At 36.7% G+C, this 288358-nt stretch overlaps 2 protein-coding genes across 18 annotated transcripts; one reads left to right on the top strand and one right to left on the bottom strand.

Moving 5' to 3' along the window:
- Positions 1 to 69110: 69110 nt before the first annotated feature.
- On the top strand, positions 69111 to 205022 carry BMP2K (BMP2 inducible kinase). Of its 3 annotated transcripts, none has more exons than XM_058296524.2 (16): positions 69111 to 69633; positions 115482 to 115600; positions 122744 to 122849; positions 125551 to 125693; positions 128211 to 128332; positions 130422 to 130503; positions 133908 to 134040; positions 141208 to 141311; positions 142715 to 142794; positions 147111 to 147271; positions 159973 to 160166; positions 161207 to 161305; positions 162288 to 162472; positions 166808 to 166965; positions 174348 to 174458; positions 199511 to 205022. In XM_058296524.2, the coding sequence occupies exons 1-16, from the start codon at positions 69459 to 69461 to the stop codon at positions 200941 to 200943; spliced, it is 3405 nt and encodes a 1134-aa protein (XP_058152507.1). In that variant the 5' UTR covers positions 69111 to 69458; the 3' UTR covers positions 200944 to 205022. The 3 variants fall into 3 exon arrangements, with proteins under 3 accessions (XP_058152507.1, XP_058152508.1, XP_058152510.1); XM_058296527.2 differs by lacking the exon at positions 69111 to 69633 and adding an exon at positions 105673 to 105756; XM_058296525.1 differs by lacking the exon at positions 174348 to 174458 and having other exon boundaries at positions 69135 to 69633.
- PAQR3 (progestin and adipoQ receptor family member 3) lies at positions 181721 to 224803 on the bottom strand. 15 transcript variants are annotated; one of them, XR_011649071.1, is made up of 9 exons: positions 224296 to 224736; positions 220831 to 220993; positions 218730 to 218885; positions 215737 to 215934; positions 212204 to 212294; positions 209149 to 209297; positions 206388 to 206506; positions 185065 to 185190; positions 181721 to 181927 (listed from the first exon to the last, which is right to left on the bottom strand). XR_011649071.1 is itself a non-coding variant. In XM_058296528.2 (8 exons), exons 1-7 carry the CDS (start codon positions 224478 to 224480, stop codon positions 185086 to 185088), a joined length of 1017 nt encoding a protein of 338 aa, XP_058152511.1. In that variant the 5' UTR covers positions 224481 to 224736; the 3' UTR covers positions 181721 to 181927; positions 185065 to 185085. The 15 variants fall into 15 exon arrangements, 10 of the variants coding, with proteins under 10 accessions (XP_058152511.1, XP_071072006.1, XP_058152520.1 ...); XM_058296528.2 differs by lacking the exon at positions 209149 to 209297; XM_071215905.1 differs by lacking the exon at positions 209149 to 209297 and having other exon boundaries at positions 215737 to 215847.
- Between the last annotated feature and the right edge of the window lie 63555 nt (positions 224804 to 288358).

Here is a 288358-nt window from a genome sequence, read left to right as displayed (position 1 = left end):
TTTATTGAGATATATTCACATACCATACAATATATCCAAAGTGTACAATCAATGGCTTTTAGTATAATCACAGTGTTCTTCATTTACACTAAAAAAAAAATTTAGAAGAATTTCATTACTCCAAAAATAAAAACATCATACCCTTTAACAGACACTTCTCAATTCTTATATCCTTTCCCTGCCCTACAGAATCACTAATCTAGTTCCATCTTTATACATTGATTTACATTTACATTTTCTGTAAATAGAATTATACAATAAATAATACTTTCTGTCTGGTTTCTTTCACTTAGCATAATGGGTTTGTTTTGGGTTTTGTGTTTTTTTTTTGCCTGATATTTATATCTGGTAACAATAACTTACTTTTGTTCGGTTTCAAAGAAAAACAGTCTCATACATGCAGTAATATCCATACTCATATTTCATGTGAGATTTTACTATCTATACAGTTCCATGTTACATTTTTTAGCTTACCTTTTAGTAATTTACATGAACTTATTCTTTCCCTTTCAACCACTGTCATAACCATGTAAAAGCTCTGCTAGTTACAAACACTATGTTGTGTTTCACCTTTTCTATTCATTTCCAAAGATTAACACACAACTTTATACCAACTCTGCACAGATTAAACCTCAGCTTTCCATTCTCTAACCTCATTCTATTTTCTGGTGCCCCATATTCTAGTTAACTCCATGAGTTTACACAATATATTTAGTTCATAATAGCACAATGATACGATATTTGTCCTTTTGTGTCTGGCTTGCTTCACTCAAACATAATGTCCTCCAGCTTCACCCATGTTGTCATGTGATTCACGACTTCATTTCTTCTTACAGTTGAATAATATTCCATCATGTATATACACTACAGTTTTATTATCCATTCATCAGTTGATGGACACCTGGGTTGTTTCCATCTTTGGCAACTGTGAATAAAGCTGCTATGAACATGGATGTGCAGATGTCTGTTCTTGTCCCTGCTTTCAGTTCTTTTGAGTATATACCTAGTAGTGGTATTGCCAGGTCACTTGGCAAATTTCTATTTAACACTTTTAGGAACTGCCAAATAGTCCTCCACAGAGCCTGTACCATTCGACATTCCCACAAACAGTGAATAAGCGTTCTTATCTCCCCACATCCTCTCCAACACTTGTAGTTTTTTGTGTTTTTAATAGTGGCCATTCTAATAGGTGTGAAATGATACCTCATTGTGGCTTTGATTTGCATTTCCATAGTTGCCAGTGATGTTAACCAATTTTCATATATTTTTGGCCACTTGTATTTCTTCTTTGGATAAATGTCTATTCAAGTCTTTTGCCCATTTTTTAATGGAGTCATTTGTCATTTTATTGTTGAGTTGTAGCATCTCTTTAGATATCATAGATAACATGCTCTTATCGAATATGTGATTTCCAAATATTTTCTCCCCTGTGATTCTACTGCCTTTTCACCTTTTTTGACAAAGTCCTTTGGGATGCAAAAGTGTTTCTTTTGGGGGAGGTCCAGTTTATGCATTTTTTTTCTTTTGTTGCTCATGTTTTGGATATAAGTTCAAAGAAACCACTACCTACCATTAGATCTTGAAGATGTTTCCCTACATTTCATTCTAATAGTTTTAGGGCTTTTATATTTAGGTCTTTGATCCATTTTGCATTGATTCTTGTATAGGGAGTGAGATAACGGTCCTCTTTCATTATTTGGTTATGGATATCCAATCCTCCCAGCACCATTTGTTGAAGAGACTGTTTTGTCCTATTAACATGGATTTGGTAGGTTTGTCAAAAACTGGTTGGCCATAGAGGAGTTTACTTCTGGATTCTCAATGACAAATTTATTTATCTTTATGACAATCCCATGCCATTTTGGCCACTGTAGCTTTGTAATGCTTCAAGGACAGGCAGCGAAATTTCTCCCATGTCACTCGTTTTTTAGAATGCTTTTCACTATTTGGGTACCCTTTCCCTTCCAAATAAATTTGGCAATTCTTTTTTCCATTTCTGTGAAGTAAGGTGTTTGAATTTTGATTGGTATTGCAGTTAATCTATAGGTCAGTTTTTCATGATATTTAGTCTTCCAATCCATGAACACAGAATGCCTTTTTGTTCATATAGGTAGTCTTTGATTTCTTTTAGCATTATTTTGTAATTTTCTGAATATAGGTCCTGTACTTATTCAGTTAAATTGATTCCTAGGTATTTGATTCTTTTGTGTTGCTATTGTAAATGGATTCTTCCCATCCTAATTTCCTCTTCAGATTGTTCATTACTCTTGTGTGAAAACATTATTGATCTTAGCATGTTGATCCTGCTACTTTGCTGAACTTGTTTATTAGCTCAAGTAACCTTGTCATAGACATTTCAGAATTTTCTAAATTTAGGATCATGTCATCCAAGAATAATGAGAGTTTTACTCCCTGTTTTCCTATTTGGATGCCTTTTTTCCCTTTGTCTAATTACTATCAATAGAACTTCTAGCACAATATTGAATAGCAGGGGTGACATTTGGCATCCTTGTCTTGTTCCTGATCTTAGAGAGAAAGCTTTCAACTTTTCCCCATTGAGTATGATGTTGGCTATGGATTGTTCATATATATCTTTAGCATGCTGAGGAATTTTCCTTCTATTCTTATCTTTAGAAGTGTTTTTATCAGGAAAGGATGATGGATTTTGTCAAATACTTTTTCTGCATTAATTGAGATGATCATGTGTTTATTTTCCCTTCAATTTTAATGTGTATATTATGTTAACTGATTTTCTTATGTTGAACCATCCTTGCGTATCAGGAATAAAACCCACTTGCTCATGGTATAAGTCTTTTGAAATGCTTTTGGATTCTATTTGCAAGTATCTAGTTGAAGCACCTATGTTCATTAGAGAGTTTGGGTTGTAATTTTCTTTTCTTGTAGTATCTTTTTCTGACTTTGATATTAGGGTGATTTTGATTTCATAAAAGGTATTGGGTAATTTTCCCTCCTCTTCAATTGTTTTTGGAGAGTTTAAACAGGATTAGTTTTAGTTCTTCTTGAAATGCTTGGGAGAATGAAACCACCTGTCCTGGACATTTCTTTGTTGGGAGATCTCTTTAAATATGATCATTTTGTTGAGTTCCTATATTTCTTGAAGAGTCAATGTAGGTTATTTGTGTGTTTCTAGGAATTTGTCCGTTCCATCTTGGTTGCCTAGTTTGTTGGCATACACTTTCTGATACTATCTTCTTATGATTCCTTTTATTTCTATGGGGTCAGTTTCAACTTCCCCCTTTCGTTTCTCATTTTATTTATTTGCATCATCTCTTTTTTTCCTTGCTAGTCTAACTAAGGGTTTGTCAATATTATTGATCTTCTCAAAGGATCAGCTTTTGGTTTGCTGATTTTCTCTATTGTTTTTTGTTTTCAGTTTCATTTATTTCTGCTCTAATGTTCATTATTTCTTTCATTCTTGCTTTGGGAATGGTTTGCTCTTCTCTTTCTTGTTCCTCCAGTTGTTCAGTTAGATCTTTGATTTTAGCTCTTTCTTATTTTTTTAATATAGGAATTTAGAGCTATAAATTCCCTCTTTCAACTGTCCTCACTGTATCCCATAAGTTTTAATAATTTGTGTTTGCAATTTCATTCATTTCAACATATTTACTAATATCACCTACTATTTCTTCTTTGACCCACTGATTGTTTAGGAGCATGTTGTTTAGCCTCCACAGATTTGCAATTCTCATCAATCACTGATTTCTAGTTTCATTCCATTATTATCTGATAAGGTGCTATGTATAATTTCAATCTTTTTATTTTTATTGAGAGCTGTATTGTGACCAAAAATGCAATCTATCCTGGAGAAAGATCCATGAGAACTTGAGAAGAAGGAATAACTCACTGATTTGGGATTCAATGCTCTGTATATGTCTGTTAAGTCTAGCTTGTTCATCATGTTGTTCAAGTTCTCTGTTCCTTGTTGATGTTCTGTCTAGCTGTTCTAAATAATGATGTCATTGTTGTATTGCAGTCTCCAAATATTAATGTAGAGATGTCTCTTTCTCTCTTCAGTTTTGCCTGAATTTTCCTCATGTATTTTGGGACGCTCTAGTTAGGTGCATAAATGTTTATGACAGTTATTTCTTCTTGGTGAATTGTCCCTTTTGTTAATATAAAATAACTTGCTGTATCTCTTATAACTTTTTGCATTTAATGTCTGTTTTGTCCAATATTAGTATAGATACTCCTGTTTTTTTATTACTTACTGTTTGTATGGGGTACCTTTTTCCAACTATTCACTTTCAGCCAGTTTGCATCCCTGTTTCTAAGGTGAGTCTCTTATAGGCAGCATATGGATGACTCATGTTTTCTAACCCATTCTGTCAGCCTATATCTTTTGACTGGGCAGTTTAATCCATTCACATTCAATGATATTACTGTAAATGCATTATTTATTCCACTATTTCATTCTTTGGGTTTCACATGTTATATCTTATTTTTGTTAGTCTTTTTATTCTTTTGGTTAACCTTTCTGCTATTCTTGCCTTCTACACTCTCCTCCAACTCTTTCTCACCTATGTTTTTCTTTCAGACTGCAAGGCTCCCTTTAATACTTCCTGCAAAAGTGGATTCTTTTTTACAATCTCTCTTTATTTCTGTGTATTTGTGAATATTTTTAACTCAATTTTATATTTAAAGGAAAATTTTGCTGGATAAAGAATTCTCTACTGGCAATTTTTCTTTTTCAGTATCCTAATTATATTACACCAGTGTCTACTCACCTCCATGATTTCCAATTAAAATCTGTACTAATTCTTTTTTTTTAAAGATTTATTTATTTATTTATTTCTCTCCCCTCCCCCCCCCACCCTGGTTGTCTGTTCTCTGTGTCTTTTTGCTGCATCTTCTTTGTCCACTTCTGTTGTTGTCAGTGGCATGGGAATCTGTGTTTCTTTTTGTTGTGTCATCTTGTGTCAGCTCTCCGTGTGTGTGGCACCATTCCTGGGCAGGCTGCACTTTCTTTCACACTAGGTGGCTCTCCTTACGGGGTGCACTCCTTGCACGTGGGGCTCCCCTACAAGGGGTTACCCCTGCGTGGCATGGCACTGGGCCAAGTCTGCTTCCCCCAGGATAGGAATTCAATATTCTTTTGGTTATTGTATGGGTCTCTTCCCACTGTCACAATGCCTCTTGAACACTTGAACACTTTCATATGCCTTAGAGGCATGCCCAACCCATGCATTACCCCCATCACTGACACTCTGCACCAATGATCCTCCCCTGCCACAGTTGTGACCCTTCTGTGAGCCAAAACCTCTCCATAAATAAAGCTAAGAAAATAGCCAAATAAAAATAACAAGAAAACGCAATGATATTTTTAAAAATAACATAAAATACAAAAAAAATTTTAAATAATTAAAAATTGTTTAGACACTATGCCTTTCATCACTGTAAGATCTGTTGTCTTGTATGTACAGTGACATTTTCTTCTGGATATTCCCACATGTCTTTTTTTTTTTTTTTTCATTTTATCTTCAAAGAATCTTTAGGTTGCAGCAAAGTCTGTAGAGAATATAGGGAATTCCCACATACCCAACAGCCTCCCCCTCTTCCCCTCTCCCCTTTCATCTTAGTCAGCTGATGCAAAACACCAGAAATCTACTGGTTGGTTTTTATAAAGGGTATTTATTTGGGGTAGGACCTTACAGTTACCAGGCCATAAAGCATAAGTTACTTCCCTCACCAAAGTCTATTTCCACGTGTTGGAGCCAGATGGTTGCTGACATCAGCAAGGGTTCAGGCTTTCTGGGTTCCTCTGGGCTCAACTCTGTTTCCTCCACGAGGTCAACTGCAGACTATGAGAATCTCTAGGTTTTGCCTCTCTCTGCAAGGTCAGCTGTAGACTATCAGGCGAATGGCTTTTTCTCTTTCCCTGGGGCTCCAGCTTCAGCATCAAACACCAACACCAAAACTCCAAGATCAGAAACCCCCAACTCTGTTCTTTGCCATGCCTTTTATGTGTGAGGCCCCATCCACCAACGAGTGGGGACTCAATGCCCTAATCATAATTCAATCATGCCCAGGTACAGATCAGATTATAAACATAATCCAATATTTCTTTTTGGAATTCATCAATAAAATCAAACTGCTACACCTATTAATAACATTTTACATGTGAATGGAACATTTGTTACACTGGATATTCTGGGAATTTTTCATTTCTGTTACTGTGGTCTTCAACCCTGGTAGCTCTGTTCGGTTCCTTTAAATATTTCTATCTCCTTATTGAGTTTCTCATATTATTAATTCATAGTTTCCCTGACATCCTTTTTCTCTGTATTTTCCTTCATCTTCTTGAGCATATTGATGATCATTTTTGTAAAGTGTTTGCCCAATATGTCCACAGTCTGGTCTTTTCATAGATGTTTTCTGGATTTTTATCATCTTCCTTTGGATAAGCCATCCTTTCCTGTTTCTTTGTTTTGTCATCTTTTGTTGTACACTGTGTATTTTAATATTTTAAAATGTTAACTCTGGCAATCATGCCCTGAGATGTCTGTTTCTTAAGTTTGTTTCCAACTATTGCTATGACAGAGATTTTCTTGAGTGTTAGGGGCCAACATTGTCAAGCAAGCCTATGTAAAAATACACCTTCATAGTTTGCAAATTGGCTGGTAATCTTTGTCTGAGTTCAGCCCTCCTATCAGGAAGGTCACCCCAAGGTAAATGCAAAGTACAGGGTCCTTCCTGTCTTTTCTGGGCTTGTGTCCTTTCCTGAACTTGTGCTTTCTAGTGTCCTTAGGAGTTTCCCTGTTTACTGAAATTGAATGTTTCCTTTATTCTCCAGGAAACAGACCTCCTCCCTTTCCCAGTTTTTCCACTGCAGGATGGATAAAAAGCAGGTATGCCTTTGCCTCAAGCTGTCCACTTCAACTGTTTCTTATACAGTGGAGGGACTGCGATCTTCCCACAATCCTCTGCTGCTCTAGACTTTTACAGAAAATGTGATGAGATATGGTGAATAAAAGCAGAGGTAATGTTCTAGTCTAAGTTAAAAGAGATTTAAGAGACTTTACAACCTTATTTGATCCTTGATTAAAAAAAAAAAAGTTACAGAGAGTATATATGGGTCAATTGGGAAAATTTGATATGAGTAATATGTTAGATGATAAAGCAGTTTTTCATTTCTTTATGTGACATATCATAGTTATGCAGAATGTCTTTGTTCTTAGAAATATATGTTTAGTATTTTAGGATAAAGTATTGTAAAAATGGGCCATGATAAAACAGAGAAAGGGGGAATAGATGGCAAAATCTCAACAATTGTTCAATCTAGTTGAAGAATGCACAGATTTTCTTTATACTATTAGTTTAACTTTTCTGTGGCTTTGAAAAATTTCTAAATAAAATTGGAGGAGAATGAATATTATAGAGGTCACTATTTTTTCCTTTTGAAATGCAGAAGAGAGCTGGGCTACTTTAGCAGAGTTAAATCAGTATTAGAAATTGATTATAAAGTAATGGAAGTCATCATAGAAATCCTCAATTTAAGCCTGGAATTGCCATCTATACCTTTCTGCTTTCTGCTTTCCCCACGCTCACCTTCCCCCCACAATTGCCTCTTTTAAAATCTTTTTCCCCCTAGTTATCAGAAAAGGGGGCTCAGGTAAGTTGATGTGACACCGGAGTATATGACGTGTCAGAAAATTGTGGATTGTGGCCTCATTCAGAACATTGTCCCTAATTCTTTCAGTGAGGGGTTTTCCTATTGTGATGAGGCAGGTCAGTATAGTGAAAGGGGGAAGGCGACTTAGACCCAGCAGACAACATGGCTGACAAACAACATGTCCAACAGACAACTTGGCTGACAGACAATATGGCTGACAAACCACATGACCCTGAGACCCCACTCAGAAATCTAAGGAATCCTGCAAGAACCTGGCCATAGGAATCTTACTGGGAAAGAGAAATCTCATTCAGGGTCAAGGAGAAGCCCCAGATACCCTCAAAAGACCCCACCATTGGCCCCCTGAGAACTGGCAGGTGGCACAACCAATCAGAACAGCAAATAGCTGAGGCCCCTCCCCCAACATTATGAAGTAGGGGAGAAGAGACTTTAAAAAGGCCTGAATTTGGGCCCTGTGTGAGCAACCCATCCTGCAGTATGTCTGCAATCCATGCCTTGGACTGGGTACTTTTCTCATTTTCTTGTTTCTTAATAAACTCTTTACTCCCTTGCCTACCCTGTGGCATAAGCCAAGAACCTAGAAGCCTAGAACCCAGAGTCTTCTGCCAGCAGTGCACTGACATTATAACCAAAGGTTAAGGAACATTATATAGATGCTTTTTAAATTAGCCAAAGTGTCAATATCTGAAACTGACCAGATAGACTTCACCTTTTGTATGCAGCCATTTCCACTAAAGACCTGCCCTTGTAATGATTACCTTTGTATATGAACATTTCTACAGAAAGGGTGACTATTCCACCTTCCTGTGTTTGATATCCATGTGAAAAACCTTATAGCTGACCTTTGTTTCTGGTATCCCCCTTTTCCAGATACCTTGATCTCTGACAATGGTTGTAACTTTTTAACTCCACCCCCACCCTGCATAGGTACCCATCCCAGTCTTGGTTCAATCCCTAATGCAAACTCCACCCAATTACTCACTAGTATCCTGATATTATAAAATACTAGAAGTTCTGCAAATCAGGGAGGCAGTTTTTGGCCATGAGGCATATTGTGCTCCTTGGCTTATACAACCAGATAATCTTTATTTCTCTTTGAAACTCTGGTGTCTCAGGAATTGCCTTTAAAGATGCCCCAGGAGAAAAGAACCCACTTTTGCTAGGTATCAGTCGCTTTTGACATTTTGAGTTTTCCCCCTTCTGTTTCGGGTGTGGGAAGTTGATCAGAATGCAGGATAGGCAGAGGTGTTAAAGGGGACAGAGTTGTCTGTTTGCACAGTTCTTCCCTGTCTCCTGTTTTGACAGGAGTGTCACTTTTATCTTCCTCCTCTTTCTGGCACAACCCAGAATCCACTCTGGGGTCATTTCCGGAAAGGAACCCGTGATCTGTCACTCTGCCTTTCTACTTCCTTCCCCTTCCCCTTGGCAGTTAGACAACCTGATATTGAAATCACTTGAAGTGGTTGGTAGTTGCAAATAACGAAATTTGAACCTTGTGAAACATATAACTAATTTAAGCTGTTGTAGAAATGTATCCTGGGCTGGGGTTGGGTGGGTGGGATATCTAGATATGTGAAGGGAAAGACCAATAGAGTGTTAGTTTAAAGAATGCAGCTAACAACAACGACCACCAAAGCAACCTGCCTATCAACAAGCATGCGCAATGGAGGTCGGCCTGTGCTTGGATCTCTGCGATGCTGCTTATTATTAGCACAGTGACCTTCAACAAATTACTTAACTTTCCTGAACTTCAATTTTCTATTTATAAAATGAAACAAATAATATCTACTTCTTATTAGAAGAAATGTCACAACATAATCTTTCCTTCCTGGCTGAGGGGCTCCTAGACATCTGAACATGGATCTAGTGTAATTGCACAATTCCGCTAAAGTGGTTCTTTATTTTCCACAAGAATGACTGAGTTTACAGCCAAAATGAGAGAAAGGGGTCATCAGATAGGTTCCCTGAGGGTAAGGTGGTAAGTCCTATTTTGAAGTCTTTTAAGATTCTAGTGAATCTGGGTATTAGCAGTGCTTCTCAAACTATAATGTGCAGGCTAATCACCTGGGGCTCCTGTTAAAATGTGGATTCTGATTCCTTAGGTCTGGAGAAAGCCTCTCCAGTAGGGTCCCAAGGTAAACATGAGAACCTGGAGATCTCTGGTCTAGGAACATTTAGGATTTCCAGGCTCTTTTAATCCATCCTCATCCTCATTCGCATTCAGAAGCAGCACTCACTTAACATGCCCATTTTCAGTTTTCATTTTATTACATGTGATGTTCCTGTTACCACGTTCTAATAAAGTAAAAATCCTTTTCAAAAGGCACTAACAGCATTCTTGGCTGCCTGCTGAAACCACCCTAAAGAATTAAATAAAACCATCAACTTCTCTATAACTGAGAAGAGTGAATTTTGCTGTGTAAAGCTGGGAATGAGAGAGGAAGCTTGACCCACAAGTGCTGCTATGTGCAATGTTTATTCTCCAGTTCCCGAGGGCAGGCAGGAGACCTACAATCCCTTGCAATTGTGAAAGTGAAAAAAGGAAGATTTTAAAGAAGTTAACCCCTGAGCATGTGTACTTTGGATCTGTAACACACCTTTTTAATTCCCTTTTCTCTCCAGTCTACAAGTCAGTACTTGCACAGTACTCCCTGGGAGAGTGAAAATGCTGGTAGGACTGGAGTGACTTGAGGCCCAGGACCTGCCCAGCAGGTTCTTTTCTGTTTAAATCCTGGTAGCCAGCAGGGCCCAGGGATTTTGAACTGTTTGAATGAGCATATATTTAATGTGAGTGAGATGTTAATGTGAAAGAATTGGCTAAATTTCTCAGTCAGTTACCAAAATAGTTTTGCAGATTTGTTCTTTTTTAAACAACCAAAGCAAAAAACACTTACTGAGAATCCATTAAAAGCAAAGAATTAGTTTAGAGACTGTAGAAAATCAAATTTAATGAGGTGCTCCACTGCCTTCAAGGAGTTTTAATATTAGAAAAGGAGATAGACACATTTTTAAAGGCATAAGACACAAAGAAGTGCTGCAGGGAAGGGGACTTGGCCCAATGGATAGGGCGTCTGCCTACCACATGGGAGGTCCACGGTTCAAACCCCAGGTCTCCTTGACCTGTGTGGAGCTGGCCCATACGCAGTGCTGATGCGCGCAAGAAGTCCAGTGCCATGCAGGGGTGTCCCCCGAGTAAGGGAGCCCCACGCGCAAGGAGAGCCACCCAGCGTGAAAGAAAGTGGAACCTGCCCAGGAATGGCGCCACACACACGGAGAGCTAACACAACAAGATGATGCAACAAAAAGAAACACAGATTCCCAGTGCCGCTGATAAGGATAGAAGAGGTCACAGAAGAAAACACAGTGAATGGACACAGAGAGCAGACAACTAGTGGGGGGAGGGGAGAGAAATTAAAAAAAAATAAATCTTTTTTAAAAAAAAGTGCTGCAAGAGTAGAACAAGTAACAAGGTGCAAATAATCAGAGAATGGAACGATAAAGACCATTATTAAACTTTAGTGTCTGTTAGGTGCCTGAGTACCAAAGGGCCTGTTATATAAATATATACATATTGCTGAATAAATGAACTGGTAAATAAGAATGAGTAAGTGAATGCTGAACAAGAATTTAATATCTTAAAACATCTAAACCCGTGTTTTTATCCTTTTCTGAAATGATTATTATCTGCTAGGATCTCATACCTCAAAGTACCAGCTCACTGCATTCCATTCCCTTGATTGACAGCAGTTAAATCTTTCCAAATGCAAATCACTCCTCACACTGTCCTTAATGGCCTTTTTGTGGGCTTCTTTTATAAATATCAGAATCTCTCTCTGCCTGGAATTTCCCTCACCTGTTACCAGGTATCCTGAGAGGATGCCTGGATCTTAAAAAACAACTGTTGCCAATTTTTCTAATTGAAGGAAACAAGATTGGGAAGAGGAAGGGCATAACAAAGGAGATAAAGGGAGAAGGTACAAAGGCAGCAAATGACGGCCCCTATGTGTAACAATGTTGTTACCTGGCAACCTGTGGTCTGCTAGTCATGCCCCAGAGCTATTTAAGACCGAATGACGCCCAGGGACTGTGCCCGTTTCAAGTGGGAGTGTGATCAATTATGGGTCATATTCAATTCGGCCTCACTTTAATAATATATTCAACTGGAAAAAGACCTCAAATAAAACAGGGAAAAAGTAAAAACAAATGAGTTTATATGGCTGAGAGACTTCAAAGAGAGTCACATCCCAGAGGTAAGGCTTATGCACATCTCAACAGGATCTCACAGACAGCCAAAGTGGATACTACCCCCAAATACTGGGGCTCCTGAGGGCTCTGGAGACACCCAGGTCCTATGGTCAGGACAGATAACTTCAGAGTTTGGTGCCTTGCCAGTGGGCCCTACTTTGGAGTTTGTGCTCCTGAGAGTGACAGTTGGACTCAGTTATGGCTTCCCTACACATGGCTCATCTGTCCCTTCTATTTAAACTTATACTTGGTGCTGGAGTTTGTAGGTATATGTCCAAGAAACTGGAATCTTTGGGCTGTCCATGTGCCAGCTGGGCCCTGAGCCTCGGTGGAGTTGCAACACCCACTCTCCAGTTTACTGGACTCATCCAGGACAGCTAACAAGAATGGACAACCACCACACAAGGAACTGAGTCTACAACTGCAAGCAAGAGAGACCCATCCATCAGCCATTAGAGGTCGAGTGGGCATCATCATCCCAGACTCCTTAGGATTGGGGAATAAAATATGGACTATAGTGGACTTACTGGTTTTCTACTATAGACTTATTGGGATTCCAGCAATGGAAGAAATTACAACATTGATGTGGAGGTAATGGCCACTGTAGGCTCTGGGGACAGGGAGAGGGGAAAAACAGATATAATAAAGGGGCTCTTTTGGGACTTGGGAATTGTCCTGAATGACATTGCAACAACAGATATAGGCTATTTTATATCCTCCCATAACATGCAGAATTGTGTGGGAGAGAGTGTAAACTACAGCGTGAAATATGATCCATGCTCAGTGGCAATGCCCGAGGATGTTTGTCAATTGCAATGAATGTGTCACACTAATGAAGGATGTTGTTTATGTGGGAGGGTGTGGGAGGTGTGTCGAGTGGGGCATATGGGAATCCCTATATTTTCTGGGTAACATTTACGTAATCTAAATATCTTTTTAAAAATTTAAAAATATATATTATTAAAATTAATAATATATTCAACTGAATAGAATCATATTCCAGGAACTAAAAACTCTGAAATAGGCTGTTACCATCTATATTTCTCTTCCAATGATTAAACACTGCTCTTGAAGAGGCGCCAGGGTGGGTCCTTGGCTGGGTTCATTTGCTCAGTGTGGCAGAATAGACAGCCACACCAAACTAGGCTAGAAAGGAAAAGAGGATTTATTCACCTGCAGGAGACTGGAGATATACAATCTCTAATCATCCTCCCCAAACAGCAGAAAGTCTAATCTTTTATACCATTGGGATACTAATGGATAATTGGGATGGGGCTGGACACAGGTTCCTTCATTAATAAATTTTAAGGGGCAGAACAGGAGGGACAGGAATGGTGTAGCAAACCAGGGTCAGTCACACGGATTTGGGATAGGGGTATACAGAACAAACGTAGATCACAAGGTCCTTCATGTAGATTTTTTTTATTGCCTTTTTTTTTTCAAAGATACATAGATCACAAAAAATGCTACACCCGAAAATATAAGAGGTTCCCATATACCCCACACCCACCCCACTCTTCCCACATCAACAACCTCCCTCATCACTGTGGCACACTCATTGCATTTGGTGAATACATTGTAACACTGCTGCATCGCATGGACTATAGTTCACCTTCTCCCCCAGTACATTCAGTGGGTTATGGCAGAGTATATAATGTCCAGCATCTGTCCCTGCAATATCATTTAGGACAATTCCAAGTCCTGAAAATGCCCCCACATCACATCTCTTCTTCCTTCTCCCTGCCCTCAGCAACTATCGTGGCCACCGTCTCCACACCAATGATGCAATTTCTTCCATTGCTAGAGTCACAATAGTTCTATAGGAGAATACCAGTAAGTCCACTCTAATCCATATTTTATTCCTCCATCTTGTGGACCCTGGGACAGTGATGTCCACTCGGAGGTCTGTGGAGTGGTTACCATCCCAACAGTAAGCATACACAAAGGTGAAGTTGAGTTTTGTGTAACCAAAAACAGGGATGAGACCTGTTTGGAATGACCATTATAATAGCAGGTCTAGGCTAAATCCAGCCCATTTCAGAAATTATTAAGTATAAAATTATTTTAACAGATATTAACCTCTTGCTATTTTTAAAATAATATAAAGGCATCAGTATACATGGTACCTGGCACTCATCATTAATTGCTAGGGAATATGGTATGCCTTAACAATGGTCTCCACCATCATTAAGACTAAAGATGCAATTTAAAAAGGCTGATGTTGCAAAAGGAATTAAAGTAGGAACAAAGCAGCATTCCCAAACTTTTGAGGAAGTTGAAAAGCTTTTATTAATTTGGGTAAACAAGGAGCAGTGGACGACAGTGTATCAGAAGCCATGACAGGGAAGTGGACTTGGCCCAGTGGTTAGGGCATCCGTCTACCACATGGGAGGTCCGCGACGAGTATCAAAAATGAGTACCAAATAAAATTTTGCCATAAGGGATAATGTAAATAAACTTAATGTTTTCCCAAACCAAAGACAATGCATATTTTTAAGACAATATGTAGAAAGATAGGGTTGTATATCATTACTTTACATGAGAAATAAACCTAAAAATTAATAAATACTTAGATTGAATAAAATAAAAACTTCACTTTACCTGTACTGAGGAGAGTCCATGGCCGAATGGGGTGGTGGGAGGAGAGTGGTGAGAAGGAGAGGTTACATGGGTGTTGCTTGGAAGGAGAGTCCCCATGCAGTAGAACATCGGGCACTTGCACTTCAGGTGTCCTTTCTCTTTTCTGCCTTTTTCCAACCTGCACCAGACTCTGACACAGTCTTTGTTGCCTTCACTAAAAACTTATCCAATAAGGACTGCTTCTGTCTTCTTTTCCAAATTCCTCAAAGTGTGAAATTGTTTGGTCATTCAAAGAATTCACATTTCTGCTTGTCAGAGCTTTGTCTGAATGGTACGTCTCCACAAAGTTTTGAACTTCTGTCCATTTTGCACACATTTCTTTTATCAAGAAACTGGGACATCCTCCCTTATCTCCTCCTTACCTGAAGAAATCTCTCCAGCCACCTCTTGTTGCTGTTCCTTCTGTAGTTCCTGCAGTTCCTGAGTGCTGAGCTCTTCATGATGCTCCTCCACTAACTCCTCAACATGAGCAGCAGTGACCTCCAGATCCCTGGATTGGCCCAAAGATACAATATCCTGCACAACTGTACCCTCTGTACCTGCAAGTTTGGGGTCAGCCTCAAATGCTTCAAACTCTCTCTGAGTCACAGTTTTGGCCACAAATTCTTCCATGCTGGTTCCCTTTTTTAAATTATCAAACCAGCCTTGGTTGGTCTTAAAAACTTTAACACTCTCATCACTCAGTTCAGGTATGCTTTCCAAAAGATCGACATGCAATACCTTTGCTTTTTCACATATCATGGCTTCTTTTTTTTTTTTAAAGATTTATTTATTTCTCTCCCCTTCCCCCCTGCCCCAGTTGTCTGTTCTCTGTGTCTATTTGCTACTTGTTCTTCTTTGTCCGCTTCTGTTGTTGTCAGTGGCACAGGAATCTGTGTTTCTTTTTGTTGCGTCATCTTATTGTGTCAGCTCTCTGTGTGTGTGGCACCGTTCTTGGGCAGGCTGAACTTTCCTTCGTGCTAGGTGGCTCTTCTTATGGGGCGCACTCCTTGTGTGTGGGGCTCCCCTACACAGGGGACACCCCAGCGTGGCACGGCACTCCTTGTGCACATCAGCACTGTGTGTGGGCCAGCTCCACACAGGTAAAGGAGGCCCGGGGTTTGAACCACAGACCTTCCATGTGGTAGACGGATGCCCTAACCACTCGGCCAAGTCTGCTTCCCTATCATGGCTTCTGATACACTGTTGTCCACTAACTGCTCCTTGTTTACCCAAATTAATAACAGCTTTTCAACTTCTTCAAAGGTTTGGGAATGCTGCTTTGTTCCTACTTTAATTCCTTTTGCAACATCAGCCTTTTTAAAATTGCTTCTTTATTCTTAATGATGGTGGAGACCATTGTTTAGGCATACCATATTCCCTAGCAAGATCAGTAATGTGAATACCGCTCTCATATTTATCTATTATTTCTTTTTTTTGCTCAGTGGTGGTGTGAAATACTTTTCTTTTCTGCTCAGCATTATCAGTGCTTATTTTCTTAGGACCCATAATGAGAAAAAAAGCAAAAAAAAAACAACACAAAATGAACACAGAAGCTAAGCTAAGACTGCAATGGGATGTGAACAAGGCAAGCGCTACCACGTGACTAACTCATAACCTGTTGTTTTGGTTGGAAAGGATAGCAAGTCATCAGGCAACCAACACTGACAAGTTCTAGCTTGCACATTGAGTACCAAACAAATGATGAGTACCAGGACAAAATTTTTGCATCAAGAATTGAGTACCAAATTTGATCCGTTTCAAAGCAGTTGAGTACCAAGCAATGACTGTAATTCTTAATCCTCCATTACAAAGGTTCAGTATAATGCCTCAATATTTAAGCTATATTGGGTTTTTCTAGTACCACACTCTATTCAATTAACATTTTGAAGTGCCTTTTAAGTGCCACACCCACAAAATCTGTTGAATGTCTTTTGGAATGTGTGTGTGTGTTCATGCACGCTTGAATGCTCTTTTAAATGAGATTCACTATTTTGGTGGTGAAGGAAAGCTGGACCTGTATCACAGGATTCCAGCCTTACAGATGGTGAAGAAGATCATTTCCTTGCAGACCACCTATACTTAGAAAGTTTGGGTGGAACAAAGAAAAGGTACATTTACCTAAATGTGTAAGTACCACAGATGAAATACAGTAGAAAATTTCTTGGTCTTAGTTTCCTAGCCTTCATATTGTAAGTAATTAGCGCTTTTAAGAATCTAATTCAAGATTCCTTATGGAAACATCCAGACAGAAGTTAATATTTTGTTCTTTGTAGTTGTTCAGTTATGCTATGACTCTAGATTTGCAAAGCAAACTTGAAGAGGTATATAAGGTTAATTGTTATGTTGCTGCACCTATATAAATAATCACATCAAATCTAATGAAACAAAATCTCTTTAATCATGATCAATAATAATCTTTGAGGAAAACTTGTGAAAGATTTTGAAATGAGCAAAACAAATTAGACTTCCAGGTGTCCTTTTAATGCAATAATAGGTATCCTCTAGACATCTTTCAGGGTTATCTCATTCTATGGGATCTGTACCTGTCATTGTCTTTGAACTATTTTACAACTCTGAGTTGTAGAAAGTTGGTGGTGCTGTCAAAAATTCCTGTTCATGTAAATGGAACTAAATTTTGTCTGGGTGAAGATGCAATTGATTCCTCCATATGGAAAAGACCAATTTTACCTCTCCTTGCCAATCCATTTCAGCATTCCTGATTGCCCATAGATGTGGCTATTCTTCAAAGCCTCCTTTGAACTGGTGTATTTTATTTCATGTATTTACTTTTTTATTAGAGAAGTTGTGGATTATAGAACAACCATGCATAAAATACAGGATTCCCATATACCTCCTGTATTAGTCAGGTAAAGGGGTTCTAATGTTGGCTTTTATAAAGGGTATTTATTTGGGGTAGAAGCTTATAATTACCAAACCATAAAGCATAAATTACTTCCCTCACCAAAGCCTGTTGCCACATGTTGGAGCAACATGGTGGCCAATGTCTGCCAAGAATTCAGGCTTCTTGGGTTCCTCTCTTCCCAGGGCTTACCTCTCTCTGGACTCAGTTGCTGTGGTCTCTCCACAAGGCCAGCTGTAGATTATTAGGCAAACTGCTCTCTCTCTCCCCCAGGCTCAATTTTCTCCAGGCTCAGCTGCTCCACTCCTCTGTGTGCTTGCTTCCTGGGCTCCAGCTCAAAAACTCCAACCTCCCTTCTCTGTGGTGTGGTTTCTCCATGAGTCCCTGCCCACCAAGGGGGTAGGTATGTGACATCCTATTGATGTGGCCCAATCAAAGCCTTAATCATTATTTAATCAAGTAGTGAAATTTCTGAATCTAGTATAATCTAATATGCCTGGAGAGACAGAGCAGTTTATAAACATAATCCAATACCTATTTTTGGAATTCACAAACAATATCAAACTGCCACACCACCCTATTATTAACGCCTTGCATTGGTATGGAACATTTGCTACAATTGATGAAAGCACAGTTTTATAATTGTACTATTAATTATAGCCTGTCTTAGTTTGCCACAGGTCTGCTGATGCAAACAGAAATGTGTTGGCTTTTATAAAGGGGATTTATTTGGGGTAAAAGCTTACAGTTGCAAGGACATGAAATAACTAAATCAAGGCACCATCAGAGGGAAGCAGCTGTGGCTTAATCAGTTGGGCTCCGTCTACCATATGGGAGGCCTGGGTTCTCATCCCAGGGCCTTCTTGTGAAGGCAAAGCTGATCTGTGCGCTGTGGAGAGCTGATGGCCTGGCATTGCAGAGAGCTAATGGCCCATGCACCGCAAAGAACTGGTACAGCAAGATGGCTCAACAAAGGGAGACAAGCAGATACAGAAAAAAACGTGCAGTGAATGGACACAGAGAATAGACAGCAAAGAAAGGAAAAAGCCACAAGGAGGGGGAATAAATAAATATATCAATCTTTTTTTAAAAAAAGGCACCATCAGAGATGCTTTCTCACCAAATTCAGCTGCTGATAATCCTTGCATCCTGCCATATAGCAATCAGGCATATAACAGGGCTTGTGTCCTCAGCCTTGAGCTGCTCTTTGGGCCCAGCCTCTTGGGGGCTTCATGCTTAAGCTTTGGCTACTAGCAATCCTTGAGTCCTCTCTCACATAGCAGGGTAAAAAAAAAAGGCAGCTTCCTTTCTCTCTCTCTCCTTCTCTCTCTCTCTGTCTCCTTTCATATCAGACCCAGCAACAGGGCAGAGACAACCTGAGTCAGGCCTTACTGACGTAACCCAATCAAAAGGGTTTCACACCCACAGGAATGGATTAGTTCAGAAACATAATCTTTGTTTTTGAGATTCATAAAGGAACTTCAATCTGTTATTGAATGGCTCTGGTTTCTGGGCTTCTAGGTTCTTGGCTTATGTCTCATAAAAGAATTTAAAGTCATGCCATAGGATAGGTAAGGGAATAGAGAGTTTATTAAGAAACAAAAAAAAAAACAAGAGAAAAAAAACAAAACAAGAGAAGTACCCGGTCGGAGGCTCGGACTGTAGGGGTGTTGCAGAATGAGACATGTGCCTGGGGCCCCTGGTCAGGCCTTTTAAAGTCTTTCCTCCTCCCTCTTCATTATGTTGGGTGGGACCCCAGCTGTTTGCTGTTCTGATTGGTTGCCCCACCTGTCATTTCTCAGGGGGCCCACAGTGAAGACTTTTGAGGGTATCTGGGGCTTTCCCTTTACCCCAAATAAGATTCTCATTCCAAATAAGATTCTCATGGTCAGGATCTCACAGAATCTTTCTAGCAGCCTACTTCTCAGGACATTTCTGAGCTGGGTCTCATAGCTATGTGGTTTGTCAGCCACATTGTCCGCAAGGCCAACTGCCATCCCCCTTTCACTATACTAACTTGCCTCAAAACTGTTGCAGAGCCAATGCTTTAACTAAGGGTTCACTATTTGTGTTGTGCAGGTCCATGGATTTTTATTTTATTTTTAAAGAAGCTTTAGATTCCATAAATGATACACAGAAAATATATGGAGATTCCTGTATGCCCCACCCTCTTCCCCTCCACCACTTTTCCCTATTAGTAACATCTTTTATTAGTGTGATACAATTTATTACAATTGATGAATACATATTGAAGCATTGCTACTAACCATGGTCAATAGTTTACATTACAGTTTATACTTTATACCACACAGTTTTATAGGTTTGACAAAATGTTTAATAGCCTGTGTCTGTCATTGCAATGTCATGTAGAACAGTTCCAATGTCCACAAAATACCCCATGTTATACCTATTCTTCCCTCTCCCTCCCCTCAGAACCTCTGGTGACCACTGCCTTTATATCAACGTTATAAAATCTTCTATTGCTAGAATAATAAGTTTACCTTGTCCACAGTTGCTCTCCCCCCTTATATTTATTTGTTCCTTCCTCAATCTTGAGGATTTGGGGATGGTGATGCCCACTCTGATTCTGATTGAGAGGGGGCTTAGATCCCCTCGGGCAGATGGATGGAACTGTCTTGCTTGCAGTTGTAGATACTCTCTGGTTTTTGGAATGGGCATTGTCCATCATCACCCTTTTGTTAGTTGTCCTGGGCAAGTCCAATTAACTGAAGGGTAGGTGTTGCAACTTTGCTGAGGTTCAGGTATCAACTGGCATTTGAATAGACCAAAAATTTAAGTCTCTGGAACATATATTGAATGAGTATAGTGCTAATTATAGGTAGTTCCATGAATTAAAAAAAAAAAAATTATTCTAGTAACATATATACAGCTTAACATTTCTTCTTTTAACCATATTCAAATACATACTTCAGTGCTGTTAATTATATTCACAATGTTGTGCTACCATCGCCACCAAGCATTTGACATCCTTTCATGATTTTTTTTTTATGATACTGACAATGTTGAACTTTGAGCCCTGTGATCCTAGAAATCAGTGAAGGTTAAGAAATCCTGCCATCATTTGTGTTCCAGGAAATGTCTCCCTGCTAAGAACCACCCTTCCCTACTGGGCTTAGATAAGATCCATATGTGCTCCCCTTGTTTTTCTATTGACATGACCAGACACAGATGCTACAAATTCCCATTTTTCACCTCATAAATGATTTGCTGAACCCTTTATCTCCACTGATTAATCAGAACAAAATTCTTGCTTGGTTTTTCTTTTAAAGATTCATTATTTTTTATTTATTCCTCTCCCTCCCCACCAGTTGTCTGCTCTCTGTGTCCATTCGCTGTGTGTTCTTCTGTATCCACTTGTATTCTTGTCAGCAGCACCGGGAACCTGTGTCTCTTTTTGTTGCGTCATCTTGCTGCATCAGTTCTCCAGGTGTGCAGTGCCACTCCTGGGCAGGCTGCACTTTTTTTGCGCAGGGCGGCTCTCCTTACGGGGCACACTCCTTGTGCATGGGGCTCCCCTACGCGGGGGACACCCCTGTGTGGCACAGCACTCCTTGTGCACATCAGCACTGCATGTGGGCCAGCTCACCACATGGGTCAGGAAGCCCTGGGTTTGAACCTTAGATCTCCCATGTGGTAGGTGGATGCTCTATCCATCAAGCCAAATCTGCTTCCCAAAATGCATTTTAACCAAATTTTGATTAAACCTTTCTCTTTGCCCCAGGCCCCTGAACTTTAGCTCATGCAGACTCCTTCTTACAGACCCCTCCCAGAAAATAGGCTATCCTCATTTAAAACATTGATCTGATCATGCCACGCTTTCATTGTACTTCCTGTCACCTAGTTCTTTCTAGCCTTGGTTAACCATTTCTATAAAACTGGGGTTCTTAACTGTTTTAGTTCCTTGGACCCCTTACTAAGTCCACACTATACTGTGTATTATCTAATAAATATATCATACACCCACCAACTTATCCCCACAAGAATAATGCTTTTTTTTAATTTCAATTCAAGCTCACAGACCCCTTATTAAGAACCCCTGCTATACAAGAAAAAACCTTCATGAAATAATTAAAATAAGAAAATGCATAGAGTCAGAGACCAGAATGTAGATTACCGGCGGTGGGGGAATAAGGAAGGGGAGTTAATGCTTAAATTGTACAGAGGTACTATTGGGTGTGATGGAAAAGTTTTGATAACTAGATGGTGGTGATGGTAGCACAACTTTGTAAATGTAAATAAAAGCACTGAATTAAATCTTTGAGGTTAAAGAGGGAAATTTTAGGTTGGATATATTACTAGAATTTAAAAAAAAACATCGGTCTGTTCAAAATACACAGAGAAACCTAATGTAAACCACGGACTCCAGTTAATAGTACAATTACTCTGCTTTTTTCTGCATGGTTTTTCTATAAACCTACAACTTCTCTAATAAGTAAAAAGGAAAAGAAAAAATTAACCCCTTTTTGCCTAACTCTGAGACCCTTGCAGGCCTTGTGATCAGACTATTCCCTCTAATGTAATCATTTCTCTTCCTCTACTGCAATAGTCCCTTTCCCTCCCTTGGAATAATTCTTTCCAATAAAGTATTTCCTTACCAAGTTCAGATTGAAAAAAAAAATGGTAGTACCCTTGAGTGGTTATCAAAGGGAACTATTTGTGATATCACAGGTATTCACTTAGACCACTCTATTTATTATGCCTGCTCCCTGACACCAGTACAGTATTTAAATTATGTCTCCTGGTAAGATCATGGAAGATCCCCTTATAGTCTTGAGAGCTAGATAATACTAACACCAGTCATTTCCCCATTTCCCTTCCTAATGTTCCCAAAGAAAAACCTCCGTTTCTGGCGGACGTTTCATTCTACTTATAAAGGTGTTTAAGAGTCCTCAGGCTCTTCAGTATTTTCAGATGTCTTTGCTTGCTTTGAAACAGCATGGTACATGTATCAAATCATATTTACAGGGTTAAATACATAAGAAGTATTATAAAAAAGGCATCACTTTGAATATCACTGAAATCTTTGACTCTCAGAGGGCTGGAACTATAGGGACTAAGCATGAAGCATCTATTGACTCTAGGGCCCATCCTGACCCTCATGCTAATCCAATTAAAAGCAATATTAAATCAGAAAAAGGAATATCGAAACCCCAGCATTTATTTTCCCCAATGTGACTACTCTAATGCTATGTTAAAACAGTCTTTTTTTTTTTTTTTAAGTTTTGGAATGATGCCCTGTTTTGTGGATGCTTTAAGCATGCGCTTAGCCTATTTCCTGGGAAGTCTGACAATAGATTTGCTCTTTATTATTGCAGTCAAAGCAGTGTATTATAGAAGTTAAAAGCAGAGACTTTGGAGTAAGATGAGTTTGAATCCCATCTCCACTGTTCACGGACTACATAGCCTTGAGCAAGTTACTTAGCTTTCCTGAGTCTTGAGTTTCTTACCTATATAATGCACTGGTGTAATAAAATCTAACACTTCCATAGAGCTTGCTATGCACCAAGCCCTGCTGTAAGCATTTACAGATATCAACTCATTTAATCATCAAAACAACGTTTTCAGTTAGACACTCGTTTTACAGCTGAGAGGGCTGAGGGAGAGTCGCTGAGAAACTTTTCCAAAGTCCACAGGATTTATTCTTACACTGTCTAGATCCAGAACTCATATCCTAACCAGTATAGAATCATAATATTTTACATGAAGTAAAAGATTACCTTTTATATAACTTTGGTTTTCTAATAAAGACAGAAATAATAGCAAATTACATAAGATTTGTTTTCTCTTTCTCAACCCAGCAGTCTGTGTGTAAGCACTCAAGCCAGGAAAACAAATTTCTTCCGTATTGTTGTTCTTTTACCCCAATTATCACTACTTGCCTTCACCCACCTGGTCCAGGATGGGTCACCACCACACACACATTCCAGCCTGCAGGAGCGGTGAAGGGAGAAGGTGGGCATGAGCCTTCCTTTCAAGGGCAGCCCTCTGACATTGTGCATCTCACTGTAGCTCACTTACCATTGGCTAGTATGCACATACAACTGCAAAAGAGTCTACAAAACGTGGTTTTTATTATGCATGAAAAGAGAAATTTATTATGCATGAAGAATGAATGTACTCTGTATAATTCTGGCAACTTTTCTGTAAATTTGGTTTCAAAATGAAAAGTTTTTAAAAGTCAATTGTAACTGGAAAAAATAAAAAATACTCAATGTCTACTTAATTACTTCTGTTTTCCCAATGTCTGTTCTTCCTTTCTTCTGAAAGGAATGGAAACCTGATTTGGGGAGCCAAATACGGACACTTGTTTTAGTGAACGAGGTTTTATTGGGATGCAGCCGTTTATGTAAGTATTTTTTTTACGGCGGCTATTGGGTTACAGTGGCAGAGGTGGGTAGTTGGACAGAAATGGTCTTATTTACAGAGCTGAAAATATTCACTGTCTGGCTCTTTACAGGAAAGTTTGTCAAACCCTGCTCTAAATACTGGGTCTCGAACTTTAATGGGCATAATAAATACACACACACACACACATATTTATATCATACTCCTTTACCCTTTAATACCTCAGTGTATACATCTTAAGAACAAGGATACTTCTTATATGATCACAGTACTACATACAATTTCAGGAAAATTAAATTTAATACAATACTTTTATCTTACCTATAGTCCATAGTCCAATTTTGCCAGTTGTCCCAATAATGTCCTTTATGTCATTTTTTCTCCAATTCAGGAACCAGTTAAGGAGCACATTTCCATTTTTGTATTTTTTTGAGTGTGAGTTATAATCTATTTTTTAATTTTAAAAAATCTTTCTGTGTTAGGAATATTAGTGATTTATCTTTGATATATACTGTAAAGACTTCTTACATTGATGTTAAAGAGGAATTCATGTTTTCTTCTACTATTTGTATAGTTTCATTTTTTACATTTTGATTTTTGATCTGTTGGGAGTTTATTCTTATGTATGGTATGAGGAATGAATCTAATTTCATTTTTTTAAAATGACTACCCAGTTATCGCCATACCATTTATTAAAAAGTCCATCTTTGCCCCAGGATTTAACATCCCATCTTCAAAATATACTAGATTTCCATATATAGCAGATCTATTTCTGGACTTTCATTTCATTGGTCTGCTTGACTATGTTGTGCCAGTGTCATATGGTTTCAGTTACAGAGGCTTGCAGTAAACTTTAATATCTGGTTTGGCTAGTCCCTCCTCATAGCTCGTGCTTTACCATATTTTCCTAGATATTCCAGGATGTTTATTTTTCCGTAGGAACTTTATTTCATATCAACTCGTCTAAACGGTATTGTTATTTTTACTGGAAGCATATTGAATTTATTGGAATCACATCGAATTTATGAATTAGGTTGGGAATTGAGGTCTTAAATTTGAAAAAAGAACAAGAATTACATAACCATTTCTTTCAATCTTCTTTCGTATCTTTCAGGAAAATTTTAGAGTTTTCTTCATATTGATGGTGAACATTTCTTGTAAAGATTATCCTGAAATAGCTTATCTTTTTTTATGCCTTTTCAAAGGGTTTTATCACTTCCATAGATACATATCAAAGAGACATATAATAATTAGGCTATTATTTGTGTATGTGAAAAATATTGTTCTTTCATGTTGCAAGTTTATTTTATGTTTTGCTATCTTGCTGAAGTTTTTTTATTGTTGACTAAGTTTTATTATTGATTGCCCAGGGCAGCAATGTCCAATAGAAATACAATGGAAGCCATATACATAATTTAAAATTTTCTTATAGCCACACATTGAAATTAGTTAAGGGAAGTGGATGTGGTTCAAGTGATAAGGCCTCTGCCTACCATATAGGAGGACCCTAGTTTGATCCCTGGGGTCTCATGGTGAAAAAAGAAGAGAAAGCATGCCTACATGGCAAGCCAGGGCCTGCATGGTGAGCCAAGTGCCTGCGCAGTAACCTGAGTGCCCCCCCACCGAGTGCCTGTGTGGTGAGCCAGTACCCGCACAAGTGAGTCATGCAGCAAGATGATGATGCAACAGAAGAGATGAAGGGGAGAGTCAAGGTGAAGCACAGCAGAGACCAGGAACTGAGGTGGTGCAATTGACAGGGAACCTCTCTCCACATCAGAGATCCCCAGGATCGAATCCCTGGGAGAAAGACCAGAAGAGAAGAAAAAAAGAGAAATACATACAGAAGATGATCACACAGCGAATGGACACAGATGGAGAAACATCAGGGCAGGGGGGGGGATGGTGAGGGGAAGGGGAAGAAAAAGAAATAAAAAAAAAAAAGTAGTTAAGGGAAGCAGATGTGGCTCAAGTCTACCACATGGGAGGTCCCTGATTCAGTTCCTGGTGCCTCCTAAAGAAGACAGCAAGTTGGCACAACAGTGGCAAGCTGATGCAACAAGATGATGCAACAAGAGACAGAAGAAGAGAAAGTGCTATGAGAGACACAACAAAACAGGGAATGGAGGTGGCTTAAGCAATTGGGTACCTCCCTCCTATATTGGAGGTCCAGGGTTCAGTTACTGGTGGCTCCTAAAGAAACAAGGAGAACAAACAGACACAGCAAGTATAAACAATGAGGGGGTGGAGAGAAATAAATACAAAAAATAAATCTTTTTTTTTTAAAAAGAAAATAGTTAAAAGGAATAGGTGGAATGAATTATAATAATATATTTTATTCAACCCAATATCAAATATAATTTCATTTCAGCATATAATCAATATAAAAATTATTAATAAATATTATATATTGTTTTTTCCATGGTCTTCAAAATCCAGTTTGTATTTTACATACGTGGAAAAAAGAAATATCTGTTAGGTCATTGAAATATTATTCCGGAGCTTAAATGAAAGGTGAGAACTAGAAATATAGATTTAAATTTATTTCTTATAAAAATAAGAAGACAATGTTAAAAAGCTCTTGTAATCTGTACTGCAGTTATATTAGAGAATAATTTTTATCATTGTATGTATGCAATTTACTCTTAAAAAGGTCAGAAAAATAATATGTGTATATATTTACAGTTACATACAGAGAGAGAGAGAATGAGAGCAATAGATAAGCAATGGGGCAAAAGGTTAACAATGGGTGAATCTGCGTAAAGAGGATATGGGTGTCCTTTGTACTATTCATGCAACTTTTCTGTAAGTATGAAGTTATTTCCAAATAAAAAGTTAAAATAAGAACTATTACAGACTTTCTCTTCAAAAACAGCAAACTTCAGTAATACAGCTTCAGGGTCAGCAGACTTTATCTTTAAAAGAAATTGCCTAAAATGCTGATAAAGTGATATTCTGAAAGTCTCCACATTTGGGCTTACTAAGAAAAAGAGGAAATATTCACTGGAAATAGTTATGAACAGTCACACTTTCCTCCACTTGAAAACAAAAGATAATGTTGGCCACTGCCCTTAAAAAGCTGTTGGTTCTATCATGGTTGGTGGCCTTCTGTGCAGATACACTGTAAAAAATCACAAGAAAATTGTAAAACACCTGCAATATTGAACCAATGTAATTTTCTTCCCTGGGATGCTTGGAAACTTGGGTCATGAGATCTCTAGCTGGTTTAGTGAGTAAAGACAACACAGATGTATTAGGAGATGGTCTGTCAGTGAGCCAAACGTATTTGATAGCAACTTAAGCAACTTAAGCAAATATGCCTGAGGCAGCTGTACCTTATAGAGGTTGGAAGAACTTTTACAACTGTTGGTATTATAATTCCTTCACATCCCAGAGTTCTAGTATTAGTGCAGCTCACAGCTATCATCTGGTATAGCTGTTTATTTTCATCTTCCATTGTCTCTAATGATAATTCCCAAACCACCAGCCAATTTATGCTTAAATATGTTTAGCAATGGGGAGCACACTACCTCTGACTGCACTATTAAATAGCATTGTAAAACTCTGTCTCCTGGGGAGCGGATGTAACTCAAGCAGTTGGCGCCTACCTCCTACATGTGAGGTCCCAGGTTTGGTTCCCAGTGCCTCCTAAAGAAGGCAAGAAGACACAGCGAGCACAAACAATGGGGGAAGGGAATAAATAAATAAAAATCTTTTTTTAAAAGGTCTGAAAACAAAAAAAAGAAAAAAAAAAGAAGTAAAATAAGTCTGTCTCCTGGTATAACCAATGATACTGATTGTATTATTATTATTAACAGTAAAAACAACAGGAGGAACGTAAATGTCAATAGGGCAACTCTAATTCATTGAAATGTTAAGTATCTTTATAAAGCATATTAGCTTTCTATGTAACTATTTGGGAAAAAACTACAAAATATCGTGATATTTTTATACAAATAAAAAATTATAAAATAGGTCACATATCATTCTGAAATTTGTACAATAAAAATATGAGAAGTTTATAACTATGTACCAAAAAAAGTCTAGAAGGATAAATTCCAAGCAATTTCAAACTGTTTTAGTAGTTTCACATGAGGAGGATGGTGGGAATAATTTATTCCTACTCCTTTTGTTTCCATTGGGAGGAGAATTTCCCTAAAACTTCTGACCTTTTTGCCCTTGTTCCTTAATCCACTTCTTGAAGGTATCTGGGTAATATGGTAGGGAATGATCGTTCTCTCCTCCTTATTTCCAGGGAAGGGACATAAATTAGAGAAACACCACTCCTGGACAAAAGAGTGACTTTCAGATTGGTAGGCTTCGGAGAAGAAGTGAGCAGGTAAAACTCAATTCCCATCCTTTCTTTCTCTGTTTGGAGTCAGACTGCCAGTAGAAACCACCCTTCTGCTCTTTCGTCCATGCTGTAAGTTTTATGGGGGAAGGCCCTCTTTGGAGGGGAGTCAATGGCTGTAAGGTGCCCTGTCACTAGGTGGGTAAGTGTTATTCTAGTGTTTGGCATTAGGAAGGCCCATTGCAGCCACCCACCTACTTCACATTCTACAGCAGTTCTAACTTCATTACTTCCTGACTCCTTTATCTCTCTCATTGGTTCTGAAGTTGGATCAGTAACAGAAGTATTATTTACTGGAAGCCCTCAAATGTGAATAAAAAGAATATTCTCTTTTTAATTGTTATGTTTTTATAATGTTTGGATTTTTAAATAATGAACATGTAATGCATAGATTTCTCTAGATTTAGAAATGTGAAGTCATAAAATCTGTATCCTTAGAGTTTTCATCCAGTAGTAGGATTCCAGTATCCTGATTTATACTGTACTTTATACTTCAATTACTTAAAGCAACCACACTATCTCTCAAGTTTAAGAGCACTTTGGTTTGAACTACTCTCTGATCTCTTGATGATTGGATATGCATTCTCTTGTTCCCTACATTCTTTTCCCCTTCTGATTTACATCATCTGGTATGGTTTTTCTCAAGGAGGCCACTGCCTCTCAATTCCAGTGTCATTCCTTTTCTGACTTGGGAAAAAGCTCTCCCTATTTTTCCAGGCTCCCAGGATACTTCTGCTTTCCTGACAGCCTGAGAATTGTCTCCAGGCATTTATAGAATGTCTCCTTCATTTTCCACATCATCATCTGCAAATATGTAAAGTATTATGTCCCCTCAAATCTTTTTCCCAGGGAAAACATTCCCAGTTTTTTTTTTTTTTTAACATGGTTTGCAGTCCCTTTAATATCTTGGCACTCTCCTCTGAATTGGCCCCAATTTGTCTATAAAACTTCTAAAGAATATGACCCAAAGTGGAATACAGTTCTCTGGGAGTGTTCAGATCAGTGCGCAATAGAAAAAAGTAGCATCCTACTTTTTGTAATTGTGGTTTATTCTTACCGTGGTAGTGTAATATCATATAGGCTATATTGGTGGTCATGTCACAGGTGTACTCATATTGGACTTGCTGTGATCTAAAACACATAAATTGGTTTCATCCATGCTACTGGTAAAATAAACTTTCTCTCTCAACATATAAGCATATCAAGTCACTTCCGTTCTAAACTATAAAAGCCCTTCCTTACCCCATGTTTCCTACAATGATCATTCTTTTACAACTAAATATTCTCCCCTCTTTACCTTCCAATTACCCTTTAACCCAGGTGACTCTCCATCCTTCTGATCCCATAATTTGAAGTTACTCTTGCAAATAATGCTAATAAGGAAAATCCAATAGTCTCTCTTTAGGTCTAGTCTTGACATTAGGATTGAATTGACATTGATGGCCATTCCTTCTTTCTTGGGTTCTAGACACTAATGCCTTCCAACTCTCCCACCACTTCTTAAGGTCTTCCTTCCCCATTCTAAATAGTTTCTCTTTAGACTCTCACCCAAATCTGAGTCTGTCATTTCCTGCCAAGTACTTCAATGTCTCTTTGGAGCAGTGATTCTAACCCAACTACATATTAGAATCATCTGGGGATCTTAAAATAGCTAAGCCCAGGTCCCATCCCAGACTAATTAAGCCAGAATTAATAGGGATGCAGCCTGGAGATTGATATTTTTAAAATATTAGAGATGACCTCTACTTTTTTGTCCAGCCTCATCTCTCATCCTTACCTACTTTATGGATCTGACCATATTAAGTGGAGTTATTCAACACTTGCTATTTTCTCTGTCTATATTGTACACTTTCGGCTTAAGTGTCACCTTCTCTCTAAAGCCTTCCTTATCTGCACATCTGCAACTTCTCCCTATTTTTTCCTTTTTTCCTTCTTACCATGTAATTCCTTCAAGTTGCAGAGAGTATTAGGTATACTTATGTGCTTTTCAAAATCTGCATATCCCTATACACACACACAAGTGTGCGTGCATGCACACACACATGTACATTCTATGAACTAAATGTGGCTCCTCTTCAGGTACCTCAAAATGCAAAGGAGGCAAAGAGAACATTTGGGGAAGGGATAAAATATGTAAGAAGATTGCTTTATAATTAAAGGAAGGAAAGAATTATTGGAAGAAAGCATGGAATAGTAGGTTGGAGATAAGAGTGAGAAAAGCTTGTGTTTTTGGCAAGGGGTCTGGGATGAGAGGCTTGGGGCAGATATTGAAAAGAGCTCATGGGGTTTATATAGCTGGTGGGATGAGAGGTTTGTGGCCTAATCAGCTGTTTGCAGCTTCGCATATTCAGTTCTTGATTCTGAATAGTATTGATGTCAAGGTCATTGGTTTGTTGTTTGTGGGTCAACTTCATTTTAGTTTAGAATATTTCTTGATCTGATTGTTTTAAAGGTTGCTGTCTTGCAGATCCCATTTGCAAATTGTTTCTTAGAATAGAGAATAACATTGTTTGCCTAGTCAACATCCATTTTCCCTTTACTCTTTCTTAAATAACTACTCTTTATACTGCCATGTGCTTTATTTTATTTTTTTAAAAGATTTATTATTTATTTATTTCTCTCCCCTTCCCTCCCTCCTCCCCACCCCCGAGTTGTCTGCTCTCTGTGTCCTTTCATTGTGTGTTCTTCTGTGACCACTTCTATCCTTATCAGCGGCACTGGGAATCTGTGTTTCTTTTTGTTGCATCATCTTGTTGTGTCAGTACTCCGTGTGTGCAGCACCATTCTTGGGCAGGTTACACTTTCTTTTGCACTGGGTGGCTCTCCTTACGGGACGAACTCCTTGTGCATGGAGCTCCCCTACACGGGGGACGCCCCTGCGTGGCGTGGCACTCCTTGTGCGCATCAGCACTGCACATGGGCCAGCTCCACACGGGTCAAGGAGGTCCAGGTTTGAACCGTAAACCTCCCATGTGGTAGGCGGACACCCTATCCATTGGGCCAAATCTGCCTCCCCTGCCATGTGCTTTAAAGGAACCTGATCATCCCACCTCCTTATCATGATTAGTCTAAAGCATAGAAAATCTGTGCATGGTGTTCCCTTGGCAACTGTTATTAGTTGAGGGCATGCACATAAACCAAGTAGCCCAAATTAGACTGGTTAGGGGATAGGGCTTCTCACCTTGTGGGCATATATATGCACATTTGTAGCCCAATAGCCATACACAGCTATCTTCTTGACTTAAGTTAACTCTTTCCCATATTTGCTATATATTTTTATATCCAATTAGTACTGAAATGTACAAACTAGTGCTACCATTCAGTTCCTAGACCTTCCAGCAACTAATATAATAACTTATTCCCATTCTCAAGGCTTGGAAGGGAATCCAGATTGATTTTGAGTTATCTAGTACAGCAAACAATTGAGATATTTTTAAAAATAATTAAAAACAACATATGCATCTGTGATAGAATGTACAGATGGTAGGACTGTACAGTTTGGAGGGGGGGGGGGGAAGCTAATTTGTCATCCAGTATGTGAATATTTTACTCTGATTTGTAAAAAAGGGAAAACACAAAAATGAAAGAACAACAACAACAAAAGTCATACTTCCAATCATGACTCTTGGTTTGTGTTTTAGTCTGCTGAGCTGCTGAAAGCAATATACCAGAAGTAGGTTGGTTTCTACAATCATTTGTTTATTAGTTTACAAGCCTACAGTTTTGAGGCCAAGAAAAAAGGTACAAATTAAAGTATCATCAGGGAATGCTTTCTCCCTGAAGATTGGCTGCTGGTGATACTGGACTCCTCTGTCACATGGCAGCATATGCTCATCTCTCCCTTCTCTTCCAGTTTCATTGATTCCAGCTTCTTGCTTCCATAGCTTTCTCTCTGTCTCTCTCAGGATTCACTCCATTAATAAAGGACTCCAGTAAGAGGATTAAGAGCCACCCTTAATTGAAGTAACCTAAACAAAAGTCTTACTTACAATCAGTTCATACCCAAAGGAATGGAATAGCTTTAAGAACATGATTTTTTCTGGTTCCATCCAGCTTCAAACCATCACAATTTGCATCTCTTGAATCTTTTCTTGCTCTTGAGGGAAAATAGAACAGTTTCTGTAGCTGCAAGTGTAAAATAGCTGTTAGTTCCTGAATGTTTTATACTGCAGCAGCAGTAAAGAATTATTCCTTACTGCCCTCTCAACAGAAATAAAATTATAATTTTATCTTTTTTTCAAGGAGATGTTTTTTCAGATCTCCTTGAAATTAGAAGGCAGGTGTTTGGGTTTTTTTTTGTTTGTTTGTTTTTTTGTTTTTAATGATAGCATAGAAGAGTCAAATAGACAATTTACTTGGTGATTTATTTTCTTTCCTGTATTTTGGCAAAACAAGTCACTGTTAAAGTCATTGTGGTAGATTAAGTTATATACCCCAGAAAAAAGCAGATTCTTAATCTTAATCAGTACTGCTGTGGGTATGAACCCATTGTAAATAGGACCTTTTGAAGATGTTGTTTTTCATTGATGTGTGGCCCACCTGAATGAGGGTAGGTCTTAATCCAGATTACCGAAGGCCATATAAAGGCATCTGGGAAGTCACAGAGGTGGGAAAAGGAGAGGACATTACTATTTGATGTGAGGCAGGGATTCAAGCCAAGAACCCCAAGGACTTTGGCAAACCAGCACCAGAACAATATCCACCCTAGGAAGAAGCAAGCCTTCTAATCAAAACTGTGAGGTAATAAATTCCCTTTGTATAAACCACCCATTGTATAGTAGTTGTCATAGCAGCCTAGCGAACTAAGACAGTGGTTTTCAAAGCTATCTCAAAAACTAAAGGGTGACTATAAAAACTACAATTTGATCAAATAAATTAAAACTTAGTAAAGAGAAAGTTCAAGTGACCTTTCTAATGAGGGAATATGCACACCTAAACGCAGAACATTTTATATGGTCAAATTTAGTACATAAAACAAGCAAAGAAAAATGTATTTTCACATGTCCACATTAAAAGATTATTTTAAAGTCTTCTTTAAATTGAAATAATAGAAATACATCCGGAATTTATAGAATCAATATTTGTCTCCCTGCAAATCAACAGGATTCTGCAGCACAATTAAGCTGTTCACCACCTCCCTGTATAAATTAAACTTCTCCTAGTCACTCTCTATTCAATTAGCCTACCTGATTTTCTTTAATACACTCATCATTATCTGAAATTTTCTTATTTGTTGTATATCCATTTCTACTAGAATGTAAGCTCCTTGAGAACAACAACCATATCTAGCTTATGTGCTCCTTTCTTCCTGGCACAATATCTAGAACATCTGCCATCTATCAGGGCCTCTTTAAGGATTTGTTGCATACATAAATGGGTGGACAAACAAGTAAATTTAAGTTAAATATGGGTTTTAACTAACTCAATTAATTAGGAAAGAATTAACTGAGCAGTATTAATGTAGTGACATCATTAACAGGCATGTGTATTTAGGAGTTGGGTACCATCTCCATCATGAACACTATCAAACAGTTTTTACTAGACAACCCACTAGATGACATGGGTGTAATACTAAGGAAGTAACCCAAGGATATGAAGTGGTAAATTCAATACTTAAAAGATCTCATTTCCTGAATGGACCGCAATTAACTGGAAAGCCCAAAATATGTTGACAGCATGTTTGAATGAAACAATTAAGCTATGGATCTTTGTCAAGGAACTTTATCCCTATTTCCATGCATTTGGAAGCCAAATGCATGATTAGTACGGATTTATTTGAAGGTGTAAAAAGTGGTAAAAATGCCGAACTAGTGACTATACATTTTGAAATTCAATGTCAAAAAATTTGTTCTCTTGAACATTTACAGTAATATTTTGTTTCTTCTGTGATTCTCACTGAAAATAATATAAATGATAATAAAAAGTTCTTGAAACACAAGAGAATCTACCAAGGTCAATTAACATTTGTGATAAGCTTTGAAATGTAGTACTATAAAGCACACCAAGGTTTTTATTTATTTATTTTTATTTTTTTATTTTTTTTTTAAAAGATTTATTTTTATTTATTTAATTCCCCTCCTCTCCCCCGGTTGTCTGTTTTCTGTGTCTTTTTGCTGCGTCTTGTTTCTTTGTCCGCTTCTGTTGTCATCAGTGGCACGGGAAGTGTGGGCGGCACCATTCCTCGGCAGGCTGCTCCCTCCTTCGCGCTGGGCGGCTCTCCTTATGGGTGCACTCCTTTTGCGTGGGGCTCCCCTACGCAGGGGACACCCCTGTGTGGCACTGCACTCCTTGCGTGCATCAGCACTGCGCATGGGCCAGCTCCACACGGGTCAAGGAGGCCCGGGGCTTGAACCACGGACCTCACATGTGGTAGACGGAAGCCCTAACCACTGGGCCAAAGTCCGTTTCCCAGTTTTTATTTTTTTTTAAATTCAGTCTATCAACATTCATTTCAAACCTTTTTCAGCGCAAATTAATGCCTGTTGCCCTTAGTGTTTTATTTTTTTTAAATGCGAATGAAAAAAGTGCTTCAGTTAAAAAAGTCACACAGCACAAAATTTTAAGATTCTCTTAATTTTTGGAAAGTTCTACTATAAGACCTAAAAATTTTGTTTGGACTTCCACCTGGGTTCTCTATAGATAACTTTGTATACATGCACAGAGTTACCTTTCTGGCCAAAGCTAAGATTATCCCTTTTCTAATGAATGTTAATAAATCTTGAAATGCAATCTGTTTTACCACCTGTTGTTGAAAATATTCTCATTTCTTTCATAGTTGCTGGAAGATTAACTTGTTTACATTTTAATTTCATGCAGCCTCCATGAGTCTTTCATTAGAAGGAGATCAATTCTGGAGCAAGATTATAGAAAATATTTGCTTGACCAAATTTGAAAACATCTAATCAGTAGTAAGTGAAGGGAGACTTAAGTGACAAAGAAGAGGGGAATGGAATATGATGCTTCTGAGCTGTCACTGGTCAAGAGCCACATTTATTTTGGGGCTGCTCAGTGGCCTGCAAGACATAATTTGTCTTGTTTCTAGTCATAGGCAGATTTTTGGCCCCACACAGTGGCATTTTTTGGCTTGCTCTGTTCTGGCAACTTTGGTCCTGGAAGCCTGTAGTTTTAAACTCTTTGCTGAAACTGAGGACTCATCTGGTGAGAGAAGCTGGTGCTGTCCTGGATTTAAGCACACAATTACCATGGCACCACTTTTTACAAGCAATACAGTCAAGAGAAGTACATATTAAACTTCGAAAGGCTATTCTTGGCTCTTTAATCTTAACGTTTTTCTTTGAAAATTCTGCTTTCCATAAATATAATTGAGCATCATGAGAAGTTAAACACATAATGTGAATACCAAAATATAAATTCTAATTAGCAAATGAAATGACATGGCCAATTTCTAGTTCTGGAATAAAATTCTTCTATTTTAGCTGAAAAACTGTGTACATTTAGGGAAGAAATATAGAATAAGTTCCATCTAAGAATCTGTACCAATTCTTAGAAGAAACAGAGAAATTCAAACCTAAGTGATTAAAAGACTCATTTAATTACATGATTTCAGTCAACAAAATAAATTCCATGAAAACCAATAAAAGCTTCCTAATTTTTCTTTTTAATCATATAAGTGAAATAGTTGATTAGTTGAGGATATTTTAAAACTCTCTGTATTGCTTTTTAAATAAATAATATCTGTTACAATTTTATTCTAATCATTATGGAAAATATGGGAAAAAACTAAGAATGAAATTATTCATAAACTATCATTCAGGAATAACCTCCATTTTATTTTATTGGTTATCTTTTGGACTTTTCTATGCTTAAGTTATATAATTAAGTTATATATTAAGTTTTAAATAGTTGGGATAAAATTTTATGTATTGTTTTAAATTTTGTTTCCCATAATATTATTCATGACTGGTTTTCCATTATTCTATTATATGTAATTTCTAAGATTGATACATAAGTGGTTATCGATGTTTTGTTATTATAAATAAAACTGCAATAAATTCTTTTGTAAATAAATGTGTATATCTACCCTAGATATTAAGGAAATAGCAGCATTAGGATTCTAAGGTAATTTTTAAGGCTTTTGAAACATTTAGGCTTTTAGAAACATTGAAATAAATTATATTCTCACAAATAGTGATAAGAAGGCTACTTTGCCTTTACCCTAGCCAACTAAATCAGTTATGGGTGTAATCTGTCCTGAAACAAAATTCCTTTCAGTGTGTGGACTGTGAAACATAGAAAACAAGTTATCTGCTTCTAAAATACAATGGTGGGAGGGGAATGGGATAGATATTCCCATTCCAGAAGAGAGATGTTAGAAGGAAAGCAGGGGTCACAGGTCCCAAGCAAGTCTGAAACTCAACAACATAGCAAACATCATTAGATTCCAAGGTCTGAGAGTCATCTGTGGCTTGATGCTTTGTCCTCTGGGCCTGCTAGAGCAGCAGCTCCATCCTTTCCAAGTGCTGGTGCAGCATTTCAACCAAACACCTGGGCATAGATCCCAACCTCTCTGGGCATTGGGGCAGTGGTCCTGCTTTTCCTGAACACTGGGTTGGGCCTCACCTACCCTTTCAAAAGGCAGCCTCTCTTTCTTAACCCAAGGAGATCCTTCCAGCCCAGACCTTTACATCCATGGTATCACCCTTGGGATCATTCTTCCTTCATTTTGTTCTATGTCTGTCCCTTTAAGTCCAGGCTGGCAGTATTTCTGCTTATACACAATTCTTAAAACCTTTTCAGTTTTGTATGCAATTCAAGAGGATCCAAGCCATCAGACAAAAAGATCTTCCACAGATCCTTCCTTGATAATTACATTCTCCAATCCTGACTTCCCTGAGATGATGGATTGGATCCATGACTCATACACTTAAACTCCTTATCAAATGGTTATTCAGCCACACCCACACATGGAGTCCTTTTCTCTGGGTACTCACCTCCCAGAAACTCAGGAAGAATCCTGTTAGGGCTGCTTCTGGTCCTAATTTTAGAGCACATCTGGATAGGGTGTAAATATTCTGAATCATCAAGTGCTGTTTCCTTTTTGCTTAACAGTTCAGTCCTTGGTTTATCTCTTTCCTCTTGTATATTATTCTAAGGAAAAAGGAGAACTATGGCTGTGCCTTCCACACTTTGCTTGGAAATCATCTCAGCCAAAGACGAAGTTCATCATTTATAAGTTCTGCCTTCCTTCCAACACCAGAACATAATTTCACCAAATTCTCTGCCACTCTATAGCAAGGAAGACCTTTCCTCCAAGTTTACAAAAGCACTTTCATCATTTTCCTTCTATGTTTTACCAGAAGCACCTTTAACATCCATATTTCTACCAACACCCTGTCATCCTAGAGAATATATACATGGTAGGAACTTTCTCTAGAACTCTTCTCTTTTTTTCTGAGCTCTCACCAGATTCAACTTTCATGTTCATGTCTCTACCAACAATCTCCTCAAGGCAATTTAGCTTTTTCTATCAAGCACCTACAAATTCTTCTAGCTGCTGTCCATTACCTACTTCTGAAGCCACTCCCACATTTTAAGGTATTTGTCACATCAATACTATACTCTTGGAACCAAAAACTACCTTGGTTACCAAGACTGCTATGAAAAACACCAGAAAAAATGGTTGGATTAAATAACAGGAAATTATTGGCTCACATTTTAGAGGATTGAATTCTGAAGTCTAAGTATTGCCTTTTTCTGTAGCATTCTGGTTGTGGCTTGCTGGCAATCATTCTTTTCCTCTATCACATGGCAATCTGTATCCTTGGTTTCCTCATATAGCTGCTTCTTATCCAAATTTCCATTGCTTGTAAGGACTCCAATCATATTGGATTAAGGCCCCCCCTGTCCAGTTTGGCCTCATCCAAATAGGAACTTTAAAGATCTTATTTACAAATGAGTCCAGACACACAGAACTGGGAGTCAGGGCTTGAATATGTCTTTGTGGAAGGTCATGATTCAACCTACCACACCAACACTGGGTATTATCCACCACTTATTTTTCACATGTACATAGCATAATTTAAAGATTGGAAGAGATAGAAAAGTTCATATATTTTCCTTTAAATGGTTCAGAAATTTCCCCAGGCTTTCCTTTATGCTGGCCTGTCATGTAAGTCAAAACCAAGCCCTCAAAAACAGGGACAGAGGGACTAAATTGACAGCAAATTTTGACCACCATTGTCCACAACTTCCCTTGTCTGACTCATTTGTTCCTTGTGCACTCATGCACCTTAGATCAGTCAGATCTAAAAAAAGTCAGATCAGTTGCAAAAATGTGAGAGTTGGAACATAATAGATGGAAGTGCCCCTTTATCCACATAAATTTAATTTTTATTAAAATGCATTTATCTCTTTATCAATGAAACTAAAAGCTGTGATTTGGTCAGTTTTTATTATCCATAACCATAAGTATATTCATAACCAATAAAACAAGTTTGTTTCATAAGAAAATTACAAAGAAATTATCCTCTATCCAAGCATCAACGAAGTTAGTATTTTAGGCCTTGCAAGCCATGTGATATCTGACACAATTATTCAACCATGCCCTTGTAGCATGAAAACATCCATAGATCATATGTAAGCAAATGAGTGTGACTATATTCCATTGAGACTTTATTTACAAAGATAGTCAGCTGACTGGTTTTGACTTGTGGGTTGAAGTTTGCCATCCCTGCTCTATCACATAGTCGAGTATAAAGAAAAAATATTCCCCTGCACACTGAAGAAGGCTTGAATAACTATCTCTGTGAAATGAAATTGTTCTTTTTGTTAAGATATAATTTTCATTAAAGATCTGAGTTAGAGCAGTCATATATATATGACTCCACTGACCTTCTAGGAAAGGATATTACTTTCACCCAAGGAACATAGGAGGGAGGTTTCTATGAGTTACAAGAATAGATGGAAATAGTTTAGAAGGGGGGGGTGCTAAATCTGGGGAAAAGGTAATTAATTAAGGAGAAAGGCTGGTACTAGACGCATAGAGTCTAGCCTAGGACAAAAGAAGGCTGAAAGCATCTGTACAGGGCTTCCTTAGAAAGTCTTTACTGTAATACTTTAAACTTATACGTTTTCATTTGTTAGAACAGAGATATGCCCCAAAGCAAAAACAAAGATTTGCCTCAGTGAAAAGGCACAACTCTACCAGTTATCAAGAGAACACATGTGCCAAGAGAAGCCTCAGTGATCATCCTGGCTGGTGTATTACACCAGTGCTTATTTTTTAGGTATTTCTGTAACATTAGCTATCATGGCCAGTAAGGGCAAAACAGTAGTGGTGTGACAAAAATGCTCAAAAGTGTTGTAAGAGGCACTGGGAACCGAACCTGGACTCCCATGTGGTAGGTGTGGTAAATGAGCCACATCTCTTTCCCTTCAGTTTAATTTAAAAAAACAGAGAGAGAGAAGATAGCAATTGGCTATAGACAGTCTAGTTTGCTCTTTGAAGAGTTTGGCTGAGAACTAAAAAAGAAATGGGGTAGTATCTAGTTGGGGAGGTGATTGCTTTTATTTTTTTTTATTTTATTTTTCTCTTTTTTTAAATGTTACATTCGAAAAACACAACAGACAGACACAGCAAATGCAAACAGCAAGGAGGTGGAGAGAAATGGATAAAGAAAATAAATCTTTAAAAAAAGAAAAAAAAGTGTTGTAAGAGTCATAAGATGATGGGAAAAGATGTTAAAATGAAGAGTCAGACCAGTCATCAAAATTTATAGTTCTCTTTATATAGACGTGCAATATTTACACATTCTGTAGTATCACTTTGGCTTTATGAATAAAAGGATTCATGTATCAAAAAGCTAACTAACCTGTTCAAGAGTTCAGAGGAATTTTTATATTCTTTTCCTCCATGACACACACTTTTCTGCCAAGAGTTTTGGCCTATGTGACAGATTAAAGATGGTCACAAATTCTTTGATACTCCCATTGAGAACTGGGATGCATGTCCCCTGCCCTTGAATTTGGGCGAGATGTATGACTGCTTTTATCAATATAATACAGTGGATGTGACCCCACACCAGTTTGCAGACCCAGGCCTTCAGGGACCAAAAGTTTCTATGCCCTATTTTCTATAACACCTGTTCTTGCGGCCCTGAGCTACCCTCTAAGAAGTCCAACTACTTTTCTAGTTGGTACAGGCATGTAGAGAGGCACTGAAAATATATGAAGAGGGAGAGAGGCTCGGCTGAGCCCAGCCTTTCAGACATCGCATCAAGGTGCCATGCATGTAGGTGAAGCCATCTTGAACCCTAAAGACCAGTTCAGTTACCAACAGCTTGTGCAGAAGACTTACTCAGCCAAATCCTTCCCAAATTATTGACTCACAAAATCAAGAGATATAATAAAATGTGTGTTCTTTTAATCCACTAAATTTTGGTATGGTTTGTAATATAACAATAGGTAACTTGAACAGTATACATGAATGATGACTAACAATAGATATGGGCATACATTCTATAGTAATTAATTTGTGTTTTTCCCTTTTATTTTCTGGTTACTTTCAATAAAATACAAATCCTTAGCTTTTGCCACTCTAGAAATAAGCATCTGAAAGTTATGATAATGTCCTAAATAATGGACACAACAAAGAAATTTCCAAGATTATTGTTGACTCATAATTGCCAATTAAAATGTACTCCTTTTGGTTTTAAAAACTGCCATAGAACTAGTGTCAGCTGGCAGACAGATCTTAAAACCAAGCAATGGATCAAACGCTGAATTGAGTAATTAACCTTCATAAAAGAAACCCAATTTAATTACGTTGTTCAGTGAGTTCCAACCCTAATTTTAAAACATGCCAGGCATCACTAAGGTATTGAAGCAATCTCAAAATTCTCCATAATATTTCAAAAGTTTTTGTTTTCTTTCATTCATATTAGAAAAAAGAGGAAAAGCACATTAAATAGTAGGAATTTGGGGAAGAAATAAATGTTAACCTTAATGCATAAATAAACTCCTTTATGATGTAGAATATGTATTGTAAGAATAGGTAATATTTTATATAATTTCTTGGTATTCTTGTGACTCTAAGTCCACAACATATTCTATTCTTTCAGAAGCAGGAAGTTGTTGAATCTTTATAAATCACCTTGCTTATGACTTCATGAGATTCACTAGTTTTGTGGAAAAATGCAATATTTTGCTTAAAATGAGAGAAAAGATAGTTTATGATCACAATCTCTTTCTAAATAAATTATTTTCTAATGTAGCCTGCCAATCTGCAGTATTTCTCAAAAGCAGTTCAGCAGGATTCAATTCCTGAGGACACTGATTGGTATTAACAGGATTAAAAGCAAGTGGGCTTAAGAAAAATTTAAATATGCTAAGCAATGTGAACTTCCAAGGAATCTAACAATGTGCAGAATCAAACATAGTTCACTGTGGCATCCTTTCTTGGAAAAGCATTTTGTGGGATAAATGTGGACTGAAACACACTAGGAAATGCTGGCATAGTGGAAAGAGTTAGAAATTTGGAGTCCCAAAACCTTGGTAACCAATCCTGATCTGCTACTTATTGGCTGGCTACTTATTAGTGAATAAGTCACTTATTCACTATGAGAGTTAACTCCTCATTTGTAAAATGAGAGTAATAACACATGTACTGTTACCTTGCAGAGTTCTTATGAGAAATAAATGAGAAATTTTAAGTAAGAATGATTAATTCAATGTCTGGCATAGTGCCAGCCTTAGTGACTAAATGCTAGAGGAATGATTGCCTTTGCACAATAATGCCTTTAGTTTTTTTAATGTCCTGGTGAGAGGTTCCCATGCTTATGAATTCTGGTGCTGATTTCCTATCTACTTCCAAACCTCTACCCTACTTGGATGAGCATAGCCCCAGTTCTTGAAAAAAGAACTCCTGTTGCTGCGCAATATCTTGTGGCAATAACCAGAGAACATGTGTTGTCTGCTGAAGTGAAGGTCAACTTGGTTTTGTTGTTAAACCCAATGTACAGTTAGACCACTAAGACTGGATTTAAGTCAATTTCTGAAGAAAGATCAAAGGGCCAATACCAGAACTCAGTACATGGTTTATCCAATCTCTTTAACTCTTTGTTTCATCACTTACAAATAATAATTACTAATTACTCTATAGAAATATATGAGAATTAATGACATTATGTATGGAAAAGACATTGTATAATATAGGATATAATATATAATTAATAAACCATTCTTTATGACTAGCACCAGAAGATATATTGTTGTAGAACTATAAAATATGAAGTTAAAGGGTTGTTATAGATCACTTAGGTCAAGTCCTTCAATGAAAAACAAAAAAACAAAAAAATCATTGAGATTAGAGGGATGAGTTTAGCCAAGCTTACACATTTGTGGTGGCAATGCCAAGAAGCACATAATAGCTTTCTCCAACTTTTCAAAGAATAAAAATAGATTCGTTCTATAGGACCCCAAGGGATAAAATTAACCCTGAAAGCTAGAAGAGACCATGTGAAGTAAAGGTACTTAATAATTTCAGTGTTTTACTGTTGAAATAGGCCCCCTCAGGCTGTCACTTTCTCCCCTATTTATGGATTGAAGCTAGCTTTAAGTAGATGAAGTAGGTCAGATGGACAGTTTTTACTCTGTGAGTTACATGCATTGGAGGTTAATCATATGGTCCCTGATTTGGGCACATGGTTGACATACTGCCTGCCCAGATCTATGACAGAACCAGCTCTGGAATTTCTATTTTATAGGGACACAGGGGCCACACCTCATTGGAATATGAGATTTAAAGAAGTTATTTCTGTGCACTTTACATAAGACTGAGAAAATGTCAAGTATCTATGTCAAAAAATAAGGCTTGGAGGATATTATAGGGGGGTTAAATTCCTTTAATCCACTTGGAATTGCCACCAGGTATATTTAGATGCTTGGCTCAACTGTGCTGGGTGGTTAACCATAATTTTAGAATTTGTAATTTAATGTTACCTGTACTGACAGCCTTTTTTACTTATGTGGCCATTTGAAAATTGGCTGTAATTATGAAATCTGACAAGTTCAAGGCAAGCTCTTTTGTCATCACTGTCTAAAAACAATATGAATTGAGACGTTCCACTAGCTAGACAACCCAAGTAATGTTTGCTCATGGTTAAAGAATGTGCTGTCAATCATAATACCCCAAACCAAAAAAACAACAGAGAAAATTCTCTCTCAGAAACAATCAAAGTGAGACAGGACTGACATTAGAAACAAAAGAGAAGTGAGAGGAGATTTGAGGAAGTAAAATAAAGTTAAGTAAAGGCCGGGATATTTCTGTGGAACCTAATAAAAGGGGGAACTCCAAGATATGCCTTGTATATGCTCAGACTGGACCTGAGTTTGCATATTTGTGATTTCAGCATATGTTCTGACTAAAACAGCAAATATATTTAGTGTAAGTGGCTAATGAAGCTTGCAGCAGAGTGGGCACATCCCGTTTCTAGTGCATATAATAACAAAAGCTAATATTAACTGAGTACTTACCATGGCTGGCACTGTGCTAAAGTTTCACATGAGTTAACTTGTTTAAACCTCATAACAAGCCTGTAATGTAAGTTCTATTCTTAAAACCATTTTCAGGAAACTGAAGTTTCCTGAACTTAACTACTTTCCACAGCTGATAAATGTCTAACCTGAGGTCTTCTGCTCTCCAAGCCCACTACTGCACTACAGTGCACAGTATGCTATACTGTTCACTTAGCCTATGACATCTGAGTGAAATCCAGTTGTGTTGCATTGATACCCCTGCCATTTTCCTCAGAGGAGCCCATTGTTCTTATTAACTTCCAAATCTTTGCATTGTTTGTTCTGCATTTGAAGACTTGTCATACACTTAACAGTGAAATAACGCTTACAAGGCTACACTTTGGTTGAACAAGTGTGCTTGCCATTAAATATGGATGTAAAGTGAAAATATGCAATGTATTCTAATTTATAAATAATACATACAGTGATTAGGACTTAGTATCATTCATCAGTATTATTCCAAATTCTCAACATTTGAGAATATTTTACATCACTGAAACTGTTTGCCACCAGGCAGCCCGAAAAGTCCAGAATTGTGCTTTCTTCAGGGAGCTCTCAACCGCCACAACAACCCTGGCAGATAGCTCTTTTTTTAATCTCTGGAACATATTTTTGTAAATTAGAATAAAGGTGAAAAGATGTTCAGCAATTCTAAGTCCTCATATACCCTTAATTGGCATCTCTTGTTGACTTGAAGAACACTGGGTAAGCAGTCAATTTTGGGGGGGCAGGTGAGTGGGGGAAGAGATTCAAAATGGTGTTCTGGGTCCTCAGCTCTAAGCTGAGCCAAAGTGTTAAGGAAGTCCATCTATGCTTCTAGAAGGCAGGCATTGAGGTGGCTGTAAGGACAACTGAGGCCCCAGCATCTACCCTGGACACCAAGATATGAACTTATCACAGTAGGAACTGAGGTGCCCATTAATGAGTTTTCTACCATGGCTTAGGTTTGCATGAGAAACATCATTAAACTGAATCTGATTCCTGAAAATGGTTGGAGGGACTGAGTTCTTTCAAGATGCCTCTTCATTAATTAGAGATCTGAGATCATTGCCTGAAGTTTCCTCAGCCCTGGAGGGAAGTTGAGAGTTCTGATCAAAGTGGTTGAGCCTATGACAATAGCCTATATTTTCAGAATATATTTTATAACTATTTTATCTATATCAGAACCCCTTTCATTCACAAATTCTAGCCCCCAAGGTCCAAAGGAGATGGGAGTGGGATTAAAGTTTTCCTTTTTAAAAAAATGGATTAAAGTTTCCATAAAACCTGTCCATTTAACAGTGGTTAGCTCTCTGCCAAGCAGTTAAATTATGTGCAGAAGTTCTGTTCTCAAGCTCTAATTCCTGCTCCAGGCCTCAAAATCTGGAAGGAGTGAAAAAGAACTTAAAGGGGGACTTTTGGAACTCAATAAAGAAGTGGTGCATGGAGGGGCACAAAGCTGAAGACATAGTTCCCACTGTGGCCTGTGCAGGGCCAGCAACCATTTCAGGAGACTGTGGGAGTAAAACCAACAGGCAGATTTTGTACTTGGGCTCCTGGGTTGAGAATAACCCTTCAGCTGGACTCACTGACAGGATGATTTCTTGCTGGAAGATTAGTTTGAGGATAGCTGGATTGCTCCAGAAGATGGGACCAGGGAATTTCCCACTTAAATTCCTACTCCATCCTTCACTCATCCCCTCAAAAATCCCATAACATGGGAATGACTTACTCAGCATCATGATTCCTTTTATTAGATGTTTTTTCTCTAAATCAAGGTCTGATTAGACAGTCTCATGATGGATGTACCATATATGAGATTTCAAAGTTAACACAGTAGAACTGTTCTTTAATCAATAAAAACTAGGTCTGTTTTAAATCAATAAAACAAAGATTTAATCTTAATTTCCTTTCTGGCCCTCAGTACATAGCACAGTGCTTGGCCCATAAGGAAATTTTATAAATGTATTTTGAATTGAAAAGAATTCTTGTAATGAGGAATTTTTACCTTGGGCTTTGCTTACTAGATGCAATTATTTGCTTGATATTTTCTCATTCGAAATGCTTTTAACAATTGAATTGCAATACCGAGTAGCAGTAGAAAAACAATTGATTTCTTTAACGTAGAAGACAGGAAAATTTGCCTACTGAGGCAGCAAAATGCAGCCATCCAGTCCACTGAGTATTCGCTTACTTTAATGCCAAAATTTCAGACAAAATATGCCGAAGTATTCATCCAGAGTGCAGATCCAAAGTTATTCTAAAACTATTGACTTGGCTCCCTTATTTTAAAGATTAATATTACTGTCTATTTCTCAGGAATGTCTGTGAAAATGTATGTGAGTCATCAATTAGATACCACTATACCCATACAATTACTGTTACTCTCAATGGATATCAGTTGGATATTGCAAACAATTAAGTACTGAACTTTAAAAATGATGCATTTTAAACACATTAAGATTTAAGGCCACCACAATAATACACATTCTCACTCATTAATATTCTAGCTGAATTTTTGAGTGAGAGAGAATGACTTGTAATTACAGCCAGGTACATGAATTGAACACAGCATACAAGGAATCTCACTGGTCTACCTGTAGGAGCATGTGACACACACAAATGTGATTAGTCATATTTGTCACAATGGAGAAAAAGTTTGCAAATTCTTATTTCATAATCGGTCTTTTATTGTGAATTACAATCCCCTTTGGAAAATTTAAACTTAAGCATGCTGCCATATGATTGTTCACCACTAAATATGTCACACTTTACCTGATCATGCACTCAGTGCACTCAACCACCTGCATTCCCTCATCCCTTTATCTGTATTTTTTTTCCATAGCATATACTAGATAGTTTAATTATCTATTTTTACCTCCCATGAAATATAAACATTTTGTGAGGGCAGGGTTATTTGTGTGTCCTATTTTCTCAATCCCCAGAGCAGTACCGGGCATATAATAGACTACTCATTGAATGAAAAGTCTAAGAAGATTTGGTCTAATGAACATCTCTTATTTAAAAGGTCTAGGGAAACGGACTTTGGCCCAGTGGTTAGGGTGTCCGTCTACCATATGGGAAGTCCGCGGTTCAAACCCCGGGCCTCCTTGACCCGTGTGGAGCTGGCCATGCGCAGTGCTGATGTGCGCAAGGAGTGCCGTGCCACACAAGGGTGTCCCCTGCGTGGGGGAGCCCCATGCGTAAGGAGTGCGCCCGTGAGGAAAGCTGCCCAGCGTGAAAAGAAAGTGCAGCCTGCCCAGGAATGGCGCCGCCCACACTTCCTGTGCCGCTGAGGACAACAGGAGCGGACAAAGAAACAAAAGCAGACAAAGAAACAAGACGCAGCAAATAGACACCAAGAACAGACAACCAGGGGAGGGGGGGAAATTAAATAAATAAATAAATCTTAAAAAAAAAAAAAAGTCTAGTAATTTTTTTTTCCATTTAGACTGGCATTGTTTTTATTGAGACAAAGGAAATTTGGGTGATGCATGAAGTAAAAATATCCAACAATCCAAAACACAATAATTAGTCCAAAAGTAAAAATAATAATGGAAAAGAAACTAATATACTTGTTCTGTTCCCCTGCTTGGAAAATTAGAGAAAAATACAATATTTTTCAAGGGCTTAAATAATGTATAAATTCCAAGAGCTTCTGAAGGAGAACTTCTCAATCAATACCATCTAAAAGAAAACTATATATCAATTGTCAGATTATACAGAAGTATTACTTGACATAAGTCAGTAATTCTTCCAAATGATAATAGTAGGACAATACATCTGAACTATAGTATTAAGGAAAAGGATGTAACTAAGGTGAATTCATTTTCAATTGGCAGCTAGAAATAAAAGGTTTTTAAAAGTCTCATTTTATTTCACTAAAAAATCCTAAACTTGGATAATTCTAATGCTGAAAATGAATTTGTTCATATAATAGATATATATTTAAATATATATAACTAAATATATAATACTAAACTATTTATTTTGAAATAATTACTGATTCAGACATAATTGTAAGAAATAAAACAGAGAAATCATGTGTACCCTTCACCCAGTTCCCCCAATGGTGACATCTTGCTAAACTACAGTAGAATATCACAACCAATATTGACATTGAGGCAGTCAACTATATAGAACAGGCGGCGGACTTGGCCCAGTGGTTAGGACATCCAGCTACCACATGGGAGGTCTGTGGTTCAAACCCCGGGCCTCCTTGACCCATGTGGAGCTGGCCCATGTGCAGTGCTGAGGTGTGCAAGAAGTGCCCTGCCATGCAGGGGTGTCCCCCACGTAGGGGAGCCCCACGCACAAGGAGTGCGCCCCGTAAGGACTGCCGCCCAGCACGAAAGAAGGTACAGCCTGCCCAGGAATGGCACCGCACACACAGAGAGCTGACACAACAAGATGACACAACAAAAAGAAACAGATTCCCATGCCACTGACAACAACAGAAGCAGGACAAAGATCATGCAGCAAATAGACACAGAGAACAGACAACTGGGGTGGGGGGGAAGGGGAAATAAATAAATAAATCTTTAAAATATATATATATATACAGAACAGTTCTACCACCACAAGGATGATCCCTCATGTTGGGCTTTAATAGTCACATCCACTTCCCTCCTGTCCACAACCCCCTAACCCCTGGCTACCACTGATTTGTTTTCTGCTTTAAGAATGTTATATAAATGGAATCATATAGTATATTACCTTTTGGGACTGTTGTTTCCTTTTCTACTTGGCATAATCTCTGGAGATTCATCCAGGTTATTGCTGAATAGTATTCCATGGTATGGATATACCACAAATCCATGTATTGAAGGATATCTTATTATGAATAAAGCTGCTATAAATATTTATATATAGGTTTTTGTGTGAACATAAGTCTTCATTTCTCTGGAATAAATGCCCAGGAATGTAACTACTGGATTGTAAGATAGTTACATATTTAGTTTTTAAAGAAACTGCCCAATTGTTTTCCAGAAAGGCAGTATCATTTTACATTCCCACCAGCCATGTATGAATGATCCACTTCTCTGCATTCTTGGCAGCACTGAGTGTTGTCACTATTTTGTAATTTAGCCATTGTGATAAGTCTTTAATGAGATCTTATTGTGATTATAATTTGCATTTCCCAAATGGCTAAAGATGTAGAACACCTTTTCATGTGCTTATTTGCTATCCATATGTTCTTTTTGGCAAAATGCCTGTTCACATCTTTTGCCCATTTTCTAATTGGATTGTTTGTTTTTCCACTATTGAGCAGAAAAACAATACCACTATTGACAGTTTTTTTTAATATAGATACTTGTTGTCCTTTGTCACATAAGTGGTTTGCAAATATTTTCTTCCAGTTTGGTTAGCCTGTCTTTCCATCCTCTTAAAAGGTGTTTTCAGAGAGTGAAAGTTTTGAATCCAATTCATTAATTTTTCCTAATTGATTTATCATGCTCTTGAGGCAGGTTAGTATCGTGAAAGGGGGAAGGTGGCGCATGTCGGCAGAAAACATGGTTGACAAACCACAAGGCCATGAGACCCCACCTGGAAACCTTCTGAGGGATCTTGTAGGATCCTGGCAAGGAGAATCTCATTTGGAATGACAGGGAAAGCCCCGGCTTTCCTCAAGAGGCCTCACCACTGGCCCATGAGAAATGACAGGTGGGGCAACCAATCAGAACAGGGAACATCTGGGGCCCCACCAACATTATGAAGCGGGAGTGAGAAAGACTTTAGAAAGGCCTGACCTGGGGCCCCACACACGAATCTCATTCTGTAGCACTCCCACGGTCCATGCCTTGGACTGTGTACTTTTCTCGTTGTCTGATTTCTTAATAAACTCTCCCTTACCTACCCTATGGCATGTCCTTAAATTCTTTTATTTTATATAAGCCAAGAACCTAGAAGCCTAGAAACCAGAGCCATCCGATAACGTTATTTGGCGAGCCAATCCAGGAGAGAGGCAAGTGGCACTCCCTGACCCCTGCCAGAGACTGGTGAGTTTTAATTAAAGTCTGTTTCCTCTTTTGTTTTATTAGAGGTCCCGAGATTACCTTCGGGGCATCTGAGGCTGTTTGCCTGTAAGCCACAGAACAGTTGGCTTTTTAATGTGCTGCTTACTGTTTAGCTGTGGAACTCAGTGTCTGGGAGTGGCTGCAAGTTGAGCTTGCTCATTGCTATCTCCTAAGACCTCTGCAAAGTAGGCAAAAGAAAGGTGCCTACCCAGTCCATTTCCTAGTGGGAAAGCCTGGTTTGGGAACTAAGGTCTGGGTACGCTAAGACCTCTAAGGCTCTGGGGATGCCCAGAGACATAAGGCTCCCCGTCCCCAGAATGTGGGAACAATAAGCAGGGCTCCAACCTCCAGGACGCTGGCTCTGCAAGTAATCTGTTCAACCCAGTCTGGCGATGGGTCGCCACCCTGGCTGACAAATGCATTTATTCTCCCCTAGGATAATGGGCGGATTGTAATTGGGACAACCTGCCTACTGATAGTTTAAAAAGAAAGAAGCTAATCTTTTCCAGCCATACCATGTGGCCACAGCATGGCTGAGAGTGGGCTCTGAATGGACCCTGAATTCTAGTTAAACTTGTGTAAAAGAGAAGGCAAGAACAGACAAATCTGAAGGCCAGAGACAACGTGGTCATGTCTCCTTAAAGGGATGGGGAAATGTACTATCAAACCTGTCAATTAAAGGCTCAGGGAAATTTACTTAGAGGCAGAACCTAAAAATCCAGCCTTATTTCCAAGAAAGCTGGTAGAGGAAATAAAAATACCTTCTTGGTACATCCTAACTGTAGATAAGGACAGATCTTCCTAGGAACTCTAGCCTGTCTTGGATATCCATAGAAAGCTGCAGAAAGTTTCCCTAAGCTCCCAAACTTCCATTAACTTTTTCAACGTTTGAGACCACACCGCCAAAATGGAGAAGGTAAGGAGGGGTGGGCACAGGGTCCGGGACAGGCTCACCTTTTAACTGCCACTGTTAAAGGCACCAGTCACCTCAGGGTTACCCAAATCCAGGCTCCATGTCAGCAGGAACCTGGCCCCAAGCTGCCTCACCATGTGGACTGCTGGGGCCTTTACCTGGGGAGGACAGAAAGTGCCTGAAGCCACATGCAAACCATCAACCAGAAGGCCTTGGGTGACCCTTGACGTGGCAGGTAAGACTGATAATTTCTTAAATAACATGGGAGCTTATTACTTGGTTCTAGCCTGCACTCCAGACCTCTCTAGCCTTGGTTGTGCCTAATGAGGGGAATGAACTGGGAATCGAGATCTAGGCCTTTTATTAAACCTCTTTTGCCTCTGGCCCATGATTTAAAAGGTTCCTGGCTATTCCTAGCCCTCTGTCTATTCACTTCCAACACTCCAATCCTTCAAGCCAAAAAAGCTCACAGGGCTTTACCGCTTCTGGAGGTAACTAATGGGATGCAGCCCCCAAAGCAGCCCCAGTTCATGTCTCATCAGGGGCAGGGCTTCTCTGGACCCCTGTGCTCCATACTTAGCAGCTGCCCAGGGATTTTCCTGGAGGAATGAAGCTGGAAGGTCCTACATGATGTTTCTGCTGTGGACAGACACTGGGAGCTTTGAGTCTAGGTGATTATAAAGGTGGGTCTTTCCCTAAATTAACAGTGTAAAATTCTCTCTCTGTTTTAATCTGTGCCTGCTTTAACTTTGTCAGTCTGCTTGTGCCTTGGAACTCATAAATCAGATTTGAGTTTTGCCTGTTACAAATTGGATAATGATAAAAGTAGCCTAAAAATGAGTCTTTACATGTCAATACTTTCTTGCAATTGAATTTGATGTATAAAGGAAATCACATGGAATTAGTTTAACTGCTGGAAAAGTGGGTAAATCTTAGCAATCTTGTTACTAATAATAGATTTTAGTTGCTTAGTTAAAAAACAAAAGTGTCCAATTTTTTTCTAAAGTGCAAACTTACTAGAAACTGTAATTAAGAAGATCATTGTATGGATGCCTTTAGATTATAAAACAGCAAAAGATGAAATTGCTATAACTGAGTGGATTTAACCTAGACTTACTACTGTGATGGTAATCTTAGACCAATTTACTTTTTTTTAATGGTTACTTCAGATCTAGCCTCACTCCTCGCCTTTGCTTATAGTTATTTCATGACAACCTCTGCCCCCCCATGACTCAGGGGAAGGCAAATTTTGTCTTCTGCCTTTCTACTGGTGTTAATAACCCTGCTTTTCTCTCATACTCCAGGTGGGCACTAGATTGCTGCCTGGTGGAATTCTCGTCTTCAGGGTTGGACATCCATTCTTCCAGACCAGAGGCTGCCAGAGTCCTGTTATCTCCAAGGCCTGGGGAGTGGGGCAGCAAGTCATGAGTAAAATTAGTTTTCCTGAGACTTCAATGACCTCAGTGAGTATATGCTGGAATGAGTCTTATTCATCCAAGTTCTGTCAAAGTCAAAATGGGAAATAAGCAAAGCTCTGAAGGAAAAGAAAATATTTTAAATTGTGTTTTGAAGCATTGGGAACAATTTAGTTACAAAAGCCAATAATTAAAAGGAACAAAATTTTTGTGCAAAACTGCATGGTCACAGTGCAAATTTGAGTAATAACTTTCAAAGAGATCATTTGGCTATAATTTTATTTTACAGTTAGACATATTTTGTAAGAGAATGAAAATTATAACTGTCTAACTCTATGTCTATTGGCTCAGAGTATATCTTCATACATTGGGATGGTAATATCAAATTAACAAATGAAAATTCTTAAAAGAGCTCTATTCAAACTGTTAAAAATTAAATATGCAGTTATATATGTGAATGAATATTCTTGGTGCTCATATTAGGCTAAGCAGAATGGAAAGGTCATATAGAAATCTGAATATAGAAACTATTGGGAATGGGAAAATTTTTCCTAAACAATTTGATCTACCCAGTCCACAGGCCCTTCTTTTTGCAAGACCTATGAGGGATAGGGTGGGTATGCCAGATTAAAACTCTATCTTCTAGGCTGGGGAATCAAGAATCATAGTTCATCCTATAATCCCCTGATTTAAACCTTTTAACAACCTTAAAATAAGGGCAGTTTTAATCTTATTACCAAATTTCAGTAAGTAAAGGAAAAGTCCTTGAAAGCTATGGAAAGATCTTTACTAAATTATAATTAAAACAAATTAAACAATTAAACTATATACCAGAAACTAGCAGTAGTATGCTTTTACAATTATTTGCAGTTTTAGAATTTTATTAAAGAAAAGTGGTTTTAGCCTCGTGTAAATGAAGGAAAGAGAATGTTCCTTACTTAAACTATAATTGATTCTATTTTATTTAGCATGGATATAATCACCTGAGGTTTATAGGGTACCAACAAAATAAATTAACTTGTATTAAATCTTTAAGATGATGAAAATTATAAGTTAATGTTTAATGAAATTAAGGTAGAGGTAAATTTCATTGGTTGCTAATTGTAATTTAATAAACTTATTTAAAGGTAAAGTAACTTCTAGTTAATTATGTTTATAAAAGCATCTTCTAAACTGAAGCATTTAAATGGCTAATTCAAGGAAGCCATTTCTAAATAAAAGCCTAAACTGATATTAATTTTAAAAAGTAACTTCATAACAGGGAAACTATTCAGAGGCCACCTCAGTCTGCATATTAAAGTGGTGATAAAGATAACTTTGATTCCATTGGGATCATTAGATTTTCATAATCATTTAGATTTTCATAAAATAATTGAGATGGTGGTTTTTCCTGTACTGCTTAAGTAAAATACCTGTTAATTAATGTAATCATGGTAAATGTTAGAAGTAAAAAGTAAAGTGCTAAAATAGTTAAGTTCATTTTATATGTTATAAACTGCATTCAAAGTGTTTAGAGAGTATATAATAAGAGATAGACTTTAGTATATTAAATTCTCTTGTACATTCAAACCAGGTCTTCAGTACTCTGCATGATGCCTCTCCATTTGAGTTATTGGCTTAGACACGCAACTCCTAAAACAATAAAAGTATCTACCACATAGCTGAACATGCCCCTGAAGTGGATGGAGAGTATGATGCAGTTTTAGACTCTTGCAGCAGCTGGCAATGGCTTGATATGGCTAGATGTACAATGGACATTGCTTCTCTCTAGACTGTCTGTTTCATTGGACTGAAGGACACTATGCACCAAGCCAGTGGAACATTGGAGCCTTACCTTCCTAGCTTCTCTCTAGGATCAGCTGTGCTGTAGCATGTTGGCTGTGTGAAGACATACTAAATGGAGCAATGATTACCAGAGTACTGTGAGTAGAACTTAAACCAACACAATTGGCATTATGACTTGCTCCCATGGAGGGATACATGTATCTGGAACTTAGATCTGTTAACTGCAGGTTAAAGAGGAACTTGTACATTGATTACTATTAAGTAGTGTACCTATATGCCTGGTGAATATGATGATATCTTTTCTATTCTAGATTATATGCAAAGGGATATTGAACATGTTAAAAGTCCTAGTAAATAATTCATTTTCTAAGTAATTAATGAATTGCCTATAAAACAAAAGAATGGCTCTTTTAAGTAATGCTTTATTTTGCTTGCCATATGCCTATCTTGTTTTCTTTGTGAGTACATGTTTAGGGCAGTGCCTCTCTTCATACCTCTCCTGGCTCTCCTAAGCATAACCACTACTGTGGGAACTGGGGTTGGCAATTTATACCAAACCCAGAAGGTCTACTACAATCTCTCCCTAGAGAGGTTGAGGCAGGTTAGTAAAATGAAAGGGGGAAGGAGGCTGGGATCAGCAGACAATATGGCCAGCAGACAACATGGATGACAAACCACACAGCTGTGAGACCCTGCCTGGAGACCTCCTGAGGGATCTTGTGAGACCTCAGCCATGAGAATCTCTTTGAAATGAGAGGGAAAACCCTGGATACCCTCAAAATGCCTCACCATTGGCCCATGAGAACTGACAGGTGGAGCAACCAATCAAAACAGCAAACAGCTGGGGCCCCATTCCAAACATTATGAAGGGGGAGGAGGAAAGATTTTAAAAAGGCCTGACCTGGGGCCCCTCACAAGCAACTCACTCTGAAGTATGCCCACAGTCCATGCCTCAGACCATGTACTTTTCTCATTTTCTTGTTTCTTAATAAACTTTAATTCCCTTGCCTACATTATGGCATGTTCTTAAATTATTTTATGCCACATAAGCCAAGAACCTAGAAGCCTAGAAACCAGAGCCATCCAGTAACATTTTGGGTGTCAAGTGTAAGTACACTTTGCCTAGACCTGAAGATTTTTCTGTTTTTTTCTAAAAATTTTATAGTTGTATGTTTTACATTTAAGTTCATGATCAATTTTAATTAATTTTTGTACAAGATGTGAGACTTACCTCCCTTTAAGTCCCTTTATCCTTTTGATAAAGTTCCTTCATCTTCCTAAGATTAAGATATGTTCTTAATTGTAATCCATATTTCTGTGGTTGTGTACCCATTTGTAAATAAGATCCCTTGAAGATGTATTATTAGTCACGATGTGGATTCATTTGTGAATTGGATTTTTTAAGACCTTATTGAGGCTGTAGCTAAGCTCAGGGTGGGCCTTAATCCATTTCATAATTCTGGAGACCTTATAAAGAGGAGCTAGAGGACAGAGAAAGCCACAGGAGGAGACCAAGTAATGGAGACAGAGACGAAACAGCCAATGTCAGAACATCACAGACTTTGCAGAGAAAGCATGGCCTGTTGATATCTTGATGCTGGACTTCCGGCCTTCAAAACTATGAGACTATAAATACCTGTTTTTAAAGCTTATCCATAGTGTGGTGTTTGTCATAGCAGCTCTAGAAACCTAAGATACCTCCATTGTTTATAATATAGATGTCTTAAATATTTTCTCTATATATACTTTGTATCATATTAGAGATTGTTATAATTTTTGCCTCAACAGTCAATCCTAAATTAGAAAACTCAAGAGGAGAAGGAAAGCCTGCAATTATCCATTCCACATTGCAGGGATTAGGGGCACAGCACCCCCATGAACTGAAAAATCTGCTTAAGTGGCAGGTAGGTGCCTTCAGTACCTTCAGTGTGGAATCCATAGGGTTCTGAGTGGCCAGGGGCATTGTCCAGAAGCATTACCACCTTAAAGGATGGCAAGGCATTTTCTAACCTCTGGCAGAAAACACTGATAGAACCTGTTAAGGGAAAATTCTTTGGTCGTCCAAGCTTTCTTACTGAACATTCAGAAGATAGGTAGTACTTGTCCTTTCCTTTCAAAGCCCAAAGGTTAGTAGTTTTACATATAAAGACGGTTTTTATTATGGACCCTATGAAATTGCACAAAAGAACAGGGTTACCTTATCCCTTGTGGCTTTAAAACCTGGGGCTCTCTTCTTGGTTGATTTATGTCCTCTGAGTCATTTTCCCACCAGTATAGGGCAGTTTCATCAGCTTTGGCTATCTGTTCTGGTTCATAGCCTTTCTCTTCAATCAGAATTTCAGGAAACTCCCTAGGTATCTTTTGATTGGAAGATGCTGCCTCACCCATTACTTTTTCATGGTGTAAGCTAAATCTTTTTTTTTTTTTAATTTCAAACCAAGGAGCAGACAATGAGCAAAAGCAAATGAGCAGGAAGCAGATGTGGCTCAAGCAGTTGAGCGCCCATCCTCCTGCATGGGAAGTCTTGGGTTCCCTGTGCCTCCAAAAAAAAACAAAAACAATGAGCAAAAAATGAGTGGACAACAAGCAAAAACAACGAGCAGTGAGAAAAACAACAAGCAGAAAACATACAAGCAAAACAATGAGCAAAAACAACAAGTAAACAGATGAGTGAGAGAGCCAACTTGGAAGCCAGTGTGTTCAGTGGTTTAGTGCTGGCCTCCCATATTTGAGGCCCTGGGAGTTCAATTCCTAATCCCAATACTTCAAAAAAAGAAGAAAAGAAAAAAAAATTCAAATCAGCCTTTGCTGTTGTGAAAATCTGTAGGGGTAGACTTTTCACCTTCACTTTCCCTTAGGGAATCATATAAGGATTTAGCCTTTTCTTGTATGATGCTAGAGTTTACTGGAATGCCTTTTTAAAAATAACAATCCTGTACCCCAAAGAATGTTTGGGTACTATCTACACAAGAGAGATGTAGATTTTGTGATTTGTGCAAGTGCTTTGCAGTTGTTGGTGTAGTTGCAGCAACAGCTTCATGGGTTTCCTTCCCTTTTTTCTTGATATGCCTTACAGTTGACCCATTAATGCTGTAATGGTGGTCAACTGCAGCAGCCATTTTGACTGAAGAAAGCATATCTAAAATCCTACTTTCTCCTTCAAATCCATAACTTTCCTCTGTTTCTTGGGAGTACTTTCTGAACCACTAGGAACCCCACACTTGGGACCCATGATTTTAATAGAGTTTAAATGACACAAGATACTAGAAACTCGAGAGGTAAAGATCACTGTGAAATCACCAAGAGATGTCACATGAAAGACCATCCTACACACTTGGCATCCCCAAACCAGTGCATAGATTGTAGTACTGTAAAAGTACTGTTCTTTTACTACAAATTTAATTTTAAGAAAAAAAATTGTGTAGCTGTTCATTTGTTATTAAACAGTAAAATACACATTGTACAGGTAATATATATATATAACAGTAGTAGATTTTATGCATTTATGAGTGACTAAACTTAAGATACCTCTACATTTCTAGCCTTTCTAAACTTTTTCTGTGTCATCTGCTAGCTTTTGTGTATTGTCCGTGGCTTCTGCAAAATCCCCCAAATTCCCATTTAATTTCCTATGCCAACCTGCGATATATCAAATGAGGAAAGTCACGATGTGGAACAGATAACTATACTTTATTTATTGCTTATTCTTTCTTCCTTCCCAAAGTTCCAGGACTCTTTCCTTTATAATTTCCTTTCTTTTTAGGAAACTCCCTTTAGCCTTTTAAGGTAAATTTGCTGGTGAATTTCTTAATTCCTCCTTAATTTCTAAAAGATATTTTTTCCAGATATCTGGGTTGACTGCTCCTTTCTTTCAGCACTTGAAAAATCTTTATTACTTCTCTGGTCTCTGTAGTTCCTATTGAGAAATGTCCTGTTGTTTGAAAAGGTTTTCTCTTATAAGTAAGGTGTCATTTTCTTTGGCTGCCTTCAAAACATTTTCTTTGTCTTTAGTTTTCAGAAGTTTAATTTTTGGTGTTTTTGGCATGGACTTCTTTGAGTTTATCCTGTTGGATGTTTGTTCAGCTTCTTAAAGCTATAGATTTGTGTTTCTTCCAAATTTGGGAAATTTTCAACCCTTTTCCTTTGAGTGCTTTTTCAGCCCTATCCTCTTGTCTTTTTCTTCAGCTCCAAGTCTATGATATATGAGGCAAAAAGAAAACCCAGGGAACTCACCATCATGTTGCTCCTTGGATTCCAAGGTCCTAGTTGCTCTGCCTTGTCTCCACCTTTCAGTCTTCTTACATTTTTCTGTTTCTTCCCCAGGTAGTAATGGGAAAAAGCATGTCTACTTCATCTTTCTGGATGTGGAAGCCAGTGTAATTTATCTTATTCCATAAAAATGTCAATTAAATTAATAAGTACATATTATTGGACCTTCTGAAATAATGATATCTAGACCAGTGTTGTCCAACACACTAGCCACTAGCTATGTGTGAATATTTAAATTTAAATTGAACAAAATTTAAAAATCCAGTTCTTCAGTTGGACTAGCCACATGTGTCTAATGGCTACAGTATTAGACTGTGAACATTTCAAATATCTCAGAGTCTATTGTACAAAGCTAATTAAGACACTGAACAAAGTGGTTCATGATAACACTAAAAACTGATTTTTTTTTCAAAAAATAGAAAAAAAAAATGAGACAGATGAGTTAAAAATGCCCCTGTGAATGATAGGGATGGGAAGGATATAGATTTATTCACAGAGCATGTTTGGAAAATGGAACTGTTCTAGGCACCAAAGTGAACAAAACAAAGGGTGCTGATTAAAACTACAAGAAATCAGCTGGTTTTTATAAAGAGTATTTATTTGGGGTAGGAGCTTACAGATACTAGGCCATAAAGCATAAAAGTTATTTCCACGTGTTGGAGCAAAACCTCTGCTGACGTCTGCGAGTGGTTAGGCTTCCTCCCTTCCTCAGGCTTCTTTTTCCTGGACTCAGGGTTTCTCCTTTCCTGGGATTTGCTACTGTTTCCTCTGCGAGCTTACTTCCTGGGGCTCCAGCTTAAGGCTTCAGCATCAAACTTGAACTTCAAAATTCCAACATTAAGAACCCTCAACTCTGTCCTTTGCCATGCTTTTTATCTGTGAGTCCCCACCCGCCAAAGGGTGGGAACTCAACACCCTACTGGCACAAGAGGTTTACATAATTACTTAATCAAGTAAATCTATGGATCCAATATAATCTAATATGCCCAGAGGAAAAGATCAATTAACAAACATAATCCAATATTTCCTTTTGGAATTCATCAATAATATTAAACTGCTATACTTTCTGATGAACATTTATAGGATAACAGAGATAATAAACACTTGATTGGAGAATATCTTTATTTTCTGCTCTAGCTGGATTTGTAGTGAAAGGTATAACATAATAACATGCCCAGAAAATCAAGCAAAATATTGACATCAACAAGAACTTAAATTTGTCTTCACAGCCATAATGTATTATTCATAGAGTTTACCGAATTAACTGTTATATATTAGAATTTAGGCAACTTAAACATTATTTTTATATAACATCATTCATTTATCCTTGAAAATATGATTTATGTGAAATTTTCAATCTTTTTTTCTGTCAATGAATAAAAAACACAGAAATCATCAGGCTATATTCACCTCTATTTCTTTCAACAAATATACTGCTTTTCAAGTCTGAGAATTAGTAGATTCAGTCTGAGAACTAGTAGAATACAGTTAAAAAACTATTTCTTAAAACATAATAGTATATTATCTTGAAATATACTATATTTATATAATATATACTATACTATCTTGAAAGTACTGTTATAACCATTATTTACTGCATTCATAAGTGCTGAATAAGGCATAGCAATGAAATTGATTTCGATTACACATTTTTTTGCAGTGTCTTAAGAAGTAAGTATGAATGAAAGACTTCCCCTAAATAATCATGTAACTAAAAGTACAATGTAGTTTTTGCGTTTTGCTTCATTTTTAAAATCAGTTTTAGAATTTAAAGATTTAATCAGTACATACTTAGAAGGTGTAGATTCTTAGTAATTCAGATAGATTGATTTCGCTGAATTAGTGATTAGTGTTGCTTTTTTGAATAAAGACATGACATGAAATATTAATGAGTGTTCTACTGGAATTGCTAATGATGGATTCTTCTGACAAGGAGGATTTAAAACAAAGCTCTTCTAAATAAGAGAATATGTTTTTATTCTTAATATTTTCATTAAACTGAAACATTGACTTTCTCTTAAAGGTACTTAAAATGCATGTACTGCAGTATTTCACTTAAATTTTATCTCTGGTGTGCAGGGAATTTCTGCAGAGGATTATCAGTTAGGAGGAGTTGAATTGTTAAGATTAGAGGTCTCATTATTAGAGAAACACGGGTCATTTATTATGATTATTATAGGAAATGATAATAGATGGGTCATAAGTGGGAAAGATAACATAGTGAATAGAAGAATGATCTAGTTAGAGACAATGAATGTAAAAATTATACAGGATGATCACAAACACAAGAAACCATTCTTATACTCAACTAGACTCAAAGTTTTTTTGGCTTAGAGTATGGGTCTTATGCCTCATTTCTATTTTCTGATTGTAAATGATACAATACTCTATAGATGTATACAAAAGTATAGGTCTGATTAGTACACATTTAATTAATTTTATTACTTCTCTAGGGCCAGCCAAATAGCTAAAGTTCACTCTGTTTTTAAAGCTGATAACTGATAAATTTTTGAAAAATTGTCAAATTGAGACAATTTTTGTTGCTTTTTTTTTTAATCACCTGTTTGGTATCATAATCACATTGAAAATTCAAAGATGAGAGTTAAAGTGGGCCAAATTCATTGTTGGTTACATCTTTTGGGTACAAAATATCAGTATTTTCAAGGACCAAGTATTTTTGGATATGTGTTCAAAATTTCAATTTGGTGACTGTGGGACTACTGAATGGACATTGTAGCATGGCTGCCAAAATATATACATATACACACACACACACACACATACACACACACATACACATACATATACATATATATATATACATATATATATATATATATAAGTTGTAAGTTTAGAGGCCATTAAAAATGTGCTTGTCTATAATATGGATTCAACATAGGGACCCAACAGAGATTATATCATTTCCATACAAATGAATAATAAGAATTTTTAAAAATATCAATAATATATGATTTTCTTTTAGCTATACAATTTCTTTTATTAATTGAATTTCTCATTCAGGAATGTAAAATTCTTTTCCATTTTGTAGATGCTTTGACTTGCTATTAGTTATCAGTAAGCATTAGTGTGATGTTGGGTGTTGTCATGGTGAATGTTGCAAATGTTTTAATCTATCTATATAAGCAGACCCGCTGCTGTTCACAGATAAGAGAACAGAAACAAGGTGTGGTATTGAAGTATGAAAAACTAAAAGGGTAAAAAAGCTTATTTATCCTTTAAAGAGTGATTCCCTTGACTTTTACTTATTTTGGAGCAACACATAAGTCATAAAATAATATCATTAATAATAAGCTTGGATTATCTACTAAGGTGGTGTTTGATCATTACCAAGATGAAATTAAATTAAAATATACTTTTAATTTGATTGGATTATATACTAAGGTTGTGTTTGATCATAACCAAGATGAAAACAAATGTTAGAAATCACTTTTATATAGTATACAGTCACACTTCACAAAGGTTTTTTTTGAGTATAGATCTAGAAAAGGCAACTTTCTTTTCCTTTCAACAACAGTACCATCAAAATTTATCTAGACTCTGATCAACTGTCACTCTTCCTTCATATCATATGCTTTTAATACCTTTTTCTTCTCTATGATTCTAAATGCAATTTAAATATACTGCATTTCAAAATGTCCATTAAAAGAGGTATATAATATTCAATCATTTTAATAAATATTTAGCACCTATAATGTGCCTAGTATTGGGCTATGTATACAATAGAATTACTTAAAAATGAAAATCATATATCACGTGTTTTGGCAGATGAGACATACTAATGATCATCTGAAGAACACAGCATGCTAAGCTTTGTTTGTAGGGAGAAGTGCTAGGTAGTTCAGAGAAATGATGGACTAATACGAAATAAGAAGGTTGAGAAAAGTTTCATGGAAGAGGTAAGTCTAGCTGGGAAAGTTGTATATGTCTAAAGTGGATGGTGAGGAGGGAAAGACAGTCTTCAGGGAATGGGAAGTAGCAGTACCAAAAGGTAAAAGGTAAGATATTTTAGCAATGGAAAATAAATCAGTTTCCTAGAGTAGATTCGTGTGTTTTGTGAGGTGGGGACCAGGTTTTCATTGTTAACTCCCAGGTTTTGCTTTTAGATTTATTTTGTTTCAGAGTTTCTCACTGGTTGCATATTACTCATGGCATTTTTTTCTTCACACTATCTTGTTTTGTCCTTTTGCTTAAATTTTCCACTCTAGAATGAAAACATCCTTTCCTATAATTCCATATATTGAACAGTTTCCCTTTTCCTGGTTTTCCTGCTACCTTCATTTCTTTTTTTTTTTTTTTTCTTTTTCTTTTTTTTGTATCTGCATTTCTTAAGCCTATCCTCAAAGGTTGAGGAAACCGTCCAGGTTTAAGGTTGCCAATGCACTTTGTAGTTCCTCACACTTTTATTAAGCACTTACTAGGGCACAGGCATATACAGAGATGAATAAGCCATGGTTCCTACCCTTCTGCAGTTTTCAGCCAAGTAAATGCTCTTTCCTGCCGTGTCTGCCTCTAGTGTCCTCTACTATGATGGCAATTTAAACTCTGCCAAAGAGAAAAAAAATGAAATAAAATGATAAATGCTAAGAATGTTACAATCACTAAAAACAGGAATCATAGATCCTATCTGCAAAGCATCTATGCTGAAAGGTGGAATAGTCTGGGGTACAGGTCACTTTATTATTTTTACACAAGATGTTATAGGAAAAGGGAAGAGGGACGCTGACCTGTCTTGATGATCTACTATGTGTCTGGCTTGGTACTTGGTATTTATTGAATATTATCTTATTTAATACTCCTAGACCACACCACCTCCTAGCCCTCACTTCAATAAACAAAAATAAATCAATCACACCAAAAGCAGAAAGCCCTCCAAACAAAATAGATTATTCCTATTTTACAGATGACCAAAAATTAGGTACAGGTAGGCTTGGAGTTTCAACCAGACCTGATATTTGAGCCTGTTCTCAATTCCCCAACTCTACCACTTACCCCTTACTACATTTTTGGCTAATTCATTCATTCAGCCAGTCAGTCAGTCATCATTTTTTCAATGCTCACTCTGTGTCACCATATTGCTTGGCACAGGGTTTTAAAAAAGTAATGACATGGCCCCTTCCCTTAAGCCTCTCAGAATGAAGTAAATGTAAGGAAGTACCTGTAATTGTGTAAGGTATGGTTCTGTAAGTCTGTAAAGCATAATGTTGGGTATAAATGAGGAATTAGTCCATTTCAACTGGGACTGGGAGATAGCAGGGGTCAGGAAAACTTTTGTAGGGGAAGTGGCCCTGGAGTTCCACAAAGTCACCCATTGAATTAGGTGATTGTGAGAAAGAAGAAGACATTCTAACTGAGTGAGGCATAGAGTAAAGGAACTGGGAAAGAACAACTTAACACCATGAAATGAACATGTTTCAGGGTAGCTATAGTGAGAGTTGAAGGTATGGGAAATACCCACTTCCCAGGCTGCATAGAGGATTAAATAAGGTAACATTTATAGAGTGCTAAGCACAATGCCTGAGGCATACCAGGTATCTTAGTCTGCCAAAGGGGTGCTGATGCAAAATACCAGACATCTGTTGGTTTTTATAAAGGGTATTTATTTGGGGTAAAATCTTACAGTTACAAGGCCCTAAAGAATCCAACTCAAGGTTGCTTTCTCACCAAAGTCAAGTGCCATGTGTTGAAGGAGGATGGTGGGTGATCTCTGCCTGGTCTCTCAGAACTTCCTGTATCAATCTCTGACATATGGCTACTTTCTTTCCAGGCCTGCTCAGCTCCTCAGCTCCTCTGTTCTATCCAGCTGCAAATGGCTCATTCTCCCCAGGCCCCAGGGTCAACCACGACAAAGCTCTGTCTCTCTTCCTGTGTGTCTTCTTGAGTGAGTGTCTATTTATATAGGCCCACCAAGGGGGCAGAGACTCAACCTGAGTCATGCCTCACTGAAACCGAATTTTAACCATAATTTCAACAGGTAATTTAATCAAAGACATCAAATCTAATACAATCAAAGGATATCACACTCAGAGGAATATATTAGTTTACAAACACACTCTTTCTCTTTTTGGGATTCATAAATAATCTCAAAATGCCACAATATTTCTTTCCAAGTATCCCTTTTTCCTGCGTCTAGAACAGTAAAAACTATTCAATGTCTATATTCACTATGGAGAAATCAAAAGTATTGTCTTACAGTTCTCATTCTGTTCTGTGAAAACTAGTTATTTTACTTGAGGACAGACCTTACCTTTTTTTTTTTTTTAAGGTCCTGGGGGCTGGGAATTGAACCCGGGACCTTGTATGCGAGAAGCTGGCACTAACCACTGAGCCACGTTGACTTCCTTGAGTCATTTTTTTGTTGTTGTTTGCTTTTGTTTTTTTCAGGAGGCATCAGGAACTGAACTTGGGACCTCCTGATTGGGAGGCAGGCACTCAACAGCTTGAGCCATATCCACTTACACTTTTTTCATTAATTTAATTTCAATGCTAATTTATTTTATAAGCATTTTATGAACCTAGGGAGATTATACCCAAGCAAAATAAAATTGAGACAATTATATTTAATGCACGATATCTTTTTTTCTTTAAAAGATCATTTCATAGCTTTTAAAGATTTCTTTACTTACTAAAATTTGGTAATTGGGTTAATTTCCCTTATTTTAAGGCTGTTAGAAGTTTAAATTGGGGAATTACAGGATGAGTTATGATGATTAATTTCTTGGCCTACATTTCTCTCTATAGTCACACCTAACCTTTTTCCCATTCTTCCTCTTTTTCCTTATCTGAGAAGGAGCCCATAGGGTCTGATGTTAGGGTCTCACCTCTGGTTAATATCCTCTAGATCTGCACTTGAGGGATCCTGCAACCCCTAGTGCGAACATATCTATAAAACAGGGTTTCTAACCCACCCCTTCAATCTGTCAGTTTCCTTTTCTTATTTAAACCTGCTGTAGTACTGCCAGTTTACCTGCTGGAGTTTTCTGGGTGTTCCTGTACTCTCTCCACAGTCCCCACTTCTCGTGGAGACTGGAGGGCAGCTACCCCTCCCCACATGGATGTTATAGGCCAACCCAGGATTTCTCCATGGATTCTCCTTTTCCTGAGCTGACGACTGCTACTACAGGCCCTCCTTCCTCTCCTGGCTGGTAGCTCGCCTATAGTTACAGCCCAGCTCCTGGAGAGCAAGGGTTGGGGTGACTGGAAGACCAAAGGACACTCTTGGCACATAATCAGACATGAGCTTTATTTTTTGAGACTTACGGACAGGACAGGGTCTTTGGTGGTAGCAGGCCAAAGAATGAAAGTAGTGCTTCACAAAGAAGTGGGAAAATGAGGGGCAATATATAGGGTTTCAGAACAAAGACATTTCATAACAGAGTTACATAAATGGGGTCTGGTGATGTTATTGTAGGAAGGAATTGTACAGTCTGGAGAAAGTTACAGTCTGTTGATACCATCTGTACATTGTTCACCTGTGAGGAGGTTTGTTACATTTTAACTTGTGTCCTGGGGCATGCTGGCCACTGCATACTGCAAGCTGAGTTTCCCTTAGGGAGGGAAGCTAGGGCAGGGAACCTACTGGTTCCCAACATCAATTATCCTATATCTATATTTTTATCACAAGTCACATCAGTGCTAGTATCTAAGATGGTCAGAATCTATATTATCCACAGGTTCTTTTTCCCCCTAGAGATATTTCAAAAGGAAGCCAAATTAGGTGTTACTACACAGCCATGACCTAATAGTGACTGCAAAAAATTATTTTTTTGCTACTGATTAATTGCCCATAGTATCTCAATTTCTGCCTACAATTTGGGTTAAGGATACTTATTCTTAATTTACAAGGTTGCTAGGAGGATACACTCTAACAATAGATATCAACACCTTTTGGAACCAAAAATGTTCATAAATACTTGGCGTTCTTGGCGTTCGTTTATTTAACAATAAATAGTTTAGGCACTCTCAATAGTATGTTTGTGGTTAGTTGCATTAGAATATTGTAGCATTAACATCATGTGATGATGAGAGGATACTGAAATTTTATTATATGCTTGGTGAAAAATTCAAGAACATATTGCTTGGTCTTACCTACAGTTTTTGAGAGGAGCCCTATGATTTAATTTTAAACGTCAATATCAGTGATCACGTTATATTGGTACATTTTAGAAATGATTTTTTTTTTAAGATTTATTTTTTATTTATTTCTCTCCCCATCCCCCCTGCCCAGTTGTCTGCTCTCTTGTGTCCATTTGCTGTGTGTTCTTCTGTGACTACTTCTATCCTTATCAGCAGCACCGGGAATCTGTGTTTCTTTTGGTTGTGTCATCTTGTTGTGCCAGCTGTGTGTGTGTGCGGTGCCATTTCTGGGCAGGCTGCACTTTCTTTTGCGCTGGGCGGTTCTTACGGGGCGCACTCCTTGTGTGTGGGGCTCCCCTACGCGGGGGACACCCCCGCGTGGTGCGGCACTCCTTGTGCGCATCAGCACCGGCTCCACATGGGTCAAGGAGGCCCGGGGTTTGAACTGTGGACCTCCCATGTGGTAGTCGGATGCCCTATCCATTGGGCCAAGTCCGCTTCCCAATTTTCTTTTTTTTTTTTCCTGAAGATTTATTTCTCTCCCCTTTCCCCACCCCCCCAGTTGTCTGTTCTCTGTGTCCATTTGCTGCATGTTCTTCTTTGTCCACTTCTGTTGTTGTCAGCAGCATGGGAATCTGTGTTTCTTTTTGTTGCATCAGTTCTCCGTGTGTGTGGCGCCATTCCTGGGCAGGCTGAACTTTCTTTCGCCGTGGGCGTCTCTCCTTATGGGGTGCACTCCTTGCGCATGGGGCTCCCCTATGTGGGGGACACCCCTGCACGGTACGGCACTCCTTGCGCACATCAGTACTGTGCATGGGCCCGCTCCACACGGGTCAAGGAGGCCTGGGGTTTGAACTGCAGACCTCCCATGTGGTAGGCGGACACCCTATCCATTGGGCCAAGTCCGCTTCCCTCTTTTTTTCCTCTATTCTTTATTCATTCCTGTGTTGGGCTCTGATGAAATTGTATTATGTCCAAACTTTGTATGTAAGGCTGACTCCAGTTTTGAATTGCATGAAATGATTAAATTTCTCCACTATTCTGCTTGAAAATGTAATTCAAATGTTGCAGGAATGAGACTCCACAGTAAGGAAATGGTCAGCTTATTTTTAAATGGAAATCCCCAATCATGCCACATCATCAGTCATCTGATATATAGTCAGGCATCCAAAAGCTGGCTTGTACTAAAGGTCAGGTCTCTGGAAAAATTTAAGTTAGTGGGTTATACAGCAGAAATATCTAAATCTACAGCACTGTTTTAGCAAGGGCAGAAACAGTTTCTCTTCACATAGTAGATAGGAAGAAAGGATTTTAAAGCTCCAAGTCTCTTTTGCCTAAGCACATTTTCTAACATTTCTGTCTGTATCACCTTAGGTTATATAAAGAAATGGGGGTGGGGCTTGGAGAGAAATAGACTCTCATTCCTCTACTTACATGGAGCATACTGGAATCATGCAGGTATGATTCCTTCATACCACATATTTTAAAATTGGGGGAATGTTTCTTAAGAAATTGTAAACTCTGGCCACAGTGGGCCTGTATTTGAATGTGGAAAAGTAGCACTAAAACTGAGGAAATTGTCAGTCCCCACCACTCCCTAATGTCTTGCACCCAACTTCCTTTTTGCTTTCATATTGCCTGCCAGGGTGACTCCTGCAGAGTTTATGAAATCGATGCAACGGAACTTTTTTATTTTTTCAAATGAGCATATCTCTTTGGGGGAGGGGACCACAATGGCTGTTTTTGCTTCCAAATAGTTCTAAATCTGCCTGTTTTGCAAGGTTCACAAACACTGTGATCCTGACCTATTTTTTCCAGAATGGTCAAAAGCACTGAACTTATTATAAAAGATGGACGTTATAGTCCCAGCTGTACCAGTGACCTTGGGGGAAATCAGTTAACTCTCACCCAAAGGTGGTGAATGGTCTGTAAAGTGGACTTTATACCTTTCTGAATGCCTCATAGTTGCTGGACAGCATGTATGGGTTTTTTTTTTTAACAAATCAATTTTATTGATATATATTAATAAAGCATAAATCCATTAAAAGTGTATAATCAGGGACAATCACAGAGTTGTGCAATCATCACTTAAAGAATTTTTAGAGCATTTTCATTATTTCAATAATAAACAAAAAACCCTCACCTCTCAATCTCTCTATGCTTCCCCTGCTATACATGGCTGCGATTCTGTTTTCCTCTCGTTTATTTGTATTTACATTTTGGAAAAAGCCTTATTAATGCAATATCACCCATATTCGTAGTTTATATGAGGTGATGTGCTTTCACCACTTCTATTCATTTTCAAAAATTTACACGAGGTTTTAAAGTACTCCTAAGTATTTACAAACTGCAAAACGCTTCCAAGCACAAGGATCTGCCAGAGCGCCACAGCACCGCGGCTATAGAAGTCGGGTTACTGGAATCCGCTCTAGTTTCGCGTTGCTTCCATCACCCACGCTCGGGGCCGGTAAGCGGGAGAAGGTTCTCAGGGGGAAGGTCTGGAAAACTGGCCTAGGAGTGAAGCGAGAAAGTTCCTTAGAGGAGGTTTAAGTTGTTGGCGGCATTTCTAAGCCCCAGAGCGACATACCGATTCCCAGTCAAGACGACGTGCTGTATAGGCAGCGCGGGAACCCGCCCAAGGGCCACGCCCCTGCACGGAGTCAGGGCCCCACAGTTTGACCTGAACCCTCCCGGCCCGGAACCCGGGTCCTCGCCCTTGTCCCCAACCCCCACAATCACCTCCTCCGCTCCTCGTCCACGTGACAAGAGCCGGAACCGTCACTTCCGGCGGCGCGGACTGCGCGCTTGCGCGAGGAGCCCGGCCTCAGAGAGCCGTTGGCAGGGGCGCCGCGTCGCCAACGGACTCGAGTGGCGGGCGGCGCGGATCCGGCTCCGGCGGCGCCGTGGGCTGCGGTCCTGAGGGTGTGCGGCCCGAGAAGCCCAGCCCACTGCCCGGAGGGGCCGGCCGCCCCGCCCCTTTCTCCTGCTCCCTCCCTCCGTCCTCCTGGGCTCTCGCTCCCAGCGCTTCTCGAGGCGTTGGGGGCGCCTAGGGCGCTACTGGAGGAGGGGGTGTCGCCCCCGCACTTGGGCCCGCCCCCTCGCGCCCCGCCCCGTCCCCGCCCTCCCCACCACCCTCTGCGGGAACAGGGTAGCTGCAGCGAAGCCGCGGAGCGGGCGGCTGGTCAGGGACAGTGCGTTCGCAGCGCGCGGAATGTGAGGCTCGGTGGGCCGCAGCGCGCACGGACGTTCGGACGCGCGAGGAGCGGCGACCCCTCGCGGACGCCTGGCCGCGCGCCGGACTGGGGGCTCGCCCTCTCGCTCTCGTGCGCGCTCGGCTGTCTCCAGCGCGCCGGCGGGACCATGAAGAAGTTCTCTCGCATGCCCAAGTCGGAGGGCGGCGGCGGCGGCGGCGGCGGCGGCGTGGCGGGTGCGGTGGTAGCGGGAGCCGGCTCGGGCTCTGGTGGCTCGTCCGTGGGGGTCCGGGTGTTCGCGGTTGGGCGCTACCAGGTCACCCTGGAGGAGTCGCTGGCTGAAGGTACGGGCACCGGGGAGGGTCGGGCTGGCAGGTGAGGGAAGGCTGGGGTGTGGCGGTGGCTTCGCCGGGTCCTTGCCCGCTTTCCTCCTCGCCCTCTCTGCTCACTCTTCAGTCCTTTTTGCCTCGTCTTCTGGGCTAGAGGGGGCTCGTAAGTAGCTGGGGCTTTCGTTCTTAAGCCGGGTTTTTTCTCCGCTGGCAGGCAGCTCTAATCAATTCCCAGTTACCTCTCATTACTAGTTCAAATAATTTTCTCTCTTAGATGCGAGGAATTAAATAGAAAATGCCCTAGCAAGAGATGTGGTGTCAGGATTGGACGAGTGACTCATTAGCGGGTCAAACCGAGCAGGATTGAGTCTCAGCTCTGCCAGCTGTGGCTCTGGCGGGTGTCTTGCATTAGCCTCTCTTCCGCGTCTCCACCCGCCCCGCAGGGCACAGGACCCTGCAGCTCCTGGTGTGGAGTCTGGGTTTGCTCTTGCCCTGTCATCAGTTGAAAAACAGTATATATTTGTGTGTGTATGTGTGTGGGGTGGAGGTGATACTTTGTCCCAAATTCAGTTAGTAGATTGCTCTGGGAGACCAGATAAATTTGCAGTCCATTTAACGTTGTTACCTAGAATCTTCTCTATCAGGCAAGGTGTTATTCATGACCATCCAGTATGTGGAAGCAGGTTAGCTTTAGCTTGCGAAGTTTCATTCTGTCTAACAGGTTGTGACAGCAGGTACAAATCTACTTAAAAAAGCTTTGCTCCATTAAAAAAAAGAGAGACCCTAGACATCAGTTTTACATTTCTTGTACAACTGGCTTGTAGGAAATACTTACTCTTGTTTATTGCATGCTACATTGATTTTGAGTTTTTAATTGCAAAATGATACTACCAATAAATACTTTAAAAAGTCATAAGAAATAATTTCTTTGATTAGTGATCCTTTTTAAGTGTCAAGGTAAGAGAAAAGAAATTGAAGTGAGTAGTTCTGGTTCTCGGGGATTTAGATGTTGGTGTGAAAACCATAGCCTGAACAGTAGTAAACTAAACCATAACAAATAAGTGCAGGAGAAAAACCTATTTTGTTAATAAAATTTTGTAAAGACAAAGAAGTCCTGAATTATTCAGACCTGTGTATGATGAGCCTACCTGAATCTTGGAGAAGTTGGAAAGAGGAGGATCATTACTGTCACTCTCAAAAGAGTGACGATATATGATAAGTCTTGATAGACGGATTTACTGTTATGAAATTTCCCAGCTCTGTATTAACATGAATTTTGAGTGGTGGTTTAGATTGGGATGTAGGTTTTAAAAAGAGGTATAATTTGGGTAGTGCTGTATTCACTCATTGCACGAAATCCCAAATGGGTGTTTTATTTAATAGAAAACTTTGACATTTCATCAAAGTAGATTTTGAATTTGTGGTTTATATCATTGCCCTCATCGTAGTCCATTATGACCCTGAGCAAGTCATTTTCAATTGAAAATAAGGGACTTTGGGAAATGAAAATAGAAATGAATATCAAGAAAAGGGAGTCTTCATTAAATCACAAAAATTACTTTTCAAACACTAATATGATTGTTACAGTTCCACTGACTTTTGCTATAAATTTGTCTTTTCTCTTGGAAAAATCAGTGCTCAAATTCTAGTTATAGATGATGAAGACAGCAAACAAACTTTGTTTTAGGGGTCTTTGAACAGAGTAACAAGAGGATAGGATTAAGTCAAGAGAGGAAGCAATGGCTGAAGAAAACCTTTCGGAAAAAGGAACTCCCCAAGCTCTCACCCCAGCTTCTGAGACTAGGCTTTAAGCCTTTCCTAGAGGGGAGACCAAAGACTAGGCTTTCTTCCCTTGTGTCTTCTTTCTACAGAACAAACACAACTGAAATTACTGTAACTGTAATCGATTTACTTTTTGATCTTGACAGGTTTATTCTGATTTCAAATGCTTAATATGCCCTCTTCTCCCTCATAAGTAATGTCACAATTTAGACAAGATGCTTAAGCACAAGTCTGGGTCACATTCAAGAATGATCAATTAATACTAGATAAATACATGTGCCTGATCATAAAATTGGGACAAGTGCTTGTGAAAAGGCATTAGAGTATTTGAATCGGGAAGATAAATACCACTGAGTGGGAAAGTGTTAGAAACTAAGACAGATAAAAAAACAAAGTTGATAGATTTTACTTTTTTTTTTCCTTTGGGTTAGTGTTGTTTAAGCAGGGTCAGGGCCAGCAGAGCCGGGAGGTGTTTTTGCCATGCTGCAAACCAAAGGTAGCTTGCTCAGAAAGACCTCTGCAGAATCTTTTCAATAAATCAGTCTCTGTTTCATTCTCTGTATATAATACATATATACTTATTAAAATATAAAAGATTCTCAGGAGTATATTTATGTTGTACTTTGTAACTAAACTGTTGGAGGAGTTTCCTCTTTGAAATATATGCTGTGTATAGTTTTAATTTCCTCCTGGCAACCACATATTTTTGAAAATATCACATGGTTCCATTCTAAAAGCTTGAACCTTTTCAGTTCCTGCTCAGAGTTGAGAGGACTGATAACAGCATTTTCATGATTATTTTCTAAATAGTTTAGTTTCAGGCGTGTATGCTAAACAAATTACAACTTTGGTCTGTAGAAATGAGGTGGAGCCCTTTGTAATTTTAGCTTGACATAGTGTCAAGTTTCAAAACATTGTCAAGCACATACAATTCAATGTACCATCCAAGTTCCTATTAAAACAATTTATTAAAAACATGATTGGCTTTTTGATCTCATGCATTGCCATAGAAGGCCTTCAATGCTAGTCTGAGGAATTTAATATTGATTGATAGCGGGAAGAAGTTGGTTCTTGAGCTGGAGACTTAAAAAAAATACATCCTTAGCGCAAAATGGACTAAAATAGATGGGGAGTGTAGAGACTTAGAGACCAGTGATAACGTGCTGAAATAATCAAGTAATGAAGTTATGGGGGCTGGATAGGTATGGTAGTGTGAATATGGGAAAGTAGTAAGACTAAATAACAAATGGGCATGGGGTTTGTTGGCATTGTCAATAATTGTAGGCCAGGAGTTTATTACAGAGTTCTGTAAAAATATCTCTCTCTGCGTTAACTGCTCAAATTAGGGTGAATGAATTTAGGCTAGATATTAACTGATTCTGATTGTTAGTTTTACGTGAAGGTATTATAGATTTAATTTAATCCTCATTCTGGTTCCAGAGAAATTAAATAGTTGCTAGTAAAGTTGGTGAAATTTGGATAGCTTCTAGATCTTGAATTCTCTCATTGCAGGGATTTTGTCCTTGGTCTTGTCTTCTGAGTTCTCAACAAGTTCTCTTTTTGTCTGGCCATGTAATCTAGATCTTCAGTTTTGAAACCAAATTTGGACTCTTTACTCTGGAACCTCAATTTCTTTAGCAAGTAGTTCTCTGGAATCAGTCCCAGGGTAAGAGTTGTTCTCAAATCCCTCAGTGAGAGTGCATAATTGGGAAGAGGTATAGGAGGTATGCCACCTTCTGGTTTCTCTACTTAAGAGTAGCTTTAACCACTGCAAGGTGATCTTGCCTGTGGTTTTGGCTTGATCCAAGGCTTCCTAACGTTCTCCTCTTCTCTGGAGTAAGTGTCTCGCTCTTCGATTCTGAAACCGGATCTGGACTGTAGACTCCTTGGTGTTAATTTCTAAAGCCAGTTTTTGTTTGGTAGTGTAACTCAGGTATGGTTTTTCGTTGAAAGCATCAGCGAGGATTTTCAACTGATCTGCTGTGAATTTAGTGCGACTGTACCTTCGATATGCAGCTTCCACAGTCATTGGTCAACTTTGAGGGCAGCTGACAAGTTGTTTTCATTCTTTTTAGCTGCAATCCGCAGTGCTTGGTGGAGCACAGCGCTATCTTCCAGCAGCCCCAGGACATATGCCACTCCTTCACATCCTCCTTGGGAAGGGGCAGGGAACTCCCAGTAACTTCTGATATACAGGTGCTGGAAGAGGACAGAATTTTAGAGAAGAAAGGAAGGATTTAACAAAAATGTCAATGACTGTTAACTACTATAAAACTACTTATTAAATGCTTGTTTGTGTGCCAAGCACTGTGCTAGGAGCTACTTATACAGTGGATTACAAGACAGATATGTTTCTGGCTGAATGGAGCTTAAAATCGAGTGTGGAATACAAATGTTAAGCAAACAAAAATTACCAAGTTAATTTAGCTAACAATTTTGATATGTTTTACGAGGGGAAAGCGCAGGGTTTTATAAGGAATACTGATTCAGTTTAAATTGGGGGAGCAAGGAAGACCTTTTTAACATTTTAGCAGAAATCTGAAGGATGAGAAGAGTTAGGTAAAAGTCAGAGGTGTGAGGGTAGGTGTGGTGTGGAGCATGTCATGCGGAGAGGAGGCCCTACATGGGGGTGAGTATCAGGAAAGATACCCAGAGTTGTGAGCTATAGTGAGTGAATCACACAGAAGAGGGACTAAAGATGATGTTGAAGAGGTGATCAGGGTCCAGGGTTTGTGTGCCATGTTAGGGATTTTACGTTTCATTTGAAATGCCATTGTAAGTTATTGAAGGATTTTAGTTAGGTCAGTGATATGCTTCTAGTCAAGTTTTTCACAAGATCATTGCTGACTGCTGTATGGGAGATGATTGAGAGGAATACAAATTAGATGGTTATTGTACTTGTTAAGATGGTGACAGTGGGGGTGGAGATGAATGTTAGAATACTTGAATGGGAAGAACCTGTGAGGATTGCATGGGGGGAGGGAGTAGTAGGAAGTGTCAAGAATGAGCATCCCCTGGATGGAAGTGCCATTTTCTAAGGTGGGGGAAAGTAGAGAAGGGACAGATTGGGGGGGATGGTGGTGTTAGGGGTATATCTATTAGTTCAGGCATGTTTAGTTGAGATATCTGGGGGCAAATTTGGGTATATGGTCTGGAACTCAACAAAGGTCTGGGCTAGAGATAGGTACTGCTAACTGGTGAGCATTTGGTGGGAGGGAGTGGCTGTTGGCACCCTGTAGAATGAGGAGATGAAGGGCTTTACTATAGGACTCCAGTCCTGGAGCATTGGATCACAAATGTACTATGCATCAGAATCATTTGGAGGGCTTGGTAAAACAAAGATTGCTGAGCCCGACCACCAAAGTTTGATTTAGTAGATCTGGACAGGGCCCAACATTTGCATTTCTACCAACTTCTTCAGTGATGCTGATGCTTGCTGCTGGTCTATTAACCACACCTTGAAAACCACTGATTTTAGAGTAGAGTAGGCAAAGAAGGCCAAGGAGGAGGTGCCAGAGAGATATGAAGAATACCAGGATAATCTGATGATTTGAAACTAGAGTGTATTTCAAGAAGGTGAGGGGTGAACAATTGTACTGTTGAGAAGTCATCAAGTAAGATCACATTTTTTTTTTTTTTTTTGGCATGGCATTCATGGTTATCCATACTTAGGCTTAACCTACCTTTTAAATCTTGTCTCCAGTTACTGGCATTCATGGTTATCCATCCTTAGGCTTTACCCTACCTTTTAAATCTTGTCTCCAGTTACTTCCTGGTAGTACTCTTTGTTCCAGTCACAATGTGCTCTCCTGCCTGTTCCTTGACTGATTCTTGTACTCCTACATCACTCTGCTTTGCCTGTGTAATCCCAGCTCCCTACTGCTGGTTTAGAGCCCTCCCTCCATCCTGTGGACACTTACAGCTCTTTTGTTTTTATTCCTCTTAATACTGCTAATCTTTTGTCTTGAGATACATTTATGTAACCACTTCAAAACATTAGGATGGGTAATTATTTTTGGTCTCTCACCTTCCCTAGCAGATTGTGAAGTTCTTGAGGCTGGAAGGATTGTATCTTAATTGCTGTTGTATCACACTAGTTGCCTTGCCATATCGTATACATTTAAGTAATTTTCAAAAGAAGTGTTTTGTTTTTGTTTATTGAAAATAGGATGTAGTTCTTACATAGAATTTAAGACCTAATATTGCTAATTGGAAAGCACCAATGGAAGGCTCTTTAGTTCCTGTCCCAAGTTTTCTACTTAGGCCAGGAGGGCCTACATTTCTATTTTGGTGAAGACAAATAACAGTTTAAAGCAAAGTATCATTTCATTCGACCTTCTTGAAAAAGCAAGGAAAGAATAACTTGGATGCCCCTTGAAGTCATTTTTGTCTGTTGACATAATTTCCTTTATAATACAAAGGTGGCTTAGTTAAAAGAGAAAAAGGTCTTAGTTGGTACTGTGAAATTGTCTTATAGTATACGGCTTTTTGGATGGTAAGCTATTTGAGGGTAGAGTCAGTATCTTACTCATTCCTATATCCCCAAGTCCTATCTTGTAGCACATGCTGAGCAGATTTTTTGTTGTTGACCTAAACTCTTAGGAAACATTTTTCACTGTTTTTGCAACATGGAGTTAATATCCACTGTGAAAATTAAATGTGTGATAATATCTAACAGTGTATGTTAACTCTCTCAATAAATAATGGGTGAATTTAAATTCAGATTAGGTTATATGCTTTGAGTGAAATCTGATTCTTGAATCGTAGTGACTAGCTTCTGGAATAGACATCACATTTATCACATGTATCCTAAATGGGTATCACATTGATATTTATAAAAAATCTGAATTATTTAGACTGTTATATAGCCATATCCTCAGCCATATTTAAAATTTCAAGTTTCAGTCTGCTATATAGAACGTTGATCTTCATAGCAGCAGTGCTTCCACAATGGAATGAAAATGAGGGAAGTGGACTTGGCCCAGTGGTTAGGGCGTCCGTCTACCACATGGGAGGTCCGCAGTTCAAACCCTGGGCCTCCTTGACCCATGTGGAGCTGGCCCACGCGCAGTGCTGATGCATGCAAGGAGTGCCCTGCCACACGGGTGCCCCCTGCATAGGGGAGCCCCATGTGCAAGGAGTGCGCCCCGTGAGGAAAGCCACCCAGCACGAAGGAAAGTGCAGCCTGCCCAGGAATGGCACCTCCCACACAGAGAGCTGACACAACAAGATGATGCAACAAAAAGAAACACAGATTCCCGTGTTGTCCTGCTGACAACAACAGAAGCAGACAAAGAACACGCAGCAAATAGACACAGAGAACAGACAACTGGGGCGGGGAAAGGGAGAGAAATAAATAAATCTTTAAAAGAAATGAATTGCAGCAAAGGACACTATAGAATATGAACACATGCTTCTCATTTGGTTTGTTTATATTATCATTGTAGGTTTGACCAGTTTTGATTGTCTACTTATATTTTCCTTAGAAATGAGAGTTTTATTCAAAGACAAACTACTAACACTGAAACAATTATTCTCAATTTTTAGTATTTTAAAAAGTATAATGGAAATCATGCTTTTATCTCCACATAAATTGCATTAACATGTCAAGTGTAGCCAACTGGGATAGTTAATACTGATATTCTCATGCTGAGCAGATTGAAAGGGTTATATCTTTGTTATTTAAAAAAGTAATGAAAATGAGTTAATATTTATTAGTATCTTTTGAACATGAGGTCTACAGGAGGGAAAAATAAAAATAGATCCTTGATGGTGTTAATAATGGGGAACATATTTGAAGGTAGAATTGATGACCTTTCTTATATTGATTGTGGGCTTTCTCCTATAGTATTCATTACTAATTTTGTATATTATCTTGATTTTCTTTCTCTTCTTCCCTCTCATTTTGGCAAAACTTGAAATAGAACATATACATGTATTAGAACACATTTGGTAGCTAACAAAATGATTAAAACCTTGACTTGAAATTCCAAAAGTAAGAGTACTTGAACAGCTGTTTCAAAACTTCCACACTTTTCTAGTGATGTGTACTTAGTTTCATCTCCAAGGTTAAGACTGCTTATTCCTTGGTTTTATCCTAAATCCTTCTGGTGAATCATTCATTCACCCATAAGCCTGCTGTTTTTATCTGACAGAGTTGAAAAGTTGAGTGGTTAATAATTGAGCTGTTTTAAATAGTTGGGCATTTAGTTAATTTGGAGATTCTCTGTGTTTACCATCTTTACCAATGAGATCAGTCAGCACATTTCTGTTAATAGTTCCAATAGTTAGTCTGCAAGAAAGTGATTGTAGGACCTTTTCCACAGTTACTGTTTTTTTAGAATTTCTTGTTTGTCCTAGTCTCGTTGAACTCCAGTAATGTTCAGGTCATATATAGCTATAGCCTTTTAAAGAGATATTTTACAATGGATATTATTTTAAAATATGAAACAGTTACTGCTACTGTTTTGCCTATTTTAATTTTTAAGGCAAAATTTAGAGTTAGGCCAGTTTCTAATCCCAGATCTGCTCCTAACTTGTATTATGACATTTTGACTTCAGTTTCTTCAAGAAGAAAAATGCTGGGGCTGAATAAAGATGAATCTGTAAAATTTTTTTCTGTTTTAATGTTCTCTGAATCTGTCTATATTACTTATTTTTAATGCTTATTCTGATAAGAGGAGCATGGGGAAAGGAATAGCAGAGTGATTTTAGAACTGAGACCACAGTGAACAGATTGTGTTTGATCTTCGTACATTTGAGTTCTTCCATTTATACTTAACTGTGACTTAGCAAATTATTTTTCATTCCACAGTATGAAATTCTTTTTTTTTTTTTTCCTTCTGTGTCTGCTTGTATTCTTATTAGGTGACTCGAGGAACCAATCCTGGGACCTTCTGGAGTGGGAGAGAGACGCTCATTCTCTTGCACCACCTCAGCTCCCTGATCTGCTGTGTCTCTTATTGTCTCTCCTCTGTGTCTCTTTTCATTGCGTCATCTTACTGTGCCAGCTCTCTGTGTGGGCCAGCACTCCTGTGTGGAGCAGCACTCTGCGCAGGCCAGCATTCTGTGTGGGCCAGCTCGCCACATGGGCCAGCTTACCTTCACCAGGAGGCCCTGGGCATCAAACCCTGGACCTCCTATATGGTAGACGGGAGCCCAATCGCTTGAGTCACATCCACTTCCCATAAAATTCTTAATCATTGGGGGAAATTTTTTTTTTTTTTGATGAAATTGCCATATTATGTGGTATATCTTAGCCATAGGGAAAGATTATAGTACCCCTTGATATAAGAGGGTAGGTCTCAAATAAAATTGTGTGGCATTTCAGAGAACTAGTTTACATCAGAGAGACACTTTTATAAGACTCAGCCTCAGTATTTAGTTTAAAGCGTATGCTACTTGAATTGTTTATTTTGCTATCTCAATCATTTGTGTTCTCATTTTTATATTTTGGAAAGTATTCTTACTTGGTTTTCAAGTTTTTATTGGAAAGGATATGTGAGAAAGAGTTATGACAGTACTTTCTCTGAATGAATTTATGGATAGAAATTTTATGGGTAAGTTATCTTACCATGGTATGTCTGAAGAATTTGGTACTTTTTGTTCCTAATGCTGTCAACCCTAATTTGGGGTCTTAATATCTCTCAGCAAATTGCATTAGCATGTGGACTGTTCTTCCCTTTCAGCCTTTTCTCTTCCCAAACCAATTCTTATACTCCTTCCAGTTTATTCTTCCTGAGATGCATTTCTGATTATGTCCCTCCATTATTTGCCTAACCAAGTGAAGCACAAACTCATTACTCTGAGATTTAAGACCCTCTGTAATGTGACCCCTACTCACCTCTTTATTCTTAATCTCTCACTCTTAATACTGTATGTATATTATTCTACATTTTCTTGATATTCCTGTACTTGTCTCAAGTTTTTTCATTCCTAATTTTTACCTTACATTGTTACATTTACCTAGAATGCATACACCTTTCTCCCCCATCTCTGTTGAAATTGGGCTTTTCAGAATATATTTAAAACACAGTTACTTTCTTGCAACCTTTATTTTTCCATGAAATCCTGTTCATACCAAATGAGTGTAATTATGCCTTTCTTTAACTCTCTTTGCAGCAACTGTTACTCATATAGTACTTACTTATACAGCTTTGTTCTATTTCAATGAAGTGTGATGTTTTCTCTACTGCCAAGTTTAAAAACTCCTTTAAGTTTGGGCTGTACTTATCTTTTATCTCTTACAATACTATCCACATGTTAGGTATTCAATACTTTAGTAAGAGATTGAATTTTTGAACTGTGAGGCATTCAGAGGATCTGTAAAAATGACCATAAAAAATTGGTTAACAAAGACATTTGACATATCCAATCGTCATTTGAGATTTGGCAGCAGGACGGTCCCATTTTAAGAATTGTGTACCTTTATAAAAACAAATGATAAGATAGAGATATTTGATGATAATGTAGGTGCGGCATTATCTAGATAGATGATGGAAAAAATACTACCAGACTTATTTTGGGATTCCTAGCCAGTTTCATTTCTGTTTTGGTTACATACGTAGTACATCTTTGTTTTGTGGGTACTGCATTGCTCTTCCTATTAGGTGTTGTTTCCAAAGTGTTCTAGCCTGAATTCCCTGTTACCACTCCATTAAAGAATGCCACTACTTGGGATTGCATGTGGAGGAGGGGAGGGATAGGTCTAGAGTAGGTATGTGCTCTAGATAGCGTGTCTTAAGAAAGAAACAATTGTGGAAATGGTCAACTGGCTATGGTTTTCGTTTGAATAGCAGATAGTACTAAGACTCAGTGGGGCAACTGGGGTGGGAAGGATTAGGAAGGAAGAGAAGGGGATCTCATTTCCTTAATGTTCCAGGGAAAGGAAACAACTGAATATTAAATTTGGGGACCCCTTTCACTGGTCTGTGACACTGAAGGTGCTTATTTCCTAGGTAGAGGAGTTGTTGAGTTTGCATCTAGATTAAGACATTTGCAGGCCTGTAATAGATTAGGGGGTAACTAAGTCTTTATCCAGTTTTGTTAATAGCTAATCATCATCCACCTTGACACTCTTACTTTTCTTCTTTGATATCCCACAGGGATGGTTCCCACACATCACTTCCTTTGTATATATGCCTTCCTTTGCCTCCCTCTGTAGCAACTGTTACTCTTATAGCACTTACCTTTTACAGCTTTGTTCTATTTCAGTAAAGTATGGCATTTTCTCTACTGCAAGATTAAAAGCTTCCTAAGGTTTGGGCTGTACTCATCTTTTTCGTTTATTCGTCATGGTTGGGTCATTGTTAGGGCTGCCTGGAGCTTTTAATGTACTTAAGTATTCTCTCTTGAATGAGATTGTTGGTGGTTAATTTAGAGTCTCCTATTTGTTCTGGAATCATTAAGATAGTACTAAAATGACTTAAACATAATGCAGTAAGATATTTTACTTACCGAATGGTATCAGGACTTTTTTTCTAGGGAGTGGGATTATGCATCATTGGCTGTGACCCACTTTCTCATTTTTTTGGCCTGTATAACAGAATCTCTTCCACTGAATGTTAATGGTTTATTCTTTGTGTACAAAAACAGGGCTACTGATTCATGATCAGTTAGACATGTGTTTTGAGTTATTTTTTTCTGAAGTAGGATATATATATATTCAACTATGCATAGGCTTTTAATGGGGTCCCTTCCTAAGTTCCTATGATTGAAGACAGAAGTTTGTTAAGATAGTTAACTGGTGTTGCATTAAGTACTGTGACTCCGAAGAGTTCTTTTTTTTTTTTTTTTTTTTTTGGTATACTTTTATTGAGCTTAAATAGAAATTGGAATAGGTCGTTAGTCTTATTAGCATAATGTTATGCTTAATAGCCCAGTTCAAATCCAAGTGATTGTTTAACTGGATTGTTAAATCTTAGGCAGTTTTTCATATTTTAGCAAAATATTGGCTATACAATCCAAACGAGAGATTATAAAGCCACTTTTTAAATTTATTTTTAACTCAGGGAAGGTAGCTGTTATAGATTTTATGCTTTTTCTCCTAACTAAAGTGGGAACTTTAGAAACATTGCAAAACACTGATTTTATTAAACATTTTTTATGTGTGTTGGTGTACAAGGTACTTTGCTGTGATAGTACTCTGTCCATAAGGAATGTTGGGAGTTTACAAGGTGTTATATGAATCCAGTGATTCAAAGTTGGATGTAACTGATTTAATGTCCCATAAAATATGAGAGGCTCATATCTACAGATTCAAGGTTCAAAGTACATGATTTGTCCTTGTCATAGAATGGTGACTGTATTTCTTACTAAAGGCTACAGGTATTTTAAAAAGTCGTTGTGTGCCATTATGGATACTGTGAGGTCAGTTCTATTGATTTTTTTTTTAACCCCCCCTCCCCCTTTGTGGCTTGCTTGCTGTGCATCCATTCGCTGTTCGTTCTTCTATGTGCCTGTATTTATTATTTTTATTTATTCCCCCCTTTGCGGCTTGTTGTTTTGCTCTCTGTGTCCATTCACTGTGTGTTCTTCTGTGTTTTCACTTGTCTTCCTTTTTGTTGCATCACCTTGCTGAGTCGCCTCTCTGTGGTGCTTGTGGGTAGGGCAGCACTCTGCGATGGTTGCTGGCAGCTCTCTTAGGCTTGCAGACGAGCCTGCCTTCACAAGGAGGCCCCAGGACATGAACCCAGGGCTTCCCATATGGTGGATGGGAGCCCAACTGATTGTGCCACAGCCCCTTCCCTCTACTGACTTTTGATTGTTGGATGACTAAATATAGGAGGTGATGGGGTGGTATATGTAGAAGGCTCTGAATTAAGTGTGGGACCTTCTTAACCTCCTTCAGAAAATATTTAAGTATTTTATTAGCAGGAATTGGTGAGGGTAGAATAAATATTTTCTTTAAAAATGTTAGTTCTTCATTTCATCTTCCATAATTGCAGTGATTACCCAATGTTAAGATTCTTACTAAACTCTAAGGAAGTGGAGTAAGGGGTGAACCCAAAGTCACCTAGATCTTTTGACTTTTATCTAGCACTCTTTCCATTACATGTGGCATTCTTAAATGACTCCAGTGCACGTATAGACATTGACCTAAAAGGGGGACTCTTAATAGCCTGGAGGCAGCTGGAGTATTAATGGATATCTGAGAAGTCTGAGGTGGGAGAGGCTTTCCTAGACATTTGGGGTGCATTTCAAAGTTAAACCTTTGTTGCTTTTTTAAGACCATCAAACCATGTAGTTTGAGTAAAAATATTAGGATTAAATTTTAGAAAAATTAAAATCCTAACTTCCCCCAAATAAGTCTGTTTCTTAGTATAGAAAAGTCCAGTCCTAAATGAAATAATATATTTGTGAACTGTCAAGTAAGTAGCATAAAATTGCATTCCCTTAATCTTTTTAGTTGATTCTAACATGGTAATATCTAGGACCTTCTGTAGGGAGGAAGGAAAGAGAAAAGAGGAAGAGAAATAGCTGAGTTCTTATCCCCCACTTCTCCTTACCTAGGTCAAGGTTCTCGGGACTTGAAGAAAATAAGGTTTTTTAAAAAAATTATTTAATTAGAACATAAAACATTTAGCTTAAACCTAGAATACTAACCTTCTTAGTGTTTGCAGTGAAATAAAAATATTTCCTTAAAAAACGACGTGACATTACTTCTGTGATATATTTGGCATATTTTTCTACATATCCAAGTAAAAAATTGAAATATGTTGCTTGATCTATGGTTTCAAAATATTAAAAGATAAAATTTCTCAAAATTTTCAGTAAACTAAGGGAATTATCACCATCATTATCAGGAAGTATTCATCTAGCATCTGTATTTCTCTGAAGGAAGGAGAGAGATTTTTAAAGAGTGTAACCTCCTCTCTCCCCTGTGTACTTTCTTTATTTCTAGCTTTACGGGCTCCTGTCCTGATTGTGGTCTGAATCCATGCTCTCCCGTCTGTTCCTTTCTCCATCAGTTATCTGCTTATATCTGCTTCCTTCTCAGCATATGAGCCTGTTGTTTCTCTCATCATAAAAGACAAAAAACTAAACAAAAATAAAACTGTTGCATGAATTTTTACATTAGTTGGCTTTTTTGAAAGAATAGACGTTAGTAAGTGTTCTCAAATTGTGGCCCATGGACCCCTGGGTCCCTAAGGCCCTTTTAGGGGGTCTATCAGGTAAAAAATCTTTTCATAATTATGCTAAGATTTTTTTTTTTTTATACTATGTTGACCTTTGCCCTGATGGTACAGAAGCAGTGGTGGTAGTTAAAACTGCTAGCACTTTATATCAAGGCGGTTGGCATCAGTGTACTAGTGTCATTGTGTTCATCACCCTCACTTGCTCTCACTTAAAACAAATTCAGTTTCCCTTAAGAATGTTCTTGAGGCAGTAAGAAGTATTACTTTTACTACTGTTGGCCCTTGAGTACATGTCTTTGTGTCTTTTTAATATTCCATCTAAAGAAATGGGAAGCACACATAAAGCACTTCAGTATGCAGAATTATGATGGTTTAATTTAGGAAAAGCACGTGGGTGAATGAGTTGTGTTGAACTAGTGGGTTCCTAGTTGTTTTTGTTTGTTTTTGTTTTTAAATGGGATTCCATTTTTATTTGAAAACTACTTATATACAAACTGTGGTTATTCATTCAGAGTTGAATATTTGGCATACATTTTCTCAAATATAGCCTGTTAACTTCAAGAAAATCAACTGACAGGATAATGGAATTTGGGCTTTCAAATAAAAATGTGTTTTAGAAAACTTGTTTGTATCTGGCATTGTAAGCTTGGCAAGATAGGTGATAGAATAAATGAATGTGATTTTATTTTTTGGGTTATCATGTAATGGAAAATCTGTATAACTCATTGAACCAATATTTTCCAAAGGCTTGATTTTAAGCTATATGTATAGGTAAACGGTCCATTCATAGTACAAGATAGACCAGTGGATTTAATTTAACAGTACAAAACAAAACAAAACAGTGATGTGGTTTCAGATACCATTTTGCAACTGACTTTTTTTTTCCTTTCCCCCCCACCCCCAGTGGCTTTTTGTATGCTGTCTGCGCTCTGTGTCCATTCGCTGTGCGTTCTTCTGTGTCTATATTTATTTATTTTATTTCTCCTCTCCGCTTGCTCTCTGCTCTCTGTGTCCATTCGTTGTGTGCTCTTCTGTGTTTTTGCTTGTCTTCCTTTTTGTTGCATCATCTCGCTGAGTCGGCTCTCCCGTGGCATGTGGGCAAGCCTGCTTTCACAAGGAGGCCCCGGAATGTGAACCCAGGGCCTCCCATATGGTACACAGGGGCCCAACTGATTGAGCCACAGCTGCTTCAGCAACTAACTTTTAAGAAACCAATTGTCATGTTTTGCTGTAATAGCAAAGAAGAATATCCTTACTTATCTGAAAAGATTATTAACAGTCTTTACCTTTCCATCTACATATCCATACAATGCTAGATTCTTTTCATATGTTTCACACAACTAAAACAATACATTGCAGTGGATTTACTTCAGAAGTGGTATGAGAATCCAACAATCTAAATCTGATATTAGAGCTTTGCAAAAATGTAAAACATTGCCATTCTTTTCTACATTTTTGTTAGTTTTGAAAAATTTATTTTTCATAAAATGGATTTTTAACATGTAATGGATTTTTAAAATTATTTTAAAAATTAATAAAGAATAAAGAATAAATTCTCAACTTTAATTTCTAATATGGCAATTATGAATTGACATAATCCACATAAACAGCTCTCTTGGGTGTTCTATAATATTTAAGAGTGTAAAGTGTTCTGCTGTCAGAAGGCTTGAGGATTGCTTTGTCTACAGTGTATAGTCTAGCAAAGCTGTATAAGATAATAACTACTTGCCACATGTGGCTACTGAGCATTTAAAATGTGGCTAGTCTGAATTAGGGTGTATGGTGAGTGTAAAATGCACATCAAATTTCAAAGCCTTAATGTGAAAAAAGAATGTAAAGGATCTCACTATTTTAAGAAATTGGTTACATGTTGAAATGATAGTATTTTGTATATATTGTGTTAAGTATAATATAACTAAAATTAATTTTTTTTACTTTTTAAAATGTGGCTACTAGAAAAACTTTAGACTTATTAAGCACCCCAGATAATTCTGCAGTGTTGGGATTTTGATTGGCATTACATGAAAATTGTATAGTAATTTGAGAAGAATTGGCATATTTACAGTATTGAGTATCCTTTCCAGGAACATAAAATGACTTTCCATTTTATTCACATCTTCTCTTGTCTCTGAAGTTTTTCTTCAATTAGGTCCTGCAATTTTATAAGCGTAGTCCTATGTGTTTTATATATTATAAATGGAATTTACTTTTTAAGCATGATCCTGATTTTGGGAGGAGATAATTTGTCTTTATTTAGGAATGTATTCTTATTGCCTTAATATGCAGGCTTGAGGAATCAAAGACAAAAGACATTGACTCTGCCTAAGGATCTTGCAGTTTGGTGTGTTTTAAATGAACTAGTTTTCCTAAAATGTATCTGAGTCAGGTCGGTAGAAAAAAAACATTAAAGTTATAAATGTGATAATTAGAGGAAATTTTGGCAAAGGAAACAGTACCTGCTGGGTGCTGGCCAGAAACTTGACAAAGTGTTTCAAAGGCTGTCTTTTATTCCTTGGGTTAAAAGAGACATCCATGAGGTGATTTGTAGGTTATGGGAATAATCTTAGAAATATTTTTAGCATATATTGAGCTTTACCATAGGAGAAAATAATAGGTTTTCTTTTTCCTACCCCTTTTCACCATTTCTAGAAATCATTTCATTCAGAAAACCATGTGTTCTTAGAAAAACGATGGTAACTTTCTTTCACATCTGTGACTGTTTCTTACTGTAGTTTCTAAGCAGTTCACTTCAGGTGGACAATATTCTTTAATGAAGTTGTCGTGGATATCTGGAATTCTCTGACTCAATGACTGCAAGCATTAATGACTAAATGTAGACATAACTACTATTATAATCTTCAAGTAAAATATATTCTGATATAAACTTAGATGTCTTACAGATTCACAAACAAAATGAAAAAGAATTTAATTCTGGGTATCACTGCTTTTAAGACAAGATTTGGTCTACTGAAAGTAGACTCCTTCATTTACCCTGTGGGCTGGCCAAGTATGTTGGAAATGACTGAGTTGGGTAATACTGGTTGGTTTTCTATTGGTAAGATAAATAAAAATTTAGTCTCTGGAATATTAAGCCCAGGAAGGCATGGAAATTGGTGAGCAGGACATACTCTATTCTGTTTGACAAGCCTTAGAGATAAGGAAATAACACTTCAGCTGTCTTCCAAGAGAATGAATAACACAAACTACTTTTTCAAAGTGAAAGTCTTGTTTGTGTTTAGTAACATCAAGATAAACCTATTTGAAACATTGTAGAATGTGTTTTTCTTTGGGCTTACACAGAATGTTTAAATATGTATCTGTTTTCTGAGCCAAGGTTTTGTTATCAGGCCTTGAAGTAATGGATACTGGCTCTGTGCTGATACTTTGGCTCTGTGCTGCTACTTTTCTCAGTAGTCTTCTCTTCCTCCTGCAGTACTTACAGAAGGCCCTGTGTTTACTTGGCATACTTGAGATTATATAAAGTTATACAAAGTGCCTGCATAAGCATCAATATATTAGAACTAATATAGTGATAAAGGATAGTGCCAGAAGGAGTTAACCTTTGCACCCTGTATCTTTTGCAATTTTTTTTAATGTTCTTATTCCTTTCCCTATCTTAAATTGGATTGGATGATGTATAATTACTATGCTTCTTCACTTCATTATACACTTCAGTAATGCAATTTTTAGAGTTTTTTTGATTTGCTAACCATAGTCTTTTTTTTTTTTTTTTTTAAATTTTTTTATTTTTTATTGACTTTGTAATAATATTACATTAAAAATATATATGTGAGGTCCCATTCACCCCCACCCCCCCACCCCCCCTCTCCCCCCCCCCAACAACACTCGTTCCCATCATCATGACACATCCATTGGATTTGGTAAGTACATCTTTGGGCACCTCTGCACCTCATATACATTGGTTCACATCATGGCCCATACTCTCCTTTATTCCATCATGTAGGCCCTGTGAGGATTTACAATGTCCGGTGATTACCTCTGAAGCACCATCCAGGGCAGCTCCATGTCCCGAAGACGCCTCCACCTCTCATCTCTTCCTGCCTTTCCCCATACCCTTTGTCCATTATGTCCACTTTTCCCAATCCAATGCCACCTCTTCTATGTGGACACTGGATTGGTTGTGTCCATTGCACCTTTATGTCATAGTCTTTTTTTTAAACATGCTTTAAAATTTTTTTTGAAGACACTTAGATTACATAAATGTTACATAAAAAATATAGGGGTTCCCATATTCCCTGCTCCCCAAGTCTCTCTAGTGGTAGGTCCATTTGCAAAAACTATTTCCCAAAATCTCTGTCTATAATCCAGGCTTTTTCATCTCTGTTATAGGCCTGATATCAAACTGTTAAAATATATATCAGTCTAGACGCCCCACCAAATCAACTTGTCTAGGTTGAAAGGGAACCACTGGTTATTTCTAATCACCCAAGTGAGAAACCAGAGATTCAGAGATTCATGAACCAATAACATATTTCTGGATGGTTTTCCATTAGTAGGTTATTTTTGTCAATACCTTGATTATCTATTGCCTGGGCTAATAGCTGTGTGTGTGTGTGTGTGTATTAATGTCAGAAGTAATAGAGAAATAACTTTTTCATTATAAAATAATCAGGTAAGGCAAAAGTTCCTTTTCACTCTTACCTAGTCCCTCTCTGCTCTTAATAATAGTCTTTGTATATCCTTTTGAGAACTTTTTCTTCCTACTGAAATAACTTTCTAATTTATCACCTGCCCCTGTCCCTGATTCCCCTTCAATCTCTTTAAACACTACTTGTTATTTAACTTTTTTCTTCTTTAGCTTTAGACTGGTTATAATTCTATTTTCTCCATTTCATTTTTTTCCCTCCAGTAATTGGAAGTTACATACTGTATTTCTCTTCTTTTACTAGTTATTTATTAGCTCAGTAAGATTAAAGTCAATATCAATATGCTCCCAAGTTTTATAAGAACCTTAGAATGTTCTCTTATCCCTGCCATTCTCATCCTAGTTTATATTATATTATCTACACTTGTAATCCATAAATTAGACATTACTCTTACTGTTTTACAAATCATGTTTAATAGCTGTAATCTTTGTTCACTGTTCTTTCTTGTATGTCAGATCTTCTGTCTAACCTCATTTCTCTCATTCTGAAGTGTCTTCCTCCTTTAACAGTTCCTTTAGTGATGCTCAGATTTTGTTATTCTCAAACATCTTTATTTCATCTCCATTCTAGGATGATAGTTTTGCTGAATATAAAATTCTATGCTGATAGTTCTTTCTTTTCAGGGGAAGGTAGCATTCCACTGTCTTTGTCTTTTTATTTCCCTTTGATGTTGAGAAGTTGGTAGTTACTCTAATTGTAGGTTGTCTGCCTTTTCTCACTGGTGTCTTTAATGTTTTTTCATTGATGCTCTGCAGTTCACTGTGATGGTATAAGTATGGTTTTCTGTTATTTGTTCTGTTTTAAAATTCTTGGGTTTTCTGAATTTGATTGCTGTCTTTCATCAATTCTGGAAAATTGTCAACAGTTAACTATTCTGATAATATGTTAATAGGTATGTATTGAATGTTTTCACTGTACTCTGCAAGTTTCTTAATGTCTATTTCCCATTTTCTGGTTTTTACTGTGTGCTGCATTTTGATATATGTCAGCACTCTACCTAATTTAGCTGTATTTTCCAGATCTCTCATTCTTCAGATGTGCTTCATCTGCTGCTTAGCCTGTTCATTGATTTCAGTTATTATATGTTTAAGATTAAAAATTCAATTTATATTGTAAAATTTGCCTGGCCAATTTTTTTGGATAGATTCTTGTTTTAAAGATTTCTTTCTTTCTCCCCCCCCCCCCCCCCCACACACACACAGTTGTCTGCTCTGTGTCCATTTGCTGTGTGTTCTTCTGTGACTGCTTCTATCCTTATCAGCGGCACTGGGAATCTGTGTTTCTTTTTTTTGTTCTTGGATCATCTTGTGTCAGCTCTCTGTGTGTGCAGCGCCATTCTTGGGCAGACTGCATTTCCTTTTGCACTGGGCGACTCTCCTTAAGGGGCGCACTCCTTGTGCATGGGGCTCCCCTACGCGGGGGATACCCCTGCGTGGTGCGGCACTCCTTGCACGCATCAGCACTGTGCATGGGCCAGCTCCACATGGGTCAAGGAGGCCGGGGGTTTGAACCGCCCACCTCCCATGTGGTAGGCAGAAGCCCTATCCATTGGGCCAAGTCCACTTCCCTTGGATAGCTTCTTAATTGGATTATTTTGTATACTCCCATTTTTCTATTTTATTTCTTTAAACATATTTAATCTAGTTATTTTTATTCTGGTTCTGGTGATTCCATTATTTGTAGTCTTTTCAAGTCCATTTTGTAGTTGGTTGTTGCCTCTGACTCTTATCAAAACTTTTTCATCACCCCAAACAGAAACTACACACTTATGAAGCACTAACTCACCTATTTCCTCCTTTCCTCCTAGGCCCCAGTAACCTTGAATCTACTTTTGTCTCTATGATTTTGCTTATTCTAGGTATTTCAAATAGGTGGAATCATACAATCATAAATATTTGTTATTTTGTGTCTGGCTTATTTCACTGAGCATAATCATGTAAGGATGTAGGATTTTTTTTTCTTTTTTTTTTTGAGGTATTGCAGTTGGGAATTGAACCCGGGACCTTGCATGTGGGAAGCTGCTGCTCAACCACTAAGCCACATTGGCTCTCCTAGTTTTTTTTTTCATTTGTTTGCTTATTGTTTTGTTTTTTGTTTTTTGTTTTTGCTTTTAGGAGGCACCAGGAATCATGCCTGGGACCTCCCCTGTGGTGCTCAACTGCTTGAGCCACATCTGCTCCCATGTAGGATTTTATCAAATGCTTTTTCTTTAAAAAAATTTGTCGAAGTATATTATTCATCCATGAACATATGTAAACAATAAGTGAATAGTAAAAGTTGTGAACTTATAAAACAAACATGTATAACTTCATACAGGGCTTCCATATGTCACCCCATCACTGGTACTTTGCATTGTGAAACATTTGTAGGAAACTATGGAAGAGCATTGTCAAAATATTACTCCTAAGTATAGCTTATATCTTACATTTGGTGTATTTCGCCCCCAGTCCACCCTATTTTTGTTGTTGTTGTTGATAAACCATATAATTTAAACTGTAAAATCAGTGGCATTTGGTATAATCACAGAGTTGTGCATTCATCACTTCAATTAACTTTAGAGCATTTTCATTATTCCTAAAAAAAAGAAAAATATTAAAAAGCAAGCCACTGTCATACCCCACATATATTATTAATACACTACTAGTTACAAATCCTATATGTATTTTCACCATTTTTATTCATTTCCAAACATTTACAAACAATTTTTTTACCAATTCTGTACAGATAAAACCTCAGCTTTTATTCTCTAACCACATTCTATTCTCTTGTGGCTTACATTGTAGCTATTAACTCTGAGTTTTCAAATGCTTTTTCTGCATTTATCAGGATGATAATGTAGAATTTTTCCTTTGTTATATTAATATGATATTTTATGTTGGTTGATTTTCATATGTTGCACCAACCTTGCATTCAGTGGATACCCACCTGATCATGGTGTAATATCAATTTGGTTTGTTAGTATTTGAGAATATTCACAATTCTATTCACAAAGGATATCATTCTTTATTTTCTTCTTCTGTAATGCCTTCATAGAATGAGTTAGGAAGTGTTTCCTCTTTTATTTTTTTGGAAGAGTTTGTGAAGGATTGGTGCTAATTCTTCTTTAAACATTTGGTAGAATTTGCTTGAGAATTCACTTTGTCCTAGGTTTTTCTTAGTGGAAACTTTGTGTGTTTTTTGTTTGTTTGTTTGTTTTTTTACTTTTTATAGGTCTATTTTGATTTTATATTTCTTCTTCATTATTTTTTAAAGAGGTTTTAGATTACATAAAAGTTACATAGAAAGTATAGGGAATTTCCATATACCCTATCTCCTTCCCCTTTCACATTTTCCTCCATTAACAACATCTTTCGGGAAACGTACTTGGCCCAGTGGTTAGGGCGTCCTTCTACCACATGGGAGGTCCGCGGTTCAAACCCCAGGCCTCCTTGACCCGTGAGGAGCTGGCCCATGCACAGTGCTGATGCACGCAAGGAGTGCCGCCCCACGCAGGGGTGTCCCCCGTGTAGGGGAGCCCCACGCTCAAGGAGTGCACCCGTAAGGAGAGCCGCCCAGCGCGAAAGAAAGTGCAGCCTGCCCAGGAATGGTGCTGCCCACACTTCCCGTGCGGCTGACAACAACAGAAGTGGACAAAGAAACAAGACACAGCAAATGGACACAGAGAACAGACAACCGGGGGAGGGGGCGCGAATTAAATAGATAAATAAATCTTAAAAAAAAAAACAAAAACAGAAAAACAACATCTTTCATTAGTGTGGTACATTTGTTACAATGAACAAATGTTGAAGCGTTGCTACTCACTATAGTCTATAGTTTGCATTATGGTTTGCCCTTTGTACTGCACACTTTTGTAGGTTTTGACAAAATGTATAGTGGCCTATATCCATCATTGCAATATAATGCAGAACAATTCCTATGTCCCCAAAATGCCTGAATACACCTATTCTTCCCTTTTCCTCTCAGAACCTCTTGTGACCACTGTCTATGTATCAGTGTTACAACTTCTTCCATTACTAGAATAATAATAAGTCTACTTTGGGCCATATCTATTTCTTCTTTGGTCAGTTTGGTAATTTGTGTCTTTCCAGGTTGTTGTCCATTTCATTTAGGTTGTCTAATTTGTTGGAATAAAGTTGTTTATAGTGTTAACTTATAATCCTTTTTTTTCCTGTAATGTCTGTAAAGTAATGCACTCTTTATTCCTAATCTTAGTATTTTGTTTCCTCTGTTTTTTCTTGACTGGTCTAGCTGAAAATTTGCCAATTTTGTTGATTTTTTTCTTTTCAAAGTGCCAATATTTGGGTTCATTGATTTTTCTCTATTGTTCTTCTCTATTTCATTTATTTCCATTCTAATTTTTATGCTTCTTTATGCTTGCTGTGAGTTTATTGCCTCTTTTTGTAGTTCCTTGGGTATAAAGTTAGTTATTGATTTGAGGCCTTTCTTCTCTTTTAATACAGGTGTTTATAGCTGTAAAATTTCTTTTTAAGAACCACTTCAAACATTACATAAGTTTTTATTTTAATTAGTGAAATTTTAGGCTTACATAAAAATTATGGAGAAAATAGAGTTCCCATATAGCCCCTTTCCTCACGCTGTTTTCCTTATTATGAACACTTGAATTATCATGATATCTTTGTTACAATTCATCAAACAATGTTATTATGTTTATACTATGAACTATAGCCCATAGTTTACATTAGGGTAATGTAATCTATGTTTATATCACTGTTTGTGTGTATGGGCCTTTGTTGTTGTTTTAAAAAAATTATCCTTGTAACATGTGCAGCTAACATTTCCCCCTTTAACCGTATTCAAAAATATAATTCATTGCTGCTAATTATATTCACACTGTTTTACTACCATCATCGACATTACCAAATTTTTTCCATCACCGCAAAAAGAAACTTTATCAATTAAGCATTAACCTCCCATTCCTATCCCTGTCCTGGCCATTGGCCCCACACTGGCCCTAGTTTCTGTCTTTATGAATTTACTTATTCTAAATTTCATATCAATTGCTCTAGGAGTTTCCCAGGTTACAGGAATTTGAAGGTCCTTTCTAAGTCCTATGAAATAGACTTTCTCCGCTTGTGTGCTCTAATGCTTGTCTTAGAGCAGATAATCCTTTGCCTCAAGCCACTTAGTCTTAATTGTTTCTTTTGCTGCTTTATCTTTCTGCAAACTGCTTCTACCTGCAGGGCAAGTTCTGGGAGGATAAACTGGAGAGGAGTTTACTGCTGCAGTCTTTCAGGGTACCACAGATATATATTGTCTGACGTTCAGACACCCAAGAATATTCTTAAGGGTTACTTTTCTCCCTGTGAACAGGTCAAGAGATTCACAGTGGGAGTGCAGATTACCTCCACAATTCACTGGGGAGGGGTATTGGTGGAACCAGCAATGGTGCCAGGAGCTATTCCTACTGTTTTTAAAACTGGTTTTCTTGATTTGGCACTCATCCGGTTACTGCAACCTTTTAACTGTTTTCCAGAATTTTGAGGAAGGTGGCTCTGTCAGTGTTGGCTAGTTGTTGAAAGATTCTGTGAGGGAATGCCACCCTGGAGTGTTTTATGCTGCTGTCTTGGTCAACGGGAATCCTCTGCTGTTTTTTATTAGAAATCATCTGTTACTGAAGATCATTTGTGTGTGATAAGTCACTCTTTTTCTTGTTGCTTCTTTAAGATTCTTAGTTTTTTGACTATGTTTTGTCTCTGTGTGGGTCTCTGAGTTTATCTTACTTGGAGTTTGTTGAGTTTCTTGGGTATGCACATGAATGATTTTCATCAACTTTGTCAAGTTTTCATTGCCTTTTTTTTTTTTTTTTCTAAATGTTCAAATATTCTCTCTGTCCCTCTCTCTCTCCTTCTGGGATTCCCATTATTTTTGTGCTGTTACTCTTGATGGTGTCCCTTTGGTCACTGAGGGATAGGTATCTTAAGGCTGAAGTTTATTTTTCTTCATTCTTTTTTCTTTCTGTTCCTCAGACTGGATAATCTCGATTGACCTATCTTGAATTTTCTGATTCTTTCTCCTGACAGTTTGAAACTGCCATTGAGTCTCTACGATGAATTTTTCATTTCAATTATTATAACTTCATCTCCAGAATTTCTACTTGATTCCTTTATTAATAATTTCTGTCTCATTTTTGATATTCTGCGCTTGGTCAGACATAATTCTCCTACTTTGCTTTAGTTCTGTAGGAATTTTTACCATTGATCTTTGAATATATTTGTAATTTCTAATTAAAAGTCTTTGTATAAATTGTATAGTAAGCCTAACTTCTAGCTTCTTTAGCGACAGTTATTATTGACTGATTTTTTCTTTTTATGGGCCATAATTTCCTGTTTTGTTGTTTGTTTTAGTGTTGCATAATTTTTTTTGTTGAAAAGTGGACATTTTAAATGATATAGTGCTACAACTCTGGAAATAAGATTACCTCACTCCCAGGGTTTGTTGTCATGTTACTTGTTTGTTCTGAATTCTTTTTTGTGAGTTTCCACTGTGAAATCTCTGCTCATTTAGGTTAATGGTCCTCTAATGATGGAACAGATGGTTGCTTAAAATCCTGATTTTTTGATGAGAGGGCTCTGTGTTTGTGTTGTTGTTTGCATAGAATGTTCTAGCAGGCAGATTACAAGTCTGCCTTAGCCTTCACTTCTTGCACAGAGCCTCAAGTTCAGCCAGCGATGAGAGACTAGAACCTTCTCAGTCTTTCTTGAGTTTGTGCCCAGTCCCTGTACATATGAATAGTCTTCTGGATTCCCAGGTATATTTCATATTTTTCAAAGTCTCCCCTATACACATCTCATTCTCCAATTTTTCCTTGTAAGTTTTTGGTCAATCGCTTGTTATCCCCAGCTGGTATTGCTGCTTAAAGCAGCTGCAGTGTTGAACAGTTGCTATTGATTGTTTTCAATAAATGCTCCTGGGCGAGGGCAGTTTGTACAGAGTAATCTTTGCTGGGAAATTGGAGCTTTTCCAGGGAGCTTCCAGATGTATCTAATAGTGACAGTTCTCTGGGTCTTCAGCTTTTTGAGGCACTCCCAACCCATTTTATCTTCTTCAGTGGCTTTTGAGCTGGTAGTTTTCACAACTACTGTGGTCATGAGCTGTTGCCTTTGAGCAGTGGGGAGGAGGTAGGAATAGGACACAGTAAAAAAAACCTGCTGTTATTACTGTGATCCAGCCATTTTTCTTGAATAAAAGTACCCTTGAATTGTTTTAAATCTTTGGTTAATTTCAAGAGTTCTGAAAAAGTTCATTTTAACCATTTGGCTAGGGTTCTCTTACCTTCTATGAAGAAGCAAATTTTCAAAGGGTCCCCTCCCCCCACCACTATTCCACAAGTACTCTGCCTCCAATATTTCTATGCACGTTTTTACCCACACTTTACCTCTTTGAAAACTACACATTCTAAGATTCAGGTCATATATTACTCAGTGATTCCTTTTCTGTTTGCCCTCCATATACTACAACTTCCTTTGTTTCTGCTGTGCTTTGGATATAACTCTTGCTATACCTGTTACTGTATTTCATTGGCCCATCCATATCTCCTGGTAGACTGTGAGTGACTTGAGAGTACTTTTTATCTCTGATTCTTAAGAGCTGAGGAACCTCTGTAGATTATCTCTGGTAGTTAACAATATACAAATGAGGAGACTGAGGCCCTAGAGAGAGTAAGGCAGTAAGTATTTGATGACTTATAAGTAGTTATTGGCAGGTGTGTTTCTAAAACTCATTTTCTGCCAATTGTGCAGTATATAATTTTAATTTTATATATAATGGTAAAGCTATGTTTATGTCTATTGCTAGATATTTTGTAATTGAAAACAAATGTGTCTTATTAGGATTTCATTTATATGCATATGGAAATAAGATCAAGAGATTGCAGATACAAGTCTAATTTTAAACATAATAATACTTTCTCCTTTTTTCTTTCTGAACTTTATAAATAATAAAATTGGTATAGATGTGTTTTTGAGTTAATGAGGTTGTCTTCTAAAAATAAATGAGTGCTGTTTACCTAGTAATCCCTATCAAGAAGCTTTATTTTTGTCCATTGATGAAGACATTGCTTTTAACACATATTAAAAGTCATTTTAGTGATTTCTCTCAGTCAATTTGTAATAGTACACAGCCTTTTATTGCCCTTTCATGTGCTGGTCTCCACACCTCCCTCCCTCCCCCCCAAAAAAACAACAACAACAACAACAAAACTTTGTTATCCCACCTCATTCCACTGACTTGAGTAGTACGAATGACTTTGAACTGGTTTTGAAATTCTGTCTGTTCTCAAGGAGTGTATAATTTCCCATACTGAAGTTATTGAAAATAGTTTTTACTTGTCTTTGAAGTCAGTTTCAAAAGGAAGTATAAGAAAATTGTGTTGAATTATGGCAAAAATGTAAAAAATCAATGCTAGTAACTTTGGGAAAAATACTAATATTTTGCTCTTGGAGCATATAATACCTATATATGCAAATATATGCTTTATTTTGTTTGTATGAATTGGATCCAAAATTGGTTTTAAAACATTATAGAGGGGAGCGGGTATACCTCAGTGGTTGAGCACCTGCTTCTCATGTACAAGGCCCTGGGTTCAATATCTGGTACCTCCTAAAAAAACCAAACAAACAAACAAAAAAACAACCCAAATCCACATTATAGCGAACTATCTATATGGGATTAGCCTGCTTCCTTATTCCTACCTAATACCCCAAATACAAGAGTATGGTAATTCTAAATCCTTGTTTTTGTTGTTGTTGTTTTGACTTCTTTTAAACTTCTGCATTGGAAACATTTTACATATGTAGTTCCCAGTTGACAAGAAATATATTATGTTTGTATTCTGGTGGAAATAATTTTACCAGTGTTGGCTAGCTTCCAAGGCCAATTCAAAAGCTAATGTACTTGATACCTGTTGTTTTGGATTCTCTTTACTGCCGGTTATTAGAACCCATCTCAAATTAGTTTACTAAGAAAGGGAATTTTATTGATTGAAAAATAGAAACTTAGTTTCCTGGACACAGCTGTGCCTGAAGTCAACCAAAATCATTCTGTGTTTGGTCTATTATATCTTTACAATTCTGTTAGCGTTTTCAGTAAGCATTTTTAATGCCTACACGAAATGGCATCTTATTCCTGGAAATATAGGTTTCCAGATATTCATTAGTAATTTCTATAAATTACAGTAGAATTCTATAAATAGAATCATGAGTCAAATAATTTGAAGTGTTAAGGCTCTTCATATACAATGACAAGTAAGTATTATGGTGGAAAGGTTTTACTAATATACGTATCTGCCTAGAGTGTATAAAAAATTGTAGATTTTAGGACATTCTTGCTAACACATAATGATGCTTTATTATTAAATAATATTTTTAATGGAAATTTTTTTTTAAGGATGCAAGACTACAATTATCTCCCCTCCCCTGGCTATAAATAATTATAGATGATAAAAACTTAAGTTATAAATAAGGATACCTTCCAAATATGTATTTCTAGCATCAGTCTTCTAAACTTCAGACTTGGAAATCTGTCAATCCACATCTTTACTTGGATGTTCAGTAGGCATCTCTAACTTACATATCCAAAACTGAGCTATTGATATTCTCTTCCAAACCTACCCTGTGTTGAGAACTGTGAAGAGTGTCGGTGGGGGGTGGTGGAGGGGGAGAAGGGTGCACCTGGGGCATGCTTCTGTGGAAAATGAATGTGTTCCTCATGTCATAGGCTCGTATCTCAGTGGGTGGAGACCTCCATATTAAACTCCTATCCTGGGAAGTCCTGCTACATTTTCACTTAGAGCAGGGTTCTTAACTAGGGGTCTACAGGCCCCCAAGGGGTCAGTGGAAAGATTTCAGGGGGCCTCTGAGCTTGAACTGAAAAAAAATAAATTTATATCTTTATTTTCTCTGACCTCTAACTGAAATCTAGCATTTCCTTACTTATGAATGTATGCAATAGATAAATTAGAGTAATATTCATTTCACCTGACTGGGAAAGGGGCCATGGAACAAAAAAGGCTAAGAGCAAGAATCTGTCAGGTACCTAGGCAGTGCCTAATAAAAGAAAACAGACTAGTGTGTCAATTCTCAATATCGATGTATGTTCTTATAAACCTTATTCTTGTAAAATTGAAACTTTGACAAATAATACCTATTGCCTAAGAGGCACATATGACTACCTTGGCATATATGACTACCTGTTTCTCCATTGTAACAGAGTTAGACTGATTTATAATTTCCTTACCCATGATTCTTCTACCACTTTTACTTGAGCCTATAATTAGCATTATACTCATTACATATATGTCTCAGAGACTTAAATATTCACTCTGTTCATATGCTGTTTGAGTCGTGAATCTCAGCTGAGTTGCGACCAACACCCACTCCCCAGTTCATCAGACTCACCCTGGACAATGAACAAAATGATGATGGACAACTCCCATCCCCCCAAAAACAGAATATTTACAACTGCAAGCAAAATAGTTTCTTCCATTTGCCCCATAAGATTTAAGCCCCCTCTCAGCTTGAAACAGAGTGGGCCTTATCACCCCCAAATCCTTAATTTGAAGAGTGAACAAACAGGGAAACAGACATGGCTCAACTGATAGTGTCTGCCACCATGTAGGAGGTCCAGGGTTCAAACCTAGGGCCTCCTGGCCATGTGGTGAGCTGGCCAATGCACAGTGCTGACATATGCTAAGAGTGCCCTGCCACACAGGGGTGTTCCCCACATAGGGGAGCCCCATGCGCAAGGAGTGCATCCCGCAAGGAAAGCCACCCCTTGTGAAAAAAGCACAGCATGCCCAGGAGTGGCACGGCACACACGGAGAGCTGATGCAGCAAGATGACACAACAAAAAGAGACACAGATTCCCAGTGCCGCCAAGAATGCAAGCGGGCACAGAATACACAATGAATGGACACGAGAGCAGACAACAAGGACTGGGGTGGGGGGAGAGGGGAAGGGAAGAGAAATAAATAAAAACAAATCTTTAAAAAAAAAAAAAGAGTGAACAAACAAGTGGGGAATGCAGCCAGGGATGAAGTAAACTTGTATTAATATTGTAGTAATGAAAGAACATGTAATCTTGATGTAAAGATAGAGGTTACAGAGATTCTGAGAGAAGAAGGAACGAATAATAGGTGGAACATAGGTCTTTTAGGGTACTGGAATTAAGTGTAAATCACTATGTAAGCTATAGACCTTGGGTTAGTGGCAATGCTTCTATGCTTTTTCATCAGTTGTAATAAATATACCAAACTATTGTAAGAGGTTATTAATAGGAGAAAATTTTGGAGAAGGAGAGGGTAGGGTATATGGGAATCCCTTATACATTTTTTATCCCTTAGGAGGTACCAGAGATTGAATCCAGGACCTTGTACATGTAAAGCAGGTGCTTAACTACTGAGCTAAACCTGCTCCACCAAAATCCCTTATACTTTTGATGTAACTTCTTTGTAATCTAAAATCTCTTTTTTAAAAAGTTTATTATGTAAAAAAAATCAACAGCATTAATCTCATTTTGCATCTTCCTAAAAGAAAAAAAAGAACTGTGAAAGCCTGAGATTTTACCTTATTTTTAATTTAAGAAATTAGCTTGCCACAGTTTCATGGGTGCTGTCAGAAGACCTGAGACAAAGGACTTTATTATGATAATAGCAGTAGCCAGAGTATCAGCATTTGCTCCAGTTCTCAGAGCCTTAGTGCTTACAGGGTGATGTGAAGAAGGTCAGGTGATGGCTACGCATTCATTGTAGCATTTCAGGAAGAGTAACCCTGAGCCTAGGGAATCAAATTATTTTATAATGGGCAGTAAGTAAGTCTGCCTACAAAGGGAGAGTCAACTCTCTTTCTCCCAAGGCTGTTAAATATGCAGACATGTTTTAAGACTCCAGAACAAAGGCAGGGAGTGTCTGCTTGCAAGATGTGCAAAAATACAGGAGTCCTATGCTAAATTGTCTTCCAACAGTCTTCTCCATTTTAATTAATGGTGATTTCATTCTTCCAGTTTCTCAGTTCAGAAACCTTGAAGTCATTTTTTTTTTTTAAGATTTATTTATTTTATTTCTCTCCCCTTCTCCCCCCCCCCCCCCCCCCCGCCTGGCTGTCTGTTCTCTGTGTCTATTTGCTGCATCGTCTTTTTCCGCTTCTGTTGCTGTCAGCCGCACAGGAATCTGTGTTTCTTTTTGTTACATCATCTTTTTGTGTCAGCTCTCCGTGTGGGCGGCGCCATTCCTGGGCTGGCTGCACTTTCTTTTGCGCCGGGCAGCTCTCCTTAAGTGGCACGCTCCTTGCGCATGGGGCTCTCCTACGCAGGGGATACCCCTGCGTGGCATGGCACTCCTTGTGCGCATCAGCACTGTGCATGGGCCAGCTCCACATGGGTCAAGGAGGCCGGGGGTTTGAACCGCAGACCTCCCATGTGGTAGACGGATGCCCTAACCACTGGGCCAAGTCCGCTTCCCTTGAAGTCATTTTTAATCTCTGTTTTCTTTCATATCTCAAATCTGTTTTGTCAAGAAATTCTGTCATAATGTGTTGTGGAAAACTGGCTTACCTGTTCCTTACTGTAAATGTTACATCTGTTCTATTTGTAGATGTTGTAGTTGTTAGATGTTGCAGTTGTTCCCTATTATAGATGATGGTGCAGTTCTACTAGCAAACAGCTGCTTGGTAGTTTCCAATAAATATGAGGTGGAAACTAGGGTCGAGGCTCTCACTTCCGGAACCTGTGAGTCCCCTGGAGGCATCTTTATCTCCTCTTGTGTCTTTCTCTCTGTCCCTTTATTTCTTTAAGTTCTGCATTGCCTTCCCTTTGTGCAAATCCATTGTGAGCTGATTACAGCAATCATTACCTTCAAAATTTATCTAGAATTTTTTCTTTTTCCCTGTTCCCATTGTCCTAGTCAAAACCACCACCATCTTTCAAAAAAATTATTGCAGTAACCTACTAACTAAATCATCTTGCTTCAGATCTTGAGTACCTTCACAGTATTCCCCTCACAGTAACTGGTGTAGTCATATTACATTGTAAGTCTATTCATGCCACTCTTTTGCTCAGAACCTTTCTGTGACTTCCCATCTCATTTTCAGTAAAAGCCAAAACTTTTACCTCGATCCATACATAAGGCCCTGCATGATCTGGCTCCCATTTGACTCTCTGATCTCTTTTCCTATTATACTACCTCTTTTTCATTCCTCTCCAGCTTCTTTGGTTCCTTGGCTGTTCCTCAGTCGTGTTCCTGCCTCAGGACCCTTGCACTTCCTAGTCTCTGTACCTGGAATGCACTTTCCCCAATATTTGCATGGCTCATTCCCTCAATGTCTTCCCATTTTTACTCAGTTCACCTCAGGACTTCTGTATTAGTCAAAGGGGTGCTGATGCAAAATATCAGAAATTGGTTGGTTTTTATAAAGGGTATTTATTTGGGATAGGAGCTTACAGATACCAGGCAATAAAGCATAAGTTACTTCCTCACCAAACACTTATTTTCATGTATTGGAGCAAGATGGCTGCCGACATCTGTGAGGGTTCAGGCTTCCTGGTTTCCTCCCTTCTTGGGTCTTGCTTCTTTCTGGGCTCAGGCTTCCTCTTCCTGGGGCTTGCTTCTCTTTTCCTCTGTGAGCTTATTTCCTGGGGTTCCAGCATAAGGATTCAGCATCAAACTCCAACATCAAAAAACCCTCAACACGTCCTTTGCCATGTCTTTTATCTTTGAGTCCCCATCCCTTCGTGGGTGGGTACTCGATGCCCTAATTACATGGCTCAATCAAAGCCCTAATCATAACTTAATCATACCCAGGTACAGACAAGATTACAAACATAATCCATTATCTATTTTTGGAATTCATGACCATATCAAACTGCTATAACTTCCCTGCTCACCTAGTTTAAAAATTTTACTATGCCCCAGCTACATTTTTCTAATGCAGTCTCCATTCCAGCTTTAATTTCTTCTCTTAATCATCTGTCACTATCTCCTATAAAATGTGCATTTTATAGCACACTTTAGAAAGTAAGCTCACAAGCACAAGGGTTTTTCTCTGGTTTGCTTTTAGTTGTGCTCCTAGGACCTAAAACAGTGCTTGGCACATTGTAAGCACTCAGTAAATATTTGTTGAGTGAATAAGTGAATGGTGTAGCTCCTTTGGCCTGAAGCAAGTGCACAGTCATTGTAAAGACTAACTAATATAGGAGAGAATAAAAAGGAAAATGGGGACTTGGAATGACATGAGAAGTAGAATGTTTTGCTGAGGAAGAAGGTAGGGAAATGTCCATGGGAACTGGTGAGTTCAAAGTGATGTATTCTATTTCCCACATTCATGCCTTCTCAAATGGTATTATGTGCTTTGTGCTTGAACTCTTCGCCAGGTTACCAGTCTATTCTGTTACTATTTATCCTACAGGTTTTCTCTTCCTTGAATTGATTCTTTAATCATTTCATGTATTTGATTCTTTAATCATTTCATGCATTTTAAAAACATTAGCTTCTGTTTTTTCCCTTCAGGACCTTTTATTTATATAGCTTGCTGCTCTTGATGCCTTTACTATACTTGGTATTGTCATATTCTAAACTAGATACTGGTACTTGAATTCACAGTGGATTAATTATAAGACTTTTTTTTTTTTCCTGCTTAAAGGAGCAAAATTAACATTCCTGATGCTTTTTTTTTTCCAGTTTGTGAAATTAGATGAAGACTCATGCTTGGAATTTTCAGAACAATGATAAGGAGCATTATTTTCCTTGAAAATAATGGAATACATTGTTACTTGTTTATTATAAGGCCTCATATTGCTTCTCATTTTCAGCACTAATACAGTTAGCCTACACAACACACTTTTGGTGTTAACTTGGTATTTTAATCTATATTAGAACCAGAATTAAAGATGTTGCTAAAATTCTTAGTGCCTTTTTTCTCATTTCTACTTTAAAAAAAAAGTAGAAGAATGGTATTAATATCAAGATGTTTTAAGAATTAAATCAAAAAATTGTGTGAAAGTGCTCCATAGAGCCTGGCACATCTAAGTCCACAACATACATTGGGTTTCTTTTCTAAGTTTAGGAAGTAATTTTTCTCTATGAGGAGGAGACTCCTTTTTTTTTGTTTTGGCACCTTTTTGATATAATATTTATTAAGAATTAATTGGCAAGTTTAAAGTGTTTTTCTTTCAGATGGATCCAAAATAATCTAAATATTATAACTTGATATATTGTAATAAAAGTAAAATTACATTTTACATGGTAAATACATGAAATTCTGTTTTTAGAATTTGCATAGTATATTAGAATAGTCAATACCAAGGGAAAATGATGAAGCATAAATTCTTTTTTATTCATAAATGATCAGTGCAGCAATGTTTATGGCTTATCAATTATAACTACTTCTCAGCAGAACCAACTTACTAATGTTACTCAACAATTATTTGAGTGCCAGGCAAGGTGGCAGGCATTTGTGATAGTGTGACAGGTAGACAGAGTCTGCTCTCATGGAACTTAAAACCTAGAAGGGAAGAAAAGCATTGGATAAGTATTACAAGTATAAATATTGTATTTGGTAAATTTTTATGAGTTCCTGTTGTTGGGGTTGCAAATTCAGATGCCTGCAAAGACCAGGCAGGTAGTGTAAGTGTGGAGCGGGTTAGTGCATTATAGAGAGTAGAATGGAGGGGACTGTGATAAACTGCAAAGCATATCACTGATGTATGCCTGTGTAAAGGGTATAGCTACTAACCAGCACATCTGGTTAATACTGTATAGGAATCAGGACCCACTGTTTCTCTATTTTTTAAGTTTTTCAAGAGAAGGTGAAAAATCTAGATTGTCATCTGAAATAGGACCAGCTTTTAAGGTACTGTGCAGTCCAAATCAAATGTCACTTTGGCCTTCAGACCTGTGCCATATAAGGAATACCGTCTATTAACTAGGAGACTATTAAGAGATTTTGGAGGGAAGGACATTATTCTCTCTTGATTATTTTATTTCCCTTTTGTTCCTCCTAAATTTTAATGTTATTCCCAGATGCCCCCACATGTAATTGTATATGTAGACTTTTCTTCTGGCATAGCTCTAGCAAGGTCAGGTGTGGGAAGATTTGTGGGAAAAAATAAAAGACATTCTGGCTCTATCATATCAGCCTTGTGTTCTTGGGCTATTTACCTTCTTTCTTAGTTTTTAGTTTATTTCTCATTTGTAAATGGGCATAATGGTTAAATTGCCTCATGATATGAGAATTAAATAAGAATATATTAGGAAATGCTTTGTATATTGTCAGTGCTCTATGAATGTTATGCTCTTGCCTTATCTTTTCTATCCTAACTCTTCTTCCCTACACTCCTTTCTTAAGCAGCTGTATCTGACTCATTCTTTCACTGCCTGTTGGATTCCTAGATAGTGCTTGCTGATATGGTAATACTTTGGCAAGAATTTAAGTTTGTAGTAACTCCTTGTAGGTGTATTTTCACTTTGAAAAGAAACTCCTGGAGTCATTACCTTATCCTAAAGTAATAAAACACTGATGTATCACATGCCCAGTGGTCATTGGGTAGAAGGATATTTCCTCTAGCTCAAATCCCCCAGCCAATTAAGCGCTTGTTTTACTTATCTTGAAAATAGTTTTCAAATGACATTGTTTTCTTTGGCAGTGGTTGAAACCAAAAGTTGCTGACAGCTTGGTATTTCCTCTCTCTTGATTTTCAAGATATCTGATGATATGTACAATATTGAAAGACCATGTGTAATTTTCTTAACTTTAAAGAATTACCATTTTATTTCTTATGACCATATTCAGTGAGAGCAAAGTAACTGTTACAGATATGGGATTTTAACAGTAGATTACATTAATCTATAATTAGTGGAATCAGCTTGCATTCAAATAATGAATATGTTGAAGTTCTTAAAAACGACAAGAGTATATTCTTTAAAATAGGTGAAATAAACCCCTGGCAGGTTAAATGACTTCCCTTGCAATCTTATTCACATTATGTGTTTAGTGAACCTTCCTTTGTAATAACACAAAGTTAACTCCAGCCTAGGTTGCATTACTACAATTATAAATGAATGAGGTTTTACTATACAGGGAGCCTCAAAAACTTATTCAACTGGCAATCCTGTGGTATGGTAAATGGGAAGATTGCTTTGTAATATTTTTTTCTGTGTAGTGCTGGGTAAAAATATCAGGAAGATATTTTATGGGTAGGAACTTCCCTTTTCCTTTGTCACAGTCCCCTGCTTCTTGGCATTGACGGAAGCTAGGGTTAAAAATACAAATAGGAGTTTCCAACCATTTAAGTTCAAAGCTGAGATACAACTCCATTCATCACATCACTCAGCCTGAGACCCCTTTGAATCAAGGCTATCTCTCTTTCCTTTCTTTCATTGCAAATGAGGGAGGAATCTTTATCTGACCATGTGTAATTTTATCCTTTCCTTCCATTTCTCTTCTTCCTCTCCCTAGGAAAACAAACTTGATAGGAGTCAACACCACTAAAAGCCCAGTCTTTCATAAACCTGAAATGCTTGCTTGTGTTGAGATGTTGAACCTGTAAGTATCTAGGATACCATATTCTGTGGCAAGAGACTTAAGGGGCCTCTTGGGGAAGTTGCTAGTATGAAGCATAAGCAGCAGTGTCTTTCTGGTAAAATAATAATTCTCAGTGGTGGTAAGGTTGTGGAATGTCAAGGGAGGGTGGAATTCCCTGGGGAAAAACTTACCTGCCTTTCATTTTTTTGTCCCCAAATTTATTGTAAAAAATTTCAAAATCTGTAGAAAATTTGAAAGAGTAGTGTAGTGAATAACTACATACCCACTACCGAGATTCACCTACTAATAGCATTTGCCATATTTCCTTTATCTGTTTTGGATAATTTTGAATAAAGATTGTATATTAGAATTACTGTTCATTTTCACAGGTGTGACAGAAGTAGTTATATAGGATAATATATGTATTTTTGGAGGTGTATGCTTTTAAGTATTAATGGACAAAGTGGCATGTTGTGTACAACTTAGTTTTAAATTGTTCACTGCAACAAAAAACATGTTTTATAGTTGTTTTTTTCAAACTAAGGTCCAGTCATGGCATTCGATTGTAATATTTTAAAAATTTGGAACAGCCATCTACCCATGCCTACACACATATTTTTCTGCTCCCAAGATACTGACTTTTTGAAGAGGTCAGGTTAGTTGTTTTGTACAGTGTTCAGTATCTAACTTTGATTGTTTCTTGGTGTTATATTTGCTGTTCTTCTATCCCTGTGTTTAGACTGGAAGTTAGGCCTTAAAGTTTATTGAGTTAAAGGTTTTTGGCAACAGTGATGTGCTTACTTCATATTGCATCACATCATGAAGCACAATGTCAGCTTGTCCCAACATTAGTAACTGCCATATCTATTTTAAAGGGATTTTCCCCTTTTTGGTACTTTGATACCATGTGACTGTTCTCTCTCATCACCGTTTCATCTTGGATTTTGACATACATTGATGATCTTTGTTGAATGAAAATTTTAATATTCTACTCCTTAATTTTGATACCTTTTTCTCCCAATCTCATTAACAATCTCTATGGGATTTAGTTGTGTCTTTCAATGTGTTGAGCAAGAAAATGGATTGAGAACCACTGTTCAGAAAAATTTAAGTTGGATTTTCAGTACTTAGGAAAGAATGTATTGATAAGGAGCTGAGAAACACTCATTGAAAGCAAATTTTGCCTGACTAATTTCCTTTGGTGACTGTGACACTTTTTTACTTGTAGTCAAATTAGGTTAAAAAAACTAGTGTATGTTAGTTTTTGCTAGACGTTTTAAAAACTCCATTTTTTCCTTTTTTTTTTCCTTTTTTAAATTAATTTTTATTTTTTCTAATGGGAAAGACAGGATTAGCCTTATTAAAAAGTAATTGAGGGGTGGTGGACTTGGCCCAGTGGTTGGGGTGTCCATCTACCACATGGGAGGTCCACGGTTCAAACCCCAGGCCTCCTTGACCCAATGTGGAGCTGGCCCATGCGCAGTGCTGATGTGCAAAAGGAGTGCCCTGCCGCTCAGAGTGTCCCCTGTGTAGGGGAACCCCACGCGCAAGGAGTGCACCCATAAGGAGAGCCACCCAGCACGAAAGAAAGTGCAGCCTGCCCAGGAATGGCGTCGCACACACGGAGAGCTGATGCAACAAGGTAACGCAACAAGATGATGCAGCAAAAAGAAACACAGATTCCCATGCTGCTGACAACAACAGAAGCGGACAAAGAAGACCAAGCAAATAGACACAGAGAACAGACAACCGGGGTGGAGGGGGAAAGGGAGAGAGAGAAATAAACAAATAAATCTTTAAAAAAAAAAAGGTAATTGAAGGAAGTGGCTGTGGCTCAATCAGTTGGGCTCCTGTCTACCATATGGAAGGCCCTGGGTTTGTGTTCTGGGGCCTCCTTGTGAAGGCAGGCTCGCCTGCATACCTTGGCGAGCCACCAGCCCGTAAGTGCTGCGGAGTTCCACCCAGCCCACAAGTGCCGCCGGCCTGCCAGCGCAGTGGAGAGCCGACTCAGCAAGGTGATGCAACAAAAAAGGAGAAAAGTAAAAACACAGAAGAGCGCACAGTGAATGGACATGGAGAGCAAAACAACAAGCAAGGCACAAGCTGGAGGCAGGGGGGAGAGGGATAAATAAAAAAATACAGACACTCCCAGAAAGCAGACTAGACAGCAAGCAAGCCACAAGGCGGCAGGGGGGAATAATTTAAAAAAAAAGATAATTGAATAGTTATATTCTAAACACATTGATTATTCATTTTTCATTTACTGTTGAATAAGGTCGTCCTCAAGTTGCTTATTATCTAGTGGCAAACAAAAATTGATAAACAGAACTGATATGGGCAAGAGGCTTTGTGTCTTTCAGAGAGTTTTTGTTCAACCTGTAAAGGAAGTCTGTATGACCAAAGAAATATTTATGAAGTACTCATTAATTCAGCATTGCATGCCTTCAAAATATCTGGCACTGAATTCCAGGCCTTTTTGGATCCATGCATATCAGTTTTGAATACTGTTTAGATTTAAAGTTTCTGAATTGTTGGTTGGTGGCATCCTTCTCATCTTCTTAAGTAAAAGATAAAATACATCCATAACTACTACTTCTGGGTAAGCTGGGTAAGTAGTACAGTCAGAATAGTGCTTTTATTAAACCTAATCAACTTCCAGGATATTTCTACCCTAAAATGAATGGGAGAAGGGTTTGCATATATATCATTTTGATTGACTGTAGTGTATTGTTTTTTCATGGGACACAGATTTAAGAAAACAAAAACTAGATAGTGCTTTATAAGATATAGATAAAAATTTTAAAAAGATTACTTTAGATAGCAAGTCTCCAAGTCTGTAAAATGAGGTATTATTTTATAAAGCTGATTTTGGGTTTGAATTATATATGACATCTTTCTTATTTATATATATTCACAAAAAATTGGGGGTATATTTGAGCAAGTAAATATAGTGTCTGAATATCGATGTGTTTATTTTGCCTTGTTTATTAAGCCATGCATTTGTTTCCATTCTTTGTATTCTTTAAAACTGCATAGTGTAAATGTGACCTTCACATATCTTAATATAAAGGTCCAGATCCTATTGTTCCATTTCTCTTGTTGGTCACTTATTTAAAGTGATTTTGGACTACTAGTCTTGCTCACTATATAATATCTAGGTTATTTGTCATCTCATGTAGGATGCTGATTCTGGTTTATCTCTGGACATTCTTACTATTATTTATTGGCATTCTTAATATCATAAAATTGTATTATGCTACTGTGATGACTTTGGAAATGGAAAATTCTTGAAGCAACTTTAAAAGTTTTCAGTCTAATTTCCATTAAAGAATGAAGTATTTGCTGAAGTGATGCTATCAGTATATTATATGCCTATTTAAAAATAGTCTTGCTTAGTTGTGCTTGCACATTCACTCACTGCTTTGTGACATAACTGTTTACTCAATAGGGCTAAAGCTACCCCTGCCCTCCCCAAGTGGTTTCTGTTGTCCCAGAATACTGTTGATTTAGCAGTCCTGTCTGTTGGTGGAGTGGTAGCTGTGGAGTGGAGGGTGTGGGGAATGGGTAGGGAATCTAAGAGGTCTGATTGCTTTTATGAAGACTTGCTTTCAAAGGGACCTAACCCTTCTAATTCTTTAACGTGCCCAGCTTTATGCCATTAGAATAGACTTGCTTCTTGCCTCCGGTTCCTCCCCAGCCCACGTACTTTATGTAATCTTTGCTCTGCTTAGTCTTCTACCATGTATCCATGAGTTTTCCATATTCTAAAATTTCGTTGACATCTCTTGTCTCTTCTTCCATTCCTTTTTCCCTTGTGGGTTTATGCCTTGAAAATGATCCTTTCTCTTTCTTTAGTGGAGTTTACAGAAAGTGCAGAGGTAAATGCTAGCATTGAGACCACCCTGTCTTAATTGGTAATATACTGACTTTGTGTGACTTGTGTTTGTATGCTGATTTTACTGTGCAGTAATTCTCTCTGCTAAGATTCTTATTGCTCAATCTCTGAACAATGTAGAAATTTTTCTACATTATTTCTTTAAAAAATTACCAATGAAATGCACTCCTTATAGCATCCAAAAGTACAGTGACATATAAAGATAAAGTTAAGTTCCTCCTCCCCTATTTATGTGATTCTGAGGTCAGCTTTCGTGTATGTCCTTGCATGTTGTTTTGTGTGTTTGTAGAAGTATTACACGTGTTTTTGATTTGTAAGGCACCATATACAAAGTAAGAATTATAAATAATGAGAAAATATTTGCACTTACATCTCAACAAAGAATTTTTTTTAATGATCTCCCACTATTTGAAAGAAATCTCCTACCAATTAGAAAAAGGGTCCAAGGATATGAAGGCAAATTACAGAAGAGGAAATGTAAGTAGCCAACAAACAGAGGAAAAGCTGCTCAGTTTCACTGATGGTTAGAGTAATGCAGATAGAAATAATGTGATGGACTTTTTCCATCAAATTGGCAAAATTTAAAATATTTCAATAAGCATCTGGTGTGGATGTGAGAAAACTGGCTGTTATATTGCTTGTGGAAGTTGCTATAAACTTTCAGGATATAATCTAGCAGTATCAAATTTGAGATGTTCTTTTCCATGGACTGATTTACCTTGGGAACCAATGCTACAGAAAAAAAAACTCCAGACCTTAAGCAAGTTTGTATGAAGGGTATTTAGTGCAATGTTTGTTGGCAAGCCACCAAAAACAACTGGGCCAATCTGAATGATCATCACTTTGGAAATGATCAAAGTGTGATATATACATGGTATGGCATAATATGCAGCTACTAAAAAGAATGAATTAAACCATTGTACTGATATTGAAGGAGAGGTGGTGATGTTATTTGCAGTTTGTATAGTATGATTCTATTTTTCTTAAAAAATGGGGTGGGGAAGTGAATCTTTTTTAGGGTGTCTGTTTTTAAAAATTAGACCATTTTTATAAACATTATTTGATAAAATGTAATATAAATTTATCTTAAAAAGAAACTTTATTAACTAAGGGATTTCCTGGATGGCTGACACTTGAGATTAGATAGAATATTATTTATTATGATTTATCTCAGGATGACTGCAACGTAAAACTAAAATCCCAATCTAGGTATTTGGTTCCCTGACCACTGTGTTTTAACCAGAGAGACAGCTTAGCCCTGTTTTAAGGATTATTTTGTTGTTGATAATTTCTACTCCTCTAGGTACCTCTAGTTTATAAACTAATATCTGTGTCAGAGGAAGCATTGGGGAAGAAGAGTGAAAGACAAAATGATTCTATCACTTTTTCATTCTTTCATTTTATCCTTCTCAACTAATTTACAAATATATACACCATCACTAAAAATGAGATAAATCATGGAAAAAATAATGGCTTAATAGGAGGAATAAATAGTGGTTTAACAGGAGGAAAAGTTTTTATAAACAATATGCTCATATACAGTTATTAAAGCTATTTGGCATCTCTAGAGCAGTGTTTTTCAATAAAAGATTTAGTTAGGTGTAAACTATATTGTCATTACTTTATTACTGCTAATTGAAGAAAATTTAAGTTGGTTTAACAAAACCACTCAATTTTAATCTAATTATTTTGGATGTGGACACAGGGAGAGGAAAGAGGTGAGATTTCAGCAGGCACCCTATGGAAGTATTGTACATGGGAACCTCATTTGCTACTTTAGAAAAAAAGTCAGGAAAGGCTGAGAACCTTTGCTCTGAGTGTACACCCTTGAATAGGGAGGAACTCCTATAATTAGTTTTATAATTTATAGATTAAAAAACCCAGTCATTTTCGTTTATTTCTCATTTTACTCTTTTAGATCAATATTGTCAGTAGTCCTATTATTTTGAAGTGTTATTTTTCATGGGATTTTTGAGTACACCTGGAATGCTTTATGATATCCTCATAATCCCATATTTGGGTATAAATTTAGTATTAATTTAATAATTATGTCTTTATAGTATTCAGTTGGCCATAGAAAATATAATGGAATGTATAATCACTGCCAGTAATCTTGATTTATGTATGGAATGAGTTAAGAACTGAAGTGTACATGATAATATAGTCCAAACTCTAGATACAGTTGCTCTCCAAGGGAATAAAGAAGATAAAATTGGGTTGGTTATGAAAGACTTCAATAAGGAAAAAATATGTTGGAATAATTTGGTAGATTTGGATTGATGGCAAACATATGATACTCTGTTCTTTGACTACTATAATGGACAAACTAGTTATCTTTAACTAAATGCATTCTTTAAACAGAAATAGTATTAGCTAACTAAATAATAAAAAAATTCTGGAAAATACAATATTAGGGCAAAGTATAAACAAAAATTATTTCTTTTCATTCTCAAAGCAGGCACTATTAATAACCACTACTTACCATGTGTATGATTATCATTTCTTAAGGTTTGAGCACTTTTTCTCTTTTTGTAAAACTTAACATTTGGCCAGATATATGTCTAATTTAGGATTAGTGAAATTCACAGGTTTTCACTTTTAGGAATAGGAATTCTATGAAGAAAAGGTAATTGTTTAATTACTGGGGATGGAGTATGAATGGCTATATAGGATGCATGGTTTCTCCGGGAACTTTTACACTGGTTCAGTGGCTAAATAACTTAGTTGCACATTAGAATCATTGGGGGACCTCCCCTTTTCCCTTTAAATAAGCAATTTAAATGCTAGACAAAATAGTACAACAAGTGGGATTTTTAGCAATATATACATATATATACTAGGCCCTGCTGAGCCCTACAAATTCAGACCTGGGGACATAATCGTGGAAACTGTATTCAGAATAACTTCACATGTGTGTCCATAATCCCCATACCCACACCCCACTCACCAGCCAATTTTTATGCATAGCTATGTTTGAGAAGCGTTGTTCTAGGAGAATCTCCTAGGTCTAGATAATGTCTAAAAAACAAATGCTATTTAAACAGTTTATCTGGATCTGTGTTCATATCCTACTTAGATACATTCTAATTTTCAACATTTTCCTTAATTTTTAACCAAATGAAACTTAAGTACAGGTGAATTGTGTTATTTTTTTAGAGCTCTACCATTTTGTTACTTTTTGCATATAGCTTTTACCAGAAGCACCTTTCCCAAACATCATCATCTTACTCTTTCTTGGTAACTGCTTGGTAAGGTAGGTAGATTTGATTTTCCCTATGTTTTGTAGGTAGAAACTCAAGTCTATAAGATGGGACTTACACAGTTTCCCTCAATTACTTTTTTTTTTTTTTTGAGGTACTGGGGCTGGGGATTGAACCTAGGACTTGTTTGTGGGAAGCTGGTGCTCAACCAAGTCACATTGGCTCTCCCTTTAATTACTTTTATACATCCATTTTCTGTAACTGCATTTACAGGATGTAGAGAATCTGGAATGAATCTGTACTGATTCAGGAATATCCTAGGAGCACTTTTCCCTTATTGTTTGTTCTCAGGAGTTTACTTTTCTTTTGACAGCATTGCACTGAAGTGCAGTGCAGGTGCTTTATCATTGCTTAGGATGCTTCTTTATAAGAGTTATCAAATTGGTAAAAGCAACACACCCATTTTTGTTTGAAACTACAATTAAAATACAGAATGTCTTATGTTAACATGAGTTTTAAAAACTTCAGGTAGGGAAATGGACTTGGCCCAGTGGTTAGGGCGTCCGTCTACTACATGGGAAGTCCGCGGTTCAAACCCCGGGCCTCCTTGACCCATGTGGAGCTGGCCCATGCGCAGTGCTGATGCGCGCAAGGAGTGCCCTGCCACGTAGGGGTGTCCCCCCTGTAGGGGAGCCCCACACGCAAGGAGTGCGCCCCGTAAGGAGAGCCGCCCAGCGCGAAAGAAAGTGCAGCCTGCCCAGGAATGGCACCGCCCACACTTCCCGTGCTGCTGACGACAACAGAAGCAGACAAAGAAACAAGACACAGCAAATAGACACAGAGAACAGACAACCTGGGGAGAGGGGGGATTAAATAAAATAATCTTAAAAAATTCTGAAAAAAAAAAAGCTTCAGGTAGGGAAGCAGATGTGGTTCTAGCAGTTGGGAACCTGCCTATCCCTTGAGGATCCCAGGTTCGGTTTCCAGTGACTCCTAAAGAAGATAAGCAAGACAGTGAGCTGCAAACTGATATGAGGGGCGGTGTGGCTAGCTGATGCAACGAGGAGATACAATGAGGAAACAATGAAAGACATAACAAGTAGGGAGCAGAGGTGGCTTAAGCAATTGGATGTCTCCTTTCCACATGGGAGGTCCCAGGTTTGGTTCCTTGTGCCTCCTAAAGAGAAGACTAACAGACACAGTGCACACAACAAAGAGTCACAGAGAGCACACAGCGAGCACAAACAACAGGGGGAAGGGGAGAAATTAAAAAAACAAAACAAAACTTCAGACAGACATCTTTCTTTAGATAGAGATAATTGTTTTTTAGAATACCTCTCTATGTTTTTCAGGTAAGATTCTTTCTCAGGTGCAAATTGTGTCTTAAATAATGAAGGCATTTATTATCTCATATAAGCATTCTGGAGGGATGTGGTTCCAGAGTTGACTACTTCAGCCGCCCCCAAGTATGCCAGTGTTCTGGCTCATTTTTCCCATTTGTTTTTCCATCATGGCCATGGAATGGTTATTATAGGTCTAAGCATCATTTCTTCATGTAACAAAGCCTCCAAAAACCCAGAAAGAGCAGAGTCGTCTCCACATGTCTTTTTTTTTTTCCTGCGTGGAAAATATTTCCCCACGGACCCCAAGAGCCTTCCCCTTATATCCCATTAACCGGAATTGTTTAAATATCCAGTCCTAAATCAATTACTGACAAGGGGCTTCTTATGATTGGTTTAAAACAAGATGGTTCATCCCCTGTCCCCGTCTCCTTCCCGCCCAGTATTGGTAGCCGGCGCTGCCCCTCCTTCTCTCCTTCTCCGTCTTCCGCCTAGCCGTTATCTAGACAGCCCACACTTTCCCCTTCCCCTCCCTTGCTCCTAACCCCTTAGCCAGCTTACTGTCCAGTAACCGCCTACTGTCCAGTAACCGCCTACGCAAGCAACAGCACCTGCCGGCACCAATCAAGTCCCTTTACGTATCCCTAGACCCTATAAAACCATGTCCCCTTCTACAATAAAGCAGACTTGTGCCCAGACCTCGTCTCCGTGGTGTTTTTGCTTGCACCGCGCGTCCCCCGTCCCTGAGCGGAGAGAGCGAGGGCCCAACGGCTTCGTGCCGACCCCCCTCCTCTCCTTTGACCATGGGGCAGCCCCCATCCGGAGAGCTCACCCGGCCATCCGCGTCCACCCTCCCGGAGGCCCGCAGCTGCCCACAATCCCCTGCACTAGAGGAGGGACCCATACATCTGATCTGGTTAATGCCTCATATTAAATAATATATTTTTTTCATCAGATAAGAGAGGGAGCTTGATGGATAATCACTAGTATATGCTAAACTTAGTAATGAAGAGTTGTGTTGTGAAATTTTTCACATACTGTGTAAGAGATGTATGTTCCTGTGCAAAGTGTGAAATCTTAGTATTTTAAGCATGGGAGTTTTCATTTGAGAAGCTTATTATTCTCTAAGTACTGCTTCATGATCAGAATAGGAACCTAATGTTTTGTCTTTTATTCTAATATACTGTTTACTCATGGTGCTTATTTTTGTCATGGATGCAGTTAATTCCCTCGAGAAGTATATTGATTATATTAAATGATTTTGGTGGTGATTTCTGATTCTTTTAAATTAACTGATGCTTGTTCTCTCAGGTGGATTCTCCACAGTTTTCCTCGTGCGGACGCATGGTGGCCTAAGGTGTGCATTGAAGCGAATGTATGTCAATAATATGCCAGACCTCAACATTTGTAAAAGGGAAATTACAATTATGGTAAGCAAGAGATTATTTTGATTTTAAAAGTTTTCTTTTGAATTGCACCATAAAATTAACCGTCTTTTAGGCAAACTCTTTATTGGTTATATACATCTAGAAAGCCTTTTAAGATCATTTGAATTAGTTTGGAAAATTATCTGGAGTTTATAGTACATTCCTTATTAACCATACTTAGGGCTAAGTACAGCCCCTTCTTTTCCTGTTTCATTTCTTCACTGTGGTTCCTCAGGCACGCGGCTCTCCTTTCTCTTTTTAAAATCCATTTCAATCATGTAATATTTTGAGTATACAAACATTTATAGAATTATATAATGAACAGCAGTTTATTCACCTCCCAGTTTAAGAAATAAAACCTTACAGATAAAGTTTAAGCCTCCTCTGTATTCTTCCCCAACTGTATCTCTGTACTGTCCTCATCCAAAAAGAAACTACCTTAGGTTTGGTGTTCACCATTCCCATGTATGTATTATTCACTGCATGTGCCTCTGTTCACAAACAACAATTAGTTTTGCTTTTTAATTTTAAAATCATACTGTAAATTTGATAGTTTTTCTTGTGCAGTCTGTATAGTTTATGGTAAGATCCTTCAGCAAGGGAAAATTCTTTTTATATATAAGGAAAATTTAAAAATATTTTAATAAACCGTTAAAGCAAATCTCACTCTCAGTTAACTAGAGTAAGGAGTTAAACAATTTACAAAATAAACTTTTCCTCTTTGTCTAGGGTTGCTTATTCTTAGTGCTCTGGATGAATTCTCTCTCTCTCTTTCTTTCTCTTTAAAATCTGGTGAAGTGATTATTATTATTATTATTATTTTTAACAAATCAGTTTTATTGATACATATTAATAAAGCATACAGTTCATCCAAAGTGTACAGTAATGGCATTTGGTGTAATCCCATAGTTGTGCATTCGTCACTTCAGTCATTATTAGAGCATTTTCATTATTTCAGTAATAATAAATAAACAAACAAGAAAATTTTTCACCTCTCAGTCTTTGCTGTACATACCTGCTATTTCTGGCTATTCTTGCACAGTTATTTGTTAAGCAATTTTATTGAGATACAGTCACATACCATAAGATCTATCTAAAGTATATAATCTGTGGCTTTTATTGTAATCGCCGTTTTGTGCATTCATCACCACAAAAAAATTTGAGAACAATTTTATTACTCCAAAAAGAAAAAACTGCACACCCCTTAGCATAGCAACCCTTCCCCAGTTTTACATAACCACTAATCTAATTTCATCTTTATAAATTGATTTATATTTACATTTTATATAAATGGAACCATATAATATATAGTACTTTGTGTCTGGTTTCCTTCACTTAGCATAATGTGGTTTTCTTTGATATTAACATTTTATTGTATTAACATACATTTGTTCAGCTTCAAAGAAAAACGGTCTTATATATGTAATTTTACCCATATTCATACTTCACATGTGGTTTTATTATGCTGTACAGTCCCATGTTACATATTTAAGCTTTCCTTTTAGTAATATACATGGCCTTAGACTTTCTTGTTAAACCAATTTCATATCCCCGTCATAGTACTGCTAGTTACAAACATTATGTTGGGCTTTCACCTTTTCTATTCATTTTTTTCTTTCTTCTTGCTTTCATATTGGTTTATTGTTCTTTTTCTAGTTTGTCCAGATGTTCGGTTAGTTCTTTGATTTTAGCTTACTCTTCTTTTGTAATATAGGAATTTAGGGCTATGAATTTCCCTCTCAGCACTGCCTTCTCTATATCACATAAATTTTGTTTGTTGTGTTCTTATTACATTCATCTCAAGAACCTACTAATTTCTCTTGCAGATTTCTTCTTTGACCACCTATTGTTCAGGAGTATGTTGTTTCGCCTCTATATATTTGCAGATTTCCCCCTTCTTGCCTGTTATTGATTTCCACCTTCTTTCCATTCTGATCAGAAGGGGTGCTTTTTATAATTTCTCTCTTCTTGAATTTATAGAGAGCTATGTTGTGGCCCAAGATGTGGTATATCCTGGAGAAAGATCCATGAGTGCTTGAGTAGAATATATTAACCTGCTGATAAGGGGTGCAATGTTCTGTATATGTCTGTAAGATCTCGTTTATCACATTGTTCAAGTTTTCTGTTTCCTTCTTGATCTTCTGTCTAGTTATTCTGTCTGTTGATGTGAGTGGCATGTTGAAATCTCCAACCATTATTGTAGAGACGTGTGTTTATCCTTTCGGTTTTGCCAGAGTTTGCCTCATGTATTTTGGGGCACCCTGGTTAGGTGCATAGATATTTATGACTGTTACACTTTCCTTGTCCCTTTTAATAATGGTCTTCTGCATCTCATCACTTTTTTGCATTTGAAGTCTGTTTTGTCTGACACCAGTATAGCTACACCTGCTCTCTTTCGGTTATTATGTGTTTGAAATATATTTTTTTTCCCCCAGACTTTCACTTTCAGTGTATTTGCACCTTGGGTCTAGGTGAGTCTCCTGCAGACAGCATTTGGAATGGCTCTTGCTCTCTTATACATTCTGTCAGCTTATATCTTTTGACTTTGGCTTTCAAATGCCATACCTTATTTTTGTGCATCTTTTTACCTTTTTGGTTACCCCTTCTGATAGTCTCCACTTCTACACTTTCCTCCAAGCTCATGTCATATTTAAGGACAGTTTTGCTGTATAAAGTTCTTGACTGGCAGTTTTTCTCTTTCAGTACTGTAATTATATCATTACATTGCCTTCTTGCTCTCATGGTTTCTGAAGAGAAATCAGCACTAAATTTTATTGGATGGCCCTTATGTGTGATGTTTTGCTTTTTCCTTGCTGCTTTCAGACTTTTCTCTTTATTTTGTTATTTGACATTCTGGATATTATGTGTCTTGGTGCCGGTCTGTTTGGATTTATTTTAATTGGAGTATACTGTGCTTCCTGGACACACATATTCATGTCTTTCATGAGAGGTGGGAAATTTTTGCTTATTATTTCCTCAAATACTCCATCTGCCCCTTTTCCCTTCTCTTCCCCTTCTAGAACTCCCATAACATGTATATTGGTATACTTCATGTTATCACTAAACTCAGAGACCCTGCTTAATTTTTTCCATTCTTTTCCCTCTCCTCTTTTCAATTTCAGGTACTGTGTCCTCTATATCACTGATTCTTTCTTTCATGATTTTATTTATTTTTTTATTTTTAAAAAAAGATTTATTTATTTATTTAATTCCCCCCCCCCAGTTGTCTGTTCTCTGTGTCTATTTGCTACGTCTTGTTTCTTTGTCCACTTCTGTTGTCGTCAGCGGCACGGGAAGTGTGGGTGGCACCATTCCTGGGCAGGCTGCTCTTTCTTTTCATGCTGGGCGGCTTTCCTCACGGGCGCACTCCTTGCGCATGGGGTGGGGCTCCCCCACACGGGGGACACCCTTGCGTGGCACGGCACTCCTTGCGCGCATCAGCGCTGCGCATGGCCAGCTCCACACGGGTCAAGGAGGCCCGGGATTTGAACCGCAGACCTCCCATATGGTAGACGGACGCCCTAACCACTGGGCCAAAGTCCGTTTCCCTCTTTCATGATTTTAAATCTGCTGCTGTGTGCCTTTGTTTAAGCTCACTTATTGTGTCTTTCATTCCCATAAGCTGTTATTTTTCTATCCAAGATTTCAATTTTTTTCTTTGTGCTTACTCATTGTCTTTTTAATGTTTTTTGTTTCTTTAGCCATGTTGTCCTTCAGCTCAATGATTTGATTTAGGAGATTTGTATGAACCTCATTGATTAGCTGTTTCAAGTCCTGTGTCTCATCTTTTTCCCTGATTTGTTCCTTTGCCTGAGTCATATCTTCTTTTTCTTTTTATGGTTTGTAATTTTTTTGCTGATGTCTAGGCATCTGATTATTATACTAAATTTACTTTGATGTTTGGTTTTCCTCTCTTGCTTAGAGTTTTACTGTTAAGTAGGTATGTGCTACCCCTGTTCTTTCATTCTTTGTTCAACTTATTCTAGATATTTAGGATTGCTTCTATTTAACTGCTCAAACCAGAGCTTAGGACCCAGTAATGCTGTGTCAGTATCCAAGGGCCTTGGAGGGGGTGGCAGTAAAGGCACCTGCTTGTCTTTTTCATTATTATTTTTCCTTTTTCATGCACTTTTCTGGTCTGGCCAGCAGATGGCAATCTTTGACAGATGTTTCAGCTCAGACACCAGGTGCTGGGGGAAATGCATTCAGTGTAACTCCTCAGGCATATGGGTGGTGCAGAAGTAATGTCTGCAGGGCTGTCCAGGCCTCACAAACAAACATTCTCAGAGGCTGTTCTCCACCCATGGCTGGCTGCACTCTCCCTCCCTCTGCATCTTCAGCAACCAGCCCAGGGTAGTGAGGGTGTTTGAGAAAGCAAATTATCTTTAGCTCCCTACTGGCTCTCTTGACAAACAGTGTCATGGCCCCACCCGGCCTGGATATGTGTTACATCTTCAATACAGCAGACCAAGTTCATGGTCAAAATCTGAATTTGTGATAGGGTGTGTCCCTCCTTCTCTCCTTTCTTGGGAAGTAGCACCCCTCCAACCTTGTCAGTTCCCAGTTACTGAAGTCTATAGCCTCTGCAGTCTGCAGAATGCTATTTGTTTGGGGGGAGGGAGAGGGCGTCAGGGAGAGGATGTCCACTTCTGCCTTTCTACTCGCAGGCTTTTTTAGCCAGTTGAGACTCCTTTCCTTTCCCCTCTCTCTTCTGGGTGGTGTCTCACCTTTCACCGGTGTCCTGAGCCCTAGAGCAGTCCTACAGATAGTCTCCGCCTGTCCTCTAGCTATTTTTCTGGGAGAGAAGTGATTATGTTACAGTTTTTTAAAAAGGTGTTTTCCTGAATCATTGACTTTTTGTTTTAGAAGTAGTAAGATATTTTATATCAGAAAGCTAAATTTAGAATGATGTATGCATGTTGGATCCTAGTATTGAGCAATGTCCTGTAGAATGCATAGTTTTAGGTGAAGTTCCTTTATTATTAAATGCAATAAAGTTTAATTTAATTTAACCGAAATTTCTTAAATAAAATATAAACGTTGACCTTCATTTTCAAGGCTTTTTTGTTTAAAGTTGGAACTGTATTTCTTTTATATTTTTGGGTTGAAAAATGGTAGGGATCTGATTTAGTAGATAATCTCAGAATATATATGTATATATATGCTCTCTCTTTAAAAATATCTTACATACAATTAAAAAGAGTAAGTAATAACCTAATATACTACTTAAAAATCCATGATGTTCTTTACAGGGAAACTACAGATTAGTAGAAGTTTGCATAGGTTTTGGAATCATACAGCCTAGGTTCATATCTACCTTCGTAACTAATATATTAATGTATAAGTTCACCTCTTACATCTTATTGTGGTTTGGTTTGTGAAGGGTTCTGGTAAAGTTACTAAATGCCTTGAGAAGAAAAATTTTTATATGATGCCAGGTGCATAGTAGAGACTCAGCAGTAGTAATTGACACCCTCATTTGAATCGCATCTCAGCCCTACCTATTCACCTGTTAAGAGGGGACTTTCTTATTTTGTACTGATGTCTTCACTAACATACATGTTACTTGAAGGTAGGCCGATTTTTATAATGTGACTTTCCAGAATTCTGTTTTTATTGTCCCTATTCTTTAGTTAGGCTAGAGTTGATTGGATATTAAGATTTACTTTTGTAAACTTTATTTTTATAGAAGTTTTAGATCTGCATTTACAGAAAAATTATACCAAAAGTATAAGGATTTCCCATATAACCCCCAACCCCTTCCCTGCTAAGATTTACCTTTTTTAAGGTAAGACTATTAGCTAAAGGGTGGAAAGATTTGCCCCAAGATAATGGTAAAGCTTAGACTAAGCTCTCTAACTTGAATCCAGATCTTATATTGTGCCATGATGCTTCCTTTTGATAGAATTTGTACTTATAATTTTGTAAATTAAAGTTAATAGATCACAAAGAATGTTATATTAAAAAACATGAGGTTCCCATGTAACTCACCCCCTATTCCCCACTCCCATCATTTTTGTAAATTACATTTAAAAAAAATATATACATCTCAAAAACATTACATTAAAAGGCATAAGAGGTTCTTGTATACTTCCCACCTCCCCACCCCACATCCCCACACCAACAACCTTTCCCATCATTGTGGCACACTCATCACACTCGATGAACACATTTTGAAGCACTGCTGCACCACATGGATAATAGCTTACCCTATAGTTCACACTCCCCTGTATTTATAAATTTTGAGGCATATTAAATACAGTTATCAGTAGGAGTAGCAACATTCAAATCCTATGCTCTCAAACAAGATATTGTAGGGAGATCAGTTCTTTAGAGCAGTGGTTTAAATTTTTTGATTCCTTACCCTGTATTAAATGTTTTTTTAATCAGTTATTCACATGTTCAGAAGCCATTAGTGAATATCTCAAATTACATTACTCAGTTAAAACTAAGTTTATTATTAGTGATAGTGGATGTTAATTAATTTAAAAAAGTGTTCTTGATAATTGTTTTTTTAATTTTCAGATAAAACACTTAGATTATTATTTTTAACCTCATTATATGCTGATAACTGTCTTGTACTATGAATAAAAGTGTCAGATATTTAATTTTCTCCTTATTCACTTGTATTATTAATATCTGTTTTAGCTTGTTCATTTTTAACTTAAAAGTATATAAATTTATAAATGTATTTGATTAGGTACACATAATTTGCAATATATATAAAAACAAATATGGGTATAATTGTTAGTTCTTAAATATTAGAGCTTAATTTCTTTATTTTCGTAGATTAAAAATAAATATAAATAAAACTTGTAGTATTTTATTCTTGAGTCCCAAAAGATGATCTTGCACACTGTGTTTTGGGGAGTATCATTTTAGGGTGGCCCATTTCTTCATGTTTGAATCTAAAATTGAATATTCATTGAACATTTGCCTGTTAGAATATGATAGTTACATGCAAGTAAATTTCCATTGAAACTTTTTGTTAGTTAAAATATGTTAGAACCCATATTCCATGCCTAATTCCTGCTTTTCAAAATTTTTCTAACACATTAGGTTAGGCTTCAAGCCATTGCTAATAACACGATTTTCAAATGTATTTTTTTCCCAATTTAATTAATTTTGTTTCTTTCTGTTTTACAGAAAGAACTATCTGGTCACAAAAATATTGTGGGTTATTTAGACTATGCAGTTAATTCAATTAGTGATAATGTCTGGGAAGTGCTTATCTTAATGGAATATTGTCGAGGTAAGTATCGCTTTGCATTTGTATCATACCAAAAAACATTCTCTATAAAATAGGTTACTGGTTGTTAGGTTTCTCCCAGGTTAACTGTCACCTTATTCTAGGCAATTATTTAATTGTCTCCCTACTAAGGCTGTTAAAAAAATATTTAAAACCTAGTACATAGTTGGTGTAGTGATGGAATGAGTATTTGATCTTTTATTTATTTTATTTTTTTTAGGAGGTACCAGGGATTGAACCCAGGACCTTGTACATGGGAAGCAGGCACTCAGTCACTGAGCTACATCTGTTCCCCTTTGACCTTAGAGAAGTAGAAAAATGCTATTGGTTTTACAATAGGAAACTTAAGCAGATAAAGAGCAGTTCACTTCATGTTCCCTTACAATTATTTTATAATTTAAACAAAAGCATAATGTGTCAATGTTAGTATTGTAAGAATTTTAACAGCACTCTACCATATTATCTTTGTTTATTTCATATTATCTTTAAATTGTATTAAATTTAATAGTTTTAGAGAGTGCATTTTGATCTATAATCTTTATAAACCTGTCATTACCTTTTGGAGTTCCATTGCAAATGTCAGAAGATAGAAAATCATATTTTATTTGGACCTAAGGTAGTATATTAAAGTAATATTTACTTGTACAGTGTGGTGTCATAATAATAAAATCCCTGGCATTTTTTTTTCTTTAATGTGTGTGAAGGTGACAGCAATTAATCCATTTCTCACAAACTTGTTTTCTTTATCAAGTTTTATCTGGCAAATATGAGTGTTAAGGAGCCCTGGTTTATATTTAGATTATTTTAAGAGTATTTTGATTGTTAATTATGATACCAGGAACTTAGTATACAGTTTCCAGAAAGTTGGAGGAGAGTGGGGGTGGTAGTAAAGAAACTGTCTTGTAAGGAGAAAAGGATAGGAAAATGAAGTGAATTCTTATTATGTATGTTATAATTATTTATAACTTATTTCTATATATAATATAAAAAGATGTTCTCAATTGTTTATTTATAGCTCATCTTTTCTACTGTAGCCTTTTGTATTGCTAACCTTTTTTGAAGAAAATGCTGATTTTCTCTACCTCACTTTCCTGAATTTTAGTTATTTCTCTGGAGATTTTGCTTTTTAGATTCAGGTTTTCTAGCCCAAAGATTTCTAGATAGAAGAAAGGGAATTAATGTTTAAAATTTATTCTGCTTCAATATCGAAAGTTTTCAAGATGTGGAGGGGGCTCAAAGTTATGATTTATTTAGCTGTGAGTTGATATTTCAAGTATGAGTGAGTACCAAGGAAGCATGTTTTATCCTGTTTAATTTTTAGTTAAAATCAGCTTTCTCCAGTTTAGGAACAGAAAGAGTTAGTGAGTCTGGCAAACAAAGGGGAGGAAGGAGATGCCATATAGGTGCCTCAATCTTTTATGAGATATCCTGAACAAATTATAATGTAAATGGACCTGAGTTTTCTGAAAGTTGTAGATTAGATAAATTTTAATGTTTTTTGTTCCTTAAAAGTCTAAAAGAAAAACAGACATTTCAGAAAAGTCAAGAATTTGCTGTTTAGACAGTAATAATAGAAGGAACAGGTAATGCATCTTATAAAGTACCAGACATTCATTATCTGGTTAAAGGAAGGTTTTAATTACTATAAGCTTGCTTTTTAAAATTCATACACTTGATATTTGATTTGAATGCTTTCTGAATGAATCACATATTTATGTTCTTAAAAGGTAATAATGGTTAATTTTTTTTCTTAAAAATTATCATTATTGGGCTATCAATTATTATGGTGTATTGCAATATATAATCCTTTCAGGACTCAGTGGTATGTGTGTGGCTATTTGATTTTAGTAAATTGTTCTAGTCCTTTATTTCTTATCTGGACCCAGACTAGAGCATTAGCCACTTTAATTGTTCTTTCCATTTCCATTCTGCGAACCCGCCCCAAACCCTGTCCTCCAATCACAGAGATTTTTTAAAGAGTCAGATTAGGAAGTTTCCTTGGCTTTCAAGATAAAAGCCAACATATCGGTGATCTCTATTTGCTTCTCTCTTCTCCTGTCTCTTTACTCATTTTCTCTGTGTCATAGAATTATATCCATTGGCTTACTTTAATTTACTCAAAGTTATCAAACTCTTTCCCAAACTGGAGGCTGTTATGCATGCTATTTGCTATGGCTAGCTTACTTATCTCCTAAATCTCTGTCTCGTTAATTCCTAATTATCCTTTAGCCTCAACAAAATTCATTTCTTTAGTCAGGACTTATCTGACTACCTCCCCCTAACATCTCCCTGTCCCAGTGTATATTTAGGGCTCCTATAGTCTCTCATTATCCTTATTGTGCTTAATTATGCCTATGTATTTATTTGTGTGATTCTCTGCCTTTAGACTGTAAATTCCACAATAGAAACCTTATTTTTGTTCACCATTATTTACCTAATAAATAGCATAGTGTTGAATAACTTTTAAATCAAATCTAAGAAAAACAGTGACATCTTAAGATGTTTTGATTTCAGAGATGTAAAAATCTGACAAAATATGCCATTGATTGAATTAAATATGATATAACAAGCATCCTTACCTCAGAATTAAGTAAAAGTCAATTTTCCATTACCTGATACTGTAAAGGGATTTCTTAATTTCTTTGCTGATGATAAACTTTATTTGTTAAAAGTATATCTTCTCAAAATTACTTTTTTTGGTTAGCTGGGCAGGTAGTGAATCAGATGAACAAGAAGTTGCAGACAGGTTTTACAGAACCAGAAGTGTTACAGATATTCTGTGATACCTGTGAAGCTGTTGCAAGATTGCATCAGTGTAAGACACCAATAATCCACCGGGATCTAAAGGTAAGAATTTAAGAAAATTTGTGGATTAACTAGCAAGTTTAGACTTTGGCGTTAATAATGTTCTTGATCTCTCTTCATCTTACCTTCTTGTGGGCTCCTTACCTATCATTATTTGGAAAAAGTCCCCAAGGGGGGTTGAACATTCCTAGTACTGTATTGCTAAAGATACCATTTAGAATTATTGGCATCCCCTTTGATACTAAGATTACAAAAAATCCTCTTCTTGAATTTATGCCCAGATTTCCTCATGGCTAAACTTTCCCCTTTTTCAAGTCTGCTCAGATTCACCTTCTCAGTGAGTCCTATCTTATTAAAATTACAATCTGACATTCTATGGTATTACCTGGTCTACCTTTATTAACACATTATCTTCTAACATACTGTATAATTTGCTTATGTATTATGCCTATTGTTTATTGTTTGTCTTCTACTAGCCTGGAAGTTCATAAGGGCACGGATTTTTGTATTTTTTTAGTGATGTATCCTAGCATCTAGAACAATGCCTGGCATATAGAGAGAATCTAATATTTACTGAATGTCTAAGTACCAGTTCTAACTGATTTTATAAAAATTTATGAAAGGTGATTTTAAATGCTTAAAAGGTGAAAGGAAATAGAGGCTGTTACTTAGAATATTGGTTGTTAAACATGAAAGCTCTACCCAAGGAAAATTTAAGGTGAAAAGATGTAGGACAATGCTAGATTGAAATGCATGACTGTAGACTTCTCTCCCTCAATTTGGGTAACTGGTGTAGCTCCACTCAGTTCTTTTGATTATGCAATTTTTATACTTTCTGTTTTGGTTTACTAACTACTCAAAGCAGACACTATCAAATTGGTTGGCTTTTAACAATGGGTATTTATAGCTTACAAAATCACAGTTTTGAGGCTGAGAAAAATGGCCAAATCAAGGCATCATCAAAACAATGATGACTTCCTCAAGTCTTCCTGAAGTCTGGCTGCTGGCAATCCTGGGCTCCTCTGTCACATGGCAAGGCACATGGTGGTGTTTGCCTGTCTTTCCTTTCTCATCCAGGTTTACTTGCATTGTGCTTCTTGCTTACATTGGTTTCTCTCTCCATATTTATTCTGTTTATAAAAGCTAATCATACTTATCCTGGTAAGAAGATTAATACCCACCATGGGCCAAAGTAACTTCATGAAAAGGTCCTACTTAAAATAGTTTTGCACCCACAGGAATGGATTATCTTTATGAACATGATTTTCTGGGTGACATAAATTTCAAAGCACCACATATTCCCTAATAATTTGGTATGATTTTTTTGTACTGTTAGGTCTCATTAACGTTTTTCATACAAAGATAATGTTTTTAGCTGAGTCATCTTGATTTGAATATTAAGAAGAGACATTGAACTCTGCTTAATTTTGTGCAGTTCATATTTCATATACTTAGTTCTTTTTAGATAGGTAAATTTATGCATATATACTTGATTCCTTATACAAATGTTTACTGTGTGCAGATCTTATAATACAATAGACTAAAATGAAATATAGAAGAATCATTGCTAAATAACAAAAGTAGTTTTAAAAATGTTAACTTGAGAACTAAAGAGCAATTATTAGTGTTTTTGTGTGTTTATTCTAATCTTTACCACAACTCAGCAAGATAGTTGTCTCCATTTTACAGTCAAAGAAACCAAGGAGGTATTACTCAGCTTAGTTCTATCTGCTCCCAAATACTTTTTCTATATCACATCATATTAAGTCATCTGAAAGTCACTGATAAAGAAACTGTAATATGAATATTTTATAGAATAAAAAGAAATAAATTAGTCATATTAGAATGTATCATAAAATAAGATAGTGTGAAGAAAATGTCATAATATCATTTATTGAGTGCTTGTCATACAGCAGATACTGTTTTATGCACTTTACATATTTGAACTAACTTAATTTTCACAATGTAGTAGATACTAATAATTTTCTCCATTGTATGGATAGAGAAACTAAAGTACAGAGTGCTTAAGCAAATTGTCAAAGGGTATACATGCTAGTAAGAAAGAGTTGGCCTCCAGTTTCCTAAAGAAGCTATGTACATAATTGATTTATTCTGACCTCTAAATTAAGTAAAATTGTGTTCGTTGGTGTGGTATTTTAGATAAAAATGGTGTTAGGAGTTATATTTTTCTATAGTTAAGATGAGTCAGAAAAGAAGAAAATAGAGATAAAGTGAATCTGGACTCTGCCTGCTACTAGGTTTTTTTTGTTGTTATTTTTTTCTTCTTCATAAAAGCAGTTTTAGAGAGGACTTAGGGTTTCTTGGCCTCTGTAAAAATCATCCTGCTGTGGGACAAGCACTTACCTGCTCATATTAGGTGAATCAATAAACAAAAGTATATTTTTGGTCTGATTCATTTATCCTTTCTCATAATTTGAGGTGTCTTACATCTACACATATGGCATAAACTCTTCAGTCTTTATTGTGTAAAATCATGGTTGCCAAATGATAATTTTTGCTTTGAAAATACTACTAATTATTGATTTTTTTTCCCTTAAGGTAGAAAATATTTTGTTGAATGATGGTGGAAACTATGTACTTTGTGACTTTGGCAGTGCCACTAATAAATTTCTTAATCCTCAAAAAGATGGCGTTAATGTAGTAGAGGAAGAAATTAAAAAGTAAGTTGCCTTCTTTATTGTACTTCTTTCATGGGAATTTTAGTTAACTTGAATCTGTGACCGGCCCTGTTAATATGAGTTTTAGATATTTCATTTATAGATTTCTTTAAAAGTTTCTGTGCTGCAGAAATTAATTAATTGATGTCTGATCTATCTTAGTAGTAAGTATATCTTATCAAGTACATAAAATTTTCATCTAAATTATAAATATATTTATAAAAGAAATTTGTTAAATAAATTTATAAAGTTTATAAAGAAATTTGTTAAATAAGCTGTAGTAATCAGTGCAGTCATTAAAGGGAGTTTTAAGTCATTGCTGAATTCAGTTAAATGTCTCTTTTCTCACTGAGGATTTGTGCTTATTTGTTAGGAAAAAATTAAATTACTTGAAAACAGTTAAGTTTTTACATAAATAAAATCAGACTGACTCTGTATTCATTAAACATTATGCATTAAATATAAGTGCTAAGACTTTATTATATTGCTGTTACTTTATAATAATGTACTGCAAAGCCCTGGTAGAAATGTAAGTCATACTTGCCTAATGTTTTCTTATCTTGTACATTCTTGGTTGCCAGAGCACCTGTTAGGATGTTTTTCCTGACATTTTTGCTTTCCAGTTTTAGAAATGATATTGTCTGTAAATCTTAGATAACTTAAAATGTTATAGAATGCATAAAAGTCTGTGAGAATAGGGATTTCTAAGAGGTTGCCTATTCAAAGTTGCCTTTCATCATTTCTTCTCTATGTGGAAGCTATTATTTGAACTGTGGTATTTCATAAATTGCTCAAATGGAACTGATATTATCCTGGCCCATTTGTATAATACTGTGGAATTCTAGACTATATGTTTCTACTCAGGAAACTTAGCCCATGATGATTTTGCTAGATTCCATAAAAACAAACTCCTTAGTAAACACTTAAATGTCCTGAAGAACTTACAGACAGTAAATTATTGAATTGACTTCTTGAGTCTTATGTGTATACACGTATAATTTTAAAAATTGTATAGTGATATATAGTGGCTACTATGGAATTTCTGTTCAAACATTTCTAACTTGCTGAAATTTCATGATTTACTCTTTTAATCTGGGGTGAGGTTCAATTGCCTTTGTATTAATTTGAGGGGTTTCTGTGCTTTCTGGCTCAATTGAAGGGTTAATTGGTTGTTTATTCATTATCTACAATGTAGTGGACACTGTTTTTGGTGCTGGGGGGATAACAGTGACCAAAATAAAATTGCCCTGTATAGATTATATTTTCATTTCTTAGGTCATTTCTTTGTAGTAGTGTCATTCAGAATGTCTGATCAATCAAGAAAAATTAAGGTTTAAAAAATTGAGATGGTAGAAAGTTAACCTTTAAGGTACTAGAAACAAAAAAGTATAAACACTCAAACTGAATCTTAAATTATGCCATGATACAGGAAGTCTATGCACATTCTGATCATTTTGGCCATGAAATTTTAAGAACTACTTCATAAAATGTATCACAATGAATTTGGGGTTTTTATATTTGTAAATATTTATTTCACATTCTCTTTTAATTCCAAATGACTTACGATGGCAGTGTTAGAAGTGTTAGTCAATATAATTAGTGTAGTTGGTGTTATGACAGATTACTTTTAGAACATTAACAATTACAAAAATAAACCCAAGGGAAATTTATTACTGTGTACAAGGAAGTAAGAGTTTGTAAAAATATACTCCTTAGTAAACATATAAATTAATTATTTGAGAGAGTAGAAGTTTTAGTTTAAACTAATAGACTAAAATAGTTGATATGTAGGCTTAAATTAAAGGAAAACTATATATTCAATTCATTGTCGTTATTTAAAGTTTTTCTAATCTAAAAAAAGGAAAAGTTTTTATGTCATTAGAGTTGTTACTGCACTTGTTGAATAAGTATGTTTATAAATTCATTGTGTTGTTCAATCCTTGACAGACTTAATGACCTTTTTTAAGTAGTATTTCTACAGAATGTTATTGAACCTAAAAGTCTTTTTTTTTTTTTTTAGAATTTTATGTAGAATCAATGTAGAATCTGTCTTTTTTTATATCTCCACTCCATTTCACTTATTTACTGCCAGGTATACGACTCTATCATATAGAGCCCCTGAAATGATCAACCTTTATGGAGGGAAACCCATCACCACCAAGGCTGATATCTGGGTAAGGCCAAGAAAGGCTGAAATTTGCTCTAACCAAATTTAAGAAATCTGAGTTCAGTTGACTGCCCTCTCTTTGGCCCCAAAAGGCATTTCTTAAGTAGAATAAAGTATAGACCGTAGAGCTTCTTATTTAGGAGAAGAAAAATAATAGAACATTTTATTGTCTCAATCCAGTGATAGAAAGCTTGTGTATAAAAAAGACAAATTAAGGACTTCCATATAAGGTTTCTATTTTAACAGTGTTTTTTAGAGTCTAGATTATTTATGAGTGGTAATATTTTTCTAGATTGACTGGGATATTGGTTGATCATAGTACAGAAAAGCTGGGCATAGCTCTTAAGTAATTACACTGATAAATTGTTTTCTGGAATACTTTTAGGATCTTGTTAATGGAAACCAGCAGGAACAAAAGTTTTTCCTAATATAAATTTACCATTAACTAATTTATGTATATTAAAGTTTATCATTTAGCATATACATCTAGTTTGAATTATTGAGATAGATTATGTTTCTTTATAGAAACATGTTAGAATGTCAGCACCTCTTTAGAATTTCATAAGTAAAAACCATTTTTAGTTATATTTAATAAACTAGCAGGAAACTATTTTAGATGCAAATTCATTTAAATTTAACAACTGTTAATCCTATTCTATTAGATATGGAAGAATAAAATTCCTTTGAAAATAGTTCTAGGCTTTACAAAAAAAGACAGATTTATATTTTTTTTATCACATAATGTTCAGAAAGTAGTTGAGTATAAAATGTGAAACCAAATATTTATCTCCTTAGTTTTCCTTTCCTGGGATCCTCTCTGTTTGGGGTGTATTAACCAAACAAAATCTTTGAGATTTTGAGAGACAAATATTCTTGCAATATAATAAAAAAAAGAATATGTTTATCATTTCATTTCTTTACATACCATATACATTTTCACCAAATAATGATTCTTAAACTTGTGGTAGTTGAATTCTTAGTTCTATGCATGAAATCAAACTGTAAATGAGTTTGGTTTAGTTAATTTGATAGTTGTTTATATAGAGTATCAGGTTGTATAATTCAAATTTTATTTGTTTTTCCTTAGCATTAATGTTTAGTTCATTAAATCATTTATAGTAAAGAGGGGTTTATGTAAGGATTGGTTAAAAAAGTTCTCTAAGCACAAAGTTGGAATCCAGTATAGCAATACAAAATAGGGAATCCTTTTTTATTTTCGTTTTTCATCAGACCTAGTATGTGTGAGCCATACTAAATTGTCAGTGATGCTTTTTCAGTTTATATCATTTATAGATTAGGATATGGGATAGTGTTTCTATAATTGATAACTGAGTTGAGCTACGGTATTACAAATACTCAAAGATTTTAAAAAGATGCAAGAAAAGACAATAATTCGTTTTCATGTTTGAAAGATAAGAATTTTAATTTCTGTTATACCATCTTTAGGCTTGTCTTACTTAGTATAGGTGAAACTGATGCACATTATTGGTATGAATTCAAGAACATCCAGAAAAAATATTCATGTCAGTTAAAAGTTATATCTCTGATCCTTTTTCAGGATATATTGATTCAGAGTTATGATATGGAGATTATAGTACTTCTTTGATACTTCATAACTTCATATTTTGAAACGTTTTTTAAAAAATCTTGGTAGTTTATCCATTATAGGTTATTTTTAATCTGAGATCTAGGATGCTGATATTACTAACCATGTAGGAAATTCAGTAAGAATTCCTTACTTTCATGCTACCTTTTAATGAAGAATATTGAAGATGGTTATGCTCATCCTTTAAAATTAGGTCACTGTCCCCTCCTGTTTCTTGAACAATTCTCATTTTATCAAATGGATGAAGAGAGAAATGCCTTTGGTATGAAAAAATTCAGATATCTCAATGTGTTCACACAGTGAAACAGTCTTTTTAACTTTGTCTTTTAAGTATGCTGACATTGCTAAAATATATGAGAACCTCCACAATGTTTACTCCAACACAAAACATATTACTAAAGGTTTGATTGACAAGATAAAATTGTTTACAATGCAGGTCTGTTTTACCTAGACTATCATCTGGCCACTAAAAAGAAAATATCTGATTTAATGCAGAAATTACACCATTATTAGTAATTTTTCAGTGCTGTAGTCTTGTTTAGGAAGCTTATGCTCAAATTGTTCGATACATGCTGAAAATATCTTCCTTATGGAAGAAAGCATCATATATATGTATTTTTTCTTTTGCATTGGTTATTTCTATTCAGAAGTTTTACAGTTTTGTTAGTTACATAATACATTCACCCAGTAATGTTTTTGAAATAGCGTATTGAAATTCTAGAGCTTTTAATCTTTATCATTGGGAGACTGCTATAATATTGAAAATAATGTTCGGTAAATTAATATTGTTGGACTCACAAAGGTATTTCTGTATATTACCACGGTCTTCATAGTATTTATAAAACTTAGTGTACGTTTTAGTTAGCTGCATTTCTAAGTTGATGTGTGGAGAAAAATAATCCAACAAAGAAAATCTGATTTGTGTATTTTTAGAGAATATTGCTATTATAATTGTATACTAATATTAGATAATTTTAAATAGTTTGTTTAGAATTGGAAATGTTCCTTAAACTCGTAAGGCTTGTAATTGACACTTCCTGTGAGAAGGTGTAATTTTTTATTGTGCGAAAAGTCACACCTTATTACCTTTTCTCAGATTTGAGCTGTTAGTCATTTAGCTAGAAATCTCCTGTGCTACTTTTCCAAATGCAGTTTGTGTTTTCGGGTATTTTGCCTTTAGTAAGTAGAGTTATTGGTGCTGTGCTATTTATTATTTATTATATTCATTATTGCTATTGTTTAACCATACAAGTTAATCAGAGCCATTCCTTTTCAAATTTTAATACAGATTATCCAGGTTCAAATATATTTGTATAATATATGAGAAAATTATAGGATTATACACAGAAGTAGAGAACTTAATTTTTATAGCATGAAATAATGACATATGCTTAGTGAATAATCAGTAAACATGACTGATAAATTTGTATTAGTTAATTTGGATTTCCAGGATTTTTAAACAAGTTCTAAGTGAATTTTTAAAAAACACTGTTTAAGTGTTGTGCTTACTTTGTTGATTATATGCTGGTTGTGTATTAAACATATAATTTCTTTGTGGAAAAAATACAACTAGCAATATAGGTGATAGAAAAATATGAGAATGATATAGTTAAATGGTTCTTCAAAAATTAAACATTAAGGATTGTTTAAGCAATAATTTGTGAAAAGATTGTTCTGGTATAGAATCTGGTATAGAATCTGGTATAGGGTTTTGATTTCTTGATACCATATTTAGTTTTTGGTTTTTGACTATTTTATGTTTATTGCTTGAACTCAGATGCTATTCATGCTTCTTTGTTTTACAGGCATTGGGATGTTTACTCTATAAACTTTGTTTCTTCAATCTTCCTTTTGGTGAGAGTCAAGTTGCTATCTGTGATGGCAACTTCACTATTCCAGACAATTCTCGTTACTCCCATAACATACATTGCTTAATAAGTAAGTACTTGGAAACACTTGTGAAAAAATTATAAGATACTATATTTAAAAGGGCCTACTATTTTTATCCTTTTATTTACACTAGTTTTAAAAATTAATGTTTTAAAAATTAATTTTCTGGAACTATAGTAAAGAAAAAACATTAAAAAAGATGTCTATAAAAGTATTATAAGAAAGCAGCCCAATTACTGAATAGTAGATGGGTATTTTTAAACTCCTAGATAAGCTTTAGTAGCATATAAGGAGGTTTTACCTAATTAAGGAAACTGGACATTTTAGGAAAACTTACAGCATAACATTTAATTACTCAGTCTTTTACTTTTGAAATCCAAATATCCTCATATGTTGATACTTTGGATCAAAATACTGCTAATCTGTCATTGTAGCTTATCTTGCCACTCTGACTAATTACTATTGTTTATTGATTATGAAATAGTTGACAAGAATGATCAAGGTGATAATCAGCAGGAATAGTCCTGTGAGTCTTTGATTCCAAAATATACCTCAGTTTTCCTTCCAGCTTCCTTTAAGACTTTTTGCCTCCTTTTTAAACATTATTTTTTATTATGGTGGTGATGGTTAATTGAACACGGTTAATTAACCCTACAGAACCACATATTTGAATATGGCTATAAGGGGAAATTCCAGGCTGCATGCATGGCACCAGAACAAAAATAAAAACAAACAACCCCCCAATAAGATTACACAATACAGTGAACTCCTACATTTTGATAGGTACTGTAATTTAACTTCTTAATATATATACATGGTAAAATTTCTGAAAAAGATGATTTAGGGGGAGAGGGAGAACTAATAATCAGATATTAAAGTGTATTAGGAAACTAGTATTTGAACAGCAGTTCTCCTTACTGTGTTAATTAAAGTGTTTCTAGCAGTTCTACTTTGTTTTGTTCATTCTAAATGTCCCATGTCATAGTCTCCAGTTTCATTGATCAATGGAATAGAAAAGAAGGTCAATCTAAATATATTTGAAGTCTTGCGTATGGTAAAAATGGCAGTTCAGTTCAGTGAGGCAAAAATAGATGGTAAGGCAATTTCTTAACCATTTGGGTATAGAAAATAAAGCTGGATCCCTAACTCATTCTTTATGCTAAAATTTTTGATAATGTTCTTAAAGAAAATGGGTGTGAATTCATTTATAAGATTAGAATCAGGAATTAATAAGGAAAGCACTGAATCCTAACAACTATAAAAGATTGATATATTTCATTTTTAATTTAAACCATTAAAAGTCCTCCCAAAACTCATGAACCCCAGCATACTGTCAAGTAAAAAATTAATTTTATGTTTGTTTCCTGAAAGCTTTTCTTCTTAAAAATAGCTGAGTCAGGGGATTAGAACTTTTCTTCTTAGCTTCTGTTAACTTTTCTAATAGTGAAGTAATGTGGGTGGGCAGGGAGTGAGTGAGAGAGAACTTTCCATATCTGGATTTAAGAGTTGAAAAGAATCTAGAGAACATTTAGAGAGAAGAAGAAGCTTAACTACCAGGTTTACAAAATTTACATCATTATGAAGAGTAAAAGACAGGTGGCTTCCTCTACTTTTAGTTAACTGCTGTGTTGTAGGGTAGTTAAGTATGTTGTAGAGGTTAAGACTAAGCTGGAGTCAACTGGTTTGGCCTGACTTCTGCTCTGCTGTTATTTGGAATATTGGACACCTCCATGTACCTCAGTCTCCTCATTTCTAAAATGGGTGGATTAAAAGTACCTATCTGTTAAGGTAATTGTGAAAATCCGATTATGAAAAGTGCCTAGGACAGTTTTTAGCATGTATAAGTACTCAATAAGAGAAGGCCCTTAATATTGCCATTGTTACTACTATAATAGCTATCATTTTAACTACTATTGTTATCATTATTATAATTCTAATTTCTGATTTTCCAGATAAGGGTCATCTGCTGTCAAATACTCATTAGTGTATACACTTCTGCAGACATTTTTTGAGATACTTTGAAGTGGAACTTGGTTTTGCAGGTTTATGGTAGAACTTGGTTTTGCTAGAGGTTATCATATAGTCCTGAATTTACTGTTAAATATAAGTATTAAAATGATTTTTCTTACCTCTGATTTTGTATAGCGTGGTAGTGATTCATAATGAAAAGATTTCTTTTTCTTCCCTTAGGGTCATCTCAGTTACTGTTGCTATATGGTTTCTGTATCGTAGCACTTAGCAGCTCATCTATGTGGGTTATATTTATCTTAACTATTTCTTGTCAGAAACCAGGAACTTGATTGCTTCAAAACACTTAAAAATTTATTATGGAAATTTAAAGAATATGTAAATATAGACAAACCAGTACAATGATTTCTCAAGTATTTGTTATCTAGCTTCAAGAATTATCAACTCACAGCCAATCTTGTTTCATCTACTCCCCACCCACTCTTTTCCCCTATATTATTTTTGAAAAAAACTTTAGACATTTTAATATACCTTTGAAAGAAAAAAATCAAGCTTCTCTTGGAGATATTTAGTGGTTGATGGTTACCACTTAGGGAGATATTGTGGAGAGAAGACTCTGAAAAGTAATTTTTGGAAACAGTTTCCAGGACCATCCAAATACCTTTTCTTGGCATATTTATAGTGTCACTTAGTGTTTTAGTGATGATTAAACACATTTATTACCAGGGGTTAAATTTGGCTTCAATTCAGAAGTCCATAGGAAAAGTATATAGGACATATATACCTAATATGTGTATTTGTATAATAATCCCTGTAGTTTGACATAAAAAACAAATTGATGCTTGAAGTATTTATTGTTATAAAACTAGAGTGGGTGTTTTTCTCATTGTTCTCTTTGGATAAATTACTATAAATATAATCACTGGAAGTTTGTGGGAGAGAAAAGGTATCTTTATGGAAGGAAAAAAGAATCCAGTTTTTTTTTTTAATTAGAAGGTGCTGGGGCTTGAATCCACGACCTTGTACATGGGAAGCAAGTGCTCAGTCACTGAACTACATTCGTTCCCCCCAACAAATTTTAAGCAGGAAAATTCTTTTGAGACTTCTACCCAAAGTATTTTTCTTTTAAAATTGCTCCAACTGTTAAGTGAGGGATGCTTTTACTTAGTCTAAGGCTTGGGTCTGTTGTTTTGTGTAATTGAATGGGAAATACTTTATTTTTTTTGGATTGAGTCCTTGATTAGACTATAATTTAACTTGACTGTTGCTTCAGCGTCTCCTTTAGTTGCTATTTTTGTTGGAATGTGCATGAATGTTTTACTTTTTGAAACAATATTAGTATAAACACAATTAACTCAGCTGCGTGTTTTAATCAGCAATGATTGATACATCAGTTGGAAATATTGTGATTTAATCAGGCACTAATCTTCAGTGCTCAGAAGATATGTGTTCTCAGAGTTAAAATAGGTGTGTTTTAAATCAGAAATGTTTGATATATCAGTTGGAAATATTGTGATTAAACAGGCACTAATCGTCAATGCTCAGAAAATGTGTGTTCTCCGAGTGTAGTGGTGGTGTGTGTGGCAATAAGAAATTTACACTGTTAAAGCTGAGCACAGAAATATCCTTTCATTTTTATGTAGCTAATTTTTTTAAAAACTTGGCTTTTATTTGCAGTAGAATTAGTGTCAGTAGGTATGGTCTTGTGGTGATTCAAGTGATCATTGAATAAGGGTGTTTTCTAGCATTTCTTTTTAAAAAAAAATTTATCTCATTACTTTATCACCTTAGGTCAAACTGAATGTGTGATTTCCTTCACCCACTTCTTACCCCCAAGAGTAAATTTTTGTAGGTAACAAGGCTTTACTGTCATGAACTAGAAGTTAATAAAGCAGTAGGCTTGTGATCTAATTGTTGTAAAAGAAAATGGCTTTGGATCAAGTACTTAAAAATTAAGGTGTCATATTTGGTAGATGCACCCCAGTGTTTAGCTAGCTGATATATCTGCACTCTATATTACATCATTCAGATATCCAGGGGTACTTTTTTAGTCCTCCTCTTGGCGAGTTCAGGATATTATATTATTTAAAATTAAATGCTTAAAGATGTCTTGTTTTTTTGTTTCCTTATGATTTGCTTTTTTTAATGGCTGATAATACCGATTTAAAAATATTCAGAGATAAAAATCTAGCTGTAGTCGACTTGTGAGTTTCACATATGCTCATTAGCCTCTTCATCCTTTCAGTTTAGAATCAAATGAGAGATGGGACAGAGGAACTCATCAGGAAATATCTCAGGAACTCACAAAAAACTGACAACTTTAATATTGGTAAAGCAGATTGAGAATGAAGTTTAGATTTGGAGCCAGATGGGCCTGTTAATCTGCAATTTACCCACATATGGTCATAGGCAGTACTAGAAAACTATATACTTCCTCCTCATAGGCACAGAGACATGCATGGTTATGCAAAGAATATGAATGTCTGAGGATAACAGAGCATCAGGGATTGACACATGCAGGTATTTAATTCTTTTTTCTAGTCTAGCAATTAGGCGATGCAGTATCTTCCCCTTGGGGAGGAATGAGATATAGGAGGAGAGAGAAGTGATGGTATTATATAGGCATAGTATTCCAAACTGTTTGGACTGTGTTCTGCAGTGAAAAAAAAGCATTTTGATTATGACCTAGTACAAAGACAGAAAGACAACATACACAAGTATGTGCATAACTGAAACAAATTTTATGAAACATTGCTTATTGATACACTCTACTACTTTCTATTCTATTAAAATAAATGCTAGTCACAATCTTTAAATTGTTTTTTTGCCACATGAATAGGAACAGTGCAGTTAGATAGACTAAACTGGCTCTAGTAGATGTACTTCCCATGGAAACATGAGCTGGGGAATTGGAGGTCCCTTTTGTTTGCTCATAAGATACCAGTTCTACCCTAACTTGAAGATAGAATTGTCTGTGCAGGTATTGGTTAGAGATTATGAAATCTCCAGTCTGTTTATTTCCCCTCAACTATGAAAGAAAAAAAAGATAGGATTGACAAGTAAAGGTTCATTCCAGGTTACCAGAGAAGTATATACTTGTACCATACTATTCTCAATCCCTAAAGAATTTATTTTACTCAACTGCATTTAGGTTATTATGCTGCTGGCCCACCCTGAAGAAAGTGTATAAGACATGGCCCTATGCCACTCATTGTAATTCCTTAAGGATGTTCACCCTGTGTGAACCATCTTTAGAAAGACCTAGGGAGAATTTGCTCTTTGCTTTCAGTATTAGTAATAATGCTCTTCCCAAGCACCTGGTTTGTTTTGTGTTAAGGACATTGTTAGTCATGTAATGGATCATGTTGCGCTATTTGTGTTGACAGGTAGAAAGAGGAAAGAGAATTTTTTTCTCTGAGTCTCTGGAACTGAATCATATCCAGTTTTTTTTTTACTAACTTCATTCTGTTGATGATGTTTTTAATTTTTTCTTTTCTCAGACATTTTCTATTAGTCCTAATTTTCTCATATTTTTAAAAAATCTTAAGAGTTTGTATGCCATTGCAAATTCTTAATAGGAATAAATGAGCATTTATAATTAGCTACTGTTGAAATTAGACTTTAAAAGCCAATAAAACTTAATTGTTAGAATAGGAAAATAAGTGTATGATTTTGAAAGGTTTCTTGTGATCTGATTTGTTTATAAATTATATGCATAACTATTCATTGTTAAGTCTACTTAAATTTATTCCCATTTTATGTACTGTTTTTTTTGCATCATAACTTCTAAAACATTAAATGAAATCTATTTTAGTATCAAACTAAAATATGATTTATTTGTGGAGATAAAACAAACCTTGTAGATTTGCTCAAATCTCTTCTGGAGTAAGGTTGAATATAAGCTAATAAATATTAAAATTATATTTGTAGTTATTTCAGTGTAACAGTGGTGATAAAATTATAAAGTTAATTTTATAAGTGATATTTGTGAGCATTTAAAAATATATAAAATCAAGCTACACCCAAAAAGTTTTTGTGTTTTTCTTTTAAACTGAGTTTAGGATCTCCCAAATAGATTTCTACTTTTGTGCTTAGTGTAGCTTGTCACAGAACTAAGTGTTTTTTCAATCAAAATAAGCCTATTATGCTATTAAAGATGTGTTGCTTATTATTTGATAAAATATTACTTAGATTTGAAGGGAAGATTTAATTCATTTTGATTATTTTATTAAATTTTTATACTTAAATCTATCTGTGAATTAGTTTATTAGCAAACTTCAGAATATCATTTAATGCTGTAAGTTTTACTTTCAAATAGGTTTAAAAAATAATTTACACCTTACAAGAACTTAGAGTTAGTAAAGAGTTCTTTTTGCATCTTTTTCTATTTTACTAGTTTATTTTTTGTCTTAATTGTGTTTTGATTATTTCCCAAGAAAAGCATCTTAATTTGAAATATTCTACCTGTTGTTTGAACATTGGATAGTAAAAAGCACATTTGAGTTAGAACATGGAGATTACTTAGCCAAATACGAAATTTTAAGTTGTGAATTTGATTGTTAATGTTAATCTTTTGAAAATTGTATACCAGAAGTCACTCAAGAAATAGACAAGTGGTAGTCATTTTGATTAATAAAAAAAGGTCAACCATTTCGAGCAGTGTGTAAGGTTGGTGTGAAATAATAGAACCTTAAAACTCTGCTCATACTTCTGAACGTGATATGGATGACTTGTTGAAATTCAGTGTTATAGTGAATGTTTGCAGAGTAGGAAGAAAGCATGTTTCAGGAAAACTGTACTGTCAATCTAGTACTGCTCTGTTAAAATAGATTATAATATATACAATTTAGCCTCTTCTCAATGGTTAAGGATTTTTTTTTAATTAGTCTTAGTAGTTTGAATAATAATGAGAATAAGGACCCCCACAATAGATGGAGAACTTTCTTGAATAATTCCTCAATGTTCACTAAATTCTTTTTTTTTCTGTGTTACTTTTTCAAGAAAATCATCATATTTGCTATTCCTACTTCTGGTGTAGAGTAATCCTATAGCTGATATGCCTGTAGTTTAGCATGATACTTCAAGTTCATGTATAAACAGTAATTTCTGCATTTTCCATAAATATTAATAAAGTTTGCTAGAATCTTCATTGATCTTAGAGTGAAAAAATTTTTTTAGCCTTATAAGTATCCCTAAGTAACTTCTGTGTTCAGTAAAACTTATTAATATTTTCATCTGTTCTTGCAGGGTTCATGCTTGAACCAGATCCAGAGCGTAGACCTGATATATTTCAAGTGTCCTATTTTGCATTTAAATTTGCCAAAAAGGATTGTCCAGTCTCCAACATCAATGTAAGAAGCTTTTCAACTAGAATCTGAATTTAAAGTCCATCATATGTGGATATATGTACTTTCAGAGTTACTGGTTTCATGACAAGTGTTCTCATGGTGTGTTTGTGCTTAATATTTTTGTATAAACCCGCAATTCCCACACTGTGTACTAGAGTGCCCTGGGGATCTGCAGCATTCTTGAGGGAAATGTAGGACTGTTGGCATTTTTGAAGGAAACACAGTGACATCTGTCTGACACTGCATGAATTACTGCTATTAAGTTCTTTGGCCTTAACTCTTAAATAAATAGGACTGTAAGATTTTTCAATTTTTGGCCACAGGGGTGCCATGAAAAAATTAGTGAGACACTAAGCACTCCATAGAAGACTGGGGATCTTTGGTGTAAAGAGCCACAGACATTATAACTAGAGAGACCTGGATTCCATTTTGATTTTATCAGTGACTGATTTTGTATCTTTAAGGAGGTTATTTACTGTTTCTTTTTCTGTAAAATAGTGATAGTAGTTATGAAGGTTACAAATAGTAAACATAAACCTTGTGCTTCGATCATGAAAGATACTCAGTTTTTAGTAGATATGATTCAGAGGTTTGAATTCTATTCAGTTTGTAGTTGTTTTTAACTACCTTAGATGAACTGTGTATGACAAGTCTCTGCTAATTTTAATAAAAGTCACTAGGTTCATCACTGACTTTAAGCCAGTCTCAGCTTTGTAAACAGCATGCTGGCCTGATTTGTTCTTACTGGTTTTCCTTTCGGTATAACTTAATCTATCACACTAAGAAAATAGGAGGGAGCTATTTTTTGAAGATCTTACCTTGTCACTGTAATGTTTACTCTATTGATACTGAATTCTGCAGCTCTGAGATTCTAGTAATGAAAATTAACATTTGACTGTGAGTTTTAGCTTTTCATTCAGTAAACATTTTTTGAGTACTTACTATGAGCTGAACACTCAGGTATAAATAAATTAGTAAGGCCTTTTGCCCTTGTGTTCTAGACCTTTACAAGCAGTGTCATGAAAATTATTTGTATTATTTAGAAACAACACTTTACTCATATACTTGATGTTTGCTTCTTTTTCCAAAGTGTGAAGTGTAGTTATTGATTTACATGTGTAATTTAATCTTTTTATCCAAGATTTACCTACTTGTAAAGTAGATACAATTATGTTCTTTCCTTCTGCTTATTTTCCAAAGGTTTCTGTGCAATATGATTATGAGTTATATTTGTGTAACTTACAGTGATAATTAGATCTGGCACATGTATTTAAACAATTTGTAGTTATCTAAGGTTAAAATAATAGTATTTCATAAATAGTACTTTTTAAGTTCAAATATATCCATAATTTTTAAAGATTCTGCAATTAAAATAAAAACTAAAAGTTTTAATTTTTTTGTCCAAGAATTCTTCTATTCCTTCAGCTCTTCCTGAACCGATGACTGCTAGTGAAGCAGCTGCTAGGAAAAGCCAAATAAAAGCCAGGTAGGCAAAGCTATTCTGAAGTTTGAATAGGTATTTTTAAAAAGTTATTGTTCTTGTCCCCCCTCCCCCAGACTTATTATTTATTTATTTATTTCCTCTCTCTTGTGGCTTCCTTACTGTCTGTACTCTGTGTCCAATCACTGCGCATTTTTCTGTGTCTGCTTGTCTCCCTTTGTTGCATCATCTTGCTGCACCAGCTCTCTGCAGGCATGGGCTGTCAGCTCTCCACAGGTGCAGGCCAGCCTGCCTTCACAAGGAGGCCCTGGGACGTGAATCCAGGGCCTCCCATATGGTAGACAGGAGCCCAACTGATTGAGGCACAGCCGCTTCCCAAAAAGTTATTTTCGTGTTTTTAATCCTAGCATGTGTCATTGATTAAGCATCTTCATTCATGAACAGTGTTATTTTGCTTATTGAATATGGTGTAGAGTTTAGATAGCAAGTAAAAAATAAACTTTTTAGATTGGATGCAGGGTTTGATATCAACCCCATATGAACTGCGCACTCAGCAATAAAGAATTGACTAAATAATCAGCAAATGGTAGTGTTGCAATGGGTCATTTTCATCACATGGTAACTATAATTTATGAAATTTTATGTTTTGATTATGACTAGTATGTTTTTTTAATTTAAGGAAAGAAAATAAGTATTTACAGGCAATTATTTGAAAAGTATGTAGAATATGTAGGTACTATGTAGAATTTATAATGAGTAGTTATAACTATAATACTTTTTAAGGCTATTAAAGAAAGATATTTTAAATATTATTTTTCATAGTAGCTTACTGCATTAATGAGTTTAAAATGTATTATGTAGGTGAAGACCTGTGTAATGTTTTCTTTTTTCCTCATGCTTTTTTTTTTTTGAGCTTAGCAGTTAATAAGCAATGCTGTATTTTTAGATTATAAGGGGTATAATGTTGGGTTTGAGGAGAATTCTCTGTCACAGCTTTTGTGTGGTATCTTATGCAAAGTATTTTATTTGACATAAAATGCATACCATATATTTGCCATAAACTTATTTATAAGATAATTGACACTGACAACACAAAGAAAAGGAAGTAGTCTTTATTCCCAAGTAGGTCACATTCCAATAAAGATAGACAAGTAAATAATTAGATGAGACTAGACCAATATCAGGCAGCTCTGATGAGAGAGTGGAGAAAGAAAAAGACTAAGTGAGAGCAGAGGAAACAGGAGCACAGGAAGAATACCATACCAAGGCTGAGGGTTGCTTAGTTCTTCCTGAAAGGGTGGGGAATGAAAAGGAGCGGTGGAACTGAAACTATAGCAGGCAGGCACTTTAGACAAGGAAGGATGGCTCTTGTGTAACTGCAAGACTGGAGCATAAGCGTCATATATGAGAGTGGTGGGAAATGATGCTGGAGAGGTAGGTAAATGTCAATTATATACAGCTTTATTTATATGTCATGCAGAGAAATTTGGTCTTTAGCTTTTAGGCCAGTGAATTTTCAACCTTGCAGTCATTCTTTATGAGGCTTGGCTGTCAGGTATGTTATAAATAATATTACTGATAATCTCTTAAAATGACTTTTCAGTTACTTAAAAATGTTTGGTATCATTCTAAAAGTATCTTCATTCACTTGATTCACTTCATTCAAAATACTCTTTTGAGTAAGAGACAAATGGTAGTGTTACATCTAACTTGCATAATCAACAATCTGTCTTATCTATTTATGACATAGCAGCTGCTGTTAATAGTTGAGTGATAATTATGAGCTGTAGGACTTGTGCGTTGAATTTTATTGTTATTTGTGCTTTTTATAATTATTATAACAATGAATTAATCTTTAAGGAGGTAGTTAGAAATTTTAAAAAAAGATAAGAATGATATTTAGAGTATCTTTTTACTATGACACTTAGTGACTGTATAAACAAAGGAAGTAGTTAATGCTCTTATAATTTAAAGCACTCTTTGTAGTAGCTAAATCTATACATTATTTTTATTAAAAAATAAGTCTCATTTGTACTTATTGGTCCATAATAAAAAAACTTTTTTCATTAATATCGGGGAAGGTAAAAAATCTAAATATGTAAATATAAGCTTAATATTAAAAATTCCTAGTCATTTTTAAACTTAACATATTTTTTTGGGTAGAAATCTTTCAATAGATAGTTTCATTATTCACACATTTTCAAAAAGCTTTTAAGAATGTTATCCACTTGCTCTGCTGCCAGTTTGTGGCACTCTTTACTTCTTAAAAGTCATCCCTACCCTTGTAAGAAAAATCCACCTGCATCTTCTGTTGGGACTGTTAAACATGTGAACCCTATCTGTCATATTCTGAAAGATGGAAACACTGAGAATCACTACCTTGGCAGATGGAAACATTGAAGGATTTTAAGCAGAAGAGAGGCATAATCTGATTAGAATTTTAGGAAGATTGTCCGGTAATAGTATGGAAAAAAGAAAAGACAGGAAGCAGAGAAAACAGCTGTGACTGCCATAATAGTCCAGATGGGGATGAGTAGCAGTGTTGATACCAGTAATTACACTCTTTCATTTTCATCAATTTTGTTTCTTCACTTTGCCTGATCTATTGAGGCATTTTCTTCCGATTCCTTCACACAGCATGCTTAGTTGTTTTTCATTGCTTAATGAAATCAGATTTATTTTTAAATATCTAATTCCTTCCTGAAGTCTTCTCTAATCAAATTAACTTAAAGGTAGAATAGAATTACTCTTCCATGGAACTCTTGACAGTGCTCACTGGCATTAATTATTTTTAAAGTCTTATATTTTGTTATATTTTCATAAGTATGTGCCATATTTTCATAGGTATACTCCTTGTCATTTAAGACAAAGACTGGTCTTTGTACTCTCTACAACAACATTTGTCATATTAGTGTTCTACAGTGTTCTGCTGGATATCCCAAAATATACAGCAGATATTGGTGCATTTGGTAAAATAAATTAGGAAACATTAGATTAAACTACAGGACTTTTAATATGCTTTTAGAGCTTTCGATATGCTCATGGGTACATCTTTGTGACTCTCTAATTGCGATTTAATCTATGAAGAAGGCAGTTTAACTGCCTGTTTTACCCACTCAGTAAGAATGGATAGACAGATTGTACACAACATTACCTCCAGATTATTTGAGTTTAGGGATTACAACATTGGAGTCAGTGCCAAATCCATACTTTGGACTCAGTATATTTGATTGTCGTTAAAATGAGCTATAACTGATTACGTGAATATATAGTCTTTTATTGCCTTTTAATTCAGTTTTCATATGATTTTTACCACCCCCTCCCATAAAACACAAATGCATTTCTATGCTTTCCTAAAATCTTTGATTCAATTTCACTTCCTTTCTTTTCGGAAAGATAGTTGATGACATGGCTCCCTCTTGTGGTACACATAGATACTAAGAAAGAATTCCAGATTTGTCCAGTTGAGAGCTTTCTCTAACTACAGCAGATATGTGTTTGAGAAGTCATATATGTAACAATTTTAAGTATTATTTGAACATGTGCTAGGGAAACTTCATAGAGATTTTATTGCAAATGCTGTTGGAAAGTGAACATATGACCCTATGAAAAATATTTTTGTTTTTGCCCCTGAATTTGTAGAAAGCAAAGATGATATAAACATAAGTTCAAGATTTAAGAGAAAAGCACATATTTGTGCTTTCTCAAATTATATTTAATATTTCTTGGTTTTAAAAATGTGCTTACAACTTGACCACCTAATTTTGAATCCTAAACAAAGTCCTAATAGAATAAATTTTATATGCTTTTCATTCAGTGTTCTATGTAAAGCAATTTATTAAAGATCAAAGAAATTGAATATGAGCATGTGACTCCACCAGTTAAATTTTTGGTTGCTTATGTTTTATATGCCCTAGGGCATAGTCTTTTCTTTCTTAGTCCTAGGGTATAGGCTAGGAGAGACTGTTCCTTATTGTTTCTTATTTTTATTTCTCTGAGTGGTTGAGAGAGTTGGCTCTAGATTTTGACCAAAACTTTTTGAGAAACTTTCCATTTTTTTAAACCTCATTTCATTTCCTTTGGAGCAATTTCTGGGACTCTAATTTTTTTCTGTCAGCCTCAGTGGCAGTCTAGAATAGTGGCACACCATTTTAAGGAAAATGGTTAGATTTATTTTGTTTACATTACTGTCCTCTTTAAACATGTAATAATTGAGAATGACACTTAAGAGGAAGCCAGGAGGCCTAATGTTATCATCAGTAGTAATTAAGATGCATCTGATGAACTAGATGCTTTAGAGAACAAATAGTAAATTGGAAATAATCCCAATATTTGGAATGAAATGTATTCTTCCATTGTAGAATAACAGATACCATTGGACCAACAGAAACCTCAATTGCACCAAGACAAAGACCAAAGGCCAACTCTACCACTGCCACTCCCAGTGTGCTGACCATTCAGAGCTCAGCAACACCTGTTAAGGTCCCTGCTCCTGGTGATTTCGGTAATCACAAATCAAAAGGTAATACACCCTGCCAATACTTTCCTTTTATAAGTTATCGTCAATAAAACTTTTTATGGTACAGTTTTTAAAAGGTGTAAGTTACTGGAAATCTTACTGCTGGGAAGTTTAATATTTTGAATCTGGTAACAATACTTTAAGAAACTTTCTTCTGATGTCTAATAAACTCTTTTCCTAAAGTCATGGGCAAAGGGAGTTACAGGCAATACAAAAGTATGGTATGTAAAGCTAAAAATTTGCTTTGATCCCCCAATTAGTGGAATTTGAGGATGATAAAGTTGTATTAGTGAGCAGGAAGTTGAAACTCTAGCCTTACAAAGTTGTATATCTGCACTGAATCTAGAGCCTCAGCAAAGGAGTCTGTTTAGAACCAAGTGGATGTTACAACATAGAAATTTGCCTTGTTGTCTGATTTTGAGAAAAATCGTTTTTCTAATCTAAAATATCTGCTCAATATTATGATACAGTTGTGATACTTCTAAAAGGAAAGTATCCCCTCATCCTGCCCCACAAAAGAAATATGTTCTTTCAAGGGTCTGAAGGTATAACATGAAGGCCTGCCTCAAGGAAACCTATTTTGTACTTTATTTCATAATATATCTGTTTTATTTTAATATTAAAACCTTTTAAATTAAAGTGTTTTTAATTTAGGATACTCTAATGATTGCATGTATACCTAGGCTCAAGTCCTATTTCCCCCATCTTTTAGTAATATGTTTTTTCATTAAAAAATTTTATTGAAGTATATCATTCATACATGAACACACATAATCAATGTTTAGTAAATGTTTAGTAAAAGTTTTGAACTTAAAAAACAAACATGCATAACTCCATACAGAACTCCCATACATTGCCCCACCACCAATACCTTTTGTTGTTATGCTACATTTATAACAAACTAGGAAAGAACATAGTCAAAATATTACTACTAACTATAGTCCATATTTTACATTTGGTGTATTTGTCCCCCAACCTACCCTATTATTTTGCTGCTATTGTTCATAAACCATACAGTTTATCTAAACTATACAATCAGTGACATTTGGTATAATCACAGAGTTGAACATTGATCACTTCGGTCAATATTAGAATGTTTTCATTATCTAAAAAACAACAACAACAAACAAACTTCTGTCATATCCATATGTTAGTACTACTAATTACAAATCCTATGATGTGCTTTCATCATTTTCATTCAATTCCAAAAACTTTATACCAGTTCTGCACAGATTAAAACCTCATTCTATTTTCTGGTGAGCTATGTTCCAGGTATTAATTCCATGATTTTGCTCATTATATTTTTAGTTCATAATTGCTACTGTTCTTTGATTCTTGGATCAACTTGTTCTAGATATTTAGAATTACCCCTGTTTAACTGCTCAAACCAATACAAGCAGCCAGTAATGGGGTACAGGCTAGTTTTCACAGGCCTTTAAAGGGGAGCATTAAAGGTACCTGCTTGCCTCATTTATTTCTTATTTTTCCTTCTTTTCCTGCACTTTTCTGGTCTGCCAGCAGATAGCAGTTCTTTGTGAGACCTCAGCTTAGACCGTACATTCTGGGGGAATGGATTCATTATCCCTTCTCTGGCAGGTGATGCAGAAGCAGTGTCTTCAGGGTGGGCCAAGCCTTTCAAACAGAGTTTCTGAGAAGTTGTTCTTCAGCCTTTGCCAGCCCCACTCTCCCTCCCTCTGCCTCCTTAGCAACCAAACCAGGGCAGTAGGGAGGATGTTTAGAAAGCAGATTATCTTTAGTTCCTAGCTGGCTCTCAGGGCAAACAATGTCATTACCCCACCAACCCCAGAAGTGTGGTACCCCTCCAATACAGCAGACCGAGTTTGCTGGCTGAAATCTGAATTTGCTGTAAGCTGTGTCCTTCTAGAGGACTCCTGCAAGCCCCTCAGTTCAGAGCCGCTGTAGTTTACAGACTGCTGTTTCTCTGAGGGTTGGAGGATGGGTGCCAGCAACTGCTGCTGCAGCTTTGCTCATGGGATTTTTCCAGACAGCTGAGACTCCTTTCCTTCACCCCTCTCTCTTCTGGGTGGTTTCTAGCCTTCCCTTGGTATTCTAAACCCCAGAACAACCCTCCAAACATTCTCTGCCTGTCCTCTCACTAAGCAATATATCTTATAAAAATATTAGTACTCATCATATAGGATTGCTTTGAGGTTTAAATGATGCCCAGTATAGTCCTTACACATAATATATCTTTAAGAAATGTTAACTGTTCGATGTCAGACTGAGACAACTGGGATGCGGAGACAAGTGATTGCAGGTAAGGATTTATTGGGAAGCTGTCCCAATTAAAGGAGTCTGAAGAATAAACTTCAGCCCCCCCCTCCTCCGCCAGCATGGCAGGGGTCTGAAGAGAAAACTTCAGCCCACCTCTGGCAGAAGCAGTCGTGAATTTATACGGTACTTCTATAGGCAGGAACATGTTTTGTCAGTAGGAGTGGGTTTGGGCTCAGGTAAGACCCAAGGGCCTATAGGGATGGCTAGGGGGTGGTGGGCTAGGTGGAGTGCAGGAGGGTCAGTGGGGTCATGTGGCTTCTTTGTTTATTCTTGTGAGGAAATGAACTGTATCTAAACATGTAGGCCCTGGATGGGGGCTGTTCTGTGTCATGGGATGCCATCTGAGTAAATGGCTGGTCGCCCTTTCACAATGGGGTAGGCTTAATAATAAACTTGCAGCTTCTGCAAGTTGTGGCTATTATGGGGGCTAGGGATGGGGCCTAGTCCTGTCATTAACTATTAACTATTGTTATTACTATTAAGTAAAAGATGTTTGGGGAGATCATGTTTATCTTTATATTACCATTTTTATATATCCTTGGGGTGATTAGTTATCCCAGTTGGAGGAGAACTTCATGGGAAGAGGAAATAAGGGATTGAAATCATTTGTTTAATTCCCAGCTTTATGTCTTCTCAGCCTCAGCATTCTCTTCTGTAAAATGGGAATAATGTTTACTTTTCTGTTATGAGGAGTAATAAGATTGTGATATTTAGGAAAATTCTATATCACAGTAAACATTCAAAGTTAGTTTTTCTCCTTTTTGAGTTGGAGTTCCTATCAATCTTCTCTCTCATGTATCAATGTCCTTCAGCCAATGACCACTGGGAATACACCTGAGGTTGAACAAGTTGGGTTTATTATATTGACACACTGTGGGGAACCATGGGTTAATTAAAGGATTGGATTTGTGTTAGGTGATTTTTGAAGGAGGCCTTAAGTAAGCAGGGCTTTGCTGTAAATGAAGCTGGGGTATGATATGATTAATTATCTGCAATCTTAATCTAGAAAGAGGGAGTCTAAAGCTGTAATTGGTAAAGAAGAAGTGGTCACTCATATTTGCTACATGGGGGAATGTTTGGTGACTTTTGTGGTTTGGATAATGCTTGTGGTTTTGTCTGTGTTCAGACATTATGGAGTGGTCTTGTTGTCTTGATCCATCATGACTAGAGTTGATTGTCTGATGTTGGTGTTCTGTGAAATTACTTATTTTTAACAGGAGAACACCATGATGTCAGGGGCAGTTCTCTTTCTCACATGCTTTCAGCTTAAGTTGGAAGAATAATACTCTCATTTTTCCCATATGTACATTTTTTAAACCTTTCTCCCTCTGTTAAAAATAATATGAAAAGTAATATGAATGAATATATTCTTTCAAAATAGTCAGACAATACAGAAGTATTCAGAAAAAAAATGTAAGTCTCCTTTCTTTTTTCTTCCCAAATTGGTAGTAATTTCATGGGAAAAAAAATATTGACAGTCTTTTTTTAGTATCTTACATGTCTCTATACAGATATAAATAATTCATATTGTATGTAATATAAATGAATCTATATTATGCATATTCTTCTGCAACTTGATTTTTAATCAGGGAATTAAAAACCAAGTTGATTAAACTCAACTTAGATAATTTGACTTAATATATTTTGGAGAGCTTTGCAGATCAATTATTTTTACTATGATTTTCATTAGTTATATGATACTCCATAGTATATAATCACTTTCTGTTGACCATTTAGGTGATTTCCAGTTTGCTATTATTAGCTATGCTATTAATAGTGTAATTATTAACAGACTCTTGATTCACAAGTTAGAGCATTTCTCTGAGGAAGATATTAATACACATACTCAAAGTTCATCAGATATAGCCAAAATGCTGTCCAAAAAGACTTAAAAAATTTACCATCACCAGCATGAATGTGCTTTCATTCCTATCCTTGCTAACACTTGATAGTATCTGTTTTTAAAATGTTTCCCTATTGATTGGTGAAAAATCTCATTTTTGTTTTTATTTTAATATCTCTGATTAGTAGTACTGTTTCATATGCTCACTGGCCATTTGTTTTATTCTGTGGGTTATCTATTGCAATTTTCTATTATGTTGTCTTTTATTTTTCGTTGCTCTGAGGGTTTATTTTTGGGTATTCTAAATATTAGCTCTTTGCCAAATACATTGTAACTCTTCTCTGTCAGTTTGTCATTTGTCTTTAGACCTTTTTTGCATATACATTGGGATATAGTAATTATAAAATTTTACGAGATCAAACCTGTCAATTTTCCTTGATAGCCTCTGGGGTTTGTATTTTATTGCAAAAGAAATTTTTATTTTATTTTATTTTTTCAGTTCTAATACTTTCATAGCTTTTGTTTCCTACATTTAGCTTTGCATTCTTTCTATAATTTATTTTAGGTAGAATGTGGAGAAAGAGTTAATTTAAACATTTTTCAGTTTTCCCAAATACCATTCATTAGTAGTTAATTCTTTCTCTGCTGATTTGAAATGCTACCCTTATCATAAATTAACTTTTCATATTGTTGTTTCTTTACCTTCTATTCCATTGAGTTAATTGCTTTCTTTTATTCCTCTACCATCGCTTTATAGGTGTGATAAACTGATGGGGCAAATATTTTTCCATCCTTCTCTAAAATTATCTTCTTTTGTATGGACTTTTGAAGAGGCCTCTCAAGTCCAAAAAATAAGTATTGTAGATGGTTATTGTGAGTATATTTCATTATTAGATTTTTGGAGGGAAGTTTATCTGTTTTGATTTCTGATTATACCACCCAGCCATGATATTAATTTCTTGTGATAGTTCTGGTAGGTATTCAGTTGCTTATCTTGGATTTTTTTTAAAGGTAAGCAATTACTTTTTTATAATAATGATAATTTTACCTCTTTTTAAAAATTAGTATTTATAATGCTTATTTCCTTTCTTTATCTTAATGAATTGGCTAGGACCCCCCTAGTATAATGTTAAATAGAAGCAGTAAAGGTAGACATTCTTGTTTTTCTGTTCTCTTTTAGGGTGAATGCTTCTGGTAGAATATTTACTCTGTGTTTCTGTTGTGTGGTTTTTTAAAATCCATTTGATGAAGATTCTCTTTATTCCTAGCTAAGCTTTTTTAATTTTTTAATAATTAGGAATGAAAGTTTCTCCCCCCCCCCCCCCCGCCCAGTATCTGTTGATAAAATAATATAATTTTTCTCCTTTGATATGCTATATATTATATTATTAGTACACTTCTGGATATTGAAGCATCTTGGCATAATTGGAATAAACTTCACTGAAATTTACTTTTATTTTTGGGGTTAAACATCCTGATTTTAGAGAGTCTTTTTCTTTATGTTCAGTATCTTTTTATGTAAAAGAGGAGTTATCTGTTTCTTCACAATACAGGCATACCTTGCTTTATTCTGCTTTGCTTTATTGTGCTTCACAGTCAGTGTGCTTTTTACATATTTTTATCCTACATTGAGTGAGTTTATTGGCACCATTTTTTCCAACACCATATGGTTGCTTTATTTGTGTCAGATTTTGCTAATTCTTACAATATTTCAAGTTTTTTCATTATTATTATATCTGTTATGGTGATTTGTGATCAATGATCTTTGCTGTTAGTGTTGTAATTGTTTGGGTACACTATGAACTCTGCCCATATAAGACAGCTAATTTAGTTGATTATTGTTGTGTGTGATCTGACTGCTCCACCCACTGGCCTTTCCCCACCTTCTCCCTCTCTGGACCTCTCTATTCCTGAGATATAACAATATTGCTGTTAGACCAGTTAATCACCTTACTGTGGCCTCTAAGTGTTCCAGTAAATGGAAGACTGTTAGTAAGGCTTTAGTTGCCAATAGATTTTGATTCCTCTGATGGGTTTAGGCAAAGTAAATTGAAAACCTTCTGCAAATTAGTCACCATTCTAGATGCCATTAAGAATATTTGTGATTCATGAGAAGAGGCCAAAATATCAACATTATAAGTAGTTAGGAAGAAGTTGATTCCAGCCTTCATATATGACTTTTAGGAAATTAAGACTTCAGTGGAGGAAGGAGCTGCAGATGTGGTGGAAATAGCAAAAGAACTAAAATTAGAAGTGGAGCCTGTAGGTGTGACTGAATTGCTGTAATCTCACAATAAAACTTCAGTGGATGAAGAGTCTTATGAATGAGCAAAGAAAGCGTTTTCTTGAGATGAAATCTCCTCCTGGTGAATATGCTGTGGTAATTGTTGAAATGACAACAAAGGATTTAGAATATTACATAATCTTGGTTGATAAAGCAGTGGCAGGGTTAGGGAGGATTGACTTCAATTTTGAAAGAATTTCTGCCGTGGGTAAATGCTATCAAACAGAATTGCATACTACAAAGAAATTTTTTGTGACTGGAAGAGATGCAGCACACTTCTTTGTTGTCTTAGTTTCAGAAATTACTACAGTTACCCCAGCCTTCAGGAACCACCATCCTGATCAGTTAGGGGCTAACAGTTAACATGCAGGCAAGATCCTCCACCAGCAAAAAGATTACAACTCGCTGAAGGCTCAGATGAGGGTTAGCATTTTTTAGCGATAAAGCATTTTTAAATTATGGTATGTACATGTTTTTTAGACATACTGTTGCACACTTAATAGACTACAATACAATGTCAACAAAACTTTCATGTGCACTGGGAAACCAGAAAATTTATGAAGTGCTTTATTGCAGTGTTTGCTTTATTATGATAGTCTGGAACTAAATCTATAATACCTGAGGAATGCCTGTATTTGAGAATTTATCAATAAATTTAACTGTGTTTGTATCTTTTTTTAGAGGCAGGTTTTAGATCACAGATTCAGTTAATTTAATTTTTACTGATTGGTTCAGATTTTCCACTGCTGCATATTATATTTATAATATATATTTAGAAAATTGTCTATTTTGTTTAGACTTGGAATAAAATAGTAGATATATTTTTGATAATTCTTTATTCTCTTTCTGTCTATAGTTATATTTCCTCTCTTGTTTCTATTGTTTATTTGTAGATGCACTAGTTTTTCTTTTTTTTTTTTTTTATCTTTTTTTTTTTTATTGACTTTGTAATTATATTACATTAAAAATATATATGTGAGGTCCCATTCAACCCCACCCCCCCACCCCCCCTCTCCCCCCCCAACAACACTCGTTCCCATCATCATGACACATCCATTGGATTTGGTAAGTACATCTTTGGGCACCTCTGCACCTCATAGACAATGGTCCACATCATGGCCCATACTCTCCTCCATTCCATCCAGTGGGCCCTGTGAGGATCCACGATGTCCGGTGATCACCCCCGAGGCGCCATCCAGGGCAGCTCCACGTCCCAAATACGCCCCCACCTCTCATCTCTTCCTGCCCTTCCCCATACCCATCGTCCACCATGTCCACTTTTCCCAATCCAATGCCACCTCTTCTATGTGGACATTAGTTTTTCTTGATTAGGCTTATCCACGTCTGTCTCTTGTTGGTCTTTTCAAAGAACTGGCAGTCTACTTTGGGATTTACTGATTAACTCTGTGCTGTTCTTTCTTACTTTATTTATGCATTTGTCATTATTTATTTTTTCTACTTTTTTTGAGTTTTTAGTTCATTTTTTATGTCTTTCTAGCTTTTATATACACATATAAGATTAAAAATGTTTTTCTTGAATGCCACTTTAGCTTTATTCCACAGATTGTGATATGTGTATGTGCATTGTCATTTGTTTAATTTTTTAAAAATTTCTAGATCTGATTTCCTCAAGTTATTTAGGGGGTTGTTTTTTAAAATTTTCAAGTGGAAAGGTTTTGAGTTGGTACTTTGTGATTCATTTTAAGTTTATTTGTAGTAAAAAAACTGTGGCCTATATTTATTAAATCATTAAATCAGGAGCTGTGAAATGAAAACTACTGTGTTGCAAGCAATGAGATGAATCCATGGGCAAAATAAAGACCTTAAATTCATATGAGGCTAACACATTTTATATAGGAGGGTGAGTTGGATAGAATGAGTGAGAGGAATGATTCTGCCTTTTGGAGTGAATTAACTACCTAATTTGAGTTTTTGTGGTGATTCTTAATATCTGCCTAATTTTTGTACACATATACAATATGACTTTGCAGAGAACGTGCAATCTCTATCTTGATGTAAGAATTAAATATTACATCAAGTTTGTTAATTGTTATTCAAATCCTTTCTATATTTACTAAGTTCTGCGTACATGATCTGTTGATTTCTGAGAGAGGTGAATTTATTTTAGCATCATAGATTTGCTAATTTCTTCTTGTTCTATTAGTTTTTGCTTTAAATATTTTGAAGCTGTTCTAGATGCATAATCGTTCATCATTATTATCCTGTTAATCCTTTTATTTTATATAATTTTGTTTAAGTCTGTCTTGTAAACTAGTACATAGTTTGATTTTTATTTTTTGCCCATTTTTTTTTAAGTTTGAGTTTCTGTCTTTATAGACAATTATCTCAGTATTATTTATTGTGATTACATAGTTATGTTTATAGCATTTTATGATTTCTGTATACCAAGACTTTTTTCTTGTTGTTGTTTTTTGTTTGTTATATACTTTACTTGTTTTTCATCCTTTGGTTACCAAGAAAAGAGTTCTTTTTTTTTTTTTCCATTTTAAAAAATATGGTCTAAAAGTTTTAAATCCTCCTTCTTTTTTCTCTATGATGTTGATTCTGAATTGGCTGAGTATTGCTGCCTTAGCTGATTTTTGAAATAGAGTTGGGTATTTGTGGTTGTCACTATGATTAGGGCTATTGCTGGAATTTGGTGGTAAGGATTATAGGATACTGTTTACAAAATTTACTAAAAAGTGTGTCCAGCCTCAATTGTCAATAACACCTATGTTGGTTACCCTGAAGTTTATAAAAATTAGTGTGGCAGTTTGAGATTATTTTATGAATCCCCAAAAGAGAAAGATTATGTTTGTGAACTAATCCGTTACTGTGGGTGTGAGACCCTTCCAATTGGACTACGCCAGTGAGGCATGACTCAGGTTGAGTCTCTGCCCTTTTGCTGGGTCTGATATTAATGGAGATGCAGAGAGAGACAGAGGCACAGGAAAAGGAAGCTGCCATATTTGATCCTGCCATGTGAGAGAGAGGTCCTCCAGTTTCCCCCATACCTGCGTTGCTCAAAGAGGCTCAAAGAGCTGGGGCCCAGAGAGAAATGAGCCATATGCCTGATAGCTTTCAGCTAAATTCAGGAAGAAAGCAGAGCAGCAGAGACAGAGAGAGGAGGCCAGGAAGAGATAAGCCCTATGCCAGGTTTGCCTACAGTGGCATAAAGATGGAGACCTCGACAGAGATTCAGCAGCTGGCCATCTTGCTAAACCACTTCATAACTGACTTTGGCGAGAAAGCACCTCCTATGGTGCCTTGAGTTGAACTTTTCATGGCTTTAAAACTGTAAGCTTTTACCCCAAATAAATTCCCTTTATTAAAACCAACCCATTTGTGGCACTTTATTGATCAGCAGCCCTTTGGCACACTAAAACAGTATAAGCGTATTTATTTTTTGACAACTGCAGTTAATCAGAATCTGTATTTTCTGCACATTAAGACTAGATGCATAACGTACTTCCTCTTTTTCCCACGATCTTCATTTTAAGATCTGGATTTTTTTTTTTAAGGTGTCAGGGCTGGGAATTGGATCCAGGACTTCCTATATAGGAAGCTGGTGCTCAACCACAGAGCCACATTTGCAACCCTGAGTTGGGTTTTTTTCCCCATTTGTTTCCTTTTTTTTTTTTTTTAAGGTTTTCTTTATTTTTCTTTATTTATAGCCCCTTTCCCCAGATGGTTCTCTCAACTATCTGCTCATTGTTTGCTCACCTTCTCCAGGATGTGCTGGGAACCAAACCTAGGACCTCCCACATGAGAAACGAGTGCCCAGTGGCCTGAGCCACATCTGCTCCCTGCGGGCTGCAGTGTCTCCTGGCTTGTGGCATCTGCTTATTGCCATGGGGTGGCATCTAGCTCATTGCATTGAAGGGGTGGCATCTGCTTGTCTTCTTTTAGGAGACACTGGGACCTGAACCTAGGACCTCCTGTGTGGTAGGTGGGCATTCAACTGGTTGAGCCACATCTGCTTCCCTGTTATTTTGTTTTTAGTAGGCTCCAGGAACCAAGCCTGGGACCTCACATATGGGAAGCTGGCACTTAACCATTTGAGCCACAACGGCTCCCGAGATCTGTAATTTCAGTTCTAGGCTTTTAAAGTTTTTTCATCATGCCTCATCAATCATTTATTAAAGACAAGTTTTACTGATTTTTTTCATTCAATATTATTTGTTGTCTATGGTGCCATAATCTTGGATTTGTGTTCCATTTCATATTGGTAAGTCCTTAAATAATGTTTCAGAGTCTGAGTTTTGATGCTGTTACCAAGCCTACTTAAATGTAGAAGTAGCCTCTTTTAAAAAAGATAACTGGAGTTGTTCCTTTTTCAGGATTTCATTAGAGAATATTTCCTCCAATTCACACTTAAAAGGAATTAGGAAATATGTACTCATTCTTTAATGATTTTACCTTAATTTTTATGTATAGTTTTGTATTTTTGCATGGACAAAACTGATTAGAGAGAAATTTTTTCCCTCCTTCTGTGAATTGACTGGCATATCTTCCCCCAAAAGCTGGAATAAATATGACCCAAGTTTTCATTATTTATAAGAGATCTCATTTGCGGAAGGTAGGGTTACAGTAATAGAAATTTGTTACCCTTGATTCTTAGTTTGATATTGTTCTTTTTTTCCTTTACTCATGGAGTTATATTGAGAGTGAGGGAAGCTTGAATATAGACTAGATCAAGGATCCACCTGTAGAAATATTTGTTATACACTTTGTCAAGTCTGTTCTTTCATTAGCATATTCTTTAATTTGCTTAAGAGGTATGATGTCAAAGTTGAAAGCTGAATGAATTTGGATACTTCGGTGAATTCACTGAAATTCTTTGATCCTTAATTTCATCATTTGCAAAATATTAAGTACAAGAATAAATTATTTAATGTACTCGAAAGCATTATTTTCCTATAAGATTGTTGTGATGTTCAGAAGTTGTCTGTTGCATTGTGGCCTTAGTTTGAGAACCAAGGAGTTATGTTCAGGCTGATGACGCAAAAGGAAAAATCAGAATTTGTGAAATAATTGTTGAGCCTCACAAGCCATTACATGAGGATCCTTGGTTTACAGTTGGGTTTTACTCCCAATCACAAATGTTTTCCAGCTAGACATCAGGGCCATAAGAGATGAATGTATCTCTGAGGAGCTTAACTTTTTAATACTCTTCTATCTGGAAAGACTTATGCTTTTAAAAAAATGTATACTAATAGTGATTATGTTTTTGTGGTAGAATTGTGATTTTCATTTTTTTACTTATATTTTTATGAATATTTTTAAGAATAATTAAAATAAATTATGCATTTTTATGATCAGAAGAAAGAATGAATGTTATTCAACTATTTTCATAGAGGTTTTACAGTTAAGGCCTGGGAAAATTTTGAATATATCAACACTGACGAAAAAGAATCCTCTCCTTGCAGTCTTCCCCCACTCCTTTTTTTTCCCTTTAGATTGTGCAGTTGAAGTTGAATTAAGGTAGGTCATTGGATGAGACTATAGAAATTATAAAGTATTTCATTTCCTCTTTTTGATATTGTGTTTATCTTAGTTGTTTTAAAACCAGTTTTATTGAAAAGTATTCATAAACCATTCAATCTGTATATTAGATTTATTTTAGTTAATTTCAAAAGTTTGTTCATAGGATTTTCCCAGGGTAAAATTTATGAAGCTTATAAATAAATATCCATTCTCAAGACAGTGTTAATAGATTTACTACTGTAAGCATTTATAGAATATCTGTTATGTAAAACTTTCTTTCCAGCGCTGGCAAATGAATAAGTGATTAACCTATCTCTTAGGGTCCCTAGTTGGGGAAATAGCCATGTAAATAATTAATTATAAACATGCAAAGCAGACTAAAATGTAATAAACTGAATGGCAGTGTAAGTAAGATGAAGAAACAAGGAAGAAAGATTTGAGCTGACTTTAAAGGATAAGAATTACTTCAGTAGGTAGAAAATGGCATTCTACACTGAGAATCATATGGTCAAAGACAGAGTCATGAAAGTGCATGACATAATTGAGAAATGTGGAAATTTTGAAACATGAAGTGTTTCTAAAGGACTTTTTCAGAGTTGTAGTTAACAAATCAAGTTTCATGTGTACTAAAATTATAGTAAATAATCCCTCCAGACCACATGCATAAGGAAGTTTCTGTATTATAAAATAAGGATATAAATACTTTGGTTAACTGTTCAGATGAATGCTTTGTAATCTAGTCATTTTATTGAAACCAAGACTATGTTAATATAAGTTTTTGCAAACCTATTTTAGGAGTATTGAGATCTGGAAATGGCCCTGAGATTTTCCTGGGTCCGGGACCCCCTCAGCAGCCTCCACAGCAGAATAGAGTCCTTCAGCAACTACAACAGGGGGATTGGAGATTGCAACAATTTCATTTGCAGAATCGTCATCCTCAGCAGCAGCAACAGCCACACCAATTACTCCAGGATGCTTATATGCAGCAGGTAATTCTTCTGTTAGTTTAGATATGGAATTAGTGTTTTGAAATTCATGCTACAATTCACTATCAGTGAATTCCCAATTGTCCCAGTGGGTACCTTGAACTCCAGATTCATGTAAACATTTTGTTCAATTTCTAAAGTGATTATTACAGATTATGTGTTTAATTTGCATTCTTTGAGATAAATAAGAATACTTGGTTGCATATGTTGTATCATGACTTTGTGAAGCAAAGGATGTTCCCATCTAGTTATTTGGCATGTATGAGTAAGGACTGTAGTTTATGATGAATAGTCTCTACTTGAGTTTCCATTTTTAGTTTGATTAAATAGTGCTAATTTTATTGTTAGAAAGCTGATACTTTTCCGAAGTAACATTGTCTTAGGTTTTTGTTTTTACTTTTTGGTTTTTTTTTTGCATTTTTTTTTGCATAAGTTGTCATGGAGGTGGAACAAGGGGAGAATTTAGAGTCAGAAGGGACATCTCTTCTGTCCTCACCAGAGCCTATATATTTCTACTTTCATTAATTATGAAATCATTTATTATGATGGTCACCATCATCCTATTATGATTTCCTACAGTATTTTCAAGCCAGTTATAAGCATGACACTTCCCTTTGTTCACTGCCTCCTCTGGTCTTCATTCACAGACCCAGGGTGGAGGGTAGTAAGTTGGTGGTACCGTGGAATGGCCAAAAGATATAAGTGAAGGAGAAATATAGGGGAGAATGGGAATGTCCTATAATGGTTCCTGGATACAAGTCACTTGAGGGATGTTTATAAACTAGGAGAGCATGGAAAATGTGTTTAGGATTCTCCTAAATATCCTTAAACAGTTGCATTTTCATCCATATTTCATTGGTACTTTTGAAACCAGTTGATATAAGCATATATAAGTTATAGTCACTTGTTGACTATAGCTATTTTATATTGGTGTTTGTGCTACTAATTTCCCACATCATTGCTATGGTAAGATCAGTACTTAAAAAGACTGTGGCATAAAAATGGCATGAGAAATACTGATGAATTTGTTTTACTCATTGTAGTATCAACCTGCAATGCAGCAGCAGCAGATGCTTCAACAACAGGGTTTAATGCATTCAGTTTATCAGCAGCAACCTTCTGCGCCACAATATCCCACAATGGTAAGTGTTACATAATGTCTAGGGATTTCTCTGTAAGTATACAATATAGTGTTTGAATTAAGTATGAATGATATTATTCACAATTTAACAATTTAAAGTCCTTTTAGTTAATTCAGGTTAGTTATATGTACACATTATATCAAAGCCACTCATATATTCTCAGGCAGCTTTAAATTTGGTTGCCCAGCTGTACCTGAATTTGGCACATCATAAAACTGACTGATAATTTACTTCTTTTTTCTCCTACTATTAGAAAAATGACCTGTTATCCATGATCTTTTTCTTAATCCCCCTGCCTTGTGGATTTTTGTGTGCTGTCTGCTCTCTGTGTCCATTTTGCTGTGCATTCTTCTGTGCCTGTATTTATTTATTTTCTCCGCTTCCCCCTTGCAGCTTGCTTGCTGTCTGCTCTTTGTGTCCATTCACTGCATGCTCTTCTGTGTTTTTGCTTGTCTCCCTTTTTTGTTGTGTCACCTTGCTGAGTTGACTTTCTATGGCATTGTGGGCAGGGTGGTCCACTGCAGTGTGCGGGAAGACGGGAGCCCAGCTGATTGAGCCACAGCCACTTCCCTATCCATGATCTTTTGTCAAGTGTCTTTCATTCAACAAACTTCTTTTGAGTGAAAAAATGAAACCCAACGGAAAATTGCATTTGCTTCAGAGAATAGTTTGACTTTTTTCAATAACCAACATACTAGTGAATTTAAGCTACCCTATTACCTTTTCCCTAAAATATTTGGGAAATATTTAAATGAGGATTTTTGAATACTGCCAAATGAACCTAACTTCACAGCTTCTTAAATAGATTTATATCATTTTGCTGTTGTTTTCTAGTAGCAGAGCTACTCCTTCAGATGAAAATAATTTTTCAGGTTTCTGATTTTTTCACCAGTGCAGAAAGGAAAGAGCAGAGTAAACAGATGCAATGTGACAGTGCTTAGTGACTGAGCATTGTTTTCTATAATGGCATTTCTTATTTCAGATGCAGCAGTATCAGCAGGCTTTCTTGCAGCACCAGATGCTAGCTCAACACCAGCAGTCTCATCAACAGGCATCACCTGAATATCTTACTTCCCCTCAAGAGTTCTCACCGGCCTTGGTTTCCTATACTTCATCACTTCCAGTTCAGGTTGGAACTGTACTGGACTCCTCTTATAGTGCCAGTAGGCAAGTACTGTTTTTTTTTCCCCCAGTATTCAGAGGAAGTTATTGTGGAAATAGATGTACTTGTGAGTGCAGTCGCTAGTGGCTCTTGAATTAATTTAAAGGATGTCCATCTTTCTGTAGAATCCCCTTTTTTCTTATTCTAAACCTCTCTTTTGGTCCCTGTTTATCCCTGTCTTTCCTTTCATTCCCATCAGTTAATTCTGCTAACTGCTATTTGCAGATAATGTTTAACTAAGATAAGGTTTAATTGTTGGCTTATATGTTTAGACATTCTTTGTAATTTCAGTAAAATCAAAACTAACAAGCTTCTTCTCCCGTGTATCTAAAAACATTAAGTGGAAGTAGCTATTGGAGTTTCAGTTACTAGAACACTAAAGATGTTCTCATGACTATATCATGATTTAAAACATTAGCTGGGATTAAAGTGCCTAGAAATTCAGCTAGGAGTGGGCATGGGAAATAGCAATTTCAGGAGCATACTTGTGGTATTACAAACTCATTTTTTTTTTTAAAGTCAGATTTATTGTTACATATTAATAAAGCATAAATCCATCCATAGTATACAATCAGTTGTATTTGGTATAATCACAAAGTTGTGCATTCATTGCTTCGTTAGAGCATTTTCATTATTCTAGTAATAATAATAATAAAAAACAGAAAAAAGGCAAACAAAAAAACTCATTACCTCTCAATCTCTCTATGCTTTCCCTGCCATACATAGCTGCTAATCTGTTTTTCTCTGTAGTTTATTTGTATTTATTTTGTAAAAAGTCTTATATATGCTATATTACCCATATTCATATTTCACATGAGGCTTCATTATGTTATACAGTCCCATGTTACATTTTTTTAGCTTTCCTTCTAGTAATATACATGTGCTTAGACTTTCCCTTTCAACCACTGTCATAACCACATAATATCTCTGCTATTTACAAACACTATGATGTGATTTCACCATTTCCATTCATTTCCAAAGATTTATAAACAACCTTTTTACTGTTCTCCACAGATTAACCCTCATTCTCTAACCTCATTCTATTTTCTGGTGACCTATATCCTATTTATTAACTTCATGAGCTTACACAATATATTTAGTTCATAATAACACATTCATACATTTTTTGTCCTTTTGTGTCTGGCTTGCTTCACTCAAACTCTTTCTCAGAAGACTGAATTCAGGGATCTTAATGGAATAAATGATTTCTTGATTAAAGAAGTTTGAAAAATCCTTAGTTAAAATCAAACATTTCAGGACTTCTCAGGTCCTTTAACATGCTAATATGCACTGTCCATCTCAAGAGAGGGTTTAAGTGTGCGATTTGCTATAGACCATCCCCTAGTCTTATTTTTGAGGTGGGGGGACATGAAAGGAGAAAGGGAGAGAGAAGGAGGAAGAAATGGGGATGGAGAAAAGAACTGATTTATTGAAATGATTTCCCACAGTAAAAATTGAGGTGCATGAATTAGGACAAATGTGTATAAGGAGAGAGCACAGCATGTGATCAAAGGCTGACTTATATGTCCAGATAACTATTTGCCAATCTCTTTTTATTTTCCTACTCTAGTCACAATTTTTTTTGCTTTCTCCACACAGCATAATTTTTGTTCCTTTGTAAACTCACTTTTTCTTGAATAAATTAATAACACTGCTGCAAATAGTAAAATTGAAATAAGTATTATAAATTTTAAACCAATTAAAGTATAAACTGAAATAGAAATAATCTAATAAACTTATAAAAAATATGTACCTGAAAATAAGTCTCCCAGTGATAAGAATAGAATAGTTTTGTTCATCATTAAAAATAGCATCTCCTGCTCTTTATGGCTTAGTTTAAGTTACTGATGAGGCTGATATTAATTAGATGATTTTATTTTTACTTTTAATGTTGACCAGTATCAAGAATATTAATTCTAGTGTTTGCAAAAGATATTAAACTGTCTTCTTAGATTGAGCATATATATGTATATAGACTTTCTACTTTAACAGATTACCAGTTTCTGGAAAGAAAGTTGTGTTACTGACAGGAATGGAGGGAAAAATTGGAACTTCTATATGAGAGAATTCATATTAGTGTTTCCACAGTATATGTACCATGTAAAGATCTGATTCATTATAAAGGAAGAGAGGTGCCTCACAATTTGAGGTACATAAGAACATACAAGGTGATAACACCTGTAACTCATGTGAATTACTGTAGCACTGCTTATTTTAATTTCATCTGTAGTATTACTATTTGTGAAATCCCAGGTGTGACATTTTAGATTAGTCTTTTTAAAACTAATACAGTAATTTATAAATAGTATCAAACTGCCACACCCTCCAATGTATTAATGTATGTCTAGTATGCGTATTGGTAAGTATTACTGTGTTGTATTTCAATAATAGTTAACATAAACATCCTTTGCATACAGTACCTGATTTCTTATGATATGATTGTCCTGTTGTATTATTTGTTGCTGCGTAATAAATTAACCCCAAAACTTAATGGCTTAAAACAACAATGAATATTATTTCACATATTTTCTTTGGATCAGAGATTTAGATAGTGGTTTAGCTGGGTGATTACATCTCTGGGTTGTGCCATGAGGTTGCAGTAAAGATGCTATCTGGGGCTGCAGTCTTCTGGAGAGTTAACTGGTGCTGGAGGGTCTGTTTCCAAGGTGGCTCACTCACATGGCTTAGGGGAGCCAACAACTGTTTTGGTCAAGGAATCATTTATTACAGTTTCTCCCAAAATGGGTGGTCCAAGACAGTGAGCAAAGAGGATGCTGCAGTGCCTTTTATGACCTAATCTAGTTACACACTAGCACTTTTACCATATTCTGTTTATTAGAGGTGAGTTACTAGACCTGGCCCAAATTCAAGGACAGGGGAATCCAATTTCAGCTTTTGAAGGGAGGAGTGTCAGAAAACTTGTAGACATATTTTAAAGCATGTTTAAACTATAGGTTAAGGTGACACCCTATGAATACAGTCTCCCAAGAAGAATCCATAAATTCATCCCAAGAATAGAAAGTTTTGAAAGGGATCACTGGTCGGCAGGAAGGGGAATGACCTTCTTCCTTTGAGTTTTACTTGTATCCTCTCTGGTCTCTATTTGAAGGACTCTGAAAGTCCTTGAAATTACTTTTAGAATTAGAGATGGAACCATATCACATGGAGTCAGGCTTAGACCTTAGCAGTTAATACATCATAGAGTAGATTCTAAATTGAATTATATTTATTATTAAGATACCTAAGTTATATTCACTAAGTAAGACTATGCACTTATAAGTGAACTATTATGTATATTCTTCACTATTATACTCTAGTCTTCAGTAAATGATTAAATATTACATTCTTGGTATAGCTATACTTTTAGGGCATGGATGATTTTGGCTCATATTCTTTTCCAAGACTTAAGTGGTGGCATTGCCAGTTAGCTCCCAAGGGAAAGTGAATTTAAGGGGATGAGTCAAAGCTTGCCAACTTGAGCTGCTAGAGAGCATATAGAGGCTCTCTGTCCATTATCAATTTTAGAAGATCTAGATCTGAATTATTAGAACAACTTGGCAGCTTTGTTGCATGCTTAATTTCTGTGCTATATTTATAAGCTCAGTTGAGGGAGAGGTTCCCAGGGACTCTGGGGTTAAGAAGTCCCTTTAGACTGGCACCTTCTCTTATTAACCAAGAGGACCATAAGATTATGCTCATAGAACCTGTTTTCCTAGGTTCCAAACTAAGATACTTTAAGCACCATGAATACTTTATGTTCAAAATAATCCTCATCTAGCTTTAGATAATTCCTAAAGCAATTGTCCTAGAAGTTGAACTTCCATTGGTAGCTCTATATGGAGAATGCCTTTGTCAAAAGTTATTGTGGTGTCTCAGCATAACCAACACATAAGACCACCTTATTTATTAGTGATTTTGGTGTGCTGCTATTTGATATGCTAACTGAAGTCTTGTCCACTACTAAAATAATAGATATTTGTATTGATTTTGTACCAGCAGTGTTCTTTTGTGCAAAGCCAAGCATGTATTATATAATTTAATCTCAGTAACTCTGTAAGGTTGATACTGTTATTCCCATTTTACAGATGAGGAGACTAAAGAATAGAGAGGTTAAAGAACTTGTCCAAAGGTACATAGCTAGTGACCTTGTAGATGTGCTGGGATTCAAATCCCATATGCTCTTTCTTTAAAGTCTCTGTTCTTATCTGTTAACTCCACCATAATAATATGGTTTTCTAAGCATTTATAAAGTATGAACTAGGATAGGGTACAGTAAATTTTTCTTTATTCTAATGTTTTGTTTTCTTTTTTTTCCTCTTTCCTCTCAATTATTACTTTAGGTCAGTTGCTGATAAAGAGGCAGTTTCAAGTTTTACAAATCAGAAGAACATCAGTAATCCCCTTGATATGTCAGGGTGGAATCCTTTTGGAGAGGATAATTTTTCAAAGTTAACAGAAGAGGAGTTGTTGGACAGAGAATTTGACCTTCTAAGATCAAGTAAGGGACACTTGAAGGCTTATTTTGCTTCACAGTAAAGTATCAGCTCTATAATTATTCAGCAAGGCCAAAGACTGTTTTAAAGTGGTATATAGAATATTCTTTTTGTGCATTTGAGGGCAGTATTCAGGCCATATTCTTTGGCATACACTATCAAAACTACTTTGTGTGCACTAGAAATGAATTGCTTGATAGCAGCTATTAAACCCAAGATTGCTGAGAGTATGCTGATATCCTAACTCATAATTACTGCATATCTATGGATGTTAAATTCAGAGTATCTCCAAAACATGGAAAATTTTGTTTAAATAAAAAGGTAGACATTAGTGTCTTGTCTAAATAGTCATTTTGCAGCTCGGCTTTCTTGCACACTCAATAGAAGCTATTGTGGGTCTGAGATGCCCTTTGAAAATGCCCAAAAGAAAATATGGGCTACTACATTATGTTAATGTTTGTAATGCCCTTTTAATGAGTGGTGACATAAAAGGGCTCCTTTGTTGTCTTGACATGGCAAAAATTAAATAAATTATTTTCCACTTTCAATCTCAATGTTTTTACTTGCAATTATTGCCTTTTCCTTAGCTATCTTCTATGTATTTCAAACCTCACCATATATATTTTAGAAAACTTTGTTTTTGGGAGAGTGATGTGGGATGTTTTGAGGGTGTTGCAAAATAGGAGCAAATGGCTCACTCCTAGAGTAGGTAGATAATTTTCAATTATCTGAGGAGTGTGTATGTGTGCTCTTACGTGTGCACATTTTTTTTTCACCTTTTACATGTGAAGAGTTCTTAATAGTCCCTAGTTTATGATTCCTAGTTTTTATTTTATTTTGGGTAACTTATGAGAATATATATTAGATGAAATGCTTTGTTTCACATTGGTATATATTTTATGTAAAATTTATAAATGCTCTGAATTCATGTAAGAATAGTTGCTTGGGATTTAAATTTGTGTTTTGCATTTTGGTTATATGACTAAGAAAAATTAAATTGATGATTAAATGCAATATAAAAATGAGTTCTGAACTTTTAATAAATATTTGTTAACTTTGATAAAACCAATAATTCATCTTATTAAAAAAATTTTTTTTTAAACCACAACTTTTTTGTTTGGCATTTTTCCTAGCTTTTATGTTGAGTCACCCCAAAAACAAGGTTTTAAGAAAGGAAATACAGTTTTTCTCTCTTTGTGGGGGGAGGTGGTAGGGGAGACAGATGGTGGTAATAAAATCATTATAATTTATAAAATTATTTTTAAAGCAAAAGGTATATTCATTTTTATGTATTCTGACCAGGATAGTAACTTAAGGTTTGCTAAATCAGTATTTTCTATTTTTTGGTGATTGTTTTCCTATTCTTTTCTTTTATCAACTTATGGAATCGGTAAAGTATTCACATTCTTTTGTACTTTATAAAAAATGTGTTATTCTAAGCTTCCTACAATTTGTAATGATTCCCACTTTTATTTACTTGGCCTAGGCAAGAGTGGCATATAAATATATATGTATGTGTAGTATATAACTATATAAATTTGGTTTAACATTTAAAACTCTTAACTAGCTATTTACTTTCAAACTTCAAGATAACAGATATGTGTAATTTTCTTGCATATGGTGCATATGTATTTGCAAAAATGAGTTCACATTTCATCCAGGGTTAATTATGGAAAGATATTAAGTTCCAGATGAAAGTGCAGGAGAAACTTTATCTGAAGGTTAGACTGGGAGTAACTGCAGCCATTTGGAAAACTGATCAGATGGTTCCTGAGTTGCCGCAAGGCTGATGCACTTCAATTGGTACATAGTACTGGATAACATGAATTCTAATCCCTAGCAATGCATTAACCAGGCTGAAATCTCAGAAAAGTACCTTAACCACTGTGAGTCTCACTTCTTCATCTATAAAATGGGGATGATGACACCTATCTTATAGTGTTGTCAAGAGAATTAAAAGAAATAAAGGATCTTTTATTTACCTTCTGTAGAAGTCTTTAGTCTCTGATAGAAGAAATTATTGGCCTTAAACCAACACTTAAAAAAATTATAAATTTAAAGAATCAGTTTTTTTCAGCTTGTAATTTAAAACCAAATTAGAAGGGACTTTGGACAAATGTACATCAGCAGAAGTGACAGATGACAAGAAGGAAGGAGGTGGAAAAGTGTTTTTCCTTTAATAATTGATGGTCATGATAATCGGGTTCAAAAAAGGTGAAGTTACTTAATATAGTTTATAAAGAAATCAAGAATGTGTAGCTTAGAAAGATATTCTCCCAAAGTTTTGCTTAACTGGAATATTTAAGCATTTTAGCACCTCGTCCATAGCAATAAGATATTTACTATTTGACTTATTTGATAGGGTCTAAATTACAGTGATGGGCAAAAGACGTCTTCCAGAGCCTTGGAGTTTCAGTAGAAGACTAATTGTGCAATGAAAATTGATGGTTGGTCATTACTGGTTGGTTTCTCAGTTCCTAACAACTTTTTTTCTTCAAAATGAAAAAAATGCATTTAAGACTTCAGATAGAATATTTGTACCCTTTTTCTTGGCACAGATACTTATGAATAAGTTTTCAGAGTTCTTCCTAAAATGATTTATATTGGGTTTATGGAGTGCATTTCAAATGAGAAACTGAATACCCGAGCCTTAAAATATAGGTATTGAGCAGCAGATGTAGCTCAGTAATTGAGTGCCTGCTTCCAATGTGTGAAGTCCTGGGTTCAATGTATGAGGTCCTGGCTTCCTTAAAAAAAAAAAAATTATATGTATATACATTGCCTGTGTAATGATTGTTCAGATGAACACTTTGATGTCATATTTTTAAAATACCACATGATTATTAAGCAAACAAAAAAGGATATGTTTGTCTAGGAAGTATTTTTTTTGTGTATTTTATCCAGAAGTGATTTTTAATAGTATTCTGAGATACTAGAATTCCAAAATACTAGTAATTGGTAACAAAAACTCTTTTTTAGTGGTCTTTAAAACAGTTGATTTCATATAACCAGATCTCAAAAGCATTTAAAATAGATTCTTTTCTTTTTGCTTTTATTTTCAGTTAACTTAATATTTAATTATTTTAAGTTGGGTAATTTTTTAACCTATTCTTATTTAACACCAAAACATTAAGTCACAATGAAGTATTAGTAGTAAAGCTTGTCTCAATGTTTTTAAAAATTTAAGCTTGTATTTTTCATTGCCTTTTTTACTAAAACACCCAGATTAGTATGCCAACTTTAGGAAATCTAATTGTCATAACATTTAATACATTCATAATAATTAGAATACAGTTGTTTGGGAAGATTTTTAAATTGCATTTGCTCAAATAGTTGTGTAGCTCTACATGTTAATTAAAAACAATGTTAAGCTCTACATGTTAAAAACAATTGTTAATATAATGTTTTTTTCTTGTGGATAGTGGATTTATTTTTTTCTTTTTCATTTGCATTAAGATAACTAAAAGGAAGAGTAGAAAACATTAAAGACTGTTGGCTGCTTTTTGTAAATTCTATTGAATGTGTTATTTTTTTCTATGAAGCCACATTACAAATTATATATAAAAATCTGCCTCTGTAATTACCTCTTTGTAAAACATAAGCTCACCTTTGTTAGATAATTCAGACCTATTATTGTTTCTTCAGTGCAGAATAACAGGGCTTTTAAAGTGTATTAGTACAGTTTAAAAAGATCATAGGAGGGACTGCACAATTAAAGCTTATTCATTAATGTTTTTGCCACGTAGGCCATTATCTATATAAGCTCCTGAATTGACTTTTTAGAGAGTTTTAAAATGTTATGATATGGAATATACTTTGATTCTAGGACTTTCAAATTCTATAATTTTGCTATCTGTATCAATTAAAATTCTCAAAAAGATATTGTCTTTATTCACCAACACAATCATTTTGGGAAGGCAGGAGGAGGTAAGTTGCTTATATTGGACAACTCAAGCTCAAGCTTTACTCTTATCTAAAGAAAATCAATTGTTTGAAAATGGCACTTAAATACATTTTTAGGGATGACTACATATATAGTATTTTTGTTTTCCTTTTTCTTTTCATTTGTTATTATTTTCTGTTATTTCTTGGGGAATGACTATTTTGAAAAGAAGCTTTCGATCATTTCATTTGTATATTTTTTTTGTAATTTGTGCCCTGGGATCCCGATTATCATGAAAATTTTACAAATCTAAATGAATTTTAAAAATCTTCCATTACAAAAATTGTTTTTATGTTTTTTGGAACAATGAATTTTATAGTGAATTTATTCTGATTCCTGTTTTGGAATAATTGGATAAATGAGCTTTTCATAGAACAAGTGTTTTTTGGAAGCCCTATCAAAAAAATTGACTCTACATTATAATGTTTATGCACTTGTCATAACTACATGTAGTGGTTTGTACATTTACAATTGATTGATGGGGATACTACACCTGTGCATTAGGATTCTCAAAGAAATTTAGCAGTGACTTCAGAGTTTTATAAGCTGGGAACCATTGGTACAATTGTGTTTTATAAACCGGGAGAGTATGTTAAAATACAGATCCCCAGACCTCTGCTTCAGATAATCTGATTCATTAGGCCTTTGGTAAAGTCCAGGTAACCATATTTTATACAAACAGCCTAGCAGTTGTGATGCAGATGGTTTGTGAAGGAAGGCTGGTCCTAAATCAGACTTAAGTACCTATGTACTCTTTACCTTGATTTTTAGGAGTGAGGGCTCTTGAATACTAATTTGCTTTGTCTTTCACTAAATGTATGAGGAGAGACAGTCTCTTTTATTTGTCCTTCCTTACTCTGTCTTTCCTTTGCCCTCATTTGGGAGATGGGGAAAGGACTCTGATAATAGGTATAAGCCCTGGTTTTATAGTTACTTTATAAACACATTCAGGGCCTGATACAATAGGTAACCACAAGTATTCTCTATGACTTGGTTAATCTTAAGCATTAAGGCTTGATTGTTGCTTCCCACCACAATAAGTTAGGGATTCCTTGTTATATAAATTATTTACCAACTTTGCTTTTTCAGAAAGATCCTTTCAGAGTCTAGCTTCTCTTTAATAGATGCTGGACAACAAATTATGATAAATTTTTTTTCATGGTACAGTGAGCATTTGCTACTGATTTCCTGAATTAAGTATACAAGGAAAGTCTTGAGAAAGAACACCACCTAAATATATATTTTCTTTTTTTTTTTTTTAAAGATTTTTATTTTTATTTTATTTAATTCCCCTCCTCTCCCCCGGTTGTCTGTTTTCTGTGTCTTTTTGCTGCGTCTTCTTTCTTTGTCCGCTTCTGTTGTCGTCAGCGGCACGGGAAGTGTGGGCGGCGCCATTCCTGGGCAGGCTGCTCCCTCCTTTGCGCTGGGCGGCTCTCCTTATGGGTGCACTCCTTGCGCGTGGGGCTCCCTACGTGGAGGACACCCCTGTGTAGCACGGCACTCCTTGCGCGCATCAGCACTGCGCATGGGCCAGCTCCACACGGGTCAAGGAGGCCCGGGGCTTGAACCACGGACCTCACCTGTGGTAGACGGACGCCCTAACCACTGGGCAAAAGGCCGTTTCCCTATATTTTCATTAGCATATTGGATTTGAAAAGTAGCACTTATGTTTTGCAAGTTTTGTTGGTGCATAAAGCAATTGTCAGATGTATTCAGAACTCACCATCAGTTTCTTAAGAAAATATTTCATAGTGCTACAACAGAATTTTCCTAAGAAAAAATTTAAACAGCCCAGAGTTTCATGTGGATATTACAGAGTTAGTCTTAGCCATAAAAGCTGATAATTCTATACATTGTCATAAATGTTCTTAAAAAATTGTAGGTCTATAGGAATAATTAAGTATATTCAGGATACATATATAGGGCTTTGCTTTCTCAAGGATATGGTCCCTGGACCCAGGGGTAATAGAATCACCTGGAGCTTGTTGACATGCAGAATCTGAGGCCCCACACCAGACCTGTTCAATCAGAGTATGCACTTTAACAAATCCCCAGGTGCTTGATATGCACATTAAAGTTAGAGAAGCACTGTCCTAGGGGATGCTGCTTTAGTATGGGGAGGCTTTTTGCTTCACTCTGAATTTGTCATTTTTAGAGAATTCCAATTATTTGGACCCCCCCCCCATCCTGCAACTCTTTTGGACTCAATTGCAACCAGCATAATTTACCCATAGAATTCCTGAACATAGGTTAGTTTAAACATGAATAGCTGTATGTCAAAGCTATAGTCCTGGGGATGAGTAAAACACCTGGAAGGGAGGCAGTATGCATCCCTAATAGTATAAGTTTGATTGCTAAGAATCAGTTGAAAGAGAGCTATCTTATAGGAATCAGGAAGTTCACAAGTGCCTACTATGTGCAGAGTTGAAGAGTAGGGAAAAGATGATTACTACTAGTGAATTAGGTTACAGCAATTGTTTTTCCAGCATACCAGGTGTGCTCTTGTTTTAGAGACTTTGCTCTAGTCTCCCTCTGTCTGGAGAGTTCTTCATTCCCTCTCTTCTTCCACATCTTTTTCTCAAACCTCACCTTGTAAATATTAGAATCATCTGTTATTGCAACCTGTCCCCTACCTCTATTTCTTTTTCCCTGCACTACACTTTTCTCAACCGCTTTATTAGTTTTAAATGTGCTATATATATTTTTTATTGTACTTACTACTTACCTGGTTTTTTGTTTGTTTGTTTGCTTTTGTTTTTCTGTGCCATCATATAAATTCCATGAGGGCAGGAATTTTTATTTTGTTTGATGTTAGATGCCAAGTGCTGTGAACAGTGCTTGGTACATACTAGGTGCTCAGATATTTTTTGGATGAATGAATCAACTCTGTTCTTAAGGCTTTTAATCTAGTAGAGAAATATTTCTGTCTGTGTGTGTGTATGTATGTGTGTGTGTGTGACTGGTGTGGTAAATATTACAAAGTAATATGAAAAGTGAACAATAAAATACAATGGACTACTTTTTAGTGCTAGTGAGAACTAGGATTTACCTATTTCATGTATGAATGACCATCTAAAAATATTTTTTCCATACATAACTTTGGAGAAAATCTGCCAAATACTACTATGGTAAACTGGTTTTAAATTTGGCTCTGATACGTTACAGGTTGAGGATGATTGATATGTAAAAGAACCAGGGTACATTATTAGGTTAATTATATTTATTTGTGAAATGTAGCACTATTAAATTGCTAAACTTGCCTATGTAGCAACAAATATATATGAAATTCAGGACTACTCCTAAAGTTTATAATAGTGAACTCTATATCTATTTTTAAAGACTGTTGCAGTGTTTAATTTTCACTTTTATTTTTACTGTATATCACTTTTTAATTTAAAGACCATTTTATTTTACTTTTTGTTTTGTTTCATCTTATTTTTGCAGACAGGCTCGAGGAGAGAGCATCCTCAGATAAGAATGTAGACCCACTTTCTGCTCCACATAACCATCCTCCAGAAGATCCTTTTGGTTCTGTTCCTTTCATTTCTCACTCAGGCAAGTTACATATGTAACATCATCACTACCATTAAAAAATACACAAAACCATCAATAACAACAATGAAACCTTATTAATATAAAGCTAATATAAGAATCAGGTTTTAGAGAAAAGAGAATAGAAAATTAAACCCTTTTGCCTCTTAAATCTTTCTAATGTTGCTCTTTCTGTTTGGGTTACTATTCAGTTGCACCTCTGCCAGCATTTTTCTATGTTGACAGATTTATGTAATAGAAACATAACTGTTTCTTTTCACCTTTATTATTGGGTGCTATTGAAAAATATAAATGAAAATCCCTCTCTCGTACATACTTATAGTACATTTAAAGATAATTTTATACTTAGCTTTTACTTTAAGAGCTTTATTTTCCTAGTTTATTCATTCCCTCTCTTATAACTACATTTTTTATATTTCTTTTACCTATACTTTTCTTCTTACATCCCTGCTTTTGATTTCAATCCAGGATTTAAATATTGATTAAAATGTTTTTAGTAATAATTTCAATGAAATTAACCAGTTAACACTTTTGAAAACACTAGGAAGGAATATCATCTAACTTTGGCATAAATAAATTTTTGCATGTATATGGTTATAGTGGAAAAATGAGTTTTATTCTTGGTGAATAAAAGGTGGAGATATATTAGAAAAATATGCTTCATTAGAAGGTAAAAGTTTTTATTTAATAGATTAAAACAAATTGTCAGTCACATTCTTTGGCTCTGTTCTTTCATATCTCACTCAGGCAGGTAACTTATGTAACTTTGTCACTACCATTTAAAGACACATGCAAGAACAACAATAACAAAAGAAAAACTTATGAATGTAAAGCCAAAATCAGGATCAGGTGTTTAGAATTGCTAATGAATACACTGTGGCAATGTTACAGCTTTTCAGCATTCAGATTTGGTTACCTGGAACATCTAGCACAGTAATTGAGTATTTCTAATTGTTTTTACACTCCGTAGTTTACTCTTTGCCAGTTATTGAAAACAGTCCATATATTTGCCCTTTGTATTTGCTTCTTTCAAATTGTCTTTTTCATGTAAGATATCATCATTAATTGGGAAAGACAGCTTACTGTGGCTGTTGACTTAATTTGTATAGATGTGCTCATTCCCTGCCCCAATACCTTCAGTAACAAAAGTGATATTATTTCTTTTAAATGAAGTTTTAGTAACCTCAAAACAGTCTATCTGCTCTCAAGAACATGACACTCAGTGATGTCAAATATCGATCTGTATATTTACTTCTCTGTTTAATAACTTTCCAAAGAACTCTGGGGAAATGAATAGTAAAGTTAGATATTAGAGTAAGCCTCAATGCTTGGTCTTTTCCCTAAGCACCTTATTTTGGGGTTGGCCTAGGTATTTTGTAGCTAGCAGCATGCTCCCAGGTTTGAACTTTATTTTTGCTGCTGTTTTGTTTAACTTTTTCCTGTGGGTATTTAATGCCTCTCTTAGATTTGAACTTATTGAGGGCTGGGTATATGAATTGTGTCTTTGAACCCTCTCCAACCCTCTCCAACCCTCTCCAATCCAATAAACTACCTAATAATATTTATTATGAATGTGTAAAAAAATTATGACTGTTCATAAAATTCATATTCCATAGTGTTCGGACCGTAGTCTTTAATAAGTACCTGTGACAGTTATTTTATGAATTCTCAAAAGAAAAAAAATTATGTTTTTTTAACTAATCAATTCCTGTGGGCATGGGGCTCTTTTGATTGGACTATATCAGTGAGGTGTAACACAGATTGAGTGCCTGCCCTCTTATTGGACCTTATATAAATGGAGATGGAGGAAGACACACACAGGAGAAGGGAGCTCTGCCATTTTGACCCAGCTGTGTGAGAGAGAGACCCCTAGGTTCACCTGTAGAAAGGCAGAGAAGCCCTGAAAGGCTGAGAGAGGTCCTAGAGTCTGAAATTAGCAGAGCACAGAGGCACAAAAAGAAGGAGCAGCTCAAGGCTGAGGAGATGAACCCTGCTATATGCCAGATTGTGACAGGATGCCAGGATCACTAGTAGCTGGCTTTGGTGAGAAAGCATCTCTGATAGTGCCTTGATTTGGACATTTCATGGCCTTGGAACTATAAACTTTTACTCCAAATAAAATTCCCATTATAAAAGTTAATCCATTTCTGGTACTTTGCATTGGCAGCCCTTTGGCAAGCTAAGACAGTGCCCTTTAAATTCTACCCTTCAAAAAGTCTTTTTAGACATTATGAACACAGACATTGGAATGGTTTGGGTTTCAAAAATTGAGTGCATAAAGTAGGGATAAAGGAGGAAATTGTTGAAATGTGCTTCCAGAGAGGGAAGAAAAAGTGATCACTTTGCTATATTAGCATTGCTAATTAGATGTTTATCAGATCCAAAACACATAACTAAAATTAAAAGTTAAAGTAACTATTGCTGTATTAGTCAGCCAAAGGGGTGCTGATGCAAAATACCAGAAATCTGTTAGTTTTTATAAAGGATATTTATTTGGGGTAGGAGCTTACAGTTAGCAGGCCATAAAGTATACGTTACATCCCTTACCAAAGTCTATTTCCATGTGTTGGAGCAGGATGACTGCAGAAGTCTGTGAGGGTTCAGGCTTCCTGGGTTCCTCCCTCCCAGGATCTTGCGTTTCTTTGGGTTCAAGGTTCCTTTCTTCCCAGGGCTTACTTCTTCCTGGGCTCAGGGTTCCTCTCTGAGGAGTGTTGACTTCTCTTTCCTCTGTGAGCTTACTTCCTGGGGCTCCAGTTTAGGGCTTCAGCATCACACTCCAATATCAAAACTCCAACATAAAAAAACCCTCGCATCAAAAGCTCCAAATCTGTCCTTCGCCATGCCTTGCCCTAATGATGTGGCCCAATCAAAACCCTAATCATAACTCAGTCATGCCCAGTAATAGACCAGATTATAAACATAATCCAATATCTATTTTTGGAATTCATAACTATATCAAATTGCTACAGTTGTCATTGAATGATTCATTGTAGAGCTTAGGAATACTTTGTCATATAATTTTTAGGTAAAAAATAAAGTATTGGGGGCATTTATTTTATTCTAATAGTAAAATAATTGAAATGAAAATTAACCTGTCTATGAGTGTTAGGAAGTTCAAAGAAGAAAATGGCAATCTGTCCAATAAAAATATACTCTATCTAGTTATTGGCCAAATCCAGAGATATATAGAACTAGAACAGAAGAAAGGCAAGAAACTACCCTTAAATATTTGTATATGTACAAACTGATAGCTATATGTGATAAGCCTTCTTACTTTAATTTGAGAATTGACAGTTACTGAAGAGAATTTAATTTTAGGTAAACCGTATAGAGAATGCTGCTTGAGAATATAATGAATTTACTTGTGAGGTAGAATGTTGTAAGAATTTAGCAAGTTTTAAGTCTAGTGCTAAAGTACATTTAGGAAAAAGAACCACTGTCTAAATCTAGTTTGCTTATAAACTGGTTTTATTAGAGATGTTCTCTTTTATTTTGAAAGAAAAATGTTCTTTAAATATTAACTCTGAAATCATAATGGATTAGCATTTTTATTTTTTTTCTTCATTTAATCATAATTAAATTTTATGAGAAATTTTTAATTAAAATATATTTTTGTAGGTATGTATGTGTGTATATATATATATATATATATATACACTTTGAAAGTCAGACTAAATAAGCCTTATAATGAAGTAATCACTACCCTGCCTCTTCCCTCCTGTCCCCTGTCCCTCTTTTATACTTCCTGTTCACTTCTGGCATTTCAGTATATCATGGTTATTCTGCTGTTCTTTCATTTATTTTCAACTGTAGATAATATCTTAGATATTACGTTTGAGGTCTGAGGATTTAGATAAATTACACTATTAAGCCTCCCCTTTCCCCTATACAAATCATACAAACACATATCCTTCCAATACAATTTAGACAGTTTTTGGTTGAATCATTGTTCAGTGTTTGCATTTTTAAAAATATGTAAATATTTATCACTGCTGAAGTCTCATATCACAATTACATTTCCTTTTATGAAATTTTTTTATGAAATTAATTGGTATATTTATAATTACTATGCTTTTTTATTATTTAGCTTTTTTATTTTCCTACCCTTTCACTAATTCATCTCCAGTTAGAAGTGTAAATTTTCCCACAATTTAAAGTGGCTATCATTTTCATTTTTATTTGGTTATAATTCTCTTATAGCCCTCTAATCTGAATTGGTTGCTTTCTGGACCTGCCACACAGCTATCATCCTAGTGTTTTCTGTTATCATCAATCTTCTGAGATTCTTGGATCTCCAGTCTTCTTTCTTTATTCATTTTAATAGAACAACTTATCTGGTAGTTTGTTAAGAAAGTATGCATGGAAGGCAAATTTTTGAATTTTGCTACCTAAAAGTATCTTTTTTTCTTAAACTGATACTTGATTGTGTGGCTTGATGGGACGTGCTTTTCCCTGTGAACTTTGGAAACACTGCTTCATTATATTCTGGCTTGCAGTATTGCTATTGAGAAATATGAGGCCATTCTGATGTCTCACCCTTTATATCTGAGCTATGTTGTTTGAAATTTCTTTGCTCCAGAAATTTTTAGTACCTTTATTACATCTTCTGAATATTCCAAGAGTGTACCTTATTATGGGTCTTTTTTATTCGATGTGCTAGAGAACTAGTGGGCCTTTTCAGTCTAGAAACTTACCCTTTTTTGTCACATCTCTTCCTGTTTTTATTCTTTTTTTTCTTTCTAAATCCTCCTGGACTAATCCTCTAATTTTAATTTGTTTTGCTTCTGTTTCCAGTTAGTTTTGCCACTGGAAATTTCCTTAACTTTATTAAAGACATTTTAAATTTCCTCTTTTTTTTCTTTCATCTTTGTTTTTCACTTTTGGAGTTCTTCAGAAATGAATAAATGATGCTTTGTTTTCCAGAGGAGAAGTAGTACTTAAACTAAGACTAGAAGGATATAAAGAAGTTGGCATGTTAGAGACTATATGCAGTGGTCTCTAGGCATACGAAATCCTTCAACTTGATACATATCACCAACTGCAAAATGTGTTGGGGAAGTGGATGCAGATGAAACTCAGCAGGCATGTAGGGCTGGGTTCTTAAATGGACCTTGCACCCCAAACTAAAGTGTTTAGAATTTATCTGGAAGCAATGTGTTCTACTATCTAATGATTTTATACAAAGGAGTTACCTGACCAGATTTGTGTTTTTGAAAGATCCCTCTGTAGTGAGACTGAGATTGACTATATATGGGATGTAAAGGAAAGGGAGGTGTTTTGGATTTTGGCATGAGTGACTAAGAAATTTCATTCAGTGAATTAGGAAATGCAGGAAAAGAAATAGATCTCCATCATGTCCCTTTTCAGGGAAAATGGTCTTTGGCAAATGAGGTTAGTTCTAGGCAGGTTTAGTTGAGATGCATCTGAGAAAAAAACGATTAGAAATATCTAGCAGCTAGTCACGTAGCATAAGGCACTTTAGATTATAGGAACCTTGTGTTGAAAATCATTACAATATATGATATGGTACTATATGGTATAATATATAAATTATATAATACAGTATGACATGATACACTATATATATATATATATGTAATAGTATAGTATAGTTTTACCAAAAGTGAAATAGAATAAAACTTTGTAGTTCTTTATGAAGAGATCATCCTGAAATCGGTCTCCCTCAATTTTATATTGAGGCAGGTATAACTGCATTTACAAAGTCCAGTTACTGTTCCTGCTACACTATAAACTCTCAAAACCTCATTAAAAATAAATAAAGCAATGAACTACTATAGAATGTTTTCTACATACTTTGGTTGATAGACCAAAAAGTAAGTTTTTATATGGAAAAGATAAGGTGAAAACAAAATATCCAGAATGGCATAAAACCACAGTACATGAAATATATTGCATGCAATTCTGGTTGTTACCCTTCATTAAGGAGGCTATTGCCCTTCATTTAAGGACCTAAAGAAACTGGAGAAAGTCTAGAGAAAGGCAATTAAAATGACTAAAGGAATGGATGCATGTTTTTAATTTGAAAAGATTTAAAGTATTAGTATTCCTAATGGATAATACCTTAGAAATCAAAGGATGAAAGATATTTTGATTTAAGATCGAAATCCCAGAGGGTTTAGAATGAGTGTTTGAAAATACTAGTACATGAGGATTCACCTGAAGCAATTGGTATTAGGAGAAATAAAAGAACTGTTAAATTAAAAAAAGAAAAAAAGATGATAAAAATTGAAAGTAAGACTTGAAAAAAAAATTAATAGATGGATCTTGTATTAGTCAAAGGGGGTGCTGATGCAAAGTACCTGAACTCTGTTGGCTTTTATAAAGGGTTTTTATTTGGGTTAGAAGCTTACAGTCACAAGGCTGGAAAGAGTCCAGTTCGAGGTACCATAAGTGGTACTTCCTCACCCAAAGTATGTAGCCACATGTTGAGGCAAGATGGTGGGCTGTGTCTGCTAGAGTTCAGCCTTCCTTCTTTCTCTTAAGGCTGCATAGTCTCAATTTCTTCCAATCACAGTGGTAGGCTGGCATAAGGCTACTCTCACTCCCTGAGGTTCATTTCTTTCTAGACTCAGCTGCTTGTTCTTTCCACAAGGTCAGATATAGACTATCAGGCTCATCTCTCTTCCCTGGGCCTCTGCTATGTCTAATGAGCCATCACTCTTCCTCTATGTTCTTCTTTTCTTTGAGTCTACTTCCATGTGAGATTCTGTTTTATAAGCCCAAGAGGGTGGGAACTCAAACCTGCACACATTAATCTTGATTTAATAACATAAAAGTGAAACCTTTGAATCAAAGGGGTATCATGCTCAGAGGAACAGACCAGTTTATAAACATAATCAAATAGCTTTTTTGGAATTAATAAATAATATCAAACTGCCACAAATATGTACATTTATTAATAGAAACTGGGATGTGTACAGCCCAGACCTTTGTTCAAACAATACTTGACACCTTTGGAGACGTTTTTGGAACAAAAGGACCATGATATCATTGCCAGAATATATTCTAATTTTTATATGAATACATTTTTTAATTAGTTGCATTTATGGTCTGCCTTCAATCCCTGCCCCCCCCCCTTACTCTTATGATTCTGTAGCCTAAGTTTTTTGCAGTCAGGATAATAAATGGCAGCCATTTGCCTCACAAACTGCTTCTGGTGTCACCAGAGATAAAATATTGGAATGGTGAGCCAGTGATCAAGTTTTGGTAGTTTTCCACACAAATAACTGTACACTTAAAGGATGTTTATTGAAAACCAGGAATCTGAGGTAGCATTTTATTGTACTTAAATGTTTAAAAGTTAATTGTCTCTCTGTGAGTACATCCTTGAAGGCTCATCTCTCTCCCCGGAGCTTGTTTCTTTCCAGGTTCAGTTGCTCTTTTCTCTTCACAAGGTTATCTGGGTTCAGTTGAAACTCCATTCCTTACTAGCTATATGACCTAGATATGACCTTGTTGCATCAATAAAATGGAGGTAAAGAGAGGACATGCCACATGATTAATAGGGTTCTTAGTGATAAATAAAAAAACATTTTTAAAGCATCAAGCATGTAAAGTACCTGTCATACATAGTTGCTTCCCAAGGAATGTTAGTTGTTGCCATTGTTTATGTTTGCATATGGTGAATACAGTGCAGTGAGATTGTAACTATCTTAAAGCTATTACTTTTTGAGACTGGTGATATGTCTACCAGACTTTAAAAATGATTTATCAATTTTATGTAAATTTCCAGGAGTTAAATACTTAATATCTTGTATTTGATTATATTATGTCTTTGTTGTATCAAAAGGGGTAGTTTGCTGTATTTTAAATATTTCTTTTTTGAATATCCTTACCCATGGACATTTGACACTTAATAGATTATTCCTAGAGGAGGAACTGTAGGGCCAAGGGCATGTGCATCTAAAAATTTGATTCATTGTCACATTGGTCAATGGGAAGAATCCAGCAATTTATACTCTCATGGGCAGTATTGAAAATGCCCATGTCCTTGGAGTGCTTAAACTTAGAGTTTTGATATTTATTTCTATTTAAATATATTGCTTAGGGGAGAGTGTACAATTGAGCCAGTGATTAAGTTTAAGGTGGTAATGTTATATAATGCTGAAAAGAAGAGATAGAACTAGCATGCTAATATATTGCTATTGGCATTATAAATTTGGTCCAACAATTCTTTTTACCTTACTTCTGGGAACTTAACCTAAGGAAATAATTTAAAATTTGGAAAAAAATGTATAGCTACAAAAAGTTGTATATAACATCATTTGTAGAAGCAGAGAATTTAAGCATCTTTAAATACTTAATAGTAAATAAATGACTAAATTATGGCCTATTTAGTAGATGAAATTTAGTGCTGCTGTTTTAAAAACAATGATAATGAAGAATATGTAGCAATATACAAAAATATTTTAATCTGCTAAAGGCTGCCAAGGCAGTATACCAAGAATGGGTTGGCTTTTACAAAGGGGCTTTATTAGTTTTAAACTTACAGTTTGAGGCTGAGAAAAATGTCCAAATCAAGCCTCATCATGAGGGTGCTCTCTGCCCAAGCTGCATCTGTGGGCAATCAGGCATATGGCAGGGCACAGTGGCGGCATCTGTCAGCCTCTGCCTTCTCCTCCAGGCTCTGTTACTTTCAGCTTCTGACTGCTTTGTCTGTGACTTTCTTGCTCAGTTTCTAGAGTTTTCTCTGTTTCTGTCTGTTTCTCCTGTTTATAAAGGACTCCAGTAAAAGGACTAAGACCCACCCTGGGTCACACAATCTAATCAGAGACCCTTAACTGAAGTAATTTAATCAAAAGGTCCCATCTACAATAGGTTTCTACATGCAAGAATAAATTAGCTCTAACAACATGATCTTCTAGGGTCCATCCAGCTTCATAGTCACAAGTGTCTATGCAGTATTTGAATTAAAATTTTATAACGAAAAGTGATTATAGTCATATTAGAGAAAATTTGAGTAATATAGGGCAAAGCATTCATTATCTTATTATACTATCACACCTACTACTTGAAGTTTGACCTTTTTACTTTTATTTTCTCTATAGATATGATTTTTATACTTGTTAAGCTTAGTGTTTGTAAAATTTTTTGATCCATTTTTTCACTTAGAACTGTTTTAATAGCATTTTTATACACTGCTAAATATCTAAATATATACAGATTACCTGTTTTCATTTTCATTTGTGCCTCCTATTACTTCTGCTTTCTAATTTCTACCGGTGTTTAATATGGAGATAGTCTCAGAAGTTAATTCAGGAACTATTTCTATTACCAATTACAGTTTCATTAAAAAATCTGAAAGCACTATAATAAAGTACTGCTTCTCAAGGACTTAACGTTTGTTTAGGTAGAGATAGATCTGAGGTACTATGTTAGATATATATTCAGTGGGATTACCAAGCAGAGAGTTGCTTTATTCTCTCTGGGTTGAGCTTAGTAAATAAGGAAAGCTTCATAGAAAAGATGTTTTATATGGTGAGTCTTGAGAAATGAATACATGTGCAAACTTGTTGGAAAGATAGGGCAGGGCATTCAAAGCTGAGAAAAGATCATGAGCAAAGGCCTGAGAACATATGTTCTGGCATTTGAGTTTGACAGTATTAAGTGAGGGGAGAAATTAAACTAGAGATGTAGGCAGGGCCCACAGTATGGATGCAATGGACAGAAATTGAAGAATTTTAACAGGAGAGGAATAGGATTAAATATGCATACTAAAAAGATTACCTTGGAAGGACCATGGACTATGAACTAGACAACTATAACTAGGGCCAGGGAAATCATTTAGGACAGTGCTCCTCAGACTGTGGTTTGCAGCAAGATGAGTAGAGACATTTTAAGTGGTTATAAACCTTTATAGCATTTTAATTAACTTTGTTGAATCAAATATTAAAAACTTGGGGCTTGTAATTTGTCTTTTTTTTTTCCATTTTATTTTTTAATTTATTTTTTACAACAGTATTGCTCCATATGAATTGGAAATTAAAAACAAAATTAAAGAAGCAAATGTGTTCTTTTAGCACAGATAGTTTGAGAAGTAGTGATTAAAAGAGTATTGTAAAAGTCTTCATGCTTGTGATGATGGCCTATGAGATCTTATGGAGGCAGAATATATACTGGGCTTAAAACCAGACTTAAAACCATATGTAGAGTGTGGCTGACCTTAAGGGAAAGAGAGGAACCTAAAATGATCAGATTTCTGGTTTGGCTGATTGGGGATGTCCTTCCTGGAAAGGGGAAATATAGGGTATGTCAATGGGAGAGGTCAGTTTTGGATAGATTGAATTTGAGTAGTCTATCTCAGTAGGCATTTAGATACAGGTGAATGGCATTCAAAAGAGAGGGGAATTTGGTTAGAGAGACATTGGATTTATCATCATGGAAGTGGTAGTTGGTGCCACTATGTAGATTTGGAGAAGAGACTTGACGAGGGCTGAGGAAAGAGTTCAGGGGGATTCTAACATTTAAAAGGAAGACAGGAGATAGACGAGATAGGAAAGGATGCAGAGAAGGAAGGACTATACAGACAGGAGGGTAAGTAGAGGAGACCTTAAGAAAGAAAATTTTTTTTTTTAAACATTGAGCATACCTTGTAAGAGGGCTAGACTTGTCAATTAGGAAGTTCTTGATCTTGGCAAGGATAATTTGGTTGGAATCCTGATTGCAGGGGTTGAGGAAAGATGTCATTGATGGATTTTTCTTTAAAGGATTCTGGCTGTAAAAAGAAAAGAGAGTGAGAAGATGGTGGATAGGTAGATAAAGGCTTAAGAGAAGGATTTTGTTCAGATTTGATATGGGCAAGACTGGAGAGTTGCATAACCTTGGGAAGAAGCTGAAGTTAAAGGCAGAGGAAATAAAAGGCAGTATTTTGGAGGAAATGAGGTCTAAAGCACTGATGGAAGGAGCAGTGTCTTAAGATAAAAAATTCTTCCTCAGAAGGCTAGGTACAAATATAAATAGGTTCGTGGTGGGAAATTGAGGAATAATGCTCTCAGACCTTAGTTTTCTCTGAAGTAGGGGGCAAGATTGTTAAGATAAATGGAAATGGCAGTGGGGAAAGTAGCCAGAATAGGCTATCAAAGTAGCCTTTGACGGTTTGAGCTGTGTTGGAATGGGACAGTTGACTTGGGACCTAAAAGGACTGTGAAGAGTCTTAAGAAATCAACTTACAGTGATGTCAGTCACTTTCATTCTGTCCTTTCTTTTGGTTGGTTGGTTGGAATTAGTTTAGGAGAGAAGGAGAAAAGTATTTTCAAATTGTCATTAGCAGGACAGATTAGCAGGAAAGGAAAATAAGGGTGCTGGCAAGACAAGTTAATTGGTGCGTAGCATGAGCTCTATTGTTTTCTGCATAGGAAAGTCAACGGAGCTATTGTTGATGATGGTAAGTTTTTGGATGAAAAGCCAAGGTACCAGTTGAAAATATGATTATGGAATAAGTGAATAGGAGATCTGAAAAGATCAGAGGCTATTATATTTAGAGATAGAGCATTTGTAAGTAGCTTGTGTGAACTTTTAAAATGTGTTTGGCACCAAGGAAGAGCCAGTAATTTGGGGGTTGTTACCATATTTTTTTAACACATCAATTTTATTTGATACATATTAATAAAGCATAAATCATCCAAAATGTACAGTCAGTGGTACTCAGTGTAATCATATTTGTGCATTTATCACTTCATTCATTCTTCAAGTACTTTCATTATTACAATAATAATAAAAAACAAAACTCATCACCTCTCAATCTCTCTATGCTTCCTTTGCCATACCTAGCTGCTATTCTGTTTCCTTCTAATATATTTGTATTTATATTTTATAAAAACAGTTATATATGCAATATCACCCATATCCGTGTTTTACATGAGATTTTACTATTATATTCAGTGCCATGTTAGTTTTTAGTTTTCCTTCTATTAATATACATGACTTTAGACTTTCCCTTTTAACCACTGTCATACCCGTACAATAGCACTGCTAGTATTAACACCATGATATACTTTGACCATTTCTATTCATTTCCAAAGATGTAAAACCAACCTTTTTACCAGTTCACAGATTAACCCTTAGCTCTCCATTCTCAACCCTCATTCTATTTTCTGTTGACCTGTATTCTAATTATTAACTCCATGAATTTACACAATATATTTAGTTTGTAATAGTGCAATTATATAGTATTTGTCCTTTTGTTTTTGGCTTGCTTCACTTAACATAATGTCCTCCAGGTTCATCCATGTTTTCATATGCTTCATGATTTTATTTCTCCTTACTGTTGCATAATATTCAATCATGTTTATGTACTACAATTTGTTTTTTCATCATTTGATGGGCACCTGGGTTGTTTCTAACTTTGGGCAGCTGTGGCGCTATGAACATTGGTGTGCAGATGTCCTGTGACATCTCAGTTCTTCTGGGTATATACTTAGTAATGGTATTGCCAGGTCACATGGCAAGTCTATATTCCTTAGGATATATTCCTTAGGAGCTGTGAAACAGTCCTCTACAGTGGCTGTACCATTCTGCATTCCCACCAACAGTGAATAAGCATTCCTATCTCTCCACATCCTCTCCAACACTTAATAGTGGCAAGTCTAAATAGGTGTGAAATGATATCCCATTGTAGCTTTGATTTGCAGTTCCTTGATCACTAGTAGTGTTGAACATTTTTTCAAGTATTACTTCGCCATTTGTATTTCTTCTTTGGAAAATTGTCTTTTCAAGTCTTTGGCAAATTTTTTTAATTGGGTAGTTTGCCTTTTTATTGTTGAGTTATATGATGTTTTTGTATGGATATTAAATCCTTATCATATATATGGTTGCCAAGTATTTTCTCTCATTGAGTGGGCTGCCTTTTCACCTTTCTGACAAAGTCCTTTGAGGTACAAAATTGTTTAATTCTAAGAGGTTCCATTATCTATTTTTTTCTTTTATTGCTCATGCTCTGAGTGTAAGGTTTTAGAAACTACCACCTACCACAAGATCTTGAAGATGTTTTCTTACTTTTTCTTCTAGGAGTTTCACGGTTGTCGCTTCTATATTTAGGTACTTGATCCATTTTGAGTTGATTTTTTGTATAAGGTTGGGTCACCATATTTGATAGAGATGTTGCCCTGGTGAATGAAGACTTGTGGCTAGGAAATGGCAACAAAGAAGAGAAGTAGCAGTCCTATAGCTAGCTGAACTGCAAAATAGAATTTATGAAGGTTGGAAGATAATGGCCTAGAGGTAGCAGGAGAGAGAGAGAGAATCATCAGAAACTTATGAAGAGTGGTATTTTGAATGCTCTTCACTTGAAAGACTCATAGAGGAAGTAAAATAGAGAACGTCCCATTAATTTCGGTGGACTCTGAGTATTAGGTGGCATTTTAGAAGTCCTTTCCTGATACATTTCCAATTTAAAGAAAGAATAGTAAAGATATGACTTAAATAAAATTCACTTGATCTTAGAATTTTAGAAGATAGAGAAAGAAAATTCAATATAGGATATAGGTCAGGGATCAGTTCTCTTTCATTTACTCCTATGCCAGTAGTATAGAGCCTAGCTGTCCCTGGTGTACAATAGGTTTACAAAATTAAGGAGTTTTAAAAAATATTTTTTTTTGGTATTAGGAAAAAGATAAGACAATTATGTCAGTGAAGAAATTTGGACATTACAAAAAGAAACGGTTTTGTTCCTTATCATGCCTTGCTTTACTTTTTGCTTGTAAATGGGCTTTAAGCTCCATTTTGTGTTCTTACAAAATCACTTTTCTGTTGGGATTTTATTAATTTGTTTACTATCATGTTCACCTAACTCTTGCATTTTTCCCTATGTTCTTGTCATGAGAGAATCCCCTCGGCCTCATTTATTCTTTCGTTCAGCTTTCAACAAATATTTAGTAAGAAATATATGTCAGTAAATGTTTAGCAAGTGCTAAATACTGTAATTGAAGAATGTACAATGTACTATAAAGGTATAGAGCAAAGAGTCACTGACACTGGTGGAGAAAGGATAGCAGAGAAGGTTGTGGTTGACAGGGAGGGGAGGAGTTACTCACAAAGCAGGTTAAGATTGAACTGAGTTTTGAAAGATAAGTAAACGTTTTCCAGAAGGAAGATAGGAGAAAAGGTATACTGGGCAAATGGAATGGCACGATTGTTAAGGGCATAGTGTGTTCAAGAGAACTAAGATATAATATGTATCTGAGGTAGAAGTGTCAGATGAGAATGAAAATTCAACAGGTTCAGTAAACTCTAAACTTTGAGGATTAAGACTGTTTTTGGGCACAGAAATGTTAGCTTCAGTAAGGACTCAACTGGATATTTTTAAGTCTTCTGAATATAAAGGGATTTTATTTTGTAGGTAACAAGGGATGACAAAATCACATTTAGATGTTAGATAATTCTCATAGCAGTGGAGAGGACACACTGGAGAAGTGGAAAACTAAAGGGCAGTCTCAGGAAGGTGACTGGGATTAAAAAAAAAAAAATACACCTTTGCTAGAGGAGTGGCTGCTCCCTCTGCCCCTAACCCTAGGTTCTATACCTTCTACTGTTATGTTAAGAGTCCAAAATACTTTGTGCATTTTCTTCCATTTCTTTAATAGCTGCATGTACCCCAGATATAGTACAGCTAATTGACCTTAGTTTGATTGCATATATTAGTCTTCCTGATTTGTTTGCTGGCTTTATCTTATATAACTTTCAGACTTTTAGGAAGATTAGCTGTCTTATCTTGTAAGTTGGTATTTCAGCTATTCCAGTATTATTTTCACCTTTTATGTCAGGTTACTAAACTAATATAAGTAGTATAGTATATCATAACATTGACTTTGGAATTATAGAGCCCTGGGTTCAAATTTTAGTTCTGTCACATATTAACCATGTAATATTGGGTGTTACCTATCTTCTTAGAGAGTTTCTTAACCTTAAATTGGGGATAATACTAGCTACTTAAGATTATTGAAAGGATTAAATGAGAGAATGTTAGACAAAGCACATACATCCTCAATATATGGTTGCTAATGTTGCTGCTGTTGTTGGTAATGTTACCAGTAGTATTTTTATTACTAAATTCTTAAATGAGTTTTACAGCTGCTATCCAGCCAGGAGTGATACAGTGTTCCAGTAAGAATAAGCTAGTATCTCTTGACTACTGAATGATACCTTTAAATAAAGTGTAGATAGTGTTTGTGAGGCTTTTCACTACCACAAACCATCTAATAGTGCTGTTCCTACTTTTATTAAAGCATCAACTACCAGTGTTCACTGAACTGTACACATACACATTAGAAATCATAGTAAAAGCATGGCATTTATTCCCATACTCCCTTCACCTCCCTAGGGCACTGTTATCCAGCTATTTTATGTACCAACATAGGATGTATGATTCTGTGGCTCTGTGAATTATATTATGGCATGGATTACTCAATTCTAATAAATACCCACAACTTCTAAAACATGTGAAGGTTTTATGAAATTTTAAACCTGTTTTTGAAGAATTTGACATTTAAGTCATATTAATCACATCGCTGAAGTTTTAGATTTCTTAATTTGCATTTCACTTTTAATTAGATATGGTAAACTCTTATTCTTACTATTCTCTAGCAGGAAGTCAAATTGAGTTTAGGGTTGGGGAAGCTCACATTATATTTAGCAAATATTAGTTGGAACATAAACTTTTACATGGGAAGATTGACAAGTCCAAATGTTGGGTCATCCTATAAGCCATGATGAGATACTAGAATGTAATTCCTGAAGGTCTAAGGATTTTATTGCAGATTGTCAGCAATAATAATAATTACCATTTATTGAATTCCATTGTATATATACAGTGGAAACAGTTGCTCAATGTCTTGCTTAAGGCTGTATAGTTTATAGGTAGGAATTCAGGTCTGTTTAACCATGGTAGCAAAACAAGTAAAAGTGTTGTGACCTGTTTTAATGCAAAATCTATATTAGCATGAGTAACATGATAGAAATGTCAGTTTTAAGGCATTTTTAATCTGGCTGGGAAATACTGTTCGCAACTAGTTAGATTTTCTTCCTGCATTAAGGCCCTGTCACTTGGCCGGGCCTGTCTTCAGAAAAATACTACAGGTTTTAATAAGTCTTTTTCTTAATCCAATAATCCTTGGGCCTGACATGGTAAATTTATGGGAAATGATGGCAAGCAGTATGCTACCAATTCAAAGCAAGCCTTAAAATCTAATGGCTCCTTCCTTATGTACTGTAAATCAGGGGTTCTTAACAAGAGGTCATGTGCTTGAATTGAAATTCAAGAAACATTCTTGTGGGGATGTGTCGGTACAGGTGTGATATATTTATTAAATAATACATAGTATAGTATGGAGTTAGGGGTTTGTGGTTTTCACCTGACTGCAAAGGGGTCCGTAGAACAAAAAAGGTTAAGAATCCCCTGCCTTAAATGATGAAACAACAGAAGGCATGTAATTATAACAGCAGTTTCAAGTAATTCATTCTCTATAATCTGATTGCTAAAAAAAGAATATCGAAACAAAAAAAAAACAAAAAAAAAAATATCAGAACAAAATTTCTTTGAAACTGGAAGCTTCTTATATGATTATAAATGCACGGCTTGTTTTATAACTGAAAGAACAACTGTCCTCTAAAAGATGGGAATTCTAATTCTGATTAGAAGAATGGTAATGTGACTACTATGCTGGAGAAGTATCCCTCCTCTACACTTCTTTGACATTTCCTAAATATTTTCAAGTTTTTGGTATCATTTATGAAGGTTCATTTATTTAATTTAAGAATATATATTTTGAAAGATTATTTATAATAGTGTCATTAACTAGGATCAAGTACTTGTTAAAAAAGTATACTATAACAAATGAAAATTTAACCTACTACAAGTTTTGTGTTGAGATTCAGAATTCTCTTTTTGGATTGTGCATGACTATGATGATTTTGAAATTTTTAACATCTAAAAATTGCCTTTTATAAGAACTCATAAGGATGAAATAGCTGGATTCGTAGTGAGGTAAATTTGTTCTCCAAAGTCTCTCAGTTGTTTTTACCTTGGTCAGTCATTTTCCAAATCAATAAAATCAGGATTTGCATATGTGTTTTTCTTGAGGTCAGCAGTTCTCTTATTCAAAATCTTTGTATTCTGTACAGTACCTTTCTTTGCTTCCTGAATGAATTATCAAAGAATGCTTTGATAATCTAGTCAGATCTGTCACTCTCTCACACACACACAGCCTAATATGTAATGAGCTTTCACAAAATAAAATTTAAAGTGAATATTAGTTTATCTAATGTTCAGCTCTATCAGGTAAGTTCCATTGTTGCCCCTAGCTTACAGATGAGGAAACTGAGTTTTATATGGAGAAGTTGATCGTCCATGGATTTTGTAGAGTTAAGTATTCTTTCATTTGTTGATAAATCTTTATACAGTTTTTCTAGACCTTAACCCTAAAGACTGTAAAATTCTCTTTAACACAAAGCACTCATCATAGAGTTCAACAAACTACTATTTGCTGAAACAGAAAAAATATAGTGCTCATTCTATTATATATTACTTCTCAAGCATGACTTTGTAAAAGGGGATACAAAAGAAACGCAAGACAGTTCTGTGGTTGAATTTTGAAGTGGGCTGATTGAATTCTTGGTTATGATAGTCTATTGGTAGTTTAATTATAGAATATACAGATGAGAGTTTTAAACTAGTGATGCATATCCAAGTCATCAGCAGAGAAACCGTTAGCTTAATATAGGGCCTTAAACTTTGGCAAGTCATTTAACTTTTTCAGTCTTAGATTCCTTTTGTAAATAAGAGGTTGGACTAAATCTCTAAGAACCCCTTCCTGTTTTATGTTTTCAAGATATAATTGAAGTTATGAAACAAGATTAAGGTCACCAAAAGAAAGACATAGAGAAGAAAAACAAAGACTGAGTTTGGGGTGGCAGTAAAGATGATCTTTGAAGTTGGTAGGAATTCTTGACAATGATCTGAGATGGAAAGCAAGAAGAAAATTTTTGAAGATGTGGTTATAAGACTGAAGAGAAAAAGCTTTAGGAAAGATCATAGCAAACATTACAGAGCATTTTCACCATAATGATTTTATGGAAATTAAAGAGGTAATGTATGAAAAACTCTTAGCATTTATTTGTGCACTTGACTATGTTAAGTCCTGCTCCCTCACACTTGACGATGTTAAGTCCTTTTCCCTCTGATTCATCCTTAAGTGTCTCTTGGTACCACTGGAAGTACATAGAATTACCTCCATAAATAATTATGAAAGGATGGAATGAATGAGATATCATATAATACAGTAGCAATAATAGTAATTTTACTGAGTATCAGTAATGTGACAGGAGCCCTTCTCAGCACTTTATGTATATTCTTACATGTAATCCCTATTACAACCTATGAGGAGAATTCTACTGTTATTCCTACTTTACAGATGAAGAAGCTGAAGAAGTGAGTAATGAATGATTCCAAAAAGAACACGGTCATAAGAGAACATTTTCATTTAGTATCCTCTGCTACTGAAGGAAGGAAAGTATGCTATATATTTTTAGAAAAAGTTAATTTGGCACTTATTTAGTAACTGTTACTTTACTGATAGTACTGACATTGAAGCATAGTTTTAGTGAGCGTTGAATGACTATCTTGAAATTTAATATATGAGGTATATGAAGTAATGAAGCCATAAAGGAGTATAATTTTAAACACAGCAGAATTTATGTGTGCAAATAAGTTCCATTCCTTCATTGCTCTAATATTTTTTTTTGCCATATTTAACTTGGAATGTCCCTATTAAGACTTTATAACCCATCATTGCTGTTCTTAATAATGTATCCAAATCTGTACTGTCTGTCTTAGCCACTGACCCTAATTCCCAGGATTTGGCTCTAAAAGAATTTTTGGCTATCAAACGCAACTTTAAAAGATGAATATTTGCTATTAACGTCAGATAATGGAATTCAGTAGAAGTAAAGAATTGAAAGAGCACTGCACTCGAAGTTAGGAGACCTGCATTTTGGCCCTGATTTTTCTAAGTTGATGTAAACCTTCAGGTAAAAGTTTCAATTCTCTGAAAATGAGAAACTATGAGTTTGTAAGTGTAGGCTCTGAAAACACGATAGTAATATAATAATTTAACCAAGACTGAATCTTTGAAAATCTTTTTAAAAGGTGGAGAAAACATTCTTGATAAGTACATGAGCTAGTTTAAAGAAATTTAAGTGGAATATATTAATATATTCACTATTGCATTTAAATCTACTTGCTATTATGTTTTGACTAATGGCTTACTGGTTCTTTCTTATTTGGAGAACAGTGTTTAAATAATGACTCAATTGAGTGACCCTTTTGCTATGATTTGTTAAAAGATTCTAGTTGCTCACATAAGTTTTTACAGGACAGTTTATTAAATAACTGAAAAATCAGTAAACTTTCTTCAGCATCACTGATTAAGATATAATTTGCTAAGATGCTCAAAGAGTTGAAATTTTTACTGTTTGTAGTTCCAAGGCACAAAATAAAAAGCATATCCTGACTAGGAGCTATCAAAACATTACTCTACCTTAGTTTAAGGAAAAAGAAATACCTATGTCAGGCCAAAAATAAAAATTGGTCATTATATGAAATTTCTTTTACCAAAATAAATTTAGAAAATATGTAACTGAGATATGACCATGGGCACATACTCTTGATCATAAAACCATTTGTTTATACTGTAAATACATGTAAATACATTCTTAATACTATAGCTCCCCCCCCCCTCCTTGAAAAACAGCCATTTTTATGTTAATGTAAATCTCAGTAAATATGGGGATTAATGGGATTTAGAATTGAATTTTAAAGCAATATATTTAGGCTTTACTTTGGGAAAATTAACATAAGCACTGATGTAATCCTGATTTTAAAAAATTCATAGTATCAAATGTGTATTATTTAACCTAATTGGAAAAATGAAATCTGACATCATGAACAAATAGGAAAATGTGAATCATTATTTTGCATCACAGGAGTACACTTAAGAAAGGATTATAAAATGTGGCACTCTTAGCTATGAAGTCCCATTTTAAAGTACATAAATATACCATACATTTGTAATCATCTTTATAATACTATTTTGACTCTTTGGGGCCTATATAATAGGGCTACAAACTTTTGAGGATATTGAAGCACTGTTTATTTTTGTGTAATTCCCATTACTTTCCCAGGTCTCCTATAGTTTCACATTGAAGAAAGAAGATTGAGTAGAAGATGAAACTTACATAGGCTTGTTGTAATGTGCAGCCTGGAACTTAAGCTGGAGGGATAAGCTTTATTAAGGTTAACTTTTAAGCAGATTTTTCTTGATTCTAGCTAGTCATGAAATCACAACAGTTTATGAAAGAGTGGAAGGATGAAGAAATAGACAAATATTTAAACAATGTTGAACAATATCAGGGTGAATTATGAAAATATGGCAGAAAACATAATTTAGGTATTTTTGATTGTCTATTGTTTGATGAATGCAAGACAAGTAAAACCAGTCATTCTACATCAACAGAAAAGGGGATGTAATCTGAAACCACAGAAATGGCTTAGATCATTGTGTGTCCTTTCATGCTTTTTGAAAGACGACCTTTAATTTCTTATCCTGTGTTCTCAAATATAGCTATTAAAAACCAAAGATAGTTTCCAGGATCTACAGTGCACCCTCATGGTGTGGATGTACATTTGTGTACATACTTGTTTTAGTTAGTTATAAGGTGGACCTGTACTTCTCTTGAACTAGCTATAGAATTGCATTCTCCTCCCTCTCCTTTAGATTCTTCTTCAGCCATTGAGCATAAAAAAGTTGCTAGATGGATGGATGGATGAAATAATTGAGTTTGGCCCTGCCCTGGAGAAGATGATAGTTGAATTCATTGTGTTTATTATATGTGAGGCAGTCTTTAAAAAAGAAAGCTTTAAAAGAAAGCTTTTTATTAATAAACTATTATCCCCATTTTCTGGACGAGAAAACACAATACAGCATTTACCTATGATCTTGTCAGTGATTGTTATGGGATTACCAACTTTAACTGGGTATTAATTATGCTTGGGGTCTTGGTGCTATTTAAAATGCTGAAAAGCGAGAAACAACCCAGAACTTGTAAACATAGTTAAAAGTATATATACAATGTCATGTTCCTAGAAAATAAAAAAATGGACTATACCTGGGAGATGCATTACAAACCACAGGTGAGAAAAAACACAAATTTATGTCCATGTTGACAATTTAAAGCATAGATCTGTATGGTTCTCAGAAGTGAGAGGTAGAAAGTATCTTCTGGTCTATTGGGTGAGGGAAGCTGTTAATTTTGAGACTGGGATTAAAATATAATAACAAAAAGATGGTGGTGAATGGGAAAGAATGCATTGTTTTTGAGTGGGTATTGAAGGATGCTCTCCAAGATGGAATATCTGTTCTATATTAAATGTTCCAGAAGAAACCTAAGTTGCCTTAGAGCAGCATTTTTCCCTAAGTGCTTTTTGCATAATTGTTTTTAAAGCCTTTGGGAAATTCTAGGATTCCATACAATTAAGTACGTTTAATATAATACACGTTTTCAGGTAAAGGCAGAATATAGTTTGCAGCATTTTATAAACCCAGTTGTCTGATACCACAGAAATGTTTGGTTTGGTTAAATAGTGTTCTGCAGCACATACTTTAACAACAGTGTTACTTTGGGAAACAGTAGGTATACAGGAGAAGGAAGCATAAGGGTGATCTGCAAGTCTTGGCTTTCTGTGGTCCACAGCCTTAGGAGGTAATGTTTAAATGTATCGTAGAGGAAATGACCCAGAGTGAGGGGTGATTGGAAGTGTTCTGGAACTATTACATATTTTGCTTTTGACCAAAATTCATGAAAAGAAAATCTAAAGGCAGTCTTTGTTTTTAATATCAGAAGTTTGCTGTATGGAAAGAAGTCAAACTTGAGAATCTGCATTTGACTTAATTTTAATCTGTATCTTGATAATAGCATTTACACTCTTGGCTGGATTTAAAAAACATAATTAATAGACTGGAATGTAAGTATAACCTGGCTGTATTCTCTTCTCTTCTCCTACTTACTCCTCAGCCCCATTACTCATGTCAAGGCTGCCAAAAAGCTGCAGAAGCTGACCAGATCTAGTAGACATTTTCTGTCCTCAGTTCACTGGACCAGCTTAGTTGTCTACTCTTGGATTCTGTGGCATTGCACTAACCTGATTTTGGTTCTCCTCTCTGCCCAGTACTTCTCAGTTTACCTTGCAGGTTCCTCATCATCTGCTAATTTTTAAATATTTTACACCAGAGGGCTCAGTACTGGACAACTTTCTTCCTAGGCGATTTCCTTTGGTTTCATGGCTATTTCTGAGTACCCTCTGTAATGATTATGATCAATCAGTGAGCTCAAGCGAAAGATATCTAACTGCTCACACTTAAATTTCTTACAGATACCTCAAGCTTAATGTGTCCAAAACCAAACTCTTGATAATCTACATTTCTCAACTTATTATTTACTCACTCTTTTCTATGTTAATGGTACCCCTACCCATCCAGAGTTTTCCTTTTTGGTTTCTCTTTAATTCTACTTCTTTATTTCCACTGTTATCACCCTTAGGGAGGCCACCATCACTTCTAACTTGAATTACTGTTAATTTCCTCTTTCCTATTCTCCCCACTTCTGACGTTCCCCTCTACTCGCCCTCCGGTTTTTCTACATGGCAGCCTCATCTTCCTCAACCAGAAATCTGATCATAAAATCTTTTAATGGCTTTCTACTCTAGCCTGAATTTAGGATAAAATCTATATCAGGGCTTTAAAGGGACCTGCATGATCTGGGCCTTTCCCTGATGATTTGCCAGTGTTAATCTTCACTATATTCCAACTACACTGGCCCATAACCTCTTGAACTGGCCTGCAAACATGCTAATAATTACCACCTGGCTGGCTCTGTCCTAGAGAAGCCTTCACTGACTATCCTGAGCAGATCTGTGTACCCCCCCTCACAGATCATATTTGTGTTTACTTACTGTTTTTCACACTTGATATAAATCCTGGAGGCAGAGCTCTTGTTTGTTTTATTAAATAGTGTATAACCAATGTATAGCATGTAGTATAGTGCCCTGAAAATAAGAATATGTGAGTGACCAAATTCTGAGTTAAAGACATTTCCAAATATGAAACGTTTTATTTTTCTATGTAACTTCCTTTATTGTATCTGTATGTATTGAATATGTCCACAGCTGTTGCACTCAGAGTAGTTAATTATTGATTCCTTTAACAAAATTGAGAGTCAAATGAGATCAATGGCCTTGTTTTCTAAGAGCTCATAGTCAAGAGACAGAAAAGCAAACAAATTGCAATACAGTGCAGTCTAAGCTAAAATGAAGGCTTGTGCTTGGTTCATTAGGTATACCAAGTAGAGAACGGGTCTTCTTTAAGGGGTGGTTCTGAATTAAATGGGCTGTGTCTTGAATTAAAGTGAAAGTGGTAGAATAGTATTCATATTGAGGTATAATAATGCAGTGGTTTCTCTTGCTATCCACATCTACTAGGTTCCTAAGTTTCTGACAGCAACTATGAAGAGGTAGGATAACAAAGGAGAGCTATTCTGTTTCTGAGTTTGAGTAGGGAGAGATAGGAGGTGGCTAAAAGGAAGACTACCTATAGGAGACATTAGAGTCTGAGTCTGAAGATATGGTTGGACAGAGCCCGCCTAAAGAGCATCCTGTGCTCTTTAGCCACTGAAATTTTTAACAGGTAGTTAAAAGCTCTTACTGTCACTCTATTGGTGACAGTAGAGAGTAGTTCGAGGGATGTGGGACTAAAGGCTGAAAGGCCAGTTAAGAGGTTAAGTAGCTGCTGAGAGATAATGCAATAGATTTTAATAACACAGTAACTGGTGGGAAGATGAAGACAATTTCCAGAGTTCTTGATTTGAGGACTGGGTAGGTGGAGGTGCTGTTCACTATTAGAGAACTAGTGATGAACGTATTTTAAGAGAAAAGATGATAAAGGAATTTTAAAAAATAATTGAGTTTGAGATAATGGCAAGATACATCATATTCATGAAAAACTGTATGACCAGTAATAGAGATCTGAGTCTGGAACTCAGGAGAAAGACCTGGGTTAAAGAGATCAGAGTTATTGTAGTGTGCATTTGGCAATTAACACAAGAATAATGAAAGAGAAGTCTCTACAAATATAACCAAGAAGGAACATTCACAGAAGAAAAAGGGCTGCATTTTCTGATTAGGAAATACAAACATTAGTATTAAAGATTAGGAAAAAGGGCTGCATTTTCAGACTAGGAAATACTCAGACGCATTAGTATTCTAGATAATGAAAGTAATAGTTTTTCCAATATTAGAGTTAATTTTCATGCCTACAAACTACTCTTCCAGTCATAGCTAATTGTTTTGGAAATAACTGATCCTAAAGGAAAGAAAGGGAGAATACGTATTTGGATCAATACAAATTCATCCCCACCTCTGGAAAATCAACTCAGTATATCCATGTATTGTGAGGGCATTGTATTCTCAGGTAAACTAATATACTATAGAGTAAAGGTATAATTAGCATACATTTAACATACTGATGGTTGGAATTAAGGCATCTATAATATCTAGTAGGCTAGCATTGATGAGGCTATGGGGAATGCACTCATATTAACCAAACTCAAATGCATTCACTTATAAAAAAATCAAAATGCCAATTAAGACAAATTATAGTGAAACATCGTTGTGTAAAAACTTATGACACAGTTAAAATATAAGCAAAATGGTGGGAAAAAGGAAAATGTGCTTGCCTGTTCTATTTAGAGTCCTGGATGCTATAAATAAAAATTTATATCAATGAAGGCCTATAGGTACTGTGTAAGGAACAGATAAGTGTGTCTAAAGGACACTAAAGGACCTAACTAAGAACAAATGCATGACAGTTTTTTTTCCCCCTCTAATGGAACTAGTATGAGGGATTTGTAATGTTTTGTATTATTATACATTTAGTGTAAATGACTTTTGAAATGCCTTGGAATGCTATAGTAATTTTTCTTTGAACTTACAGGTTCTCCAGAAAAGAAAGTTGATCATTCATCTAGGATTCAAGAAAATAGCACTACAAAACCTACCAAGAATGGAAAAGCAATTCCAGTGTATAAAGATCACCGGACTGGAAAGAAAACCTCAGAGAATTCATCAGTAGAAGGTCAACTGCAAAAAGGGAATGATGAATCTGAAAGTGATTTTGAATCAGATCCCCCTTCTCCTAAGAGCAGTGAAGAGGAAGAACAAGAAGATGAAGTTCTTCAGGGAGAACAAGGAGATTTTAATGATGATGATACTGAACCAGAAAATCTGGGTCATAGGCCTCTCCTCATGGATTCTGAAGATGAGGAAGAAGAAAAACATAGCTCTGATTCTGATTACGAGCAGGCCAAGGCAAAGTACAGTGATGTGAGCCCTGTCTACAAAGACAGATCAGGCAGTGGACAAATCCAAGATCCTAACATAACACTCCTCACCCTAACCCAACTACCCTCTGATATTGGGGTAGAGACTCCTCAACAGGAGTTTGATATCTTTGGTGCAGTTCCCTTCTTTGCAGTGCATGCTCAACAACCCCAGCAAGGAGCAAATGAAAAGAACCTCTCTTTCGAGACCCGTTTTCCTCCTGTGGGACTAGAGCAAGAGGAATTTGATGTATTCACCAAGGCGCCCTTTAGCAAGAGGTTGAATGTACATGACTGCCATGCAGTGGGGCCTGAAGCACATACTCTCCCTGGCTGTCCCAAAAGTGTAGATATATTTGGCTCCACTCCATTTCAGCCCTTTCCCACATTAACAAGTAAAAGCAAAAGCAACGAGGACCTTTTTGGGCTTGTGCCCTTTGAAGAAATAACTGGGAGTCAGCAGCAAAAAGTCAAACAGCGTAGCTTACAGAAATTGTCCTCTCGCCAAAGGCGCACAAAGCAGGATATGGCAAAAAGTAATGGGAAGCGGCATCATGGCACACCAACTAGCTCAAAAAAGACTTTGAAGCCTACCTACCGCACCCCAGAGAGGGCTCGTAGACACAAAAAAGTGGGCCGCCGAGACTCTCAAAGCAGCAATGAATTTTTAACAATCTCAGACTCCAAGGAGAACATTAGTGTGGCGCTGACTGACGGGAAAGACAGGGGGAATGTCCTGCAACCCGAGGAGAGTCTGTTGGACCCTTTTGGGGCCAAGCCCTTCCATCCTTCAGACCTGGCCCGGCACCCTTCACATCAAGGCCTGAGCGACATTCGTGCTGACCACAATACCGTACTGCCTGGGCGGCCAAGACAGAATTCACTACATGGGTCATTCCATAGTGCAGATGCGTTGAAAATGGATGACTTTGGTGCTGTGCCCTTTACAGAACTTGTGGTGCAAAGCATCACTTCACATCAGTCCCAACAGTCCCAATCAGTCGAATTAGACCCATTTGGTGCTGCTCCATTTCCTTCTAAACAGTAGATACTTCTGATGGATTCTTGGCATTAACCCCTGTTTCAAAAAAGTATGAATAGTTCATTTTATGAATTTGAATGACAGTTATTTGTATAGTTTTTTCTATCATTCATTCTTACAGGTCAATCAGAATAGGTAAGTGACCCTTTTAAATAAACCAAAATAGAAAAAGGAAATATTTCCACAGGGTAGTAACTTGATGTCTCTTAAAAAGACTTTTTTTTCAAGCAAGAGAAAAGGGAGTTAAATTGCAAGCACTAACCAAGGGTTGCATCTACTGACATGACAGCACAGAAATGCAAGTGTGATACTTCCAGTGAAAGCATGTGAACCTTTCTGGTTATGCAGTCACTGAGAGGTGACCGTAAAGGGACACCGTTATTTTAAGAAAATGTCACTTTTGTGTGCATTCCATAATCCAGCATTTAAAATTATAGTTATTCTGTACATATACAGGTTGGGTTTATGAAGTTTTTAAGTCTCTTCTAATTTCCACGTGGTAAAAAACAATCTAGTTCTCTAAAGAATTAAGAAGTTAATATTTAGAGAGTGCAGAGATTTCATCCTTTATACCTTTCCCTACAAAGCAGAGCCAGAAATAACTATTGTGCCTAAAACCATTTCACTTTAAAAAACAAGTGCCATTAATATGGAATCTTTACATAGAAGCCTGGAACATAAACTAAATTAGAACTTTCTGACATTTGGAACATATAAAAGAAAAAAACACTCAGTTCTTAAGAAACATTTTATATTGTTTGTAAATGGTTTGCTTGCCTAAAAACATATCATGCCTCTAATAAATCATATTATTGGAAAAACTGGGAGTAAGTCCAAGGTTATATAGAAATTTATTTTAGGAAAAATATGTAGCTGAGATCCTGTTTTTAAAGATGTTTCCAATATAAAATCATGTTGCATTTAATAATGATTTTTATTAAATTACCACCTTCAAATAATCCCCACCATCAGTTAGGTTTGAAAGGTAGAGTAGTTTCAATAAACTGCACTGACCAGTGAAATCCACAAGCCTTATGGGCAGGACTTACGCATCCTGCCGCAAGTACCACTGCACTAATAAAAAACATCTCCTGTTATTAGATAGTGAAGGACTAGCATCTTAACTGTGCTGATTGATTGTGTATTCAGTGAAAAGAACCCAGCTACCAAATTGCCTTTCTTTACTACAAATCCTAACTAGAAATTTGAGATTTCATAGAAATTTTGTGACTATAGTATCTGCTGTCTCCAACTGTTTTCAGTTATAATTAACTGTTCTATAAAATTAACATTCAGAAGTTTCTAGATCTGAATCTAGGGTTGGAAATTCTTACCAGCTGGCACTTGCCTTGATTGCTATATTTTAAATTAACTCTATAAATCCAACTAAAGCATATTTTATGAGTAATTTTATTAGAATTAATGTGAATAAGCTATTTGCCTGATTTCACAGTTCTGAACTTGGAAAGAAGCAAGGTATACGTAACTAAATCATATAGTCATCTTTTATTGCTTCTCCTCTTTTATATCCTGTCAGATACACAATTTGGTGACAGGAAGGGAAGCAATGTGTGACTCACAGTGTACAAGAGGCAGATCAAGCACTGCATTACTAAGAGCTGTCCTTCTAGAGTTGGACTGCATGAGACTAACTATTCTACTAGACTGGATCTTTTTCAATTACTTGTCTTTGTGCCAAAGGCAAATGTTATGTTTGCACCTTTTTTCTCCCAATTCTCAGGTTGATTCAAGTGATACTTTTAAAAGTGAAGAGTTGATGATTCCACATAATAAATTCATAAACTTCAGTTAAGTTTGTATCAAACAAGATCTTTTAAAAATGAAAATATGTTGGTAGACATATACACAGTATTCTTCTTTGATTATTTTCATCCTTGGCATTAGTATCTGCTAGACTTTATGAATCCATCATTCGGAAGGGGTAATGGATGAACTAGTGTGGCTTCCTTGGATTTAAATGTGAAATACCAGAGTCGATCTGATAGTAAGACTGCTTACACTTGATTCAGTCATTTAAGTTCATGGAGACACTTGGCTTATGTTGGATAAATTATGCAGAAAGACTTCTGACCTAACTTAAAAATACCCACTCTTTTATGTATTATAGTACAGCCCAATGATTTAGGATTCAGAAATAGAAGTGGGGAGATTCCTTTGTTTTCAAGTACAGGCATTTTCCCAAGGAATATTGAGATTCAGGTTACTATTTTCAATGATCCCTCCTACCTACCATGGTCAAACTTAGGTTACTCCACACAACAGACACCCAGGTAATTGCCTTATGAGTTTAGGTTACACCCAGGTAAGTGCTTATACCTGGCACACAGCACTCAGTAAAAGTTGAGTTCTGTTATGAGATGGTCCAACACTGGTTTAAGGAAGGACAGTAGGAAAACAAAAAAGATTTCCATATTATTATTCAGGTGTCCCTGTGCTGCTTTAGGGTAAAAGTGATCATAACTCTAAACCTGTTATACTTGAAACATCACTAAGAGAAGTAAAATACTATGAAGCTAGCAAAAATCTGTGGCCAAAGTTCTTTCCTAATAGCTTTAATAATGCATGTTGATTCTGAATAGTCTTTTCAAAAGGGGACCATTTGCTTAATTATTTTAATATTATTACATCAATAAAATGTTAGTATTAAAAGGATCAGCTTTTACGGCACTGAAGAATGTATTTGCTAAGACACAAAAGTTGCTTGGTATCTATATTAGGTGGAGGAGGAAAGGTTGTAGGCTTGATGAAAACTGAACTGACAAATAGTGTAATTCTTCCACCACCCTCCTACTCCACCACAATATCCTGTGCCTTTGTGTATTTGGGCATAGTTATGACATTACCTGGTATTGCAGATAGATACACCTTTCCGTCCAACCTTATTATTGTTTGACAGTGATAGACTATTGTCATCTTGCTTGTGGAAAATATAAGGTGGAGCCCACTCTTCAGGCAGAGCAGCTTTCTTACTGTTCAGCTAATCTGCTTGGTTTATTTTAGGTTTTGGTACTTCACATAAACTGCTACACGGTACAAGGTGTATTAATATCACTAGTTCTGGGGAATTTAAGTACGTTTGCTTTAAAATATGTAGAATGTGTAGTAAATTTTTTCCTCTTTTTTAAGCAATACTACTCATGATTTTAGGTCCAATTACTAAGATGACAGATCTACTGTGAGAATGAAATGACTTATCTACTGTGAGAATAACATAAATGATATAGTTTATTTGAAAGCTTTTATACTCAGTGGCATTTTACATATTAAGATAAATACATATACACACATATGCATGCATATCACATATCTCTACTATGGAGTTAATGTGAATTTTTTAAAAATGTAATTGCAACTACAATCATATCTAAAAGAACATTCACTCCTAGTTTACAAAACTCCTAGTGAGGGTTTACAAAAGCCACTAAAAGAATAAGGTAGATGAAAATGCAGAGGGTCATCATTTGGAGTTATTTTTGTTTTAAATTTATAGTGCTACTTTTGAAAGAGAATTGTTTTTTATTACTATGCTCTTTTTGTGATTTGAAAAATCATCTAATAGTAAACAGTATAGAAGCTACTTTTTAATTGCTGGCAAACAGCTTTAAGTGCACTTTCTTTGATTACACTTCCATTTTTTGTTAAACTTGAATTTTCTGAAGACTTTTATGTACCACTAAGCAAATAACTTTAACTTTTAAATAAACCTGATTTACATCTTTATTATAGTTAATTCTTAATTATTACAAAACATACTTTTAAAGTGAATTCAATCCTCAAATACAGGTGGAAAACTGTTATAGTAGCAGTTGCTTTTTTTCCCCTATAATTAAGCACTAACTGATTTTACTACTTACTGCCTTTACATTGCATATTCTTATTGACAAGTCTGTCACTTACTCTGTTTTGTTTGAAATTTAAAGTTATTTTCTTACTGTATTTATCATACCTACTGTTTTAATAATCTGCTTTCTTTAAATGCAATAAATCCCAAATTGATTGCATATTCTTTATAATCAGTGACTTCAGAGTTTTTCATTTGTCTTATTAAAAGTTTTGCATATGAATCTTCTATTCAGTTCTTTCATTCATACTATAGACATGAAGCGCCGATTATGTACCAGCTAGCAGAATAAAAAAATGAATAAAATTAGATCCCTGTTGTTAAGATGCTCACTGTTTAAGTAAGAAAACCCATTTTGGCCTAGGATTTGAAAAAACAAAACAAAACAAAAAACACAAATTTATTGTCACTGCAATTATTACTAATTCATTAAGACTTCGAAGTGCCTTTTGAATAAGTTGTTTGGCATAATTTTTTCATTATGTGTCATATTTTCAAACTCTAAAAACTGCCAGCCTATATAACTGTTAAAGGATATTTAACAGTTATATAGAAGTATTTTAATCTTCGATCATGTCAGAAAAGCACATTAAAAAGAAAATCTATCAGATTTATGGTCTAAGTTTTTTGTCAGGGTCACAATATTATCTTAATAATGTATTATACCATAACACTGAAGATTTTTAGATTGGTGTCTTATTATGAACATTTTGCTTGAAGTCATAGCTATCTAACTGATGTTATGTGGAAAAAAGGGGCTTTCTATCTTTAAAAACAGCACAAAGGCAGCAAAATATCACAAATAATTAGAAAAGTTATATAAAAAGAAAGGAACTCTGGAATGTATCACTGTTCAAATTCACTTATAGTTCTTATTTTTAGTTTTTTTGTTGTTCTTTATAGAGAAGAACATATGCTGCAATTTAAACTTTTTGTTTTGAATAGCTAATTCCTTTTTAGGTCCAGCTCAAGCAACCATATTTAACAAGTAGTTAAGAATATTCTCACACAGAGGGCATGAGCTTTTCAAATTTTATTTGTTGTTGCACATTTAAAAAGATAGGTCGATTTTGCTTCAGGTGGGCACTGTTGAAATTACATGTACATTAAATGGTTTTTTTTTTTATCTCAGATTTACAGAGTAGGACGAGAACCTTGATAGCTGTTCATTCTCGCCCTCTAAGAACGGAAGTTTCATTTTTCATTGGATACCCTACAGCTGATATTTACTTCTCCCTTTTCAGTTCAGGATCATTACTTGCTACTCTACTCGGAAAGTATAGTAAAGAATTTCAGGGACCTTGCTACTCAACAGCATCTACACCTCTTTCAATATAATTATTATGATAGTGCCAGTATCAAGATACTTTTGCCCCTCCCTAAAATCTTTCAGCTGATTCTTTACTTCTTTGAGCTGATTCCTATGTTGGAACTAAACACACTTTGGCAGGGATAAGATTACAGGGAATGATGATTTAGGGTGGATATGGATCTACTCATCTCAGCAACTGGCAGGAACCCAGAAGTACAGGCTTTGCCCTTTGACATTAATATGGGGCAAAGTATATCTCTAGGTAGGGGTAGGTACCTGCCAAATGGCGAGTTGCACAGCTCTATGCCAGTCAATCACAATCTTCAAATCAGTTACTTTGTCCAGGTGGGATGTCATAAGAGGTACAGATATTCCCTGAATCTTCATTCCTGATTCTAAAATATGATTTTGAAGCTGTTATATATGTTAAAGAATGACAAAGTAGAACTTAATATATTTAGTAAACCCAAATTTATTTACATAATATTTTGTCATGCAGCTTACTAAATTGCACTCAATGTAATAAAAGACAAGCACTATCTTGCTATTTGAAAGGCTTTATATAGAAAGTTGTTTCTTAAATGAGCTGACCACAACCTTATAAATCATTATAGACTATTTAAAAACGCCATAGATAATTTTCAATTATTTTTTTAAAGGCTGTAAAGAATTTTTACATTTTACACATTGGTAAAATTCAAACTAGTCTTTTTTAATGTTGCAGCTGAACAGTATACTTCTAACTTGTTTCATAACAATCTATAAAGACAAAAATAAATACACATCATTACAAGGCTCAGATTTGTAGGCAATTTTAAAATATTTTTTTCATGGTAACAGTGTCTTAAAAATTTTGCCAGTAGTGCTGTGCACACAGTAGGTGGTCAAAAAATGCTAACTTACAGAAGTGTTTATAGCTGACAGCAATCCACATTCACTTATTCCCTACTTTATTTATAATAAATACATCATAACAAAGATAAATATGAGAGAAGACTGTTTGGTTTTTTACAATATTTTAACATTTTTATAAAAAGTTGAAATGTGTGGGTATAATTCTACTTACGATCAGACCGTATGCCTTTGAAATTCAAAGAAACATTCTTAAAATATATAGTATATTCTTTTTGTCTTTTAATTTAGATAGCAAGTATTATATAATTCATATACTATAACAAAAAAAACAGTATTTTTAAAAACTAAAGGAAAATTAAGGTTCAATTTTTTTAAATTTTGAAAATACTTAATAATACTAATAATGATTTCAGACCTAAAAATACTAGCTTCTCCCTCACTTTAAAATTAATTAATAACTACTCTGTATATGTTATTAGGCCAAAATGGCAAAATATCTGGTTCAAAGCAATGATATCATATAGGTCAATGAGGCATATATTCTAGGAAATATATCCTACCATTACATTGAATTTTTTTCTCACTTAGAATATAGATCAAATTGTGGCTTCATGAGGTAAAACAGTCATTTCAATGTAGTATTCCATCATAATGAGTACAGCTATTTCCCCTTACTGAGCCTACTGGGGGAAAGTTCTCCTTGCCAAGATACTAGCATGGGAAATTTATATTTCAAAAACATTATGATGGAAAAAAAAATACAAAATTTTACAGTTGTATAAACTGAGGCACAATATAGTAACTTGCCTAATATCAGACCCACAAAAGGCATTTCAGGGATAAGTTTCACCATCACGCAAACCTTTTCAGATACTCAATAATTCTTATGTCCTTAAATTATACCACTAATTAAAACAGCTCATGTCAACTCATTAAAAAACCTGGAAAATATTTTATATTCCAATAACAAAGGTTTTATGAATGTATGTGTTGAAGGTTTTAATTTATGCATATTAAAAGACCAAAGAACAAGAGGGTTATGTTGTATGATAGCATGGTGAGATCTACTTTTTAAGCATACACAATAAAGATCAAATTTAATGGTTCAGGTTCTAAATATTAAAGTACATCAATACTCTGAGTTATCAATGCAATGCTAACACATGCATAAGTGGAGATGGACTAGATCACAAGGAAATAACTATATGATCAAACAGGGCATCTACATGATTTTGTTCTAAGGCTTGAGGTTCATTTCAGGGTCAAGACTGGGCCAGGTGGATTCCATGGCCTTGAAAGTAGCACCCAAATATCTGGGAACCCTCATCATCATGACTTTTAGGACTACGAATTCAGTTAGGTGAAAGCTCTTCTGCTATATGAATTTTGGAATAAAAAAATCTTATGTAATTCACTTGTAAGAAATCAATGTCTAAATAAGAAAAAGCCTAGGTGGCTAAGAAATTGGTTTTTAGACCACAGATTGTCACCTAATCATGTAATCAGTTTCTAATATAGATCTTATCTGATAGAAAATTACAATGCAAATTCTTTTCCCCTTCTCAACATGTCTCTAAACTTAAAGGAGCAAAATTGTTAAAGTGTTTGTTCTGGCAAACTAAAAAGTCCAATGTTCCTTGGGAGAGGAGAGCCTAAGGTTAAATAAATTAATATTTTAAGTGCCAGTTTCTCACAAACCATGTATTTAAAGGCTAGTGATTATTCTACAATCAAAATCCTAGCTTTCTTAAGCACAGGGGTAGTATCCTGTGCTCTGATCAGGCATTTAAAACTTCATCTACTGAAAAATTTATTCTGTTAATGTAATGACACAGGATGACTCCATTTTCTAATGGAGATGAGCCCTTACTAAGGAAATTAAGCTGGTGTTAAGTAAAATGTATCCTATTTCTATGCTGGTTTAACGTTCATTATTATTGAGATGTTTCTGGTGAATGTCAACTAATTTTCATTTTCTGTGCAAGCAGCAAATTAAGTAGCTTTAAGGGCCCGCGGGGTAGTTATCACAGATCCCAAAGTATTATTTTTTCCATTTTTATAAAGTATTACTTATGATATATTAAGAGGAAAAAGGAAAAACTATTGTGAACCTTAGAAATAGTGGGATATATAACTCCCCATCAAAAATTGCTTAATAACTGAATATACCAGGTAGCCATACCTGAATTCACAAATGTGAAACATAGTCAGAACAAGACTTGCTATGTCTGTATTGCATGACATACACTGTTGACTGATGCCACCAATATAACATCACTACTGCAAGGATATGCCATATTTGGTGGCTTGATCCGAGGTAGTTTAGTTGTCCTGGAAGGGAAAGTAAAAAGAACAGAATATTGATTGTAATGTTTTGATAGTAGTAGAATATTTTTCTACCTGTGGCCTTGGAAGTATGGCTTAGTTGCCGAAAAATATTGGCAGTTTCAGAGTGCCTGGAGACTGGCAATTCAGACCTGTTTTGGATATATCATGTTTTTAAAAAAAGGATAAATTCATATTTGAATCTAATTTTAATGTTTTATTCATTAGTACAATAGTGAATTAGAGATACTTTCACTCATGTTTGTTTTCAAAGTCTAACTTGGTTAATTTTAGGAATCCTACCTTTTGTCTATCACATCTCAACTGATACATTTGACAGAAGAAAGACAGACATTACATCAGAGTTGAGGAGGCAAAACTAGTGCTACAAACAAAGGAGCAACCTTCACTACTGTGTCTGGATATTAATCAGCCAGAAGCACATTTGTGCAAGGAGAAAGCTCAGACTTGAATCTTGCATTATCTGACTAATGGAATATTTATAAATGTAAATATTCTCTTTTATTCTTATGAAGAAGAAGAATCAGTACAGTATGGATATTTTAAAGTACAAGTCAACAAGATTCTTTCTGTAGGGATTCATTTTAACTTCTGTCTCCTCATTGATGCTTTTTGACAGTCTCATAAAACACAGTGATTTCCCCCACCACCAACTTTCTTTTAGGAGGTACCAGGGATTGAACACAGGACCTCATACACAAGAAGCCAGTGCTCAACCACTGAGCTACATCTGCTCCCCAATGAGAGTTGGCTTTTTCATTTGCTTGTTTTCAGGAGGTACCAGGGATTAAACCTGGGACCATGTTTATGGGAAGCAGGTGCTCAACCACTTAAGCTACATCTGCTCCCCCAAAAATCCCCTTTTAAGAACAAAATACTGAGAATTACAAAGAAAACTGATTATATTGTAATACAAATATCACAGATCCACTCAGTTCTATCCATGGACACTCCAGGAGCCCTTGTTCCCATCAAATACCACTTTGTGTTTTTGAAAATTTAATCTGAGATGAATCAAAAAATATTTTATTTTACAGTATTCCCCTCCCGCCATCTCACTACCAGCATACATGCTTCTCTTTATTCTAATATAGTAAATGACTGGCCAGGGAACTTCCTAGGCCACTCACACATGAATGTCTTGAGACTGTATTTATCACTTTCATCTGTAAAGATGTTTCATTTTCTAAGGTCTCCATATATTCACTGTTCAAATGTACCTATACTCAAACCACACAATGAGTTACATAGGGAGCACATTTTACATCAAGCTATCTTAGAAGAAAGTTAAGTTACATTAACATTTGACCTTTTATATGTATTTATATTAGGCAATTTGGGTAACTCCTGATCTGAATATTTTAAGGTCTAAAAACCCTTTGGCCATAACCATGTGTGTAACTTTCATGCTTTGATTTTCTACATGTCTCTGTGAAGAAACAATTTTAAAAAGGATTATTAATAAAGTGATTAAAAATGCATTTTACCAGAACTGTTTCCTAAGGAAAATTCTGTTTCTGCCTGGAAGTTGGATGGTCTTCAATTCAGGAATTGTCCTAGTTATGTTCCTGAATCGTAAAGTTTATATTCCAGGTTCCTATTTGCATTCCACTCTTATTTAAGGGTAAGCAGTGAAAAACCAAGTCACAGAGGAATGCCTGAGAAGTCATGTCTATTCATCCCCTAGATAAGCATTTCTCATCCTCTCTTCTGCCTCAACCCAACTGAGAAATGGTACAATTCCATCTCTGACTGAGAAAATGATGCTTAGCCCAGGAGGAAAGGGGCTACAAGTTTTAGTTTGAATTTAAATCATTCTCTTAATTCCAGCACCCCCAGATGAAAAAGTAACTGCTTTAAATACTGTAAATTTTATTTTTGACTCAAGCCAAAGATTTTTTTGTTCCTTTATAGAACTATCTTTTCTAAACCACACATTTCATTTACAGTACTAGGACTGAGGGACAACCCCATAATTACTAACATTTATTGAGTGCTTACCACTTGCTAGGAACTATGCTAAAGGTTTTATACATTTTTTTCCTCTATCAAAATAACCCTGTGAGAAAGTATTATTTCCATGTTTCTGATGAGGAAATGAGCTGAGAAAGGTTAAGTAACTTGCTTATTTAGATCATTCCGCTAGTAAATGAAAAAGGTGGGATTTGAACCCAAACTGAAGCTCCTAGACACTCAAATGTATGTTTGGGAGAGCAATGTTTACTCCATACAGTGTCCCCTTAGCTATTTTCCATCAGAAAATTTCTTTCAGGACTGAAGAACAGAAAAATTTGTGTTTCTCTGGAGGGACAAGCTTGTGTATAATTTGGGGACATTAACACCCTTGTATTATTTTCCTCTTAACACTGGGTACCAGGAAACTGAAAGCCAGATTGGAGACCTTTATTTCATGAACCTTATAGTTTATTTACTGTGAAGTGACTCAAAACCTGGCTTGTTTTAATTATCATTCTCTTCATTTCCTTAGTTTCTTTTCTTTCCCTATTTCTTATAATCCTGGGATATATAAATTCTTTTTAAAAAACCAGCTGGTTTATAAAGAAGTAAATGGTAATTGATAATTAGTGCTCAGCTTTTTATAAAAATAGCAGCTGGCAAACAAGACTCTCAGAGTCCAGCCCTGCTCTGTCACTAATTCATATCCCTGAAATGATGGTAATCCCACCTGGAGTTGTCAATAAATATTGTGAGTATACATGGAAAAGTTTGGGAAAGTTCTTTGAAAGTTAAATTTTTAAGTTTGAGAATAAAAGAACCATTCCATAATCAATAACATTGAAAAAAAAATCTCAGTTTTGATGCTTTGAATCCTATACCTCAAGCGTATCTTTAAAATGAAGCTACAATACCATTATAAAAGAGATACTTACCTGGAAAGTACCTTTCTGGAACTTTGGAAATGTAGAATAGGAAAGCAAGGAGAGCAATCACATACATCACAATTACACGGGGTGCAAAGTCCTGAAAAGTAAAACATGTGTTTTCAAATAGCTTCCTACTGTCACTGAATTCCCAATTTATTGAGTCTAATGGTGAAATTTAAAATAGTAGTATGTGAATTGCTTTTGCGGATAATCTCCAATAACAGAAATCTTCCTTTCAATATTGCAGGAAGCAGTCCACAAGAATGGAGCATGGAAAGTGCCCTATATTAGGTTACTAGAGGAGCTAGAGCTTTAACATGGCTGAAGGTCCTTAAAGGTACCAACTCCATCTACAGTGTAGGTACATGGATGGAAAGTATACAGGGGAAGAATAACCAGTTGAATATGCAAAAAGTCTAAAGACCAGGGATTTGTGACGGAAAAAAAAATTCACAACTCTCTTCCAACATCCAGATAAATGGTCCTCTTGAATATCATTGTATCTCATTGTTGAAACTCTATTGGAAAACTTTTCCTTGCCCTAAGAAATTCAGCCAGCTATAATTTATACATATTGTTCTGAATTCTAGTTATAAACCTAATTTAACAAGGCCCTATTTAAGAAATAAAGGCAAATTACATTTTCTTCCCTCTTCATATATTTGAGAATTACCATGCCCCCCACCATCAAATTCTATATTCTTTAACCAATCTCAGATTTCTCAAACATTCTAGAACAATCCCACTCTCCTTACTCCCATTTAGCTATTCTAGAACTTGTCATCTTTAGTTAGGTGCCTGTCTTTCCATCTTTTTAAAGCCAGAACTTATCAGAGAACTTTCATGAAGTCTCCCTTTACTTCCTCACTGGAATGATCTTGAGATCCAGTCTCCCTAAGCCATATTTCTCTTCTAAGATTTCTGAATGTGGGAATGTTCCCTTTTTTTTTCCCCTGAATTTCTTTAAGATCTACTGGCCTGATGGACCTTGTCCTCATTCATTGTCATCATAAGTTTAAAAGGGATGTGTGTTCACCTCATCCTCAAATTTCAATTATATCTATATCAAAGACCAGATATCCATATTTGGTTAGAATTAAATATAGAATGGCAGTCCCCCATTCTATTTTTTTTAGGCAATCAAATTTGTCAAAATTATCTTTTCACAGATATCAGGATCACTGCTGTACTTATCACTACCGTCTCACCTTTCTCCCAGTTTCTTAATCTTACAAAGAAAGTATCATCCTGTTCTTAATTTGATAAGGCAGCCAGACCACATCACTCAATTCCTTTTTTCACAGAACTTTTCTTTTTAGTTTTATATCCAAATCTTTTCAACCTGCAAGTGTACATAAGGGTACTAATAGCCCCCTCTTCTAAGATGATCTGATTCTTTTGAACAAAACCTGCCTTTAAGTTTCCATATTCCAGACCCCATTATAATAATTCTGTGATATAAGCCAGACTTTAGGGTATATAAATTATGTTAAAGTTCTCAAGCTTACTCTGTAACCCATATTTAAAGCATTTTTAGATGGACCTCTAAGAACACAAGTCTTCTTTCTAATCCTCTTCTCAAGACAGAGGATTTCTTACTAAGATTCTTTTTAATGCACACCAACAGTGTCCCCATAATGCTGGACTCCAATAGCTCTTCCTTTATTTCTCAATACACTTTTCTTGCAGGGTCAAATAATGCTTCCATGACTCCAGCTACCAATAAAATAATGACTTCCAAATCTTTATCACCAATTTCAAACTCTAATCAAAATACCAAATCCTACCTCTACCTTTACTTCCCATATGTAAAGAGGTCTTAGACCAACAGTTCTAAGAAAAGAAATTCTTCCCAACCATCTCCACCAAAAGAAAATTATCACTGATCCAGGTGACAATGCTAAAGTCCACCTCCACAGAGAAGGGGTTAAGTATTTATACCAAAGGGTAACAGAGAACTAAGAATGTACTACTTAAAGGAAGATATCAGAGAAAACAAAAAACAAAACAAAAACCAGTAGATTATTTCTGCAAAGTATGTCTATTTAAAGCTTTAAAAATTATGGTATCAACTCCTAGAACTCAGCAACAAAAAGACAAACCAGTTAAAAAATGGGCAAAAGCATAGACATTTCTTCAAAGAAGATATACAAATGGCCAATAAGCAAATGAAAAAATGTGCTATTAGGGAAATGGGAAAAAAACGATAATAAGACACCATCTCACACCCACCAGAATGGATACTATTTAAAAAATGGAAAATAAGAGTGCTGATAAGGATGCTGAGAAATAGGAACCCTAGTATATTGTTGGTGGCAATGTAAAATGGTGTATTCACTATTGAAAACAGTTTGGTAGCTCCTCACAAAGTTAAACATAGAACTATCGAACCTGCCAATCCCACTTCTTGGTATATACCTAAAATACCTGAAAGAAGGAACTAGACCAATGTTCATAGCAGCATTATACACAATACCTAAAACATATTCACAACCCAAATGTCCATCAGCAGATTAATGGATAAATGAAATGTGGTATATATTTACAATGGATTATTATCAGCCTTAACAGAAATGAAGTTCTGATTCATGCTACAGTATGAATGAACCTTGAAGACATCATGGTGGATGAAATAAGCCAGGCACAAAGGGACAGATATTATATGATTCCACTTATGTGAAATAACTAGAATATAAAAACTCATGGGTACAGAAAGTAAAGTACAGGTTACCAAGAACAGAGGTGGAAGGGGCCTGGGGAGTTAGTACACATGGGTGCAAGGATTTCTGTTTGGAGTGATGGGAAAGTTTAGGTGTGCAACACTGTGAATATGACTAATTCCACTGAATGATATGCCTGCGAGTGGCTGAGATGGGAAAGTTCATGTTATATACACAATTCCACAATTTAAAAAAAAAGAGTAACTAAAACAATTGCAATTAAATGCAAAATATGATCCTGGCCTGGATCTAAATAATAATGGAGAAAAGGCCCTAAAGGAAATTATGGAGACATGTAGAAAAACTGGAATTTCAGACTCTAAGCTTTATATCAATGTTAAATTTCTTAAACTTGATAACTACACTTAAGGTGGTTATGTAAGTGAATACTCTTGTTCTTAGGAAATGCACATGGAAGTATTCACTGATTAAGGAGCATGATGTATAAAACCCACTCAAAAATTGAGAAAACAGATAAGAAATAGATATATAAATACATAGATATATGGGTGGATGGATGGACAGACAATGATACCAACAAATGTGGCAAAATGTTAAAAACTGCTGGATCTGGGTATTTGGGTTTGGGGCATGTTGGAGTTTTCTTTGGGTTTGTATTATTTTTGCAACTGCCCTATAAGTTTGAAATTATTGCAAAATAAAAGTTTAAAAAAATATATAAAAGTTATGACATCGATATACAATTATGAATATGCCCTCAAATGAAAAAAAACCTGGCCTGATAACACTACTTTACTGAAAGGAATATAGTTGTAAGGACCAACAAATGGGGGAAAATACTGACTACCTTCAACCTACCTGTACAATAGGAGCACCAATTCCTCCATTGAGCCAAACCCAGTGAAGAGTAGGGATCACTCCATATCCCGAAACAGAACAGAAGATGATAGAACGGAGCCTTTGCCATTGCTGTGTGAGATAATTGGGATGAATCTGAGCAAAGAACACTGCCAGGATCATAGCAAGCACTGTGATCAAGTACACTTGACGCCAATACTAGAAGGAAGGAAATCAAACTTTAATTCTATTAACAATAAGAAAAGGAAAAAGGGTTAATTCAAGCTCTTACATTACACATTCCTAACTCTATCTACCTGGTATTTTCATTTCTAAATACGATTACTGTACTTCCTTTAAAAAATGCATTTTCCATACACCTGTTAGGTTTCTTAGGAAAACAAATCACATTCCTTGCTGAGCTGGTAAAAGACAAATTTACTCACACAAAGCATTTTCTGAATACCTGTTATACACTCCTGGGCACAGTGTGAGTAAGAAACAAAGATCACTATGACATGCACCCTCCCAGTGGGTGAGCTCACACACTACAGGGCAGGCAGACATATAAACAATTATAATGTAATGATGTATCCTCTGAGTTATGAAGAGAATATTGCAGAACCATAAAAAAGGGAGCAATTAACTTTACCTGGGGTAGCTAAAAATGCTTCACAGGGGAGTTCACATCTAAAATGGTTCTTGAGGGATAAATACATAAGATTTTGTGGGAAGAGGGAGTGCTGAAGGAAAAGGAATGGCAAATGCAGCAAAAGTTGTCAGAAGGGAAGCTGAAAGACAGGCATATTGTCAGGCTAAGGATTTGGAACCTTACCATGTTGGCAATGGGGAAACAGTGAGTTCTTTAGGACTGGAATGACATGATCATTTTTCAAATGGACTTACTAGGAAGATAACTCTGACGTGTGGAAGTCAGCTGGAAGCTATTAGAATTAATTACTTGAAGAGAGACTGGGGGCTTGAACCCTTGATGAGCATGGGAGATAGATATGGGCACCAGATTCAAGAGGCATTTTTGAAATAAACTAGTCTTAATGACTGACTGGATACATGTGATTGTTTCTAACCTGAGATGTCTGGCAAATGACTTCTATTAGTAAAGCAAATAAACAAAGATGATCCAGATTTGAGGGGGTGGGGGATGGGAAACATCAAAGAATGGGTATTTTAAAATATACTAAGTTTGAAGGATTTATGGAATATTTTGGTATCTAAATGAGTAGCTGAAAAGCTGGCTGTGAAGTTAGCATCAAATAGGACATGATTTCTTACCCTGGGCTCCAAGGACATCTATATTATTTTCCTGAAATCACATGGCAAATTGTTTAGTGTTTACGTTTACGTTCTCCTGGATTGAGGGTCCATAGTTTTCAATCTGATTCTCAGCGTAGCCTATGTTTCTTACAAGGTAAAGAGCCACTATAGCAACAGAATATTTGGAAATGATTTAGATACCAGAGGGAAGAGAATAATTTTTCCTGTACATGATCATGAATTATATTAACTTGAGTAGTTCTTTTTTCTTTTTAATCTATCTTCTAGTTTTTCTGATAGGAGATTTACAAAAAGTATCCCACTGGTCTCTTTGATTCTCAGACTTGATATTTCTGAAGAGGTAAACAGGAAACAGTCTTCAGAGACATATAGAATAAGATGAGCAAAACAATTCAAATATTACGTGACCGTACTCACAAGCTCCTAGTTGTTACATGACTGTACTCACAAGCTCCTAGTTGTTAGCATGTTTCCTCTAATTTTTTAAAGATATGAACAGTTATCAAGGAAAATGTACAAGTTGTGAAAGCTGGGTAGACATGATCAGAGTTTAATACTAAAATCAATTTATAAGGTTAACTGCATATATACTTAATTACATGCTTGGGTTCCAAAGTAATTAAGCCTAAAAAGCAAACAGCTCATGTGTAAGTGGCTATAATTAATAGTGCTTTTCAGATTCAAACTAAATTAATGATTTTCCCTTTGCTAATTTTATACACCAGATAAACTGATAGTTTTCTCCTTTATTGTGTAACAGCAAAGGTCCTGTTTAAGAATCTCCAATAGTCAGAGGAATCCTGCACTGCAGCCAATCCTCCCAATGAGCAAAGGCTGAGGATTGGGACTTGGAGCACCTGAAGTATGGGAGACTTGGAGAGGACAGGTGCTCTCCTGGTGAAGAGGATAGAAATCACTAGTAGGAATACTGTTCCTGAGCAACAGGCTTCTTGGCTATGCCTTCTTGGCTGGGATGCTGAGGTAATGGGGAAGGGAAATATATTCCATAAAGCTTGGTTGGCCAATATTTTTAGGTCAAGTACTATATTGTCTGACCAGAGTGTCTTAAATGTGGCTTTTCACAAGAATCACTGATTTTCGTAATCTTAGGACTCAACAGGTTCAGAAAGCAGAGCTGATCTAGAACTCAGACATATTTTAGACTTGTTAAAAGACACTCACCATTCACCTGTTCTGTCTCTAGGCCTACTCCCAGAATATAAGACTGAGGAAATGAAAACATATTTCTTGTAGAAGAATTTGGACAATACCCTCAACAGATATACCTTTCTTTACTTTTTTCACTGAGAGAGAAGTAAAGGATAAGGGAAAATGAAAAGCAGCAGTCAGCTTCATAATTTTATCAACCATTAATTGTTTAATTAGAATTCTACAAACCCCAAAATAAGAGAAATATAATGTGCCGATCTGAAGAACCATGTGGCCATAGGAACATTAACAATACAATGTATACATTAAGTTTTCAAAGAACAAGCTTCCCCCTCCCCAGTGGAAAATTAATAAAATCAGTATGGAACTGATAAGTGATATTGGAGATCACAGGGCCCTTTTGAAAAATAAGTAATAAGTCTATGCCTACCCACACTGTTTATTCTATAGGTTAATTATGTATTTATTCAGAAATTCAAAGGAAACATTAGCAAGAAAACTGAAGACCTAGATGAAAGGTAAAATGTAAAATGCTTCAAGCTACTTACATTATTACAATAAAATGCATAAAACACTCCCGAGACATAGCAGCCCAATATTCCAATAGAGATTCCAGCATAATCTAATGCCATCCATCTTCGACAGGTTTTTTCTGACCGATGACAGGAAAAAAGATGATAGCCAACGGAGCAAAGCATACAGACCTATGGAAAAGAAAACAAATTTTAACAAAATGAAACAAGAAGAAATTAAATCAACTTATGCATGATATTCAGTGATTAAGAGCTCAGACTTTCAAGTTCAATGAACCTGGGCTTGGATCTAGCTCTGTGCCTTACTAGTCAGGCAAGTTATGCCATTTCACTAGCCTCAGTGTCTTGATAGGTAAAATGTGCATAAAAACCATAAAGAAAGAATTAAACAATGATAGCTATTTTGTAACATAAATACAGCACAATAGTGGAAAAATTATATAATACAAATATTTTAAAATATCAGATGAGGCTTATTTTGATCCATGAATGAGGGATTTACTTTTTAAAAACTGTTCATTATAAAATTAATACACGTCCTTAAGAAAAAAATCAAAGAACACAGAATTGTATGTTGTAAAAAAAAATATAAGCCCCTTCCACCCAATCTATTTCCCGCAGATAGCCACTGATAGCACTTATGTGCCTTTCCAGGTGTTTTTAATGCACATACAAATACCTGTTATATATTTATCTACACATACAAATATACACATAATATATATGCAAACAATACAATACATATATACAGGTTTCATTATCTAAATGGAAGAAATCACACTATATATTCTGTTCCACAATTTGCTTTATCTAATACTTGTTACTTTAGGTCTTTAACTCCACCTTTGCCTTTCTAAAATTTATACATCATCTAATATAATAACCTTTAATTTTTTCCACAACTCTACCAATCCTAGGATTTTACTGCTTTTTTGTGTATGTGCTCACCTCTATTACCACCCTTACCAAACTTAAGACTTCTCATGTCTGTAGGAGATATTATTATATACTGAGTTTTCTTTCAAGTTCTAAGTTAAACATGGCTTTGTTGTCTCCATAAAAAGAAATGTGGCTTATGCTTACTCTCTATTGTTCCCAAACTGTGAGCAAAGCTAATCTGATTCAATCAGCTGCTCTAACAATTAATAAGGCTCTTGTGGCAGAACTGCCCCTCTATCATGTGTGTCATGCACTTAGAAATACAAAGACAAGTAGGATGACATCTCTACTCTCAAAGACGTTTTTTCAGAAACAAGTGAACAAAGAGTGATGTAAGAAGTCCTATAGGAAAAGTCAGTGCAGCATGCGTTTAGAAATCAGAGTAGGAGGGTACGGGCTCTGGGTATATGTGGGCACCTGGAGGGTAGGCATGGTGGAGGAATGAAGCTTCATAGAAGGATTGTCATCTGAGCTGGATCTTAAAAAACTGAGCTGCTACTTATCAAGGATGTAAGAAAAGGCATGCACATGTCTATTGAGAGGGTCTGCAAGAAAACCAGAGTCCTGAGAAACAGAATCATTAAATAATGTCACATGGCCTTCTTTATGACAAGTCTGGATACTAAAGGAGCTTTAACATTAATATTATGGGCCAGATGTGTTACTACACAAGATTTTTAACTACAGAAGATTTTAAGTGTTCCCCTCAGAGAGGTGTGGAGGATGGTCTAGATGGGCTGAAAGTGGAGACAGATTATAGGAATAGTCCTTGGGAGCAAATGACCAGGGCTTATACTACACCAGTGGCTGTGGGAGTAGAGAAAATGGGACAGATGAGTGATATGAAGTAGGTTAAATTGATAAATATTTTTAAACAATAGCTAAGACAGCGAAATGGTCAACTATTCTATAGTGTGATTATGAACCTAAACACTTCCTATACCCCAATATCAATATTCAGTAACAGTGTACTTAACCACAACTACATTTCTTCATCCTCTGTCTAAAATCCTTATTAATGTAAGGATTGTTGCCTACTAGGCTCCAAGCCAGAGTTTACAACCCAATTAGACATAAGTCTAAGAAAGCAAGTGGTGGCTCTGAAGTAAGGTCACCTGTCTAAGCTTGCCCAACCAAAGTTCTCTTTACCAATAACAGTGTTTGTGAAATGACCTACCTGGAAGCAGAAAAGGCAAATAGAACAAATTACAAAATCTTCTCTTGAAGCACTTGCTGAAGGTAACACAGATGTCATGTCGTATATGCCCAGTGTAAAAAAGAGAAAGAAACCCAGCAAATGACTCCAGATGTTTACTGTCTCATTAGATAAAATAAACAAACTGGAAAATAAACAAACATGTATTTCAGATTCATATTTACTTGCTCCCTGTCAGCATTCACAGGTTGGTGACAATATTTTTTGGTTATCTAATACTTGTTATTTTAGGTTTTTAACCCCATTTTTGCCTTTCTAAATTTTATACATCATCTAATTTAAGAACCTTTAAGTTTTTCCACATCTCCACCAATCCTGGGATTTTATAGCTTTTTTGTGTGTATGCGCTCACATCTATTATCACTTCCTTTCTCGTAAGAGTTATTTATGTATAAATCTCATCTCATCCTCCATCCTCCTTTCAACTCCCTAACAGCCAGTACTTATCTCTACAACACCACTTTTCTAAGCACAGTGCCTTGCTCAGAGATGATGCTAAATATCTACAGAACTGAACATGTACGTTAAAATTGGATGTTAGCACACTTTGATTTTCAATATAAGTATTTGAAAACCTGCTCAGTGCAAGATTAGGCACAAATTAAAAATACTTTTTTAGTACTCAGCAAATGCAAATGAAAATACAAAGTTAAACTGACTTAAGAGAAGCAAAAAAAAAAACAAATGATCCGTTGGACACATTTTTTAAGATATGCATGCTGGAACCACTTTGCTGTGATTATTGAAAACCAAACTAGTTTCCAGGTACCAAGACTCTATCCTTCTTAGGAACAATCAGAGTTTACTTTTAATATCAGTACTACCTGTCTTCTTCAGAATGCCCTAACTGGTTCAAGTTTGAACGGTCTTGGCAACACAAGTTGGTATAAGTATACCACCTTGACCTGGAGTCAGGAGGTTCATTGTCCCTTAACCCCCCACTCTTGGCCATGGGTTAGCTCTGTGATTGTGAACAAGTTAACTCTTTGGGTTTCAATTTCTTCATCTACAAACTAAAGGTGCTGGATTAGATGTTGTTGCAAGTTCCTTCCAGCTCTAAAAATCCTTAATTTTGTGAAATGGTTCTTCAGCAATGGGTAGAACGCATCTGATTATTTTTTGAAAGGTGACATTATGACAAAATATTAAAATTCCCTTGCATTTCTTCTACAAAATCTAATCTTTTTGTTTTAATTAAGGTCTTTCACCTTCACTGATTCAGAAATTCTTATTAGTAAGCAATAACATGTAACTCTAATGTACTGCAGTCATCACGGTTCTCTCATTTTTTACAAGTTTTATTTTTTTTTTTACAAGTCAACTTAGTAGGGTCTCCAACTATCAAACAATCATTAAGAAGAATAAAGTGAATCTTGAAACATGAATTTCAGGTTTTATCATGCACAAGAATCAAGTATATAAGGCCTACTAATAATTGTGAAGGGGGATTGCAAGAAAGTGCCGGAAAACATCTAACTACAGGAACTGTTTTGACAACCAATACTACACCTATTGCCTCAGAACTTTTTACTTTGTTAAACCCAGTATAACTTTTACTTTGTTAAACCCAATATAACCTGATTAATGAATCAATAGGCACAATCTTTTCATGTTCCTTTCAGCTAAAAGAGTATTGGCAGAACAATTGTGAAATTCAAAACCTCCCACTAAAAACCAAACTCCTTCCTAGTCACTCTTGATAGCAGAAGGAAGAGAGAGGACAAAGGCTGAACCTGGAAAAGATCAAGCTGGTGGGACCGTCACTTGGAAGAGTATCCCCAATAGATGATTTACTTTTACTCTCTAAGAAGTGAGGCACTAAATCCTATTCAGTTTTAAAGTCAATAATCTTTATCATCATCACCTGTTCAGCGTTTACATCAAGATGATTAATAGCTACCATTTATTGAGTGCTTATAGGTGCCAGGTCCTGTGTACCATTTTACATATACCATGTAACTCTTTTATTACTTTCTGAAGCAGATAGTGTGATTACTCTCATTTTACAAATGAGGAAAATAAGGCTTATAGAAGTTAACTTTTGTTCAAGGTCTCATAGCTATTAAGTGGCAGATCTGTACACCCAAGTCTTTTTAAACTCAACAGTCCAAGTTCTAAAGCCCTATATATTATTTCCCGCTCAATGAAATTTGGGCCCTAACAACAGAATGTCGAGGACCACTGCTAGGCACATATATAATTTTTAAGGTAATTCATTGTCTGATGTATCCTTTTGCCAGATCCACAGCAGAGCCCAGATCTGGTTCCCTGTGCTGTACAAATGCCCTGGAGGCATCTGAGGGAATGTAATTAGGATTCAAATTTTAAGTCCTGTGGGCCACCACTCAAGCCAAGTAGGGATAGACAGTGATGTCTCCCTGTGACATGAGTCACAGAAATACTTTCAAGGCAGGGCAAAAGCAACCCGGAAAGACCTTGCTCAAAAGATCAAGAATTACACATGTAGTTGCTGCCTGAGCAATTCAAAACCCACATTCCTGTACTGAGGTTAGCCACTACAGTGACCTGGAGCTAACCAACATTTGTATCTTAATGCCCTCAACCTAGGGTGCTGAATTTAAGTATATAAGTGAGTTTTGACAGAAAGATATTTTAAGAACCATAATACTAATTTTTCCAATTATTTGTTTTAAATTCAGGCTTTCCAGGGACTCTTGGTTTTAATGGTTTAGAATGACTAAAGAAGTCCTTTTTTAGAGATGCATCTGTAATGCTCTAGATAAGGTTAGGTGCTCCATTATAGGTTTTCTTTACTACAGGACATTTCTTACGTGGCATTCATCATAATGGTGATTACGTAAGAGCATAATTATCTCTTTAATATGTCACCCAGATTAGAAGGAAATAGCTTCATGAGAACAAGAACCATGTCTCTTGGTCTCCGCAGGACCTGGTACAGTGCCTGGCACCGAGTAGGGACTCCATAAGCATTTGGTCAATGAGTGGTCATACGTTTCTCTCTCTCTCAACATCGGCTTGTTTCCTATTGTACAAGGCTTCATCTAGCTCAAAGCATTTAAATTCTCATAGGGCTGCTCTAAAAAGAAACAAAGATTAGGTATACCCATCGATAAGTTATGGCTCAGTCATTTTCAGTGGGGTCGATTCCATAATGTATCCCAAAAAAGCACCAAATGTAATAAAGAATGTAAAGACGCTTTGTAAACAGCAAAGCGCCATACTAAAGTTGTACTTCTCATTGTTACCATCATTATTATCACGTGGATCAAGTACCTCGGTGGGGCGTGGGGGAGACAACGAGAGGAGTGGCAGCGTGGAAGTGATGGGTACGGAGAATAGCTGGGAAAGAGGGAGGCAGACCAGACAAAAAGGGTGTAGGTGAGAAGGTGGGGCCGCCGGCGCGCCCACCAGCCAACCAACCCCGCGGAGGCGGCCAGACTGTACCTTTTGATACACAGCTTGGAGGGCAGGTAGGCTCGGTAGCCGTCGGTGATGTACGGATTGTCCTTGAGGGACACCGGGATCTGTTCGTAGGTGTAGAGGCGGATGCCGCGCGGCACCAGCACCGGCCAGTACTGGTAGCTGCCCAGCTCGATGTAATGCGCGCTCTTCAGGAGCTTCTGATGCATCGTTCCCGGTCGCCGCCGTTCCCCAGAAGGGGATCTCACCCCTGCCCCGCCTCCCCGGGGAGGGGGCTTCGCCGCTGGAGCCCCCGCCCCGGAGCTCGTGGACTCTGAGCCAATCCTCCGGCCGCACGGCTGTCCAGGCCCGGTTTCGCGAACAGACCCACCACCGCCGTCAGCGCCGCAGCGGCCCTGGCGTCGTCGCAGCCTTCTCTGACGTCAGTACGCCACGGCGGGCCCCGTACCCCAGGCCCTCGGGCGCGCGTGCGCGTGCGAGTTCCAGGAGTAGAGGCGCGGGTCCGCGCCGGGGGTGCGGAAGTAGAGGGCCTGCGCCCAGGCCGTTAGAGCGCCGCGAAGCGGCGGCGGCGGCGGCCGGGGTCCTCCTTGGTGGGTGGAAAGAGCAGACACTACCGGTCGATATATATATTGTTTCCCTTCTGTTTTTAATTAAAAGCAATAGTTTTCACGGTTTGAAAAGTCAAAAAGAGGTTTAACAGTAAGAAAAATATTGCGAACTCATTATGCTTGGAATCACACACACTTTAGTGCCAGAAGGGACTGCTAAGGTTTTCTAAGCTACGGTCAGTCCTTAGATATAGTTGGAAATAAAGACCTGATGCACATAGAACATTTACCAAAATAGAGCGTTTCCTGGCGGGTAAGGAAAGCCTTAACACTGCAAAAGAGACTACATTAATGAAGTATGTTCTCTGGCTTCAATATAAGTAAACTAGAAATAAGATAAATAAGAATCCCCAAATGTCTGGAATTGAAGCAATACACTTCTAAGTATTTTATGGGTTGATGAAGGAATCAGTGGAAATAGAATATATTCAGCTGATATAGATAAAGATACAACATATAAAAGCCTGTGGGTGCAGCTAAAACAGTACTTAGAGGGAAAGTTATAACTCTGTTTCTGGTTTCCAATTGTGTTGCACAAGAAGTAATATAATGGCGACAGGGTAAACAGTTTAGCATCTGTATATGTAAAGTCCTCAGTTCATTATAATCACTCAAATCCATTATTATGTAAACAATCTTAGTTGATGTTTGAGAGGCAGTATGCATTAGTGGTTCAGATCTTTGGCTTTGAAGTCATACTAATTGGGTTTGAATTCCTGTTCAATCAATAGCTATATGCCTTGTAAAAGTTACTTAACCACCCTGTGCCTCAGTTTTGTTCTTTGTAAAATGGGGATAATAATATACAGTAATAACCACTTTGTGTTGTGAGGATTAAATAAGTGACATTATGTAACACTCTTGGAAAAACACCAGATATATAGATAGCACACTACAAATGTTAGCTATTATTAGAGTTCAAGGAAAGATATATTGATAGATAAAACTGAAAACATAAATTGAGATAGTTCTTAAATGGAATTAAGATCATAAAAAGGAATTTAAGAGTTTACTGTGTGCCCACTATATTATCTCTACTGAAAGCTACTATGCACAGGAGCCATGTGGTCAGATATGGGCTTGAAGAGGAATATTTTGATAGTACTGATAAGATGGATTGGTGGGAGGAAGCAGGAAGCCACAGGGTCGTGGAGTTTAAATGCCTCGCCCAGTGTGACACAGACAGCAACAGGCCAGACCTAGAATCCTCCCTTCCTAGTGGAGGAAAACTATGCTTGAGAACACCTGCCTAACACTCCCAGAAAACCCTTACGGGAAGTTCTTTTTGCGTATGTTCTCACTGGTGCTGTTGCTGGTGATGGGTTTTGAGGTTCTTGGCGATGTCATGAGAAAGAATTCAAAGACTTGCCATAGGTTAAGTAAGCAAATAAAGGGTTTAATGAGAATAAAAGACAGTGAGAGCACACACTTGAGACTTAACTGCAGGCATGCTCAAAGGCAAGATACACACTGTATATTAAAACCATTTTTCTCCTCCCCTTCACCTATGTTAAGGAGGGATCCTAGCTATTTTCTATCCTGATTGGTGGCTTTTCTGCTTTCCTATTGGTTTATACTTTAGACCCTTCAGGTTGCACCCATTAACTTTTAGGGAACCAATGGGGAGGCCTTCCTGTTTTGAGTTACTGGGGACTTTTTTGAGCTTGGGAATTTCAAAATGCGACTTCGTAACCAGGATCTTTTCAGCCATGACAGTTAAGGCTTTGTTCTGACTGGCGCCTTCCCTTTTTTCCTACACTAACCTGCCTTAGTACCACATGAGCCTACTTTGGGGACACTGGTGACCCAGAGGTGGATCAGTAGCCCATAAGATAGCCTCACTGAAATGTCTACACAATAAAAATGCTAATTGGTTGGACCAGTTGGTTTCTTTCTTAGGAATTTGAACTGGAGATATGAGAAGAGATTCTATAGGCTGTAGTTGAAACAGAAGTAGAAAGATGCCCAGAGATAATCAGAGATAGTGAAAAATAGTTGAGTTATGGTAATGGTGGGACACTAGAGTGAAGAACTAAAAATGGCAGCTGCTTTGATCATCAGCAATCTCCTCATGAAGCCTGTTGCAAAATGACTTCTGGACTGACTTCCATAATTATACCCATTTCCGTTCTCCCTAGTCCATTCACATGGTTTAAGTTTTAAATTAAACACATCTTAACACCTGTATTAGTCTGTCAAAAGGGTGTTGATGCAAAGTACCAGCAATCTGATGGCTTTTATAAAGGGTATTTATTTGGGGAAACGTTTTCAGTTACAAGTCCCTAAAGAGTCCAACTCAAGGTTGCTTTCTCACCAAGGTCAGTTGCCACATGTTGAAACAGGGTGGTTGCTGACCTCTGCCTGGTCTCTCCTTCCTGGACTTCCTCTTCCTCTTGAGATTCCATGGGCCCAGCTCCTTCCCAGTCTCAGCTGTAGGCTGGCATAGGGCTTGTCTCTCAGAGCGTCCTCTCTCTCAGCAGCAAACTATCAGGTGAAGACCTCATTTCTCTTTCCGGGCCCCAGTATAAAAAACGGCAGAGCTCTCTCTCTTCCCATGTCTTCTTGAGTGAGCGTCCATTTATATAGGCCCACCAAGAGGGTGGGGTCTCAACCTGAGTCACGCCTTACCATCATGCTTTTATCAAAGCCCTAATCTTAACAGGTAATCTTAACAAAGATATCTCAGTTGAATCTAATGCAATTAAAGGGTATCACACCCAAGAAATAATTAGTTTGCAAATATAATCTTTCTCTTTTTGGAATTCACAAACATAATCTCAAACTGCCACAACACCCCTTATGAAAACACCACTTATGAAATGCATGGACAGAAAGGAAAGGATAGATACAGCACTGACCCACTGTGAAGTAAAGAATTTAGCCCTGCCCAAGGACAGAACTGGCCTTTGCCCTCAGCTTCTAAGACATAATCTATGTCATACCTGATAGGAGTATCTTTGCTTAGGATCGGTGCTAGCCATATCAGATATTAGGGTGGGGCTGACCACATTTGATAGTCTTAGTATAGAGAGTGTCCAAGCCAGAATGATCAACGATGTGATTTTAGAGTAAGGGCTTTGAGTCTGTGGTATTAGTTGAGCTGGAGATTGAGTTCAACCATGTGGGCAGTCAACTAATCATGCCTAGGTAATGAAGCCCCAATAAAAACTCAGGACACTGAAGCTCAGGTGAGCTTCCCTGGTTGGCAACAATACGCTGTATGATACATCTCCTACCTGACCGAGGATTGACCTCTTCCCTTCCCTGCTTAGACGTTCCTTCCTAACACCCTAGAACAGGGGTTCTTAACAAGCGGTCTGTGAGCTTTAATTGAGATTCAAAAAAACATTATTCTTGTGGGGACGTGTTGGTGTGAGTGTGATATATTTAATAAATAATGCACTGTATAGTTTGGACTTAGTAAAGGGTCCATGATTTTCACCTGGCTGGCAAAGGGGTCCGTGATAGAAAAATGGTTAAGAGCCTCTGCGCTAAAAGCATGCTCAACTTTGGCTGCTATAAATTTGAATGCAGCCAGCCCTGAGAACATCTTGTTTTGAAGAAAGAGCACATGCTGAGATGTTTTTCCAGTACTTGCACGCCAACCCTTGGCATTTAGCTGCCTTCGTTTCTCAACTATATAATTTGTAGAGGTGTCGCCATAGGCACAAACATACTGTAGTGAGCTTCTTGCCTTCTCACTGTCAATTTTGCAAGGTAGCTGCAGCTCTCTGTACATATAAGTTCCCCTGATAAATGCTTTTGGACTGATCACCCATTGTAGGGTGGTTAGGGGGGGCAGTCTCGGCTGGGTCTTTCCCTCTATCTTCTTTTGGGGTGAGTCCTGCTGTTGATTCCACAGGATACAACATACTCCGTGAGTATTGTCACACATTGAAATCCAGAGGTTAATGCATCCTGACTCCATGGGAGAGGATATGTAAGTTTCATGTTTGAAGTTCTCCCAGACTCTCCTCTATGCATCTGTTCCTTTAGCTGATTTTGATGTTTCTTTTTTCTGTAATAAACTGGAATTATAAATATAAAACCTCTCAGTGAGTTCTGTGAAATATTCTAACAATTTTTCAAGCCTGGTGGGGGAGGGGCTGGGGGGACCTCACAAACTTGCAGTTGGTGTCAGAAGGGCAGGTAGTCTTGGGGACTGTGCCTTCTAACCTTTGCAATTTGGTTAAATCTGGATAGAATACTAGAGAATGAGTGAGAGCTATAAGTAAAAAAATACTGAAAGAGCTTTCCATAATGGAAGCAGGAGCAACACTGCTTTGGAGGCACCTCTATCAGATGATAACACAAAAGGAAGAGGGCACAGTTTCAGAGATAATGTGCAACTTTGGCACTATGAGGACTCGGGCTCTTAGTCATAGAGCTTGACAGAAGATTGCACTGGCACGTTGGGTGGAGGAAAAATACCTGTTGGGGCCTGCAGCACCTGGTCAAAGACAGAGGAACAAGGGCAGCATCCAGAAGACCTTTGTTCACTTGAATGGTCATGATGGGAAATGAGTCACCCAGTAAGAAATAGTGGGAAAATGGCAGTGGCTTATCACAAGTGTCTGTGAGGCACATCCTGGATTTTAGAGATACTTAAGGTGGTGGCAGGGGGTGGAAGGAAATTCTCAAGGAGCAAGGAATTCTGCATTCGCTGGTGGGAGTAAAAGCTGGGGAGATTTGAATTCTTACTGTTGCTGTGAGTCAATCAATATCACACAAGGCATATGAGGGTCAGGAAAACTTGAGTTGTGCCTTGTTTATAAAATGACATTCAGTGACAGTAGGATGGAGAGATATGGGGGCTTCATGGAGCATATGTGGTGTAAGTGAGATTCTTTTCTCCCTCCCTCCCTCCCTCCCTCCCTCCCTCCCTCCCTCCCTTCCTTCCTTCCTTCCTTCCTTCCTTCCTTCCTTCCTTCCTTCCCTTTCTCTCTTCCCTCATTTGTATATACTTCCTACAGTTTTTTTTTACAACTCTAAACGAATTGGAATGAGTTTTACAGGTATAGGAATAGACACAACATAGAAATTGATGTTTATTGAGTTCCTACAGTGTGCCAGACATTTTTCTAGACACTAAGAAAACAAAAATTAATAACATAAATAAACCATTCTTTAGACAGTCATCCTCACAAATCTCAGCAGCATTGAAAATTTAATCACTCAACCCATTGAAATCTGTTTACTTGACTTTTGGGACAACACTTACCTGGATTATTTTTTCCCTTTCCTCTCTTGGCCTACCCATCCCAGGGGCCTAGGATAATTGCTCTTTCTCTGCCTGACCTTTATCCCAGAGTGTATTTCAGGATTTTTTCTTCAGTTATTTTTTTATGTATTATTTTTACTCTATATATTTTCATGGTTTCAGTTGTTATCGTTAAGCTGATGTCTCCCAAATCTGTAGTTTCAGGCCAAATTGACTTCTTTCATTTCCAGACTCACATAGAGAAATGGACATAGGAACCTGAAACATTAAAAATGAACTCATTGGGGAGACGGTGTAGCTCAGTGGTTGAGCACCTGCTTCTCATGTATGAGGTTCTGGATTCAATCCCTGGCACCTCCTAAAAAAATAAAAATAAAAGAACTAATTATCTCTTCTCCAAAATCTGCGTTTCATCCCTAAATCCCTATTCACTCAGTTTTCTAAGTTGAAAATCGGGTGTCATCTCCTCCCTTGGCCCCATTTTATTTATCTTCTCCTTTACTGCTTTTTCCATTCCTTCCTTGGCCTAACACCAACCATTTCCTGCCTAATTAGGCCTACCTGAAAAAACAAACAAATTCTTCATTTTAACTATGCCTTTTTAAATTCTACACCCAAGTTGCTGAAGAAAATGACAATCACATGGATTGATATCTTCATAAATTCAGCTCACAATGTCTATGGAACCTTTGACATCACTTGGTTATTTCAAACCTGACACCATGTGCTCCCCATACCCCACCTCCACTAGCAGGTTACCTCCTGTCTTTGTCACAATGAAAACATAAGGCAGAGGGAGGAACTTTCTCTCCACCCTGCCACTAGCCCACTATCTCAAAGCTCACCTGTGTATAATTAAAGCCTGTTGTTTTTTCCTTTCCTTCTCTCTCTGGAAAAATGACTACTTAAACCTCCTCCTTAAGATCAGTCCTGCTATCTATTTTAGGGATTGTCCACCCTTTATTCTCCCATGGACTTTGCTTTTCAATTATCTGTCTCCCAGATGTACTTCCAACCTTCCCCTCTCCATTTTTCCTTTCCCTTTGGTACATAAACATATTCAGGTCTCATTCATATTAAAGCGAACAAGCATAAGGGAAGGAGAAAATCTTTCTCTTTTTGCCCTGTTTTTTTCTAAAACTATAGCTCTCTCTTCTTACATCCCAGCCACACTTCTAAAAACAGTAGTCTATATTTATTGTCAACATTCCTAACTTTCCTTTTTGCTTCTTATCTCACTGCAATCTAGTTTTTGTTCTTAACTCTTTTGAAATTTCTTTTGTCAGTAATGTTTAACTCAATATTAAAAAAAAAAAAAAAGAACACCTTTTCATTGTAAAATAACATACAGATACAAATTACCACGAAAGAGCATTTTGTCACCTACCCGAGTATCCCTTTCAGGCTTCCCATACCTATCAGGGTGTCCATCCATCCTCCAAAAGAGCCTTTGTCCTGATGTTTGTAGTAGTCACTCTTTTGGGTGTCCTCATGTCTTAACTACTGAGTGCATTCCTAGACATGGTCATTTAGTCCTGCCCATTTAAAAGCATCATATTAAAGATGTTTATATATTTTAAAATCCACAGGCTCTCCTCCATTCCTTTTTTTACTTATTGTTTGTCTGTGTAAGAACCCATAGAGTTTCTCACAGTCTCAGTTCTTGTCTTTGTGGAATCATAATGCAGTTCATCATGTCCCCCTGTCCTTTGTATTTTCTGCACATTGGCAATTGGGTCCAGAGGTTTGCTCAGACTCAGGTTTGAACCCTTTGACAAGACAATAAGGTGGTGGTTTGTTTTTTCATCAGAAAGCATGTAATATCTGGTTTTTGCTCTTTTTTTGATGTTAGCAGCCATTGATGCTCAAGGCTTAGAGCTATTAATTTCAAGGGATGGTAGCAAACTAGTGATATTAAATTTCTATTGTTTTATTTTTATGTATTTACTGAAATAATTTTCTTAAGGAGACACTTATGCTCATCTTCTATTTGGCTACTCAGGGGTACAGTTCAAATAGGGAAGGCAGATAAATGCTTGACTCTTCCCTTTTATTTTTCCAGTACTACAAGTAATTAGTTATTTAATGCTCACCACTAGTTCTTAGGTCAATTTCTTCCAGCCATTTTGGTTTTCTAGGTAATTCCTTAGAAAGAGCTCATGGGAACACTATTATCTGAATTCTTGTTATGTTGATAAATTTGTCTGAGTCCTTTCTACTTAAAGGTCAAGTCTGTGGATTTGTCATCCTTTACTGATGAATTCTTTCCTTGAATGGTTTAAACGTTATTCCATTTTCAACAATATAAAGCATTGTTGTCAAAGAGTCTGATGATAATCTAATTTATTTCTTTAAAAATCAAAAGCCCTTTTAGTTAGATCCTGGAAGGTTTTATTGTTATTTTTCTAAGTTCAATAATTTTATTAGAACTTGTCTTGAAGTTGATTGTTCTGGATTCATATTCTAAGGTATAGGATATACTCTTTCAATTTATGGTTTTAAATCTATTTCATTTCTGGAAAGTTTTCTTGAATTGCAGCTTTTGTATTTGTTCTATCCCTTTTCTTTAGTATTCTTCAGGGACTCTTAAGTCCCTGTTGGCTCTTATCTTTCTTCAATATTTGTCCCTTTTGCTCAAATCCTTTTGATTTCTTCATTTATTCCCTTTTATTTTTAGAATTGTCTACATCTTTGCCCTTGTTTTTCCTATGATTTATAATTCATTTCTAAAATAATTTTTTTTCTTTTACTTTAATTCTTTCTTGAGACCTGTCACCTCATTTCTGAGTTTTAAAGTTCTGGTTTATGTTCTTTCATATCTTATTTTCTTAATATCTTAACGCTCATATTGAAATTGCAATATTGACCTGTATCTTTTGGTATGTGTTTATGGTCTGTAGGACTGTTACTCTACTATTCTCTTTTTTATTATGGTACCCGATTGGGATTTGACCTCTATACTTTTCTGTTGCTCATTTTTATAGTAATTAATTTTCCTTGAACTTTAGAAGGGCACTTGGTGTAGACAACTTTCCTTACTTCTCAGAACTCCCTTTTCTGTTTTGTTTGCTTTTTTTTAAAGAGGACAGCTTACTTGCTGGGATTTCTTGACTTAGTTACTTAGTTCTCCCTTTATACTTTTATCTAGAGTCTCTCTCTCTCTCTCCCATCTTTATTTTGCCTGTCCTACTCAATTTTTATTCCACTCATGAAAGTTTCTCCTGACCATGGGACCATGTCCAGGAAGAACATCCTGGCTAGTCAGCCTTGAGAATTCACTGGGGCAAAAGTGCCCCAACTCCTCTATTTCATGCTCCAGATCCCTGAACTCCTCGACGGTTGCATTGGACAAAACGCCTCCCAGTTGTAGCTGCTGTTCTCAGTTTGTCCTGATGTGCTTTCCAGTGGATGCTTGTTGGCTATTTTGAGGTTCTTCTGTTCTTGGGTCCATCAGATGCCTGTTGCTTCCCTCTGTACATATACCAGTAGTAACACATATGTCTCATGTCTATTGTTTCTTCCCACTTGCTTTAATTTTGGGGTTTGTAGGAATATCATGTCTATAATTTTGTCTTTTCAAAAATGTTATGTAAATGGCATCATTCGGTATGTAACCTTTGGGATTGACTTTTTCACTCAGGATAATTCTCTTGAGATTGTTTGTGTGCATCCCATGTTGTGTGCATCAAAAGTTGGCTCTTGTTTACTGCTGGGTAGTATTATACAGCATGGATATACCAGTTAATTTAACCATTTACCTGTTGAAGGACATTTGGGTTGTTTCTAGTTTGTGCTTATTATGAATATAGGTGCTATAAATATTCATGCATAGGTTTTTGTGTGAACCTAAGTTACCATTTCTCTAGGATAAATGCCCCAAAATACAATTGCTGGGTCATATGGCAGTTGCATGTTTAATTTTATAAATAGCTTCCTTCCAAACTGTTAAAAAAATTTTTTAATGAATAAAGGAATGAGCAAATAGTGTTACATTAACATTTTTAGAGTTAAAATTAGGATAAAATAAATCTACATTTTGCTAATTGCACAACCAATTTATTAGACTAAAAAATTATATTCTAAGTACCCTGACATATCATAAGAAAGCAGAGATCAATAAAACTTAAATGTGATAATTTTTTCATTACTCTAAGAGTAAGAGCTTTTTTTGTTTTGTTTTGTTTTGTTTTTTAGTCTGAACTGGATTTATAGCAATAATGAGGTCCAGATTCTTCACAAATAGCATACAGACACTGCACTATAAGATTCAGTCTCTTAATGGCTGTACGTCAATAAAAATTACATTTAAACTTCCACAAAAGATAAACATAGTATTTTAATCACTAACGTACATTAAATACATAACTGTATTTCAAGATTTTGTTTCTTTCTAATTTCATGGTCTAAAGTACTCCATTGTAGTGTTTGTCTTGTGAGTGACATTGTCTCATTTCATTTCCAAGCCCATCTTTTCATTTGAAATTCACAGTAAGTACTTAGAATCAGGCTCTTTGGGAGTTATGGAAAGAGCATGTGCTCTAGACTAGATGGACATATGCCTGAATCTTACTGGCAAGTTACAGAATTTCTCCTTGCCTTTATTTCCTCATCTTCTAGATGAGGATCAGTCTGAATATCCTAAATGACTTGACTGGGTTATTGAGAGTATTAATAAGAAAACATATACAAAGTTCATGGTATAAGGAAGTAGTCAATAATGCTTAATTCCTTTCTCCTATAGCATTTTTGGTTTCCTGAGGAATAAATTCCCAAGGTTTATTTATACATTTTGTTCATGCTTATACAGAGTTGTTACAGATCAATTCTTGTGTAAGAGACTTGAATGAGTAAGTAAAAAAATTGAACTCAAGGAAATAGGATGCAAGGTTGGTTGATGCAGCCTGCCAAAGGTCATTCTTAAAATTAGAGATAGATATTAATATAAAGAAAAACACCCATGCTATGTTAAAAATGTTGACATGGTGGGACACAGACTCTATCTTCATATTTCTTGATTTATTTCTTGATAATGAATATACATCCACTACAATTCAATTCAATGAAGTGAAGGAACTGTGTATCTTAATTTGGACCAGTGTACTTTTATTTTCAGTAAGTAAATGTCATCAGAAACAGGATCACTACTCACAGAATCCAGAATCCTAAATATATATTAATTTGCAGAATGGCCAAGAACTTGTATCTGATTTAAACCTATAAAATTGGGAAAGAGCAGTTGTAGCTTTATCATCTGGCTCTTTGCTGTTTAAAATTTCGGAATCTACATAGTCAGTGAAAAATTCAGGTTGATTTAATTTTTGCACTTTTCAGTGGCAGTTTTGGATTACCAAAATTTTGTGTTAGAGAGATAAATGAGAAGAGACCTACTTCCATCATAAATTTAAAGGAACTACTGTATAATAAAGGATGATTGGATAAATGTTCTTCGAGCCTATTACTTCTGTCAGGAAAATGTTTTAAACAGTGCAAAAGGCCAAAAAAAATAAAGGTTGGTTCTGCTCTTTGGAGGAACAGATAATTCATGATTGAAGTAGGGCTGAGCCCCAAGGCCCTACCTCACTCAGAATATCCTATCAACCTAACACAAATGACTATTGTGTCTTCAGAAAGACCCCCATTAAAATGAGTTTAATATATTTGGCTATGTGATCAGTTAGCAATTGGCATGAAATAGTTTACCAACCAGGTTAGGTAGTTGTTACCCAGAGTATAACCCTGAGAAAATGTAGCACAAGCAGATTAGAAGACTGTAAAATCTTCAAGGACACGAAATACATCTCTTTCCGATTGTACTCACAGGCTAAATGACGCTATACCTAGCACCGAGTAGGTGCCCAACAAGTGTTTACTGAAGAGATGGAGGAACGTATGTTCTAATATGGATGGCGGTGGTGTCTGTTCTGAAACTAAATTTATATGCCTAACTAAGATTGCCTGAGCCTGGCCCTGTTGAAAATTATAAAATCATGGAATGGGTGTGGGAGGCTGTGGAATTTCCTTCTCTAAGGTCTTTATAAACAAGTTAGATTCCTATCTGGAAGTGTTCCTATGAGAAACAGTCAAATAGTAGAATGATCTGAATAATCTGAATAGCCTCTGGCCCCTTTTTCCCTTGTACTTTTTTTTATTTCAAGAAACGTGATGGAAAAGCATAATAACGCCACCATCACCATCACCCCGGCAACAAAAATGATTTAAGAGCTTATGATATGCCAGGCCACTTGCTGAGTTGTATACCTGTCCTTCCAAGAACCATGTTATGTGCAATTATTATAATTTCTTTACAGATAGGGAACTTGAGGCACCTAGAAACTAAGCAACCTGCATTATGAAAGTCTGTAGGTGCAGAGGAAGTTTGTTTCACTTTTGAGAATTCCTGTGGCTTTTACCTTGTAGTGATACGCAATTCCTGAAGATGTCACTCTTCTCTTGTAGAATGTTACCCCTGGAGCACTTGACTAGAGCCTTACAAGGATTTTAAGGTGAATATACGGTATACTTAAAAAAAAAAATCTTTTAGGCTATACCTGAATTATGGGTCCTAAATGTGAAACAGTCAGACACTAGCCAGTTTAAGAATTTAGTTTGAAAGATTTTAGAAAATATAAAACTAGGCAATTAAATTCACACACTTTTTTGTAATAAATTTTATTTTTGGAGAAGTTTTAGATTACAGAAAATTTACATCAGAGGCATAGGGGATTCCCAAATAATCCCCCCCCCCAACACACACACACATTTTCCGCTATTATTAACATCCTACATTAGTACATTAGTACATCATTTGTTACAATTGATGAGCAAACATATTGAAGTATTGCTACCAACCAAGGTCTATAGTTCACATTATGGTTTACAACTTGCACTGTACAGTTTCATAGGTATTTACAAAGGTACAATGTCATGTATCTGTCATCACAGTATCATACAGAAAAATTCCAATGCCCTAAAAATGCCCTATGTTCCATCTATTCATCCCTCTCATGCCTTCTGAACCCTTGCTAACCATTAGCTTTGTATCATTATTACAGGTTTTTCCATTACTACACAATAATAACTACATTAACAATAAATCTACTTTGGTCTACTGTTACCCTCCCCCATTATGTTTGTTCATTTCTCTATCTTGGGGGATTTGGGTTGATGTCCACTCCGACTGCTTCAGATAGAGAGGAGGTTTAGATATTATGGAGTAGAGGGAAGGAACTGTTTTACTTGCAGTTATAGATACTCCTTGGTTTTCGGGATGGGACTTGTCCATCAGTGTGTTATTGGCTGTCCAGGGCAAGCCATAAGAACTAGAATGTAGGAGTTAACCACAACCCTGGGCTCAACCAGCATATGAACAATCCAAAGATTTAAATCTCTGAGACATGTATTTAATGGGTATAATGATAATTATAGTTTCAAATAAACAGAGTAGAAGAATCACGATTAGAAAATTACAAATGAGTATAACTATATTATATTGAGGAAATAGATGATCATATATTCCTAAATAAGGGATGTTGATTTCATGAGGCTGTGTGGCTTTCCCATAGTGTTCAGATGATTGTAACTGTTTTTTTAATGGATGGAAGTGATGGTGACACAGTGACATGAATGCAATTAATGGCGATGAAGTGTGTGTGTGAATGTGGTTGAAAGGAGAAGGTTTGGGCTGTTCATGGTAAAAGAAAAGTTAGAGGATCAAATGGGTGGCTATACAACTCAGGGAACTCTGGTGTGGCTGAGGATTGTGGTTAAGAATACAATTATATGAATGTTCTTTCAGGATCTATAACAAAGGCATAGCACTTGTGCATATACAGGGAATATGCACTTAAGGCATACTTCAATGGGATATGAGTGTATTTGTGTTGTCATGGTAGGTATGTTAGTAGATAGAGGTCCACACAGTAGCAAACAAAATATTATACTCTCATCCTGGGGAGTCCTGCTACTTTCTCAAATGAAATGGCAATAATCTCTGGAATATATAGGCAGTGCCTAATAGAAGAAGACAGGCAAATCTGCCAAGCCCTCTTGATCTTAATACTTATATTTATGAACCATATTTCTGTAAAAATGAAACCTAGACTAAATAAAATTAATGTCTGAGAGTTATCTCCTGAAAACATTCTTGTGACTCAGATATGGAATCTCTCTAAGCCAAACACAGCAAAGAAACTTACTACACCCCCTTCCCCACCCTGCTCCTGATGTGGGACATGATTCCTGGGGATGAGCCTCTCTGGCACCAAGGAATTATTGCCAAGTGCTAACCAGTGATGCATCTGGAAAAATACCTTAACTAAAAGGGGAAAACATTAAATAAAAAATAGTTTTTATGTCTAAAAGATTTCAAAATGATTTGGGAGGTCATTCAGGAGGTTATGCTTATGCAGGTCTCAGGTAGATTTCACAAAGTGTCAGATAAAACAAAGCCCCAAACAAACGCTAATGGGCCCTCACCTGGTATTTATGCTCCCCGGTGTGACTGAGTTAGACTCAGCAATGGTTTTCCTGTGCATGACTCTTCTGTCCTACAATTAGTGCTAGAGTTGGTAGGTGTACATGCAGGAGACTTAAATCTTTGGGCTGTCCGTGTGCCAGCTAAGCCCTGAATCTCAAGGGAGTTGCAACACTTACTGCCCAGTTCACTGAACTTACTCAGCACTACTAACAAGAAAGATATGGACAAACAACATACCAAGGAACTGAGAGTGCCTACAACTGCAAGTAAGAGAGTCCCATCTATCGTATGTATGGGATCAAAACCCCTTAATTAATGGTGGAGTGGACATCACCATTCCAGTGTCCTTAAGATTGGAACACGAACTATGGACTAAAATAAGCTGACTAATATTCAACTATAGACTACTTGTGAATCTAGCAATGGAAGAAATGCCGTTGTTTGGAGGCCATAACCAGTGGATGTTCTGGGGTTAGGGAGAGGGAAAAACATTTGTAATGGGGGTGCATTTTTGGGGCTTGAGAATCATCTGAATGACATTACAACTACAAATACAGGCCATTATATATCCCACCATAACCTACAGAGTAAAATGGGAGAGAGCGTTAACTACAATGCAAACTATAATCCATGCTTAGTGGCAATGTTCCAAAATGTGTTTATCAATTACAATGAATATACCACAGTGATGAAAGATGTTGCTAATGTGGGAAAATGTGGGATGTGTGGGGAGCGGGGCATATGGGAATCCCCTATATATTCTCTGTAACATTTATGTAATTGAAGTATCTTTTAAAAATGAAAAAAGTGGAAAAAATAAAAGGAAAGATGTAGGAAATGGAATGTCTAAAAAGAAAATATTTAAGGTGTTAATTTACAGAAATGCATTCCCCAAGCACAAAGTGTTTCCTTAGGATGGATTCTTAATGAATCCTTAGTGAGTCAGAAAGGAGAATTAGGATGTAAAAAAAAAAAAAAAAAAAAAAAAATCTCCCTAGAGTTGTAGGAAATTCACACACTTTTTGAATGTTTTTGCAAATTTACCTTCCTCTTTAATATAAAGGATATAATGTGCTGTCATATATTCATGCATGCCTTTTGAAAGGCAAGCTTCAAGTCAGAAGTTGGATGAAAAGATTTTCCCCTGACCTATGCTTCATTTTGAACCACTGTTCTGACCTCATTTCTGATTCATTACCCTTCTTCAGAATTAAATGGCATAGGGTGATGGTTTGAGTTTGGGGAAATGAATGCCTGGTCAAATTTGACTGGTTCCTGGGCAGAAGCACAGTTCACTGGCCATGCCTCTACCTGGACCTCAGGTTTATCTTTCTCCATAGCTAAAGCCAATGCTGGCAGGACAGCCCTCCAGAAACTTGCAGGTACAGGATGGAAGAATAAAGCAGAATTAACAGCATGCCCAGAAATAGCAATTTCTTTATTACCATCCTATGATGTTTACAAACACACTCTTCCAGGCTTCCAATACATTTTTGTGCTTCAGAGCCACAGTGCACCACATTTTTAGCTCTGCATGTGGCTCTGATGAATCAGTATGCCACATACAGTGGTAGCATCTAATTTTCTGGTACATATTTGAAATATTTAGGGCTTCATATCTTAGCATGCTATCTATTTCATCAGGCATCCCGAGATAGCTCTATAGTAGGTTGAATAGTGGTGCCCCAAAAGATGTGCCCAAGTCCTAACTCCTGGGAGCTGTGATTTTGACTGTATTAGCCAAAGGGATGCTGATGCAAAATACCAGAAATCAGTTGGTTTTCATGAAGGGTATTTATTTGGGGTAGGAGCTTACAGATACCAGGCCATAAAGCATAAGTTACATCCCTCACCAAAGTCTATTTTCATGTGTTGGAGCAAGATGGCTGCCGACATCTGTGAGGGTTCAGGCTACCTGGGTTCCTCTGGGCTCAGCTCCTCTGGTTTTTCTATAAGGTCAGCTGTAGACTATGAGTCTCTCTAGGCTTTGCCTCTCTCCACAAGGTTAGGTGTAGTCTATCAGGTGAATGGCTCTGTCTCTCTCCCTGGGGCTCCAGCTTAAAACTTCAGCATGAAACTCCAACATTAAAAGCCCCCCAACTCTGTCCTTTGCCATGCCTTTTATCTGCGATTCCCCACCCACCAAAGGGTGGGGACTCAATGCCCTACTGGCACAAGAGGTTTATATGATTACTTAATCAATCAAACCTCTGAATCCAATATAACCTAATATGCCCAGAGGAACAGATCAGTTTACAAACATAACCCAATATTTCTGTTTGGAATTCATCAATAATATCGAACTGCTACAATGACCTTATTTGAAACAACAGCTTTTGCAGATATAATTAAATCAAGGTTCTCAAGATGAGGTTATCCTGGATTTAGAGTGGGCCCTTACTCCAACAACAGTTGTCCTTATAAGAGAAAGACAGAGGGAGATTTAAGATGCAGAGGCATACAGAGAAGAAGATGTGAAGATGGAGGTAGAGATTGGAGTGATGTGTCCACAAGCCAAGGAACAACCAAGGATTGCTGGCAAATATCAGAAGCTAGAAGAAAGGCCTGGAACCAGTTCTCCCTCAGAGCCTCTTTGGACTTCTGGTCTCTAGAAGTATGACAGAATAAATTTCTTTGTTTAAAGCCACCATGTTTGTGGTAGTTTGTATGGTAGCCCTAGGAAGCTAATACAAGCTCAAAGGCATTAATTTTTACAGTGTGGTCCATTGGCCATCTGCATCTGACTCAAAGAGGTTTTTTGTTTTGTTTTTAAAAGATAAAACCTTACACCTACCTCTCTTCACAACTACAGAACCAGACTTTCAGCAGAATTTATAAGAAGCAACAGTTTTTTACTCTCACTTTAGTTTTCTCAAACTTTTCTTTGAGGACAACTGTCACACAGTGGTTCCAGAAGTTAGAAATTCTCTAAACACAATAAGAAGCTTGTTTTTGGTTTTAGCATCTAGCTGCTCTCTTTTCCCACTTGGCAATATCTTCAGTGTGCTTCCATAGTCTTTATTCTCAGTTAATTGAAGTTTGCCCACAGAACCTTTATTAACTCAAGAGAATATCCCAGAGTTCAGTGCATTTTAATAAAGTCCCCACTGATGTCTTCAGGGTACCCCAAGTTCCAGCATGTATCTGCTGGCTTAAGCCTGGCATAGTCAGGACCTCATGCTTTTCATTGCCCTTTTTTTTTCCCCCATCGCTGGCAGTGCTCTCTGGCTTCATCCTTCCCCTTCCATTCCTTACCCAGCAGGGAATGGTCAAGACCAGATCCCTTCCTCAGGGAAGCATTCCTCAAATCCTCGAGGAAGAGGTAGTTGAGAAGACCTAGCACAGAGTACAGAGCACAAGCTGCCTTCCTATCCAATTCATTTGTTTCTTATATTCTCAAAAGTGAGTTTTGTCTTCTTTGTATCCCTGTCATTGAGCCTGGTGTCTTTGACATAGTAAATGCTAAGTGAACAACTGCTGGATCACCAGAGGGTTAAAGAAAATCCCACATTCCACTTCTGTTCCTTATATCAGTGTCAACCTAATATTAATCAGTGAACACCTTAAGGATAAGGCCTGTGGCTTCTTCATCTGTTAGCTTAAATGAATGAGCCTGAAGGAAAATGTGTATCTTTTACTTCTGTTTTCATATACCAGTTTGAACCACTGACTACTAGGTGGGACACTAAGAGTAGGGGTCATGTCTCATTTATGCACATATCCCCAATTTTTCGTACAGTATCTGGCTTGTACTGGCACTTGAATTTGCTGAAAGAAATTTCAAGAAGTTGCCCACAAATCACCCTCTGTGACCTCATCTAGTATAGTCAAAAAAGATAGCCTCGCTTTCACATATGTGCCTTGGATATTCTCCCAAACTGAGAGTTAAAGGACTTGCCCTAGGAGCTGCAGCTACTTAGAAGTGAAAGCAGGACTAGAACTGAGGGCTGCTCAGGTCTAGGGGAGTCATCCAGCAGCAGAACATAGTGATGGGATGCTCCCATGGGACACACCAGTAGTGGCTGCGTAATCTCCCAGTGAGGGTCTGAGGAGGGTTTCACTTTCCAGAGATGCTCATTCAATACTCCCATGTCACTTTCCACTAAGCAATTCTGCTTGCCCATGCTCTAGCTGTAGTCTAGGGGAAGAATCTAGGAGGTCTTTTGAAAGATTAAAGCCATTAGATGGTATTTTTTAGTATGTGCATAACGTTACCACAGGTGGAAAAACATCTTTTTGAGCAGGTTGTAATGCAACATAGAGTGGGTAGGGGGCAATGCTGGCATGCAATATATATGAAAGAGGCAGAATTCCAGAAGAGGGGACTTGGACAAATGTAAAGGGGTCATTTGGAATCAATCAATGGAACAGTGCTGTGATAACAACCACCACCACCACCAATATTAATCTATTTCATGGCTGGTGAATGGCAACATTGATGTTTTAAACCCAAGTCTGATTTTTAGTTCAATTTTTTTTTTTTCATATTACACCATGATATGATATCTTTTTCCCTGGCTAAAAGAATAGTACATTATCTTTACAAATATCCAAACTTAGGGACATGGATGTTTAAAAAGGTAAAACTTCCCCGCTTATTCCAAACATTGGTCAGATACAAATAATGTTTGCAGCCAAGTGTATGTTCCTATAGTTTTTTTCTATGCATTTTTTTTCTCTTTTTGATTAAAAAAGAAACTATGGATACTTTCTTTAAAAATTTAAAGCTTTATTCCATGTGGACCTAGAATTGCTCAATTCATTTTTTGAACTAAATAAGTTATCTAATTTTACACACAGCCTTTTTGGAATATTGCATGCTGGCTACTTTTAAATGTTGATTCTGCAGTGTCCAACAATTGTTTTTTCCCAGTTCTTTCCCAGATGAGCATTATTGTGATTTTTAGCCCTTATAGTTTTTACACATGGTGTGATTCAAACCATTGAATCTCAGCAGCTGTCAATGATAAGATCCTTGTTTTAGTGATAGAAGGACGATTGCCAATAGAATGGCAGAATTTGGCTTTTCATTTTTAAGTTACGAATGAGCACAAAAGAAAACTTGTGGGTGATATGTTTTTGTTTCTGCTTAAGTCTGAGTCAGTTACCTGAAGTCTTTTAAATTTATAGTCTCAAAAAATTAAAACTAAGGAGATCTTGGATTTCCAAAAGTAGAACATTTTTTTCTATGCTCCTAAATTTATATTCTAAATCCTATAGATATATCTAGTTAACATTACTTTCTCACATCTCGAAATGTTGGGGTTGTATGCTATAATCATAACGTTGGAACAGGGCAGGGGACAGGCAGTATGTGGGAGCTAGTGGGGTCAGGGATGTGTTGGGTAGAGCTGACCTTGTGAGCACCCTTGCAAAAGGGGAGTGACTTGTCTTAGATACTCTGCCTGATGTTGCTGATTTAACAGTGTGGTTCTTTCATTTGAACTTGTTCTCTTACTCTGTTTAGAACTATTTCTCATTCATTCCTTTTAACTTCAATTTTGGGGTGACTTTTTCTGATATATATTATGTCCCTATCTATCTATCTATATATCTACATAAATATATATATATCAATACAGTATATATACTTTAAAACATATATATACTATATGCACACATTATGTTAGTCTAGTAGTGCTTGCTTATAATTTATAAATAAGCAATTACACATTTGTGGTACTGTGTATATGCACTCAAAATTTTTTCCTGATTGTGGTGCACAATAAAATACATTTGAGACTATTATATTATGAATTTCTTGAGGACAGGGATCATTTCTTTTCTTCTTGATTTCCCTAATTGCTTAGCACAATGTCTGGCCTATAATAGGTAGTTAATAAGTATTGCTAGATGACTGGCTGGCTAAATGAATAAGTCATGTGAGTATGTTTCTTCTTATGAGTAAGAGGTTACCTTAAATTACCATTTAGTAAAAATTTTAGTGTACTAAGGACACAGCTGGGTGATAAACAACTAGACTGTGCTAATTGATCTGGATGTTATTTTTTGGATGCTTTGAAAGCTGATACAGCTTGCCATATTTTTCAACAATTCACCAGATTGATGGCTTACCACATAATAAATGGTGAGTATCATTGAGAAGTTTTATGTGACTCAGCTTTCAAGGATTCATTTATTTTATCCAAATGAAATGGAGGGCTTGGCAAATGGCATGATCTCAATAAACTTCAAATTTATCTTTCTTCTTCCTTTGGTGAAGAGGTCATGTGACTAGAACAGTGTAATGACATGACCAGGGATGAAGGGGAGAAGAAAATTTCTAAAAATATTTATCAGACCTCCACTAATATCAGTCTTCTCTCCCCCAACTCACTAAGATAACAATGATGGGACCTAGGGCCAGTGCCAGGAAACAGTGGCCCCTTCATACCCTTCTCCTTTGGCTAATTCTTTCCTACTTCATTGCCTTTCTTGATATGCATTTTTATCTTTGTGTATGACAGGCCCTAGCATATAAGTAGGTACTCAAAATATCTCTGTGGTTCTTTTTTTTAATTTATTTAATTTATTTCTCCCCCGCTCATTGTTTGTGCTCGCTGTCTACTCTCTATGTCTGTTCATTATGTGCTCTCTGTGTCTTCCTGTCTGCTTTTTTTAGGAGGCACTGGGAACTGAACCCAGGACTTCCGATGTGGGAGAGAAGCACCCAATCACTTGAGCCACCTCCATTATCTGCTTGTTTGTGTCTCTTGTGTTTTCTTGTTGTGTCTCCTCATTGCATCATCTCATTGCGTCAGCTCGCAGTACAAGCCTGTCTATCAGCTCACTGTCTTACTTGTCTTCTTTAGTAGGCACCAGGAACTGAACTTGGGACCTCCCATGTGATAAGTGGGCACCAAACTGCTTGAGTCATATCTACTTCTCTCTTTGTAGTTCTATGTCATTACTTTGTCAGAACTGCTATGACATATACCACACAAATGGGTTGGCTTAAACAGCAAACATTTATTGTCTCAAGATTTCAGAACCCAGAAGTCCAAAATCAAGGTGTCAGCAAGGCCGAGCTTTCTCCCCGAAGTCTGTAGCATTCTTTTTTTTTTTTGATAAATAGATCACACAAAATGTTACGTTAAAAAACATAAGAGGTTCTCATATACCCCACTCCCCACCCCACCCTTCATCCCCTGCTCCTCCCACATCAACATTCCCTTAGTAAGAACATGCATTTATTGGGGTACATGATTGAATCTACCATAACTGTCTACATTCTTTCTGTATAATTTGGGCTTATGTAGATGCCTATGCACATCTGTGATGGTGGAGGTGGTAGTCATGGGGCTAGCCAGGCCAAAGTAGAAATTGCATTGGCATGCCCCAGTGCAATTGTCTTGCTCAATCAATTCTGCCCAGCAGCACCCAGTCTGCCTGTTGGTGGAGAAAGGGCAATTTCTCTTTTTCAATTTTATCTGTCTTATGTCCTTCTTCCCTTCTTCAATTAGATAAAAAGACTGCTTTTACCCTATAATAAACCATTTGTTCTTTTCACAAGAATTTCCCTTATCAAATTCAGCTTGGTGCATTGCTGGACTCTCTTATTTTGCATAATTCTTTTAATGATATGGTTAAAAATAGAAGGAAATATGGATGACTATAAGTGTGGCATATTGTGGGGTTCAGCTATGAGTTATATGAGTGTTTATTTTTTGTTAATGATACAATTTTCTACCTTTTGCTCTTCTACTTTTTGGCCGTGCTTAAAATAATCACCTATTAAACACATTGCTCTCTCATTTTTCACAAAAGGTTTTAAATATCAATTACATGTGTTGGTGATTTTCCTTTAAGGTGGGTGACATGGCACATTTTATGACACAGCTGAAAGAGGAATCTAAATCTTCCTCAAAATCTAATTAAGATGTGGTTTGTTACCCAAGATCTAGAATACACAAGTTTTAGCCATTACTTTTATAGTTATACTTTTTTCTTTATTATCCATGATTGGTGCAAACTTTAAGTGACAAACAGGCAGGCAAAGGCTATGATTATTTTTCTGAAACTTGCTTAGTTTCTATTAGAGGCCCCTTTTGAATTGAAGTAGCAGAAAATTAATCTGTCAGTTTGAGGGGTTTTCCTCTTTCTCTAGAGTTGCCTTAAGTAGCAGTTAGATGTGATGTTGGGGAGTGGGCCATTGGGTCCTATAGCAGTTTGATATAGTTATGAATTCCAAAAATAGGTATTGGATTATGTTCGTAAACTGTTCCATACCTGGGCATGATTAAATTATGATTAGGGCTTTGATTAGGCCATGTCAGTAGGGTGTTGAGCGCCACCCCTTGGTGGGGTGGCAAAAGACAGAGTTGGAGAGTATTTTAATATTGGAATTTTGATGTTGGAGTTTGATGCTGAAGTCTTAAGCACATAGAGGAAAGAAAAGCAGGCCCCGGGAAGAGAGGAATCCTGAACTTGGAAAGAAGCAAGCCCTGGGAAGAGAGGAACCCAGGATGCCTGAGCCCTGACAGACATCAGCAGCCAATTGCTCCAACACATGGAAGTAAACTTTGGTGTGGGAAGTAACCAATGCTTTATGGCCTGGTATCTGTAAGCTCTTAGCCCAAATAAATACCCTTTATAAAAACCAACAAATTTCTGGTATTTTGCATCAGTACCCCTTTGGCTGACTAATACAGGTCCTAAACATCAAGTCACACTGGTACTCCATCCCTGGGCTGTCTCCTCACCTTGCCTGGTCCACCCTTAGTGCTCCTAAGGGTGCACTAAGTGTAGAGCTGACTGCTGCTGAGATGGCCTCTGCTCCCATGTGTGCAGCCCCTTCTGAGCTGACATTTTCTCCACTATTTCCAGGCCACCCTTGAGTGACCAGGAATTACTCTGATGCCCTCGAGCCATGATGGGGTTTACACAGCTGTAGCCCTCTGTGGAAATCTTCTCTGGGATCTTGACACCTCCCAAGTTTCCTAGGACAATAGATCACAAGCTCCTCTGCTCTTGAACCCCACAAACCTATCTGGGGTGGTGCCACTCCCCAGGTCTTGGTCTAAGGAGCAACTTAAGTTTCCTTACTCCAAAACACACACTGATGTGCATTCTCATTATTTCCTCTCTGACTCTGTTCCCTTCACTCTGACCAGGAAATGCTTTTTTAGCCTTGTTTTAAAGGCACAGTATGGAGTGGGGCAAATTCTTGCATACTTACACTGTTTTCTCTGAGATCTTTTGTCTAAGTCTTGATTCTTATCTGGTCTCATAATACCCCATATCAGTAATTATCAAGTTGGAGGGGGGCAAGGGATTTTGCAACCCAGGGATCATTAGCAATGGCTAGAGACATGTTTGGTTGTTCAAGTCGGGGAGGGGGTGGGAGAGGGCTGCTAATGGCATCTGGTGGATAGAAGCCAGGATGCTGCCAATATTCTACAGTGCACAAGGCAGTCCCCTACAACAAAGAATTCTCTAGCCCAAATGTCAATAGTGTCCCAAAATACTGACCTAGATTTCTGAAACAAAACAAAGTCAGAAGATATGCTTTTTTCCACTTTGCTTTCTGAATCACATACCTTTCTTGAGGCAATGAATACAAAATACCGTGGTTTTGAATGGATGAAGAGCCAAAGGTGAAAAGTAAATACTTTGTGGAGAAAATTGGCCATTACTTCAAAATTATTCTGCCTCTCCTAGGGAAAGGTAAACTTTTTACATTAAAGCATGAAATAGAGCAGTAGCAATTATTAGGGCTTTCTGAATTGCCTAGAAAGTGAAACCACTTAAGTTAGGAGAGGGAAAATACATTTTAGAGCCCAAACTACTTTCCTGATCGACTATGTAGAGAGCTCAAAAGACCAAAGCAAGTGTACATCTTGACTGATTGATGGCAGGCTGAGAATGTGTAAGCATAGATTCCAGTCCTCCTTCTCTTACCAGCTGCTTGAGCAAGGCACTTTACTTTTCTGGGCCACAGTTAACTAATTTAAAAGATTAAATTAATTTATAACTGAAGTCCCTTCCATTGAGATTTATCCCCCATGATTTAGAGCTGGATCGAAAACAAATATTTTTTTCATTTTTCAAATAAAGACTCTAAAAGGCACTAACATGATGAAATCATCTTTTTTTCATGTGACTTTTTGGAAATATGCTAATGGTCCATCAAAATTTGTTCTCTTTTTCTTCCATGTGCTCATTAGTAAGGATAAAAGGCAGAGCTGCTCTAGTAAAGATACCCAACAATACAGTGAACTGAAAAAAATGAGGAGAGACCACATTTCCTAGACCCTGTTACAATCATTGTGATTAAATTCTCACTAACAGAATATAAGGAGAAGTGAGGTGTCTAAGTTCTGGTCCTGAAGGTAGTGGGCATGCCTCTCTGGTGCTTTCCTTTTTCCACTGGCTAAAATCCATAGCGATGCACTGCAGCCTTGCAGACGACGGTCATGCCCTTGAGGATGGAAGGAATACAAAGGGAAAGGAATCTGGAATCTCAGATGACTGAATGAGGCAGATCTGCATCACCAACTTGGACTGCTCACTCGAAGTGTTACACGAGAAAAACTATCTTTTTAAAATGTCTGTATTGCCGGATGTCTTTATTGTAGCAGTTTAGCCATTTATACCAATTGATAGAGGAATTCTCAGAATGATGAAAACAGCCAGACTTTATTGAAGCATGCAGATTCTGATATATGAGATTCTAGTGTTGATTCCTAACACCTCATTTCCAAAACATAAATGAAATATTCTAAAGAAAGAAGAGGGTATGGACAAGATTAGGTCTAGTCCTCATCTTGTTCATTATCTCTTCTTTTCTTGCCTGGCTTTGCACTATTTTCTCTTCTAAGCTAGATAACAATTCTCATAATCAACTCTGAATTGACCTTTTTTGTTTCAGGGATGGTCTTTGTCTTCAAAGACTCTTCAGTCTACCTGCACTTGCTCACATTTTAGACTGAAAGTATCATTTCTGTACTGTGTTCTTTCTTTTATTGCTCCTTCTTCTGCCTTAGTGCTTTGCTGGAATGTTGGGTATGTGGCTCTCCTCCCATATGTCTATGCAGAGTTGTCTGCAGCAGCCATTCAAAAAGAATATCTGGTAAAGAAGCCTTTCCTTTATGCTACTTGGAAGTGGAAGCAGTTGGTTTGGTCCAAAGGGATGCTGATTTAGAGCATCTTGTCTTTTACTGGAAAGTCAACAACTTTGTGCCTGAATTCTGCCAAAAAAACTCAATACTTTGTCTCTCATTAATGTTTTCTCTGGCTATTTTTATAACCACATATCTATAAGTTACAATGAGAGTATAATTATTAATTAATAATTAAGTATTAGTTCAGATATTAACCTAGCTCTGTGAACTATTTTCATGTTAAATGAAGATTTCATTTAACTATACAAACAGAAATTTTTATTGGTATATTCTTTAAAAATCATGAATAAGAGAAAGGCTACAAATTGAATATTCAATGTTATTTATGCATGTTCAAATGGGGACAACTAGGTTAATTCTTCTCCTACTGATTTTGTTAAAAGGTAGAGTTGATTAGCTGAACTATGATCTGAATGGAAATAGCTTTGATTATCTAATCAACCTTTCCTTTTAGCTTTCTTTAAATGGACCCTATCTTATACACTTACCATAGGACAGCTTATAATACAGTTGCTATTTTTTTTCTTTTTTTTTCAAAAATTTTTAAATAATGTATTTTTTAAAAGATAGAGTACATAAATGCTACAGCAAAAAATATAGGGATTTCCATATGCCCTATTCCCCATACCTCCCACACCCTCTCACATAAACTACATCTTTCATTAGTGTGGCCCATCCATTGCATTTGATAAACGCATCCTGGGGCATTGCTGATAAGCTTGGACCATAGTTCACATTGTGGTTTATACTCTTTCCTGCATAATTCTTCATGTTATGGGAAGATATAAAATGTATATCTGTCATTGCCCTGTCATTCAGGACAATTCCCAAGTCCTGAAAAAACCCCTGTATTACATCTATTTTTCCCTCTCCTTTCCCCCAGAGCCTCCAGGGCTATTTAAAATTAAATCCTTTCCAGTGATGAGGGAAACTTAGGTTAGAATGTTATTTCAATGATGGTTTTGTTGATGAGCATGGGATATAACATCCACTAATAATTTAAAATTGGTTCTTTGGAAATAAAACTTGCTTTCATATTTTAATCTTGATATTAGCTCATGTTGGCCTACATAATTTGTATCTTTCAAGTGACAAAATGGGAGTTTAAATCCATACATGTTGGCTGTGACTTCATTTGGATTTGTGTAAGAGACCCACCTTTCTTCTAAGTAGGCAGCTGGGAATAATTTCCCAGGGAGAAAATCCCCAAGAGGGAACTTTTTGAAGAGTTGTTGCATTTGATCTGTATGTTCTCTGTGTTTTGATACACTGAGCAAGGAATGTTGATGAGACATGAGGCAGAACAGCTTGTTCCTCCACAGCTATTTTGACTTTGCAATGCTGGCAGTAGTAAAAAAAAAAAAGTTTAGTGTGCTAACTAAGCAAACACTTGGGGCTTGGAAGAAGCCTAAGGAACAGCTAGGCTATTCTTGGCATCATGAACTCTATTGCTTAGGAACTTTTGATTCCAGTTCATGAATGCATAGTACTTGAAGTTCTGCATTTCTCTCAATGTCTTTTGACTCCGGGGGTGTTAATAAGAACAAATGGTGTTGCTAATGAAGTAAAATTCAAGTTGTGTTCAATAATGAAATTTCAGTACAAGAAATATGGCTTAGAAGAAAAGGTAACTTGAAGGATCCAGAATGTATTATTAATTAAAATAAATATCCAGGCTACTTGAGGTATTTACACAGATGGATTATCCTGAAGAAAAAGAAAGTATCAATGATGGGCATTGGTTATACTAGAGATGCTGCTTGCCATTTTAGAAGAAGTATGTGGATTGTAAAACTTGAGCTTTGTGAGTTGTTGCTGTTTCTCATAGAAATGATAGTATGAACCAAGGCTTTAAGAGGTATGGCAAGATTTCATCAGCCCCTGTTATGCTCCTGCCATCTGTCATGAGAAGGCAGACATAGCATCTTTTGTCTGGGTCCCCAAATCAGAGATACAAGGAACCAAACTGAACCTGAGATAGGCTGAGCCTAATTGAACCAAGTAATCTACTTCCCACCTGAAGACCTATTAGGGAGAGATAAATGCTTTTGTGTGATACCATTAAGACTTGGTGGTTGTTTGTTAGGCAACATTGTTTCAGCAAACTTCACTGATTCCCCTGTATTAATGATCCCCCACAACATTCTGTTGGTGTGTGAGAAACAGACCTATCAGATTTCCATGGCATGCTGGTTTCCCAAACCATGTTGTCAATGCTGGGGCTAAGCAGCCACTGTTTGTGGTTACCATAGTGCAGTCATGCTGGCCACCTATAACTCAGAGTTTCTGGTTCCTACCATTGTTTTTGACTTGAATGAAGAACCATGGTGCTGGGTGTAGAATCTGGCATCATAGATGGCCAGCAAAAGGGCTGAATGATAGAACCCCAAAGGGTGGAGATGTTAATCCCCAATGGAGAAAACTTAGATCAATGGGAAACCAGAGATCAGAGATGGGAGAGAGGAAGAAAATAACTCCCTGCCCTTCCTCCTCCTTCCCATGAACTTCCTATATGGCCAATTAGATGCCCCTGCTGAATGTTTTCTTGTGTCTTTTTACAGCTCTTTGCAAAGTAGTGACTTTGTATGGCTTGCCATCCTTCCTTGTCACTTACTGTTTTCCTCATTTTCATTGCCATGAGTTTGTACATCCCAAAGAAAGTGTCAGACCTTAATCCTTGATTCAGTCTTTTTCCTAAGCCTCCCAAGGTAAGACATAGACCTAGATCATCATGGCAAGGTGAAGATGATGACAATGATAATTACGATGATGTCAACCAATACCACTGATGACTGCTTAGTAGGTGTCAGACATTATGCTAAATGCTTTGAATTCATTGTTTCATTAAATACTTACAACTCAAAACTAGATATTTTCATTACCTCATTTTATAGAGGAGGAAATCAAGGCTTAAAGAGATTTGATAATTTGGCCAAGATCATACAGCAAATAATTGAGGACATAAACCTCAATTTCTCTGATGTCACATCTATATTTTAAAAAACCACAGAAAGAGTAGGTTGTGGAGTGTTAAATTACAACGTCATATGTACTCTATTACCCTCTGGCGTATGTAGAATTATGTTGTATATAGTGTACATTAAATATGTAATATGTTGATTTTGTAATTTATTAAGCTTCTTTTTAGTGATGATCTAGTAAATCTAAGATTACTCTGTATAGTATTTATGGATTGTGAAATTTAAAAAATTAGAATAAAAAAGCCACATTTAATGATAAAACATATTCTGAATCAGAAGACTCTTTAGAATTATGAAGGACTAGAGAGACACCATAAAATATTATCTTTGTGTATTATTTGTAATAGTCTATAGCTTATTTATTGGCATCTGGTAGATTTGGGATAAAAGGATATTTACTCTAGCAGGTTTATTGTTTTATCTTTTAGATCCTATTTACTGCTTCATGGATGCAGCTCATTGTAGTAAAAAATAGTGAAATGAAAATAACTGCCCTTGAGTTTCTCATTGACAAACTTTTAATTATGGGAAAGTCGACCTGGTATAGGCTTTAGATGTGCCATTAGCAAAATGCAGGTTAGCTGAAGAATATTTCCAGCTCTAACATCTGTAATTTTTCCTGGAGTTTCTGGGGAAACCTATATCCAAATGACATCTGAAGAGAGAGTTGTTTCCAACTTTTGGCTATCATGAATATTGCTGCTAGGAACATCGGTGTACAGATGTCTGTTTGTGTCTCTCCTCTCAGTTCTTCTGGGTATATATGTGGTAATGCTATAGCTGGGTCACATGGCAAGTCTATATTCAACTTCCTTAGGAACTGCCAAACAGTCCTCCAACAGTGGCTGTACTAGTCTACGTTCCCACCAACAGTGAATAAGTGTTCCTATCTCTCTACATCCTCTCTAACATTTAATAGTGACCAGTTTAATAGGTGTGAAATGATGTCTCATTGTAGTTTTGATTTGCATTTCCCTAATTACTAGTCATGTTGAACATTTGTTCATGTGTTTCTTTGCCATATGTATATCTTCTTTGGACAATTGTCTGGCCCATTTTTTAAATTGGGTTATTCATCTTTTTTGTTTTCAAGTTGTATGATCTCTTTATATATTATGGATATTAAACCCTTATTGGATATGTGATTGCCAAATATTTTCTCCCATTGAGTCAGCTGCCTTTTCATCCTTTTGACAAGGTCCTTTGAGGTGCAAAAGTGTTGAATTTTGAGAGGTCCCATTAATCTATTTTTTCTCTTGTTGCTCATGCTTTGGGTGTGTAAAGTTTAAGAAACTACCACCTACCACAAGATCTTGAAGATGTTTTCCTACATTTTCTTCTAGGAGTTTTATGGTTGTCGTTTTTATATTTAGATCCTTGATCCATTTTGAGTTACATTTTGTATAAGGTGTGAAATAGGGGCCCTTGCAGTCACCATTGGATGATATGTTATATTCTTTCCCTCTTGCAAAATTTCTCACTGTCACTCTATTTCTCAGTTTGGGAGACTCTACTTATTCTTTTGTTTTTTCCTCTCCCTTCCCCACCCCCTCCCTCCCCAGTTGTCTGCTCTCTGTGTCCATTTGCTGCGTGTTCTTCTGTGCCCGCTTGTATTCTTGTCAGCGGCACCTAGAATCTGTGTCTCTTTTTGTTGCATCATCTTGCTGTGTCAGCTCTCCACGTGTGCAGTGCCATTCTTGGGCAGTGCCATTCTTGGGCAGGCTGCACTTTTTTCGCACTGGGTGGCTCTCCTTACAGGACGCACTCCTTGCATGTGGGGCTCCCCTACACAGGTAACACCCCTGCATGGCAGGGCACTCCTTGCGTGCATCAGCACTGTGTGTGGGCCAGCTCATCACACAGGTCAGGAGACCCTGGGTTTGAACCTTGGACCTCCCGTGTGGTAGGCGGATGCCCTATCCATTGGGCCAAATCCACTTTCCATCTAATTATTCTTTAGTATTCATTCCAAATACATTCCTTAGTGAAAATTCCCTGATTTTCCTGATCACTATACTACTCTTTGCTCTTGTGGTACCTTTCCATACCTGTACTGTAATTCTTACCCACTATAACAGCTCTGTTATTTACAAACACTGTGATAAGCTTGCACCATATCTATTCATTTCCAAAGATCTACAAACAACCTTTTTATCAAATATCATTATTTGTATGTGTTTCTGTCTCTCACCAAGCTGTGAGCGTTTGTTAACCACAATTTAACATTTTTTATACTTTTAGAAATGAATCAATTGTAATAGTATTCAGATTTTTTTTCTTAATGCCATATGTGTTCATTGACTCTAGTCAGATACAAACAGTCTGAGGATGGTTTTTGTGATTTCTAAATTTCACTTTTCTCCTCCAAGGATATGCTAGCCATGGACACAAGGAGATACGTACAAGGTTGTTCATGGTAGCATTGTTTGTAATAATGAGAAACCAGAACTATTTTATTTGTCCTTTAGTAAAGGAATAGCTAAATTCTCTTTCTCCTCCTCCTGTCATTGTCCTCTTCCCACTCCTCCTCTATTAGTCCTCTACTAGGACTCCTCCCTCTCTACTACTACTACTGCTGTTACCACCATCACAACCAGCAACAACTACAATAACACAATAACAACAGCACCACCAATTACTTATAAAGTGCTCACTGTATTGGGGAAGGGAATGGGGAGTATGTACCATGAAGGGTGGTAAAAGGGATTATTTAATACTATATATTTTGCAAGAACAAGATACTCTTTTTAAAAATGGTTAGCACTTTTATTTGTTCTCTTTATGAAATCTTTTTCAAGTTTACGGTCATAAAATTATTGTCCTATTCTCTATTTTGGAAACTTTATGACTCTGTCACCTATGTTTAGGTCTATGTGATCCATCCTACATTAATTTTTGTGTATGGAGTAAGGTGGGAGTTAGGAGTTGAGGTTTATTTTTTTCCATATGTATATCCAATTGTTCCAGAACCATTTGTAGAAAGATTTTCTTTCCCCCAAAAATGTATCAACCTTGGTTGGTAATCAATTAACCTATTTGTGTGGGCATATTTCCGTTTTATTTGTCCATGTTATACGTAAGACAATTTGACACTGCCTTAATAGCTTTATCATAAGCCTTGAAATCAGGTAGTGTAAATCCTACAACTTTGTTGTTTTTAAATGTTATTTTGGATATTTCAGGTCTTAGAATTTTTGTATAATAATTCTAATAATCAGTCTGTCAATTTCTTCAAAAAGACTGCTGGGATTCTGATGGGATTTGCATTAAATGTATAGATCAATTTAGGGAGAATGGATAGCAACAATATTGAAAATTCAAATCTATACATATGGTATATCTCTCCATTTATTCAAATCTTTAGTTTTTCTCCAAAGTTCTTTGTGGGTTTCAGTGTAGAGGCACTGTAGAGCTTTCATTAAATTTATTTTTATGTTTTTATGTTTTTAATGCTATTCTATTATACTACTTTTCCAAGTCTTCTAACACCATTGTTCTTAAGACTATTCTTTCCCTATTGGATTTCCCTTGCAATTTTGTGGAAAATAGTTGCTAATATATGTGTGAGCCTATCCCTCCACTGTTTTCTTAGTCTAAATGTGCACAAATACCATATTTTCTTGATTACTTATAATAAGTGTTGAAATAAGTAGTGTTAAACTTCCAACACTGGTCTTTTTTTTCCCCAAAGCTGTTGGCTATTCTGGGTCTTTACATTTCCATATGTGTTTTGTCAAGTTCAGTTTTTCAGTTTCCAAAAAAAAGCCTGCTATAATTTTAATTGTAGTCACCTTGTATCTGTAGATCATTTTAAAAATTATTAGAGAAATTGTAGGTATACAGAACAATCATACATAAAAACAGGATTTGCATATGTCACCCCACCACCACCTTGCTTGGTGTGGAACATTTGTTATATTGATGATAGCACTTTTTTGGTAATGAGTATACTATTTTTTTTAAACAGTAGTTACCTTTGTTACAATTAATGAAGGATTATTAAAGTATTTCTATTATCCATTATTTCCCTTAGGTGTATTTTTTCCCCATATACCATCCTGTTATTACTACCTTGTATTAGTATTATACATTTGCTATAATTCGTGAGAGAGCATTCTTATACTTGTAATATTAAATATAGTCTTTCATCTATAATAGGATTCACTGTGTTGTACAATCCTATGTTTTAACTTTAAATTTTCATTCTAGTAATATATACATCTTAAAATTTCCTCTATTAACCACATTCACCTATACAGTTCAGTACTGTTGATTACACTCACAATAATTTGCCACCATCACCACCTTCCATTTCGAGACTTTTACCAGCAGACTAAATAGAAATGGTGTATAAATTAAGTGTCAGTCTCCTGTATTCTAACCCCAATCTATCTCCTAATAACCTATATTCTAGATTCTAATGCTATGAGTTTGCTTATTGTAATAAGATCATAACAATGAAATCATACAATATTTGTCCTTTTGCATCTGGCTTATTTCACTCAACATAAGGTCCTCAAGATTCATCCACATCATTGCCAACATCAGAATTTCATCCCCTTTAACAGCTGAATAATATTCCACCATAGGTATATTCGACATTTTATTTATCTGTTCATTGGTTGAAGGATACTTGCTTCCATCTTTTGGCAATTGTGAATAGTCCTGCTATGAATATCAGTGTACAAATGTCTGTTTAAGTCTCTGCTTTCAATTCTTTTAGGTATATACTTACTAGAGGGACTGTTGGGACATATGGCAATTCTATACTTAGCTTTCTGAAGAATTGCCAAATTGTCTTCCACAGTGGCTACACCATATTACATTCCTACTAGCAATGAATGAGTGTTCCTATTACTCCATGTCCTCTCCCATACTTGTAATTTTCTGTGTGTGTGTTTTTCTTAATAGTAGCCATCCTGGTGGGTGCAAAGTAATATTTTTTGTTTTTAAGTTGAAGGATTTCTTTATATATTCTGCATATTAAACCAATATTGGACGTGTGGTATAGTGATTTGGAACTGTATGAGCCCCAGAAAATCATCTTCTTAAGGATAATTCATTCCAATGGGTGTAAATTTATTGTAAGCAGGTTTTCATGGGCTTACTTCAGTTAAGGAATGGCCCAGGGTAGGTCTTAATCTCCTTACTGGAATCTTTTCCAAACAGGATAATTACAGAGAGAAAAAGTTACAGAAGTAAGAAGCTGAAAGCAATGAAATCCAAAAGAGAAGTTAGAGACCAGCAGATGCTACCATGTGCCTTGCCATGTGACAGAAATGTTAAAGATTGCTGGCAGCCAATCTTTGGGAGGAAAGCATTGCCTTGAGGATGCCTGATTTGGACATTTTCATCTCAAAACTGTAAGCTTGTAAGCTAATAAATTCCCATTGTTAAAGCCCATGCATTTCATGGTATCTGCCTTCAGTAGCCTAGCAAACTAAAATATATGTAATTTCCAAATATTTTCTCCCGTGAGTAGGCTGTCTTTTCACTTTTGTGCTAAAGTCCTTGAAGGCATGCAAGTAATTTGAGGAAGTCCCATTTATCTATGTTGTCTTTTCTTGCTTATGATTTGAATGTAAAGTCTAAGAAACCATTGTCTCACACAAGTTCCTGAAGGTGCCTCCCTACATTTTCTTCAAGGAGTTTTATAGTCCTGCTTGTTCTATTTTGGTCTTTGGTCCATTTTGAGTTAATTTTGGCTATACAATGAGGTTATACAATGTCATTCTTTTTCATATGGATATCCAGTTCTCCCAGGCACCATTTGTTGAAAAGACTTTTCCTTCCCACTTGAGTGGACTTGGCAGCCTTGTCAAAAGTCAATTGGCCATATGCTATTAAAAAATCAGAAAACTGTAAATGTCGGAGAGGATGTAGAAAGATAGGAACACTTATTCACTGTTGGTGGGAATGTAGAATGGTACAACCACTGTGGAGGATTGTTTGGCTGTTCCTAAGGAAGTTGAATATAGACTTGCCATGGGACCTGGCAATACCATCAGTAGGTGTATACCCAGAAGAACTGAGAGCAGTGACAAGAATAGATATCTGCACACCAATGTTCATAGCAGTGTTATTCACAATTGCCAAAAGCTGGAAACAACCCTGGTGTCCATCAAATGATGAATGGATAAACAAATTGTGATAAACAAATTGTGAATAACGATGGAATATTATCCAGCGGTAAGAAGAAATGAAGTTGTGAAGCATATGGCAACATGGATGAACCTGGGAGGCATTATGTTGAGTGAAGCAAGCCAGACACAAAAGGACAAACACTGTTTGATTGTGCTATTATGAACTAAATATATTGTGTAAATTCATGGAGTTAATGATTAGAATATAGGTCCCAAGAAAATAGGAGGGTAGCGAATGGGAAGCTAAGGGTTAATCTGCACAGAATTGGTTAAAGGGTTGTTTGTAAATCTTTGGAAATGAATAGAAATGGTTAAAATGAATAGAAATGGTTGGTAACCAGCAGTGCTATTGTATGGATGTGACAGTGGTTGAAAGGGAAAGTTTAAGATCATGTATATTATGAGAAGGAAAGCTAAAAACTGTAACATGGGACTGTATAAGATAGTAAAACTTCATGTAAAACACGGATATGGGTGATACTGCATAAATAAGACTACTTTTACAAAATGTAAATACAAATATGCTAGAGAGAAGGAAAAAGAATTGCAGCTCTGTATGGCAGGGGACACATAGAGAGATTGAGAGGTGATGCATTTTGTTTGTTTGTTTTATGGACTTGACAAATGAATAATGTCATGTATTTGTTATTACAATATCATACAGAAAATTCCAATTCCCTAAAAAATGCCCTATGTTCCCCCTATTCTTCTCTCCACATGCCCTCTGAACCTCTGATAACCACTATCTCTATATCAATGTTACAAGTTCTTCCACTACCACATGATAATACCTACAATAACAATGAATCTACATTGGCCCATGGTTACCTTTCCTCCTTATGTTTGTTCATAACTCAGTATTGAGGAGTTTGGGATGAAGTCTGCTCTGACAGCAGCAGATTGAGAGGGGGCTTAGATATTACAGTATAGTTGGAAGGAACTGTTTTGCTTGCAGTTGTAGATTCTTCCTGCTTTTTGGGATGGGACTTACTCATCACCATCATTTTGTTCATTGTCTTAGGCAAGTCTGAAGAACTGAAGAGTAGGTTTTATCCACAACTTTGCTGCAATTCAGGGCTCAACTGGCATATAAACAGTCCAAAGATTTAAGTCTCTGGGACATACATTTAATGGGTATAGTGATAATTATAGGTTCAAATAAAAGGGGTAAGAATCACAAGTAGGGAATCTCTGTTATATCTGTCTCTGTTATATTGGAGAAATAGATTATCATATATTCCCAAATAGTACCTGCTGAAGGGGTACTGATTTCATGCATCTGTGTGCCTTACCTATAGTGAACAGATGTCCCTAGAGCCTTCTGGATAACTTTCGTTTGAGGTTTTGTTTACTGCTGCAGGTTTTTTGTATTCTTGTGTCTAAGGTGAGTCTCTTGTAGACAGAACATGGATGGGTCATGTTTTCTTATCCATTCTGCTACTCTGTGTCTCTTAAATTGGAGAGTTTATTCTATTAACATTCAATAGTATTATTGTAAAGGCAGTCTTCAGCTATTTTTCCTTTAGGCTTATATATGTCTTATTTTTATTTTGTTTCTCTTTTTACACTTTTAGTTACTCTTACTAATAATCTTCCTTTCTACACTTTCCTCCTGTCTTTTCCTATTAGCTTGTAGAGAACCTTTACTATTTCTTGAAAGGCAGGGTTCTTGTTGATAAATTGTCTCAATTTCTGTTTTTCTGTGAATATTTTGATCTCTCCCTCATTTTTTAAGGATTTATTTTTTTTTAAATTTTATTTATTTCTCTCCCCTTCCCCACCTGCCCCTTGCCAGTTGTCTGCTCTCTGTATCTATTCATTGTGTGTTCTTCTGTGTCTGCTTATATTCTTGTCAGCAGCACTGGGAATCTGTGTCTCTTTTTATTGCATCATCTTGCTGTGTCAGCTCTCTGTGTGTGCAGCGCCACTCCTGGGCAGGCTGCACTTTTTTCACACTGGGCTGCTCTCCTTATGCGGTGTGCTCCTTGCACGTGGGGCTCCCCTACACCGGGGACACCCCTTCATGGCACAGCACTCCTTGCACGCATTAGCACTGCGCATGGACCAGCTCACCACATGGGTCAGGAGGCCCTAGGTTTGAACTCTAGACCGCCCATATGGGAGGCGGAGGCTCTATCTTTTGAGCCAAATCTACTTCCCTCTCCCTCATTTTTGAGTGATAATTTTGCTGGATACAGAATTCCTGGCTGGCAGTTCTTTCCTTTCAGCACTGTAACTATGCTATACCACTGCCTTCCTGCCTCCATTTTTTTCAAATGAGAAATCTGCACTTAATTTTTTTGAGCATCCCTTATATGTGATGGAACTCTTTTTTTTTTTTTTTTTTTTTTCAGTATTCTCTTTTTATCTTTTGCCTTTGACAATCTGATTAGTATGTGTCTTGGGGTAGGTTTGCTAGGATTTATTCTGTTTGGAGTATGCTGTGCCTCCTGGACATCTACTGCCATGACCCTTATAAGAGTTGGGGAATTTTCAGCTATTATTTCTTCAAACACCCCCTGTTCCTCATTTCCCTTCTCTTCTCTGTCTGGGACACCCATAATGCATATGTTTGTGTGCTTCATGCTGACATTCATTTCCCTGCTGAATTTTCTCCATTTTTTTTGGTCTGTCTGTTCTATTATCTGCATGCGGTTTTGTATGTCCTATCTTCATATCTTCGAAGTTAATTCTTTCTCTGCCAGTTCAAATCTGCTGTTGTGATACTAGTTTTTTTTTTGTTTGTTTTTTTTTTAACAGTAGAGTTTTATACAATTATAAAGTTAGGCACCTTCAGAGCTATCATTCCAATAAAGACACTCATCTCTTAAAAATTTTTTAGCAATGTATAAATGCATTCACAAAGAAATCTGTTGATTGAAAGATGCCAACAAAATTGACAGCACCTACAACAGCTTTTACAGAGCCCTACAATAGTTAATAGATTCAATTAAAGTTACACATATTGCTTTGTTTTAAGAAATACAATTAATACAAATGCATGATCTACAATATTCCCATAATAGAAAGTAAAAAAATAGATTCACAAAATAAAGTATCTTTCAGGCATTCATTTGCCAATAATTTAAATGATTATTCTCACTATGGTATAAGAATAATACTCTATTATGGGTTAAAAGAGATCTCATTAGGCCAAGGACCACTGAGGAACATCCAGAAGTCCCAAAGTAAAATCTGGCTATTTTTTCCTGTACAATATTCAGAACAGCAGCAATCTCTCTGTATCCCCTAAATAGAAACTATCATGATTCTGCTTATATTAACTGGGCCTTAAGTACATGACCTTTTACAAATAAAAATAAACAAAATATTAGAAAGTAGTTAACACTACTGGCTCAAATTAGGTTTTTACTTGCTTGTGTACATCTAAGATAAGATGTGAAGTTAATGATTATTTCTTACTCTTACCATGGAAAGGAAACTTTCTTCTGAAAATATTCTACAGAAATAATACATTAACATGTAGAGCTTTGAGATAGACTAAGAAGATCTTCTATGAATAAATAGAGATCAAAATGCAAAGGTCTTCATTAACCATGCATATGAATGCAAATGCTTTCATTAATTTGGGATATATGGAGATTATAAGACTATGTGGGGATATATAAGATTACAAGACTATTTCGTTATAAGTATGTCATGAAATAAATTATGACAGTGTTTCTACTGAAACCATACCTTTAAGCCTTAAGTGCTAGAAAGAAAAAAAAAAAACTTAATTCAAAAACTATTTTTTAAAAGATAAACTTTCTCAATGGAGAAACAAACCCAAACCCTCTCTTTTCAACATGCACTAAACTCTGAATGATTCCGTGTCAAGAATCTCTTCACTTGTTCCCCAGTGTAACAGAACACATAAGTTTTGTCTCTCTCCAGGAAGTCTGACCATTTTCCAAGTTTTTTGTCTTAAAAACTCCTTTCCAAGATAAGAGGTAGCCATGCTGGTTAGGATTTTTCTGCTGCCCATTTTACACCTGATGTAGCCATATAGGTTGGCCCTTTGCAGTACCACACCCATGCCAACCACTGTGAACCACTTCACTCTGAAAGAGAAGAGAGCACTGAAGGCAAAGATCACCCTCAGCACAGGGCAAGTAATAATCCTAACCAATGGATCCTCAATTCAGTCTCGAAAACAGTTTTATTCTCTTGAGAGGGTGGGGCACTGTGGTTCGGTGCATAGATATTTAGATTGTTATTTCTTTTTGGTGGTTTGCCCTTTTTATTAATATATAGCATTCTTTTTATTAATATGTAGCATTAATATATAGCAGTCTTATTCTTATATATATTAATATATAGCATTCTTCTAACAACTTTCAACTTAAAGGATAGTTTGTCCAATATTAGCATAACTACCCTAGCCCTTTTTTGGGCTTATTTGCATGAAATATCTTTTTCCATCCTTTCATTCCCACTCTTTTTTTGTCTGTGTCTAAGGTGAGTCTCTTGTAAACAACATATTGTTGGATAATGCTTTATTTTTATCCATTCTGAAATTATATGCATTTTTTGCAGTTTTTTTTCTTTATTTTTAGAGAAATTTTAGGTTTACATTTATAAGAAAAGTACACTGAAAGTATAGGGAATTCCCAAGTACTTCCCTACTCCCCAACCCACACACATAGTTTCCCTTATTATTGACATTTTAGATTAGTGTAGTACATTTGTTATAGTTGATGAACCAATATTGAACCATTGCTGCTAACCAAAGTCTAGAATTTACATTATGATTTACACTTTGTGCTGTACAGTTGCACTGGTCTTGACAAATGCGTAATGTCATATGCCTGTCATGGCAGTATCATACAGAAGAATCTCACTGCCCCAAATATACCCTGTGTTCCACTCATTCATCCCTCTCCCTCCCTTTTGAATCCCTGGCAACCACTATCTGTATATCAATGTTACAATTTCTTCCATTAACCAAGATAATAACTTGTGTTTGATTGGCGAGTTTGATCCATTAAAATTCATTGTTATTACTGTAAAGGCAGCTGTTACTTCAGCTGTTGTGTCCTATTATACAGCCTACATCTATAATTTACTAGTTTGAAAAGATACCAAACTAGCTTCCATAGCATATACTTTCTCTGTTCCCATATCCCTCTGTCTCCCTTCTTTGAGCTGTTTTTGTCCCATTTTAATACTTTATATTTTTCATGTCCACTATCAGGAAATATGTCTTTTTTGGCTCAACTGTGTCTGAGTCTTATATGAATTAAGGTATGGAGTTGTATATTAAGTATACAGTACTATTGAGTTTTGTATTTACTCCTTCAGTTATCCTTACATTTTGTCACACTATTCTAAGCCACCCTATCCTGTCTTTTGCTTTCAACTCACAGGACTCCTTTTAGTAATTCTTGAAGTGGCAGGCTTTTGTTGACACAGTCTCTCTGTTTCTATTTATCTGTGACTATTTTAAACTCCTCCTTATTTTTTGTCCTTGTTAAATATGACCATATTAGTCATAGCCCAATCTCCGTCAGTTTCTTAGAGCCCCAATCATATGACCCAAAAATCACATTCCTCCCCCCACCACAACCCCAAGGATTGCCACAGCTCTGACAACCACTTGGTGACTATGGCTTCAATATAAGCTCTTAAAAGCTCAGGACAGAGCTCTGCAACATTCCCCTAGGGACCTCACAGTAGAAGTCCAAATGATAACCATTAATTTTCATCCTCAGTATACCCGGCTGACAACTTTCCATCATTCTGACAAGAATCTCATAAAAGATATTGGTAAAAATCAAGATGCACAATTCTACTTTGTATTTCTCTGTATTTTTTCTGATTTCCCCATGAAAAAAAAATCAAGAGATTCTATTGTTCTTCTTTTTTTTAAAAAAATAGGCCGCTTCTGACCAGATAAGTTTTTAATGAGCCCATGAAGTGTTCCAACTCTCGCCTTCCTTTTCTAAAAGATTCATACCCCACCCCTTTGATCATGCTTTCTAATTTCCTTCAGGGGTTAATGGTAAAAGCCCTCCTTTCTGAAGGACAATTTTGCCAAATAAAGAATTTTTGACTGGCCCTTTTTCTCTTTCAGTACCATAAATATCTCGTACCATTGCCTCCTCACCTCCATGATTACTGATGAGAAATTAGCACTCAGTATTATTGAGTATCCTTGTATGTGACAAATTACTTCTCTCTTGCTGTTTATAGAATTTTCTCTTATCTTTGGCATTTGATGTTCTGATTAGTATGTGACTCAGAGTAGGTATATTAGGATTTATTTTGTTTTGAGTAGATTGTGCTTCTTGAACATGTATATTTATGTCTTTCATCAGAGTTGGGAAATTTTGGGCTATTTTTTCCTCAAATATTCTTTTTACCCATTTTCCCTTCTCTTCTCCTTCTGGAACTTCCATTATATGTGTATTTATGCATTTCATAATGTCATTCAAATCTCTGAGACAAGGTTCAATTTTTCTGTTCTTCTGATTTCTATTGTCCTATCTTCTGGTTTACTGATTCTTTCTTCTGTCTGTTCATATCTGCTGTTGTATGCCTCTAATATATTTTTAATCTCTTCTCTTCTGCCATTCATCCCCACAATTCCTGTTATGTTCCTTTTCATACTTTCAAATTATTCTTTATGCTCACACATTGTGTTAATATTCTTTACCTCTTTATGCATATTTTTATTCATCTCCTTGAATTGATTCATGATATTGATTTGAAATTCTTTGATTAGTTGCTCCAAATTCTTTGTCTCTTCTCAAGCTTTTTTCTTTTTAAAAATGTATTTTATTTATTTCTGCCCTTCCCCTTGTTGTTTGTGCTTGCTGTCTGCTTTCTGTGTCTGTTTGTTGTGTACTCTCTGTGTCTGCTTGTCTTCTTTTTGGGAGGCACCAGGAACCAAACCTGGGCCATCCCATGTGGGAGGGAGATGCCCAATTGCTTGATCCACATCAACTCCTTGCTCATCATGTCTTTCATTGTATTTCCTTGTTGTGTCTCCTTGTTGTATCATCTTGTTGGGTCACCTTGTTGCATCAGCTCACCATGCTGGCCCATCATGTCAGCTCACTGTCTTGCTTGTCTTCTGTAGGAGGCACTGGGAACCAAACCCAGAACCTCCCATGTGTAGGTGGACACCCAACTCCTTGAGCCACATCTGCTTCCCTCTTCTCAAGTTTTAATTTGTTCCTTTGACTGAGCCATACCTCCTCTTTCTTAGTATGGCTTGTAATTTTTTGTTGCTCTCTGGGCATCTGTTTATCTTGATGAGTCAACCCTGAATATCTGTTTCTCCCTCTTATCTAGTGTTTTATTATTGATTGGCTTTGTGTTAAGGCTCTTATTTGACACTTGGTCCAACTCATTCTAGACCTTTTGAGTAGCTCGTGTTTAACTGTTCAGATTTTCTCAGTTCTTCTTCATGTGATTATTGCCCTGGATATGTTGTACACATTTTAAGATTGCACTTTTTGTGCAATCATTTCACATCCAGGATAAAGCTTCCTTTCCTCTGTTCTTTTTTTGGGAATCATGATCTATTCTTTTCTTTTTGTGCAGAATTTTATTCTCAGCTCCTATGATTTGCTTAAATTCTCTTCCTTGCTCAGTGCCACCCTTTTCCTTACATTTTTCCATTTTGGTACCCTTTCATTGTACAGCAGGTCAATTTAACCCTCTTTCCCTCCCCCTTTTTTCCCCAAGAGGCTTTTCTGCCTCCAGTTTCTTCCCCATTAAGGTATCCCACTATGGGAGCCCTTTTGCATTTAGATGGTCCAGCCAACAAAAACTGGATTTAGTAAGTACATCTCTTGGCAGCAGTTCTGGCATGGTCTCTCTCTCTCTTTTGATTCTCTCCTGGGAGCCCTTTGTATGCAGCATGACTTAGCAGCTTGTGTTCTGTCCTGGGTCCTTGCAGACTTGGGTCCCTGTGCCTGGATACATATTGAGTTCCAACTTGCTGCTGTTAGTGGCTCTGTATTCTGTGTCTATGGCAGGAGGATCCTGGGTCATGCTGCCTCTGTGCAACACCTAAGTCAAATGAAGGGGAGGGATACAGACTGGCAGGTATATCTGCTTTTGTATATTCTTCTTTTTCTTCAATTCAGCATTTGTGGATCCTTCTCTGGTCTCTGTCGTCCTCCAAAGTTCTGTGCAAGTGGGGTTCAACCTTTCACTTTTTATTAGCTGATTCTGAGGAAAGACTTTTCCAGGAGATGTCTTATGATGCCGTGTTGATGATGTCACTTGATTGTTTACTTTTAAAGTCTATTTTTTCACGTCTATAGAATTCCAGGTTGACATGTTTTTTTGTTCATTTGTTTTCAGCTCTTCAAAGATGTCATTCATTTTGTTTTGACGTTCATTATTTCTGATGATAATCAGCCATTATTGTTATCATTGTTGTTCTGTATGTAATGTTTCTTTTTGCTTTGGCTGCTTTTAATGTTTTCTCACCATCTTTGACTCTAACAGTGTGACTATGATAAGTCAAGGTGTGATTTTCTTTGTGTTTAACCTTCTTTGGTAATACTAGGATTCTTGAGTCTGACTGAGTTTTTGATATCTTGCATCAGTTACGAAAAACTCTTGGTCATCACCTCTTTAAAACTTTCTTCTGATCCATTTTCTTTTTCTTAATGATTCCAATGAAATATTCATTAGTTTGTTTCATATTGTCCCACAGATCATGGACTCTGTTACATTTTTTCCACTCTTTTTTTTAACTTTTAGTTTCAGTTTGGATAATAGACCTGCCTTTAAGTTTACAGAGTCTTTTCTTGACTGTGGATTGTCTGCTATTAAGCTCATCAAATGCATTCTTCATGACCGATATCATGTTTCATTTCTGGCATTTCAATTTGATTCCTTTTCTTAGTTTCCATTTCTTCCTGAAATTTTCTATTTATGTTTCTTTCCTACTAATTTCCTTGACATATTTATCATAGTTATGTTAAAGTCACTCCCTGATAATTCCAACATCTGAACTCTCTTTTTTATCTGATTCTATTAACTGTTTTCTCTTTTGATTATTGCTCATATTTTCTTGCCCCATTTGTATCTATACTTTAAAAAACTTATGTTGGGCATTGTAAGTAAAAAAAGTAGAGGTTGAAATAATTACTATTTACCCTCAGAAAGGGGCACACCTTTTCTTCTGCCAGGCTTTAGGTTAATAAGCTTGAGTCAATCTGATGTATAACTGATGTGGGTCTGAGTATAGTTGCAGTTTTATTAAGATTAGTTTACTGCTGACTTCAGATGTTTTGAGGGCAGGGTCAGGACTTTTCCTTCAGGAGGGCTTGTGAAGCACTGGCAAGACTTCAGAGATCTCCTTAAGTTCCCAGATTTTTTTGGTTGCTGGGGAGTTCTCTTTGCTTTCCAGTTGTGCTGCTGACTTTCTTCACCTGAGGAGGTCTACTTTCTTTTGGCTGCTCTCAGCCTTTAGCATCCGTGCCTTGCCCTTAGTGAACATCGAAAGTGCCTTGGAGGAATTCTCAGTTCTCCTGCCTTCCTGCCCTGAAGGCCCAGATTTTCTCAGACAGATTTCTTTCAGCACTCCTGTCCTAACCCCAGCCTTTACTGGGATTCTGCAGTGCACTTAGGGAAGTCCTTACATGCCTCAGGGGATATCTCTCAGCTTTTCTAACCTGCCCCCAAACTTCAGTATGGTACTCATTTGCACTTGGTGAAAATCTGCAGTAAAGTGTTGGCAGGTAGATGCAATCTCATTCTGTGGGTGAGGGTCTTTGGAATTACAACTCATTAAGCCAACCCATACAGAGTTGCTAACAGTTCGTTACGATTGAGAAGGTTTCTCCTTCTATCTTCCCTGCTGGAGTTTTTCTCCTGCCATTCCACCAAGGATGAGAACATTCATGGGTCTCCCAATCCCCAGACACCTAACTATCCATATCTTAGGTAATTTAGATTTATTTGTGTTCTCACCCTTTTGATGGGTTCAAAACTATGATATTGTGGCATATCTGATTTTCTCTTAGTATTGGATTTGAACAATTACCTCTTATAACTTCAAAATTCTAATGTTTTTGAATAATTAAAAAAGTTAAAGCAAGCAAGCATTGTACTAAACTCAGAGAAAGGGTTTTAGGCAGACATACTTTTTATTGTTTGTGTAGCTTCAGATATTTTCTGGACCTGTATTTTCCCACTTCACAAAGTATGTTTTTAGTTCTATGAGGGCACAAACCAGGTTGATATTTGATTACACTTTTATCCTCAATGCCTAGCCAAGTATCTAGCACAGAGTGGGCACTAAATGAATAGTTGTTGTACCAACAATGAGATTTGAAAGAGAACTTCAGATATGATTTTATACATTTTGATAATCTTTCATTTTTATGTGTTGATTTTTTTTATCAATTTAATGATTGGAATTTGACTCAAGTAGGAGTCCATAGAATTCTGTGGATCTGAAGATATATTAAAGTTTGCTAAACATTGAGTTAGAAGATAGATAAAAGATTGGAGTTTGTGTATTTGTTTATGAGAAAATCTGAATAGGAAGCTTGCATTCTCACAGGAAAGCCTCAGTTGAAAAGGAAAACTGGGGCTACATGTCTCTCTTCTGCTTTGCAGAAATAAGAGCCATGCCTGCATTTTTATAAGACACCTTTCTTAACAGGGTTGTTGGTAATATCAAAGGACAGATCCACAGCAGAGCCCTTGAAGTTTAACCAGAACCCTAGGAAAGGGCCTGGAAGCTTGTGAATTTACTGTCTCAAAGTTTAGTGTCAGTGTGTGGTACAGGGCAAAAATGATCAGGAGCTATGAGGATTGAGGTTATATTTGTACAGAATGATTTTACATATGTATATTATATATATGTAATATGCATGTGTATGAGTGAAGAACTCTTGTCTCTGGTCCTTTAGGGTCATGTCAGTAAAAACGTTTTGAATAAACAAAAGTAACCAACATATTTTGAATGCTTTTTTACATGTACCCGTCGCTATTCCAAATTTTTCACACAAAATTATCCATTTAATACTTTTAACCATACTATGAGGCTGCTACTAGTTTTAACCTCATTTTACAGGTGAGGAAGAAGCTGAAACAGTGTCTTAGTTTTCCAGGGTCAATGCTATAATAAATACCATAGACTGCTTGACTTAAACAACAGGAATTTAGTTTCTCTCAGTTTTGCAGAATAGAAGTCCCACATCTAGTGTTGAAAGGATGATGTGTTCTTTCAAGCATGTAGCATTTTGATGGTGGCTTGATGGCAGTCCTTAACTCAATCTCAGCCTCCATTATATGGCGTGTCCTATCCCCATCTGTCTCCTCCTGTCTTCTACTGCTAAACTTGTCCAAATTTTCTCTGCTTATAAGAACTCCAATTATATTGGATTTATACCCACCCTGATTCAGTTTGACTCATCTTAACTAATAGGACCTTTAAAGATCCTATTTAAAAATGAGTTCACAGGAAGTGGATATGGCTCATCTATTTGGGCGCCCACCTATCACATAGAAGGTCCTGGATTCGGGTCCCCATACCTCCTACAGAAGAGGAGCAGATGCTGCCTTCCACTGTAACAGAGCTAGATGCTGCCACAACAGAGCTGGACTCTGCCCCTGCTGCAACAAGCAGAGGCCACAAGCCAGCAGACACTACAGCCCACGGGAAGTGGATGGGGCTCAGGCTGTTGGGTACTCCCCTTTCAAGTGGGAGGCCCCAGGTTTGATCCTGGTACCTCCTGGAGAAGGTGAGCAAAAATGAGCAGACAAAAGAAAGAACCATTTGAGAAATGGGGAATAAATAAGTAACTAAAAAACAAAATCTTTTAAAAAATACATAAGGAATTTTTACAACCTCTATAATAAAAAGTATATTAAAAAAAAAAAAAGAGTTCATATCCACAGGACCAGGGATGAGGACTTGAACATATCTTTGTGGAGGCATGTTTCAATCTATAATAAACAAAAGTTTAAAAACTTACCTGATGTTTCACAGCTAGTAGGTGACAAGCTGGGCTTGGAACCACAAAGTCAGGATGGAGAGTTGTGCTCATAAATTCTGCTGTTAAGCCTCTGCAGAGAGCATCATAGGGCTTTCATTGTTGTTGTTGTTTTTTCACACCAATATCTTTTATTAAAATTGTTTCAATTGATATTTATTTTCTTAGCATTCACCTCTTTTAATGAACTTGAGTGATTTAGGCTGCATCATTGTTGTTTCTGATATTATTGTTACTATCTTGTACCTGGTTGGTGGACACTAGCAGAGAATTTGTTCTTGTTGGACTTCTACAGCCTTTGTTCCCTACCAAGCTGGCAACTACCTTTATTACATGTCTCTATTGTCATTAAGCTTAGCCAGGGCTTCTGTTGCCTCTGAAGTGAAAGCTGAATCAGCAAAACATCTGTTACAGTGCTGCTGCTATAAGAACCATACTTTAGAACTACCACTACTTTTTTCTGAATCTGATGCTACAGCCATTTGAACTAAAGATATTTAAAAGTACCAGTGAGGCTCTTGGTGCAGAAGTCCTGATAGTAGCTCCAAAGATGGTGGTGGCAACATTAAGTGTAACTGAGTCCACAAATGAGATAACACAGTTAGTTATGGCAGAGGAAACTCTGGGATTTCACTTTATTCTTTCAGAAACTGTTTATGCTAGGTGCTAGAAATACATTGGGTGACAATACAGAAATAGCTGTAGCCCTCATGTACCTTCCAGCAGAGTGGAGGAAAGATCAACAGCTCATAACTCATAATAAAAAACACTTCATAGAACTTACTATATGCAAAACACCTTCCTAAATGCTTTTTATGCATTATTTCAAACATTTCACCCAATAGTCCTATGAGGTAGGTAATCTGCTAGTTTGCAGATGAGAAAACTGAAACATAGAAAAGTTAAGAAACTTGCTGAAGATCTTAGCATGTAAGTGACAGAGCAGATAGCTGAACCAAGGAAGGCTGGCTCCAGGATCTAGTGCCTAAATACAATCCCGGTCTAAAAAGAAGTGATGAGTCAGTTGCCAACTGTGATAAGAGCTATAGAGACAAGGAGAGGACAAAGGGAGGTTTAACCGAGTCTGAAGGGTCTGGAAAGACTTGCCTGATAAAGTGATGAGGAGAGTGTGTGTGATAGGATAGGGTGGGGTGGCAGAGTAGCTGGAGGAGCATCCCACCTAGGGAGAGCAGCTTATTTGTAGGGCTTGTTGTAGAATACATCTCTGTAAATATATTCAAAGCAAATGGCAAATTGTGATTCTTTTAATTAAAATTCACTACATGTACAACTTTTGGTCCTATTTTATAGCAGAATTCAATTTAATGCTTGATTTGTGTATGGCTTTAAGCTGTTTTTTTTTAGCTCAAATCTTTGGCGTTTCCTGTTTTATAGGCATTGAACAGTTAGTGGAAGAACTTTGGGAATCCTGGAAAGCTAAATTCATATCCCTGCATTTTCTGTCATGGCCATTTCTTAATTATTTGTGGTTCTCTGTATTCTGTTTTATGGATTTATAAAAGTGCATAAAATATATAAATTACTTCAAATTAGTGGAAACATCCAAAGATTTGAAGGCTTTCATTGCTTGCAGCTATCTGGTAATCATTACACCCCTCCACCTGAACTGGGCTCCATCTCTGAGCCAGTGGCCCCTTAATGAGGAAGCTGTGGTTTGCTATGAGTAAAGACAAAGGGAATGAGGAGGGCTCAGGATTTAAGCACTACAAAGACAGCGCTTCAATGATAGAGGCTTTAAGAGAGGGAAGGAAGAGGAAGACAGCAGCATCTGAGAATACTTCTCTGTCCAATGTGGATCTGTTCTATCATTTTAAAAAAGGATAGATCAACTAAGAAGCAAATAAAAATTAGATTATTTATTAGGAAGCTTTTTGCATTTTTTCAAGTGACAACATGGTATTTAGTGTTCCTAACGAGTAACACTAGTGTTATTTTTACACTTTTGGACATCTGTGGAGTGGTAAATGTGTTACTAAATATTAGATATAATTACAAGGAATATGTTTACATAAATTCTTTTAGTACCACCTTTAGTCAAGTTTTGTTTTGATCCGGCTTTTGAATTATTCATGACTTGCATCCCTTTCCACCTTGATCTTAGATAACTGGGAACTGATTGTATTAGGTGTCTGAATTTGAGTAGATATAAAAGCTCTCTTTGGGCCTTGGTATCCTAATCCAAAGTAATAAAAACGAGTCCAATACTCCTATCACTCAGGGTATCTGTAAAGATGAAATGAGATAATATGCAACAAAATGACTCATATGACGTTTGGGGTAGGATCGATGCCTGTGATGGTAATTTTCAGTGTCAGTTTGGCTAGGTTATGGCATCCAGTTGCTTAGTTAAGCAAACCCTGGCTTGACTGTTACTGGTAAGATATTTTGTAGATGGTTTGCATCTATAATTGCTTGATTGCATCTACAATCAACAAAGGAGATTGCCCTCAGCCATGTGGGGCATCACCTCATCTAATGAGTTGAGGTCTTAAAAGCCAGAACTGAAGATTTCAAAAATCAGAAAGAATAATGTCTGTCTCAACTTCAGTCAGCCAACATCCCCTGGGGAACTGAGACTCAATTTTAGGATCTCCTTTATCAGAGATTCCAGCTTGAGGCCTGCCTACAGAATTTAGACTTATCAGCAACATTGTGTGATTAAATTCCTTATAATAACGCTCTCTCCCTATTTTTCCTGTTGGTTCTGTTTCTCTAGAGATCCCTCACTCATACAATGTCCAAATCGTTCTTCCCTCCCTCCCTCCTTCCCTTCCTTCCCAGCTGTTTGCTTGCCTGCCTGTCTTCCTTCCTGGTAGTAGAGCAGATGGTAGGGAGCTCAGGTTTCAGGTTTGTTACTCTGAGGATGGAGAGCTTGACTTAGTCTTTCTGCTCCTTAATTTTCTCATTGGCAAAGTGAAATAATACATTAAAGAGGTTTCTAGGAACCCTGCAAGTTATCATATTCTACAATCCCATTTTCTTTGATTCCTGAATTATGCATGAAAATATTTGACTGTTTCCAGTCACAAAGTTGTTTTAGATTTTGTTCCAAAAGAAGACTCTGATCCTAGCTCTCCAATCTCATAAACTTTGGAAAGGATTTCCACAAATGCAGCTTCACTAAATTTGTAGGCTCCCAGTTGAGTTATCAGAATCCAGGTGGCTGAATGGATGAGCTACTATTAGCTCAATGAGATTTGATTGTGCAGCTGCAGCCTTGGGAAGATGAGCCTGAAATAATATTTAGGAGGTGGGACTATGACCTGAACTTTAGAACTAGTTCTCTTGGAGGATTTGGAGCATTCTTTTTTCTTTCCTTAGAAAAATGAATAACTATGTAAAAGAGGGTAAATAATGCCCCTGCCCAAGATGTCCATGTCCTAATCTCTGGAACCTGTGAATATGTTTACTGACATGGCAAAAGGAACTTTTTAGATATGGACTAAGTTTAAGATTATTCTGGATTAACCCAGGTAGGCCCAAAGTAATCACAGGGGCCTTTGTAAGAGGGAGGCAGGAGAATTAGAGTAGGAAAATAGTGATGTGATATGATGGCAAGAGAAAAAATGAGAGGATAGGAAGATGAGGGTGGGGTGGGGGAGGTAGGGGGAGGGGAGAGAGAGAGAGAGAGGAGAGAGAGGAGAAAGAGGAGAGAGAGAGAGAGAATGTTAAACTTTACACTGCTGGCTTTGAAGAATAAGGAAGCAGCCATGAGCCAAAGAAGGTGGGCAGTCTTCAGAAGCTAGAAAAGACAAGAAAGCAGGTTCTTTCCTAGACCCACCAGAAGAACACAGCCCTGCTGACATATTTATTTTTAGCCAGGTAAGACCCATTTCAGACTTTTGAACTACAGAACTGTACAGAAATAGAAATGTTGTTTTAAGTCTCTAAATTGATAGTAATTTGTTATAGCAATATTAAAAAACGAATTCACCATAGCTACAAAAGTAAAAACTCTACATTTTGAGACATTTATTCTTTCCTCAAGTAAGTCTGGTGGAATGAGTGTAAGGGTGGGAGGATAATTTTACCTATTTCAATTGGTAGTTGGAGAAAGAACTTGGTAAGTGATGGTGACCTGGATTTGAGGGAAGAAAACTTTGAAATTTCCAGTCAGTGTTCAGTACCAGGTGGGCCACAGCAGAAAGCTTCATTCAAGGGAGTAACGGATTTTCCTGAGGCAGAATTGATTAGAACTGGTCTATTTCCTCTAGGGAATCCTCATTGTTATTTAATTTCAGCTCTATTTCCTCTTCCTGTCCTAAGAATATGGACAGTATTTCCCCAGAAAGACCATTGGGTATTTTTTTCTTTAAAGATTTATTTATTTCTGCTCCCTCTCCCTGTTCTGCCCCCCTTCCCCACCCCTCCCCATTGTCTGCTCTCTGTGTCCATTTGCGGTGTGTTCTTCTCTGTCACTTATATTCTCATTAGGTGGCTCTGGGAGCCAATCCTGGGACCTTCTGGAGTGGGAGAGAGGCGCTCATTCTCTTGTGCCACCTCAGCTCTCTGATCTGCTGCTTCTTTTATTGTCTCTCTGTGTCTCTTTTTGTTCCATCATCTTGCTGCACCAGCTCTCCGTGGGGGCCAGCACTCCTGCATGGGGCACACTCCTGCAAGGGGCAGCACTCAGCACAGGCCAGCACTCTGCATGGACCAACTCGCCACACAGGCCAGCTTGCCTTCATCAGAAGGTCCTCGGCATCGAATCCTGGACCTCCTATATGGCAGATGGAAACCTAATTGCTTGAGCCACATCCACTTCCTATTGGGTATTGAAGGAGGTGGTACTTTGGCATTTGAAATATTTGCTGTTCTACTGAATATTTCCCATATCTCTTTTTCCCCAGTCCTACTTTTCTATAAAGCTCTATATGATTTCTCTCTGTCAGCAAAGTTAGGTGGCTGATGGGTGGAACAATAGGGAGAGGCATGGACAAAATAAAAATTGGCAATGGAAAGATTTGGGTGGCTCTCATAGAGCTTTTTTCTGTCTAGGTTTTAGACCCAGTTTTTGCTAAGAGTTAAGAGGGACACTGTTATAGGTTAGTTTCCTTGGAGTTGACTCTAAGCCAGAGGTTTGCATGCAGGAAATATATTGGGAAGTCTTTGAGGAATAACACCTTTGAGGGAAGCAGGGCCAGGCAGAGAGAGAAGTGAACTGTGATACTCCCTCTTGCACAGAGGTCTTAACCAAACTCACATGGAGCTCAGAAGCTTGGGAAGTCCTTTAGAGATGTCTCTTATTGGGACAAGAGAACTGGGCCTTTGCATCCCCATATTGTTGGATGTGGAACTTTTCCAAGGGGGCAAGGCATCTTTCTTCTGCTAAAGGTAAGCCTGCAAAATGCCTCAGCTGTGAACCATTGGCAGTTAACACATTCTGGCAGCTGGAAATGCATGCCTCAGTTCTGAAGTGGGGAGCTGGGCAGTATAACCAGAGCATTCCTATAGACCAGTGCGTGAATGTAGAGAAAGGGAAAGCAGAGAGGAATGTTTAGCATCAAATAAAGCACTTACCTGGACACTACAAAGGGAATTTTTGGGTTCTATGCCATTGGCTTAGCAAAACTTATTTGCTTAATTATTTAGTTTCACTTTCCAGCAATGACCCTTTTTTGGTGCTTCAACACACTCACAGTGATGTAGAATAGAGAATTAGAATAGATAAAAATGAAAGATAAGCCTTATTTTTTATCTCAAATTTCAAACTGGTTGAAAATCATTTCCATGTGCCTTGTCACATAAACCCTCTTTGAACATTTTCATTTCTGCCTTTCTTTGCTTACCCTGATAGGAATAGTATTAAGCAAAAGAATTGTACAAAGCTTGGCTGCAGAAAGGAAAATAAGCACAATTAAAGGACTTGGAATCATTCTGACATATGTTTATAAAATTTCTACCGGCTTCAGACCAAATATATATCTTCATCAAGCAATTATTTTAGGGCAATGAAAATCCACAGATTAGGTAATCTCCCTTTTCAGCAAGTGTCGACTGCATAGTTGGACTGATGGTATATTTTAAAAGGCATTAGTCTCTCCTTGGAAGTACTTTATCCATACAAGTTATTCTGAGTTTGTTGCTGTTAAGATGATGAAAACTACATTTTTCTCTCTAAGTCAAGGAACATTGTGGGAAATACTGGATATAGATTCCTGCTTAAATACATAGAGTTACCATGTTTTTTCAGCCCTTGTCACCCCAGTTGATAGCCTTTCCTTTTACCATATCACTTCCATATTTTACAAATAATCATCCCCACCCCACTATTATTATTAATTCATTTACCTTCTGCTACAAGGGGATCAAGCCATTATTCCTCTTTGAACTTATACTTTCCTGCAAGCTTAGAAATATTTGACTGACAGCAACAGCTACCCCCATGGAGCCTGTGTAAACATGAGTTTATGGGCTGCTGTGCAGGCACCTTAGGTGATTTACTTTCTGGTTATTGGGATTTATTTATTTTTTGATGGACTGGTAAATTATGAAGCTGTGGACCTTGCCGGTTTTCAGGTATCAACTCAAAAAGCCTCGCTGGGAAAACTGTGTTGGCACTGCAACACAGAGAATGACCAATGATGCATCATATTTTTTTAATAGGTATAATGTTTTAATAAACATTCTCCTCCTAAAGCAATGGATTTTAAAATAGGCTTTTGCCTTGAGCTATGTAGCTACCCAGCTGTGAGTTTTATAAGGCAACAATCTCCACATCATTAGATGTTATGACTAATATTCCAGCAACTGAAATAATAGCTATTTACATGCACATAAAAAGTTAAAATGACATTTAAGGTACACTTGCACTCAGAAAAGTCTTCTTGTAAAAGGGATGCCACAGGTTCCTCATTCATTTTTTCTCTTTTACTAACTTATTTAAAAGATAGCTTAGAAAACTTGTCCCAAACACTGATATCTGGGACCTCTCCAACCTTAAAAGCAAGGTAGGATTGTCTTACATCTTGAATCCCACTGCCTTTTCAAGTTATGCGTCTTCCTAAAGATTTCTTCTGGTTTCTTTGGCTCATGTGTTTATATTATAGTCTGTTCCTCCCTTTGCAGGTGGTTTTGAGGCAGGCTAGTTTAGGGAATGAAAAATGAATCTGGGACCTGGCAGAAAAACACAGCGGTGAAACATGTGGCCTTGGAATTCTACCTGGAAATCCTCTGCAAAAAAGACCCCCATGAGAAACTGACTGGAAGAGCCCACAAGAATTTTCCTTGACTGTCGAGGATCAAGGAAAAGCCCCAGATATTCTCAAGGGGCCTTGTCATTGCCCACCCCACCCCTGGGTGGGGGGAGGGGGATGATGGGTGGGGTATTCAAGCAAAACAGTAAACAACTGGGACCCCTCCCCTGAACATTAGCAAGTGGTGGGAATAATTAATGGTTTTATAAGCAAGTGCAGAAGTTAAATGGTCCCTTTTTTCCTTCTCTGCCTGGACCAGCCCACAAGCATACCTGAGAACCCATAATCAGTTATTTTCTCCTCTTCTCTCATTTCCTTAGTAAACTACTGGCCTAACTGAACTGGCATGTCGTAAATTCTTTTATGTAACATAGCCAAGAACCTGGAGGGAATCCAGCAACAGTTTCATTGCTTTTGCTTCAACTTAATGCTTTTGTTCCTTTGTTGGTTTCTATATGAAATCCATTTACATCAAATGTTTGGTGACTTTTGTGGATTTTACTAAACATTTGGAAGATTGTCACTAGTCACTTTGTATATTTCACAGTCTTCTGCCATGTCTCTGGATTCACCTGCTTCCTTCCTCTCCCATCTTCCCCTCATCTTTGTAGAAACCAATGCATTTCTTTCTCTGTCTAATTCAGAGCACACTCTGGTCCCCTGAAGTCTCATTTTCTATTCTAAGTACTTACCAAGGTGGTTCTTCCTCAAAGAGCCTGGTGCCAATTCTAAGTGTGAAATGATACTTTTCCCCATCTCCTTACCTGAATGAAGATTTTTGTTTTCTATTCCTACTAAGCACTTTTGCTTACAAGCACTCACCAATTTGGATGTGGAAGGGAAATTTGTTATCCTCTTCTGGGCAGGACTTAACTGAAGGAATGAAGGGAGGGAGGGAGGGGGAGAAAAAAGGTATGAAGCAAATTGCTCCATTCCACACTGTGGGAACACAGACTCAGGAACAACAGAAACTTTCAGCAAGTTACTACTTTATTACTTACACAGCAAAACAGGTTCAAAAGTAGCAGGGGAAGAGATCCCATGTGGCTTGTCTCCCCAGGAGGCCAACTGCATGGGTCAGGGTCAGTACATGGTGGTTCTGCACACCTTACTTTGCACTGGAAAGTAGAGACAAATGTCTGCTGTCTGAGGGCTTGGCATTTCTACAACACAGGGTGAGAGGGCCCTGCCACTGGGAGTTCTTGCCCTGATAAGCAGCTGGGGCTGCTTGTTTCTGGGTTTAGGGTACGGTCAGGCCTCTTCATTAGACTGAACGTCTCCCCTGGCTGTGGAATGGAAAAAGATGGAAACATCTGCGCACAATAGAAAAGGGGGTGGGAGGGTGGGCAAGGCTTGGCGATGGCTGCTGAGTGAGTGTCTGTGACTTTCCTGGCAGTCTAACCCTCAACCTCTCAACAGGCTTAGCCTACTCCTCTGCCTTAGCTTCCACAACTTAAGCCCACTTCCCACTTTGGATACAAATGTAGATGGGTTGGTCCTACAGGCCTGTGGCTCTCAACATTGCTGACAACAAAGATTTGAGAACTCCAGCAGCTGCAGCACCTTAGAAGGGCTTCACCTGTGCTACCATTGCTCCAAACAAGGTGATCCAGGCTGTCTGGAATAATGGTTACGCCCATGCCTCCCTTTCCCCTGGCAGATAGCTGAAGAGTCCCACAGAGAATCTGTTTGTACACTTTGCAGCCAATTGGCTTGCAGTTGGATTTTAGTCACTTCTTGTTCCACCTCCCCTGACGTATTAAACTATGTATAGCAGGATATATTAACATTAACACATATGTCTCAATGTGAGTATCAAACACTACTTTGGTTAGAGAGTCTAATGACTTTTGCTGAGCCAGAAGGGCTCGTGCTGTGAATGCACCAATGTCAGCCAAGGTGACTGACAGATTGTGTACCATGAGTTCTTTGGTGCTTACTCCCAGCCAGGGCAATAATGATCTGCCAAAAGAGTGTAGTCCGGAATCATGGGCCACCCCCACCCGCCAACTCAGGCAAATCATGTTTTGCTCAGGATAATAAATTGGTAAGGTGACTGAGCCATTGCCAGTTTCATTATACTGGGAGCTGTTGTGTCCAAACAGGTTGTCCAGGGGTATGGAGAAGAGTGCACAAGCAATGGCTGTGCCATTATTTTTGTCACAGGGCCTAAATGAAGAATATCTTGATATTAGTTCAAGTGTCAGGCAGGGAAAATCAGCTCCTTGAATGCCAATCTGGACTCTGTGAAGAGGGGAGAAGGAGCGAGGAGTCTGAAGGTAGATCCAGCGGTTGGTCTGCTTCCTGCCACCACAATAGCCTGGGTCAGCTGGACAAAGTATTTTCCTTCCAGGTTACTGCTGGGTCATATGATCCTGCATAGGAACAGGAGAGGGGATCAGTAACTAGTTCTGACAGGGTGGTCGTGCAACTACTCCCCATAGGAATCACAATTCTTAGAGTATTTGTTGTAACTTATCTTTTTCCTCCAAGGCCACCCAGTCTGTTTGCCCCTTGCCTTGAGCTATAACTTCAGTTCTTTTCCATTGATCTGAGTGCCTTGCGCATATCTTCCAGCCCACTTCCACCTCTTCCTGATAGATGGGAGTTTGTCAGTGCTCCTCAAAGTTAACCCATGATTGTTCCCAAGGGAACTGGTGGCTCAACCAGGGGTAGACACCACCCACTGACCTCTACTATGAGAATGTCAGGCCCTGTGAGTCCAGTCCACTTGATTGTCATTGTGTGTTAAGAACTTCTAGGCCCATTTCCATCATCCCACCCCTCTGCCTGGCAGTCCTAACCTCCCACTATCTGGGAAATATGTGGAAGGTGTAATGGGGTAAAAGGCAGGATGATCCCCTGACAGTGGCTGAAGAGAAGAATTCCAAGTGGTATGTCTACGGAGCCTTTCAGGGTGAATCCTCATCTTTTTGAATGTAAGGGCAGACACAAAGCAAAGCCTGGGTTCCTTCTCTACACTTATTCCTTCCCTGTGTTAGGAAGCAGAATAAGACCATGTGTCCCTTCTGAGGAATTGCTGAATTCAACTTCCAGAGGACCTGAGTAAGATGGACAGTACATCCAGTAAGAGACTTGTCAGGGTGTAGACACTGTTGCTCCTTTGTCAGGAGGCCATTAAAGTTCTCCACAATGCCAGCTGCCTGTGGGTGGTGGATGATGTGGAAGGTCCATCCAATGCTGTGAATATGGGCCCATCTATGAGTAGATTCTGCAGTAAAGTGGGGTCCTTGGTCAGAGTAGATGTCATCTGGGTACCCAAAAGCATGGCAAAGCTGCTTTTCTAAGGAATTCCATGTGTATACTGTGTCCACATGATGAACTAGAAAGGCAAGGTCATAGCTTAAATTGGTGTCTACTATGAGAAAGGTGTAGGGCATAGCTTGGGATAGTGGGAGGGAGCCTAGAAGTGGATGTAATCCACTTGCCGTGAGCAACTGAGTATAGCTCCTAAGGGAATAGCTCCTAAATGCCTTTTTCATGCTCTGGCTTATAGTTGGCATCTCTCACATTGGTAAATGGAAAATGTAACTTCTTTTAATGAGACAGATACTCTGTGTTCCTGGGATCATAATTTCACAGTGTCAGAATTTCCATGTCCAGTTCAGTGGTGGATCCACCCATGGAAAAATCAGCTATTTCACAGATGCCATTGAAGCTAAGTTCATTGTCCTCATCCTCCTGGTTCTCTCCCAGAAGGATCTCCAGCCTTGTTGGGTGTGAAAGGCAGCTCAGTGTATCCTTTAATGACTAGGTCATTTCAATGATGTTTATCAAGATAAGGACCCTAGCCATGTACATCAACATGGGTAACACAGATAGTACCTTTTCCTGCTGCCAATGTTTCCAAATTTCCTTTTCCCATATTGGGGATCCTTTGATTCTTCAGTTGCATGCCTTCCATGAACCTGACCAGACTGCTAAGCCACTGGCAATGATCCACAAGTCAGTAAGCAGGTAAGTGTGGGTACTTGGTTCTGAGTGTTCTAGGACTAAGAGGGTGATTTGCAGTTCACCTCATTGTGCACTTTTTCTGGTGCCAGAGGTTGTATATACTCTACCTGAGGCAAGGGAAACAGCAGCTGCTGCCCAATGGATGCTAGATGGCTTCAGCTTGGTTGATCCATCAATGAGTCAGCATAGAGCATCTGACGGGGCATCCTTGAATTGGTGTCTCCAAGATGCCAGTGTAGGGAGGGAAGGGCTCTCCTCTGGTATAGTAACAAAATCACTGTTGATGGTGGCCTCCACCACCCACTCAGGCAAGTGTGTCACTCCCTAGGTGACCGGGTAAGTGTGATCCTTAATGTACCACTTCTATTGTTAGGCAATGTCTGCTTGAGTGTTCTGCTTACCCAGAACCCAGGACATGATGGCGATTTCTGACCTTAGGAGAATGTGAGAGCTCTCAATGATCCTTTCTGTTTCCACTAAGGCTCAATAGCACACCAGAAGATGTCTCTCAAAGGGGAATGGTGCTAGACTGTCTAGGAAATTTTCGGTCCAAAAACTCAGTGGTCTGCAAATTCTTGTTGCTCCCTCCTTCTGTCAGAGGGTCTACTATAATGGATCTGGTTTGCAGAAACCTGTAGCTCAAATGGAGATCCAGGTTCTAAAGGTCCTAGAGGCATTGAGGCTGAAATGGCTGCTTTTACCTCTTGCAGCTCTTGCTCCTCCTCTGTTTCCCAGAGCAAAGTACCTGCTTTTCATGTCAAAAGATATTAGGGTAGCAGGAGGATATCAAAATGGAAATGCTGACTCCAATATGCAAATATCTAAGTCTATGGGTGCCAAAGGGAGCACTTGTGCACTCAAGTGAGTCTATAGTTGGACACCATGCTCCACTCGTCTTTTTCACTGACCACATGGGAATCTGGTGAGGAGCTATATCCCTCCAGGGAGGGCGGAATACCCACACACAGAAGGTTCAAAAGAATAATGAAGAGATCCCATAGTGGCCAGTCTCCCAAGCAAGCCACCTGCTTGGGCTGGGGTCAGTGGACGGCACCGCCACATGTCCTACTTCATACCAGAGAGGAGAAACAAATGCGTGCTGTCCAAAGGTTCAGTATTTATTGAAGGAGGGTAGTCCTGCCACAGAGTTCCTGCACTGATAAGAGACTGGGATTGCTTGTTTCAGAGTTAAAGGTATGTCCCGGCCTTTTCATTAGAACCAACATCTCCCCTGGGCTGTGGAATGGAAACATATTGAAACATCTTCACAGAGTATATTAATAAAAGGAGGATATCAGGTAGGTGAGGGTAGGAGATGGCTACTAAGTGTGTGTGTGACTTCCCTAGTAGATGGAAGGAGGAAGAATATCACTAACAAGAGGCTCAGGATGACAAACTGCTTTAGAGGGGAAATGCTGGTGACTCAGTGTCCTCTCTGTAGTGCTACATGAGAATAACCAATGAAGAGAAGAACACTGCCTCTATTTCAATCTAACCAGATCAACTGTAGAAATATGCAGTCCAAACTCATCTATGTTTTGATCCGTAGATCTCTATCACCCAAAAGACAACTAGGAATTCATTATCTCTCTTTTGCTATTTTGACCCTTTTGGAAATATTGAATATAGTAATTTCTCCTCTTTTCTACACTTCTTACTTCTAAGTGATTTCATCCTATTGGAAGAATAAATGGAGCATCCTTGGGTCAAACCCTGCCGAGTTTTCACTCTCTCTTTTTAAAATTGAAACAGCCTGCTCTTAGTAGAGAGGCATTCATCGCTCAATGCGGTCCTTGTTTTTCTGTGTTGTAAGCAAGATCTATTTCTGCAAGTGGTGGAGGGCTGTGGTTTTGGATCGCTATATTCAATTTGTATGTGTATGGGGGGAGCGGTGATGAGAGAATACAATTTTACCTGTGGGTCTAGCTGGTCCTTGTATCAGTTTTACCCACAATAAAGCTGATAATTTTATATCTACCCTTCCAATTCCTTTTTCTATTTCTCAATAGTTTTGGAAGTCTGGTTGGGGAAGTGATAGGTGATATTTTGGTCCTCTGAAATGCCATAGTATCCATCAGGCATGTACCTTCCATGTGTAAGGTAAACATGGATGCTGCTTTATTTATCTTTCAGAGTTTTTAAAAATTGAATTTCATATATAATCATGTGAGTAAAAAACAAAAAATTTATAAACTTATAAAATAAATATTATACCCCAAAAAGAAAAAAAATAATGGGTTGATGCCTTTAATTACCTTGCTGCAGTTTTTTAAAAAGGGAAAAATTATTTATACTTATATGTTTGTCTGTTGCTAGAAAGCATTCATTTCTGTGTTCAAGCCTTACTTTCTGCACATTTGTTAATGGCTTCATCAAAATTGATTTTTGTACATTTAAGTTCATTAGCGTTGCTTTATATTTATGTCTTTAAGGGGTTTTTATTTGGTTATAGCAAGTAATTCTTGACCCAGATCCACAAACCAAGCTAGAGATGGCTTATTCTTAATTTCTAAGAAGGAACTTTTGGTGGTTTGAAATAGTATGTTCCCCAGAAAATCATGTTCATAAAGCTAATCCATTCCTATGAGTTTAAACCTATTGTAAGTACATTTTCATGAGGTTACTTCAGTTAAGGCATGGCCCAGGTGGGTCTTAATCTTCTTACTGTAGTCCTTCATAAATGGCATGAGTCCAGAGAGAAGAAGTCATAGCAGAAAGAAGATGAAAGCAATGTGTGGAAGTTTGAAATTATTTATGAGTCCCAAAAAGAGAAAGGTAATGTTTGTAAACTCATCTATTCCTCTGGGTGTGATACCCTTTGATTGTATTAGATTCATCTGAGATGTCTTTGATTAAATTACCTGTTCAGATTAGGGCTTTGATTTGACCACATCACTCAACTCAGGTTGAATGTCTGCCCCCTTGGTGGGCTGATATAAATGGACGCTCACTCAAGAAGACACACAGGAAGAGAGAGAACTCTGTCATGTTTGATCCTGGGACTCTGGGGAGAGATGAGCCATTTGCCTGATAGTCTGCAGCTGAAACTACCACAGGAAACCCTGAGAGATGAGCCCTAACCAGGAGAGAGAGGACTGGAAAGTCAGAGGGAAAGTAGAGACCAGGCAGAGATCAGCGACCATCTTGCTTCAACACACGGCAACTGACTTTGGTGAGAAAAGAACATTGAGTTGTACTCTGTATGACCTTGTATCTGAAGCTTTTACCCCAAATAAATACCCTTCATAAAAGCCAACAGATTTCTGGTACTTTGCATCAGCACCCTTTTGGCTGACTAATACACAACAAAATCCAGAAGAGAAGGGAGAGACCAGCAAACACCATCATGTGCCTTGCTATGTGACTGAGGAGTCCAGGATCATGAGCAGCTGGTCCTCAGGAAGGAAAAATCATCTTGATGAGGCCTTGATTTGGACATTTTCTTTTTTTTTTTTTCTTCTTTATTTTCTTTTAAATGTTACATTAAAAAAATATGAGGTCCCCATATACCTCCCACCCCACCCACGCCACCCCTCCCACATCAACAACTTCTTCCATCATTGTGGCACATCCACAGCACCCGGCAAATATATTCTGGAGAACTGCTGCAGCACGTGGACAGTGGGATTTGGACATTTTCATGGTCTCAAAATTGTACGCTTGTAAGCTACAATTACAACTGCACTCTTTTAAGCCATTGCTTAAAGCTAACTCATTTCATGGAATATTGCTTTCAGTAGCCTAGCAAACTAAAACAGGGCTTTAGGCCACACTCAATATCTAACAGAGAGACACTAAGAGAGTGATGTTTAATTAAAAAATATAGAAATATGAATGGACAATTCATTATTTTTCTAAAGTCTCATATGACCTCTGGTATGTCCCCAGCCTTTGCAGTTTTGGGGTAATAGTGATGTATTACCCATTTCTATATTCCCAGCAAAATCAATGGTGCCTGATAGCTACTAAGTTCTTAATTAAGAGTTGTGTTTAATGTTGTATGGGCTCTAAAGCACTGCTTTGCAAATGTTTTAAGGGTTTTGAAATCACCTGGTATGCTTCAAAAGAATAGATACCTGGTACGGTGATTTGAAGTTGTATATACTCCAGAAAAACATGATCTTAAATCTAATCCATTCCTGCAGGGGCAACCTATTACAAGTAGGACCTTTTGATGAGGTTACTTCAGTTAAGGTATGGCCTACCTCATTCAGGTCTTAATTCTCTTACTGGTGTTCTTTTAGACAGAATGAATACAGAAAGAGAGAGAGAGAGAGAACCATGGAAGCAATAAGATGAAAGCAATGAAATGGGAAGAGTAGGGAAAGACAAGCAGATGCTGCCATGTGCATTACCATGTAGCAGAGGAGCCAAGGATTGCTGGCAGTTGGTATTCTGGAAGAAAGCATCTCCTTGATGATGCCTTGATTTGGATGTTTTCCAAGCCTCAAAACTGTAAGCTAATAAATTCCCATCGTTTAAGCCAATGTATTTCATGGTATTTGCTTGGAGCAGCCTAGGAAACTGAAATACATGGGAGGATACAGGAGTCTGCAGTAGTAATGGACACCCTAAATGATTGTGACGCCAGGGGCCATGGATGATTCAGCCTGTACATTATCCCAGCTCTCTGATCCATGATATGGTCCTTGCCTGTAGGATTAATCACCAACATGGGAGAGGTAGCAGAAGTAAATGGGGTAAGAATAGCTTGAACGTCAATGGATTCTCCCTTATCATTTTCAAAGAACTTTAACATCACTTATATCAGTATTCTGTAATTGACAGTGAAGAACATGATGGAATCGTAGTAATGAAAGAAATAATGATGTGTTCTAGTATAAGTTGAGGGAAACAAAAGTCTCATATTTTAAAGGTCTTCAGAGACCTTCGGCATTATGTAACATTTCTCAGTAACCTATTCCAGTGTGAGCAAGTTCTTGTTTTTAGAGTTTACTTGGGTTTCTCTTCATGCAAGTTAAATATATTTCTTCTTCTGTAGTCCTCAATCTAGATGTAAATTGTTTTTTTCATGAATTTCCTTTATTGTTTTACTATCATCATTTGGGTTGTAATTTTGATAATTTCCTTTACTTTTATATTTTTTCCATATAAAAGACATAGCTTATGGAAGTTTCTCTTATTTGATAATTGTAGTCTTTAAGAAAATGGAACACTTCTGCATAATCTGCTCACATGATATCATATTAGACATTTATTCTATAATCTATAGGTAGATTATGTTTACAAGTGGGACTCTCCCCAGAGAACTGAAAGCAAATTTTGCTCAAAGGTTGAAATCCAAAGTGATGATCTCAAAATCTAAAATAGGTCAGCTATCAGTGTAATTAGGTCAAATCACTATTAACCATGAGTTCAGGCTTTCCTTTTCAGTTTGAAATACTTCTAAATAAAATATTCAAAAAGAGCATAAATATCTGATTGGATCATGATTATGTCAAGGTTAATTTGTTTCTTAAATCCAATCTAGCTCTACTTGATATAAGGGAACTGTGTTTTAATTAAAAAACAAAGTTTTAAAAACAATAACTTAGGCATCATTGTATTCTCTTTTTCATTTCTAGTCTATTTTCTTTTTTTTTTTAAAGATTTATTTATTTATTTCTCTCCCCTTTCCACCCTCCACCCCAGTTGTCTGTTCTCTGTGTCTATTTGCTCCATCTTCTTTGTCTGCTTCTGTTGTCAGTGGCATGGGAAGCTGTTTCTTTTTGTTCCGTCATCTTGTGTCAGCTCTCCGCGTGTGCGGCACCATTCCTGGGCAGGCTGCACTTTCTTTCACGCTGGGCGGCCCTCCTTATGGGGCACACTCCTTGCGCGTGGGGCTCCCCTACGTGGGGGACACCCCTGCATGGCACGGCCCTCCTTGGGCGCATCAGCACTGCGCATGGGCCAGCTTCACATGGGTCAAGGAGGCCTGGGGTTTGAACCTCGGACCTCCCATGTGGTAGACGGACGCCCTAACCACTGGGCCAAGTCCGCCGCCTCTAGTCTATTTTCAAAGTGTTTCAATGATGCAGCTATTTTCCCATCTCTAGTTAATGTGGAATAAGTATCAGTAAATTATCTCACACTTCGTCGAAGTCTTTACTTACTTTAGATTCTAATTTCAGAGATTTGCGGAAGCCTGTTGTCTTTTAGGGACCTTGTAAAAAGAGGCAAGCTGACTGGACAATCTTCTACCTTGTTCTACATTCTGATTTTAAAATGTAACTTCCCTAATTCCTTTAAATAGTCCAACTGGCATCATCCACTTCCCACTGCCCTCCAGGATATTTGAAAATTCCTTGAGGGTTTGAAATTGAGTCTTTTTTATTCCTTCTCTCCTTTGTAATCTTGCACATAATAACTGA

Source organism: Dasypus novemcinctus, chromosome 1 (genome assembly GCF_030445035.2).
Source record: "Dasypus novemcinctus isolate mDasNov1 chromosome 1, mDasNov1.1.hap2, whole genome shotgun sequence".
Taxonomy (NCBI): Eukaryota; Metazoa; Chordata; class Mammalia; order Cingulata; family Dasypodidae; genus Dasypus; species Dasypus novemcinctus.
The sequence above is the reverse complement of the archived record's forward strand: the minus strand, read 5'-3'. Positions and strand labels throughout refer to the sequence as shown.

Bases quoted from the DNA above. Each gene is read 5' to 3' on its own strand.
- BMP2K (XM_058296524.2), top strand. From the start codon at position 69,459: ATGAAGAAGTTCTCTCGCATGCCCAAGTCGGAGGGCGGCGGCGGCGGC. The intron at 134,041-141,207 runs GTAAGTACTTGG...CTGTTCTTGCAG, and splicing joins TAACATACATTGCTTAATAA to GGTTCATGCTTGAACCAGAT. The intron at 174,459-199,510 runs GCAAGTTACATA...TTGAACTTACAG, and splicing joins TCCTTTCATTTCTCACTCAG to GTTCTCCAGAAAAGAAAGTT.
- PAQR3 (XM_058296528.2), bottom strand. From the start codon at position 224,480: ATGCATCAGAAGCTCCTGAAGAGCGCGCATTACATCGAGCTGGGCAGC. The intron at 212,295-215,736 runs GTAGGTTGAAGG...TTTACTTTTCAG, and splicing joins TTGGTGCTCCTATTGTACAG to GACTTTGCACCCCGTGTAAT. The intron at 206,507-212,203 runs GTAAGTATCTCT...ATCATATTTTAG, and splicing joins TCCAGAAAGGTACTTTCCAG to AATCAGGAATGAAGATTCAG.